This window comes from Pelodiscus sinensis, chromosome 7 (genome assembly GCF_049634645.1).
Source record: "Pelodiscus sinensis isolate JC-2024 chromosome 7, ASM4963464v1, whole genome shotgun sequence".
Taxonomy (NCBI): Eukaryota; Metazoa; Chordata; order Testudines; family Trionychidae; genus Pelodiscus; species Pelodiscus sinensis.
In genome coordinates this window covers 44,998,307-45,286,664 of record NC_134717.1, presented here as the reverse complement: position 1 = coordinate 45,286,664, position 288,358 = coordinate 44,998,307, and the positions used below count along the sequence as shown (strand labels likewise).

The following is a 288,358-nucleotide window of genomic DNA, read 5'->3' as shown; positions in this document are numbered from 1 at the left end:
TGTCTTCTAGAGTCAAAGATCCTTATTTCATTTCATTAAGAAGCATTGGGCACAGTAAATAAATGACTTTTTTACTTTTTTTGTGGTATTCCTTAGACTAAGAGGTTACATCTAGGGTGTGTCTAGACTACATGCCTCCTTCGACGGAGGCATGTAGATTAGCCAGATTGGAAGAGGGAAATGAAGCCGCGATTAAAATAATCGCGGCTTCATTTAAATTTAAATGGCTGCCCCGATCTGCCGATCAGCTGTTTGTCGGCAGATCGGGGCAGTCTGGACGCGATGCCCCGACAAAGAAGCCTTTCTTCATCGACACAGGTAAACCTGGTTTCACGAGGCTTACCTGTGTCGATGAAGAAAGGCTTCTTTGTCGGGGCATCGCGTCCAGACTGCCCCGATCTGCCGACAAACAGCTGATCGGCAGATCGGGGCAGCCATTTAAATTTAAATGAAGCCGCGATTATTTTAATCGCGGCTTCATTTCCCTCTTCCGATCTGGCTAATCTACATGCCTCCGTCGAAGGAGGCATGTAGTCTAGACACACCCCTAGACTGCAGGCTTCTTTCGGAGGAAGCTTTTCCAGAAGAGATCTTCTGAAAGAGCACATCCACAGTGCCAAAGCACATTGAAAAAGCGATCTGCTTTTTTGAAAGATAGCATCCAGACTGATTGGATGCTGTCTGGCATAAAAGGCCACCCGGAACCACTGCAGGCAGGGCTTTAGGTCACCAGTTTGCTTCTGAGTGCTGGTGCCAGAACCTAGTAGAGACACGTGCTTAAAGGGACCCCCCTCGACAGCCGTTCCTCTGGCTCTGCTGTGTGCTTGCCTACCTCTTCGAGGGACAGCAAAGCTGCTCTGCTTTTTTGGATGCCACAGCTTTTTCCTTTGTTCCATAGAGCCGGAGCTGCCCCTGGGCATGAGATGGCCCCACATGACCATGCTGCAGTTTCTGCAGCACTTTGTGAGGCTTCTTTTCTGGTCCTGACCGGGCTTATTCTGGGGACCCTTTCCCTGGGTGCACCCTTGCAACCCTCAGTGGAGAGGCATTTCTGGAGGCTGGACACTAGTTCCGACTGGTGGGACCAGCTGGTCATGGAGCAGTGGGACAACCAGCAGTTGCTCCAAAACTTCTGCATGCAGAAGGCCACCTTTTTGGAGCTGTGTGCCTGGCTCACCCCTGACCTCCGTCAACGTGACACTCACCTGCCCTCTGGAAGCTTGCCATCCCCAACAGCCACTGGTCAGTGGGCAACCAGTTTGGTGCAGGGAAGTCCACTGTCAGGGCCCTCCTCATGGAGGTAAGGCACTCTTGTGTTGCAGTCCCTGCATGGGGGGGGGGGCAGAGTCCTGGAAAAGGGGGACTCTCAGGAAAGGGGGATTGAAGGGTGTGCAGGGTAGAGTGGAGGGTGTGGGGAAAGCCCTGTCCCCGGGGAGTTGTGCTGTCCTGCCCTCACACAGCCCTGTTGCTGGGAGGGGGGGTAGTCTCATAGGGATTGGCTCCTGGGGTGTTTGGGGGGGACAGGATGGGAGGGGGCAGGCACCTCCCAAGGGCTCAGGGCTCTCATTCTCTGTTTTGTGTGTTTGTTTGTCTCCTTCTGCAGGTGGTGAGGGCCATCAACTCCATCCTGCTGCCGAGGGTCATCCGCCTGGGAGACCTGGACCCCATCGTGGCCAGATTTGCTGCCCTGGGGTTCCCAAACTGGGAGGAAGTGATTGATGGGACCGAAATCCCAATCCATGCACCTCAACATAGAGAGGCCCAGTACATCAATCACAAGGGCCACTTTTCTATTGTGCTCCAGGCCCTGGTTGACCACGGTGGACAGTTCATGGACATTTTTGTCGGGTGGTCAGGCAGGGCACACGATGCCCAGATTTTTCAGAACTCCAGCCTCTACGGGGAGCTGGAGGCATGCCCATTCTTTCCCCACTGGGATGTCAATGTTGGGGACGTGCAGATGCCATTGTGCATCGTGAGGGATGTGGCTTATGAGGCCACCTGGACCCCAGCAGGGACCAACTTATTGCCCACCTGAAACAGGACAGAATTCAGGTGGGGTGAGCCTTCGGCCGCCCCAAGATGTGGTTCAGATACCTTCTGACCCACCTAGACCCAAAGTGGTGTCAGCATGTAGTGTCCTCCAAAACATTGTGGAGAGGAAGGGGGAGGCCTTCCTCCCGCAGTGGGGGACATATGCCAGCTGTGGGGGGAGACTTTTTGAGCAACCACAGACAGCTGCCATCCTACAGGGTCATGAGGCCAGAGTGTGCATCTGGGAGGCCCTGAGGGAGAGTTTCTCTCAAGCACCCCAGTAACTCTTCCCAGGGCCTCCCATCTAGAGACCTCTAGCTTGCTGCACTGTCCCTTTCCACCACAACCCCTCCCTTTGCCCCTTCCTTGACCTCTCAATAAAGGCACTTGTTTGGTTTTTAACAAAACAAACTTTGTATTTGTGTTTTTAAAAAAGAGGGGAAGGGGAGCTCAGAGTGACGTGGAAGGGCAGATGCATATGCCACATCAGGTGTGGGGACCTCATTGAAGTTGGGTGGGTCCTGGGATCACAGGGAGGGTGGGCTGGAGTGGGGTCAGGGATGGCAGGGGATCAGGGGGAGGGGGCACGGGCATTGCTTGGGGAGGGGGCATGGGCATAGCAGGTAGGGCAGGAGGGTGGCAGGCAGGAGCAGCAACAGCAGCTGGGTGTGCCATCATTTCCCTCATGATGGCACAAATGCTATCGCACCATTGCATGAGCTAGTCCCACGCATGGTTCCGCCATTCTGCATCCTCCTGGATCTTCTCTGCCAGGATCTTCTGCATGTCATGCAGTACGCTGATATGCTGCTGCATCTGGTCTTCCTGATCCCTGGCATGCTTTCAGGGGCCCTAGGCTCTGGTGGTGGTCTCAGTTGGTGTGGTTCGCCCCTCAGTCTCAACTGGTCCACCTGTGGAGAACACACAGAGGAAGAAATGGTCAGTCATCTATGTAGACACTGTCCCTGAGGCCATGCCCTCTTCTGTGAGCAGTGACCAACAGTCCTCAGGCAAGAGGAAGGGGTTGTGCTGGGAGCAAGGTCATTTGTGGCCTGCACAGCAGGCCCTGTCTCCTCCTACCCCCAGCGCATAGACAAGCAGGCAAGGGAAGTGTCTGGCCACAGTGAGATCCCCTGTGGGTGGCAGAGGAGCCTGGGCCTCCCTGGTTCCTGCATACACACCTGTGCCTCACAGCGCTGCCCACGGGAGTGGATGCTGACTCATATGTGCAGGCATGCCCATGTACTGTGTGCGGCACTCCTCAGTGTGTCTGGGGTCATGGCTGCACCCTTATGGCTAGCCTGCTTCCAGCCGTGGCAGATGCTGGAAGGGCATCTCTCCTTCCCACCCCCCTCGCCCCGGCCAGACATGTGTGTCCTCCCCTGAGCCTGGGAGCAGGATCCCGGGAGTGCTCAGGGGCTGCCTACTGAGTCCGAGTGGTGCATAGTAATGATTAGATGCAGTTCAGGCAGGTGTGGGGTCCTGCCTCAGAGCGCGAACTATGCTCTCTGGCTCTCATGTATCTCTGGTGGAGCTCTTTGACCTTACTCTGGACCTGTTCCAAGGTCTGGGGTGGGTGTCCATGCTCCACCAGGGACTCGGCCATCTGGCCATAAATGTCGGTGTTCTGCCGCTTGGAGCGGAGATCCTGGAGTGTCTCCTCTTCACCCCACAGCTCGAGGAGGGACAGGGTCTCTGCTCTGGAACAGAAGGGTGCCTGCCTCTTGGTCCCCCTGGGTGCATCCTGGGAGCCCTGGGGCTGCTCCCTGTGAGGGCCAGCAGAATCTCAGGGGGCTTGAGGCTGGGATATGTTGACAATGCATGTGGCAGGGAGAGCTCCATGCTCAGGGTGCTGCTCCCAGGCCAGCTTCCTGCCACAAGATTTGTCCAGGGTTCCTGCAGCTTTAAGAGGAGACAGGAACTATAGAGTTGTAATTACTTTGGATGGAGTAGCTACCAGACCACCTGTGTTATTTCCTGAAGGCTTCTTCTTTCAAAAGAAAACCCTCTTCCCCAGCCACACACGCCTTTTTCTGAAAGAGCTCGTTCAGAAAAAAGGCTTCTTCCTCATAAAAGAGGTTTACCAATGTCGGAAAAACTCCTCTGGTCTTTCAATTTTCTTTCAAAAGAAAGTGATTGCAGCGTGGATGTAATTGAAGTTTTTTTGGAAAAATGGCCATTTTTGTAGTATAGACGTCGCAGGTCACCCCCTTTTGGGGGGATGAAAAGGGGGGGTCCCCCTCTTCTCGATGTACCCCTGTTACGGCTCACACCGGCCGCACTATTGCTCGCCCTGGTGGCGGGGTGGGGGGTCCGGGCCCACCCTCTCTCTGGACCCCAACCCAGGGCCCTAACACCAGGAACTCAATGCTCCTGGTGGTAGCAGGTGGGGTCTTGCCCCTAAACTCGCCTGCTCTCGGGTTTCATGGCCTGTCCTGGGTCGCTGTCAACCCCGCCAGCGGGTCTAGCCCACGTCCCACCTTCACCTCCTTACCGGGATCCCTCGCGCTTCCACGGTGTCTCCCTCCCCCCCCGTGCTGTTCCCCTTCCCTGTGGTGCTTCCCCTCCCTTTGTACCTCCCGCGGCTTCTGCCGGCCCCAGAGCACTTCTGGGTGCCCCGCCCCCCCCCGGCGTCGCGCTGCCGACGTCAGCGGGCATGCCGGTCACACCCGGATGACGGCTGGACCCTCGGCAGGCCTTCAGCTCCAGCTCTCCCTGGCTAGCGTCCTCCGCCCCGTTATCAGCTCCCGCGTCTCCTGGCAGGACGGAGTGGCGGGGTTGCCTCACCCCGTCACAGTAGACATACCCAGAGTGAGAAATACAACAGCTAATGTAACTACTTCAGGTGGAAAAGTAATCAGTAATGACCAAAGTAAATGTGAAGTAGTAAAAATAATTCTCAGAGTATTTTTGCAATCAGGTGCTTCAGTTCTCCAGATCCTGAATTTGTATTCACAGGTCAGCATGTTAGCACTTATCCTGCATTTGGAGCTCAGGTGCAGTGTTATGGATATCCTACAAAGAAGTCCTGCCTATAAAAGAGCAGTTAACAACTATGAATTATTAACAGTTAACAACTATCTTAGCTATCCACTGGAAGGTTGTAGGAAAGAAGATGTGGAGCAGGGAGAGAAGAGAAGGAGAAATTTCTGAAGTTCATGTCTCAAACCCCTAACTTGGAGAGACCCTTGGAAAGAATGATAGGACAGTTGAACCTCTAGATCAGTAAGGGTATGTCTACACTGCCACCCTAGTTCGAACTAGGGTGGCTAATGTAGGCATTCGAACTTGCAAATGAAGCCCGGGATTTAAATATTCCTCCTGCAAGGAGGTTTAACGGTAGTTCAAATTAGGAGCTTTAATTCGAACTACTTAATCCATGCCGCATGTAGCCGTGGGCAGGTAGTTCGAACTACGGGCATTTAAAAATGGCGCCCGCCCAGGAACATGCAAATGAAGCCCGGGATATTTAAATCCCGGGCTTCATTTGCAAGTTCGAATGCCTACATTAGCCACCCTAGTTAGAACTAGGGTGGCAGTGTAGACATACCCTATGTCCTTATCCCACTTAAACTTCCAAGAAAGATGCCAATTACAGGGATGCCTTCTGTCATTGTAATACTCCCATGAAAATTTGTCCAGGAACAATTATTCCAAGAAGCTGGGATCAGGGGCTAAGAGCACAATGAGCTAAATTTGTGTTTCACATATGGATTATTACTCACAAGTATTCTGTTCTGCAAACCCTGTCAATCCCTGAACTAAATAGGAGATAGGGAAAGAAAGGAGTGTGGGTTGACTACATAAAGTTTACTTGTGTTGCTTCAATTCTCCCCCAGAAATGAGAGAGAAGCCCATAAGCCCAATCAAGAAATTGGAATGGGGTTACCCATCTTCCATTTTAGTTCATTTGCAGGGCTTTTCTCTCTCTTTCTCCCTTCCATCTTGTTCTTTCATTTTCTTTAGGCCGTTCTGAACTTTGTAGCATTTTTTACAAACATTTCCCCATAATTTAAAAAACTGCAAGATTAAAGGCTGAAGAATAAATGGAACTTGCTTTGCTCATATTTTCAGAGAGCGCAAATAGAATTTAACACAGATGCTACAGTTGAGTAATGGCAGATCTTTCCCAGTGGATTTAATGTCCAGGTACAGACAAGTTAGTTAAACATTTAATCTATGCCTGTTGATATAGGACCAGACTCTTGGCAATGCCATAGCTACTTTGCACTGCACCTCAAAAGAGGTAATAAAGTGGCTTAACCAACTTTATTCCTCCAACATAGCAGCTCTACACCTGCCTGTGCCAAGCCGTGCATGGTTTGTAGATTTCATGGCCAGAAATGTCTAGTCTGATCTCCTGTATAAGACAGGCCACAGAACTTCCCTAAATAATTCTTCAAGCAGTTCTTTTAGAAAATCATCCACACTTGATTTAGAAATGGTCGGTGATGGAGAATCTACCACAATCCTTGGTAAATTGTTCTAGCTGTTAATTACTTTCCTTGTAAAAAATGTGGACCTTTTTTCTAGTCTGAATTTGTCTAGCTTCAATGTTTAGCCAATGGATTGCTGCTGATAGTTTCAAGAGCCCGTTACTAAATATTTGTTCCCCATGAAGTTAAATATAAACTGAAGCTGAAGCTTAACAACCGATCGAGGTAAAGGCTCCAGATAGCTGGCTGCAATGTAGAGCAGCCTTGCAGTAATGGGGACTTGCTAGGTGGCCAAACAGCCTCAGGAATAGGATTCACAATGGTAACATAAAGCCACCTCTGGACTTCCTTCCCTCCAGGCCCTGTGCTGAATACAGTTTGGCCCAGTAGGAGGATCCTGATTTTAATTTTGTTCAGCCAGAAAAAAAAGGTGGAAGAAGAAGAAAAAAGAATGAAAGTGCTTCCACTTTTAGGCTCTATATTTTCCCATAGATATTTATTTATATGCAGATAATTTTGTATACAGAACATTTGTGTGGCTAAATTAGTATGAATGATGCAAATGATGTATTAATTATTGGAATATCCTTAATGCACCAGCTAGTTTGGGATCGTGTAACTATGCGGTAACGTTTTAAGGGCAATTCTGAGAAGCGTTGATTGTGCTCTGTTTTAAATTCCTATTCAAGGAAATTGAGGAATGTACATTACGTCACAGGATCAGGTCCTTAGTGCTCTTTTTCCAGCTTGACTAGTCACTTCAATGACTTTCAGTAAGGTGATGTAGAAGAGGAGGATCCCATTAGCAATCTTCCTCCATCTTTCCATCACAAACCCCTGCCTGAGAAACAAAGCCTCCCAAATTCATCTAGATAGGATCAAACACCTTCTGCAGTTGTTCCCATGAATTTTTAATTGTTGTTAATTTCCTGCACACCATTAATTATTTGCTACTGAAGATGTGAGAAAGGGAAATGCCTTTCATCCATGGGTAGTCACAAGAATGGCCCATTAATAATTACAAAAATGTTGTACTTTTAAGTTGAAAGTAAGTTTGAGCTTTTGGCGTGAAAGTCGTTTTGTTTACAGGGAATGTCTGATGTTACATCAAGGTATTGCTTCATGGAGGGCTAGGCCTCTGACATAGCTTATGCTATAGAAGGAATTATGCTGACAGGACAGTGATGCATTAGGAGATTTGGCAATTCAGAAAAACCTGTGGATGGAAATTTCCCTTTGTGCCCACTCCAACTTTCAGAATCACCCTTACCCCTCCAACTCTCAATTAATCTGCTCGCAGTCAAGGTACTTTTGTTTTCAGTACTTCTAAAAGATACTTCAGCTAGGGTAAAAATATGCTACCTCTGGGAATTATAAACTTTACTGTATAAAATGTAAAACACGTTGGGCTACTTATTTATTTTACAGTGGCAAGAACTGAACCCTCATTTTCTCCCAGTGCCATCTTTTGTCACCAATCTTGAATTCAGAGGGCTGAGTAAGGCCTTCAGAGTCTCCCATGCAAAGGTTATGGTCTGCAGGGAACAGGAATATTTTGCTGATACTACTCTGTAGCTGCCACTGTAGGCTCCCTGCTATGGCAGTTGCTGTGGTTCTCCAGTCTATGGAAGCATGGTGAATTTTAATAATGTTGGTGGCTCTCACAGATTTTGGCCCAAACTAAAGGAGGGGCTTCTCTTCTTTCAACTCCATAATAAAGCAGATAACATAGCCCTATGTCTTATTCTTTACAAAATTATGCAGCAGAATTCTAGAAAACAATCATCAGTTCATAGATTTTTATGGCTAGACAGGACCATTAGCTCAACTAGCTAAAGAGGTCTCCTGTATAAGACAGGCCACAGAATTTCACACTTTTGTCCCTGGTTTGATCCAAATAACTTTTGTGTTTGAGGGCACTATGGGACAATGTCAACCTAAGGTATGCAGCTCCAGCTACCTAAATACCATAGGTGGAATCATGTCTGAGGTCAAGTTGCCACGGGGTCTCCACTTTGAGAAACTCTCCTGTCAATTTTTCCTTACGTTTCTTATTCTGATGGAGTACTAGAGTAAGTGAGAGAGCAATCAGTGGTTGATTTAATGGGCCTTTATTAGACTCTCTAAATCAACCGCTGCATTGATTGCTGCTCTCCTGATAAGCATAGACATGCCCTGACTAAAGCATTTCTTCCAGAAAGGCATCCAGTCCTGAACTGAAGAGAACACTTCCCTTGGTAGTTTGTTCTGAAGGTTAATCACCCCTCACTGCCAAACATGTGTCTCCTTTCTAATTTGAATCTTTACTTCACAAGCACTTAATCATTATCCTAAGCATGAATATATATTCAAAGCAAAGATTGACTTATTACAGGATACTGCTCTCCCCTAAGCCTTTATCTATCTTGGATTTTACTTTGGCAAAGAAAAAGCCCTCCCTGTAAGTATTTTCATGAGATGCTAGCCCCATATTTGTTGTAGAGAAGGTGAAGTGTAATGTGTCTGCCTTAAGATTTCACAAGATAAGAAATGCATGGTTAAGGCTAAAGCTTCATTCTTAATTCACCCTTTTATTAAGGGAGTTGATTAGTTTGAGAGTTTGGCAGTGTTAGAAAGCATAACCACTAGAGATAAGGGTCTGTAAACTCTTCCCTGAAAACTGAAGGCTAGCAGAGCTGAACAATCTGTTACAGAGACACAGCTCCTTTAGGCATGATCCAAGATGAATTTATTTTTAGTCACCACCCATAACCTGTTCCTAAAATCTGAATTCCACTCCATAAATAAATGTGGTTCTAAAAGATTGCTATGACCCATGTCTATACAAAAAACTGTAAAGAAATAACAAGTAAAGAATGAATGCTATGAAGCTTTTGGGACCTCTGTTATCCCAATATATATAAGATTGATATACATATACATAACCAATCCATATAACTGTATCTGGAAATAGAAGTCACAGAAGTCATATAGTGATGTTTGAGTGTTTTCATTTAATAAACCAACAATCCAACATTATCATCACACCAATGGCTGAGAAGATGGTATACAGAGGGGCATTCTGGTAATATTGTTCATAGTTGAGGTGTTCCTAAGTTTGTTCAGTGGAGTATAACAAAAATGAGTATCTCCATGATAGGTATAGCTGACCTTTGACCTTAGTGAATGAATGGTTCCAGGTTTTTCCCAAAGGTTGATGATCCTCCAACTCTATACATTCTATTTTCTGGTGTTAAAAAAATACTACTAGTCCATTCAGCTGTAGCAGACAAAGACTCTGGAGGTTAATGGTGCATAGTACAGCTTCTCCTCAGAAGAAACCAATAAAAAGTAAGGGCACTATGCACTTAAAATAGATATATGTATGGGCATTTCCCCTTGTATAAAATGTTGAAGAAACAACAAAGAGGACTTTCTCTGAAAATTTAGCTGTAATGGTTTAAATTGGGTAAGCAGATGGTGTACAGTGACAGCAACTTTTTATGATGACCAATATTGTCTCAGTGCTACCACATGCCTGATTGTGTCTCCAACTGTTTTCTTATATTTAGGCCTAGTCTACACTAGAAACTTCTCCATGGATCATCACCCTGTAGTGGTGGAGAAGACACTAGAAAATTAGGTCAATTTAACTATCTTGGTCAGGGGTATGAAAAATTCACCCCCCCATAGGCTGTATCTGATATTCCTGGGTTAGCCCCGGCGAGCTGCAGCCACCACTGTATTTACCTGCGCCTCTGCAGGTACAGGTGCTTGCAGCTTCTGTTGGCTTCAGATCGCCGTTCCCAGCCAATGAGAGCTGTGGAAGTGGTGTGGACTGTGACACCGCTTCCCACAGCTTCCATTGGCTGGGAATGGCGATCCATGGTTAACGGAAGCTGCGATCACCCGTACCTCTGGAGGCCCATACAGTGATGGCAGCCTGCAGGGCCTACCCCTGGTGAACTGCTGCCATCTTATTGCCCACCCTCCTCTAGCTAGTGCCTCTTGGAGAGGTGAATTATTTACGCCAACAAGAGAATCCTTCTTGTTAGTATAGGAAGTATCTACACCGAATTGCTACAGCAGCATCACTGTAACATTGTATGTGTGACAAGGCCTTAAACTGTAAGATCATTAGGCAGGAATTGTCTTTTGTTCTGTGTACCATGCCTAGCACAATGGGCCTCAGTCCATGAGGGAGGCCCCTAAGCATTATTGCTGTATAAATAATTATAATAATTCAGTTACTTGGGCTATTGAATATATGCTGAGGACTGAACTAGTCCCTGGCTTCCTGTAGGCTTACAGGACAAAAAGATGGATTAACACCAATGTGGCTTCCCCCATCTTGTATATGCAGAGCTTTTGGTGTTCATGAAAATTTAGCTTTTACTCTGAAATATACATGCATTACGACTTCTGGTGCTTGTGATGGAGAGCTGGCATTCCTGTTTATCAGCTAATGACAAAGTTTGTGCCTTTCTTGAGTTTTATGAGTCAGATTTTTCAAAAATTGGCAGCTAAATTTTGCACGTACTGTACTCAATTGTAGGTGTGCCCATTTGTGAGTGTAATGACTAAATTTGCACTTGTAAGCAGGCATTTTTGTGTCCCAGTTATCCTGTACCTAATGAGTATCTTAGTGTGTGCAAGTACAGTAACTATGTTCACAGATGAATATACATGCAAATTGTGCACGTGCAGAGTTAGAGGGTTAAACCTGCCTGAAAATTTTGCTCTTCATGTTCAATGAACATTTTTATTTGTTTCAGTGTGAATAGCTTATGTCCCATAGGAGACAGCAAAATGCATTGTTTAATGATCAGCATAACATTATCAAATTCATTAGTTGTTGGCAAAACTTATTTCTTCCAAAATAGAAGCTGGAATCTTGCAACCAGACTATTTATCTCTCTTTAGGGACTGGGGGTTAATATCTGATAGCTCATAACATCTTTATTATAATGCATTTATAATGATTTACTGGAATGATTCTATAACTAAGTATCTCATGTGAAAGCCTAGATCTGGCATGGAATAAAATGTCATATCCTTGGGTAGCTCTAGGGAAAATAAGGCCTCAACCAGTTTCCCTGTATGTCTGCAGACTGTAATAAGGATAAGGGTAATTGCATTAATGTCAATTAAGCTATTAATAATGCTCATCTTTGTCATTCCTAAATATAGTAGTCAGTCATATATATGTTACTCTTGCCTCTAAAGACTATACATAAATGAGATCATGGTTTAACTATGCTTTGAAATGTGGCCAACAGCCAGTCTTATATCTCTTGTATAATATTTTTTTGGAGGAAAAAATTAACTCCGCTACTTAAACAATATAATGTACTACTTGTATGTTGCTAATTGCCCCCATCTTAACTGCCAACTCCTGGCTCATTTTCACACTCCCAGTGTGCCAGAAGGCATGCTTTTTATTATTTTCAGCCTTATCTCTGAGGATGCTCGGTGATGGCTATCAATGAGGATCTTCAAAAGCAACACGGCCAGTATCCTTCTGCCCCAAATCAAATGTCGTCTCTATTTATTAGTTCAAGTTTCCTGTGTGATAGTAGCACTGCTAGATGTGGACTGTCACTGCTCGCTTGCTGCTACTAAACACATTACATTGGCTGCCTTTGTCACGTGAAATTGTATTTTAATGATATTTATTTAATAAGATTGTTAATTCGTCTTTAGTAAACTTATAGCTAGACAGTTTGAAGACAGACGCCTGCTTTAATGCACATGGACACACAATCCCCATAAGCCACACACAGATCTAAATTTAAAACAATTGCTGGAAACTGACACAGTCATTTAATAAGACAGAGGGCTAGTTGGTGGATTGTGTAGTGCTCTGGAGACTATGCCTGAATGCCCAACATCATCTGTTATAGCACACAGCAAAGGGGTAATTAGCAAATTTTCAGGACTCGATGAGTTACCGAAGAGGGTCACTCTAAAAGTTGGGCTGTCCCCCAGGGAAAAGAGTGGGGAAAAAGGAATGACAGAAATGCAGGAAGAACCTTTCCGTGTTAGATCATGATAAATGACAGGCCCTGGCCAGTTCCCACAGGAGGACAGAGAGAAGTTCCATTGTAATCCGACTTCCAGTGGCAGGTGAAGGAGGGAAGAGAGGATGTGTGTATGTGGGGGGAGGGGACAAGAAAGGGAGAAGGGGAATTGACTATGAGACCTGAATTGCTTGTGAATACCAGTTATATTCTAATGCTGTTCAGTAGTGCATCATCCTCCAGAGAGCCCTGAATAAGGTTATTATAGGTGAAGTCATTTTTGTAATAAAGTTGGCTGTAGCTCTAGGTCATAAATCATGAGCTGTTCTAGTAAAAATGATCAAACATTCCTCTCTTACCTCACACTCGCCTTCCATTAAATACTTTGATTTGGCTGCAAATTACCATTGAATCTAAAAGGAAAAAATTAAAGGGAATAGGCAATTCCTTTAGCCCTATAAAGTACAATGAATTTGCCATCTTGGATTATTTTCTGATAGTGGCCAAATGGATTCTCCCTCCATAAGGAAAACACAGTTCCAATGTGCCAATTAACTTTTGCCCCTCGTTTTAATTGATTCTTTACCACAAGGGTTTAATACTTCTCCAACTGATATATAAATCAGCCTTTAGATGGGCCATTTAATGCAACTTTAAATATGGTGCATTAAATACAATAGAGCCAAGTCTTTGCTTAACTTTTACCCCTTTCTATGCTCAGACAAACTCCTGATGAAGTGAGGATTTGTCCCCAAATAAGCGAAGTGTTAAAACATCAAAACTGGCAGGGGAAAAAAAACCTGGCATCTCTTTCAAGTCTATTAGTTATTTTAGGAAAAGGACAGAATAATAATAATATCTCCTAGTCCTTTGCTAAGTCGATCACCTGTAAGTTGGGATATTAGGGACTGTTATGAACAAAAAACCCTACATGGGTGGTTTAATTTCTTTCATAACTTCTCTGTTTAAATAAGGGGCCAATGCAGAATGAGAAAATGAATGTTATCCTATGCAGCGCATTTTGAATGCAATCGGGCAGAAAGGAGTTCCTGGGCCCTTTGGCAGTTATAAGAGGGGAGATAGTGTGATCAGTATAGCTCAGTGGCTGCAGAGCAGAAAATGAAGATTGTAAAAACGTCACATAAAGAAAAAATGCACAGTGGATTCATTTTGCGATGCTCATAATTCAGTAATGCCTTTAAGTAGCTAGAAGAAATATAATAAATGTTTTTCCACAACATTGATCATACTGTATCAGAGGAAATATTAGTGTGCAGGGAGCCATGATTATGCTGGCAGTAATTCTCAGTACAGAAAACTACTAGAAGATGGGGCCCTTTATGGGCTGAACTTTTATTGGCTGCAGTTATTTACCTTTAAGAATACACCTAATACATTGGTCCTGTAGCTAAATATTGTTCTGAAAACTCAAACAAGCAACTGTCGGTAAATCAGAAACCCTGCCACCATTTAATAGAATTTATATTTTTTCTACGGATGCTCTGATATGTTCAGGGATACAAAAAACAGCCAATTGACCATGTAAAAATGATAGAAAACTTGTAAACCAAGTTCTTCTTCTGTGTTTAAGGTCTGGATTTGGTTCGACAGGTTTATTGTGTATGATTCCATCATACTGTCTGGAAATATTAAATATCCCTAAAAAATTAATGGATTATTAGCTAACCAAGTATTTTGTTATATTGAGTAATCTGAAGAGTGTAAGAAAACATAAACAGACTGCTATGGGCTTCTTATTTGTGAGGACGGTTCTGGATTTTGGAATGTTATGAGGAAAATGTGAGTACTAATTCCCTAACCAGAGACTGTTGCTCCCTCTGGAGGGTAGGGGCTTGATGCTCTGATGAAGGCAGTATGACCCACCCCTCCGAGAAGGAGTGTGTTGCATGGCTCAGCAACAATCTTTGTAGCTGAGTAAGGAGCTGCATGGCAAAGCTCCAAATGGAACCCCATCCAGCCTGCCTCAGTGTCAAATTGTGGCAGCCACAACATGGGACTTCAAGCAAGGGGAGGGGAGATTGAAGTGAGGAAAAACAGAACGCTTTCAGAGCTCCTTTGGAATACAGAAGACTCCCTCCCCTATTCCTGGAGGGAAAAAGAGAGAACTGTAGTAATGGTAACTTACTGGGACTAAGGTTAAAGTGTTGAACTCTGTTCCCCTCTCCCTACGCATGTGCAGCTCCTCTTGGTGGGAATGAGATTAATTTATTAGCGTGTAGAAATAATGATCTCTCCAGCTGTCAGTTCTTGCTCATGCCAAGCCCAAATAGAGCGAATGGAGACTTTGTGTGCCAAGGAGTGCAGAATTGAATTCTAGTTTCTATTTTTGGGATCCCTAACATAGATTGTTTTGTGTATCATAGGCACAAAAATGAGAACATATTATTGTATTGTGTTCCCGATTTAGCAAAGCATTTAAGTGTGGATATAACTTTAAACACATGACTAGTCCCATTCACTTCAACGGGGTTAGTCTCATGCTTATTATGATTATGCATATGCTTAAGTGCTTGGCTGAATGGAGGCCTAAATCACAAGACTTCCTGCCATGTTAACATTATTTAGGCATTACAGGGCATGTGAAGTGCAGCTTCAGCCTTTGAACACTTGGGATTGGATTGGTTTTCTCAGCAGAAGTGTATGAGAGATCCTGATATGGTTGTTTCTCTGCGATAGTTTGCCTTCGGGGCTGATTTCAACAGCAATGGTACTTAAAGTGGTATAATTCCATATTGTGCAGCTGCAGTACGTAGCCATATAAATATAAACATCTTATATTGAAAGCTCAGTGGAGCTCTGGAGAAACCTTGTTTGCAGTTGCCCAAACTCTCTAAGGCTAGGAGGAAACATTTCCTTTGGGAAAGTAAGCGGATGGGGAAAATGCCCTTTGCAGGAGGGATTTTGCACCTGCCTCTAGAGTATGCGACCTTTAAAATCTAATTGAGTCACTTTGGAAAGGCAAGGGAAGATCATACGATGCAAATGCCTTCAGACGAGAAACACCTTTTAAAAAGACGAGCTGAAATATTTCTTTCATTTCATACATTAAAATGTCCTTTCCATGTCCTGAAAGAGATGGTAGTAATCTTTTTTGTCAGTCCCTCCCACAATTCTAGTATGGGGTAGTTGTTTGTGCAGAGGGCTATAGGTCTGGACCAAAATACCTTCTAATCTTTTTTCCAGCCATCTATGGAATAATTTTTTATGTTCACTGAGGCATGTGCAAATATGTCCCACCAGAAGGAAAAATATACAGTAGGTGTGGGCGCTTTGCTAATCATCTGGGCATAAATCGAATCCCTTCTACGTGACAACAAAAGCACACAGCTTACAGTGAACACTGGTCAGGACTACTTTACCTGTTTTGTGGCAGCATTGCTAACTTGCTGCATGGCTTTGGGCAAATTGCTTACCCTTTTCTGTGATTCAGTTTATCCTTCTTTAAAGTGGGTATAATGATATGTCACATCGGGCTGCTTTGTGAGACTTAACTGATTAAAAATGTTTGTTTTTTTGTGTTGATACCACCAAAAATTCCCTTCATGCCCTGGAAGTAATCTGGGTAGAATTTTATAGCATATATTTTTTTCTTACACATTTTGTAAAACTGTAGTGAGCAACAAGGATCTGTATAAACAAGGTATGGTAATAATAACTTATTTCTATATAGTGCCCCAGAAAGGCTATCTCTTTGCATTAATCTGTGTGTGTATATTATGCAATAATAAGAGCTTTTGAAATTAAACAATCAAAAGCACTGTATTAGTGCAAAGTGGTGGTGGTGTTATCATTTGAAAAGACCTCCTTTACCACAGAAGAAAAGGAAGGGGTGGTATTTTTGTTTCCTAAAGCAGAAGACCTAAATGTCAATTAGTCTCCAGATTAGTCACAGAGACTCAAGTTGAGAGATCGAATTTCAGATGGTAAGAGCCCTGGATTATTTCTGTGAATGTATGCAATTCTGCATTTTGTAAAAGTACTAGGGGACTGTGCCCACTGCTCTCTATACTCGCCAACCCCTCCTCTCTGGCAGCTTTTGCAGCCAGAGAGCATGAGAGCATGATGACATCATTCTGTCGTGTATCAGGGAAAACTTTTTTATATAGAGAGTTTATATACCAAGAGTGTAATTCTTCTGTCCATGTGGCAGATCGCCTCCCCCACCCCACGCAGTACTGAGAGGAACATAAAGCCTGATTTGTAAGATTAAAATGTGGTAAAAAAGTGGACACAGAATTTTGTAGCAACTCAATGACATATTCTTGTACTGATGCACTCTAGTTAACATTTGCTCTGAATCCAGGTTACAGCCTTGAAAAAGAGCATTTATTTTATTCTAAATTATAATGTCTGAAATATTTCTAAGGAATGTACAAGTGAGTAGTCTAAGCAGCCGCTAGATGGCACTGTTGCATATATCTGGCAGTAAAAAACTTACCTCTTAAAGACCACAGTTGGAAAATAACAGTTTGGGGTCTTAAGCATAGTTGCTTTGTGAGTAATTACTAAAACAAACTGTGCCACCATGATGCAGTCTTACAGCAAGACAAAAACTTGTGTCTATTGCACACATTAGTAAAACTGGAAATATGTCTTTAATATTTTACACCTTTGTAGTGTCCTGTCACACATTTCTAAAAGCAAAAAGAGGGAGACCTCTTATTCAGACAGTGATTTTTAATATTTTCCCTCACTTAAACTGGAAAGCTTGCAAAGATCTGAAATAATTATTTTCATCCATACGAAAACTAATAGAGGAAAGAGACTTAAGAGCAATGAAGCTTAGTTAGGCCAATACATTTCATTTTACTAGATATACAGGTGTCAGTTAATTTGCAAAACTATAAATGCATTCAAATCTCCTTTTCTTAACTTTTTAAAAACTATAGAAACAATTTCCATTTAATATAATTGGGTTTTCCAAGATAGTGAAACAAAAGTATGGCCTGTCTACTGTATGGGTTTTGCTATTACAGTGAGGAACAGGAAGTGGCTTATACCCAGAAATTTGTTCAAAATAGAAAAACTGTTTGCTCTTCTCTTTATTTAGAAACTAGCAGATGTACTCAACATTGCTTGGGCCTTTAAGTGAAATATGTTTGAAGTTTGGTTAGAACATAAAAGGAAAATGTACATGCTTTATTTAAATTATTGTATTCTTCAAAAATGAAGGAAACAAGAAGTTTGTACTACTAAAAGAAGGAAAGTGATTTATACATTAGACAGAGCTTGTTGGTAGACAGTATTTGTAATGTTCTGTCTTTTGCTAGAATAAAAAGAGGGTGGGGGTACAGTATTGAGGATAGAGGGCTATGAGGGTTTGCGGGGGCTCAGGGCTGGGGGTGGAAGTGCTGGGTGGGGTCGGAGTGAGGGTGGGGTCAGAGTCAGGACAAGGAGGTAAGGGGCTCAGTCTAGGGGGAGGAAGTGCTGGAGCGAGAGCAGGGGTTGGAGGGCTCAGAGTTCAATGTGTGGAGGGGCTCAGGGAAGGATTGGAGGTACAGGACTCAGGGCAAAGAGCTCAGGGTAGGGGGCTGGGAGTGGGGAGCTCCTTGGCTGATGAATCCTTCCGGGGGGCAGGCAGAGCTGTGGGGGCCCGCCCCAGCCTCCAGCTTATCTATGGGAGGCAGGAGGCTGAGGCTCTGTGGGCCAGCCCTGGCTTCCAGCTGCCACATGGCCTCCTGATTGTTTTGGAGGGACAGGGTTCTGGGGGCTGGCTTGCAGCAACTTACAACTGCCCCCCTCCCCCACTCTGCAGCTGGTCTAGGGAATGGGGATTTTGGAGGCTGCCCCCCCCCCCCCCCCACTGCCACTGTGTCTCTGAGTGACCCTGGCCTATTGTTGGCCCCTCATGGCCTTCCTCCTTCTCCCCCTCCCCCGGCCTGAAGTTGATTGGGGATCAGGCCGGGCGGGGCAGCAATTCCTGGCTGTGGCGACTTCTGGGGAGGGAGCCTCTTCTCAGGGGAGACCTTGCCGTGGCTCCTGGCCTCTCTTCCAGGGGTTGTCTCCTGTAGGAGGCTGGATTGCAGTTCCTGGTCCCAGCCTCTCTTTTGGGGGGATGGCTCCTGGTTGGAGGTGGGGCTGCATTGCCTGGCCCCAGGAGTGGTCCCAGGGAGGGACCTGCAGCAGCAGGGCCAGTGGATGGGGGTGGGGCTCCCCCGTGTTTGGCTACTTTCCCAGTCAGTGGCCAGCAAAGTAAAGCCCCATCTGCAGCTGGTCAGTCTCCTGCTGGTGCAGCTGCCCCCAGTGGTCATTGTGCAATTTAACTGTCTCTTGCACTTGCTGCCCCCAGTATCGCTGTCCCTCGGATCAGCCCCCTCTCTTTCCATGTTATGGAAAACAATCCCTCCCAGGTATCCCATTTTCCTGGCACAGCCAAACCCTGACCTTGCTTTAAGTTAGGCTAAGAGGATGCTGCATACCAAATTGGTTGTCCTAACTCTTACCATTTAGGAGGAGTTCTTGAACAAATGGACTTGCAGGCAGGCAGACGGATGGATTCACAGAGAGACACAGAAACGCTGTAATATAGATTACCAGAAATTTCATATCTGTAGTTTTTCAAGCTAGGCTTTCTCTTTTTCCTGAACCCCCCCAACCACCAGCCCCCCTTTTAACTTCCTTGCATGTTTATCAGTACAGAGCTGTTAGCAATGTTTATATAGGATTATTGGACTAGATTTTACCTATGGGATTAGATTCTGTTTTTATAAATTATCACAGAACTGTGTTGCCTGCCATGGATGGGATGCTTTGATCCAAAAGTTTTAGTCATTGTTTCCACATTTAGGGGCTGGAATGTACATCAAAGAAATGGGTGTACTGAATTTACTGAATGCCAGAGCAGTACAATAACATACAAAGGATATAAGCAAATCCCCAAGGCAAAATGTGCTGCCAAATCTTGCACATAATAGAAGTACTAAAGTGACAGTCTATCTTTGACAAATGCATAATGATATCAATGCCAAGGGAAGGAACTAGCATACTGAAAGGTGAATAAAAGAGTTGGGAACAATTCACTGCATTTACACATTTCCTCAGTGTGTTTTCACACAAGGAAGGCAGATGACACAAATGCATTAGGTAATCATCAGAGAGGACCAAAACTTGCCAAGATTTTTATACCAACCTGGCTCTTCCTTTGACGGAAACCTCACAGTTAAAAACAAAACATTGTTAGAAATAATTCCTCTTTAGGAAGAATAAAACAAGTTAGCCACTAGGTTAATTGGTTATTTCTTTGGCAAGTTCAAATTTAATGCCCATATGGTATTTGCAATAAGCAGTTCTCCTTCCTTGGCTGATGCATTCCAAAATGTTTTGAATAGTTTGTAACTGAAAGCTTTGGGTTCCACATATATACACTAGCCTTTCTGCAGCTATGGAGTAGCAGGGTAACTTAACTGTTATCACGATTAGAACCACAACAGTTTCTAATTACAATCAGGTTCTCCTACGAACATCTGAAATCTACTTGTTAAAGCCAGATCACAACACTGCAGCCATGCTTTCATCATTTTGGGGGCCCTCTCAAGTAGGGGGCCCGAGGTCATCTGAGTGGCTCTAGAGAGGCGGCAATGCGGGAACATTGGTTATTCAAGGCAGGTAGAGTATGGGAAAGTCCTGTGTGCTCTTTGCAGAGAAGAAACTATATTCTTACACACTTCACCCCTGACTTTCCTGTACTTAACATCTTATTTGCTCATATAGGCATTAAGCATTTTCTTGGGAGGTGGCATATTGAGCTGGGAAGTGACAAAACTTTAGTATTGTTTCATAGCAAAGATATTTCTATAATGTAAGATAGTCCGTTATTGTGAAAAAAATTCTCCTGTGTTTGATATAGTTCTGCTCATCAGAACTTTTCATAGTGATCTACGCTGGCATATATTTTACTGGTCTTTTTATTTCATGACTTCTTCTCTCTACTTAAATAATTGAATGATAAAATTACCTTTTATTTGAGACACTCAGAGTTGGGTCTTTTCAATGGAGAACAATAATTGATAGGTGTCTTCGAGAAAAACTGACCCTTTGAATAGGAGAAAACATGGAAAGAAGCAATTTTTGGTATTCAAAGCTTTCGGCATGATGGAAATTGCAATCACTGCTCCCTCACCAGAACCACAGATGGCTTAGTGCTGCCAGACAGTGTCGGGGAAAACAAAATGCTTTGAAAGTTTTGAGGTTTGGTTGCAGCTACTTTATTGGAAGTCTCAGCAGAAAGACCCAGGATTAAATAGGGGATCCTGGATGATCCACTCAGATGATCCGTGCAGATGACTACCGGCATCCTGCTTCAAAGACATTTTAACACAAGACTTCAAAGAGAAACCTCTGAACTTTCATTCATGCTTAAATTTGACACTTTACAGCTGGGCCTTAACAAAGATGCTAATTATCTTACCCATTACAAAGATAGCTTTCCCAATTATCACCTCTAATATCATTAGCTCATAGACATTAACCTCCTCCGCCCTTATCCCCCCTCTGTTCTGAAATTTGATTTGTCCTTTTTATATGTGTTCACTTTTTTTGATTGTATCCCTTTGGTATATATGGTTATGCCAATTTTCTTCCACAATTTGATCTGAGGAAGTGGGTCTGGCCCACGAAAGCTCATCACCTAATAAACCATCTTGTTAGTCTTTAAAGTGCTGCATAATTCTGTCTTTTGTTTCAGCTAGACTAGACTAACACAGCTACATCTCTATTACTATTCAGTCCTTTAAGTTTGAGTTGCACTGTATTGATAGGGCAGTGTAGGAAAAACCTGCATAACGGCTGTCTATGCTGTGTCTTTATTGTAGCCAATAAGAAGATGTCATTCTTGAGAGCCACGCTGGCATTTTTCAAAATAATTAACTTCTCACACACAATTCAAGGCATCTGCTCCTCCCCCATTCTTTCCCAAAATGAGATTAGTGCACAGGCATTTCTTTCTGTGGGTATGTCTAGACTACATGGCTCCATCGACGGATCCATGTAGATGAGTTTACTAGACATAGGAAAATGAAGCAGTGATTTAAATAATCGCTGCTTCATTTACATCAAAATGACTGCTGCGCTGTGCCCATCAGCTGTTTGGTGGCACAGCAGGGCAGTCTGGATGTGCTGCGGTCGACAACGGAATCCTTTGTCAACCGCTCCGTTATGCCTTGTGGAATGAGGTTTTCCAGAGCGGTCGACAAAGGCTTCCATTGTTATCCGTGGCGCGTCCACTCTGCCCTGCTGTGCCACCAAACAGCTGATTGGCACAGTGCGGTGGCCATTTTTATGTAAATGAAGTGGCGATTATTTAAATTGCTGCTTCATTTTCCTATATCTAGTAAACTCATCTACATGGCTCTGTCGACGGAGCAATGTAGTCTAGACATACCCTGTCACTATCAGAAATACATGCAAGTGGGGATGACAACAATAACTAGGTATAAAGTTTTTGCAGTGCTACTCTTGGACCTTTTAGTACACTGTGACTATGTCTACACTGCAGGTTTTTTGTGCAAGAAGCTTTTTATGGAAGAGATCTTCCGCAAAAAGTTCTTGCACAAAAGCGCGTTCACACTATTGGAGAGAGCAGAAAGGCAGAAGACTATTGTCTCTCAGACCCACCAGTAACTCTCCCCAGGGCCTCCCCAATAAGGGCTTCTGCCTTTCTGCTCTCCCTTCTCCCTCTTGCGCCCTCCCTTGCCCCTTCCCTGACCTGCCAATAAACACACCTGTTTGGTTTGAACTAAAAAGGAGTGCTTCTTTATTAAACATGAGGAGAAGGTGGGCAGGGGGAAGAGGGGATATCAGAAATGGGAGGAGGAAACAGGACTGGGAGGAGTAGTGGGGCATCTTGCGGTGCCACCTCGGGTGCGGGGACCTCTTTGGGGTCGGGTGTGTCTGGGAACCAGAAAGGGGCGGCAGGAGAGGCAGCTAGATTGGGTCAGTATTGGCAGGGGGGACAGGAGGAAGTACCATAGGCATCACTTGGGGAGGGGGCATGGGCATTGGGAAGGGAGGGAGCAGAGATGTGGCATGAGGAGGGATGAGAGGCATAGCAGGATGACCAAACGGATGGGCAATGGCCATAGGAGGGGGGGCAGGTAGGAGCAGTGGCATCAGGTAGGTGTTCCCCCTTGCAGGACATGATGCCGCACATGGTATCACCCCGCGCCAGCATGTCGGTCCATGCATGCTCCCACCATTCCAGGTCGGCACTGAGCCTGCGCTACAGGGTGTCATGTATGTCACGCAGGACGCCGACTTGTTGCTGCATGAGGTCCTCCGGCCCCCTGGCTCATCTGCAGGTTCCCCAGAATCTGGCAGGTGGCTACAGGGTGGTGTGGCTGGGCCCTCAATCCTGGGTGGTCCAGCTGAGGAGAAAACACAAGAAGGAGAGACCGTTAGTCCTCACTGCACACACACTCCCTGAGGCCGTGCCATCCTCTGTGAGCAGTGACCACACCAGTCCATGGCCCACAAGAGGGGGATGTCCCGGGTCCATGCGTGGCCTGCACAGCACACCCGTCTCAGAGGGATCCCGATGTGGCCAGAGGACCGTGGTGTCCCCTTCTCTCCCCCCACACACACCAAGGCCAGGAAAGCAAGGGAAGTGTGCAGTGACAGTAGGATCCCTTCATGTGTGGCAGAGGAGCCGTGAGTGGCTTGGCCCTCCCTGGGGTGTGCGCACACAGCTACAGCTCACTGGGCTCTCTGTGGGAGCAGCTGCTTCCTTGCATGTGCAGGCATGCCCGTTTACTGTGTGCAGCACTCTGGGGTGTGTGTGGGGTCATGCCTGCACCCTTACAGCTAGCCTGGTTACAGCTGGGTGTACCCCCTACCCTACACGTGAGGCTGGCAGCAGGATCCCAGCCATGTTCAGGGGCTGCCTGCTGTGCTCGCATGCCACACCCTCCTGCTGCACGTAGTTGCACGTGCACAGACTCCAGCACCATGTGCCGAGCAGCCCAAGCTACACTGTGCAGCCTGCTCCCTGTGCACCCATCTCCCCTGCTGTGTGTGTGTGTGTGTGCGTGTGTGTGTGTGTGCATGCCAACTCACTTGAAGATCCCTCCCAAGCACTCGAGGTAGCCTGGGAGAAGTCCTGGCTTGCAGTGACCGACTCGAGGGACAGGGTGAAGGTCCCTGGCTCCTGCTCCTGCTCCTCCAGCTGGGGCTGGACCTGGCCCTACTGCTTAGCCTCAGGGGTGATCTCTGGGAAGGCGATCATTGGGGTGTCCAGGCTGGCGTCCACCATGATGGGGGGGAGGTTTCCCCAACCTGCAAGATGTGGTGGAGATCACTGTAGTAGGGGCCCTGTGCTCAGTGGCCCTGACATACCCCTGGTGAAGCTCCTTCATCTTGGCCCGGACTTGCTCCATGGTCCAGGCAGGGCGACCTCGCTCCACCAGGGATACGGCCATGCGGGAGAAGATCTCTACATTCCTCCTCCTGGCGCAGGCATCCTGGAGTGACTCCTCGCCCCACGACTCGAGGAGGGTCGTGATTTCAGGGCCACTCCAGGTGGGGGCATGCCTTTTTGTCCCCCTGGAGGGACCAAGGGGATCTCGGGGAGCTTGGTGGTCTGCCATTGTGGCTGAAGCAGAGCCCCGCAGTGAAGGCACCTGGCTCTCTGTGAACTTCCTGCCATAAGGCTTGTCCAGGGTGCCTGCAGCTTTAAGGGGAGCCAGCAGAAAGGAACTATAGAGTTCTGATGAACTTGGCCGGAGTGGCCAAAAGGCCACCTGTTTTTTTTTCCTGGAGGCCAATTCTTGGGCAAAACCCCCTGCTGAGTGTCCACACACACCTTTTTGCACAAGAACTCTTGCACAAAAAGGAGCTATTCTTCGCAAAAAGCACTCTGTTCTGCCAATGTACTGTAAATTTTCTTGCTCGAAAACACGCTTGAGGTGTGGACAAAATCCTGTAGTGTAGACGTAGCCTGTTACTATCACGAGGTCTGCTCTTCCTGCAGGGTGGAAATGCAAGTGTAGACAAGAAGTCAGTGACTTTTTAAACAGCACTTTATGTTGAACTGCTCTGAGCATAGTCAGGTGATATGGTCCTTAAAATGTCATTGCTCACCCAAAGCCCTATTGAGAGTAGTGCTCTTACTGGAATGGGGTAAAAAAAAATTTGGTAGCTTGGATTCATTGCTGAAGAATGAAGTTTCAGGATGACCAAAACTCTTTACAAATTTGGGATGCATCTGTCAAATAATTTCAGCTGCATAAAAAATGGAAGAAAAAAATATTTAAATGGTTCATTTAGACTTTTTTTTAAACAATGATTTGACTTCTTATAAAATGATTTGGTTTTGAAATTGTGCTACATTTTTTAAAAGAAGTAAAAATACCTCAAAAATGTAATGTAACAAAAGGAAAAAAATTGTGCTGTAGGCATAGAGTGCGCTGTTCAGTATTGGGATCAGAGGTCAGATCAGACTGGCACCAGGTCGAAACCGCAAAGTCAAATTCTGCTATCAAACTGAGACTGGGAGGAGAGAATCAGGGAAAGGCCTGGCTAAGGTCTTTCACTGGGGTCAGCAAAGATTTTATACTGAACACAGTAAACTAAAATCAAGGCTGGAAGCCAAAAATGAGTTGAGAACTGGGAGTCTGGGATCAAAGAGAGTCTCAGTAAGGTGTGGTAAGTGGAGTGTAAATCAAAAGCACTCCAGAGGCTGTGGTCTTCAGAGAACTCCCAGAAATGGATTCCTGGTTTACATGGAGAGTGCCAGCAAATCGGAATCACCTAGGGTTGTTGCTCATGTCCCCTAGGGCATAAATTCCTGCAGGGCTTAGCCTCTCAGTTCCTCTTTGGGGCAATCCTGCCTGGGTCCCTGTTTGTAATGACTTTCTCTTTTGGGCCCTCAGAGAACAGTTTTCCTGGGCTAGTGGACCAGGAGACAGGGGTGACCCATTCATTGTTTTCTACCAGGTCCAGTGAAAGTTTGGACCAAAGGGGAATTTGTAGAATCTGATTTGCTTTTGCATCTATAAAATTGTCAGAGATGTAATTGATTGTGGCTGTCTTCAGGGGCCTCAACCTTGGTTGCCTTAAGGCGTGTAATTGCAGGGCTGTAAGAATGGGGTTTGGAGAAACTTTTCAAAGGCGGAGGAACAACCTTAGGGTTCGGTGCTCTGGGGATGCCCTGGCAGGATCCCCTTACTGGGTTTGAGTTTGTCCAATGTCTTCAGTAACATGCTCCAGTAGAAACAGCGGTTAGGTTGCCAACAGTATTTGTTTTCCTCCAAAGAGAAACATTTGTGATCTAGATCCACCTGCATTGGTTCAGAGTTTGGTTCCTCAGGCTTGGGTGCAGTGGGTGGGCATGGTGGCATCAGGCTTCTCTTTTTGCTTGCAGAGCCAGGTGTCACTATTAAGGACAAGATAAATGAAGGCTTTGAGTCAGTTAGTCTTCTCTGCACAATCTAGCTTGTCTCTTACCTCTGCATGGACACCCCACAGGTATCTTTCCATTCAACATCAGCCACTAGTTTTCAAAAGCTGGCAGCATATGGTCAGCCCTTTCCTCAGTTTCTGGACAGCAGCCTCTGCTAAGCAGTCATGGTAGGGTCATCAACGAGAACTGAAACTCCTCATGGGAAGGCATCCCCCAGTTGCTTATATACTGAGGAGTTGTGGTCTAATAAAGAAGAAGGGTGTCCAATTTTGCACTTTTTGCATGAGCAGGCTATTCACCAGCCCCATTTTTTCTTGGTCTGTGGGTTCAGGGATATAGTAACACAAGCACTGGTTTAAAGAACCTGATATTTCCAGTGGTCCCTGTTGAATTGCTCTGGTAGCAGCTCTCCCCTGCTCAGGACGGGGTGCTCTGCCTGAGTTCACAGGGCAGGTGCCTTTCCTGGAGGTTGTGAATCTGCAAGTTGCTCTGGGAAGGCCTGTACTTCTGAGAGGAGTTGCATGTCATGGGTCTGTGACTGAGCCAGCTGCTCATGCAGGACTAGCCCTTCAGCTGTGGCCTGCACTAACTGGGCCTGCAATGTGAGGGCCTCCATTTGCATGCATGCAGCTAATTCCTGGGGGTTTGGGACCCTGTGGAAAATGGGAGATGGACTTGCCCAATCCCCTTTCCCCTAGTCTCTCAACAGAAAATGGAATTCTGGAAGTGGCCTGAGTAATCTATCAGAGCCAGGTCGTGTGTGGCTTGGGGTATGGCATGAGTTACTCGGTATTGAGGCTGAATGTCAGAGATCTATTCAGGGGTAGGCCAGGTCAAAAGCACAGACTCAGATTCTGTTACCCAATTAAGAGCATGAGGTGGGGCTCCAGCCTGGCCAGGGTCTTTAACTGGGTCAGTAAATCAGGATCAGGTCTGAGAAGAAGGAGTCTGGGATCAAGGTGAATCATAGCAAGAAGTAGTGAGATAAGGTCTACAACAGAAGCACACCAGAGAGATGCTTTACTGGGATAACTGCCAGAAATGGCTTCCTGGATTATAGAGGGAGTGCCAGGGAGTCAGAGAGGGACTGTTACTTGTGGTCCTTAGGACAGAATTTCTTGCAGGGTTTAGCTTCTCATTTCCATTTAGTGCCAACTCTGCTTGAATCCAGAGCAGTTCTTGTCTTGCATCCTATTGCCCCTGAGTCGAGACCTGTGGCTCCTTTCACAACTGATGTTTTGCTTTCAGCCACCAAACTGAAAAATCAATTAGAGCTCTGCAAATAACTCCCACTGATCTTATGAGATATGGTGTGAGACAGATGTTAACGCTGATGGGAAATGTTATAGGGTATGTCTACACTACAGCGTTATTTCAAAATATCTTACTTTGAAATAGTTAATTTGAAATTAAGTTATTTCGAAATAACGCATCTACATACAAAATGCATTTCTAAATAATGTTTTGCTATTTCGAAATAGCACGTTCACACTGAGTAGATGCTGAATCGCATTTAAGGCCGGCCGGAACCAGGTCCAGCAGGGCATCAGGTCAGGAGTGTCTTTGTGTGGCTGCTGCCTGAGACTATCTGAGGCTTGTGCTTAAAGGGACACCACATCCTCCCTCCTCCAGGCAGCCGGTTCTAAGGTTTCCCTGCTTGCTTGCCTACCTTGATGAGGGACAGCAAAGCATTTTGTTTCTGCGTGCTCTGCTTGCCCTCACTTGGGACACCACAGAACTTTGCAACATGGAGCTGGAGCTGCCCCTGGGCACTCTGGTGCTTCTCTTGGATGCGTTGCTGAGAGCTTGGCTGCACTTTCTGCAGGCTGCCATCTGGAAGGTCCATTGGGGGACTGTCAGTATCCAGGAGGCCCTGCGGGAGAGCTTCCACCATGAGGAGCACTAACAGTCTCCCTGGTCTGTCCCACTGGTGGCTTGTGCCTCATTCCTCCCTCACGCCCTTCCACTTATCTCCAACCCTCTTTCCTGATGTAAAATAAAATACACATTTTTTCATAAACACCAACTGTCTTTATTTAACAAAACTGGGGGCAGGGAATGAAACTCTGGTGAGACTGGGGAAAGGAGGCAGGAGAAGGGAGGAGAGCGGGTGGGAGAGGGGAGCGGGAAACCTGGGAGGAGGGAGCTGGAAGGGGGAAGCATGGGGAAGAAGGGGGAGGGGAAGCTCAGCGCTCAGGGGTGTGGGTCTCGCCGTACCAACTTGATTTTCATGCAAACCTGCTCCTGGGTTTGCATGTGGCCTTTGGTGGCCAGGCTGGCAGTTATCCTGCCATAGACGGCTGCATTCCTTCATCTAGTGCGGAGATCATGTACATTGGGGGCATCCCCCCAAACCTGAATAAAGTCCATGATCTCCACCTTGGACTAGGAAGGCACCCGCCTTCTCCGGGCCCTGGCAGGCTCCTGGCAGCTGGCAGACTGCTCCTGGGGAGCGGTGGAGGGCTGGCTTCCAGTGGCTTGCTGGCTTATATTTTGGGGCCACTGGGTCTGGGGTAGTGACAGCTGGCTCTGGGCTGGCAGGCTTGGAGCTGGCACAGGCACTATGGCCAGAGGTAACCCCTTTAAGGGCTTGGGGGAGGGAGAAGGGAGAGGCGTGTTCTTGGTTGAGGCTGGAGTGGCCACCAGGGCACCCTGGGAAGGCTGGAGGCCTCCTATTTCGATATAAGTGTCTACACAGCACTTATTTCGAAATAGCTATTTCGAATTTGGTGTTATTCCTCACGGAATGAGGTTTACCAAATTCAAAATAAGTGCTCTGAAATTAATTTCGAAATAGCGGTTTGGCTGTGTAGACGCTAGTAAAGTTATTTTGAAATAACGGCTGTAATTTTGAAATACCTTTGCTGTGTAGACATACCCATAGAGAATAACGACTAGTGTGGTCACAGCCTATGTAGATGTGCTGTAGGCAGTTCAACAGAATAAACTGCTGGGATATTTTTTTAAACATCGCACAGCTTAATTAAAAACAGCTTTTCTGTTTCCGAAAGCATGAAGCTAGATATACCTGGACATTGCTGTTTCCTTGCATCCATGAAACTGGCTCTGTTATAAAATGATGTTCCATTTTCAATAGAAGGCAAGCATGTCCTCTAACATGTCTCCTTTTTAGTTCATTTGTACAACAATCTGCTAAAGCTCATTAGCGTGTAATACTGTGATTTAGCTCATGAAAAAAGATGTGCTTGAATAAATAATCTCTTTTAATTATAATTAGTCCTTACAGGGTCCCAGGTAAATTGGATGATTTGCCTTCTTCATTATTTTAGAACTTATTAGTGAAGTAACTAAAATGTCCAGGAACATAAAAAAAAAGTACAAATGAGTGTTCAGTTGACTGTGCATAGTAAGATTTTCTGGCAAGAAAAGCATAGTATTTATGAGTTAATTTAATCAGAGAAGAAAAATATTGAGTAGGTGACTGAGCAAAAATGATGACTGTGTATTATATTTTTGCCATGCAGCTGAAGAAACACATTCAATGACATACCTTGGCAAGAGCTGCAAAGATGTTCTTGACAATGGCATGAATAAATAGTAGGTGCTGCTGCATACAATTCATTGCATTCCAGGCCTTGAGCAAAACCAGGTGAGTGTTGGCTGGAAAATGTGGAAGAAACAATGTAAGCATGTTGGGATAAAGTAAACCTCTACAATCCTCTCCCCAGCTGCTTTGCCTTAACATTTTCATTTGCATCAGCAACAACTCTTGTCATTTTTTATCTGCTATACTTTCATTGCACTTCTAGGAATCAATTAAAATCACAGCTGCTTTGGAGTTCATGGCAGGTACTTCAGCAATATGGCCTACATAAAGGACTTTTATACCTGCTAAACAGAATTTACCAATCAGATTTCATCACTAGCACTCCAACCAGTTTACAAGCATAAAGTAAGTTGCTTGCTTCCATCGGAAACAGAGAGAATACTTCTTAATGATTTAAATTGAGTTTATCCCAGAAAGGCTCATTGAGTATCTCCAGTGGGAGGTAGGGAATATGCCAGGTAGAAGAGCTGTGATAAATAACTGGTTTTAGGGTAACACATTGACAGTGTCTCCATTAAAAGAACTTGTGCGGAAAACATAGAGGGAAATCTCTGTCATTGTTACTACAGGGCTGGGCTATGGTAATACTGTTTGACTATGGCCAACAGAGCTGCAGCTAGTTCAAGCACAACTGTCTATCTGCTAAATAGAAAGGAGAGACAAGAACACTTCATGCCAGTACTGTGTCCATTATGCTGGCTCCTCATTGAGTATGAGATGCAGTTCAAGGTCAGAGTTCTCTTCTTCAAGCCCCATGGGATTTTGGCACTGAAATACTTCTGAGGATCTTGGCCTAATTGTTGAAAGAACACTTTTTCTCCCTCTACTCCCCTAGGAACTAACAGGGATGACACAGCTGCTGGTGGTTTTAAGACAAATCTGGAGAAAAGGTGTTTTCTGTGAAAGGTCCTAGGCTCTTCTGCAACAGATAATGATGAAAGTACATCTTTCCTACTTTAGGGCACAATTCAGGACACATCTGTTTGCACAAGATTAATTGTGCTGGTGACAGATAAGGGCTGTAGCCAAGAAGAACCTGGCATAACTAGGGGAGAAAGGTCTCAGAGGGGTATCTGTGTTAGTTCATATCTGCAAAAACAATGAGGAGTCCTGTGGTACCTTAGAGACTAACAGATTTATTGGGGCATAAGCTTTCATGAGTAAAGCCCACTTCATCAGATGAATTGGAGTGGAAGTTACAGAATGAGGGGTATTTATATATAAGGAAGAAGTTGCTTGTTTTTAATGAAGCTAATCAAGTCCAGGTAGAAGTGGGTCATTCACAGCATTTGGTGTAGAGATGTGAATATTCACCAAAGGCTGCGAATGACCCACTTCCACCCTAACTTGCTTAGCTGGATTAAAAAACAAACAACTTCTTCCTTTATATATATCCTTGCTTTTGTAACTGAATACAGCAGATTGGAAGGCTAATTGGGAAGGGTCTCCTGTTGACAGGAACTTGCAGCTGATTAACCTAAGGCCTGAGACACAAACTTTAGCTCCAAGAAGAGGGAACTCCTGCTTGAAGAGTAAGACTGACTGACCTAAAGCAAGAGAGTGGAGAAAAACCTCTAGCACTACAATCCACCTTCTGTAGAGAAGAGCCAAGGGTGGCTTTTAGGAAATACCTGAAGCCAACCCAGGAGAAGCCACGAGGAACCACAAAGTCTGCAGATTTTGTGAAAATGTTCACGATCAGTCTGTAGGTTTCTGTGAATGAAGTAAAGGTAGAAGCAGCCCAGGGAAGATGGTGGAACACTGAAAGAGTGGTCATTAGCTGCTTAAACAAGTTTGCTGGACTGGAACCTAAAGCAGAGGGTAAGCTGGGTTCCCCTGCATCTCCCATACCAACAGGAGAAACACAGGGTTCAAGAACAAAAGAAGCAAGAAAGAGGCAGGGAGATGGGTTTGAAGGCCATTAGATTTTGTTTCATATTCTCTGGACTCTTCTGTCAACTTCTGGGAGGGGAATAGACAAATCAGTGACCTGGCCAGAGGCCAAGGCCATGTCCAACAACAGACCATTGTGTCACCAATACAACTGAAGGGAGTGCTAAGCTGAGAGAACCCCAGAACTTGCATCTGAGTTTTAGAAGTACTCAGGAGTAAGAGATAGGATGCAAACTAATTCTTACCATTCCTGTTCTCACTGGGCTGTACCCTTTTTTTTCAGCACCCCAATAAAGTATGTTAAGAACATTTGAGCTCCCATATAGGCCCCAAAATAAGTGGTTACATTTTCAGGAGTGCACAAATAATGGAGTTGATTTTGTCAGTTACAAAACAGATCTTACCAATGCACTCAACTTTTCCATTCTGTTCTATTTAACTTCTCTTCATCCTCATCCTCATCCTCATCCTCATATCAGAGCATCTTCCAATAGTGCATTAAAAGTCACCATCCAAACCTACCAAAGACTTATCAAAAAGAGGCTTTCAAAGAAAACTACTTAAACCTGCACAATTTGAAGAAAAACTTCTCTGAGGATACAGCTGGGAGTCAGAAATTCCCCAATTCTGATCCCAGCTCTGCAATAGATTCCCTCTGTAACCATGGGCAAGTCATTTAACTTACATACCACAGTCCCCCCACCTATTTTATTTTGTGTCCAATATACTTACAAAGTACAGTAAGTCTGTGCCTGTGTGCTTGGATGTGGAGAGCAAATGTACTTCAGTCTTAACTTGAATACATCTCTGTAAGCTTCAGAGTAAGTCAGAGTTTCCTGCTCCATCACAATAATGGATCTGGTTGTAGCAGGCCTAAGTATAGATAACATTCATTTGAACAGAAAGCAACATGCACTTTGCATAATAACGGGTTTCTTCTCTCTCTACCGTCCTTGCTTGCTAATGGTTTCTGCAGACATCTTGCCTCTTGTCCTTTGCAGGACCCCATGAATGCTGCCTTGTTGTTGGTAACACTGAGTCAGTCCAGACAAATGGGCAGTGTATCCCCCAGCAGGTAAAACTGTGACATGAGCCCTGCTATAAATAGTCTGATTCCAGCTGAACAGTTCACTTAATTATCTGTCTTGCACATGACCAGCTGGCTAAGTGACAGTAGAAATGGCATCCAAAGCATTCCATGCTTCTCTCCATGAATCTAGTCACCTTGCGTGTAATTTGAGCAATAAACCATTGGAACAAACTACCAAAGGAAGTGGTGGATTTTCCATCTCTTGATGTCTTCAGATCTAGACTGGATGCCTCTCTGAAAGATAATTTAGTCTAACACAATGTAGCCTGGGAAGAAGCTCTAGTAAAATTTGAGTGTGTAAGGCTTGCCAATCTGACCAGAAATTCTAAGTTTGTCCCCTCTGTTACAAAAGGGTGGAACCATAAGATTCCCCCTTGGGAGAGTCCACGTGCAATTGACAGCAACTACACTTTAACTCAGGAAATGAAATAGAAAACAATTTTATTGCCAAAGGTAACACAATAATAACAACCACAATGAATATGGCAGTCAGGACACAGATTAATTGGATACTTTCCCCAGATGGCATTAACAAAATCAAACTAAAACTTATCTAGGTATACAGAAATTAATCATTTAGCAGTATCTCATACCCACAGGATCTTACTGTCCCCAAGGCAGGGCGTGGAGAGCCAGCCTCCCTTCACCTGAAAGGCCTTGGAGCAGATGGAGTGTGAGATGTCTAAAGCAAATTTAAACAAAATTAAAGAAGCAAGAAAGAAATACAAAGATAGATTAAAGATAAGTATATGGTTTCTGACCTTAAGCACTCCAGAGTGGTCCCTGTCAGCAACAGCTGGAGAAGCAGTCCCGATCTCCCAAATTCCTAGGCCTAAATACCCTTTTTGGTGCCAAAATGTTCCAGATGTTCAACCCTTTGCCCATAGTTGGGCTTAGTCCCCTTAGATTTCTGCGGGTGCTCTCTCTAATTGGAAAAAATACTGGGGAACTCATTAATATACATCAGACATGACTGACACTTTATTGGGCTCCATCCCAAAATTACTTAAGAAAAGGCGGAAAATTGCGGTTTTGACCAGGAAATCTTGCGTCTGATTTTATACGGAACCAGGTAATGCTACTTGGCAGATTTTGCTGTTGGTTCCGATCAAAATTAAGAAATAAACCTGTCACACCAATCACAGAATCTCTTGCCTAACACATCTCTCGGGAAAAATAAATCTTAACTTCTCACCAGAAATATATTTTTAACTCAAGCTGAATCAAACAGAGAAAAATTAACTCTGAAGGCCCCCTGCATTGCTAACCTATTTAAATCTATATAAAAACAAAATAAAATAGGACAGGTGCTATTTAGCAAGCTACAACAAGTTGTTTGGCTCAGAATCAAAGAATGGGGTGAAATTCTCTGGCCTGTGAATGGGATACTGGAAGTCAGACTGAGTGATTGATTAGGCCCTTCTGACCTTAAAAACTATGAAGAAATGAATAAAAATTGGAGCAAATAATTAAGGAGTCCATTTGCAAATGTTTAGAAGATAATAAGGTGATAAGTAACAGTCAGCATGGATTTGTCAAGAACAAATTTTGTCAAATGAACCTGATAGCTTTCTTTGACAGCCTTGTAGACGGGAGGTGGGGAGGAGGATATAGATGGCATATCTAGACTTTAGTATGACTTTTGGTACAGTCTTGCATGATCTTGTTATTAACAACCTAAATGAGTGAGCAGTGGCGGATATAAATATACAGGGCAGGGTGAGCGGGGTGGCTGCCCCGGGCCTCACGCTTCAATAGGCCCTGCGCACGTGCTGCTACCTGTCGGCTGTGGCTGTGGCGCATGTGCAAGATTGTGCTGCCCCGGGCCCCGCGCTTCAATAGGCCCCACGCCCTGGGCCCTGCAAAACTCTCATCCGCCCCTGTGAGTGAGTATATAACTGGTTGGATAACATTTCCCAGAGAGTAGTAATCCATGGTTCATGGTTATCCTGGAAGGGCATAACAAGTGGGGTTCTGCAGGGATCAGTTCTGGGACCAGTTCAATAGCTTCATCAATTATTTAGATAATGGCATAGAAAGTATAATGTTTGCAGATGATGCCAAACTGGGATGGATTTCAAGTACTTTAGAGTATACGATTATAATTCGAAATGATCTGTACAAACTAGAGAAGTCCTCTGTGGTAAATAGGATGAAGTTCAATAAAGGCAAATGCAAAATATTCCACTTAGGGAGGAACACTCGGTTTCACACATACAAAATGGGAAATGACTGCCTAGGAAGGAGCACTACGGAAAGGGACCTAGGGTTATAGTGGACCACAAGCTAAATAAGAGTCATCAATGTAACACTGTTGCAAAATTAGCAAACATCATTGTGGGATGTATTAGCAGGAGTGTTGTGAGCAAGACACAATTCTTATGCTCTGCTCTATGCTGATTAGCCTGAACTGAAGTATTGAGTCCAGTTCTGGGCACCACATTTCAGGAAAGACATGGACAAAGACATAGCTTCATTGCAGAGAAGCTAAATGAAATCTTTGCTTCAGTCTTCATAGCTGAGGATATTGGGGATCCATCCCCAAACCTGAGCCATTCTTTTTAGGTGACAAATCTGAAGAATTGTCCCACATTGAAGAGTTATTAGAGGAGGTTTTGGAACAAATTGATAAACTTAACAGTAACAAGTCACTGGGTCCAGATGGCATTCACCCAAGAGTTCTGAAAAAACTTAAATGTGAAATTGAGGGACTATTAATTATGGTTTGTAACCTGTCCCTTAAATCAGCTTCCATACCTAATGATTGGAATATAGCTAACGTGACACTAATATTTAAAAAGGGCTCTAGAAGTGATCTTGGCCAGTAAGTCTTATGTCAGTACTGGGCAAATTAGTTGAAACTATAGGAAAGAATAAAATTGTCAGACACACAGATGAACATAATTTGTTGAGGGAAAGTCAACATGGTTTCTATAAAGGGAAATCATACCTTACTAATCTACTAGAGTTCTTTGAGGGGGTCAACAAACATGTGGGCAAGGGGGATCCAGTAGATATAGTGTACTTAGATTTCCAGAAAAGCCTTTGACAAGGTCCCTCGCCAAAGGCTCTTAAGTAAAGTAATTTGTCATGGGAGAAGAGGGAAGGTCCTCTCATGGATTGATAACTGGTTAAAAGACAGGAAATAAAGGGTGGGAATAAATGTTTTCAGAATGGAGAGAGGTAAGTAATGAAGTCCCCCAAGCGTCTGTGCTGGGACCAATCCTATTCAACCAATGTATAGATGATTTGGAGAAATGGTTAAACAGTGAGGTGACAAAATGTGCAGATAATACTAAACTGCTCAAGATAATTAATACCAAAGCAGGCTGTGAAGAGCTGCAAAGAGATCTCACCAAACTAAGTGATTGGGCAATAAAATGGCAAATAAAATTTAATATTGATAAATGTAAAGTAAGATACATTGGAAAAATAATCCCAACTATACATACAGTATGATGGGGACTAATTGAGTTACAGCTACTCAAAAGAGAGATCTTGGAGTCAAGGTGGATAGTTCTCTGAAAACATCCACACAATGCGCAGTGGCAGTCAAAAAAGCAATAGAATGTTAGGAATCATTTAAAAAGAGATAGAGAATAAGACAGAGAATATCTCATTGCCTCTATGTAAAACCATGGTATGCCCACATCTTGAATTCTGCACATAGATGTGGTCACCTCATCTCATAAAAGATAAATTGGCATTGGAAAGGTTCAGAAAAGTGCAACACAAATGATTAGGGGTTTGGAATGGGTCCCATATGAAGAGAGATTAAAAACACTGGGACTTTTCACCTTAGAAAAGAGGAGACTAAGGCAGGTTATAATAGAGGTCTATAAAATCATGACTGGTGTGGAAAAAGTGAATAAGGAAAAATTATGTACTTATTATCACAATAAAAGAACTAGGGGTCACTCAATGAAATTAATAGACAGCAGGTTTAAAACAAACAAAAGGAATGCACAGTCAACCTGTGGAACTCCTTGCCAGAGGATGTTGTGAAGACTAGGACTTTAACAGGGTTCAAAAAAGAGCTAGATAAATTCATGGAGGTTACGTCCATCAATGGCTATTAGCCAGGATGGGTAGGAATGGTGTCCCTAGCCTCCATTTGTCTGGAAATGGATGACAGGAGAGGGATCACGTGATGATTCCCTGTGGTGTTACCTCCCTCTGGGGCATGTGGAATTGACCATTGTTGGAAGACAGGATACTGAGCTAGATCGACCTTTGGTCTGACCCAGTATGGATGATTGAAAGAACTGGGGTTGTTTAGTCTGGAAAAGAGAAGACTGAGAGGGGACATGAGAGCAGCTTTCTAATACTTAAAAAGTTGTTACAAGTAGAAGGGAGAAAAATTATTCTTCTTAACCTCTGAGGATAGGACAAGAAGCAATGGACTTTAATTGCAGCAAGGCAGGTTTAGGTTGGACGTTAGGAAAAACTTCCTGCCAGGACCTGCCCTCTCCTCCCCTCCCCCCTCCTCCGCAGTGCTCCTAGGCAGAGGTAGCTCCTGAAGCCTGTGGACTAGGCCTCAGGGCCTTATTTACTCCAATAGAGGGGAGCACTACAAGGACTAGGCCTCAGGGCTGTATTTACCCCAATAGAGGGGAGTGTTGCAAGGACTAGGCTCCAGGACCGTATTTACTCCAAGGGGGGGATACTTCAAAGACTGGGCTGTAGGGCCATATTTACCCCAATAGAGGGGAGTACTTTACAGACCAGGCCACATGGCCGTATTGACCCTGATAGAGGGGCATTGCAAGGATTAGGCCTCCGGGCAATATTTCCCTTGATAAAGGGGAGTACTTCAAAGACTGGGCTGCAAGGCTGTATTGACTATGATAGGGAGGCACTACAATGACTACTCCTCTGGGCCGTATTTACCCTAACAGGGAAGAGTGCTGCAAGGACTAGGCACCAGGGCCATATTTACCCCAATATAGGGTGGTGTTACTAAGAGTGGGTCTCTGGACTGTAGTGACCCCGATAAGGGGGGAGTGCTATAGGCACTTGGGCTGCTGAGCCACACTGGCCCCATAAGAGGGGGATCTGGGACTCAAACTCCGGCCATTGGGCTGTACAGTCCCTAATAAGTTGACCTGTGGGGGGACTTTGACCATGGGAGTCCGCACAAGGGGAGCCCGCCCCTCAGCAGATATTCTGAAATACCCCTCAAGCTTGTCTTTTTTGATCAGTTGCTTGTCGTCAACACTGTTGAAATGGGCTGTTAGAAGGGAATTGAGTTAGGTAGGGTACTTGAGTCTTGAACCAGATCACAAAAAGTGATCCTGGCATAAAATAATTTTATCAATATTTGACACAGGTGGAATATCTGACAGGCAAGGGAAAGGGAGATAGATGTTGCCTTGGATGAATCTTTCTCCAAGATGGTGCATTGTTTTATCCACTCAATGCATTTACGCTTGTACAGTAGTGACTTTGTTAATCAGCTCTGTACGTGACTTGCTTTACTATTAAAATGGTGAATATAAATATTTATAAAATGTGACTCCATTATCCAACCTTTCTCCTTATGTGGGTGTGTCCCACAACTTTAGACTTCTCTGTGTATAGCTAGTCTCCACATGTGACCAAGATCAATATCACCTCTAAGTAGTCTGAGCTGATATCTGTGATGACACCTAATATAGAACCCAGCTGAAATGTGAGCAATCTGCAGAATGCTTGGATTATAGAAGCTATATATGCAAGCAGATGCTTCTCCTGAATTTGCGGAAGCATTTATGTTCCTTGGCTAAGCCCTCCCCCATCCATCCCCTGAAAGTGCATGATTCTTTGATGGTCATCCCGCAACTCAGCTAAATTGAATATTATTCTGGTGGGGAAAGGGCATTGGTTTGCATCTTTTCACTCCACGCCTTCTTTTATGTATTCAGTGCTCATTTGAAATGGCAAATCAAAAGAAATAGCTTAAATGCTTAGTGGGGCCAATAAACAGTATTACCAAGAAATAGGGTGGAAGGTGAGGATCTCTCCTGAAAACCAAAGATCCTCCCACACTATTGTAAACACATACTGACTCTTTCTGTCTCCCACCTGCCCCTCCTCTATCTCCCTTACAGAACATTATAAAGCCTTCTTTTTTGAAATGTTTTATTTTAAGTGAATACATGCATAATGTGCCCTATTTATTGTTAAAAAATCTAGCTCAGATTGTAAAGAGTATTGGGTTGGTATTTCAACTGCATTCATGCTTCTCATGACGTGTATTGAAAAAAGCTCATATACAGAATTTTAACATTCTTAAGAAAAGGAAAGAAATGAAGTGGTAGGGAAAGAATAAAAATCCTGCAGGTTCTCATGTTAGTAGGAATGAGCTCTTGTTCCTGGTCTAACAGTGAAACTATTTCTGAACTCTTTATTGATGGGAGCCAGAGATAATACATTTTTATGAAGTATTTCAATGCGTATTCCTTAGTGAGTGAGATTTGTGTGGTATCATTGTTACCCAAAGGGTTGTGTGAGATTTAGATATATGGAAAGTGAAGTATACCCTAAAACCTTGTTGGGAACTGGCTGCTAACTCCTCCTAGCTGATATTGAACTAGATCAGATATTTATATACCAACAGTTGACCAAGATGTTAATAGAGCTGAGCGATATGTTTCAGTCATCTCCAGCTATCACAGAACTTGGACCTTGTGGGTGACTTGCATCTATGCCATATCTTTCATTGCAGGATCTCAAGATGTTTTGGTCAGACATTTTTGATTATATGAACTAAGCTTTCAGATCCTAGCATGGCCCCGTTTTCAGGGGTGTATTCTGTTCTTGATGTGTGCTCAAAATGTCCATTAATAATGATGCAAGTTAGATGGACAAATGATGGGAGGTTATGTGAAATTAATATCCCTTCCTACTCCCATGTAGGATCTAGTATAGGGGAAGGTAGAGTGTTAATATAGTGCCCCCAAAAGTTGTGGGGTAGCTCCGTAGCCTTTCTGCAATACAGCTGCTAAACCTACACTCTCCCCACACAGAAATCCACTGACTCGGAGCCTTTATTTAGCCTATAGTGTCTACTTGGTTTTGTTTCTTGTATATCATCATGGACAGCAATTAAACAAAGTAAGTAGGAAAGATGCCCATCTCCTAGGAATGTTATTAGAGCTGCAAGAAAGAAACATATTTAATCTTCAAATGATGGTGAAAATCTTCACAAACAATTAGGAAACTTTATTAAATCAGTTTTAGCTATTACGTATGATCTACATGACATAAATTCTCAGTGTGGAATAATCATGTTTTCAAGAGTTAGAGATAGGTAGTGAAAATCAGTCATTGGCTTAGTTTCAATAGAGTTTAAAAGTACATCTAATATGTAATGTATCTTGCTTCCTTGTGTTATACTGCCTTCTAAAATGTAAGTCTAACTTTAAAAATAATCCTGCATTAGAGACAAATGTTTAAGCTCTGCAAACTTTTATTATTTTAGTGGAGTTAAAGAAACACATTCAAGAACTGAGGTAAAGTGATCCTTTCTACAATACAAGGATCATGGTTTGGCCCCTCCTATGCTTCTCCCTTTAACTTTCAGAGTTTGTAAACTTTTTTGAGCAAATTACTGCACTGAATCAAAACTGGTGTTAAACCAATGTTACCCTACAATTAATCTTGGCACATATTTGCAGACTCCAAACACATTTATTTTATATCCACTACTGAGGACTGTTACATAAAATTAAGCACCAAGTAATGACTTAATTTGTGGTTAGTATTACACAGATGATCACACTGCTAGAAAGTCTATCTCTTGGGACAGTAACAGAGATACAGGCAAATGAGAATTTGAAACTGACAGTCTGCGAGCTATACATGAAAAAGGGAAAAGTAAGATATATACAGTCAGTATTTCTGCTTTCTTTACCACAGAAGCCTCATGGAAGGATTTTATCAGGAGAAGCCATTATGTATGACCTTTTGTGTTTCTTAGATTACTTGCAAGTTATTTTTGACTTCTTGCCCAGAGTAAAGATTTTTACAAAAACTGAAAGAGGCCAGCTCCTAATAAGTTCCCTTTAATGGCCTAAACCAGTGTTTCCCAAATGGTGTTCCACGGAACCCCGAGGTTCTGGAAGTAAAAATAAGGGTTGAGAGAGAAAATTCCATTACAGTAACATTTTATGATTAAAAAAATAATTAATATTTATGAATTTTATTGAAACAATTTTCATTTGTGTTTGCCATGATAAGTGTCCCTGTGTAATGCCAGCAAAGCCAGAGAGTGGGGATGATGATGTCACTACTCAGTGCTGCACGCACAGTCAATCAGTGGTGCAATCACCTGTTATATACCACCATAAATCCCCATACTCACTCTCAGGGAGCATGGATCACGTAAGTGACTGAATACGAATATACTAGCGCTGTGTCGGACAAAGTCGAAGCTTCAGCTGTCAAACCAGTTGCTTGTATGGGAGCGTGCAGGCAGTGCTCTCGTAAATACTTTACTTCAGTATAGTCGCGTGATTTCTTGACTGTTGATCTCATGACCTTATTTAGCATTTGTTTATTATTATCCTTACTTATTTGTGGTCTACTTTTTCAGCTCCATATGTAAGACTGTTATTAGGGGATCTGCAAAATTCTTTCGAGTTTAAAAGGGTTCCATGGACAAATAAAATTGGGAAACACTAACCTAGACTCCTACACCTTAGTATGAGCTACAGCATTTCACTAAGCTACTGTAAAACTTCTTGGCAACTGGTGATAAGTGGGCATGCCTTATGAGGAAGCCTTTCTTCCTTTTTTCTTTTTTTCACCTTTCCTTTTTTTATAAAGTAAAATAAAATTCTTAACTTAAGTTAGAATGTCTGAAATTCATAAATATTTTATTTCTCACCATGAAGAAATAAAAAGGGTAAGTAATATGTTTTAAGATACGATGTATAAAGGCACAGTCTAGGTCTTAGACTTAGCCAAGATCAAGTAAAAGGTTGGCACGTGACAGCTCTACCTCAAAAGAGCAACAGAAAGGAAATCTGATTCACAAGCGTTGCCTTCTCCCTACTCCTTACTGCCCACTTGCTGACAGGGCAGAATATTTGGGAAGTTAGACTGCTTTCTACACTGAATCCAGGTTGTCTTATACCACTACATCTACTACATGTCAGTGTAGATACCAATTCTAAGGATGTGTTTATTTGGCACTGTGGGTGAGAGTCCCAGCTCAAGGAGATATATTTGCAAAAGACCTAATTGAGTTACCCACTAAAAACAGTAGTGTGCTTCTCTGTTCTCAGGATGGCCTAGCCATCCAGACTCTGTGGCTCCACACATAGTATTGACTCAGGCTATACACCCATGGCTACACTATTATTTTAATACACAACTCAATGACTTTAATACACCGACTAGTGTGGGAGCTAGTGTGGGTATGTCTATTTGAGCTGGGAATCACATCTCCTCTCCAAATGTAGACATACCTATGATAGACCCAGAATTGGGATCTGAGAAGGCCAAGCATGAAGGTGGGAGGGGAAGTGGAACTCTCTCTTATTCCTTTGTTTGACTGATAAGTCTTTGTCTACTCTAGAGTCCTTATTGTGGTGGAGCCGTACATCAGCGGTTCTGTAAGGTTTCCCCTATAGCCACTCTATGTTACTGAGAGAGAGCTCTCCCGTCAGCATAATTAAACCATCCTCAATAAGCAACAATAACTATGCCAGAAGAGGAGAATCTCCTGCCAACATAGCACTGTCCACCCTCGTGCTTTTGTCCTTATAAAATCTTTGGTCTATAAACACTCATAGACCTAGGTACTGCTGATGGGTGTGCTAAGTACTTTCCTTTCAGGTTAAATGGATGGAAGAGCTAATCCTATTTATATAGTAAGATAGCTGGAAACTAGAGAAGGCATGACCTGAACCCATGAGTTGCACAGTAAGCCATAATCAGAATCTAAGCCTGAGGGCTTCTTTTTTGCAATGCAGGAGAAAGTTGATTGTTTTATGGGTAAGCTCTCTGAGGCCACATCTTCACTTGCCGTGCCGGAGATCAATCATCTGGCATTCGATTTTGCAGGTCTAATTAAGACCCACTAAATCAAATGCTGAGGTTAGCCTTGGTCATCACTGATACTCCTGACAGTCATGAGGCATAAGGGAAGCCAACGGGAATGTTTGCCCCTGTCAGCTGCCCTCTGTGAAGTTGGCACCAAGCTCGGCTTAAGGTAAGCCAACTCCAGCTATGTATTTTACCTAGTTAGAATTGCGTACCTTAATCTGTCCTTCCTGGCCTGAATGTGGCAGAAAGGCGATAAACAATAAGTCATGATCATGACTCTGAGGGGGAGCAGAATACAGAACTAACTCAAGGGGAATACTTAAAAACTGCCTGCTGCTATTGGTTTCTACAATGTTCAGAGAAACAGGACTTTGTGTGAATTCATTCTAAATAAAGAAGATTGTACCAACCATCCCCCACATCAGTTTCAAATAATTCATTTCTCCTTCTAATGTAATAGTGCTGTAAGGCCCAAAATTTTGGCTAATCAGTTAAGCCAAAGACAAAATACAATTAAAAACGGAACAATAAAATATTTCTGGGTACTCAAGATTTTTTGAGTATCAAAGGGGTAGCTGTCTTAGTCTGGATCTGCATCCTGCAGCAAAAAAACTTCAAGACCAGACTCCAAAGAGAAACTGCTGAGCTACAGTTCATCTGCAAGTTTGACACCATCAGCTCAGGATTAAACAAAGACTGTGAATGGCTGGCTAACTACAAAAGCAGCTTCTCCTCTCTTGGTATTTACACCTCCAGATCAGCTGCTAGAAGTAGGCCTCATCCTCCCTGTTTGAATTAACCTAGTTATCTCTAGCTTGATTATGGCCTGCATATTTATACCTGCCTCTAGTGGATATTTCCACTACATGCATCTGACAAAGTGGGTTTTTGCCCACAAAAGCGTATGCTCCAATACATCTGTTAGTCTATAAGGTGCTACAGGACTCTTTGTCGCTTTTGCAAGATTTTTTGAGTGAGCTTTGACTATTTAGATGTCCGTTGGATCAATTTAGATCAATGTTGAGCACTGTCTGAAGCAAGGAGCTCAAAAGTTTGACTAAAATTCAAATGATATTTTCTTTGTGCTCTATGCAGGAGAGCTTGGACCTGGGAGCAGATAAGGCAGAGAACTTCTACTCTTCTAAAAACAGTCCCAGTATACACCTCATACACAGGCCACCCACTGGTGACAGTCTTCACTCTTGAGGGATTTTTCTCCTACCATCAAAAGGCTTCCCTTCTACGTGATCTTTTTTACAAAATGTAATTACCGTTGAAAAATATAGGTTTAAAATTCAAGAAAAGGTCCTGAATAAATAACTATACCTGTACCCACTGCTTATATTAACATCTTCCAAGTACTGACAGAGTATTAACATAAAGAGTGACTTTTAAATTGAAATGTGATTTTTTTTAATAACATGGAGTTTAGATATCTTGATTTTTTTTAAAAAAAGCCTTAAAAACAAAAAAGGCCCATGTACTTTTAATTTCCTCATGTCGTGATGTATTATAAGCTACAACAAGATTATCATATGTTGCAAATAATGAGTCAATGTTTCCAAAGCTAAAGTGTATTGTGCATTCAAATATACAAGGCTATTTCTAATTATCTACATACCTTTTTAAAGTCCAGGATTATTCAATGTCCACATCTCTACTTCACATCTACTTATTTCCATTACCTTGCATATTATGGATGTCAAATTGATGGGCCTGCAGTTCCCTAGAGTGGCCATTATAAATATCAGTACTATAGTGAAATGCTTCCAGTCTTCTGGAACATCATTTGAACTAAGTAAGTTCTCCATAATGATCATTAATGATGTATTGCTTGCACATAAATGTTGGATATTAATCTTTTGTATATTTACACTATTCTGTCAGGAGGTTTTGTTCATCCCTCTAATACACTGCTAATCAATGACTGAAACAGTACTGTGCTTATGAGAATTCTGCATGTATTCTTAGTGAAGTACTATTTTTATTTTTAGCTCTTTGGTGGTGAGTTAGCTCCACCATAAGAATTTGATTCTAACTCTCTGTTGAATGAATGGTAATGTCCTTTAAAATAAAACATTAAATATGTACTAAATAAATTAAGATGTACTCATTACAAAGAATTTTTGAGAGCTGGGTGAATACATTCACTCCATTTTGCACTTGTTTTACATGAACGTTCGAGTGATTGAATCACACAAGACCAAATGTTCATAGAACGTTAATTGCAAAGTTAGAGAATTTGATGTGGATTTATGCATCAAATTAAAATGCAAAAGTACTTCTCTATCATCCGTTGAAGGTGCAGGAAAAAAGAAGCTTCATGTGACTTTTCTGACCTATTATGATGAAGCAGTGCAGCTTACCTAAGAAGCACTGAATTCTGGCAGTGACTGTTCATGATCCACAGAATTAAAAAAAAAGTTTTTGTGGAGGGAAGAGAGTGAATAGCAAACACATTTGAGGAAATGATCTGCTTATTGACATTTCAAGAGTGTGTATGTGAGGAAAGAGGCTAACTTGGTTGAGAGAATCCTAAAATTAGGGGGGATTTTTTTTCTTGTGTGGGTTTTTAAGTGCGTATTTGCATTGGAATGAGGCACACACAGAAGAATAAAGCTTCTTCTGAGGTCATGATAAGGGGCTATTTCAGTCTTTTTTTTTTCATTGTTGCCAGCTGTTATGATTTGATCACCAGTCTCCTGATATTTTAGGGTTTTTCTTCATACCCTGGATCCTGAGGGCATGTGAATCAATGAGTATTTAAGCTTTTATTTTAAAGGAAAGTCAATTGCTAGCCCTCGTGGTCATGAGAACAATTTGAAAAAGCTGCCTAAATGTCCCGTAGGGGCTTAACTCAGAAGCTTTTTTAAAAAAGTATTGCATTTTAAGTCAACCTCATGTGTGTGAGTGGGGGGGTGATTTTGTGTATGTGAGGTCTAATTCAGGATGGTGGAATGCTGAGACTTAGCAGTAATGCTGCCTAGTTTTCATTTTCTCCATATTCCAAAACTAATGATGCGACTTTCCTTGGAGAGAAGAAACCTAGGCCCTCCTACCAGGAAATATGGCATATTAGAAATATGTTACTGATATCAAAGAAGCAAAAAGTAGTGTGTGTATTGCAAGTGAAAATTTTCAATGGCACCTAAGGCCCAGTTTCTCAGAATGTATTTAGGCTTTTAATGTCCATTAAAAGCAACCGAAAATAGGCCTTTAAATGTCTTTGAGAATCTGTGTATCAATGTTCTAGAAGCAGAGATACCATTGAAAGGGCCCTGTGGGTGTTGATGTAAATTGGTGTAGCTACATTGATTTTAGGGAAGCTACTCTTGTTTACACCAGGCAGATAAGGATCTGGCACTCCCTCAGAACACAGATGAGTGTCCTTCTGCAGCACAGTCAGCAGCCAAGCTGTTGGCTGCTGCTTGTTATAGAAGAGACATGCAATGTGCTCTCTAAGGCTACGTCTACACTATGAGGTTATTTTGAAATAACTCCCCAAATAACTATTTTGAAATAGTGCATCCACACTGCAAATCCCCATGGGTATGTCTATACTACCCCGCTAGTTCGAACTAGCAGGGGTAATGTAGTCATCCACAATTGCAAATGAAGCCCGGGATTTGAATTTCCCGGGCTTCATTTGCATAAAGCCGTCCGGCGCCATTTTTAAATGCCGGCTAGTTCGAACCCCGTGCTGCGCGGCTACACGCGGCACGGAGTAGCTAGTTCGGATTAGGCTTCTAATCCGAACTAGCTGTACTCCTCGTGGAATACAGGAGTACAGCTAGTTCGGATTAGGAAGCCTAATCCGAACTAGCTACTCCATGCCGCGTGTAGCCGCGCGGCACGGGGTTCGAACTAGCCGGCATTTAAAAATGGCGCCGGCCGGCTTTATGCAAATGAAGCCCGGGAAATTCAAATCCCGGGCTTCATTTGCAATTGCGGATGACTACATTACCCCTGCTAGTTCGAACTAGCGGGGTAGTGTAGACATACCCCATCAAAATAGTGCAGATTTGTATTGAAATAATGCGTCCACACTGATTGGAGCCCAAATTGCATTTTAAAGCCCCCAGATGTCTGGGGAGGGCATCAGGAAAGCAGTCACTTCCTGTAGCTGCTTGCTGAGACTTGTGCTTAAAGAGGATCTACAGCTGCATCTCACACTCCTCTTCTCCACTGCCTACCCCCTTGGGGGACAGCAAACTCATGCCGCTTGCTCTGGTTGCCCTTGTGGACACCACAGCACTTCCAACATGGAGCTGGAGCTGCTTCAAAGCAATGCCAGGCTCTTTGGCCTCTTGCTGCACTTCATGGTGCAGTTCATGCAGACTGCCCACATGGCACTGCAGGAGGAGGATGACCAGCCCGGAATGGGGAATCTCCTCACTGAGGCCTGGGCACACCTCGTGCACCACATTCCCTTCCATCCTCCCCTGCACACCGTGCAATGCTGTCAGGAGACCAGTTCCAACTGGTGGGACTGGGTCATCTTGGAGCAGTGGGGATGAATACCAGTGGCTCCAGAATTTCCACATGTGAAAGGACACTTTCCTGGAGCTCTCTGAGTGGCTCACCTCTGCCCTCTGGTGATGGGACACCTGCATGAGACCCTCCATCCCCTTCTAGAAGTGTCACCATTGCACTTTGGAAGCTCACCACGCCAGACAGCTGCTGCTCCATCGGAAACCAGTTTGGCATGGGGAGACCGACGATTGGGGCCATGCTCATGCAGGTTTCATGCTCCTACTATTTCACTAGGAGGGTGGTTAAGCGCTGGAACGAGTTATCTAGGGAGGTGGTGGAATCTCCATCCATAGAGGTTTTTCAGTCCCAGCTTGACAAAGACCTAGCTGGGATGGTTTAGTTGGGGTTGGTCCTTCTGTGGGCTGGGGCTTGGACTTGGTGACCACTTGAGGGCTCTTGCAACCCTGTGATTCTATGTTCCTATGATTCTATAGGTGGTGAAGGCCATCAATGCCATCCTGCTGCAGAGGGTCAACGTCGAACCCACTGTCACTGGCTTTGCCACGTGGACTTCCTCAAGTGCGGGGGTGTGGGCATTGACAGCAACCACATCTCCATCCTGGCCCCCAACCACTGGGCCTCTCGCTATATTAATAGGAAGAGGTATTTTTCAGTCATGTTGCAGGCCTTCATGGACCATAGGGGCTGGTTCACACACATTTATGTTGGGTGGCTGGGGATGGTGCATGACACCTGCATATTCAGGAACTCAAGCCTCTTCCAGAGGATGCACGCTGGTGCTTTTTTCCCCAACCACACCATCAGGATCGGGGAGGTGGACATACCCATGTGTATCCTGAGTGACTCAGCCTACCCCTTGTTTCCCTGGCTTATGAAGCACTACACAGGAAGCCTGGACCCCACTAAAGAGGCCTTCAACACCAGGCTCAGCAGGTGCCGTATAGTTGTGGAGGGTGTTTTCGGCAGCTTCAAGGGGAGGTTCCGGAGTCTCCTTACCTGCCTAGAGCTCAGTGATCAGAACATCCCCCAGCTGTTGATAGCCTGCTGTGTGCTCCACAACATATGTGAGAACAAGGGGGAGACTTCCCTGTCAAGGTGGGGGGCAGAGACTGAGCAGCTGGCTAGGGCTTTTGAGCAGCCAGACACCACTGTCATTCTGTGAGCCCAACCGGGGGCTCTGCTCATCAGGGAGGCCCTGAGAGAGAGTTTCAGCCAAGGCCACCTGTGAGACTCTCACCTGGACCTTCCCACAAGGGGCCTCTGCATTGCACCTGAGTGCCGTTCTTCCCCTACCTCTCCCTTTCCCTTCCCTCCTTTCCCACCTTTCCTCCCTCTCCTGCAGACCACATAAAGAAGTCTTTTTGTTTGAAAACATAACTGTAATTTTTATTTGGGGCAGCTCAACTTCCTTCCATATCCTGCACACAACGGGTCCAGCAGTGGCGGCATCCTGCAGAGAGAACTTCTATCCCCACCCACTGGAGAAGAGGAAGAGGTGTGTGTGAGTGGCAGATGCCACTTTCTAGGGAGACTGCTATTGGAGTCCCCTTCTCTGTCTCTCCTGGCAGGTTCCCATGCAGGGGATAAGTGTCCGCTACATCACCATGCTTGACCAGGAACAGATGCCTGAGAGTATGGGTATGAGCCCGTGTCATGTGCAGCACTGCTATGTGTTTCCATGACCCAGCCTCCTTAGCGGTGGCTTGTCATGGGAAGGTGTCCCACCACGCAGTCCGTGAAGGAACTTTGTGAGAAGGCTTGAGGGGTTCCTGTGTGAGAGCATTATGGAGCAGAGTGCTCCAGACTGGTGCTTCATGTGCACAGATATGCACAGGCTGTTGTGTGAACCCTGGGCTGAGAAGGCCGAGTGAGGAGTGCCTTCATCACCCACCACCTGCTCTCAGGTATGTATAGGGAAAGTAATGGAACTCACCTGAACTGCCTTCTCTGGGTTTGTCTGAGCCATGGGAGACATCCTAGGAGGGGTTAGGATTGCCTCTAGGTAGATGTTGACCTCCTGGCTGATGGGCATGGTGTCCAGGCAGGCCTGCTCCTTCTCCTCATCATTGTCCTTCTCCACAGCCCTAGCCTCACGGAGGCTGACAATGGGTGTGCCGTGGCTGGAGTCGATGATTGGCAGGGGGAGGTGACCAGCCCCCCCTGCCATGATGGCATCCAGCTGCTTGTAAAAGCGGCAGGACTGTGGTGCCACCCCAGCAGGAGAACTTTGTTTCCTGGCCTTTGTGTAGGTCTTCTGCAGTTATTTAATTTTCATCCAGACTTGGTCTAGGGTGCAGCAGTGCCCCTTCTGGGCCAGGATGGTGGCCATCCATCTGTACACATCGATATTTAGCATCTGGTGCAGAGATCCTGTAGATTTGTCTCCTTACCCCAGACCTCGATGAGATCCAGGATCTTTGCACCAGTGCAAACCAATGCCTCTTTTGCCCATGGCCAGGGGCTTCAGAGATGGCTGCAGGTGTACTTGCAGCTGTGGGGGGCTCAGAGGGAGTGCTGGGGTCACTCATGGCTCCACTAAAGGAGGCTACTACAAGCCCTTTCCCTTCTTCCTGCAGTGTTAATGGGTGCAGGAGAAGGGGAGCATTGGAGTTGTCTGGTGTGTGTTCAGAGCAGCCACAAGGGCAGCTATGAGAGACCTCAAAAGGCCAATTATTTTGAAATAGCTGCAGCTGAGCATCCACACTAGCGCTATTTCTTAACACTAGTTCTGTTAATTTAAAAGAAAGGTTGTACTGTCTCAGCAGGTATTACTCTTTGAATATGGAAAAATGAGGCACACATTTTCAGTTTGAGAGACTCCTAGTTGGTTCCATCAGGAATTTTTAATGATCTAAAAATAAAAAATGAAGACTAGAAGAAGTGGAAACATAGATGAATTTTGAAGGAGAAATATGAAAGAATAGCACAAGCATGTTGGGCAAAAATCAGAAAGGATAAGGCACAAAAACACCTAGGAAGAGACAAAGAAAGTAAGAGGCTCTTTAAGTACATTAAGAGGAAGAGAAAGGCAAAGAAAAGTGTAGGTTCTCTAATTAGCAGGGAAAGAGAGCTAATAACTGGTGAGATCAAGACAGCAGATGTTTAATGCTTATTTCACTTCAGTCTTCATTAAAAAGGTTAATGGTGACTAGATACTCATCACAATTAATATTAAAAAGGGGGAAGGAATGCAAGCCAAAATAGGGAAAGAACAGACAAAAGAATGTTTAGATAAATTAGATGTGTTTTGGCAGAGCCTGATTGTCATACCGCCCACAGTCCAGGTGGCTATACCCTCTTCACCCAATAAGCCCAAGTTTCCCAACAGACTGGTGCCAGGTGTAACGCTCACTCAACCCTTTAACCAACACATCATCATGTGCATCCTGCCCCTTCACCAGTCTCTAGTCTATGTGGATAAATCCAATCTGATGAACAACCGCTCCGTACCTCATGCTGCGGGGCCACCTCTTTCCAACCCTGCGGACTTCCCGGAGGTGGTAGGGGGACCCGGGTACTCCCTCACTGAGGGTATGTCTACACTACCCCGCTAGTTCGAACTAGCGGGGTAATGTAGGCATACCGCACTTGCAAATGAAGCCCGGGATTTGAATTTCCCGGGCTTCATTTGCATAATCGGGGAGCCGCCATTTTTAAAACCCCGCTGGTTCGAACCCGTGCAGTGCGGCTACACGGGGCACAAACTAGGTAGTTAGAACTAGGCTTCCTAGTTCAAACTACCTAGTTCGTGCCCCGTGTAGTCGCGCTGCACAGGGTTCAAACCAGCGGGGTTTTAAAAATGGCAGCTCCCCGCTTATGCAAATGAAGCCCGGGAAATTCAAATCCCGGGCTTCATTTGCAAGTGCGGTATGCCTACATTACCCTCCTAGTTCGAACTAGCGGGATAGTGTAGACATACCCTCAGGGTCCCAGCCCAGGGCCCTAAGAGCAGAGAAACTATTCCTCTGCTCGGTTGGTGGGGACTCCACCCGAAACTCACCAGCCTATGTGGTCTCTTGCTTTGGCGACGTGTCCAGACTACCCCTGCCCTGGGTTGCTTCCTACCCCCTTCTGTGTTCGCTCTACCCAGGTAGTTCCTCAGCAGTCCAGTGTCGGCTGCCCCCAGTCCTTGTCCCCTGTGACCCTGGCCCTCGCCAAGTGCTGGCCCTTGCCGGACCTCCGAGACCTCTCCCCACCTCGGGTCTCCTTCCCCAGACTGCCTGCAGCCTCGCCGCCTACCTCCACTCTCTCTATTGGCCAGCTCCCTATATGCGGAGCTCAGCCGCATGCATGCTGGTGCCGGCACAGCGCTCTCTTCCGGCGCGCCACCCCTGCATCTGACTCTATGTGCCGGGGCTTCTGCACCTGTGCTGACCACAGCCCAGGAGCACATTCCGCAGCATAGTGAGGGTGCTGCCTCTTCTCCACGTGGCCCACCGTTCACCTTCAGTGCGGGGTCTGGGTGCCACCACCTCTCAGGACTCCGGCACCCCATCACCCTGATGAAATTCCTCAAGTACGTTATGATGTAGTAGGTAAAGCAATCTCAGAACAGTTATCAATTATCTTTAAGAATTCATGGGAGGATGGGTAAAGTCCCAGAGAACAGATAATAGGGTATGTCTACACTGCCACCCTAGTTTGAACTAGGGTGGCTAATGTAGGCATTCGAAGTTGCAGGTGAAGCCCAGGATTTAAACATCCTGGGCTTCATTTGCATCTTGCCGGGCGCCGCCATTTTTAAATCCCCCTTAGTGCGGACTCCGTTCCCGCGGCTACACTCGGCACAGAGTAGGTAGTTCGAATTAGGCTCTCTAATTCCAACTACCGGTACACCTCATTCCATGAGGAGTAACGGTAGTTCGAATTAGAGAGCCTAATTTGAACTACCTACTCCGTGCCACGTGTAGCCGCGGGAACGGAGTCCGCACTAAGGGGGATTTAAAAATGGTGGCGCCCGGCAAGATGCAAATGAAGCCCGGGATATTCAAATCCTAGTTTGAACTAGGGTGGCAGTGTAGACATACCCATATAGTGTATTTAAAAGGAAGAACAAACAAGTATCAGGGAATTAGAGACCAGTCAGCCTAATTTCTGTATCTGGATAGATAGTGGATCAAATTATTAAACAATCACTTTGTATGCACTTTGAGGATAATACTGCAAGGAATAGCCAGAATGGATTTGCCAAGAACAAATCCTGCCAAACCAACCTAATTTTCTTCTTTGACTAGGGATTACTGGCATAATGTGTCTTCCTTTATTCTAATAAGGCTTTTGACACAGTTGCATATGATATTCTCATAAACCAACTATGGAAATATAATCTAGATGAAATTAGTATAAGAAGGGTGCACAACAATTTGAAAGATCATAGTCAAAGGTAGTTATTGAGGGTTCACTGTCAAACTGGGAGGGCTTGTCTAGTGGGGTCCCACAGAAGGCAGTGCTGGATCCAGTAGGAGTAAATATTTTCATTAATGACTTAGATAATGAAATGGAGAGTCTATAAAATCTGTGGATAACACCATGTTGGGAGAACAGGATTAGAATTCAAAAGGACCGTGGCAAAGTGGAGAATTGGTCTGAATTCCACAAGATGAAATCATACAAAGAAAAGTAGAAAGAACTTTACCTAGGAAGGAAAAATCAAATTGAACCACTACAAAATGGCTGGGTAGTAGTACTCCTGAAAAGGATCTGGTGATTGTAGTGGGTCATAACATGTGATACAGTTCAAAAAAGGCAAATATTATTCTGGGGTGTATTAACAGGAGTGTTTGTATGATAGACATGGGAAGTAATTATTCAGCTCTACTCTGCACTGGTGAGGCCTTAGATGGATTACTGTGTCCAGTTCTGGGAACCATACTTGAGGGAAGATGGCAATAAATTGGAGGGAGCCCAGAAGAGAGCAACAAAAATTATAAAAGGTTTAGAAAACCCCATCTCCAAGGAAAAAAATTAAAAAAAGTTGTGGATGGGAAAAGAAGAGTGAGAGGGCACCTGATACCAGTCTTCAAATATGTTACTGGCTGTTATAAAGAGGACTATAATCCATTGTTCATAGAATCATAGAATACTAGAACTGGAAGAGACCACGAGAGGTCGTCAAGTCTAGTCCCCTGCTCTCATGGCAGGACCAAGCATCATCTAGATCATCCTTTGTTTTCTATGACCACTAAAAGAAGGACAAGAAATAATTGGCTTACTATGATCTTACTTTGGAGTGTATATGGCACTAACAGCTAAGATTCCGCATCATTCTGATATGATGAATGAAATATATAAAAGCAGACATAGTAGGACATGCGGCACTTTCGTAAAACATGGTTGAAAGGTGCTGTCTGGCAGTACTAATGGACACTGAACATGACCTAGCTACACTGGCATATTTAATGACTTGTCACTTGTATTTTATAACCCTTTTGTGGCCTTGAAAATTTGCTTAGCTTTTACCTTGGAATAAAAGCTTGTGGCAAGATTTTTTTATTATAAGAGTACCCCACACCCCCACTTCTTCCACACCATAAAGTGGTAAATTAACATTCTGCAGCTCAAATGATTTTTGTGTCAAAAGGTATGATTTTGTTGTATGTTGCTGAAAACAGGCTGGAGCCCCAGGAGTACTCTGTGTCAGAACAAATTATCTTTGACAGAATCATTTCTTTTAAGGAAGCCATTTTGCCAATCACTAATTTATTTCAGTCAGTTTCACAATATTTTTTCACATTACTGTGTGTGTGATTATTTACAAAGTTATCATGATGCCTTCTAATGTGTGGCAGAAGAGTTGTCTTGAGACTGTTTAGGGAGTCTATGTAGACTTGCCCTGAACTTCTCTGCAAGAGATGCTATATTTGAGAGCTATTAGTTTTTTTTGCTTTTGTTATCAATATCCCCTTCCAAGGTGTATATGCTTGTAAACTAGAGTGGAAATTCAGTATCCTAGGTCTGAATCTATATTCTTATCTTCTACTATGGAAGTAACTCTCTGCAAGATTTCCAGCTGTAGGGACAGTGAATTTTCAAGCTTGTCTACATGGAGAAATGTATCCACATGACAATACTTGGGTCTCTCCAAAAACTGTAAAAGTTAAACTAAAAAATAATATTCAGTCCAGAATAAGAGTGACCATAGAGCAAGTTATACCAGTATGTGTCTACTGCTGTGTGCAGGGTAATACGCTTCCACATGTGGCAAAGCCCTGAGTCACCATTGTAACGTTCTTAAATTGCAGTTTCTGAGTATGAATAATAGTATATAGAACCACAGATATTACAGGTGGAAATGATCAGCTATGTTATCTTGTCAAACCATGGGGGGACCAGGGCACGATTGAATCCACCATATATTGTTAGTGCTTTGTCCAGTCTAATTATTGCAAGGAATGTGATTTCACCATTTCTACTGAGACGCAGTTCCACAGCCCGTTCTCTGTAGTGTGAAGAAGATTCCCTTTATGGTGTGCCTGAATTTTCCCTTAATTTGGTGGCATTTTCAACTCTCTGAGGAATTAACAAAACAGGGTGAATATTGTGACCAGGGAACTAATACTTTTTTTTCCATTTAAAAAAATATGTTCTCAATGACAGGGTTAATAAATATTATTCCTCATCTGTTTTTTGTTGTCAAAAAGGAACGAATAGTTTTCAGAAAACAAGCTGAACTTCCATTAAAATAAAAGGAAATATACCCCTGATTCTGTGTCATAGATTTCTACTAATTTCACAGATCTGATTTAAATAAAGATGTTTCTGGGCCATTCTACAAACAAAGACCTTAAAATGAAATGGAGAAGAGGGAGTTAATGTTAAAAACATACTGGCTTCCTCCCCAACGGGGAGTGCTGACACATATAATCATATTACTAAAGTCACATCAGCAATGAGATATATTAAATAAAAACATTGTCTGCAGCAAGACTAGTTTGTATTTTGTTCATGAAAACACTGTTACATCAATCTGCCCAGAAAAATGGGATACATCAGAAAACAATGTTAAGAAGGCTTTTAAAACACATCATTGAGATTACAACACCTTTAAAAATAAACAGCACTGAATACCAACACAGGTAAAATGTCATTGTGAAACCAAGATCTGAAATTCAACGGCATGCTTTATAGCTTTCCAGTGTGTGATAAAATCTGTTCACCAGATGTACTATCTGTCTCCTGTGTAGCATACTTGAACATCATGTAGGCCCGAGGCCCATTTATTTCATGTAATTGCCTTCCCTGTGTACACCTCAGGGCACCCTAATTCTCCATTTTATTTCAGGCACTGTTCAGGGTACCATCTGGTAGAGTTAAGCTCATCTCATTTTACTGCGTGACTGCAATGGCTATATTCAGCCCTATAGCATTTTTTCAATGGAGAGAGATCACTTACTGCCAGCTATTTATTGTTGCCTGAAACAAAGTAATCTTTAACTATACACATGCAGAGTTCCCATGTATGTCAGTATTACCTGAAAAACAGGTCACCCATTTCCACTTCACATACTAACATAGTGAATTGCTAATGTTCGGGTACAGCGCCATACCAGAATGGTGTTTTCTTCTGTTAACTCATAGAGCAGTAATTCTAAATTCTTCTCTTTCTACTTCAAGTACTGATAGCTTTTTAGTATCTCATTTTTATTATTTCTATTAAAATGAGCACAAAATATTGTATCCCCTTGGACAAAGGTACCTCACTGAAATGGCTTAATATTTAAAGGATGCAATATACCTCTCAACTGTACTTCATTACAAGGTTCATTGCTATTTTAGGCTTGATTCCATCCCTCACATACCTGGTATTATCTTATTGTTTATTACTGTAAATTATTGACATAAAGTGGTGAAACTTGAAAGAGAAATAATGGGAAATTTCATCCATTTCTAGTGTCTTCCTTCTTCTTTGCCCTCCCTCTCCCCTTTTGGATCTTGGTCATGTATTTTGGTGACCTGACGCCCCCCCGCCCCCCATATAACTTCCTTTTTTGTGCCTGCAACTTTGAGTCCACAGTTATTGCACTTAGATATCTGTCTACCCTATTGTGCCTACAGATTAGGTGGCTAGTTAATTGCTCTCAGTTTGCGTGCGCTAATTGAAAGCCCCACATCCTTAACTCTGACACGAGGAAGGTATGTGTCACCTTCAAACTTTATGGATTTGAATTCAAATGAAGAGCCAAATTCGGTTCTGATGTAAATCCCATTGACAACAGCATAGCTGCAAAGTGTATAAGGCAGTACAAAATTTGCCCCACAACAGCAGCTTTCTCTTGTAGGATTTGCTATGAAATGGTGCATGCATCATATAAAACACTCTCATTTCCTACTTTGGATGAATCCTATTGAAGCCTTTAGGTAAGATCACAGAATTTGGCTCAATGTTTCTTAGATGTGTAACCAGCTTCTCTAGAACAAAAATTAACCACTATCCTTCGGTGTTTATTTCTATATTCCTTATGAACCCTAAAACTTCCACTGAGGTGAGTGGGATTGTTGACTATGCAAATATGCAGGACCAGGTCTGTGGCCTTGAGAGAAATTGATCCTATTTTCCCTGTCACAGCAGCACACATGTTAAAAAATGAGCTGCTCTTCTCCTACTAACCTCTTTTTAACAAAACATGTGAATCACACTTCCATTGCATCTCCTTTGCCTTGTCTTGTCCTGACCTTGCCTAGAGTTTCTCTCCAGACAAAGTAAGGACAAGATTATGGCAATTTGATGTAGTAACCCTGCAACATGGCCCTCTGTGGCTCTCCCTCTACTTCAAGTGGCAGTGGCAGCAGCATCAGGACGCCTCCTACTTCTCACCCAGGTTAGGCCCACTGCACTCCTTGATATGCCTAGGTTGACTTTGGCAGGATATCCAGAACAGTGGGTCTTGGAGCTAACACCTCATTAAGATTATTTCATACTTCTTGTATTATTCCAGGATGATATTCCTGCTTTGATGACACTCAGTTCTTGTTTTTAAACTTTTCTATGCAACCATGAGGACTAGAAACTTACTTTACATTAGAATTTCTTCTTTTTTTAAAATCACATGACTCCGGGAACTGTGTCCCCCAGGCACTGTCCAGCAGTGTCCATGTTTTAACCCTGGATAAGGTGAAGAAGAGCTACTTTTCTGGTTTGTGAAAGTACTGCTGCTCAAACAGGGCAGGGGTTGTAAATGATAGCTCACCTGACACTTTGGTTAGTTCTCTGCATTATCTGCGGCATTTGACAAGGAGATTATTCCAGAATCATTTACAACATGATAAATTATGGCTGAGGTAACCAGCACATACAAATCCTCAAAGACCCAGTTGCTTCTAAAAATGCATCTTCTTCCTTCTCCTTTGTTACAATTAATGATTTGTAATAGTTGGATGCTAGCATTTCACAGCTGCATGTGAGAATTCTGCATGTAAAGGTAAACGATAACATAATTCCACTTTTAAAAAAGAATTTGTTGAATGAATTCTGTATGTTTTACATTCACAGGCAGTGACAAATGTAGGTAGATGAACCTGGATGTAGTAGTGTGCTTTGATATAAAACAGAGTTGTATGAAAATGATAATTCCTACTGTTATCCATTTATAAGGAGAGTTTATTTTACTGGTTTTAAGATCAGCAGAAATCCAAAATATTGGATTATGATCAGACAAACTGACAAATTAATAATCATAAAAATGCCTTTGGCTGATGTTGTGTAAATCACTGCAAAGTGTCCAATGACTAAAGAGATTCATATTTATTTTCCTAGCAATTTCCCCCTTTGAGATCCTTCGAGCAATTCTATAAAAATGTTAATGTTGATCTCAGTCTGAAGAATAATTCCCACCCCACCCGCTGCCCTGCCTCACATTCTGTCAAACATAGTTTCCTAATAATTACACTTGCATCTTCATGCTGCAAGCAAAGTGGGTTAACAAAACAACCAAAGGCCTTTTTGAGGACTGAGAGGTTGGACATTTTTAGCATATAATGCTATGCTGTAGCTTTCTGGACAAACCAAATATGCCAAGAAAATATTTCTTAGATAAAGGAAAAAGATCCCACAAGGTCTTACTCTGCAATTGATAGTGCATGGTGCCATGCTATCATTCCAGGATTGGAACCTTAACTATAATTAAGGCTGTCTATTTTCCTCCCCATAAGATAGACTAAGGCCAGAGCTACTTCATTGGTCAAATAGGCAAGTCATAATTTAGTTTAAAAAATATATATATAAAAAAGGAAAAGCCATGCAACACAATTCTTAAATGTATTTTTCATTAGTAAAGTGCTAATTATAATTAATTCATAGAAAAACACTCTCCAGATATCCAGTCATGTAAACAAATTCTCTGAAGTAGTCTTACATAGTCTTATGTGAACACACAACTCAACAAAAGGGGCAATAGAGAGCAAACCTCACTATTTTATCCCCAAAAATAATTTATCTGACAGCCTTACAGTCTTAGTTATGACCATGTGAGTTACAACTACCTAGTCAATAGTTGCGCTGAATGCAGTTGCAGTGATAAAAAAGTGACACTGAAACAGTCTTCGTTGTTTCTGCCATTATACAGTGAGGAAAATGGTTTCCATTGTAAAGCCTTTCAGAGGAATTTCCATTGTAGCATCTGAATCCTAACTCATGTTTTCTGAAAGCCTGAAGGGTGACTTCTTAGCATAAGTTCTTTCTTAATGCTGGGAGACAATGGGGCTGTCTGGGTGGGAAATAATATCTACGTCAATTGCGTAGCTGAAGTCTAAAAAGCTTAATTTGGCTTTTGGCACTGTCTGTACAGCAGGAAGTCAAAGGAAGAATGCTCTTCCTTTGGCTTCCCTTACTCCTCATGAAATGAGGGTTACCATGAGTTGGAGTAAGAAGTTCTCCAGCTAGACATTATTTTGAAATAAAGGCTCATAGTGTAGACGTGCATTATGTTATTCCGGAATAAAGCTGCTATGTAGACATAGCCTTACTGAAAGAAACAAGCTTTCGACCTCATACCACTCTTTTTCAAGACACTCTAAGTTCATTCTTGATTAGGTCCTATTGAATTTAATGAGATCTTTGCCTACATATGGCAGGCAGCGATCCCCCACCCTATCCCCTCACATGTCTTATATGCTGCCATTTCTGGTTTATTTCAGGCTCTGATCTGGATCTTGAAACATAAGGCCTCAGCTGGGAAATACTGTTCTTATTAAATGCAATATGTGTTCAAATTACTGACACAAACTCTTTGGCTATTACATTTTATAGAATATTCCTGTAATAAAACAATTGGTTCATTTTTACTGAAATGAAACTTGCAGAATTTCAGCCCATAAGATGGGGTAGGCCCTTTCCCCAGTTATATACAAAATCCATAATAATCAATCCCACATCTGAGGTAGTGAAGATTAAAATCAGCCATTGTGTAGTAGATGAGCAGTAACTATTTTTCATAAGGATTTTTACTGCCCATTTGAGATTATGATTTCATATTATGCACATACATTTTACAAATCCATAACACAGAAATGTGTACAATTGTTAATACATGCTTGCTGCCTATCATATAAAGGCTCTAAAGCAGCTATTTTGGTGTCTGCTGTCAATGTGTATTCTGAATAATAAACAAAACATGGCTAGACATATTCTGTATTATGGAGCAATAATAAAAAAAATCATAGTGTTGCTAATATGCAGTGACAGCATATATCCTAATGGCTCAGAAGGAGCTGTTCCAGTGCAAATGACTGTTAAGAATACAGAAAAGTTGTCTAAATCATAAAGGATAGCAGGCAGTGCTGCTGTTGAGTCAGCTGGATCAGTGTTTCATTAAGAATGAAGGGGGGAAACCCCAAGTGAAATAGATGCTCCCAATTCTCAGTTCTACATGCCATTCACCACTTAATTTTATAATGGGCTAGCCCTTCTCTGTGAAGAGTTTGTCAGGGTAATTTGTTCCAGTGCCAAGGCCAGTAAATTATAAAAGACCTTGACCTGTATTCATACTCTACTAAGGGGCTTCCAGGAAGCAGCAACAGATTGAACAACCTAGCACCCGCTACAGAATTCTGAGGGGTACTTTCATATGGGTCCTAAATGAAAAGGTTGCAGGAAGTGTTGCTGTAGCCATATTGGACCCAGGATCCTAAAGAAACAAGATAGGTGAGGTAATGTCTTTTATCAGACCAACTTTTGTTGGTGAGTAAGACATGCTTTGAGTCTTCTTCAGGTCTGTGCAGCTTGAAACCTGTTTCTCTCACCAACAGAAATTGGTCCAGTAAAAGATATTGCCTCGTCCCCCCTTGTCTTTCTAAATGAATAAACTCACATGTAACTAAAAAAGTTACTTACAATACTTCACCTAGAATCTAAACTCCAGCTGCCAGTGAATGATATTTAGTTTGAAAATGACATAACACCCATAGGATCTGATTTTTCCTTCTTTAATATTAAGTAAAAGCAAAATAAACCATTGTGTATCCTACCTTCAGCCTGAAATATGTCCACAAATTATGAATGCAGCAATTAAAAATGATGCACAATTAAAGAGCATGCTCCTACTTCCACTGATTTCATGTACTTCAGACCTATATGTTGAATCACCAATAACAGATTCTACAAGCCTCTCTGTTGTGATCCCACTAAAGAATACCAAAAAAAAAATCTGAAACAACTGCTCATGAAGCTCCCTGATGCTGCTCAGGACCAGATTTACACTAACACCCCCCTCCCCAATCCCTGACTAGGAGTTTTCTATCTGCTATCCAAGATACTCAAACCTGGAAATCCCAGATGACCCAACATCTCAAGCATTGTCACACTTACAACAGGATTATCTGACTATGTTGACTCTCTCTTCAGACCCTATGCCACCGGCACTCCTAGCTACCTTTGCAACACCACCGACATCAGTAATCTACCTGAAAACATCATCCAGGCCACCATGGACATAGAAGCCCTGTACACTGACATTCCACATGAAGACAGATTACAGGCTATCAGGAACACCATCCCTGATGACCGCACTGCACACCTAATTATAGAGCTCTGTGACTTTGTCCTCACCCACAACTACTTCCAATTCAGAGACAATTTGTATCTTCAAGTCAGCAGCACAGCCATGGACACCTGCATGGCACCAGAATATGCCAACATCTGTATGGCTGACTTTGAACAACATTTCCTCAGCTCTCGCCCCCTAACACCATTACTCTATTTACATTACATTGATGACATCTTCATCATATGGACCCATGGGAAAGAGACCCTTGAAGAATTTCACAAGGATTTCAACAACTTCTACCCCACCAGCCTTTATCAGTCCACATGAGAAATCCACTTTCTTGATCCTACAGTCCAATTAAATGATGGACAAATTTCCACCACCATGTTCTGGAAACCCACTAGCCACTACACTTCCCTTCATGCCTCTAGCTTCCATCCCAGACACATTTCTTCATCTATGGTATACAGCCAAGCCCTAAGATACAACCGGATTTTCTCCAATCCCACAGACAGAGACAAAAACATACAGGATCTATATAGAGCATTCTTAAAACTGAAATACCCACCTGCAGAAGTGAAAAAACAGATTGATAGAGCCAAAAAAGTACCTAGACCTGAACTCCTTCAAGACAGGCCCAAAAGAGAAAACAACAGAATTCTGCTTGTCATCACCTATTGTCCACAACTTAAACCCCTCCAATGCATTATCAAAAATCTACAACCTATTCTGGAAAATGACCCCTCACTGTCAGAGGCTTTGAGGGAAACACCAATTCTCACTTAGGGTACGTCTAAACTACATGGCTTTGAAAAAGGGAAATGAAGCGGTGATTTAAATAATCTGCCGACCCCAGAACTCTTCATCGGCAGACCCTGTAAACCTCGTTTCACACTTCATTTCCCTTTGTCATCCTGCCTCATCTACATGGCTCCGTCGATGGAGCCATGTAGTCTAGACACACCCTTACAGACAACCCCCTAACCTGAAACAAATTCTTTCCAGTAACCACGCAGCACAGCTACATCATAAGGATCCAGAAACCCACTCCTGCAATCAGCCCTGGTGCCAACTCTGCCCACACATCTGCACAAGCATTTTCAACACTGGACCCAACCACATCAGCCACCAAATCAGAGACTCATTTAACTGCACATCCACTAATGTGATATATGCCATCAAATGCCAGCAATGCCCCACTGAAATGTATATTGGCCAAACTGGACAGTCTCTATGGGAAAGAATTAATGGACACAAATCAGATATCTGAAAAGGTAAAACACAGAAACCTGTTGCAGAACACTTTAATCTTCCTGGACACTCATTAAAGGATCCCCAAGTCACTGTTTTGTTTCAGACCAATTCCACAAGCCAAATACACAGAGGATTGGAGCTTAACTTCATTCACAAGTTTAATTCTTATACTTGAATCGTGATATCGGATGGCTCGCACATAATCAATCAACCAAACAATGAAGGTGCTAATGGGTCTTGATGTCTGTGTAGAATGTGGCGTTGGTCATCTTCTTTTCCAAGTGCTAACTAATGGTTCTTATCAGCCTCTGTTAACTATTTAGTCTTTGAGATGCTACTAGACTAATTGTTGTTTTTAAAGTTTTTCCATTAGACTCACGCGGCTGGTCTATGAAGTTATCTACTCACTGTCTTCCTCTCCTTCAATTTTTTTCCTTTGCTCCTTCCCCCACTTCCCTTCCCCTTATTTATTCCTGGATCTGGACTTCCAACACTCTAGTTATCTGAAGAAGTGGATTGTACCCATGAAAGCTCATGATACCATCTACATGTTTTATTAAGTTTTTAAAGTGCTACTAAATTATTTGTTGTTTTTTAAGTTTTTCCTGTTACAGACAAACTCGACTACCCCTCTGATCCTTTTATATAGTCCATGAAGCCTGCTGGTTTTACTCTGCTGTGATGTGTGGAATTCATCTTTCACTGGAATCACTGCTCTCAGGGAAGCACGGCTGGAACCTGCTACATAACGATACTATATAATTAAAAAAAATGCTATTCATTCTAACTCTGGGTATGTCTACACTACAGAGTTAGTTCGAACTAACGGACATTAGTTCGAACTAACTTTCATAGGAGCTACACTAGCGCTCCGCTACTTCGAATTTAATTCGAACTAGTGGAGCGCTTAGTTCGAACTAGGTAAACCTCATTTTACGAGGATTAAGACTTGTTCGAACTAGCTAGTTCGAATTAAGGGCTGTATAGACCCTTAATTCGAACTAGTGGAAGGCTAAGGCTTCCCAGGTTTCCCTGGTGGCCACTCTGGCCAACACCAGGGAAACTCTATTGCCCCCCTCCCAGCCCCGGACCCCTTAAAGGACCCTGCACCTGGCACGGATCGAGCCACCCACCCGATGCCCCCCAGCCCTCCCCCTCTTCATGGGAGCAAGCTGGCGGCTCCCGGGAGCTTGCCCGGGACCGCAAGAGGCGGGCACCCGCCTGGGCTAGTGCGGACATCGTGGACCTCGTCCACAATCTCCGCACTAGGCACAGGAAGGTGGCCGTCTAGGGCAGGAGAGCTGCCAGCCTGGCCACCCAGGAGCAGGAGTGCATGAAAATCAAGGTGGTCCACTGAGACCCCCGACCCTGAGCCCTGAGCTTACAATGGCCGTCCTAGGTCAGACCAAAGGTCCATCTAGCCCAGTAGCCTGTCTGCTGACAGCGGCCAACCCTAGGGACCCTGGAGGGGATGGACCGGAGACAGTGACCAAGCCATTTGTCTCGTGCCATCCCTCTCTAGCCTTCCACAAACTTTGGGCAGGGACACCACTCCTACCCCCTGGCTAATAGCACTCCATGGACCCAACCTCCATGACTTGATCTCACTTCCCTTTAAACTCTGTTCTAGTTCTAGCCTTCACAGCCTCCTGCAGCAAGGAGTTCCACAGGTTGACTCTTTGCTTTGTGAAGAACAACTTTCTGTTACTAGTTTGAAGCCTGTTACCCATTCCTTTCCTTTGGTGTCCTCTAGTCCTTCTTTATGGGAACTAATGAAGAACTTTTCTGTATGCACCCTCTGCACCCAACTCCTGCTTTTAGAGACCTCTATCCTGTCCCCCCTCCGTCTCCTCTTTTCTAAGCTGAGAAGTCCCAGTCTCTTTAGCCTCTCTTCATATGGGACCTGTTCCCAACCCCTGATCATTTTAATTGCCCTCCCCTCTCCCAGACTCTCTCTTCCCCTCTCCTACCTCCTTTTCCCAGTCTCCCCCAGTTTTGTTCAATAAAGACAGATTCCATTTTTGAACACAATTGTCCTTTATTTTGTACATCAAGAAGAGGGGCTAGGGAAGGGTAAGTGGAAGGAGGTGAGGGAGGAATGGGGCACGAGCTCCCGATGGGGAGGACTGGGCTGGCTCTGTGGGCTTCTGGGGGTGGAAGCTCTCCTGCAGCCCCCCCAATTGCCCCCTCTCCCCAGATGGCAGCCTGCGGCAAGTGCAGCCGGGCTGATGGCCGAGTGGTGTGACGTGCCCAGTGTGGGCACTCCGGGCACTCCAAGCCAGGACTGCTTTGCAAGTGGGGCACCCCTGAGAACTGTCTGTCCGGGGTGGGGGTCGGGACCCTTTAAGCGCAGCCCTAGGCAAGCCCGAGACAGCATCTCCACGCTCTAAGTCCTCCTCTGATGCCCTGCCGGCACTGCTCCCGGCCATCCTTAAGCCCTGTTCAGGGTCCACTTAATGTGGACATGCTAGTTCGAATTAGCAAAACGCTAATTCGAACTAGTTTTTAGTTCTAGACGCGTTAGTTCGAATTAGCTTAGTTCGAATTAACTAATTCGAACTAAGTTAGTTCGAATTAGCGCTGTAGTGTAGACATACCCTCTGTGTGTTGGCTCCACACTCCAATAGTGTTTTAATAATATGTATGATATCACATAACAATTCCTTCTGGGGTTTCACCATGCAGTTGGACAGTGCATCTTTGGGGGAACAGAGGGAAATGGACACATAGGTCAGTCTTGTTTGTGTGACCAAGTATTTAGCTAGGTTAAAGGAAATGATTTCGTTTAATTTCAGGTCACATTTATAAATGAAACTCTTATCCTCAGCGAGGTTATATGGCGTCTGCTTGCTGCATTCAAAGGAATCATGGTCATATAAACTTTAGTATTAAAAGTCTTAATTTTGGTTTACTTGTACTCATGGGTTGAAGATGGGTGCTGAATATTACTATTTGATTATCATTCTGTAAGACTTAATTGGAGCTATATTGTGGTATCTCTAGCTTAACAGTCTCTCTGCTGGTAAAACTAGAAAAAATTAACAGAAGAGAATGGATCAATACAAAATGCCTGAAAGGCAAGATCTCTACAAAAATGAGTTTTCCTCAAACATACTTTTCTATTTTGAAAATTAGTGCAAGTGTTCATTAAAAAAAATCCATTTCTCTTGGAATGTTACAAGCATGGCATCCAAGACAAAAGAGATGTAAACCCTCAGAATTATGGGGTTTTTAATGAAAATTGCGTAACTATAAAGCCTTTTTTTCCTACTGCAGAAAACATTTGTATAGGTAATTTAGCAAACATTTGGAGAATTGGAAGTACTTTTCTATCCATATGGTTCTTTATGAAGAGGTAGTTTTTATCTGTGCTCCATTCAATTGAATATTTATAAGTCTGCTTGGTCTAAAAGGTATCTCCTAAAAATACAATAGCTCTAGAATGCCTATAGTAATATCTATCCAGTTACCCTTTAAGTACTTTGCAAGTTATTTCCATTTTCTTGTTATAATTCTGACCCTAGTAAAATCTTCTATTTTTCTAATATGCCTTATTTTAATTGGTCAGTTCACGCTAAGTTGTACAAATAATCAGTCTTATGTTTGAGACTGTAAATCAGCCATCCATTTAAAAACTCTATTTCCTCATACTGCAAGTTTGATTCATTTAGAAGAGAAAAAACGTTGGCATGGAACAGAATTATACAATGTCATGGACACATTAACATTTGGATCAAAATTTTACATTGTGTCAGCCAGTAAACAGTATAAATGGTTCAGATTTGCAATAAATAATTGTCTATTAATACTCTGGCATGGTGTAGCAAATTAAAGTCTCACTCCAGTAAGCACAGATGTAGGTAAGAACTAGGGCCTAAAGCAAAGCAACTGTCATACAGCATCGAATAGTAAGAGAGCATCATGAAGAATTTTCTCATTTCAAGAAAGAAAAAAAAGCGTCTACAAACTTAAACAGCATTATAGACATATAGGAGGAGTTACATGGTGGTGGGTGAAACTAAGTCCAAGCATTTCAAAATTAGTACCATTTTGATTTTTGTGCCTTGGTGGTAGGAAACAAAGTAAGAAGGGCATTCTTATTCATAAAATGGTATGCTCTTTCTAGATCTAAACCAATAATTTGTTCCATAAAATTAGCCTCCTTTCTATTCACAAATTGTTCACAACTTTTTCTGATTTGTTTTCAAATGCATTCAGTAATTGAACCTTTTTGCCAAATTATTTCTATGACTTTCTTCATCTGTAGATTGTTTGTTTGCAAGCAGATTATCTTGAGTAGTATTTGATAGCAGAAATTCATACTTCAAGGTGCATTGGTTATTGTTTTTCTTGGACACATAAGTTATATGGTATTTGTTATTTGATTCCATGATTTACACTCATTGACTCAGGAATTATGGTGAGTCTAGTTGTGTTTAAGAGTCCAGCATTCAATTTCTTAGCATATACCATTTCCTTGACCATACCTCCAGATAAATAGTTCAGGGTGGAATGTGAACACAAACTAGGTATAAATGGTTGACAAAGCAAATTCATCTAAAATTCAAATGAATAGAAATGTTTGTTATTCACCCAGTTCTAGTTGATACACTATATGACCATGACCTTAGAATCCAGAGTGGTTTTCCCAGTGTAATATTCATTTTTGTTAGGATCCACTCAAAACTGTTATTACTGTCTAATCTAATGGCATCAGTTCCTACCATAACACTATCTAGTCTTTCTCTACTTTAATGAGAAGGCTTTAGCCAAATAGGGTGCTGTCTGTTACATTAATTATAGAGTAGAATTTCCTTTTTCTTTTACATTTCTACTGTATGCTGAATGACGGTTCTAACACAGTTCTAACACAGTGTCTGCTTGGATAACCTAAGACCCTCTTTTCTATCTAGGCATTTCTACTAGGTTCATTTCCTTGGTATCTGGGTGTTTGGATCAGGGGACTTTTGTGAAAAATGTATTGGTCCCCCAACATATATAGGAAATGCACTTTGCAGGCAGAATAAGCATTTAGGGTCAAATTGGCCATGACACTTATGCAGGTGCACAATTGGGAAGAAAGAATTTCCTTCATCACATGTTACTTTAAAGCTGCAGCTCTCAGGGGGACTCAGAGACCAGTCCCTCCCTGCTCTCTCCACTGTCCCAGGGCCAGTAAGTGGGGTCATATGCTACATCGAGATTGAAAGAGAGAGAGAGAGAAAAAGAGAGAGAGAGAGGTGTGTACTTATTCCATGTAGAACTCGAAGGGAGAATTCTGCAGAGTGTGTCTGAGGATTTCACCTGCTTCAAACATTAATGGTTACTAATGAACTAAAAATCATCCATCTACTAAAACCCTCTGTCACTCCTTAGCACTCGTACCTCTTGTGCTGATCAGTGATTGCTCTATTTATGCAGCATGACTACTCACATAGTCACAGTGAAATAATGTATATTATTACAGGACTAACTACACAGTAACTTCTCTGGAAGCAATGGTACTTACAGAGTAAGGTGTGTTCAATGTCATTCAGTAACTGTGTAATTTGCTCAGGTCACTTGTCCAAATCAGAGTCCCTCTGTAATTCCTTTCCCCCCTTTTCCATGAATGAGAAGCCTCTTGGGAGTGCATCCACATATCCCATAAACCCTTTCAGGGCAATAGGCTGCTCTTGCTTTCTGTGACATCCATTAAATTGTCCATATGGTGCAGGTAAACGTTCATTTTTAGCTGGCTGATCCAAATAGTGCCCAGGACTGAGAAGCCTTACCGTCTGATTGCTGCTTAGTGGTCTACATTAAATGTGTTTGGTGCTTTAGCACCACTGGCTCTGTTACTCTTTTATATCATCTCAACAGGTAGGCCAGGGATTGGAGGTGGGTCACTAGCCATATTGATTGAATGTCATCTCTAGAGATGATCACTCCAAATCAGGATGGAGGCATGCTGTATTGGTATGAGGAAAGTCTGAACTCTTGCTGTCCATGCTACATTTGTCCTGTGGACAAATTTGTGTCCTTGGAGACTTAATTTTCATGAACATCACTTTTACCATTTATATGACTCGGCATTCAATGTATGAAAGAGTCCTTTAAAGACAGCTCTCAAATTCTTGCATCTTAGCATAAAATAATTAACTGGATGATACATGACAAAGCTACATCAACTCTCCAGAAGACTGCAGAGCATTATGCAGATAAACTCTTTTATAAGGCACAGTACAATTTTTCTGTCTCAAATACATCTCATTGCAGCATCAACATTACAAAAGCACACAGACATTGTGCAGAAAATATGATCAGCATGTAGGAATTTTCACAGTTAATTATAAAATTCAAATAAAAAGCAACAAAGGGAAGTTGTAGGTGAGTGTATTAGACTAATTAAAAATATAAATAAAAGGGGCCCTGACTGAGCTTTTGACAGACCACTAAAAACACAAAATTGAGTCAAGTAGAACAGTAGATTCAGTATAACAGAGTGGAATAAAATAGTGAGGTCTGAATTTACACTGTTTTCATATCTCTTGCTCATCTTAACTCAGTTTCCAGGGTGTGATATAATGCAATGCTCAAAATTTCAAGTCCCATGTAATTTACCATATTAAGTGAAAGATCATTTGCAACTTTGCATGTTTTTAAAATCATTATCTATTTGATTAGTAGCATCGCCACTTCATTGCATCTTCATTGTTCAAATTTTAACCATGAATGAGTAATTTTCAATTACTGTATCTGATTTTTTTCCAGCAATACATCTTTTGTTTTGAAAATATTTGGTGCAGGTGTATCATCTTTGTTTTTGAAGTAACCTGTAGCTGTAGACCATGGTCTAGTAAGCATTTTTTTCTAGTAATCATGGTGTATGGGTTGCTCCCATGGTTCATTTTGTGAATATCTTTATTGTTGGATTTGGTGATACCTGTGGGTATACTTCTCTTACTTCCACTTCAGTGGAGTTCCTCCTGATTATACCTGTGTAAGAGAGAATCAAGCCTGTTGTTTCTGAGGATATCTTTTAGGATAAAATTCAGCCCTCATTCAGGCACACACAATACCAATTCACATCTTCCAAAGATTGCATTAGAAGCCGACATGAACATACCTTCCCAGCTAAGACAGTTTTGCATCCATAGCTCTGTTTATGTGTGAAGAATAGTGTCCCTATTATGACTGGAGAATAGCCGGGTGTGTCATTGTGTTTTCAGCAATGTTCGCCTCCCCCAAATTATATGGCAATTAGGAGGCAAGCAGGAGACCTCTAATTAAACAAAAAAGGTGAATTTTGTGTGGATTATTGACTACACAAGGAGATTTCTAAGAGTTTTTTGCAGTGTATAGCCTGGAAAACCCACCTCACATCAGCTTCAGCACTCGATTTTCAATTAAGCCATATTGCTTTATATTCAGTTCCTATTTTGGTTAATTTAAGACCCACATACATCAGGCTTGATACCAAACTGAGGAACAGTCTTGAATAAAGTTTCAGCCCATTTGGGTTCTAACATATGTCTAACCTAAAGCATTATTTTGAATACAGCATCTACACACAAAATGCATTTTGAAATAGCATTTTGCTATTTTGAAATAGTGCATCCACACTGATTGGACGCTGAATTGAATTTAAGGGCAGCTGAAACCAGTTCCAGTAGGGCATCAGGTCAGGAGTTACTTTGTGTGGTTGCTGCCTGAGGCTATCTGAGGCCTGTGCTTAAAGGGACCCCTTTGGACAGCCAGATCTCAGGTTTCCCTGCTTGCTTGCCTACTTCGCTGAGGAACAGCAAAGCATTTTTTTCTCTGCGTGCTCTGGTTCCTCTCACTCAGGACACCACAGCACTCTGCACCATGGAGCCAGAGCTGCCCCTGGGCACTCTGGTGCTTCTTTTGGATGTGTTGCTGCAAGCCTGGCTGCACTTTCTGCAGGCTGCCTCGAAGCATCTGCTGCAGCCCAACCCCCAGGCCGTCATCCAGACCCTCTGGTTTAAGGAGGGGATAGGCTGCCCTAGGGAAAAGTGGGGGAGGTGGTGCAAGTCCCCCTCCCTGGGAGGGTTTATTCTGTCCCACCCACACTATGGACTGCCCGCGGTGGCCAGGATGGGGGGGGGGGGGTTTCTCCCAGTGAGTGGGGGCACAGAGCAGTGGCAGGGAAGGAGCACTGTCAGCCACCCTGGCACCCCAGTGACTCTCGGTTTTGTGTGTCCCTCTGCAGGTGGTCAAGGCCATCAATAGAGTGCTTCTCTGAAGACTCATCTGCCTCACTGAGGTGGACGCCGTGATCGAGAGGTTTGGTGTCCTGGGCTTCCCCAACTGCAGGGGGGCAATCGATGGGACACACATCCTAATCCATGCCCCAGAACACCAGGCCTCCCTGTACATAAACAGGAAAGGATACTTCTCCATCATCCTGCAGGCTGTGTCTTCGTGGACATTAACATGGGTTGGTCCAGCAAAGTACATGATGTGTGGGTTTACTGCAACTCCTCCGTGTGCCAAAGGCTGCACGCCGGGACTTTCTTCCCCGACTGCCACATCAGGGTTGGGGATGTGAACATGCCCATGTGCCTGATGGGGGATGTGACCTTTCCCCGACAACCCTGCCTGATGAAGCCCTACGCAGGACACCTCAACCCCTCCCAGCAGGGCCCACATTGTAGTTTGGCTGGTTGAAGGCCTGTTTTAGATGCCTCCTCACCCGACTGGACCTCTCCGAGCTGAATGGTCCATATGTGGTGGCGGTGTGTTGTGTGCTGCATAATTTGTGTGAGAGGAAGGGGAAGGCTTTTCTGCCAGGCTGGATGGCAGAGGCTGAGCACTTGGTTGGCCTGTACGTGCAGCCCCACATGGCTGCCAGACAGGAGACCTATCGGGGGGCTGTCCATATCCAGGAGGCCCTGCGGGAGAGCATCCACCCAGAGGAGGACTAAAGTCTCCCTGGTGTGCCCCACTGGGGGCTTGTGCCTCATTACACCCTCACATCCTTTCACTGACCCCTCCCTAACCCCCTTTCCTCATGTAAATAAAGACACATGTGTTGACAAAAACAAACTCTCTTTATGGAACAAAACTGGGGTGGGGGGGATGAGGGTGGGAGAGGGGAGGGGGAAACCTGGGATGAGGGAGCTGGAAGGGGGAGGCAAGGGGAGGAAGGGGGAGAAGAAGCTCAGGGTTGAGGGTCTTGCTGGCCCTCCTGTCTCCCAGCACTGCGGGTGCAGGGGCCTCAGTGTCCCCGGAGGGGAGCAGGTATGGAGGGTGGGGCAGGTGTGGGGGAGGAGGAAGACGTAGGAGGGGGAGCAGGAGTGGTAGGAGGAGCAGTAGCTGGGGCGGTAGCAGGGGCTAGAGCGGCAGGAGGCAGCAATCTCTGCACCAGGGTCTGCAGGTGGTCAGAGATGGCACAGCCCTGGTCAATCAACTCCCGCCAGCTCTCCCGCCGCAGCTGCAGGTCTTCATGCACCCAGTAGTCCAGGATGCAGTGCTGGCCTCCCCAGGTGCTGCAGCTGGTACTCCTCCTGGTTCCGGGTAAGCCTGCTGGCCTAGGTGCTGGAGGATGTCTCTGGTGCACCCTGCACAAGAGAAGTGGTCAGTTCTCCCTGGGGACACAGTGGGCTCTTCTACATTGGCCCCTTTTCCGGAAGGGGCATGTTAATTTCAGAGATCGCAATAGGGAAATCCGCGGGGGATTTAAATATCCCCCGCGGCATTTAAATAAAAATGTCTGCCGCTTTTTTCCGGCTTTTAGAAAAGCCGGAAAAGAGCGTCTACACTGGCCCCGATCCTCCGGAAAAAGCGCCCTTTTCCAGAGGATCTTATTCCTACTTCAAAGTATAAGAATCCAAAGGAATAAGATCCTCCGGAAAAGGGCGCTTTTTCCGGAGGATCGGGGCCAGTGTAGACGCTCTTTTCCGGCTTTTCTAAAAGCCGGAAAAAAGCGGCGGACATTTTTATTTAAATGCCGCGGGGGATATTTAAATCCCCCGCGGATTTCCCTATTGTGATCTCTGAAATTAACATGCCCCTTCCGGAAAAGGGGCCAGTGTAGACGTAGCCTGCGGGTGAAGCCCAGCCCCCCTCTGAAAGGTGAGGATGGCAGGTCTCCACACCACCAGAGCCAATCTGCTTGCACACAGGCCGGCTGTGTCTACACTGGCATGAATTTCCAGAAATGCTTAAAACGGAATACTATTCCGTTTTCAGTTTTTCCGGAAAAGGAGCATCTACACTGGCAGGCTGCTTTTCCAGAAAAGCCCTTTTCTGGAAAAGCGTCTGTGGCCAATGTAGACGCGCTTTTCTGGAAAAGACTACTGGGCTGTCTACAGTGGCCCTTTTCCGGAAAGTGTTCCGGAATAAGGACTTATGCCCGAGCGGGAGCAGAATAGTTTTTCAGGAATAGCGGCTTATTTTGTACAGTAGAGCGTCATTGCTTTTCCGGAAATTCAAGGGCCAGTGTAGACAGCTCGCAGCTTATTCCGGACACAGCCGCCATGTTTGGCATGTCCTGCTACCCCAGGAGTGGGAGCTGGCCCAGGACGTATATAGGGGGGGAGGGAAGGAGATGTCCCCTGCCTCTGTGTAGAGGGGGCTTGTGCAGGGAGGGCATCATGCAATGTCCCACCCCGGGGTCAGGAGCACATCATGTGCCTTCATACATACACATGTGTGGGTAACAGGCCCAGGCCCCTGTGTGGCAGCCAGCTGGGGCCACGTGCTCTGGGATGGCACAGCACATGCCCAAGTTGCTGCATGATCTGCGGTCTCCCTCTCCTCCCCTTTCCTTCCCCTCTGCCGCATAAGGGGACAGTGATGTCACTCACATGTCGTTGCCTCCCCAGCTTCGGATGACACCAGCGACAGGCTCTCTGGGACAGCTCGGGCATCCTGGGTGCATGGCACACTCCCTCCAGGCTCCTGTGGCTCCTGGCCGTCCTTCTCTGCCTCATGGCCAGGGCCCTCTGCCCCAGAGTCGATGATCACCTGGGGGCATGGCCCATCTGGCTCCCCAGGGTACAGTTCAGGGCATCAAAATAGGGGCAGGGGTCTGGGTCTGCTCCTGGTTGGGAGCTGCCCCCTGTGGCCCTGGCATAGGCCTGTCGCAGCTCCTTTATTTTCATGCAAACCTGATCCTGGGTTCGCATGTGGCCTTTGGTGGCCAGGCTGGCAGCCATCCGCCTGTAGATGGCCATGTTCCCCCATCTAGTGCAGAGATCATGGATGTTGGAGGGTTCCCCCCAAACCTCAATCAGGTCCATGATCTCCGCACTGGACCTGGAAGGCGCCTGCCTTTTCTGGCCCCGGGCTCCTGGGAGTTTGCATACTGCTCCTGGGGAGCAGTGGAGGGCTGGCTGGCACTGACTCCCTCACTCATGTTGAGGCAACTGGGTCAAGGGCAGCGACTGCTGGCTCTGGGCTGACAGGCCTGGAGCTGGCACAGGCACTGTGGCCAAACAGACTCTACCTCTTTAAGGGCTCTGGGGAGGGCGGGAAGGAGAGGAGTGTTCCTGGTTGTGGCCAGAGTGGCCACCAGGGCACCCTGGGAAGGGCTGGAGACCCTCTATTTCGAAATAAGAGTCTATACAGCACTTATTTCGAATTAGCAATTTCAAAATTGGTGTTATTCTTTGTGGAATGAGTTTTACCAATTTCAAAAAAAGCCCTCTGCTATTTTGAATTAATTTCGAAATAGCGGTTGGCTTGTGTAGACGCTAGTGAAGTTATTTCGAAATAACAATTTTTATTTTGAAATAACATTGCTGTGTTATTATATACCCTAACAAAATTTGGCCAGCCAGGGACAGGGCCAAACCATGATTTTAAAAAACCCAACAAGTTCTAGTCTAGTTACAGAGCCAGACGCTGCACACTTATGCGCCAGTGCCTAAAAGAGGTACAGGAGACACAAACTTCAATACCAGCACAGGGGGCAGTCAGAATCTTATGCTGAGCATAAGGGATTGGGGAGAGGGAGGAAATGTAAGTGCCATCAGGAGTGTTAGACTTTCCAGGGGACAGAGCAAGGGAAAGGGCATGGCCTTTTCTGTACCCACTGGTTAGTGTCTAGAGTCGATCACTGCCAGGTGTTTTCACAATACCCTTTTAAATGGTGTAGCAGCTGCTGCCTCAATCTGTCATCCCCAGCACGCTGGAAGTATTCTACCGGACCCTCTACTGAGTAGGATTCATACCTCTGGCATTTGCCACTGGCACTGTGCACCTCGACACATTTCCCCACTGCTCAGCATAGCTGTGTTTTAACAGCCACATTCCAATGTTTGGATTAAGACAGTTTTACTCTGTTCCTATTCAGCAGATGAATCATGTTAGAAAATACTTTAATGGGAGAAGTGTTCCACCGAATGGAGAAACCATATTTAAATTCAGTTATGGATCTAGTGTGGATAATACTTGAGAAACAAGGTGAAAGGAGTAGCCCCCAGTTCACCCTAGATCCTCCTAGTACCCAGCTCTTCTCTGTTGCCAATAGATCACATGGGTCTCGTCCATAGCATCAAGGTTCAGTCACAGGATTACAAACACGCTAAAAAACAATAGAATATGACAGAAAATTGCTTTCTTACCTCACTGCTGCAACAAGCTGCTTCTTAAATTCTCGGGAATTACAATGAGACATTTTTTTGTGTACAAAAAATACCACTTCTCTGTATGAATAGCCAAGTTATGTATGGCTAAAACATTCCACTCAAAATGTTATCCTTTGCTAAAATGAAAACTTCCCTTTTTTTTAAAAAGATCACAGGGAAAATCTTAACCTTCTGAACACAATAATACCAATAAGTTAATATTTATATACTGCCTTAAAACTTTTCTCCCAATCATTCTTCTTCCAAATAATATTTGCTTCAAACGTGCCAAACCTCGAAAGACCTTATTTTTCTTAAATATTTTAAAATCTACTCACAAGAGGGAATGCTCATAAAATTCACTTTCAGCCACAATCTGGACTACGGCCTGCCAAGCTCCACAGAAATAAATCATCAAGTCATTTTGGCATCCTGTGGGCCAGAAGGGCTATCTTCCGAGGTAGATTTAAAGCGACATTTCTCTGCAAGCTATGCCCTCTGTGAGAGAGATCGAGAAATAGGTTGAAAGGCTGTATTTTTTACTCTCATTTACTTGAATTTCTGCAAATGATCATTCTAAATAAATCATGGCATGTGTGTGGTAGGGGAAGGATGGTTAATTACAAAAAAAAAAAATCACAGCTCCTGGGGCTGGTCATGAGAGTCCCAGTTCAGTAGGAACTTGAGGGACACTGCAGTGACCCCTCTAGTTAACTGAGGAATGGCAACAATGGATCCAAAGGAATCCTGTTCATCTGACTCATAGGAAAGGAAGATTTCTTGGGGAGTGGTCTAAAATATAAATCAGAGCAACTTGTCTTCTCCATTCAAAAAGGTAAGTGACAAGAGACCACAGTCTTTCACTGGTTTGTCAAAAGGGCCAGACCCTTTACTGAGTTCAGTGAATGGCACCGGAGTTGTGGCATAATGATAGACACAGGTAACTTGGCTTATTGTATTTGCGTTGTGCGAAACTACTGAACAGTAACAAATGCAATCCAGAGGAAAACTTGCTAATGTTGAATAGTGATAGAAATGTAGCCGTGTTAGTCTTCGGTAGTTGAAGCAAAAGGAAGGAAGGTAAGTGTCTGTGAATTGCTGACACTTGCCAACAAGGACTTAACAAGACTTTGAACTTTCTCACCCATTACCAAGACAGTTTCCCCAATTATCACCTGTAATACCATTAACTCACAAACATCCCACTCTCCCTACCTTTAATATCAGCAATTCACAGACACTTACCTTCCTTCCTCCCCCTTCCCCCCCCCCCCCCGCATCTCCCTTCTGTTCTGCAATGTGATTTGTCCTTTTCATATTTGTTCATTTTTTTAATTGTATCCTTTGGTATATATGGTTGTGACTACTTTCTTCCACTATTTGATCTGAGGAAGTGGGTCTGGCCCACGAAAGCTCATCATCTAATAAACCATCTTGTTAGTCTTTAAAGTGCTACATTGTCCTGCATTTTGCTTGCTAATGTTGGGTTTTGTTAGAACCTAAAATTTGGGGCTCGTTCACCAACAGATTCAGAACCGATAATCATGCATGGGCATGTTTACTTTGTTGGGACGAAAGCAAGCAAAAAGTGATGGCCTTGAATCCTGGCAAAAGACAGAAGTTTAGTCCGAGTTTTGCTTTGATTGTGGTTTTGCTGCAACTCCAAGCAAAATACTTTGGTGTGCAAACTTGCATGAACTAAAAAAGGAAAATATTTGAACTTCCTGGAAAATGAAGTAGTAGAACATTGCAATGCTCCAGCTGAACTGTCAGTGTAGGAATAAGTGTTTTAGGCCAGCTTTGGTCGGATGTAGCTGACACAGCCAGAACCTAGGAGCCATTTTTAATGGTCACCTGTGAGATGCGATCACATTAAAACAATAGTGGTCGTGCCTTCTAAAATCCTAATGGAAAATTTCCCCTTGAAGTTAAAAACAATATATGCTATGTGAAGACACTGTTTCCTATTTCTGATTAGCAGAGTTGAGCCTATGCTCCAAAACTTGGGCTTGGATCCAGATCCAAAATCAAATTTCAAATACCAGAGAGTTTTTGGTAGTTCAGAGGCAGGGTTTTGGCTGGGCCATTAAATATGCACACCAATATTTTAAAACATTGGGATCTTTTTTTCCCATCAACTCTTCTCAAAGCTGAAGTTTCAGATCATCCTAATTTATATCAAGCATCCTGTTAAATATTTTTGGAGATAACTGAATCCAAATAACATTTACCAGGTTGCGTAACTGCAGATTGTGTATCAGGTTACAGCAGTATGGCCTAATTCTACTGAGACATGACAGTAGGTACAGGTTCGACCTCTATGGTTTGGATGTCTCCAGGGTTGCAGAAAAGCTGCCCCCCCCCTCCACCTATCGACTGCTTCCCCACCCTCCCAGAGCTTCCGGTGTGCCAGAAGCTCATGGAGGGGGAGAGGCAGGATGGTGCTCTTGGGGGAAGAGGCAGGGTGGCTGTGGAGCCTGCCGCTGGGGTCAGGAAGCGCAACCCCATGGACAGTGGTGTGGGGCAGGAGAACAGCCTGGCTGCTGCGGGACTCAGTGCGCTCCCACGGGACTCTGCTCCTGGGGCTCTGAATCCACCCTAACTCTTCCCCTGAGTGCCCACGTCCTCATTCAGTCAATAGCAGCCCCTCTGCTACCACTGTAGCAGAACCCCACAGCAGGTGGCAGCAGAGGGGCTGGCTGGCTGAGGCACTCAGGAGAAAAGGCAGGATGGCTGTGGAGCCTCATGGCTGTGGGCCAGGAAGTGGAACTCCACAGCCATTGGCCAGTTCTAGGAACTCAGCCCAGCTGCCACGGGTCTTGGTGCGCTCCAGTGGGGCTGCACTCCTAACCCCTGTCCCTGGGGCTCCTCAGCCACCATGCCTCTTTCCCTAAGCACCCCCTCCCAGGCCTCGCTTGGTCAATGGTGGCTCCTCTGCTGCCACTGAAGCAGAGCCCAGCAGTCAGGGGTAGAAGAGGCGCTTGCATTGACCTCCACTACTATGGCAAATTCCCTGGTTCGGGGCCAAGGGTGCCAGACCAGGGAGGAACAAGCTGTATAGATATCACATAGGCCCTCCTTGATATCTCTTCAATTAAACCTCTATCTCTGTAGAAGTGGCAAGAGGATTTCTGTACTGCTTGGTTGTGAGAGCATTTATGCACTTATTTCCTTCATACATTTTTGAGCTGCAAAGAGGTACTGAGAAATACATACCAGGCACTTAGAGGTTAAGGATCATTTGCATAAATTAGCAAGTTTTGCAAATGAATTCATCTAGTGAAAAGTAAGACACGGGACACTGCATTTTAATAATTGACATTCCACATGAAATGCAATGTTCTTGAGGAGGAAATTGAGCTCCAGGTTGCTATTAGACCCAGCGGAGCAGCAAGAGCTGGAAAGAAATGCCATCTCGCATTACGAGAGTTACTGCTCCTGCATAACAACTATCTTCCATTCCAATGGACTTCTTTTAATAAAATTACCAGTAGGCATTTTACATAGAGAGGGAATCAGGAGAAATCCAGGCATCAACAATACTGGACAGGAAAGTAAAATGAAAGAGGTCTTTACGATGTGGTCTCAGCATCAAGCCATGAATTTATTACTCTGCCTCAAAGACAACCTTTCATTTTCCATTTTATTTGACAGCAAAAATTGCTTTACTTTATAATTTTACTAAATACTGATAAGATTACTTCCAAGTATGGAGGTCTGAGTGGAAATTATAAGTTATTTAATTTTTTTGTTCCCTGTCACAACATAGGTTAAATTACAAAATAAAGATAAGTGATCCACTTATCTGCCTCCTGCTGTCCTGATCAGTTTAAGAACACATTATGTTACAAATATTGGTCTGGCTACAAAAGTAATGACTTTCATAAGGTGCTAGTCAGTCAGTCAATGTCACAAAACCTACAATGTGTGCCATAAGTACAAATTATATTCAGGAAGAGTTGGAAACAAATCTGGCCTTAATGTTTCCTAGCATAATTTAAAATGAGCTTAAAGTGAATTAAATCATTTTACTCAATGATATACTTTCCTAGGTTCATGTAGAGTAACTATGTCATATTAATTAAATCTCAATGAACTGCAGCAGTTGATATAATTTTCCCCATTGACTTGCAATATTCCTAGATATTGATGGGAGAGTTCTTGTCATTAATCTGAGTATAAACCTGAAATCATGTAGGGAGAGTGCTCTGATAAACTTCCTGCATTGGAAACATAAGCTGATTAACTATACTAGATATACACTATCTTTACCATGTTGCTGTCCTTTCCTACTGTGAAAATTGTATAATGCCAGCCTTTTACTTTTATATATGTATTGTGTTATCTCCATATCTGCAGGTAATCTGCTAGTCAGTTAAGAATGGTAGGGTGAGAGAAAGATTCTGTCCATCCAGAGTTTTGGAAATATACTGCAGTGAATAATGCATTACTGTTAGCAGGATGGATAAGTTCACCTAAAAGGTCTTTTGCAACTCTAATTTCTAGGATACTTTGGTTTTAAAGAATTCTTGAAGGCTTTTATTCTTGAATATGTTATCTTTTCTTCAGCAATGACCCCTCAACCTTGTTAATGATATTTATTATGAAAAAATTAAGACTTTTAAACTTTGGAATACAGATACTGAGATTCCTAATTGAAATGAGTTTTGTGGTCTCAGTACTCTGCTGAGTTGTTATGAGTCTCTTTAGACTCAGAAATGCCACAGATATTATGTAGACAAATTACAGTGCATGCTGAAGAGTGAATCCATTCAAAGTGAAATCTTAGTCCCCATTGAATTCAGGGGGAAAATTGCCTCTGACTTCAGTGGGGTTAGGATTTCAACCATAGAGTGAATCCTGTAGCTCTCAACCTAATAAGTATTTTCTGTCTTTTGGGTATATGGCAATGTTTCTTAAGGACAGTTTACCAGCCTATGGATAAATAGAACTTCAATTCTTAAATCCCCCACAAATATTAATAGGCATGTTCATATAGTTGTTTTTCATTTTCTTGAAAAACAAAGGGAATCTCAGATTTTTCACCGTAGAATAGTTTCATATCTTTTCCTCATCAAAGTAACACTGTACCTTAGACCAATTTAGCACTACAATGTGTCGTGTGCAAAAGAAGCAGTCAGCTGGCTGGCCAGATGCCCTTAGCTCCATGGATACTTTAAGATCGTGGTAGCAGCATAACGAGTCTTTTCGCCAGTGTATTGCTGATGGATCTGAGTTGTTTTTCATGTACGCAAGCTACCGACTCCTTAAATTTCTACATTCTAATAACAGTGAACAGCATAAATTATCTCTGATTCTTGATTCTGCAAGGAAGCAGCCATCTGGTCTAATACCACTGTGACAGTGATATAGGACTGAACACTCTGTGCTTGGTCTGTTGCACAGAAAAGGACAATAGGACATATTTTAAAATGTCAGGATACATCAGAACCATATTCAGGAAAGTTTGCATTTATGAAAATTGATTGTATTGGAGATATATCATTATGCAGATCTAATCATGGATGCTAGTATGGCGAATTAAATTAAGAGCTGATTTGAATTTTTCTAATTAAAGATGTTCTTCCTTCTCCCATCATGCTTTTATTCCCCATAAAGGAAGCTTATCTAAACAATTTTCAGGAAAGCTTTGTGGGACAAAAAGCAACAACAGAGAGTACTGGATTCAATGGTCACATAGGTGTAATGAGTTTGGTTGCCTTAATGCTGTATTCAATGGGCACTTGTTCATATCCCAGAATGATCACTGGTATTTGCATAAAGCTTTTTAGTTGAACTGAACAGGATTGGTAACAAATATATCACAGGTACTGCAATGTAGTATGGAGGTACATAGGCAGAGTGGTTCGGAGAGCCTGCATAGAATACAGGAATAGCTTTCATCTTAGAAAAATCAGTTTAACCTTTGTCCCAGGAAAGATAATAGCACAAGTAAATAAGGAATTCATCTGCAAACACCTGGAAGATAATAAGGTGATAGATAACAGCAAGCATAGATTTAGAAAGAACAAATCATGTCAACCCAATCTGATAGCTTTCTTTGATAGGAAAATGAGTCTTGTGAATAAGGGAGAAGTGGTGGACGTGATATATCTAGACTTTAGCAAGGCATTTGATACGGTCTCGCATGATCTTCTTATCAATAAACTAGGCAAATACAACTTAGATGGGGCTACTATAAATTGGGTGCATAACTGGCTAGATAACCATTCTCAGAGTGTAGTTATTACTCATTCACAATCCTGCTGGAAGGGCGTAACAAGTGGGGTTCCACTGGGGTCCGTTTTGGGACCGGTTCTGTTCAATATCTTCATCAACAATTTAGATATTGGGATAGAGAGTACTCTTATTACATTTGCAGATGATATGAAACTGGGAGGGGTTGCAAGTCTTTTGGAGGATAGGGTCATAATTCAAAATGAGTTGAACGAATTGGATAAATGGTCTGAGGTAAATAGGATGAAGTTTAATCAGGATAAATGCAAAGTATTCCACTTAGGAAGGAACAATCTGTGTCACACGTACAGAACGGGAAGCGACTGTCTAGGAAGGAGTACTGCAGAAAGATATCTAGGGGTCATTGTGCAAAAAAAGCATTAACAAGAGTGTTGTGAGCAACACACAAGAAGTAATTTTTCCATTCTACTCTGCACTGATTAGGCTTCAATTGGAGTATTGTGTCCAGTTCTGGGCACCACATATCAAGAAAGATGTGGAGAAATTGGAGAAGGTCCAGAGAAGAGCACCAAGAATGATTAAAGGTCTAGAACATGACCTAGGAAGGAAGACTGAAAGAATTGGGCTTTTTAGTTTGGAAAGGAGAAGACTGAGGGGGAACACGATAGCTGTTTTCAGGTATCTAAAAAGGTGTCACAAGGAGGAGGGAGAAAAATTGTTCTCCTTGGCCTCTGAGGATAGAAGCAATGGACTTAAAATGCAGCAAGGGAGGTTTAGGTTGGACATTAGGAAAAACTTCCTAACTGTCAGGGTGGAATAAGTTGTCTAAGGAGGTTGTTGAATCTCTATCTCAGGATATATTTAAGAGCAGGTTAGATAGACATCTATCTTGGATAGTCTAGATGGTACTGGGTCCTGCCATGAGGGCAGGGGACTGGACTCGATGACCTCTCAAGATCCCTTCCAGTTCTAGAGTTTATGATTCTATGAAATCATGGAAGTTGGGAGAGATTTCAGAAGACTGGAAAAGGGCAAATATAGTGTCGATCTATAAAAAGGTGGTGAAACTATCTGCACCAATGAAATCACGGATCTTCCAAGTATTGAAAGAATATCATAAAAAAGCAGTTTGAACTTTCTTTGACTACCAAGAGAACTTCACCACTTATACAGCTTAATTATTAACTCCAATTCAGTGTGCTCTCAGATTTTTTTTAAAGCATACAGTTTTGAGAGGAGGAAATGGAAATAAAAGGATAGTTTCAGTATATTTTCTAATTAAAAGATTTCTGCCACTCTTGGAAGTAGTTAATACTACTTCCTTCATACAGAGGAGGAAGTATGTGAAACACAATGAAGTTTACTGGATGTAAGAGGAAAGGAAAACATTATGAAACATGTAATATGGGAAATGTAGAGAGCAGAACAATACAGAGGCTGGATGGTTTTATGCTATATTATATCTCCATATTTTAAAAGTCTGAAAAATATTTTTTCTGGATTAGTGACATAAATAATACATTTTTGTGTTCGCTCAGTAGACTGTTAGCAAACATTTTCCTTTCAATCAATCACTCAAGCAGTCAAAATCTTTAGCCACATAAAAGTCTATCGAGAACAAGTTTTATTTACAGTGGTGACCTGGCCAAGAAGGTGCAGAAACTGCAATATGTATCATTACTTATAGACATACAAGCACTGTTATATATTATTAGAAAGACCCAAAACATATCACCATACATAAATCAATTATATAAAATACCACAAACATCAAATAAAACAATAAAATAGAAAAGGTCATAACACCACCAGACATGTCATGAATAACTGCTACTAGCATCAGCCAGTGATTGATCCAGACTATGAATAAAAAGACCAAGAAATATACAAGTTGCTCCTGTTGGATCCTTTTGTGCTGTGTTCAAAAAAGTGCTGCAACCTTTCATGTTGTCTGTGGCCTTCTTTACTTTCGTCTATGTTTCATTATAAGACATTCATTTTAAACCTTTGGTATTTCTCAAAACTGGGTTTCACATGTTTTGTATAACGCTCATTTTTAACAGGTACATGTTGCTTTACAATTCATATGTTTTAGGCTATCTTTATGAAGATTAATAATACCCGGCAAGTAGTAATACTGTCTGAGTGCTTGTAGAACCATTTATCCAAGAGAATTGGTCAAGGAACATTGTTGGTAACACTTTTCTAGATAAACACATTTTTCCATAATTCAAAGTAACTGCTTTCAAGAACACTGACAGTCTGAAATAATATGGAGAGGTTGAAATGAATGGAAATGGTGGGTGCTCATGGCCTCGAGGGCTGTGTCTAGACTACATGGCTCCATCGATGGAGCCATGTAGATGAGGGTTGTAGGCAAAGGGAAATGAAGCGGCGATTTAAATAATCGCCGCTTCATTTAAATTTACATGGCTGCCGCGCTGAGCCAACAAACAGCTGATCAGCTGTTTGTCCGCTCAGTGCACTAGTCTGGACGCTCCCCTGCCGACATCAAAGCCCTTTGTCGGCAGCCCCGTTATTCCTCATGGGATGAGGTTTACCGGGGCTGCCAACAAAGGGCTTTGATGTCGGCAGGGGAGCGTCCAGACTAGCGCGCTGAGTGGACAAACAGCTGATCAGCTGTTTGTCGGCTCAGCGTGGCAGCCATGTAAATTTAAATGAAGCCGCGATTATTTTAATCAACGCTTCATTTCCCTTTTTCGAGTACACAAATCTACATGCCTCCGTCGACGGAGGCATGTAGTTTAGACGTACCCTAAGAATCTGGCTGTTTGTAATTATATGTATTTGTCTTAAGTACAGACAGACAAATAGGAGATATAACAAACATCAAGTCAGTGTTTAGAGAGCTGACATAATCGGCATGTTTGAGTTATTTGCAGAGATAAAAAAAATCATGGCTAATGCTATAAATGAAATTTTAAATACAGGACCAGCATTTTCTTAGCATGGATTGTATTAATTTGTATGTCCTATTCTCAGGTGCTGGTGCCAAATCTCCACAAGCACTAAAGGTGCTGTTGCCCACTGCCTTGCACCTTATGAACTCATTTACATCTGTGTAAACCAGTTGGTCTCAACCAAGGGTACACACACTCCTGGGAGGATGCAGAGGTCTTCCAGGAGGTGCATCAGCTCATCTAGATATTTGCCTAATTTTACATGAAGAACACTAGCAACTTCAATACAAACTAAAATTTTATGTAAACAATGACTTGTTTATATTTCTCTATAAACTACACACTCAAATTAAGTATAATATTTCTATTCTTTTTATAATTGGTAAAATATGGTAAAATGAGAAAGTAAATAATTTTTCAGTAATAGTGCACTGTGGCACTTTTATTTTTTTCTGTCTGATTTTGTAAACAGGTAGTTAAGTGAGTTGAAATTTAGGGTACACAGACAAATCAGATTAATGAAGGGGTGCAGAAATCTGGAAAGGTTGAAAACCACTGTAAAGCATAGGCATAGTTTGACTTCTCTGTTTGGCTGGGCCAGTGGGCTGCCACGTGGTGGGAAAATTCCATGCCTGCCCAAAGCTTACAGTTTTGGAGGGGTGCCCCATTTCACACCAGCTATGCCTGTGGTGTAAACTTTGCCATTCTCGTTAGTAGCATCTTACTCTTGCTTTGCTCAAGCATAAACAACCTCAGATCAAGACAATAGAGAATCAAGTGCTGATATTAAATTGTTTGGTATCTTGGAGTTTTTCAAAATTAGAAAGCTGCATATGAAATTCAGAATGCAGCATGTATAAAAAGATTTATTTAGCACTTTCATTGCACAGTATGAAAATCATGTAAACATGCACCAGATGCTAATCAAATGTGCCAGTAAATCACGTAGCATGTTGCATCACTAGGTTGTACGCTCTCAGCAATAAGACCTGACATAAGTCAAAGCTCAGACCTTTCCAGTGAAAAGTCCAGCTATTTATATTCTAATAATGTGCAATTCCTGTTCTCCTACCCTGGACAAAGTTCTTTGCTAAGCTAGAAACTGAAGTGCCCTGCTTGAAATAGTATTCATTGATTTTTAAATAAAATCAAACAAAAACCTACCATCTTTGTTACTGCACCAATGGTTTGTTGAATGGAAGGGTAAATGTGTCTGAAAACAATAGCTCAGATAAATTCCACCTCTTTCAGCTCTAAATATGACCATATATTTTATACTGAAATTCAGAGAAACAGGATCATCCAGATGCTGATTCCATATCTCCAGGCTTCAGCTGGTTCAGGGGAAAAAAAATTAGAATGCTAAGCGTTTTGGACAAAATAGTGTTGCTTCATCAACGGCATATGCATTTAGAAACAAATGCTGCCCATTTAAAAACAACAATGATCTCCTACAGTTTACCAATATGGAACCCCCCCTTACATACAGAGCTTGAGCAATCTGTTTTGCAACATGACATGCAATATGATTAAGAAATGTAATACATACAAAGAAAGTCTTAGATAATTTACACTATGTATTAAAGTGTTTTGCATGACAATATAGTATGATGCAGACAGCAAAAGAATTACGCCTTTCATTAAAAGGTTTGAAACTCAGTGTGCTATGATATAACTATAGCAGTTTTTCTGTCTCAGTGAAGGCTTTTTATTGAAAACCAAGGGATGCATATGCAATAGAACTACTTTAGTGATATGTTTAACTGAATATCACCTCTTTGTAATTACATGGTGTCAGTTTATCTCATGTCCTGGGGTTATGGGTGAACAACTATTTCTATGAAACTTTCAGATATAGGGAGGGGAAATAGAGCATGATTCACCTGAAAAGATAGCTCACATGTTGGGGGAGATCCTGGCTCTTATGCCTACTTACTCTGTACTGCTTGAGTGGTACAAAGCAGATGAAAATTTGATTTACCTGCATAGGATAACCCCCCTGGAGTATACCACATGCATAACTTGATCATACCCCTATCCCATCTTTGTTGCCCTGCACAAGGATGGGGGAAGTAAAGGAATATGGCCATGATGTTGCTGCACTTACTGGCAGAACTGCCACCCATGCACCTCAATGTCTTGAGGGAAGTTGATTGGGTTGGTAGTGAAGAGGAACAGTCCCAGCAGTGAGGGAGGAAGCCACTCAGTGAGGAACACTGGTTAGCTCCTCCCTCACGTCTTAGAGTTATTGGCCAATCAGGGGAGGTAGATGGTTTGTGGGACTCTGGTCAAGGGTATGACTGGTGGTCCTGCAGGTGCCCATTCAGGGAACCATTCTGAAGGGGCCAGGTGGCATGCTCTGTCTCCTCTCAGGATGATGGGGGGTGGGCTGGGCACACCTAAGTTTTGTGTGCTGAGTGGTAGAGGCTGGTGCCCTTCTGTCACTGCTCCCGACTCCCTCAAACAAACAAATGATCAAAACCGCTCCACTTTACCAGAATGATCAGGGAAATGAAGGAAGATTTAGCAATTTGAGGAAGATTTCTGAAGGAGTTTAACAGGTGTCGGGATGATGCTCAGACTGGTTGCTCAAAGCCAGGCTTCAGGTATATAAGCCAACACCCTGAGGAGTGGATTTTTTGGTAGGGAGGGTATTTTCAAGGTAAGGGATGTGCTCAGAAGTGGTCAAAAAGTTGGGTAGCGCAGGGCATTTTAGGGATGTCACCTTGCTAAAAGCTGGAGACAGTCACTATTTCTGGGGTAATAACTTATCTGTGTAACGCTCCATATTGTAAGCACACCATTGGCTAAGAATGCTTGGCTCATGGAGCAGGTGAGGGCTGTCATTTTACATTGCCTGGCATTAAATATCTTTTCTTTTAATACATGTACTGCTGGTCCCATGAGTGAGTAATGGTGCTTCTGGGCTCTATCTCTATTTCAGGATGGCAGATTCTCACCCCACCTGTAAGCAAGGATGTGTGGATAATGCCTTTAGATCCTGGGCAGCTGTGGCACTAGTGAGGGCTCAGTTGCTCTGTGGACTCAGTGGGCCTTATAAGAAAGAGTTCATGGAATTTAGGCTACAGTAAGGGTTTCATCACAAATGGCTTATACTTGTGCACCGGGTATATAATAAGTGCATATGTGGTGTTTTTGGCTCCCTCCACTATATCCCACCATCAACAATCGGTACCCCATGTGGGCACCTCACTGAGCAGACACTCTTAATAGGTTGTCTAGAGAGAACAACAGGTATGTGCAACAGTGGAGACCGTGTATTAAAAGCTCTTGTGTGTGCAACTGTGGTAGGGAGGCCATTTTATTTAGAGTGGCATTTGTTGCTGTCTCTTTTTGCACTTTCAGAATCAGTGAGCTGGAACTTTGGGATCCTTGTGGGTAAATGGAGAGTATGGGTGAAAGGATTGATAGTGCCCTCTCCTACGTCTAAGTTAATGCATTAAAAGTTCTGAATTGCTGCTTAAAATCCATCTATGTGTCTGGTCATTTCACTGTTGTGCTTGGAGCAATCTTAGAAGAGACAGCTATAAGTCTCTGGCCTTTTGTGTGTATTTTAATGCTATTCTGGAAATCAAATCCATTGGCATAAATTCCATTTGCAGTAGCATTTTTTAAAGTAGTACATTGCCATTCAGGTGATTTCCTCTCTTCCCCATTCCAGGCAACTCACTGCTGTAGCTTCTACGTTCTCTGTTGTTTTTGCCTTCTCTAGTCAGCCTCCTACTTTGAACATCTCTCCTCAAGTTACAACTTGTGTGTGTAATGCCTAGAAGTGTCTTGTGTTTTTATGATAAATACTTGGAATATAATTAAGAAAAACTTTCCCCTTACTTACTATCAGGAAATGCATATGGAAGTCATTCTTTGTCTTTCTCATGTGTCATCTCCACAGAGAAACTGGGCATGTTTCCATCGGCTGAGGGCTCCAGGGGCAAAAGCCAATCTTAAGGCTGGTTTTGGGCACTGGAATTAAGAGCAGGGATCCTGTCTCTCTTTTACTCAAATAGTATGTAAGAGGAATCCCTGTGATTTGAATGTGAAAGGATAAAATCTGGAGTAGAAGGAGGGAAAGTACTGGATTTGAGACAAGGAGTCTGATAAAACCAGGACTGGAAGAAGGTAAACATACTGGCTAGGCAGGGAGATTGGGAGTGGGGAAGGGAGACTGGGACTGGATGGGCAAGAAGACAGGCTATTAACTGGTAAGAAAAGGGGAGTGACTGGGGGCAGTTGGCTGATGGGGAGAAAATGGGATTGGGGAAAGAGCTGGGATGGGAAGACTGGGAAAAGGAAATCGAAGGGTGAGACTGAGGCTGGATGAGGAGTGTAGGGAGGGCCAGTGGGGTGAAGAATAGAACAGACAAATCTGACAAGGCACTGGGAGCAGTAACTGGGAATGGCTAAGCAAAAAGATTTTGACTGGATGTGGAAATGGGGAGAGACTGGTACTCAGCAAATCTGAAGGGAACTAGGACTGGCTGGAAAAGGAGACTGGGTAGTCAAGGAGAGTGGGACTGTGAAGAACAGAGGGTGCGGAAGAGACAGAGCTGTGAAAGGGACAAGTTGAAGGGATGGGCAGAAGGGGATCCACCTTAGGGTGAAATGGGCAGATGAAACTGTGCCCACTACTCCCCTTCAGAGCCTGAAAAGGAACCCAAGATTCCCGAATCTCACCATTCCTCTGCTTTCAGTAAATACCTGTGAAACCCTCTGGCAAAGTGAGTGCTTCATTCCTCTCTAGTGCTGGTCCACATAAAGAATGACAACATACTAGTGTTATTGGTTACTCTGTGCGCTCAAGAAGCAAAGATCTTCTAGTGTTGTTTGATCTAAACATTTTAACTCTGTTGTGACCATGTGGGTGTCAAAATGATGCCAAATAGTGGAATTTCTATTTGTTCATTTTTTTCCAGTTTGTACTCCTAAAAACCTAGGAAATTATACATACATAAACTACATTGGAAGGACATTATTAAGGTTGGAAAGTCAAGCACTCAAAAGTTAGGATATGCGAGAATTAAGATTGTCTGTATGACCTTAAATTAGTCTCCTTGTGCATATGCATTATCATGCTCTCTTTAATTACAAGATCATAAGCTATTTTCCCGATATGTCCCCTGCCTCATTCAGTGTGTAATTAACAAACATCTATTCAGTATATTATGATAATTGTACATGCAATTCTGGCATTTTCTAACTTTGTTGACTATGTGGCTTTGCAACCTTAGAGTATGACTACGCCGTATAGTTGTTTCAGAAAAACAGCTGTTTTTCCGAAAAAACTTCACTTATGTCCACACTGCAATTGTGTTCTTATGGAAAAAAATCAAAAGAACAGAGGGGGTTTCCCGACATTGGTAAACCTTTCTCTACTAGGAAGAAACTTTTTTCTGAAAGAGCTCTTTCGGAAAAAGGCATGTGTGGACAGGGAAGAGGGAGTTCTTTCGAAAGAAAAGGAAAGAGGAAAAAGCACAGGTACCCTGGTGGCCACTCCGTCCATAGTAATCACAGCTGAAATGCAAGATAGCATCCATTCAGTGTGAACTCTATCTTTCGAAAAAGCAGATCACTTTTTTGATGTGCTTTTGTGTGTGGATGCTCTCTTTCAGAAGTAGTTTTTTCAGAAGATCTCTTCTGAAAGAAGCCTGCAGTCTAGACATAGCCTTAATGTAGCTTTTTAGTGTGATTATTATTTCTCTACATATTTGTTGTGACCTTGAAAATCGAACTTGATTTCTTATAATTAAGGCTGTAATCAATTTCTTTTGACAGAAAGTAGTAGGGAACTACTAATATTTCACTTAGTCTATAAATGTAACCAGGAGCAGTCTATGCTTCTACTGATGATTATTTGTATCCATAACTAATTATGAACAATTATCAATAAAATTTAGGGAATGTTTCTTCTTCTATGGTGTGAAGTTTTATATAAATCATTCAGCTGAAAAAAGAAGATTCCCTAGAGATATACAATATGTTGAATTTTCAGAGGAAAATTATGTAAGTGTTTCCCATTTGATTCAGTGATCGCCATGGCAAATGAAACCATTTTAGAAAAATCTGTATTTTACATAGATTATTATTCTTATTTACTTTTTTCCACATCAAGGAGTCTTAACTTTGTGAGAAGGAAGTTTCTCTATACTTCGATTATCCTTATTTAAGTTTCAGGCCTTACATGTATAACAGTTTGCTTTCTGCTTTCTGGTAGGTTGAATTATGAAGATTCAAGATATTGAGGTGTACAATATTGAGTGGAGACAAACTTAGGGTTCTGAATAGTTGGCCCTCAGTGTTGTTGTCCTGAGATGGGAGATCCCTTTTTTCTTTTTCAGGACTTGGCTTTTTCCTCTTCTGAGGTCTATAAACTTCTCTCTACTGGAGAGGAGGTTTTTATGGAATGAAGGGATGTTCACTTCTGCACTCAGTTTCCTATGCCAGTTACTCATTACTGGAGATTTTTTCATCTAAACTGATTATGTTAATCCTTTTATCTGGTATAGTACTATATTTCTCAAACTCTTGTATAAATGGTGAATGATGGACTATCAATCCCACTATGGAACCAAATATACACCCTGTGGCATCTGCCTACTTTTTTTTTAAATGAAGTATCACTTAAATTTCAGAGACATTAAGGGCATTAAGGGCATTTGTGCATCTTGATTGGTATTATTCTGCACATATCCATTGCCACCCATCCTAAAGAAACCACTTCACATCATCTGACAAATCACATACAATGTTCCTTTTTTGTCTCAGTCAAAGGAAATGACATAAAATGTATGACTGATCCATTACATGGGGAGATGAATATATAATGCTGCCTCAAAATAAGATTGAATTTCAAAGTTTCACTAATAAAATCTGAAAATCAAAATTAAGGTTTAAGTTTGTTTAACTGATTCTGCTGTCATCCGTTTTTATCAAGGATGTTTATAAGTAAAAATCTATAATATAAGGCCTTTTATGGAAATGTGCTGAGCACCTGAAACTGAACAGGAATTGCAGGTATTTAGCATGCTATAAAATGTTATATGTTTCAGCACAAAGTTTGAAGCAGAACACTCTGTAGTACTTGACTTCCTGCTGACTGACTCAGAGACAGGAACCAGTTGCTCAAACTGGGACAAGAAACAGAGTCAGGCTAGATCATAGCAACACCAGTAATGTGTTTACTTCAGCAGTTATTTATTGCTATTAGCTAATTCATAAATTATTTTAAAAGCTGGCCTCACTCATTACTGAAATATTATGCCCCAAATTAAGCCAATTAGAGCAAAATAGCCCACTATTCTAAGATTTCTGAAATACATAAGGGTATGTCTACACTAGCCCCTTAGTTCGAACTAGGGAGGCTAATGTAGGCATTCGAAGTTGCAAATTAAGACCGGGATTTAAATATCCCAGGCTTTATTTGTATGTTCCCATCCGGTCGCCATTTTAAAATTCCACTAGTCCGAAGTAACTGCCCGGAGCTACACGCGGCAGTGAAACGTTAATTCGAACTAAGTCCTTAGTTTGAATTAACTCTTACGCCTCATGGAATGAGGAGTACCCTAAGGGTGTGTCTAGACTACATGCCTCCTTCAACGGAGGCATGTAGATTAGCCAGATCGGAAGAGGGAAATGAAGCCGCGATTAAAATAATCGCGGCTTCATTTAAATTTAAATGGCTGCCCCGATCTGCCGATCAGCTGTTTGTCGGCAGATCGGGGCAGTCTGGACGCAACGCGCCGACAAAGAAGCCTTTCTTCATCGGCACAGGTAAGCCTCGTGAAACCAGGTTTACCTGTGCCGATGAAGAAAGGCTTCTTTGTCGGCGCATCGCGTCCAGACTGCCCCGATCTGCCGACAAACAGCTGATCGGCAGATCGGGGCAGCCATTTAAATTTAAATGAAGCCGCGATTATTTTAATCGCGGCTTCATTTCCCTCTTCCGATCTGGCTAATCTACATGCCTCCGTCGAAGGAGGCATGTAGTCTAGACACACCCTAAGAGACTATGGTACAGTGGCCTTAAGTCTATATTTCTTTGTGTGTAATCACTTTGTTAGATCTTTAATTTTTATTCTTTGTTCTTGCTCTTATATATTCTTGTTCAGCTTGCACTGAGATGCCAATGTCACCTTGATGGCAAAAATTTGCCTTGCTATTAGGTTGGCTTTGTACCACCTCTTAATTATTATCAGACTTCTATACACTAAGAACTATGGAACAGGTTTTGAGTTTGCCTTATGCCTATAATTTATGTATTTATTTGAGCAGACCTACAAATTGGACATTACAGTATCATAACAGACATTAGATATACTGAGTTCCCCAAATTTCACTTATCATATAAATAGAAAAACTGGGTTTTGTTTTTTAGAAACTGGTATCATTCTTCTGCCAGGTATTGTTAGCAGCAGCAGCCAGGGCCAGGTTCAATATCTTGGGATTCCTCTCCATCCATCCAATATAGAACTGGCTCGAGCCTCCACTCAGTAACTTGGGAAATTCACACACCACCCCTGGGCACCTCTGAGAGGCAATGATTCCTCACCCACAACCACTGAATCTGAGTGAGGAAAAGACACTTTTAATAAAAAGTGAGGGAAATAACGTTGCATTAATTTGGAGAAGCACCACAGAGTTAATAAACAAAACCATGTGTAAAAGTCCCATCCCAGGTAGATTGGGCAATGTCCTTTTCCTCTCAGGTTTTTAAGTCCAGCAATGCAAATGTCCCCTTCACATGCCCACCCTTCTGTGCACCCACTCCCAGTTGCTGCCCTTGGTCAGGGCTGTCCCAGACTTCAGAGATGCATCTGCAGAGTTCACCTCCCACCCCAAGTGCGGGTCACTCTGCTGGTCACTCACCATCTGCCTGCTCGCTGCTGATACCCTTCTGGCCATTTGTCTCACTTCTTTGCTGCCGGCCTGCTGGCCACTCATTACACATCTCCATTGCTGCTCTGCTGGTTGCTCATTGTGCTGCCTCTGCTATGCTGCCCGCTCGTTATGTCACCACCCCTTTGCTGGCTGCTCCTCACATCACTCTGCCACCAACCTGTTAGCTCTCAGTCACCTTCCACTGCCATCCACTTCTGGGCTGTGACTTCTGCCCATCAGTCTCAAATGCCAGACCAGAATAATTTTCCCTCACCCCTTACTTGTACAGAGCTTTGAAAAGTCGAGCTTCTGCATTTGCATTCTTTCTTCTAACTGAGCCCTTTCATTTGGAACAATGTAGCACAGTCCTACTTTTCTGTATTCTCACAAAATTACAAACACTGGTAACCATATTTTAACTATCCCTGCGTTTAATGCAAACATAACTGGATTTGGGTCACAAATTAATTACAGTAAACAAAATACCATTTCATCTGCTGACTATCTAACACATCTAAACAAAGCAGGGGCAAACTGTATTTACAAAGACACATCCGGCATATCTCTCCCATTCCACCTAGCTGTAATGGAGGCATTCCTTTGCAGCCTGCTCAAACTGGTAAATATGATATACGGTCAAATATATTGTCTTAGGCAATTAGAGAGATCCCTAAAAGACATGCTAAAGCAAGCCTTGGTCTTTTCACCATTTAGAATCTATTTCAGTAGCACAAAAGGAAAAATAAAGGCCTCTATTTCTGATAGTTGGCAATATCCCTCAGATCCTGAAGTCTGCCCTAGGGCCTTGCGGAATCTGGTGCAATGTAATCTGCTAGTTTGAAAAATGAAACAGAGGAGACTGATGTAATAGTTCTATCACACATCTCAGTGTACTGTACATTAATATTTATGTGCAGGGAGTCTATACTGCACTGAATTGCAGCTCCATTGACTTCCTGTCACAAGGTGGCTGGCCTCAGTAAATGAAGTAGGTACAGCTCCCCTATAACCGTGCATGTCTATCCATGTGGCCAGTTAGGAGATGATGAAGCACCTTGGGCTTATAAAAGGTCAGGGAGAGACCAGTGAGTCCCAGTTAGAATAGCGTTTGTCAAATCTCTGGGGAAAACTGCAGAGTACGCCACAGGCACTCCTGGGGAAGATGCAGGAATGGGATAGTACACTGGGACCTTATGAGAAGACAGCAGATATACAGGAGGAGTTTCCTGGCTAGCATCCCAGAGCCTGGGCCAGAGGGCCAAAGATAGGAGGAACAACAGCAGGAGGAATTGCTCAGTGGCTCTAAGCTGGAGAGCTGGGGCCAAGGGATGAGGGAGGGTTGAAGATGGGGGACTAGCAGAAAAACTGCTGACATAACCATGGCTAGAGAGCTGGACCTGGAGGAACTTTGAGAGGGAGCCGGGTGAGTAAGAGACACTCCATCGGTAGCCATGATCCCAGCAGACAGGCTGTGGGGGTTCCTGCTGGGAAGAGTGGGGTTGCCCCACAGTTGGAAGGCTTGCGATGGTTGTCCTGGAACAAGGACAGGAGAGATCTGTGCTGGAGAGCCAGGGTAGGGTAAAAGATGCCAGCGCTGTATAGTGCATGTATTAAGACTATGCTGAAGGGACTCTGGAATATGATTATGTAATTTCTGTTATGATTTATATGCATGGAACTGTTGTAGTAAATAAACTCTGTGAGGGCTGACCTTATACTTCGGAAGATTCTGTGGACTAATTCTGGCAGCTCCGAAAACTGCAGTGGACATGTCTTTCATGCTGTAAACAGCTGTAGGAGGGTGCTCTGGATGAGGTGACCCTGTGACACTTCCCAATTTTCTGTAATAATTTGGCCTGGTATTTACCAGTGGGTTATTTACACCATTGGCTCTCAATACTTCCAGACTACTCTACTGCTTTCAGGAGTGTGATTTGCCTTGCATACCTCAAATTTCATTTCACTTAAAAAGTACCTGCTTACGGGATCAGATATAAAAATACAAAAGTGTCACAGCACACTTTTACTGAAAATTTGCTCACTTTCTCATTTTACCATATAATTTATAAAATAAATCAATTGGATTATAAATATTGTATTTACATTTCAGTTTTTATTATTTAGTGCAGGATAAACAAGTCAGTGTCTGTGTGAAATTTTAGTTTGTACTGATTTCACTAGTGCTTTTTATGCAGCCTATTGTAAAACTAGACAAATATTTAGATGAGTTGATGTACTGTGAAGACCTCTGTGTATCCCTAAGGGGACGTGTACCCATGTTTGAGAACCACTGATTTTACACTATCTATGGGTACGTCTACACGGCAGCATTATTTCGGAATAACTGAGGTTATTTCAAAATAACAAAATGCGCATCTACACAGCAAGCCATTATTTTGCAATAATGCCAAGTAGGAGGACCTCTTACTCCTGTAACCCTCATTTCATGAGAAGTGAGTAAAGTTGAAGGAAGAGTGTTCTTCCTTCAACTTCCTGCTGTGTACATAGCACCAAAAGCTGAAGTAAGCTATGTTGGCTTCTACTACACAATTGACGTAGCTGATGTTGCGTATCTTAATTTGACTTTTTCCCTGCTGTGTTGAAGTGCCCTATTTGATTATCTATAACTATAAACAATATTGTTCCCTTCAGTCCAAAATATGCTGAGGCCACAGTCTTGCAAACACTTGCACATATGCTTGAGTTCAGTGGGCTTAAAGGTAAGTATATCCATACATATAGCAGAAGGGCCTTACTATGTCAATAGGGGATGGACTATTTCTGTTTGTTTGGGAAGAAGCCTGCTCAGAATCCAAATGGAACTTTTAAAACTGGAATGTCTTTATCCACAATGAAAATCTTCGCTTTGAAGCAAACCATGCTTTTGAAGTTCTGCCTTCGGTTCCATATGTGGAACTCCCAGTGGTGTCCAGGCATGGTGAATTAACTGAGGACGGTCAGCCTCATCCAAGCCCATGTAAGCCAATGGAATAATTCCCACTGACTACCGTGGACACTGGATTGGGTCCTACAAGGCTCAAAGAGATCATTATAAAGAATTGCTCTATAACAGTGGACCAAAAGCGTTAAAAGGCAAAATTCTTCTCTGACATGTGCATTGATATCTGCTTATCCAGGCTACTGATCATATAGTTCTGTGTATTCTACACAGAATTATCAGTGTCATCAATATGTGAAATGAGTGCATGAATTGTGAATAGAAATTCCACTAAGGACATGTTATCTTTCTTTCTTTCTTTCTTTCTTTCTTTCTTTCTTTCTTTCTTTCTTTCTTTCTTTCTTTCTTTCTTTCTTTCTTTCTTTCTTTCTTTCTTTCTTTCTTTCTTTCTTTCTTTCTTTCTTTCTTTCAAAAAATACTCAAAAACCTATACTTTGGAGTCAGACAGCACTCAGAATAAAGCCTTGTTTAATGTAATGCTTGCAGGGTTATTTGTTTTATGTTGAAGGTGTACATCAATATGTTGTAGTTGATTGAGGAAATGTGTCATAGGCCGTGTCCAGACTCAGGGGTTCTTTCGAAAAAAGTAGCCTTTTTTTGAAAGAACTTCCCCTGCGTCCAGACTCAAGCTGCGTTCTTTCGAAATTATTTCGAAAGAACGTGGCTTTTCTTTCGATGGCGGTAAACCTCAATTTACGAGGAAGAACGCCTTCCTTCGAAAGTTCCTCTTTCGAAAGAAGGCGTTCTTCAATGTAAAGAGGCCGTCTTCGAAAGAGAGCATCCAGACTCGCTGGGTGCTCTCTTTCGAAAAAGCGGATTTCTCTTTCGAAAGATCCGCCTGCAGTCTAGACGCGATCTTTCGAAAGAGGCTCTTTCGAAAGATGCTTTCAAAAGAGCCTCTTTCGAAAGAAGCCTGCAGTCTAGACATAGCCATAGTGAATTCAGAGTTTTTCTTCCAGAACACCTTTTTGTGTTGGCAAACATAACATTTAAATGTGCCTTCTCTCATAAAGTTTTCTTTGTCTTGGATCATGCATATACAACATTACAAATAAATTCACTGAGAAAAAATAATTATTGATTGATTCAGTGCTAGGCTATGTCTAGACTGCAGGCTTCTTTCGAAAGAGGCTCTTTCGAAAGCATCTTTCGAAAGAGCATCTTTCGAAAGATCGCGTCTAGACTGCAGGCGGATCTTTCGAAAGAGAAATCCGCTTTTTCGAAAGAGAGCACCCAGCGAGTCTGGATGATCTCTTTCGAAGACAGCCTCTTTACATTGAAGAACGCCTTCCTTCGAAAGAGGAACTTTCGAAGGAAGGCGTTCTTCCTCGTGAAACGAGGTTTACCGCCATCGAAAGAAAAGCCGCGTTCTTTCGAAATAATTTCGAAAGAACGCGGCTTGAGTCTGGACGCAGGGGAAGTTTTTTCGGGAAAAGGCTACTTTTCCCGAAAAAACCCCTGAGTCTGGACACGGCCCTAGAATAAGAAAAATGTGGGGATTGGAAGGGACCACAAGGTCATTGAATTCATCCCACTCCCCCTGATGTGAAGCTGGTTCAAGTATACCTTAAATATTCATTGAAGCTAATGGACTCTTTCCATTGGTGTCAATGGTCCCCACTAGGCACTAAAATCATAAAAGGGTGTGTGTGTGTCTGATTCACTCTTTTTCATCTTCAGAAATACAGCACATTAATTGTCTAAAGGCTTGTTTTTAATCTTTATTTATCATGCTATTTGGGCCACCTTGCTGATATTTGTAGTACCATCCAGTCTTAAATTGTGTGTGACCCAAATTAATTATACAAATCCTGAACATGGGTATAGTTTGGAAGGGAATGGGGGAATGTTGCCCCCACCCTAGATGGCAAGCCTTAAGCAAGTGTGAATTTTGCCCCCACCTGCGGCCCCATTGGCCTGACTGGCACTGATCCTCTAAATCAGTGGTCTCCAACTTTTTTAAGCACAAGATCAGTTTTTTAATGTAAGAGGAATCCAAGATATACCTCAAACCCAAATACCCTTGCCCCGCCTCTTTTGTGCCTCTTCTCCGAGGCCTCGTCCCTGCTCATTCCATCCTCCCTCCCTCCCCCATCCTCTCTCAGTTTCACTAGGCTGGTGCAGAGGGTTGTGGTGCAGGCTCTGGTCTTGGATTAAGGGATTGAGAGTGTGAGGGGCTCTGAGCTGAGCTTGTGGCAGACAGTTGGGGTACTGGAGGGGGTTCCAGGTGCAGGGTCTGGGGGTATATCTAAACTGCAGAGTTTTTCAGAAAAATGTCTGTTTTTCTGAAAAACTTCACTTATGTCCACACTACAACCTCATTCTTTTGAGAAAAAAAAAATCAAAAGAACAGAGGGGTTATTCCAACATTGGTAAACCTCTTTCTATGAGGAAGAAGCCTTTTTCCAAAAGAGTTCTTTCAGAAAAAGGCATGTGAGAAGGGAAGTTCTTTCGAAAGAAGAGGAAAGAGCAAATAGCACAGCTGCCCTGGTGGTTACTTTGCCCATAGTAATCACAGCTTAAATGCGAGATCACGTCCATTCAGTGTGGACGCTATCTTTCGAAAAAGCAGATCGCTTTTTCAATGTGCTTTGTCTGTGTGTACATGCTCTTTCGGAAGACATTTTTCAGAATCTCTCTTCTGGAAAAACTTCTTCCGAAAGAATCCTGCAGTCTAGACGTAGCCTGGAAGCGCATGTGGAAGCAGGGGTGCTCAGGAATAGGGCAGGGGTTTGGGGTGCAGGAGGGGATCCATGACTGGGGTAGGGTTTCAGGATGTGGGCTCCAACTGAGCCCTACTTAGCTCAGGTGACTCCTGGGTGATGGCACAGTGGGCCTAAAGCAGGCTCACTCCTGCCCTGGCCCTGCATCACTCCCAAAAGCAGCTAACAACTCCCTCCATCTCAAGCCCTGTTGTGCCCCCTGCTCTGTTCTGTGCAGATAAGATACAAAGGGGGAGGGGGCACCCTGATGTCAGCACTCCCCTTCCCTCCCCTGCCCTGCCCAGCAAGCTGGGGAATCCCGAGAGGAACAACTCCAAGGCAAAGGGCAGGAGGTGCGAAGCGGTCAGGAAAGGGGCAGCTGAAATGCCAGCACTTAATAGCCTCTTGGCGAAACCAGTCAGGATCACCTGTCAGAGGCTCCAAGATCTACCAGTAGATCCTAATCTACTGGTTGGTGACCACTGCTCTAAATATAGAAGTCGAACTATGCTTATGCTTACTAATGCAAAACTCCCAAAGAGTGTAATGGGAGTTTTGTCTTAGGATGGCAAGACCAGACTCATAGTAGTTTCTGAAAGATGGGGCAACCCACAATTACTGGAACTGCAAAGTAGCTCCATGTTAAGTATACCAAACTTGCTTCAGCATTGCTTCATTGTCTGTTGATAATGATGCACTTAACTCAGATCACTGGTTATATAACATGCTACAAATAAAGAGCTTTGGAAAAACATACATTCCAAGTGTGAAATTTTGGCCCCATTGATTTTGATGATGAAGCTCTCAGGAAAACAAAGCTCTCTGTGTTGTAAAATCTTTTGAGTCCTTTTGCAGTCAAAACTTCCCTTGTATTTAATCAAATTTAAACGCATGAAATGGTCTGCAAGATCAGGCCCTTAAAATTTTGCTGTTCCTGAAAAGATTAGTATCTATAGACCCAGTATTCCAAAATCCAGCATATCTATATTCTAGCTTGTCAGCATGTAAGACCTTTTATCCAAAACATGTTGAATGATCTTTCCAAATCTGAAGTGAAATGTTACTTTTATCTAAATTGCTTTTCCCACTCTACCTTGAACTTCATGTATTTGAGTACACAGATATAAATTCCCAGATAAATTAATGCATTGGAGAGAGTTCTAATTTTTTTGTTAAGTCTTAAGGCTGTGCATGGTTTGCCTGTGTTTTTATTGTAATTTAATTATTTAATTTAAAATGCAATTACTGTTGAAATTCCACTTTCTTCACATATATAAAGGGAAAAACGCCAGTTTTATGGAATTGTTTTTCCAGTGGTGATAGAGAACTGAGTACAACTATGACCACATATATACATGATCTTACGCAAGTAGTGTGTTAGCCTTTAGAATCAATCCTTACTAGTGAAATTATAGAAGCTTGGATGGTCAACAGACTCCAAAGAAGATAATTACAACTTTATCAGGCTGTGCTCAAGTAAATACAATCGCTGCCTGAACCCGGTAATAAATTGCATTGATCACATAGGTTACCGAATCTCTTATTGGTATCAAACAAAAGACATTATATTTTGACAGTGGTCCCTCCTTTGTCAGCTTCTGGAATTGTTGTACTGTGCTACTTTGAATGACTCATTTAATAAATGTGTGTACATTTTAAAGATGAATATTATTACAATCCATGTAAAATATTTGGACCATTTTAGAACATTTAATTTTAAAGAGCAACTTCAATTAGGTAATATTTCTTAACTACAATCATGATAATATTATCAATATTTGTTTGTTGCAAGGCTTTTGCTAAGTACACCAATCATACAAGAGTGTCATATGCAATATTATGTGATCAGTTACTGCGAGTTTGGCAGGAGCAGTGAAGAGAACAGTCTAGGGGTGAAATCCAGGCATTGGAGTCAATGGGAGTTTTCCATGTTTATTTTATTAAGGTGCCATTCCTTTGTAGACTTGGGTTCATTAACATTGTTGTGCTTGTGCAAGGAGATATAGATTAAGTGAACAATCTTAGTTTTTAATCTGATAGCATATTATTGATCTTGTCACACAGGACTAGTACTCAGAACACAGTTATGTGTGGCTAAAATATTATGTGATTATATGTATTATATAACAGTAGGCCTGGCTTAACATAGTTTCTTGCTTCATTTCTTAGTGAGCATAATTGGGCAAATGAATGGACAGTTAAGTTGTAAATATTAATTGGTAAACAGGCTGCGTTAGCTAAAATAAGGTGCAGCACCTGGATGCTAGGGAATATGGATCAGATAAATATAGAATGTAAAGATCAGATTCCAGGTGAACAGGAATTGATTACTGCAAAGTAATCAAGCCAGTTCAAAAATGTGTAGTCTAATGCACAGCAAATGCAGTCTGACATGTAAATAAAGGAAGAAGTTCTCTGTGTAATTTTGGATGTGTGCGGTATGCCATATCCTATACTCAAGTCTGATCAACTCACAATGGCTACGTCTACATTAGCAAGATTTTGTGCAAATACTTTTAACGCAAGAGTTTTTGCATTAAAGGATTTGCGCAAGAGAACGTCTACACTGTCATGTGCTTTTGCGCAAAAGCATCCATGCCAGTGTAGACGCTACCTTGCACAAGAACGCTCCAATGGCCATTTTAGCCATCGGGCTTTCTTGCGCAAGAAATTCATGTTGCCTGTCTACACTGGCCTCTTGCACAAGAACAGTTGCGCAAGAGGGCTTATTCCTGAGCGGGAGCATCATAGTTCTTGCACAAGAAGCACTGATTTCACACATTAGAACGTCAGTGTTCTTGCGCAAGAACTCCCCACCAGTGTAGACAGGCAGCATATTTTTGCGCAAAAGCAACTGCTTTTGCACAAAATCATGACAATGTAGACACAGCCCATAGGTTTGCTGTATTGCAATGAAGGAAACCTGAATGATAAAATCTAGAATTAAACAGTGTATTGGATCTCAGAAGTGAACAAAATGTTCTGGATAAATCAAATGGTAACATTTGGGAGGAAATCTCAACAGCAACATTATTCATTTCAAACAACAAATTGGAATTAAAAGGGAAGTTATAGCAACCCCCCCACTATTTAGCATGTGTAACTGTTCAGTACATATTTTCCATATCTGGCACCACACATACTATGAGAGGGCCCCTTAAGCCTTATATAGAAGGAAAGCTGTCCAACTATCTCAGTCTTTAATAAAGGGACATATTTCTTCAACTGCATTCCCTTGCTATGCCTTTCTCGTGTGAGGGTTACAGGTACAGATGAGGGGAGTCTCAATCCTCATTCAATGAGACTGACAGTTGACTTGCATAATATACCACACCCAAAGCTTCCTGAGTTTATTTAGGCTATCAGTTTTTTAACCAGGAATTGGAAAAGCCACAATGCACAGAGGGTACCTGCAAAAGTTGAGACATAAACATGCATAACACAAGAAACTATAATGTTCTGGCTGCTGAGGCGATGCTGCAAACCCATGCTCTGCAATTTTGGTATCATGGGGAGAATTGCTTCCTAACCCCAAAATGCCATTGAACTCACTAGAAAAAAAATATCCAGCACTAAATACATTAAGTAAATCACAGGGTGGAAGGAACAGTGGTTGTCAGATATGGTAGTCAGTGTAACAGATTCTCAAATTTCATTGTGATGATAAAATTTACTACAAAAGCCTGAGCCCTGTTATCTACGGGTACAGCTAGACTACAAGTTTTTGTCGGAAAAAGGTATGCAAAATGGATTCCACATTCTGCGTACCTTTTTCCTATTCTTTTGTTGGAACAGGCTTTTCCAATATTTGGCCCATCTAGACTGGAACCAAATGTCAGAAAAAACCCTCTTTTGGATACCTCCTTCTTCCTCTGAGAATGAGGAATACAGGGGCTTCTGAAAGAGAGCGTTTTCTTTTCCACAAAAAAAAGCGGAAGAGCAAACACATTCCCTGGACGCAGTGGAATTTTATCAGGATATTGGAGGTATCCTGAAACCCCCCACAGTCTACCCATACCCTAGGGCTGAAGCCCTTCAGTTTCAACTTTGTTCCAGGACTCTAGGTCTCAGGCTTCAGCTTCAGCCCTGTACAATGGGGCTCGAGCTTGCGCTTCCTCAGTATGTCTCACACCAGTCCTGATGACCTTATTACAACTGACTTTGGGGGTCCCAAATTAGTTTGAGAACTGCCGATTTAGGAGAACAAAGAAATCCCTGAAGTAATGAGAAGTCCACTTCTTTGGTTGTTGGACACTCCTGCCCCACAACAGCCAATCAGAGGCTGCTGGGCATTCACACATCTTCCACCATGACAAGGTGAACAAGAATGTAGAGCAAGGGAGGAGAACCTCCAGATTCTCAACATCCTTGACCAAAGCCCCACTTATGTCTGGCTGACCAGCTTGCACTCCTATCCCTAAGAGCAAGGCGGGTGTTTTTTGTTGCCCTTTACCATTCAGAATAACATTTTTTGCCAAGATCTCCATTTTGTAGCCTCATGTTAAACTGTAAAATGTATATTTCCATGGTTTTCATTACCACATCATTTATTGGAAGACTAAAATTTATCTCTTTACATGACCCGTCACCATGGTATCAGTATGTTATTAATCACTAGGATGTCTCATATTAATTCTCCTATTTTGACTTGTGCTCTTCCTGTTCACAGGCTGTGGGCCTGCTAGTCTTGAAGTGAACTTTGGTGAGAGCAGGATCATACTCTTTATTGCTTCCCTTATTTTTTATGACTTTTCTCAGTTCACTAAGTCTCCATGATAGTTTCCACATTCATATCTGGTTTCCCCCCCACAGTTTGTATGTGGTAGTATGTATACTTACCAACATGTTGGCAGAGAACCAACAGATGGAAAATGTTTAAAGTGAGCATGTGGCTAGTTTTGAGCATTGTCATTAAAACAACTGGCTTTCCCATCCAGAGCTCAGTATTGATAAACACAGCACAGACTGATATGCATCTAATATTTCCGTTCCTTCTTAAAACAGAAAATCAGATCTTCATTTCCTGGTATTTATGCCTAGTCAACAATGGATATTTTGAAGCAATGGATTGTGAGTGTTGAATGTTTCAATGTATCTTTTTCTGAGTTTCTTAGCTATTTCTTAACTAATTTGGCTCCCACTTTTAAAGGAGCAACGTACCACATCAACTATCTTAGCTGGCTTCAATAAAGAGTGTTTGGAATTCAAAATAAACTGTCCCACGGGGTATGCTTGCTAACAAATTTCCACTAATTGACATTAAACTGGTTAATTTCCATATAATAAGTGTTGACTGATTCAAGGGCTTGACTCAACTGACTAAGAGTTTCCTTACAATGCTCACATACAGGCAACCTGTTTGGAACGCAAGAGTGCAATATTTAAGATCTTGCCAAATTTCAAAGATTCTGGGACTTAGAACAGTGTTTTTAATCTTTAGCTCTTTTGGCTACTAATTATGTGGCAGAGGTATAAACTGGGTTTTGCAAATCATTATTTCCATTAGAAAGGTGTTGGAAGCAATTCCACTGAGGATTTCCCTCCTATTTTTGCAGCTGTTACTCCCGAGGGAGGAGGCCATTGCGGTCCTGGCTGAAGCATGGGCTTCTGTTCTGTTTCCACAGCACTTGGAAGAAAAACAAAATAGGACTAATGAAAAACACACACGGGAAATGCTTTATTATTTCATCATCCTCACCTACTGAGATCTGGCACCACTCTGTGTTTAGGAAGAACTCCTCCCGCCCTCTCACTCTCTCAGAGCATGGTTATATAAGGCCGACACTCTGTCATTTCCTGTCAGATCATTTAAGAGGAATTTGCTCTTATTTCCTCCCAGCCTCATCCTGGCCTCAGCATTGGCTACATGCCCCAACACCCATGCTGTGTTTACTTAACCACATGGAGTGCTGGGCAGGCTATGCTAGAAGTTCTGGGGCACCATACAGCCATGTTAGTGAGACATTGCAAAACTTACCCTTCTGTTCTAGAATTTATATCTCTGTAAGGAAAACACTCAGGGTCCAAAACAAACTTATCCACAGTTTACTCAGATTCGTTGTTGGTGGGTTTAATCTTATACACAAAATTCTGACAAAAAGGTCATTCAGCCAAAAACAGACTTCACTGGATTTTAGGCATATCAACAAAGCTCCTCAAGATATGCATCTTTTTCTTGACAATTATAGCTGATCAAACATGGATAATATGTGTTAAACATATCTATACATTTTTGGATTCAAACAGCGTTACTGACCAATTAATCTGACCATTTAAAAAACCAAATAAAATTAGATATTTAAATAGCCTGAAATTAAATTGTAGAAATACTTAAAAACCCGATGAATTTATAAAAATAAACCAACTGGCAATGGGACATTTATACTTAACAAATGAGGTTATTCAGTGCTTAGAGTGGTCACAGTTGGGTGCCTTAAAAAAAGATTTAAGTTACTAATAATCTTCATACTAAGATTTATGGTAAGGGAAGGAAAAAGGTAAATTATCTGACTGAGGAGTCATTTCTTCCTTGTCTGGAAGTACAGGATTTGTTTAAAAGCTGTTAGGAAAAGTCCAATTAAAATAATTTCTGTCAGAAAGCTAGGATATATGTAGCTCCGGCCCCAGTTCAGTGGTCTTCATCTGGAATGACAAATCTTTACTTAATTGGTACTTAATATGGTTGTGTGGGATTGGTGGTTCTCCAGGATAAAAGAAGATGGGAAATAGAAATCTCTTGCTGAGACTTAAAACAGTGGAAATTAGATTAATAAGTACTTCCCTCTGAAGTATATAAATCAGCAGTCATGATTTTCAACATGGCTTATGAAATACTAGGTAATTAATGCATTTTATGAGATCTTTTAAATGGCAGTTAAACACAAACACCTATCTTCAATGGAGAAAGAGAAACTAATTCCTACCATTCCATTTGTTCATTCAGTGTGTAGAGAGGGTCTCGAGCAGTAAGATCATGTAATCATTGCACATCTATGAGAGTCTGTACTTCTATTGCCTGGAGACTTCCTAGTGGATCTGTGACACCAGTTGAGATCTGAAAAAATTATAGTTGCCCTATTGATATCGTTTTTACATTAATTTATTTTACTTTATCGCTTTTAATAAAATGCATTTAAACATAATAGATTCAAACAAGAAAATAGCATACATCATTTCCATTGGCAAAGTATAGGTTTTTTAAATATAATAAGATAGCAACAGAATTTTTAGAAATCATCAGTGGTCATTATAAATACTTAAAACTGATATTAGAAAAAGTTTTGATAGCCAAAATAAGAACACACCATAAATTCTAACATAGGTGGAACCTCTCTAGTCTGGCACTTTTTGGTCTGGCAACATCCGTGGTCCAGCATGATTTTAGTTAGCTGGATGTCCACTTATTGTGGGTGTGGGTCAGTTTCCTGCAGTCCCATATTGTGTGTTTACAGCCACCAGTCTTGGCTCTTAGTGTTCTGTGCTGTTATTTTGCTGTAATTTACCTCTAAATGTCTGCTAAGAGCCCAGTAAGCAGTAGAATTGTTGGTAATGCTCCTAGACAATAATGACTTCCTGTGGTTTGGCAAATTCTCTGGTTCGGCACCTGTCAGGTCTTGAAGGTGCCAGACTAGAGAGTTTCAACTGTAGTATCAGAGGCATGTCTCTCTGTGTTTAAATATTTGCTGCCAATGTAATATTACAGCATCATTATACATGTACAGGACTGGATTCTGCTATCTTTAATCACACTGAGTAGTACTTACCAATAAAACTTCCTATTTAAATGAATGGACCAGCAACTCGACCTGAATAAGAGTTGCAGAGTCTGACCCATAGCAACTACTGATGAATCAGGTCATATAGTCTTCCTCCTACTGTACTAGTACTTTATCCAGTTTCAGATGTCCTAAGAGATGGGACCCTGCATCACTTACCATGGAGAGTTTATTACACAGTTTAATTGATCTCATTGTCGGAGTGTTTTTCTTGATATTCATCCTAAGCTTTTTATCTTATTTCTTATTATATTTACTCTGATGCTCTATTATTTAATTTCATACCACTGTTAGTCCCACTCATTTAGGCAAGCTATATATATGGAGCACTCTTGGTCTTTCTTCATATTTCAGTCCTTCTGGGTTCTCCTAGTAATTAAGGTCAATCAAAAATATTTTGTGTTTTCAGTGAATTTGTTTGTTTTTGAATTGAAAAATTCAATTCCACAGAAAACTGAATGCAAGTATAACATGTTATTGCTGGATAACATTGAGCAAATAACTTATAACCCATTTTTTATTGGATGTAGTAAGCCTCTTTTTCTGATCATGGCAAATCCCTTAGTTGACAGTGATTGTCTTGAATGTATTCAACAACTCTTTTTACCTCAATGACCTGATCGAGAACAACTTTGCTGAGAGTACTCACTACTTGATAGTCAAAATCTTAGCTAAGTGGCTTACTTGTGATTTGGCAGATAAGCCCTATCAGTCTTGCCCTCTTTGTATTTATGCCAAAATCATCATGGTCCTAGAGGAGAATCTTAAAATAAAGCAAAATAGGTGATTTATTGCCAGACAGTTATCTCAGTCATCTGCGCCTGTAATAGAGTGTCTAATCTCTGAATGGATGAATGTGCAAGGCGAAGGGGAGAAGAATTTATTACTGGAGTATAGAGGTACCTGAAGGGATTTGCACCTCCTCACAACTTCATCTTGTACTGAGATTGGTACAAGCCATGAGAGAAGTTTCCTGGAAACAAAGTGCAGTCTACACAGGGGTTTAGATTGGTATAAATACGTCATCTAGGAGTGTGGATTTTGCATACCCCCTGAGTGACCTAATTATACCAATATAGGTCCATAGCATAGACTAGACCTCAGATAAGTATTTGAAACACTACATGACCAAAGCTAAAGATCAGATTTTTTTTTTAAATATTTGCTCAGTGTTGATAGTATGCTAAGTACCAGGAAACAGAGTTCCTATTCTGAAAAGCTTCCAAATAACTATGATCTAACTTCTTTCTGGCATTTCGTCCATTATGCCTCTTAGCAGCCAAATTCTGATGCATATTATTTTCTTTGGGTATGTCTACACTGCAAAGTTATTTCAAAATAACAGCCATTACTGCAAAATAACTTTACTAGTGTCTACACAGCCAAACCGCTATTTTGAAATTAATTTGAAATAGCGGAGTGCTTATTTCGAATTTGGTAAACCTCATTCCACGAGGAATAATGCCAAATTTGAAATAGCTATTTCGAAATAAGTGCTGTGCTCCAGCCTTCCCAGGGTGCTCTCCAGACTCAACCAAGAACACTCCTCTCCCTCCCCCCTCCCCAGAGCCCTTAAAGGGATTGACTCTGGCCAGAGCGCCTGTGCCAGCTCCAGGCCTGCCAGCCCAGAGCCAGCAGTCACTGCCCCTGACCAGTGGCCCCAAAACATGAGCCAGCAAGCCACTGGCAGCCAGACCCTCCACCGCTCCCCAGGAGCAGGCTGCCAGCTCCCAGGAGTCTGCCAGGGCCCAGAGAAGACGGGGTCCAGGGTGGAGATCATGGATCTTATTCAGGTTTGGGAGGGATGCCCCCAATGTCCATGATTTCCTCACTAGATGGAGGAACATGGCTGTCTATGATAGGATAGCTGCCAGCCTGGCCACCAAAGGCCACATGTGAACCCAGGAGCAGGTTTGCATGAAAATCAAGTTGGTCCAGCGAGACCCCCAATTCTGAGCCCTGAGCTTCTCCTCCCCCTTCTTCCCCTTGCTTCCCCCTTCCAGCTCCCTCCTCCCAGGTTTTCCCCTCTCCAATCCCACCCTCTCTTCTCCCCTTTCCCACCTCCTTTCCCCAGTCTCACCAGAGTTTTATTCCCCCCTCCCCCCAGTTTTGTTAAATAAAGAGAGTTTGTGTTCATGAAAATTCGTGTATTTTATTTTACATCAGGAAGGAGGGTTACAGAGGGGTAAGTGGAAGGACGTGAGGGAGCAATGAGGCACAAGCCTCCAGTGGGGCAGACCAGGGAGGCTGTTAGTGCTCCTCAGGGTGGAAGCTCTCCTGCAGGGCCTCCTGGATACTGACAGCTCCCCACCATGGACATCCCAGATGGCAGCCTGCAGAAAGTGCAGCCAGGTTCGCAGCAACACATCCAAGAGAAGCACCAGAGTGCCTGGGGCAGCTCTGGCTCCATGTTGCAGAGTGCTGTGGTGTCCCGAGTGAGGGCAACCAGAACACGCAGAGACAAAATGTTTTGCTGTCCCTCAGCGAGGTAGACAAGCAAGCAGGGAAAGCTGAGAACTGGCTGTCCGGGGGCGGGGAGGGGTCCCTTTAAGCACAGGCCTCAGATAGCCTCAGACAGGAGCCACACAAAGAACTCCTGATCTGATGCCCTGCCGGACCTGGTTCCAGCTGGCCTTAAATTTGATTCGGTGTCCACTCAGTTTGGACGCGCTATTTCGAAATAGCAAAATGCTATTTCGAAATGCATTTTGTGTGTAGACGCATTATTTCGAAATAACTTATTTCTGATTAACTATTTCAAAATAACGCTGTTGTGTAGACATACCCTTTGAGAAAAGTGATTCGTGGCAATGTTTGTTAAGCATTCCAAATTCACTATACCAGAATATGTGCACATACATTGTGATGACTCATGTTATTTAGGAATCAGTTTTGCACTCTGTCTAGTTGAGGCTTGGTGGTGCTATGCTTTAAACAGAGTAGTATTCAATCTTGTTACACCAGTATAAGATAGAATCAAGCCTTGTAGGAAGTCTGGTTATGCACATTTTATATGTTGGCTATAAAGACATTACAATACTTCAAATTTAATGCAAAATAAGATCCATTTGATTACTTTCAAATAGGAGAATGCTATATGTACAGTAAAAGTATATTGCTTCAACAAACTTGTATAGGGACTTGTTTTCATTAATTCTGCCTTGAATACAATTTAAAATAGTTTTCTTTTTTGTCTTCCTGCCCTTAACTATTCCTCTTCAGTGTGAAAATTCCACTGCCTACATTTGATGTCTTCATCACACTGGAATGCTTTTAAACTTAATGAAGAGTTGCTATAAATCAGTACATTTCATTCTGCTTTCTGTCATCTACACATATATATTTTCTTTGGCATTAATCCCCTCAGAGATTCTTATAAAACAGTAGCACAAGTTAGAAGTAATTGTTATTAACTTATAAAAGTACAATGCTGGCTTCAGACTTGATAGTTATCATGCTTTCTCTGAAATACCAGTTTGATATTGCCAAATTATTAATTCTTAGATATTACAAGTAAAACAGCATAGGATAGATTATGTCATTTAGTCCAGCCCTGCTTTGAGATGATGAAGCCCATCGGACTTCTCATTGTACATAAAATTAAACATGATCATGAGTGTTTGCAGAATTGAGACCTTAGATTTTAAGCTATTTAGGACAGGGACTACAGGCAGTCCCCGACTTACGTGGATCCGACTTATGTCGGATCCGCACTTACGAACGGGGCTTTCTCGCCCCGGAAGTCGGGGCGAGAAAGCCCCGTTCGTAAGCTGCTCCGGTGCCCCTGGTCTGCTGGAGACCGTCTCCAGCAGACCAGGGGCACCGGGCGGGTTCCCGCGCTTCTGAGGCTTTGCCAGAGCAAAGCCTCAGAGGCGCGGGGAACCGCCGCTGCTGCCGCTTCAATCTGGGTGCCTGTGGTCTGCTGGGGACGGTCCCCAGCAGACCACAGGCACCCAGATTGAAGCGGCAGCAGCGGCGGTTCCCCGCACCTCTGAGGCTTTGCTCTGGCAAAGCCTCAGAGGTGCGGGCCCCCCCCCCCCCCCCCGCGGCTGCGGCTTCAGTCCGGGAGCCTGTGGTCTGCTGGGGATGGTCCCCAGCAGACCACAGGCACCCAGATTGAAGCGGCAGCGGCGGCGGGGTCCCTCGCCTCTGAGGCTTTGCCAGAGCAAAGCCTCAGAGGCTCTGCTCCCCGTGTCCCTGGTCTGCTGGGGAGGGGGGGGCAGCTAGTGTGCTCCCCCCTCCCCCCAGCAGACCAGGCTTTTGTTTTGGACTCTGGGGCAGAGCAGCTGGGGCGCTGCCGATTGGTCCTGCAGCGCCCGCTCTGGGCACTACTGGACCAACCCGGCAGCACCCCAGCTGCTCTGCCCCAGGTCCTGATTCAGCCGCTGCTGGTCAGTTTCAGCAGCGGCTGAATCAGGACGCCTGGGGCAGAGCAGATGGGGTGCTGCTAGGTTGGTCCAGTAGCACCCAGGAGCGGCGCTACTGGAGCAACCCAGCAGCACCCCAGCTGCTCTGCCCCAGGCGTCCCCAAGTCAGCTTCTGCTGAAACTGACCAGCGCTGACTACAGGAAGCCCCAGGCAGAGTTGCTCTGCCCCGGGCTTCCTGGAATCAGCTGCTGATCAGTTTCAGCAGCAGCTGACTTGGGGACGCCTGGGGTTCTTAAGTTGATTCTGTATGTAAGTCAGAACTGGCGGTCAGTTTCAGCAGTGTCTGAATCTGGACGCCAGTTCCGACTTACATACAGATTCAACTTAAGAACAAACCTACAGTCCCTATCTTGTACGTAACCCGGGGATTGCCTGTATGTCTAACTTTGTGCTTTTGTTCAACAGCTAACATAATGCATCCTGATTGAGGGCTCTGGGTACTACTTTAATATGGGTATGTCTACACTACAAAGTTAGTTCGAACTAACGGACGTTAGTTCGAACTAACTTTCATAGGCGCTACACTAGCGCTCCGTTAGTTCGAATTTAATTCGAACTAACGGAGCACTGAGTTCGAACTAGGTAATCCTCATTCCACGAGGATTAAGCCTAGTTTGAATTTACTAATCTGAATTAAGGGCTGTGTAGCCCCTTAATTCGAACTAGTGGGAGGCTAGCCCTCCCCAGCTTTCCCTGGTGGCCACTCTGGCCAACACCAGGGAAACTCGTCTGCCCATCTCCCGGCCCCAGACCCCTTAAAGGGGCACGGGCTGGCTACGGTGCCCGTGCCAGGTGCAAGCCTGCCAGCACCCAGCCAGCAGACCCTGCACCTGGCACGGATCGAGCCACCCACCCGATGCCCCCCAGCCCTCCCCCTCTTCCCGGGACCAGGCTGGCGGCTCCCAGGAGCTTGCCCGGGACCGCAAGACGCGGGCACCCGCCTGGGCTAGTGCGGACATTGTGGACCTCATCCACGATCTCCGCACTAGGCACAGGAAAGTGGCCAGCGAGCTGCCAGCCTGGCCACCCAGGAGCAGGAGTGCATGAAAATCAAGGTGGTCCACTGAGACCCCCGACCCTGAGCCCTGAGCTTACAATGGCCGTCCTGGGTCAGACCAAAGGTCTATCTAGCCCAGTAGCCTATCTGCCGACAGCAGCCAACCCTAGGGACCCTGGAGGGGATGGACCGAAGACAGTGACCAAGCCATTTGTCTCGTGCCATCCCTCTCCAGCCTTCCACAAACCTTGGGCAGGGACACCTACCCCCTGGCTAATAGCACTCCATGGACCCAACCTCCATGACTTGATCTCACTTCCCTTTAAACTCTGTTCTAGTTGTAGCCTTCACAGCCTCCTGCAGCAAGGAGTTCCACAGGTTGACTCTTTGCTTTGTGAAGAACAACTTTCTGTTACTAGTTTGAAACCTGCTACCCATTCCTTTCCTTTGGTGTCCTCTAGTCCTTCTTTATGGGAACTTTTCTGTATGCACCCTCTCCACCCAACTCCTGCTTTTAGAGACCTCTATCCTGTCCCCCCTTCGTCTCCTCTTTTCTAAGCTGAAAAGTCCCAGTCTCTTTAGCCTCTCTTCATATGGGACCTGTTCCCAACCCCTGATCATTTTAGTTGCCCTACCCTCTCCCAGCCTCTCTCTTCCCCTCTCCCACCTCCTTTTCACTGTCTGTCCGGGGTGGGGGTCGGGACCCTTTAAGCACAGCCCTCGGCTAGCCTGAGACAGCATCTCCACGCTCTAAGTCCTCCTCTGATGCCCTGCTGGCACTGCTTCCGGCCATCCTTAAGCCTGGTTCAGGGTCCACTTAATGTGGACATGCTAGTTCGAATTTGTTAGTCTAGATCCGTTAGTTCAAATTAGCTTAGTTCGAATTAACTAATTCGAACTAAGTTAGTTCGAATTAATGTTGTAGTGTAGACATACCCATACTAATTGTAATCATACATCTCAAACAGACTTTGTCAAAATTTCTGCTATATCTTAGTTCCACGCAAGCAGCAATATTTTCTCTAGATATTTTAGTACTTACCCATCTGTGAACACACAGAATAGGAGGTACAGATGGGAGTGAACCAAACCAGGAAGTGATGAAATACACTAAGAATTTAAAAATAAAACACACACTCATCTCATTGGCATAATTTGAACCTCCTGATCAGTTTAATTTGGGATAAAAATTAGGGCCGTCAATGAACATCACAATTAAAAAAATTAATCACAATTAATTACACAATTACACAATAGAATATCAATTGGAATGTATTAAATATTTTTTATATTTTTCTACATTTTCAAATATATTGACTTCTATTACAAGACAGAATACAAAACATATAGTGCTCACTTTATATTTTGATTACAAATACTTGCATTGTAAAAATGATCAATAAATAGTATTTTTCAAATCATCTCATACAAGTACTATAGTACAGTCTCTTTATCGTGAAAATGTAACTTACAAATGTAGATTGTTTTTATTACAAAACTGCACTCTGAAAAAAAACAGTGTAAAACTTTATACCCTACAAGTCCACTAAGTTCTGCTTTTTGTTCAGCCAATTGTTAAGACAAACAAGTTTGTTCACATTTACAAGAGATAAAGCTTCCTGCTTCTTATTGACAATGTCACCTGAAAGTAGGAACAGATGTTCACTTGGCACTCTTGTAGCTAGTATTGCAAGGCATTTACATGCCAGATATGCTAAACATATGCATGCCCCTTCATGCTTTGGCCACCATTCCAGAGGACATGCTTCCATGTTGATGAGTCTTGTAAAAAAAATGTGTGAATTAAATTTGTGACAGAACTCTTTGAGAGAGAATTGTATGTCTCCTGTCCAGTTTCATCCACATTCTGCCATATATTTAATGTTATAACAGTCTTGGATGATGACCTAGCATGTGTTTGTTTTAAGAACACTTTCATAGCAGATTTGACCAAAAAAAGGTACCAATGAGAGATTTATAAAAATTGCTACAGCTCTCAACCCAAGATTTAAGAATCAGAAGTGTTGTCCAAAATCTGAGAGGGATGAAGCATAGTACATGTATTAACAGGCTTTACAAAAAAAAATCAACTTTCTGCTGTTGGCAACAGACTCAGATAATGAAAATGAACGTCAGCCCACTCTGGTTTGGATCATTATTGAGCAGAACCTGTAATCAGCAGGAAGGGAGGCATGTGCTTTGGAATGGTAGTTTAAGCATGAAGGGACACATGTATCTATAGCACATTCGGCACATAAATATCTTGCAACACTGGCTACAACAGTGCCGTGTAAATGTCTGTTTTTATTTTCAGGTGACATTGTAAACAAGAAGTGGGCAGCACCATGTCCTGCAAATTATAACCAAACTCTTTTGTCTGATCGACTGAACAAGAAGTAGGACTGTCTGGACTTGTTGGCTCTAAAGTTTTACATTGTTTTATTTTTGAATCCAGTTATTTTTGTATATAATTCTACATTTGTAAGTTAATATGTCATGATAAAGAGATGGCATTATAATATCTGCATTAGGTGAACTGAAAAATATTATTTTGTTTTTATAGTGCAAGTATATGTAATAAAAATAAAGTGAGTAATCTACACTTTATATTCAGTGTTGTATTTGAAATCAATATATTTGAAAATGTAGAACACATCCCAAAATATTTAAATAAATGGTATTATGTTATTGTTTAACAGTGATTAATCGTGATTATTTTTTTAATTGCTTAACAGCCCTAATAAAAATTCAGGTGAACTCTTGTACTATCAGCGCTACTTTGCCCACCTCTCCTCCTGGTGACAAAATTATATCTTAGTCTAAAATGATTAAATAATGCTCTTCTGTGACACTGATAGTCACTGGCTATGAGGGTTTACTCCCATGTCTAAATAACAATAGTAACCTATTAAGTAAAAGTGAAAACAGTGAAGAATGATCCCATACACTTCTTCATTTCTCTTTTCAACCTGTTTTATTATATCCTTTGGTGAAAGGAGACTGAATATGCGCTTTTTACAAATAAGAGTCTATTTTGTAAACATTTGTAATGTGCAGAGCCTGTGCAAAGTATAAGCAGACTAAACAATTGCTTAGGGCCCTGAGAAGCTCTAGGGGGGCCCCCTATTAATTATTATAATGTGGTGTTTGTGTGGGCAAAATATTCTTGCATGGGGCCCCTGATGGGCTAACACCAGCAGTGATTATGTGATGTGATGTCTGACGTCTTGATGATCTGAAATTGTAAGTCTACTAGGGGGCAGTGCCCCTTGCTTGCTACACTCACCAACCCCCATCTGTGGGGGTAAGCAGTCCTAGCCTCTTGTCCCCCCTGCCAGCAGCCAGGGAGAGCCGGGGCCACACCAGCCCCAGCCTCTCAGGTCCCCCTGCCAGCCACTGAGGGCTGGCAGTCGCACCAGCCCAAGCCTCTCAGTCCCTCACCTCTCCAGCTGCTGAGGCTATGACAGTCCCTGGGTAGGTAAACCCGGCTCTCACCCCAGCCAGCCAGCCACAGGGGAGGGCCAGGGATGTGCCAGACCTGGCCTACCACTTCTCCCCACCCCCGGCTGCTGGGGAGGGGAGAGGAGGGCTGGGGCCTGTGCCAGACCGAACCACCAGGGAGGGTCAGGTCCATGCCAGACCCGGCCTATTAGCCCCTCCTGGATGCCAGGAAGGGGAGGGCCAGGGGCCATGCCAGCCCTGTCCCCTCAGCCTTACCCCCCTCCTCCCCAATCGCATCCAGCTCTGGCTGCCAGAGGGCCAAGGCTGGGCCAGCGGGCAGCAGGGGCAAGGCCAGCAGCTCCTTGCTATGCTTAGGGTTGCCAGATGGTTTCAACAAAAATACTGGACACACTTGATATTGCATCACAATCTACATTACATCTTATTTAGAAAATATCGGACATTTTAATTTTCTCAATTTGTTTCCCCAAACAGAAAGCTCAAATACTAGACTGTCCTGTTCAAAACCAGACATCTGGCAACTCTAGCTACGCTCAGGGCCTCAATGCTCCAGGACCCAGTGGGGAACCGCTGCCTCTGAATGCCTCGGGCCACAGCCAGGAGTGTTCCAGCCTCAACTCTCCTACCCCCTCCAAGAGCAGCACACCAGCTGCTTCCTGTGGGGCAGAGAGGAGAGGAGAAAGCCATGAGACTCCATACTGGAGAAGCAAAAAGGAGGTGGAATCTTCCCAGGTCAGGCTGCCAGGCAGATTTGCCAGTCCCTGAACAGGGAGGCCATGCAAGGGCAGAGGCTGTGGGACACGGTGACATGATGATGTCACTCTGTTATCCCACAGGAAAAACTTTTTTATATAGATAGACAGATAGATTTATTAACCTATGTTCCACAAGAGTCTAAGGGTACGTCTAAACTACATGGCTCCGTCGACGGAGCCATGTAGATTTGTTGTTTTGGCAAAGTCAAATGAAGCCGCGATTTAAATGATCGCGGCTTCATTTAAATTTACATGGCTGCCGCGCTGAGCCAACAAACAGCTGATCAGCTGTTTGTCCACTCAGCGCGCTAGTCTGGACGCTCCCCTGCCGACATCAAAGCCCTTTGTCGGCAGCCCCGGTAAACCTCATCCCACGAGGAATAACAGGGCTGCCGACAAAGGGCTTTGATGTCAGCAGGGGAGCGTCCAGACTAGCGTGCTGAGCGGACAAACAGCTGATCAGCTGTTTGTCTGCTCAGCACGGCAGCCATGTAAATTTAAATGAAGCTGCGATCATTTAAATCGCGGCTTCATTTGACTTTGCCTATGTGTCTAATCTACATGCCTCTGACGACAGAAGCATGTAGTCTAGACACAGCCTAAGATATTAAACTCTAAAGTCATCACATTTTTTGTCTATTATAGCTAATTTAGGTCATATTTAGAGATGTTTTGTTTTTACTTGTCTCTTCTCTGAGTCCTGGACTCGAGCTAACTCAGGCACCTAACTTTTAGGTAGATAATACAATAAATAGTTCCAATAAGCATTTTAAAACTAATAATAAAACATTTCTAAAATAGCTATTCTGCAGTGTAATATTTACATACAAAATGTTTGATGGCATAAACAGAATTAAAGTATTATTGGCACTTTGGGATGATCTGCACGAGAGCTTGAACTGGGGGATAAGGAGTGAGGTAAAGCTGCGATTTATTAGTACTCTGACAGACTCTACCCACATGAGTTAACAAAGGGTATGTCTATACTACAGGGTTTTTTTTTAAAAAGTGACCTTTTTTTGAAAAAACTTCACCTGCGTCTAGACTGCTGCCGCGTTCTTTTGAAAGTCAATTGAAAGAACGTGGCAGTTTTTTCAACTGCGGAAAACCTCATTTTACGAGGAATAATGCCGTTTTTCGAAAGTGCCCTTTCAAAAAAAGGCACTATGTAATGCAAACTGTGCTTTTTGAAAGAGAGCATCCAGACTGCCTAGGTGTTCTCTTTCGAAAAAGCGGCTTGCTTTTCCGAAAGTACTGGTTGTAGTCTAGATGCTCTTTTTCAAAAGAGGCTTGCAGTCTAGATGTAGCCAAAATGAGCATGTAGCATAGGTGGTAGAACTAGGAGTGCAAGAAGGGGTGGGGTGGGTTGGGGAGGTGGTGCTGTTGCATCCTTTGGGTTGAAGTGGTTTCCATTATATATATAGGCTATACAGTTTTGGTTCAGTGTCTCTCAGCATCACCTTTATACAATTTTTTTCAGTACTCCTGCCAATGCAGGTGTTAATCAGACAGTGTCCACTTGGCTTCCTCTCATTTGGATCAGATGCACCTTTGGACAGGCCAGATTAAGATACAGGTCTAGATCCTGGTCTTTCAGATTTGTGTGATGATCTCAGAATCTAAGTTCATTTTAAAATATTTTAGCCCTCGTGGTATTGAAGAGTCTCAAAATGAGACCTAGGTGTAATGAATATATCAACGTCTGCCTGACTCTGCTAACAGCCTCCAGCAGAAGGCAAGGAGTAAGAACATGTCTTCATATCCACAACAAGAGCATTCTTCAGTGGAGGAGAGTGCTAGCTTGTTGGATTGATTCAATGTCGCATATAGCGCTGTGGCAGTGGCTATCCCTCAGAGTGATTTGGATGATGCTCTCTTAATTTCTATAGAATTAGCTCTTTGGTGAGGCTTACATACGATCCAGGGCTCTGCTCCACCTTTTCACTCCACTCCCCCGTCCGCCAAATTATAACCACTTGTGCTACCAAAATAAGACAAGACTCCCAAGGCTTGTCTACACTTTGGAAAAGATGGATTCTGCCGCAGTCAATGTTCTGGGGTTCATATTAGCAGGTCTAGTGAAGACCTTCTAATTCAAACTAAGAGGGCACTCCCGTTGGCACTGGTAGTCCTGCTCCTCATGCGAGGTAAGGGAAGTAGACAGGAGCATGTGCTCCCATTGACCACCAGCTGTGTGGACAGTGCCAAAATGCAATTTAAGATACTTTGACTCCAGTTACATAATTAACATAGCTAGAATTGCGTATCTTAAGTCGACTTTCCCTTTTAGTGTAGACCAGGCCCTAAAATGATGATCATAGATCTGCACGTTCATATGTGCTTAGCTAGCAGTGAAATTGTTCAGCGTATAGTTTAAATTATCTCTGAGCATCTAAGTTAAAACTCCATTTTGATTAAATGAGTATTCACCGACCTCAGAGCTAATATTTCAGATTTGCTGAGGATGAAGGTATGAAGCACTGCATTGGTTTACACTTCTTTCATATTTTAAAGGTTTTATCAAGTCATTTTTTTAAATGAAAACTGAGATTAGGAGAACAATACAGTAGCCTCAGAAAACCTGGAATGACTTATTTAGGCCAATTTGAGCCTTCATCTCCATCTTTCTCTTGTGGCTTCTGCAGTGATCAGGAATGTGGCCATCCCAAACTCATGCCAATAAAACCTATAAAACTCAAAACCGAAACGTTCTTAAAACTATTATTTATTTATTTATTTATTAGTTGTTGGATCCCAAACAAAACTTTTAAGATTTGTGATAGTGTTATGTTATGTTACTTAAGATACGTTACCTTAAAGATGATTGTGATGAATGGCATCTACATTGTACAATAGACTATAATTTAAAGAGCAGAGTACTTGAATATTAAGAAGTACTAATAAGAAACTTTAGAGCTTTGGAACACCCACTGACTAATCAACTCTTTGCACATGTGCAAAGAAATACCTAGGTTAAAAGGTTTCCAATTGTCTCTGCTACTAACGTATGACAGCTATACTTTATGGCTGTGTCTACACTGGGCCACTTATTCCGGAAAAGCAGCTGCTTTTCCGGAATAAGCTGCGAGCTGTCTACACTGGCCCCTTGAATTTCTGGAAAAGCAGTGACGATTTACTGAGAGAAATCAGCTGCTTTTCCGGAAAAACTATGCTGCTCCCGCTCGGGCAAAAGTCCTTTTTCCAGAAAACTGTTCCGGAAGACAGCACAGTAGTCTTTTCCGGAAAAAAGCCCCGATCGCGAAAATGACGATCGGGGCTTTTTTCCAGAAAAGTGCGTCTACATTGGCCACAGAAGCTTTTACGGAAAAAGAGCTTTTCCGGAAAAGCAGCCTGCCAGTGTAGACGATCTTTTTCCGGAAATACTTATAACAGAAAACTATTCCGTTTTAAGCATTTCCGGAAATTCATGCCAGTGTAGACGTAGCCTATGTTTTGCCTTAGGCTAAATCCATTTTCTTTGGCTACATTGACAGTTCTTAAGTTCACTTTGGGATTATGAAGTTTACATTTTATAGATGCCAATGTATAGATACAATAGTTAGCTAGATGTTTTATAAAAGGAGTCTGACTCTCCTTTTGTAGGCACTGAACCAGATCGGCTCTATTAGTTTATTGCCCAATACTCTGCACACTGAAGTATTTAGTTTGCTTGTTTGTAAAAGAAAAGAAAAAGGAAAACAGACTGCTAGTTTTGTGTAAAATCACAATTTATGTTGAAATATAGGTTTTTGCCATTGGTTTGCTCTTTATTTTTGTGTGAAGATAACTGTGTAACAAATGGCTGGATTTACTGAACAATTGTAGTATTGTTGCACTTAAATTGCTCCTAGAGGCCCATTTTAGTCTGATTAAAAATTTTAAATGAATAAATTAAACTCTTTCAATGTACAGGCATTTTACTGCAGCTAATAACTTCAGAATTTATCTCCTTTGTCTTTTTTTTTAAGTGTGTATATACAGCACATGAAGAACATGCCAAGGTTTAATTACTTTTTATATCCTGTGTTTACTGAAATTGTAGATCTGAGATACACTGTATCAAATTCTGCTCTATATTCCCTGTGTGTACAAAAGACCAGGAATCCCTGTGAGGGACCCCAGAGAACAGAATTTGCGCCACTCTGGGTTTTTAAAAAAATGTATTTTAAAATAGAGCCCTATTGAAAAGTTAAAATTTGTTAAGTAATCCTGCAGGTTATGCAGTCCAATTTTAAAGGACTTTTTTTGAAAGCTTCAGATTAGTAACAACATCTTGCAAATGTATTACATAGAGATGCTCTTTTAACCAGGCACAGAACAAGACAGAGCTAGGAAAGAAACTATCAATTTGTCAAAAACAGCCTAGTTTGAAATATATGCAATACAAACTTCAAGAATTCTTTGTGCTATAGAGGAGAATATGTGATGAACTGGAAAGGTTAGATCTTATTGAAGACATCATTTAAACCTATCTTCTTTTATAGAACCAAAGGTGTACCTACCACTTTTACAGGCATATAAAAAGACAAGGTAATTATCCTGGTGCTTAAGCACTTTGATGGATCGGGGCCTTAATCAGCCCAAACTCTCAGTAAAAATGAAACAGAAAATTGTGGGTTGAGGAAAGAGCAGTAAATAGGAAGTGAACACTACTCTTGGAAAAGCACCCCCTAATCATATTAGATGGCACGGTACAAACCCCAGAGAAGACAGGGTCTTTACGTCAGGAGCTTACATGCATAATTTGACTGACAATGCATGTGAAACATATTAGATACCAGATAACCAGAATTTTGATCAAATCAGTCCAGACATTTCTTTTCCAACAAGCAGATTAATAGTGCCATGCTTCATGGAAGAAATGTGATTTTTAGGTTCTTGGGATGAATTTGAATGAAGGGATAGGATGTTTTTTTCAAGGAACATGGATTTAGATCCCGTTCCAAGCATAAAGGGAACTATGAAAGGAGGCATGAAAATGAGAAGGATAAGGGTACTTTAGGGTCCTGCCAGAATGAAGAAAAGGGTACTGTGACTGGATGTGCATACCCCGCACTGCATCAGGTGGGGTTAAACCCTATGGGTGGAGGAACACCCGCCCCTCAACCCAGATTGGGCATGCTCCAAATACTGGCCACCAAAGGAGAAGGGCGTCCACCAGGAGTACCAGAGCTGCGCCAGCCAGAGACTCAGACAGTGGGACCCAGAGACCTAGGAGACCACTACGAGCTACCAGTGCCAGAGGCGGCCCAGGGAGAGGCCCCCAGGCCCAGGGAGAGGCCCCCAGGCCACTGGCCCTCCAGGCTGCCTGCTGGCTCAGCTCCCTGCTGCTGGCAACCTCTGTGGCTGGAGCTCTCTGGCTGAGCAACATCCATGGTCCTGCTGGACCACAGGAGTTCAACCTGAACTTTAAAAAAAGGGGGGCAGTTTAAATTTTTGTTTACAAGATAAGAGACTATTTATGTGCTTGTTTAATTTAAGTTAAGGATAATTTTTTTCTGTATTGTGAAGGAGCAAAGCTGGATTATATCAGTGTTCAGTTGTAAACTTTTGAAAGGACAATTGTAACATTGTGTTCAGAGTTATGAACATTTCAATTATGAGCAATCTCCACTCCGGAGGAGATTGTAACTCAGGTTCTATGGCATGTCCTTTTAAATCCAGTCATTTATAGCAGGCTTATCAGTTTTCTGATCAAGTCGTTATTGTAATAGGCATAAATTTAACATTAATGTTTTGAGAAATAATATTATAAATCTCATTTAATGATAATCAGGAAATCAAAGCTAAACTAATTTTCACCTACATTGCAGTTAAACCAGAAAATCCCTCAATTCTTCTATTTCTGAGTAAAATGAATTCCTTGTTGTACTAGGTATGTGTTCCACAGCTAGCACATTGGGCCGTGGTGCAAGCCTCTAGGTGCTATCAAAATGCAAGTAAATAATGATGGTGAGTAAAAGTAACTGTCAGTCTCTACATATAACCGGCAACCCACTGCATTTAATTTTCGCGGTTATGGATTTGTGTCCAAAGCTTACCTGTGACTGCTGCCTCTTAATCACTCACTCCCTTGAGAGTGGAGGAATCAGGTCTACCTGAACAGCCTTTGTGAATATATTACAGAAAAGTGCAAACAACAAACCTGGTGCACAAAATGGTATAAATAACTATGCGAACTGTGTATCATCAGAGTAGGCAATGAACACAAAGCCACCAGTTTGCGAGTTCAGCTCCAGTGAAGCCTCAGCTACTAAGGCAGCAATTCAAAGCAAATGAGGTCCCCATTAGCTGCTTCTTAACAAAACCAAAGAAGTAACTTCTAGGTATTTAAACTTAACTCACTGATGAAAACTGTGCCACACTGACCATGCAAAGTTGTAAAATGATCAAATATCCAATTTATCTGCTGGTCCCCAGATATGTCTGCTTTCAGAGGTACCTGAAGTTCTTTAAACTAGGTCATTTGAGTCTATATTAACTGTAAAAGAACAAGCTATCAAAGAAGTTAATATGAGTGCTACCCAAAGACTGAACATTGGGCTTCAGTAAATGCCTGGGAGATTAAAAAGGAATGGCCACAACCATTACATTGTTTGTATCCCCAAACCTGGCAACCCCCTAATTCCAACCAATTGTGTGGTGACAAGAATGTGCAGAGAAAGAATATGTCAGCTATGCAATTAGCAGCAAAATGTGCCACATATACTCCCACAATGGTCAATAGGGGTACATCTACATAGTTGCATTATTTCGGAATAACTGACGTTATTCCAAATTACATAGTGCGCATCTACACTACCAGCCTTCATTTCGAAATAATGTTGAGCTGGAGGACCTCTTACTCCAGCTCATGGTAACCCTCATTTCATGACGAGTAAGGGAAATTGAAGGAAGAGTGTTCTTTCTTCAACTTCCCGCTGCATAGACATCTCCAAAAGCTAAATTTACCTATTTTGACTTCAGCTACGTAATTAATGTAGCTCAAGTTGCGTAGCTTAATTAGACTTTAGCTCTGCTGTGCAGACGTATCCTGGGAGAGGTACATGGTGGCACCCTGAATAACGTAAAACCAAGGATCTCTTTTTAATAAGCTATCTGCATTCTAGCAACATTCTGTGCTCAATCATCAAGGCTTCTCAAAATCTGGGTTTTTTCTAAAGGCCATTAGTTTGTAAGACTCAAAAACTTGTCCATGAAAAGATGAATTGGCTCAGCAGACTCAGCCAACAATTTAAGTTACATGCATCACACTGAGCTATGTGCATACAGAGGTTAATAGACTAGAGTACAAACAATGCACAACAAGCTCTCATAGTATAAACAGCAGTGAGATGATGCGACTAACAGTAGACTGGAATCCCTATGTGGGAATCTCTCCTTGCCAAGCTATATACCTACAGGGCTCTCTATATTCCCAGTCAGTGCTTCCCACATCTACACTACTGTTTTTAGCAGTGAGAGTCCTTCTGCCTCTCCCACCCCCCCATGGCCAGTCCTTTCAGTGAAGCCTGCCTTTCAATGCATTGTGTTGCTACCTTGCAGCTACATAATTTACACGCTGCCTTAAATACAGGCAGTCCCCGGGTTACGTACAAGATAGGGACTATAGGTTTGTTCTTAAGTTGAATTTGTATGTAAGTCGGAACTGGCTCCAGATTCAGCCGCTGCTGCTGAAACTGACCAGGGGCTGACTACAGGAAGCTGGTGGCAGAGTTGCCCCCCCCCTCCAGCAGACCAGGGACACAGGGACACGGGGAGCAAAGCGGCAGCGGCGGCGGGGTGCCGCGCCTCTGAGGCTTTGCTCTGGCAAAGCCTCAGAGGCGCGGGACCCCTCCGCCGCTGCGGCTTTGCTCCCAGTGCCTCTGGTCTGCTGGGGACCGTCTCCAGCAGACCAGGGACACCGGGAGAAAAGCTGCAGTGGCGGCGGAGTCCCGCACCTCTGAGGCTTTGCCACAGCAAAGCCTCAGAGGCGCGGGACCCCTCCGACTCCCCGGCTTTGCTCCAGGTGTCCCTGGTCTGCTGGAGACGGTCCCCAGCAGACCAGGGGCACCCAGAGCAGCTTTTCTCGCCCTGGAGGTCGAGGTGGCGGGACCGCTACGCTCTGGGCGGTCCCGCTGCCTGCGAGCTCCGGGGCGAGAAAGCCCCGTTCGTAATTGCGGATCCGACATAAGTCAGATCCGCGTAACTCGGGGACTGCCTGTATAGACAAAGCCTAAAAGTAGTGCATAAAATCTTGGGTGGGGGTCATTATAAGGGTACTATATGGAGCACAGAAGCCACTAATTGAGTGCTGGTGATTGCCTGGTGGTTGCTGCAGTTGGCCCTAAATGAGAGATGTTTGAGACTACTGTAATTTTCATTGGTGGGGGATGCATGGATGAGTTGCTCCCCGAGGCCCCAGAGTGAGGTAAAGGTGGCATAAATCACCTTTGGCCCCCTACACACTGGGCTCTTCTGATGCACATAGCTTGGGGTGGGCCTAAACATGGAGGAGGGGAGAGAGCGAGAGATAGAGAGACAGAAAATGGGAATGAAAATGGCAAACAGGCTAGCTGGAAAAATGAACAGAACTTACATAGCCAGAGCCATCACTAGATATAAGCAGAGTAAGGAATTGTGTGGGGCCCCTATTAATTATTAGTATATATTGTGTGGGCAGGAGGGGGCCAAAAATATTCTTCTTGGGGCACTCAGTGGGCTAACGCTGGCAATGTACATAATAAGAGGAGAAAAGATAGTCACAGGAAAAGCAAATACGCAGAAGCATGTGAAATAAACTAGACTCATCCCCTCTTTATATGTCCGTATGAAAACCAAGTTAGCAACTGCTAACTCAGCCCTGGCACCTCTCACTGACTTATACTGTAGGCTTCCACTTATCTGCAAATCTATGCTGTCATAAAAGGAGAGGTGTCCATCATGCAGAGAACATTTGAGGAGACTTGAGAAGTTTCTAGGGAGAGGCAGGCCCCTAGCTGCACCTATAGCCCCACTTCCTCTGCTGTGGCCCCACCACAGGAAGAGGAGGAGGAGGAGCAGTGCATCTTCCCACACCATAGAGAGGGGAAGAGCATATGTGCGTGCCCCTCAGCATCCCTGGAGTAGTGGGGAGGGAAGAGGCCACATGCCCTGAGCCGTGGGAGAGGGAAGGAAAGGGAAAGAGGGAAGGGAAAAAGCATGCGTGTGTGTGCCCCAGCATCCCCAGAGCAGCAGGGAGTGAAGAAGACGCACACAGTTGTTTAATCTAAGGGTTCCCCTGAGCAAAGCAGGACATGGCCAGGGAAAAGAAGCATGTACAGAATGGCCATGTAGCAGCTTATGCCATGGTTTACTGTAGTGCTTAATTTGTAATGAAAAAGGTGTTGGGGCTCAAGCAATTACTTTACTTTCATAACTGACACAGCAAGCCCAGAGGTGACAGGGTTCTGAAATGCCAAGCTTAGATGTGCCAGGACTCAGCCTTGACAAGCCCTAGCACAAATTAAGTACTGGTTAGCTCTTTTGTAGGGTTAGATGGCAGCCATTTATATTCATAGGCTGCTAGGCCTCTTCTGTCCATATCTAAACTTCTTTACCCTAACATTATTGGGGCGCTCTCCTATCATAAATTACTTTATTTACCCCAAACTAATAAGCATATGTTAAGGTAACAAATTGATTTATTCTTGTGTTTGAACATCTGCTGATGTTCCAATCTTAAAATGTTGAGTATCTTGTGATTGCCTAGCAGAAATTCAGTCATACTTCTTTATTATGGCATTTTCTGTCTTACGACACATTGTGATAATAAGGTTATCCCTCGTTAGCTACCTAAGGCATCTCCAGCCTTATAGTTAAATTTCCTTAAGCTATTGGCTTCCATGCTGGGAGACCTCTTTACATTACTGTCTTGAGTTATGACTAGTGAATACCTGTATCTCTGGATTTCAGTGTCTTCCTGAAACAGGAGGAAACAATTAGCGAACAGGACATCTTTGCAGAACTGCTACTTCTGTAGTGCTTCCAGAGATGACGTCTGTATGCATTACAGTGTCTGTCTCATGAACGCTGGCTGTGTAAGTTAAAGTCAGCTGGGGAAATGTTAAATTGTGATCTTAAAGTTTTCAAAAACATTCCAATGCTTTTAATCATAAATTGGCATCTTTTGATCATTTATTGACCTAACTTCTCATTCTGTGAGCCTCTCAGATTTCAAAAGCTAAGCAGGAGTTGGGCCTGGTCATGAGTTAGTTGGAAGACATCTATATGTAGTACATAAGTGTTGCAGAAAATGGTGTCCAGTAGGCAGCACTCTTCCATATGAGCAGGCACAAAACCAGTGCCCCAGTATTACGTTAAGAAATGTTCTTCTGTGCTGCAGGAAGTACCATCGTCTACACTGGATTTAAGGCCAACATCCTCACCACTGGTGGTCATTCATGATCACAGGTAAAATTTTCAGAAGTGCCTAATTAATTTAGAAGCCTATGTCTTATTTTCAAAAGTGACATTCTCCCATAATGAGACAGGTCCCTAAAGGAACATATTTAAAGGTATTTAGGCAACAGAGAGGGACCTAGTGATATATTTCAAATGGGAACTAGGTACTTAAGTCCCTTTTGAAAATGCCACTAGTTGTCTATTTGCAGCCTTAGGCACCTACATACCTTTAAAAATCACACCCCAAATTCTTACATCAGTTTTGAAATTGAGATTCAAACTCCTACATCACTGAAATACTTTTTGAAAATTTTACTCCACATGTCAGTTTTCATAAAAGTTATATTTTTTAAAATCAGAACTGGGTGAATATTACAAAACAATTTCATAAATTATCAGTAGAATTCTTAAATAAATTTGCTTGATTGTGCTCACGTGCTTTCTGTGTGTGTTTTTCACAAACATTCTAATTGGCAGGAATGTTCCTTAAAGTAGAAATTTTTAAGCTGTTATTGTAAAAAACACTTTTCCAATTAGAGACAGATATAAATCAATTTTGTGAGCAGTATTACAACTAAGCAGCATGGATATTGATTTGTGAATTTCCCATACTCAGCAGTATTCACAGCAATTCGTGTTCTGCAATGTGTTCCATATAATATTTGATGAAAAATGTCAAAATCAGCACATTTGTGGAAATTGTGGAAATCAGCATATTCATAGGAAATTCATGAATGAAAAAAATTCAGGTTTACTCAGAGTTATTGGTTAACCATGATACCATTTGCCTATTGTAACTAAATTCCCTCTGCTGTTCAAACTGTGAATGGTATACTTATTTCCTCCTTCTCCAAAATCTGTAGTTTGCACACCATTTAGACTCGTGGGTAAAGTAATTTTCTGTCTATAGTTAGGTTTTTTATATAAAGTTGGGCTTTGGAATTCTTAAGGATGAAAGTTGTAATATAAATACAAAATACTATTAGGTATGTTTCCATTGTATTCTAATTCTCTTTCTCTACTTTTAGGTAGCAAAACTCACTTTTCATTATCACTTGTATATTGTGTTATTTACCAATTACAATATAAATTAAACTGAAGAGGCCCATAGCACTATGCTTTTTATGTAATATACATGAAAATTTATCTTAAAGTGATAAGGAAGATTCATAAATTGGGTTGTATTCCTCAGTGTGTATACCTAAACTCTGTTTCACAGTGAATAGGGCTCTCACTGACATTTAGTTAAATAAGACTGATTTCACTAGATTGTATAGATTCAATTAAATCATCTGTTATTCTGAAAGTCAGAATATGACACCAAACTCCCACTGTTCATTAAGAAAGTGTGCAACTAATCTTTGATGTATCTGCCATCCATTATGGTGTGCACTATCATATTTTATCAGGGCATATTGAGTTGTGCCACATTGTATTAGTTTGGATTCCATCAAATTCTGGCTCACCTTATTAATATAAGAAGATGTAGCAGTTCAGCTGAATTTTCTGTTCTTCATTCAGGATTCTAAACAGTCACTAAGCATTGTTTCGGATTCAGAATGATGAGAGGGCTGCCTGAAGTTCCTAGATACTATTTTCCTTTCTGTCTGCAAGCTCATGTTTAAGGAGAAGTCTTGTGTAAATTATTTCACACCATTATATGATATTTTATCATATTAAACAGATCACCTGCTATTATCCAGATGGTCTTTATGCAGAATTTATTGAGTACCCACAAAACATAAACTGGTTGTAAATGGTATTGTTATAGCTTGTGAATTCAGAAATAAGCTCTTGAGTCACTCTATCGTTCTATCCCCATACTGTAAGTGTGAGACTGGGTTTAGTGCCAGCATAGAAGAATGAAAAACATACACTTGCCATTCATTTTCCTATGAATTGCTACCAGATCATGGGTAGTGAGATTATAAAACAGCCTCTGAAGGGCCATTGAGGAGGGGAGCGGAGGATCCATAGTCTCACAACCTCCACCCCCAACAAACTAGCCAGCAGCAATCCACTTCCCTTCTGAAAATGGGAACTAATTTATGAGTTACAGTCTGGTTCTTGGCTTGCTCCTGGGATAGAAAAACTCTTTGCGTCCCTTACTCAAGGTTCTTGGCAAAGCTGAAAAAATGGTTTTCTGGTCCCTCAAAAATTATTCCTGACATTTCGGAGGTTACGTCTGAAAACAGACAAAAGTAAAATCTATCTCAAATAGAATGCTTCTTAAAAATTAATGATTTACAAAATAAATTCCTGATTGCTCACTGTTCAGACTCCTATACCTTATGGGGAGAACCATCTCTTCAGCTTATAGGGAGACTCCTCTGTATCATTTGGTAATAATAGAAGAATGTGTAGAATTTGACTAATGTGCATTCAGAAGCCTAACTTTAAAGAGATGTAGGTGAACTAATTGTTAGCATCTTGGTGAAGAAGATGGCGTTAGTTTGATTTGCTCAGTCTATTGCTGATATTTATTTTCCTAAGGTATTTGTCAACAAACCTTATCCCACTTTAATCATGAATGAATCCTCCACTTGTTATCTTGAATTAATTTTACATTTATTTTTCCTGGTGGTAGTGACAATGAGCTCAAGTTAGTTTACTAGATAATTTTGCAAACAGGGAGCTAATTATCTCTTTGCTTTGAGGGTAATAGTTAAGTCTGTATTATCATTTTAAACTGGATTTGTGGATTGCCACACAGAATTAGTTTTAAGATGCATGCTGAATCAGTCTCTGAGAAATATGTTAGCAAAAAGTTGTCTTAGTAGGCAAATTTTAATGCAGTCTATTAAAAATGTAATCAAAGGAGAAATCCTTTGTTTATTGTATTTGATCTTAAGACAACTGAAATGTACAAATTAAATTGTATTTCCAGAGCTCGGTTAACTCACAGTATCCCAAAATCAAAAGATTATTTTCTTTGTAGTATAAATAAAATGTAGATCTAATTTTTAAGATCTAGGATAGTTTCTAAGTAAGGTGAAATGTAACATATTCTCTAGTCTTTTGATGTATATCAACACTTGCAGCCTTTTCAATATAACATGAATTGCTGCAGTCATTCTGTGGTGTCAAAAACTGTTTGGACTGCAAGACAGATGGGACTTTCAAAATGAAATGTACCTATGACTGTTTGCTGCTATATATATATATATAATGTCTCATTTAGTCTCATCTGTGATTTTCCAAGAGGAAAATGTTACCAGAAGTAATTTATCTCAGTCCTACAGGTTTGGAACATTGCATGACCATCTCCAGACAGGGCTAGCAATTGCTTTTCTATTTTTTAAAATCAAACTTATGCCTTTTTGCCTGATTTAACATTAACACTTTAATGCTATTTATGAAATTAAAGTTACTAATACATTGACAGTCTCATTATAGGATATTGAAACAAGCCTGTGTAAAGAAAACCTGAGAGAAATGGCAGTTATTTAACTTCAAGCTTTCAGGACCCAGTTAACCAAATTACCGGTATCTATGTGTGTGCATAACATTAAGCATTTTGAGCAGGATTCAAGAAACCATTTCTGTTCAGCATAACCACAAGCATAGGCTTTAATGTTAAGTGCTCTTTTGGACTGGGCCTCACGCCCTTGATAGTTTTACTTGTTATACCCACCTTTGGTTATATAAATGACAATGTGCCAATTAATGTAATTTATCCCACTAACTTTACTTTTGTTAGAGGGCACAAGTGTAATTAAGGGTAAAATTTGTTCCATAATCTCTAAGGCTAAATCTAGACTGCGAGCCTCCTTCAAAAGAGGCTTTTTTGAAAGATACTTTCAAAAAAGCTTCTTTCAAAAAACAGCATCTAGACTACAACCAGTACTTTCAAAAAAGCAAGCCACGTTCTTTCGATTTACTTTCGAAAGACCACGGCAGCAGTCTAGACGCAGGTAAAGGTTTTTTTTAAAAAAGGCCTTTTTTTTAAAAAAAGCCTGCAGTTTAGACACACGCCCTAAAATACAGCAAAAGTTATGTGCACTCAGCATTGTTTTAACACTCTTACATGTGGATATATTCCATTATTATTTACTGCTGGCTTTGGCCTTGTCACCATAGGCACCAACTTGTGAAATTATTAAACACACACAAGTGACTTAGAAGCCTATAAATGGGATTCATGAAGACGTGCAAAGGACTAATTCCCATTGAAATCATGGTGGATAGGCACTTAAGTAGCTTTGTGAACCTAAACCTAAAGTCTTCTTTTCAAATCCCAAATGGGGAAAATCCCATTGCTTTTCATTTGCATTTAATCCACTTGGATTAAGCTAATTCAGAATAAGGCACTCTTACCCAAGAACAAGTATGTCCACATAGGGAGTTAAATAAGAATAATTAATGAGGAAGAGCTATTCAGCTTTAAATTCACTCCCTCTCTTTACCAGAATTAACTTCCCTGAATAGGCAAGTCCTGAGGGGTGTTTATACACAATGGGGTCTGTACCATTATAGTTATATCACTGTAACTATGTTGACATAACTCTGCAGCAGGGGTTTTCTGTTGATTTGGAACACCACTTCCCAAAGCTATGATTGAGGAAAGCACTTTCCCACTGATCTAGCTGCACCTACTTTTGGGGACAGATAAATTGACATAGCTATATCACATGAGGGTTGGATTTTTCACATCTCTGACAGAGGTCAACCTACATTTTAAGAGCAAACCAGGTGTTATTCTCTCTGTAGAGTCCCTTCTGTGAAATGGGTTTGATAGTGTGCCCCTAACTCAGAGAGGTTACGAGGATACATAAACACATTGAAGATTGTGAAGTGCTCAGATATTATGGTGATAGGAAAGTACCAATAGTATGTAGGTCAGTCACTTGAGGTCTTTTAAAATTTTACCCCAAGTTTACAAAGGTCTGGTTTACACACAGGGTAGTTCCTCTTCTTCTCCCAGTTTATTGTTGAAAAGGTTAATGGAAGAAGTGCATTTTGAGAATGAAGAAAAAGTTATTGTTGCTGCATACAAAAAAAGGATATGGTTTCAAGCATAGAGTATACCAACTCATTCCCAGAGATTATCAGGGAAACTCTTCAGGAGTCACATTACATCTGAATAAACAATTCTGTTGAAATCTAAAGAGTTCACAAACTGGAGTCAATTTTACCAGAAATTATGGAAGAAAACCTAAAAAAAAAGTTATAGCCATGCCAAAACACCCCACTTGGGCAGTTTTTGAAAGAAAGATTTTAATTTTTCATTCTGATATGATTATTTGCTTTGAAAAAACTTAATTTTTGTATCATATTATCTATTATAATAGAAAATATAAGTAATAATCAACATGAAATATTTTATTTTTGTTGAAATAAAACATTTTGATCAACCCCTGATTTTTTTTTCTTGAGAATTTGCCTTTGCAGAAAATTTTGAAACATTTAATTTTTGTTCCAGTTAGGAATTAAACCAAATTTAAAATCTCAAAAAGCCTAAATTTTCATCTTCTGCTCAGCTCTAATAATTACAAGAATTACCTTGCAGATAACTGAGTATCAAATGATTCCTTCTTTATGAGCTATCACAATGTATATGTAAGTAAACAGAATGGATGTCTAACTTCAACCTGCAACAAGGGCTGATCACAAGGGAGTAAAAGTGGAGACACGTGGTTCTGTCTCAGGTCAAATCTTTGTAGGTCAGAGTAAGGTCACTAAATTTGTATTTCAGAAAAATAATTCACTTGCCGTAAACTGCTTCTTGTCTTATCTATGGAGTGTTATTCTACCCTGTGAGGCAGCACACTTTGAATCCAGACCCTTGTTCAACAACTTCAGCAGTCACCCTAATAATTAATCCTTCTTTCAATGATAACGAATGAAAGGATTTTACAGGCTGCAGTAGAGGAAATGGAAATTTACCTGGATAAGAGGAAAACTGATTTTTTTCCCTCTTGTTATTTTTTGTATCAGAAAAAAAACCTGTTCAGTGAGAAATAAATTGTTATATGAATACTGAGACTTCTATTTTGTTTCCAGTTAAGTTGAAGTTGCTCCCTTACGCAGTTTAATTATTTGCTCAGGATACTAATGCTGTGTTAAGAGCCTTTTTTATATAGACTTCCACTGCAGAATGTGAGTACAGCCTTGTAAAGGACATGACTGCAGTGGGTCTTCCTTTAGCTTCCCAGGAAAAACCCTCTAATAATATACTGACTTAACACCACATCCCCTTTATTGTCAATTTTATGGGAATTTCTGCAGTAATTTTTTATGAATAAAGTAGATGTTGATGCCTGGGGTTTATGTATACATTTTGAATGAATGTAGTCCTTCTATAAAATAATACTTTTTTAGTTTTATTCAGCTATATTTTATTTCATGTTCTTTCTTTCTTTCTTTCTTTCTTTCTTTCTTTCTTTCTTTCTTTCTTTCTTTCTTTCTTTCTTTCTTTCTTTCTTTCTTTCTTTCTTTCTTTCTTTCTTTCTTTCTTTCTTTCACATGTACATGTACTTTCCCTTTTATTTTGCATTATATTATTGTGAATGCTGATGAGTGGAATTTGGTTTATAAGGATTTTTCCCTATTCTTTCTTGAGTAGAGCTCGTCCCTATATGAGAATACCTGTTTTTAATCTTTTAGCTATAGTAAAAAAATAAGCAATGAATAAAAATAATTTAACTTGCATTTCCGGGTCATGATAAAAGGAAAGGGGGTGTCTAGCAAAGCATCTTTTTCTATTGCAAAAGATCCTTGATACTGAAAAATATCAGGACAGAAAAAGAAAACTGCCACCAAAGAACTAATTAAGAAACATGTCTTACTCCCTATCTCCCACTGCCAGACGAGTCTCTTATGCGGAAGGAGACACTGAAATTTCAATTACAGAGGGAATACAAGGATGCTAACAGTACAGATAGAGCATGCAGAGAAGGGAGTCTAGGTCTGGGAGTTGGGAGTTGACTTCTACTCCGATCTGTCAGTAATTTACTCACACAAAACTCCCATTCAAAGCAATTGGAGTTTTCCCATGATTATATTCTAGGTGACTGAATCCTATACCTGGAATTAATCACAGGGCAAAAATAATTTAGCAATGTCATTTACAAAGGTGGGGAGAGAGGAAGGACAGGAAGTACCCAAATAGGAAGGCTGGGAACTTGAAGTTTCTTAGTGTTTTCCAGACCAATAGTAGTATGAACTACAATGTGTTGTTAATTTCTTCTTATTTATACAAAGATTTCTAACTTGCACCCATCACTTCAGCACACAGGCACCTTACAACAGTAAAACCACACTCAAAACTGGCAAAAATTAAATATTTTGATACTCAGCTGGATTGGTGAATTCATGGGCTATACATGGGAGGTTAAATGGACACTTTATGCTATATTCCTTTAGCTACATATCATTCTCTTTCTCCTTTGAGACCCAGGCCCTGCACACTGTGTATATATCTCATCAGTCCCAGTGTAGTTAGTTACAAGCCAGACTCTCACATATACAGAGGTCATGGAGTCAATAGAATTCACATTTCTTTCTGGCCACATGTCCTTTCTTTCTTGGCAGAAAAAAAAGTAATTAGCTCTCCCCTCAGCTCCCACACACAGAGGATGGAGTTCTTCATTTCCTTTAAGAGGAAAGGGTTATGCATCCTTTTTCTTCTGGGTGATCATCAGCAAATGAAAGTCATTAGTAGGTTCAGTGGATTTATTCCACAAAGATTTGGTGAGCTTTTGTTTTGTTGTTTTGTTTTGTTTTGTTTTGTTTTGTTTTGTTTTGTTTGTTTTTGAAGGGAGGGCAATTCTGTTCATGTGGCTTTGCATCTAAAATTTTGGGTGCAAAAGGAGCCTGAAAAGCTCAGAGAAAAACTGGAGATGAGAAGTTATACCTAATTTGAGGTAGAAACCATACTAAGATCCTGATTCTGTACAGGAAGGGAGAACTCTATAGTCACATGAATAATTCTATTGTACTCAATGGGAGCACTCACATAGTGTTAGCAGTTCTATGAGCAAAGCTGATCAATTTTGCATGGTTTCTAGACAAAGCCTTAAACAACCCCCTTTCTTCTCTTTCCCAAGATGCTTGCTCTGGTCCTAACAGAGCAGAACTCTTTTGCAGTTTTCTCAGCTCTTCCAGTCCCCTCTACCATATACAGTAAAAATTGGAAAAATACAGTAAAAATAGTTATCACCAATCTCATCTGGTGGCTCCCAGATCTATGCTCAGAATTTCAGTGTCCATATTCCTTTTGTGACAATACCAGACATCAAATACAGACTATTCATTAAAAAAGTTTATGTAAAAAATGGGGGCTAACTGAAACACCTGAAAAAAATTCAGTTCAATTAAAATGGAAATAAAAATATTTCAAAATGTTTCCTCACATTGAAAAAGTAAAAATGTATATATATTTTGAATCAACCAAAACATTTGAATTGATTTCAAACAAACAAAACAAAAATCAAGGTTATCATTTTGGTTAGGTCAATGTGGGTTTTTCATTCCACCCTTCTTAAAAACTGCCTGAAATTGAAATACCATCTAAAAAACTCAAAACATTTTGACTTTTCCTAAAAAATTTCTTTGAAATGAAAAAGTTTCAACATATTTTAAAATTTCCAGCCCCCCCACTTGCAATTGTAAAAAGAAATCACTCAGCTCTATTAATTAACCATCACAACAAACTTTGCTTTGCTACTTTTATTATGTGAAAATAATTGTGAGTACGTCTACTTTATTGTATATTATTTTCTTTTTTAAGAAAATATGAATCTAAGGGTACGTCTAGACTACCGCATTTTGTCGACGGAAGTTTTGTCGACAGATACTGTCGACAAAACTTCCGTCGACAATTTGCGTCCAGACACATGGAGTTCTGTCGACAAAGCAAGCCGCTTTGTCGACAGAACTCCGTAGTCTGGACGCAACGTTACAGGCAATAACACCTTCTGTCGACAGAACTCTGTCGACAGAAGGTGTTTTGCCTCGTAAAATGAGGTATACCAGCGTCGACAAAACCGCGGAGTTCTGTCGACGTTATGTCAACAGAACTCCGCGGTACGGTAGACGCTGGTATTGTTTTGTCGACAAAAGTCCACTTTTGTCAACAAAACTAGGTAGTCTAGACACACCCTAAGTTCCTGTCTTCTTTGAGTCTCTGACTAGCCATGTTCCTTCTCCTGACTCATTCCTTCACCAGAGTGATATTATATATGTTTTCAGCAACAAATCATTGAAGAGTCCCCTTTATTCAAACTTCTAACAAGGGGACTAGAATCCAAAGAATCAAATTATGATAGCAATGCATATGAATATCTCTAGCACCATTATCTAACTCCCTCTGCAAACTGGATAGTTAAATGGAATCACTTCTGGTGATCAAAGACCAAATGTGAAATCTCATGCTACTGACCTGACTAACTTTTCAGTTACGGGAGAGGGATTGGAATAGAGAATGGAGCAAGGTTATTGGAGGGTGAATGAGACTGTGGAGACTGTGGAGAATGTAGAAAATGCAGCCAATGTTGCAATCATTTCTTCCCTGTCTTCTCTTGAGGGATCCGCTTACTGGAGAATGTAGATTCTTAACAGGAACGTTGTGGCAGGTCTCATCTTCTACAGAGTAGTTTCACAATGGGCTTCTCTTACACCAGCCACATATGAGACCAATTCTGGGAACTGCCACTTATTCCTTGGATTGGCTGATATATAAGGATCTGGTAAGCCCTTATGCTATAGAGGAGGAGGGCTTTGTCATCTGCCTGCTGTGATCACCAAAAGAGGACCTGTTCCCATGAAAACAGTGAGATTTTTGTCATTGACCTCAGTTGGATCAACAGCAGGCCCTTATGAACGGTAATTTTAATGTTATAAAGTCCAGGGCCCAGTTTTGCAAAAGGTGGCGTCTCCATATCTCCCATTGATTTCAATGGAAGTAGCTGGCGCTCAACAACTTGAAGGATCAATGAACCCCAAGTTAATAAAAATGCACCTTCATTCAGTTTAATATTTTAGGGAAAAAGGAATGTCCTAAGACTAGATGATACTATTATAGTACAGTACAGGTGCCATTTTTAAAGTAATGGTGGATCACTGAGAATTGAATTTGTCATTCATTTTCTGTAGCAATTTAAACTATTTAACTAATCTAGCTTCCTTCTTTTTATTATGTTTTTTGCAGTACACTATCAGTTTAGTTCACTATTTTTTGTCTATATATGAATCTGATGAATGCCATTGCTAGCTGTCTAATGGATTGCATTGTATGAAAAACAGGCTGGGCTATCTGGATAAATGAAGTAAACATCTACAGTGAACTTCAGTATGAAGAAGAGCAGGAGCATGGGCTTTCAAGTTATAAATACAAAGGTTTAGTTTATTTGCTTTTTAAAACGTTTTTTTTCTGTTTCTTAATGTATACTCCAATATTTTGTCTGGCTGTAGACTGCATTGTTTGAAAAAGGTCTGCCTGGAACAGGAAAACACAGACAATATGAAGCAACATACTGAGAATCATTAAGCTGATATTTCAGATCAGAATGTAATCAGATTTCCTTGAGTTAGAAAGGTTTAATGTATTCCTATGTGTCAGACCATAAAGTAGAACCATATACCAAAATATCATCTCTTTGTAATGCTTGAAACTGAAGAATGTGATAACGTCAAATAAAATAGGCTTAATTCTTAGCTGTGGCAGGACAGATGGGGAGAAGTGTGTCTCTGAGCCAGTTTTCCATTTCCTTGATCTTGCATCAGCCTGTGGCCAAGATGACTCTTTGTGTAAATAGAGACAGCCTAAGGACTGCTCTAAATTACCTAGCCTGCAGCAGGCCTTGTAGCAGTGTTTACTCATGAATGCCTGCATTGTATCACCTCTGAGGCAATCTCTTGCTCTCAACCTCCCTCCTCTCCTTCACTGGAGGTGTAGAACTGTTGGAAAAGTAGGAATCCTCAAATACCCCTTTAGGGCAACTTTCTGAACTGTGCCCAATGATGAGAAGAAAAGAATTAGGGCTTGCTACTGCCATTTTTTCATTCGTATTAAGCAGCAGCTTACATCACAAGCAGTTCCATTGATTTTATTGTGAAGTAAAATACTAATCAATGTACATGAAGGTGGCAGAATCTTGCCCTTAGATACCTCAGCTTCTAATTGAGTCACTTAAGTTTGTGTTCTATGACTATTACTTACCATTACTTATTACATACTATACAACAAACAGAAGAAAATCCAGAAGGAGCTTTCAAAACTAGAGAGTCTCATAAGAAGCCAAGCTTTCAGACAAACTCTCACATGGCTGAACTTTACAAAAACTAGACAAGCCACTTACAACACTCACTTCACTTCCCTACAGAAGAAAAAAAGAGCAATAAACTATTTAAACTCCTACATGACACTGGGTACTATCACTTCAGTACCCTCAACTCATCTAACAATATTGTTAACTCTATCCAACCACACACTTTAGCCTGGCAGAAGAGTCTGTCCTATCTAACTAAGAGACTCTATTTCTGTCCCACCACCCTCACACACATTATGCAGTATACACAATCTGAACTTCTACATTGATTGTTTCCGCAAATGTGCATGGATGACATTGTGAACAAACAACTTGTGACATATAACCTCAGCCATGCGAAACACAATGCTAGCCACAGCCTCAAAAACAACTCTGACATTATAATCAAAGAGGCTGACAAAAGGGAGTGCTGTAATCATCATGAATAGGTCAGATTACAAACAGGAGGTTGCTAGACAACTCACTAACACCAAATTCTACAGGCCTCTGTCTTCTGATCCCACTGAGGAATACCAAAAGAAACTACACCATCTGCTATAGCTTGGACCAAATCCACAAAAACATACCCCCAGAGTCCTGACCAGAAATATTCTATCTGATACCAAGATTCATAAACTGGAAATCCCAGACGTTCCATCATCTTCAGCACTGGCACCCTTACAGCAGCATTATCTGACTAAGTTGACTCTCTCCTCTAACCTATCTTTGAGACATCACTGACTTCCTGAGTAAACTACAGTGCATCAGTAATCTTCCTGAAAACATCATCCTGGCCACCATGGATGCAGAAGCTCTTTACACCAACATTCCATGTGAAGATGGACTACAAGCTGTCAGGAACCCAGCTTGTGACTTTGTCCTCGTCCACAATTATTTCCAATCTGGGGAAAATTTCTACCTTCAAGTCAGCGGCATTGCTCAGGGTGCTTGCATGGCCCCATTGTATACCAACATTTTTATGGCTTACCTCAAACTACGTTTCCTCAGGTCTCATCCCCTAGCCCCCTTTCTCATCTTATGTGACACTGATGACACTTTCATCAAATGGACCCAGAGGAAGAAGACCCTTGAAGAATTCCAAAGGGATTACAACAATTTCCACCCACTATCAACCTCAGCCTGGACTAGTCCCCATAAGAGATCCACTTCTTTGACACTACAGTACAAATAAATAATAGTCACATAAACACCACCCTAAACTGGAAACCTTCTGACCACTATTCTTACCTACATGCCTCTAGCTTCCATCCAGGACACTGCTTCAATTCCACAGACAGAGACAAACATCTACAAAATCTTTATCAAGCATTCTTAAATTTTAAGAATGTGCATCACTAACAATCTACATACAACTTGTCCTGGAAAACAATTCCTCACTCTCACAGGCCTTGGGAAATAGGACAGTCCTCGCTAACAGAGAATCCCCCCGCCCTACCTGAAGCAAATCCTTTTCAGCAGCTACATATCACACCTCGGATATATTCACCTAGGAACCTACTCTTGCAACAAAATCTGTTGACAACTCCAGGGGTGGATGAGAGTTTTGCGGGGCCCAGGGCAGCACAATTTCGTGGGGCCCCCCTTTGGAGAAAAAATAGAAAAAAGGCGTCAAATGCGCAAATTGAAGACTATTTTCATATTAAATGTAAATTGGGTAAATTTGATAGAAACCTAATTTAGTTTGATAATTTTTATTTTAATTATATTGTAAGTCATTCTTAAACAAAATTCTGCATTAATAATTAAAAATTTTCATCTGTATTTAAGTCTCCTCCCCCTCCTGCCTCACTCTCTCTCTTTCTCTCCTCTTCCTCCTCCTGCCTCACTCTCTCTTTCTCTTCTTCTCCTGTCTCACTCTCTCTTTCTTCTCCTCCTGCCTCACTCTCTCTCCTTCTCTCCTCCTCCTCCTCCTCCTGCCTTACTCTCTCTTTCTCTTCTCCTCCTGCCTTACTCTCTCTTTCTCTTTCTCTTCTCCTCCTGCCTCACTCTCTCTTTCTCTTTTCCTTAGTCCTCCCCCTGCTGCCTCCCACTCGCGGAGCCCAAATGGCCATTTGGGCCCCGTGCGGCGTCCCCGCTGAGCGGTGCAGAACTAAGCCAAGTGCCACGGTGGGAGGCGAAGGGGTGCAGGGCAGTGATGTACTCGGGCAGAGGGCGGGACCTGGAGCCTCTGCCATGCCCTTCGCCTCCCATCCCCTGGCAGTGTACATCACCGCCCTGCCCCCCTTCGCCTCCTGCCATGGTGCTCGGCTGAGTTCTGCGCTGCTCAACCGGGATGCCGCGTGGGAGCAAGCAGCTCAAGCAGCCATTTGGACCCTGTGAGGCGGCTCGGAGCGGGGCCTATTACAGCGCGGGGCCTGGGGCAGCTGCTCCACTTGCCCTGCCCTATATCCGCCGCTGGCCAACTCTGTCCACATATGTTTATAAGTGATATTATCACAAGACCTAACTATGTAAGCCAGGGGCTTAGCATCAGGGCCTCATACAACTGCACATCCTCTATGTTATTGTAACCCCTCCTGTTGGCTAGCCCAGTGTGAGGTTATTCAGCATAGGGGAAGCTTGTGACTTCTTACACCACTGTGGGGGGAGGGCTAGGCCTGAGGCTGCTTGGTGTGCTTTGCGTTGTGTATGTGTGAGTGCACCTCAGACCAGACCCACTCCAACACATCACCAGGAACAGGCTTTATTCTGTAAAAAACATAGAACAGGAAAACAGTTCAGCAGCCCCTTCTCTCAGCATGCAGCCTGTGTGCTGCTTCTAGCACAGTCCTTGCTGAGACCCTGCTGGGGGTGGAGGGCACATCCTGGCAGGAACCAGGAAGTTCTCCCAACATGCCGCAGTTTGTAGTCCACAACTTGTAGTTCCCAGGGCTGCTGCTGAAACACACTGGACCTTGGGCTACATTATATATTCCTCGAAGTACCAGCAATGACCCTATGCCATGTATATTGGCTAAACTGAACAGTCTGTACAACAAAGAATAAATAAACGTAAATCAGACATCAGAAATTGTAAGACCCATAAACCTGTAGGGGAACATTTTAACCTGCCTGGTCACTCAATCATGGATTTAAAAGTAGCCATTCTTCTGCAACCACCCAATTGCAGAGAGAAACGGCAGAACTGCAATTCATCTACAAATTTGACACTGTTACCCTGGACTTGAATAAAGACATTAATTGGTTAATGCACTACACAGCCAATTTTCCCTGCCTTTAACATCCACATTTTCACATCAAAAACTACGAATGGGACACATCCAGCCCACTTAATTAACCTCATTAATATGAGTCCTACAATTGGACAGGTACTTTCTTTGCTTTTATACATATCTTGTTTTCTGTTATTTCCACTCCAGCTCATCTGAAGAAATGTATTTTACCCATGAAAGCTCGTGATACTATATATTTTGTTAGTCTCTAAGGTGCCACAGGACTACTTGTTGTACTTAATACCATGTTCTGCCATATACACACCTGAAAAAGTAAAGCGTGAGTTTTGCTGGAAAAAATGCTCCACAAATCTGCCGTGTTCAGAAGTATACACATCAAAAGATTACTTTTTTATCTCCAATTTATTCTGAAAAAAACCACTCTGGGGATTTTATTTCAAAAGATGAAAAATGGACCAAGAGTCAGTGGTGCACAGCTACTATTTATCTGTTTTACAGCTATCAATTTGAGTCCTAGAATAACACTGGAAAAAGGAGATGCTTTCCTGAACATGGTATAACAAACACTGTATTAATACTAAGTGAATGTAAATTAAAAGCAGAAAGCTAAGTCTTAGATGCTAGACATTTTTTTTCTGGACAGTAACTCTATTTTCTCCTGACAGTATATAAACATGCTTTATTTACTTTTGCTGAACTATTACGTAAACTGTCTTTTTAAAAATTTCATATTGGTCTAGGAACAGGGGCACAATTCAGAATTCTTCTTTGACAGCAAATCAAAGATGTTAACAGCCCATTTCCTTGATTGAAATAGTTAATTTTACCACTGCTGTCTGTTTGACATGGATTAAGATGACAGAAGCTGTTCATTTTGTTAAGCCAAGTGGGAAGTGCACACGGACACCTCTGCTTGTTACAGACACATCTGCAGAGCTTGGGAGAAGTCTTCAGATGTGACTGATGATCAGATTTCAAAACAGCAGAAACAGGCTAACAAAACACGGTTGATGGGTTATTGCATTTAAGTAAGAAAAAGAAGACAGTCATTAGAAGTTATGTGCATCCTGTCCTGTTATGGCTTTTTGAATAATCAGAGATCATTTGAAGTTCAACATGAGACACTAGTTACATTTTGACATTTTCTTTCCAATGCAAATTATGTACAAAATTCTCTTATCACAAGCTATAGCTAAAGATTTTAACTAAACAGTGGCAAGCAAAACAGGAATGTTGCTGTATTTGAAAAAAATCTCCTATGTGATAGAAACTCTAGACTGCACACATGGTGCCTTCAGGACACCAACTGAGAATAAAGCTGCTTTCAGAAGTAGTAAGTGATTTCGTTCTATTAATGTCCAGGTGATTTGTGATGCCCATTATAGCATCACTAATGTGATAGCAAACATTTCCTGGGCATACCACATTTTCAATGTTCTGCAGAACTTAGTCAGCTCATGTGCTTGTGCAATGCCTGATTGGAAAAGACAGCCCCTGGGATTTATTCTTTTAATCAGTCAAAACTAATTCTGAAGCAAAAAAGGAGATCTAAATAAAACCACACATTGTAGAGGTATAGAAAGGTTAAGAGAAACAATCAGAAAGCACATCTATTCCATTCTACATAGGTTCTTCTACTGGACTCATCGCCCTATTATCTGAACTCTTACCATTAGCGGAGTAAGCAACTGTGTCTAACATCTGCTGCATAAACTTAAAAAACAACAAATGGTCTGGTAGCACTTTATAGACTAACAAAACATGTAGATGGTATCATGAGCTTTTATGGGCACAGCCCACTTCTTCAGATGACCAGAGTTTTTACTGCTGCATGTTTGCTCTCCCTTCCTCTTCCTGGGGGAAGAGGTACTTGCAGTGGTGTATTTTGCTCTGGACTGTCTTAAAATATACGTATGCATGTAGAGAAGACATGGTCAAAGAAATGTGCTTTACACTTTGAACAGAAGGAGCTATGTTACTTGGAGATGGTACATTACTGGAGAACTTGTGGCATCTAAGGAACACAACTATAAGTACAGACAGACGTGTAATTGTATCTTTCACCCAAAGCACACTGAGTGTTCCAGAATTTCACTTGCCTCCCTATTATTTTCCACCAAGGGAAGTCATCTCAAACTTTATGTAAATAAAGTTGACTGAAACACAGGGATAAATGTCCCAGGCTCCCCTCTGTTCTGACAAAAAGAGGAAATATAGAAGAGAGAATGGCAGGGAAGCACTAGGAGTCATCATCATTATCTCTGTGTCTTGTGCCCCCCAATCCGGAGTCTGGAAAACCTTGTATGCTAATACCATGTTGCGGAGAGTCTGTTGCTGTGGAATGGCACCTCAGATGGTCAAAACTGAAGAGCAGCCATTCTTCACGCATGATATCCTCAAATACCAATAGAGTTAATACAACGAGAAGCAATATTGACTTCTCCCTAAGGAGATGTGTCAGGGACCAGGGCATGGTCCAAAGTTGAATCAGCCAGAGGGGTGAGAGGCAAAAATGTAACATGGCTCCCAAGGGAATTGTGCTGTTATTGAACAACAGGAGCAGCAGAAAGGACGGGTCTCCTACATAAATGTCCATGGATATGTGGTGTTGATAACTAAGTTCCCAGCAATTTTCTGAACAGCAGGAGAGAATGAAGCAGCACTTTCTGCCCTCTCTGCTAGGCCACAAACAGGGAAAATGTAGCAGAAGTTCTGTGGGGGTCATCTGGTCCAGTTTCTGTGAGGCCTCTTTCCAGTTCTCACTGTGATTACTGTAGGAGGATATGACATGAGCCCAAGTGATTTCAGGTATAGGAATGCATTGAATTAGAGATTCTGCTCCATAGTGAAAACCTATGAGAAATTATGAGAGCGTTGCAAAGGTACAAGCAAGCCGTTGGGCCATCCTGCCTGTTTTCTTTTTAATTTCTTCCTTCCATGACCATCAGCCTATTTGGTCATGGCACAAAATCGCCACTTCCTACTGAACAGAAAACAAGCTTTTGTTCTGGTTTGTCTTTTTGTAACGTCAGCACAATTATCTATTGGTGATCCAAAATTATTAACTAAATCAATGGGATTTTAGAATGAAGATAATATATCACTTTATACACTGTATTGAGATTTGGATCCTATGTAAAACAAGACAAATAAATCTAAAAAAAACCCCAGTAAAATCAATAGTGATTATTAGGAGTAAAAGTGCTGTAATTGAGGCTGTAAAATCTTTTAAGATCCAAGGAAAAAATTTCCAGTAAAACTACAATAAATTACTCCTGAGTAACTAGAATATTTGCAAGACATTTAATGTCATTATATCAGACTTTCTTTAATAAAATAGTGTATTACTATTTTTGCCATGAATGCTATTATGGGCATAAGTATTAGTTTAGTATTATTTTAGCAAGTTACCTTTTAAACTAATATTTCATTACATTCTACAGGAACCTGCTTTTCAAATCTTTCAGATGCTTTTAAGATTGCACTTCCCATTAGTTCTTGTTTTCTGTCCCTTTGACCTTTCCAAATATGACATCATAGTGTTCTTATTATATGACAACAAGAGTAAGCGCATTTAATTTATGGAGGGCCCCAATTTTTATAATCTGATATTGGTATGAACTATAAATCTTTTTAATGACTGATAGAATAAGTGGAAATCTAACATGACATTTTTATTATCACCTGTTCAATAGCCCCAATCTAGATTTTTAGTGTATTGTATTTTAGACATTAAGCAAAGAAATAAAGTCAAAATGGCTTGTGAAACTAGATCTTCTTTTGATTCAACATGTACAGGCAGTCTCTGGGTTATGTACAAGATAGGGACTGTAGGTTTCTTCTTAAGTTGAATTTGTATGTAAGTCAGAACTGGTACATATTGTAGGGGAAACTCTAGCCAAACACTTCTCCAGAGCTTAGTTTTATTCTCCCACACCTCACTTCCTCAGTCCTTTATTCTCAAGCTGAGGTGTCTGCTGAGAAAAGCCGCTCCGCGTCTCTCTGGTCTGCTGGGGGGAAGCAGCTAGTGCGGGGTTGCCTCACCCCGTTTGTAAGTAGGGATCCGATGTAAGTCGGATCCATGTAACCCGGGGACTGCCTGTATAGGCTGATTGACCACTGTGTTAACCCCATTTTATGTCAGCACATCTTGCACAGCATGGCAAGAAAACCCATCAGTGATGAGTGTTCATGTCTGTTTGTTGATCTGGTTCATGATTCTAGGGCTTCAGCTAGTCTCTGAACTGCAACTAGATGATCCAGTAGCAGCAATCAACGACTTGGTCAGTTTTTGTCATCACCCAAAGATAAGATGCTGTAATGCTCTCTGCATAGGGCCAGGCTATAAAACCATAAAAAACTGCTACAGAATGCAGTGGCCTGCTTGGCAGGTACATCATCTGCACTGGCTTCTTGAGGGTTTGTGTGTGATGTTTAAAGTTTTAGGATTGACTTAGAAAGCCCTAAATAGCTTAGAACTGACTTACCTGAGACACTGCTTCTCTTCTTGTGCCCTTGTGCTGCAGCTGAGATCAGCAGAGATACCTGAGCCGAAGCCCACAGGTACAGATGAGAAGGGGCTGTTGGCTAGATGATGTGGTTTCACACTTTGGAATTCACCCTGACTCTTGGTCTAAAAGAGATGGAATCTGATGACTTTGGTGATACAGTGCAAATATAATCTTTTTTGATTGCCCTTAGACAGTGGGGAAAATTGCCAGTGTTGGGATTGATCTTTAAAACTTCTTGGTGGTGGATTATTGTGATGTGTACTGATGCACTTAGGGTGTATCTGTGATATATTTTTAAGTTCTGTCAAGAGAGCATAAAGCATATGAATAGGTGTCTTTTCCTAGCATTTCTATTCATCTAAATACATAAATAGTAATATAAATAGTGAAGTGACTTCAATTTTATGATGGCTTGCCACAGTGTTGATCTTCATTCTATACTATGGTGCAGCTTTTCCACAATCCCAGTATATGTCTACACGGCACGCTTATTTCAAAATAAGCTATTCCAGAATAGTTACTACAAAATAGCTTATTTCAAAATAGCACATCTACACTGCAGGGAAATCTCATAATTAGTCCAAGGCAGGCTTCCCCAATGTAGATGCGCTATCTCAGTTTAGAGCCCCAGGAGGCACTGGGAGGGAGTAACTTAGAATGGCCCTGGTGAGGGGCTATTTCAAAATAGTAGCAGTGGAGCATCTACACACGCCTTATTTTGAAAGAGCTATTTCAGAATAGGCATAATTCCTTGCAGAATGAGGTTTACAGATTTTGGAATAAGCTGTCCATTATTTTGAAATTATTTTGAAATAACGGAATGGCTGTGTAGACGCTCACATTGTTATTTTGAAATAACGGTGCAGTGTAGATGCACCCCCAGAGTCCAGCTCAGTAGCATGCTGGGCGAGGGGCGTACATGCAGGAGTGTGCATGAGAGAAATCTTCCCCTCTAGGATCAGAAGTAGTTACAAAGCTTGTCCATGGAGGTTGCATCAGCTACTGGCTGAAGTAGCCCTCTGTATAGCTTCTGAAACTTGCTGTAAGCAGAGGGCAGAGGATTCATGCCACGAACGAGTCTTGTGGCCAGCCTGGCCTCATTTCAAAGGCACAAGAAGCACACACCATGGGTGGGTTCCCCATCTCCTGTACCTCTTTGTCTAGACGAGGGTTCCTATCCATTGCAGTTGACAGCTTGCTAGTGTTTGCCACTTTACAGAAATAGAATGCAGGAAAACCAAATATTTTAACTTCATGACATATCAGTGAGAAATTCTTCATGGCTGGAATTTCAACCCAGGAGCCTGTGAGTGCAGGGTATTGATGCAGGAGTTGACCTACAAGTGTAGCATGGATTTCCTAGGACTGGTTTTTTTTTTGTTTTGTTTTTGGTTTTTGGGGGGTTTTTTTGCATGTATGTGTGTGGTTTTGCACCACTTGGTTCATTTTAAATTGAGGTTCATTTGCGCCTAACACGGCGAAGGAAAAACTTAGGATGAAACTGGCGGATTTTATTAAATTAATTGGTGGTTGAGACAGCCTTCTGCTCTGCAGCTCCTGCCATCTGGAACAGCCTTTCTTTATCTCTCTACCTCATTGACTCTCAATCTGACTTCAAATCTCAGCTGAACACACCTCCTGTGCATATTCTCTGTACTTTCTTTCTTCTGCCTATTATTTCTTATTTAATTCTAAAATGCTTTAGATAAAGTCTCAGAGATACTACACAAAACACAGTAGTATTGTATTGTGATTTTAATCTAAGGTGCATCAAGCCAGACATTGGTAATTATATGTATATTATAGTTTGATTTTTAAAATAATATTAACACATTTAGGTTATCCAGATGTTTGTCAATCTTGTCATTTCATCTGGATATTTTGATTGTTGGTTTGATGGATTTACTTCTAGGAAGGTTTTTGTTATAAATATTTTAAATCTTAAATCTCAGGCACTCCGAATAGCAATGTCTTTGGGTTTATTTTTGAAGAAAAGTGAATCTTGTGGAAATGTCCTATTTGTTTACAATGACTGGCAAATTTGATGTAGAATTTTAAAACATAAAACAAAAACTGAATAAAAAAGAAGTTGAAAACTAATATTAAAGTTTAAGTGCATTGTAGTAAATCAACTGTGCCATTTAATATCTGTTGCACACATTTTAATGGAGAACGTAACTATAGCAAACTTTATAATTCAAAGTTTAAAAAAAAAACAAAATCCAGAATTGAGTAGCATCATCTTAGTTACAGGTCTCATAGAGGCCCAGATCCTGAACCCTAGCCAGCAGTTAGGCTGTGAGTAAGGTTTGTTGCCTGGGCAGATGAGGGAAATTTATGAAGCCATAATAGCCTTCAGAGCTTTTGTGTTGCTTCTTCCTAAGGAGACCAACAGTTGGTGGCCTTGTTCTGAGATGGATCTACCATCCCTTTTTGTGTCCTTAGCCAACATCTATCTCATCCCTATGGGTATGTCTAGACTACATGCCTCTGTCGCCAGAGGCATGTAGATTAGGCTACCAGACATAGTAAAATGAAGCGGCGATTTAAATAATCGCTGCTTCATTTACATTTACATGGCTGCCACGCTGAGCCGACAAACAGCTGATCAGCGCGATAGTCTGGACGCGCGGGTGTTGACATCAAAGGTATTTGTCAACCACCCAGGTAAACCTCATCCCAGGAGGTTATTTAAATCGCCGCTTCATTTTACTATGTCTGGTAGCCTAATCTACATGCCTTTGGCGACAGAGGCATGTAGTCTAGACGTACCCTAAGTGACTCCATAGTATGCAGGCAGTGCTCACCCTCTGTATACTTTCCACAAAAGTCCTGCCCACCCTTTGCAGTGGGACTGAATCATTTTGCCTCATCTGGGGCCCACCACCACAGTGGAAGGGAGGACAGGATTTTCTCCACTGCTGTCACTGAAGTCCAGGACTGAACTCTTAGTAGCTCCAGTAGGACTAGGATTTAGCCTATAGAACTATGTGCAGCATGCAAATAGTACCACCTTCCCAGATTCTTTGGACAACGTTAACCTGTAGGAAGACCTTCTTTGAAAATGATAGGCTAATCAGCTAATTAAAACTAGACTGTGGACAGATGCAGAGACATGTTTCTTGCAGCTGTATAAATGAGTGTGCATAACCTATGAATGTGTTCCCTTAAGATGGGACTGTCCCAGGCAAGCCAGGACATGTGGTAGAGTAATGTGCAGTGGGCTGAAACCAGTGATCATAAACCATCTTGAAAAGAAAACTACGTGCAGTTTACTGCCAGAGATTACTGAGACCAAAAAAACCTGTTTTAAATCAAGAACTGGAGCCATTTCAGTCCTTAAACTAGCTGCATGTTAGCCTTGAAGAGAGCACTGTTTTATGCCCAAACCAATAGATTTAATCCTCTATAAAGGAAAGTATTATAACAAATGAAACCCAATATCATTTCTTTACATTTTATACATTTCCACTGGCACTTGAGATCAATGCCTTTGGTAGTGGATCATTATTTGCTTAATCGAATATTATAACTTGCTGGTAATAATTTAAAACCCAACTGTGCCACACACTAAGGGTACGTCTAGACTACCCAGCATAGGAAAATGAAGCGGCGATTTAAATAATCGCCGCTTCATTTACATTTACATGGCTTCCACGCTAAGCCAATCAGCTGTTTGTCGGCTCAGCGCGGTAGTCTGGATGCGCGGGGGTCGACATCAAAGGCATTTGTCGACCACCCAGGTATGCCTCCTGGGATGATTCTAATAGGAATTGAAGACACTCAGAGCTAGCTTCACAAAGGGATTTAAGTGCCTGACACTTTAGGTGCCTATATACCAGAATCAGCACCACTGTTATTAACAAAACCTCTGTTCAGTCACCACCAAACTCCATAGGCACATATATTCAATGGCACCTACATTTTTGCAGTAAAAGCTCTGTAGGCCCAGATCTACACTAGGGAGCTATTTCCTCTTATTTCAAAATAGCCAGAAGACAGTTCACACTACCAAGCCTGTTATTTCAAAATAAGGAGTGGTTATTTCAAAATAATAAATCCTGCTTTCCATGAGGAATAACGCTTATTTCAAAATAGTTATTTCGAAATAGCAGAAGTGTGAATGCTCCACAGTTGATGTTTCAAAATAACTACTTCCCAGATTCATTCAAAGTAATTGCTCCCCAGTGCTTCCTGGGGCTCTAAGTCGAGGTAGCATTTCTACTTTGAGGGTGTGTCTAGAGGGGTTTTTCGAAAAAAGTGGCTTTTTTTGAAAAAACTTCCCCTGCGTCCAGACTGCTGCCATGTTTTTTCGATATTAAATTGAAAGAACACGCCTTTTTTTCGACCACGGTAAACCTCATTTTACGAGAAAGAAGCCTTTTTTCGAAAGTGCTCTTTTGAAAAAAGGCGTTCTTGAATGCAAACAGGGCTTTTTCGAAAGAGAGCATCCAGACTGCCAAGGTGCTCTCTTTCAAAAAAGCAGCTCACTTTTTCGAAAGAAGTGGTTGCAGTCTAGATGCTATCTTTCGAAAGAGGCTTTTTTGAAAGATTCTTTTGAAAAAACCTCTTTTGAAAGAGGCTTGTAGTCGAGACATAGCCTAAGGGAGCCTGCCTTGGACTAATTTTGAAGCTTCCCTGTAGTGTGGGTACACTATTTCAAAATAAGCGGTGAGGAGTCCTGTGGCACCTTATAGACTAACTGAAGTGTAGGAGCATAAGCTTTCGTGGGCAAAGACCCACTTTGTCAGATGCATGTAGTGGAAATTTCCAGAGGCAGGTATAAATATGCAGGCCAGGATCAGGCTGGAGATGACGAGGTGGATCCAATCAAGGAGGATGAGGCCCACTTCTAGCAGCTGATCTGGAGGTGTGAATTCCAAGAGAGCAGAAGCTGCTTTTGTAGTTAGCAAGCCATTCACAGTCTTTGTTTAATCCAGAGTTGATTGTGTCAAACTTGAAGATGAACTGTAGCTCAGCAGTTTCTCTTTGAAGTCTGGTCCTGAAGTTTTTTTGCTGCAGGATGGCTACCTTTAGATCTGCAATTGTGTGTCCAGGAAGATTGAAGTGTTCCCCTACATGTTTTTGTATGTTGCCATTCCTAATATCAGATTTGTGTCCATTGATTCTTTTACGTAGGGACTGTCCAGTTTGGCTGATGTATATAGCAGTGGGACATTGTTGGCACATGATGGCATATATTACGTTGGTAGATGTGCAGGAGAACGTACCAATGACAGTATGGCTGTTTGTACTTGTGCAAGTTTCTTCATGAGGTTGATAGATTTTCACTCCATACGGCTAAATGCAGTGCTTTGCATGGTGTCAAGTATCAGAGGGGTAACCGTGTTAGTCTGAATCTGCAAAAACAGATTTTGCAGATTCAGACTAACACGGTTACCCCTCTGATACTATTTCAAAATAGTTATTTTGGGAGTTATTATTTCAAAATAAGTCATTTCAAAATTATTTCCTAATGTAAGACATGCCCTAGGTGCCTAGGATCTGCCTCTGAGGGGTGGCACTTCTCGGGGATGCTGGAACAATTTTTATTGTGTGGGTGCTGTGCTCCACAGAATCGAACTGGAAACCTTAGATATGGATGGGAACCACTTCAAGCAGGAGGTGCTGCTGTACCTCTCACACCTCTAGTTCCAGTACCTATGGTACTACTGCTGCCCCATTCTAAGCATCCAGATGCCCAAGCTTGGAGTGGGGAGGAGAGGCTCATGACTGGGGCTGGGAGTGGCACCGGCCATGAGGGTGGGGGAAGAGGCGGGTAGGGGGAGAAGCAGGAGGGGCAGGAGCTGGGGCAGGAGCAGGCACCAAGGTAGTGTAGAGCAGTGCAGATGAGCTGGCCCTGCTTCCTCACCTCCTGCCAGGCCTCGTGGCACAGCTGCAGGTCCTCCTCCATTCTGCAGTCCTGTTGCTCCATGGAGCACTGCAGGGCTTGCAGGGCAGCAATATGCTCCCTCTGGAGGTCCTAGTGTGGTCTCCAGTGCTAGTGGGTCATGCAGGGTGGGAAGGCAGCCAGGGGAGAAGTCGACTGAGCCCTTCTCGCAGCTGGTCCGGCTGTGTAGGACAAAGAGAAGGTCAGTCATCCCTGGAGCTTGCCCTATTCTCTGAGCTGAACCAACAGTTCTTGAGTCAGACGAAAGTGATGTGCTTGGAGCAAAGCCATCTGTGGCCTTGACAGTGGGCCCTTTCCTACAGGGACACAGATGTCCCGGGGTGGAGCCTCACTACCCCCACGTCCTAGGGACAAGATGGCATGGGAAGGTGCCAGCCAGACTGAGAGCCCGTGGGCAGGAGGGGAGCCATGGAGCAGCTGGGCTTCCCACTGTGCTGTGCACACGCCGGGTCTGGCAGTGGCAACATCCCACAGGGAGAGGACTAGTATCCTTGCCTACTAGATGAGATGGGGGCAGGCTGTAGTGGGGGGAGGTGTGTGTGAGATGCAGACGCTCCTGCACTTCAGCGTGCAGTCCCTGGGAGCGGGTGCTGCCCTGAGCATGTGGGCATGCCCGTGTGCTATGTGTGGCACTGTTGAGTGTGTGTGTGTGTGTGTGTGTGTGTGTGTGTGTGTGTGTGTGTGTGTCCAGGTTCCCAGCTTCCTTCTAGTTGTGGCTTGTGGTGGGAGGGTGTCCCACCCCAGTATTAGGAGTATGGCAGGCCCCTCAGAGCAATAGCACAAGGGTCCTCTGTTGCAGCCTCCTGGAACGGTGTGCCTCAGACTGGCACTCCTTCTTCCTCTACGTGCACAGGCTGCTGTACAATCCCCAGGCCGAGAAGGCCAAGTGAGGAGCGTGCCCCAGCCTCTCGCTGCCTGCCACCTCCATCCATGTGTATGTGTAGGGGATGAAATGACACTAACCTGATGGGCCTTCCCCAGCTTCTGACAATGCCTGGGAGACATCCAGAGTGTGGGGTACCAGCTCCAGGGCGAGCATGAGATCCTGGCTTGTGGGCATGGAGATAGTGCTGGCCTTGTCCTCTTCCTCCTCCACCTCATTCGTCTCATTAGCTGTGCCCCCCTGAAAGGGTGATGACGGGCATCACCAGCCCTGAGTCCACTACAAGGGGTGGGGAAAGGGACTGACCTACACCCCAGAATGCAGTGGAGCGGGGCATAATGTGGGCAGGCCTGCAGCACCAACCTGGAGCAGAAGCTGCACTCCCTGGCCCTGGCATAGGCCTGCCTCAGCTCCTTCATTTTCATCCTGACATGCTCCTGGTGTCCCTTGGTGTCCCAGCTCCTTCATTTTCATCCTGACATGCTCCTATGTCCCTTGGTGTCCCAGCTATCGGCCATCCAGCCATAGACATTGGCATTCCAGTGTCTGGTGCAGTGACACTGGAAGTTTGATTTCTCGCCACAGACCTCAATGAGGTCCAGGATCTCCACACCAGACCAGAAAGGTGCAAGTCTCTTTCAGTCCCTGTCAAGGTCCTGGGATCTGCCTGAGGCAGAGCTGGCAGCTGTGAGGGGCTCAGCTGGAGAGGTGGGCTCGGCCATGGCAGCAGGGAAAACTGTGCAAGATCCTGCTGTGTGGCATGATGTGAGCAGGGCCTGCTTCATACCACAAGCCCTTGCCCTTCTGCCTGCAGCTTTAAGGGCATCAAGGGAAGGGAAACTATACAGTTGTGATCAGTGTGGACAGAGCAGCCAGCAAGGCACCTGCGGGATTCCCTGGAGGCCCCTTAAATTCTACCCACCCTGTCTACACACACACTATTCTGAAATAGGTATTTCAGAATAATGTTATTCCTCATAAAATGAGGGTTAAAGAATCTGGATTATGCCACTCGTTATTTCAAAATAATGGACTTGGGGTATGTCTACACTACCCCCCTAGTTCGAACTAGGGGGGTAGTGTAGACATACCCATGCTGTGTAGAAGCTTGCAAGGTTATTTCAGAATAACGTCAGTTATTTCTAAATAACGCTGCTGTGTAAATATGCCTCAAGTGCGCCTGTATTCCTGAGCACTACTTTGTCAGCAGAACCAACTGGAAATAAGACAAGTTCATGGAAACCTATTTTTCTTGAAATGGCAGAAAGATCAGGTATGGGAATAGTTTGCCTTGGTAAGTGGGTCTTGTGTTGGATGTGGTTAGTTCCCACTGAGTACTAACAAGAAGGAGAAGGGGCATCACTGAGATACAAATTCACAATAATGTTTCTCTGTAAACTGCATTTACTGTCTAGCTCACCTACTCAACATTCAGCTGCTAGCCTTCTCGGAAGAAGAGCAATAGCTATATTGTGAGACTCTGGGTAGAGGATCTGATCTGATCAGTTCAGCTCTGGCTCCTCTTAAAACACAAACAAAAGCTTGATGCTTGGGGAAAGATCCAATGAGATGTAGCTGAGAACTGAAAAATCTCCATTCTGCATGTTTGTAACAAGTCCCTCTACTAGGTGGTCAAAGCTCGAAAGGAAAAAAACCTGTTAACTACAAAGAAGGCCAGTCCATATAGATTTGTATTAGGGTTCCCATGTGGCAATAGCAATCTGTGTCTGATTCAATGCCCCATTTTTCAGTAATCTCACCTAGTGGTTTTGGAGCACAGGAAAAGCTGATGGGTTACCAGCTTTTACACAAAGGATGCTAAGAATCACAGGTTCATAATTCAACAAAATTAAAATGACACGTTAAGTGGTAGGGAATTTGTAGGCCCTATTTTATTTTTGTTAAATAGACTCCTGATACAAAATGGGTGTTTACAGGTGATCATGATAAATGGTATTAAATGCTAAAAAACCAGCATTAGGGATCTCTAACAATCTGTGTACAATGCAAATGTCATCACTCATGCCAGTCTCTTACATGTTCTAGGATCCTGACCATTTGCCACTAATAATTGTCTGTATGGTAGACAATTTTACACATAATTTTTTTGGTTTACTTACTGTCTTAGCCCAGTGATAACACACCACTGCAAAGCATGAACTTCTGATAGATAAAATGGAGGCTTTGAGGCATTCAGAAACCCTCCCTCAAGAACTAAACTTAAGGAAAAGGTTCAATTATGAGGCCACAGTATTGTGTAGAAAATTCCCAGATCCTTTCTATTATCCTGGGTAGAAGCCTGTAGTTACTGTTACATCTGATGTAGATAAAACGAACAATAGCAAATGTAGCATTATATTTATGGAAGGTTTTGTTATATTGCTAAAGGGAAGATTTTGACATAAACATTTATTCTTTAATAATCCTAAGAAAGCCTAGCTTTGGTTTCATATAGCTGTTGTTCACTGCAAGGTTTATGGAATGCAAAATGTAATTTATCTCTAGACAATAACTAATTATTACTGATTACAAACAAATAAGTCAACAAAGATATTTTCTTGTTTACATTCTTATCAGACTGTATCAGGACCATCTGTATTTTCAAGTCCTTTATCCCAAGGGATAAATCATTTGCATTGTTCACTGAATATATGCATGCAAACATGGCATTTGGATTTGATGCACAGTTACAAAGCCATAGCCAAAACACTTTGGTGGGAAAACACTCATTAATATACAGTCAGGAAAACACACACAAAGGAGTGGAACCTAAACACCACAGCAAATTGATTGCTGAGCAAATATATAAGGATCTGATTGTACTGGAGTAATGTTTGTGTTTGAAAGCTATTCTGTGTACAATTATCTCCACGTTCTGCAGATATTTGTGCAGATTATATAATCATATTCATATATCTATATCTATATATACATAGATATTAGATGTGGCAGTTGCTTTTAATTCAATACTGGCATGTCATCCAAACTGCTGATCTGGAGTAGGAGGCATGAAATGGTACAACTTGAACTTTAAAAACTTCAAGGATGAGTCTGTCCTGTGGGCTCTAGGCCGTGAGACAGGAATATATTGATATCCTATGTCTCTTGTTCTGTCAGCAAGAATTCCCAATTCACTGCTGCTTCTTTTTCCAGACTAGTCTGCTCCCTCAGACAAAGCCCTCTCTTGCTCTCTGCTGAACTGAAAGGCCTCTTCCCCCTTCCAGCAGGCCAAGATTTTCAAACTTCCTGCCACACTCTCTGCTGCCAGCTTCACTTACCCCACTCTCCCAGCACTCACAGGGTGCTGACATAGCAGTGGTGGTGGTGTTAATTATTTCTTTTATAGAACTGTCCTGACTTTTTTCCATACCTCTTTCCTGGCCCAAAGGAAGGGTCAGAAACTTGGAGGTTTAGTAAAAAGGCAGGGTATGTCAGAAAGGCTGAGTAAGGTAGAGGAGTTTCCCAGTGGTAGGCAGGACAGCTCAGATTTGAACTAGCCGTGAGTTCTAGCTTTCCCCAGCAGCCAGAAACCCAGCTAATGGCAGAGTATTTGGTTTCACTTAAAACATGGCAAGTCTCCATCCTGTGAATCAGGGGGTCTCCTAAGCATTAATTTTGTGTTTTATAAGAGATGCTGAAAAATACTCTCCAGGTGTATATTATTATTATTATTATTTTCATCTTGGTAAATCCCCAAAGTGCACAAGGCCCTGAAAGGTATAAAGCTTTCAAACCAGATAAAGCTTTACTTTTATTTCTTTGTGCTTCTCTGTTTACTGTATCCTAGGTCCTGTCCTGACACAAGTAACAATAACTAACAAGCTGTTCTGACGTGAAATGGAAATGGTAGCTATGTATACACTTTGGCTGTGTCTAAACTGGCCAGTTTTTCCAGAAAATCAGCCACTTTTCCAGAAAAACTTGCCAGCTGTCTACACTGGCCGCTTGAATTTCCCCAAAAGCACTGACTTCCTACTGTAAGAAATCAGTGCTTCTTGCGGAAATACTATTCTGCTCCCGTTCAGGCAAAAGTCCCTTTTGCACAAAGCTTTTGCGCAAAAGGACCAATGTAGACAGCTCAGATTTGTTTTCCGCAAAAAAGCCCCGATCGCGAAAATGGCGATCAGGGCTTTTTTTGCGGAAAAGCATGTCTAGATTGGCACGGGCGCTTTTCCGCAAAAAGTGCTTTTGTGGAAAAGCGTCCGTGCCAGTCTAGACACTCTGTTCCGAAAATGCTTTTAACGGAAAACTTTTCCGCTAAAAGCATTTCCAGAAACTCATGCCAGTCTAGACGCAGCCTTTATGTAATACCTGCCAGTTCCCATGCCCCCGCATAATTATACAGTCATGATCATGCCACCCTAGGAGCAATATGTGGAGACAATTTGCTTGACTATCTTGGCACCTGCTACAAAGTTCAAGAACGGCAGTGCAATAAAATCATGATGCTCTTGGAGCCTAGATATGGTGTAAAAATGTACATATTTCACTTACCTGCTATTACCCATGAGTTAGCCTCTTAAGTCTTATCACTTGAGCCAATCAGATGGTATTAAAATATGCCTAATTGAAACCTAGGGAAAATACCCTTTCTAGGGATCATTCTCACCAATACTCTTAATGGGCTAGAGGGGGATTCTGTGTCCTGAGGAAGTAACAGGCTACCTCATGGCTGTGAGAGGCTGGCCTGTGCGCTACACAAGGCTGATTAATGGAGTGATTAAAGCACCAGAGGGTTACGGCTCTGGCAGCTGGGGCATCGGAAATGGGCATGGGAGAGGGGAAATATACAGTTTCCAGAAATCATGAGGCTGAGTTCCCCTAGCAAATTCTTTGATGTTAGAGGTGGGAAGGAAGAAACACATCAGGAAAAAAAAGGCAGAAAAGCACTTAGATGTCTTACGCTTACGAGGGAAAGCTCCCAACTTTACACTTGCTTAGCAGAAGGCAGTAAAATTGCCAGTTGTGAGGCTTGTTTTGACGTATTGCTAACCAATCTCAGGCCTGAGGTTGTGGGTTCAGGCATCAGAAATCTGGTCCCTTGGAACAACAATACAATAAATACCGACTGACAGATTCTCAAACCCAGCAAGGCCAAATAAAACACATTGCATAGGTACAGGCAATGTGTGCTTCAGCCACATCTTGTACTTTACCTATTCCCTGGTCCAGTTCCTCTGTGCATTACCTTATTCATATATCACTAAACTTTTAACTAGAGATGATCCAAGATCACAACATTTGAATATAGATATGAGTTCCCTTAAAATTGGAGGTTTGGATCCAGTGTTTTGGTTTAAGTCCTTTGTATGGCAGTAGATATACAGATGGGTTTTTTATTTGGTGCATTATACACATAAGGACCACCACAGAGCTGGAATCTGCATCCGGATTTAAAATTCTCAAGGTTCAGAGAGGTTTACATCAGGTATCTGGGAATGGAGCTCTGCATTATAGCCCTAGACATCTGATCTAAAATAACTAAACTTGTATCTATTTTAATGTTAGCTTCAACAATTAAAACAAAACAAATCAAAACATGGGAATCTTCATTCTTGGGTGCCTAACATAATTTCTCCATGCTTTCCAACGTCACACTTGATAAGAAATACTTTCAATATTAACATTCAGCTCCTGTATCATGCATGAAGGTTAATAGCCAAGAATACCCTTAGAGAGAAGGTGCACTGCATTTAATAAATGAAGACCAGAATGGGACATGAAAGGAAAGTAAAATTCACCGTCAAACCACTAGAGGGTGGCTCCCTTCAGATAAAAACTGAAACACTTCATACCAGTCTGAGCAACTGTCTGCTTTGTTTGCCTGCACTTTACTTGGCTTGCCAAAAAAAATATTAACATTCATTTCTCTGTGTGTGTGTCACTCACACACACACTCTCTCACACACACATATATTCTTGCGTGTGCACACACCCACAAGCTAAGCTTCAGTTTCTAATTTAATAAGCCACAACAAAACATCACAATTCCGTAATGACTCTGCTACAGCGGCATAGGAAATTAGCATACGAGGACAGTATGTATCTCAAATTACATTAGCCATCATAACCTTTTTTTAAAAATAGACAACCGGTCACTAAAGCAATGGATTTACTATGTTATATGGATTAACAGGTCCTCATGTTTAAATGCCCTTTATGTTTAGTGGTATTTGTAGACTACAGACATTTTTTATGAAATGGATCATTCATAAGCATGAGAAGGAAAGCACATATATTATATATAATGCAGCTAGAAATCTACGCCGCCTTCAACATGCCAGCTGTTTCTCTTTATGACACAGAGTTCTTCATGAAATCCAGAGAGACATTTTGTAGTAAAACATGCTAGCTACTTACTTTTTAAGCCGCTGGTGTTGCCTGACCATCTAGCTAAATAATTAAGGAAGCAATGTAAAATTAAACATTATGTGCCATCTCACTTTCTTCCCCTCATCAAAACCTCATGGTAAAAGGAGGCAGGAACTGGAGAAAAATATGGCTTGAAGGGGTTGCTAAGATGTTGCTCTCATATGTACAGAAGGTAAAGAGAATGATAATATGTGTTTCTGGCTAAAATTGTGTTCACTGTTCAGTGTAACAAACCTTTCTGCTCGCTGCAGTACAGTAAATGGGGTGTTTAATTTGGGATTCAGTGTAGTCTGGAGTCAAGGTGCAGCAGTTTTATTACAGACATACAATTTTATTGGAGGTTGAAGGTTTAAATTCCATCTTACATATATTTATATAAACAGAACTTCAGTTCTGCAGATGTGCAGAATATATGTGTGTTTGCGTATGTATAGTGTGCTCTCTAATTTCTGAATTTGAGGAGGTGGAAGAATGATGGTGTAAATACATTTATTTCCAAATATTTATAATACAAATGCACTTACAAGCATTCTAAAATTCAAAAATAAAAAAAAAATGCTCACCAGGCACTGTTTCTCAATTTCTCCTTACATTTTAGAGAACACACTTGATATCTCTGTTTCTAGTTTATGACCTACAAAAGAATTATGTTTTGACAAATATTTTCTTTGTTTAGCTTTTCCCAATAAACAGCACCAAAATCCTAAGAAAACGTATTTGGATCATGTAATTGCTTCTTTTATATTTATCTCAGGACAGTGTTTTTTCTGTGCAATGATTTTCTAGCAAGATTACAATTTAATGTATATGTTTGGAAATCAAATTATTTAGAATTATGACCATGTCATCAAAACAAGCCATTTTGAAAGGCACTGCCAGCTCACAAAACAGATTGTGTGGGGAAGAAATGGATAACACTTATCTGGAATGCATAAAAATCTAAACACTGAGGACTATTTCATTTTATTTTCCTCAAAATATAAATCTCAGATCATGATATTTAAAACTGTTCCTGGGGTGGAGCTCTTAGTGCATGAATTTTCATTGATTTTTATCAACACCACATTCTGCAATTTAACCACCAGGTGGTGCCCTTAGTTTATGGACATCTATCCTGTCCCTCATTCCCAAAGATACAGTGAGATTAATAATATCTGAGCAGGAATCCTGTTTCAGACAGGGGATTTAACACCCACAGATCAAAAAAAGGAAAGCTTCTGCCTATACTGGTACAATAAACCTGGCTTTAAGAACCTTGTTACTACTAGATTTAATAGCCTACACATTTTTTCCTCTGTTTACAATCCTTGCACACTGAAGACAGAAAACAACATGGTTGCATGGGCCATAAATATGTTGTTGTAGATCTATTTTCTACAGGGTGAACTGCATACTGACTCTCAACTGTCAGCATATTTCTGTTTCATTGGTAGCTGCTTGTGTGCTGTGAACCTCTGCTTACTCCAGTATAGTACAGTAACAGTGGAGCTGAGAAAAAAGAAATGATCTCTGGGCAGTGAAATGAAGATGCTAATTCTGCTGTGGGTAATCAGTGGCAATTTCCATTTCATTTACCATTTTTTCTAACTCTCCTTTTGCACTACTTCAAATCTAGCTAGTGATCGCCCACTCTTACAGTTTATTATGGCTTCTGTTTAGTCACACAATATTTACACTGAAAAATGTAATCAGCTTCTCATCTCTATTTTTTTAAAATAGTTGATTAACTTACTTGTGAAGGAAAGACACTGATAGTCTAAAAATTAACTCATGTATTCATACATGTACATAGCTGCAGAATGAGCTAACTCACAGTGTCTTGCCAATGACCTCAATCTCGATCTGTAGGGACCATTTATTAACAAGCAAAACATTTATCTTCAATGTAAACTGGTTCTGAGATTGCTGACTGTGTGACATCTGGGGCTCTATGAATAACAGAAATACACACATCCTCAAAGTTACTATGCTTATCCTTGTTACTTTGTGTGGGTATATGTAATGTACACAGTTACCTGATCATTCCTGGGGAACTATTAATTTATAGTCAGGCTTTGTACATTTCACAAAGAAAATGTGGATTTGGATTAAATGTGGGGAGATGCAGGGCTCAGGAAGTATCCTGATATAGACATGAAGCCCACCATGTCTATTAGAAACCTTCTTTATTTTTGCCAGTGCAATGAAATATTCCATGATCTTATAATGAACATGTTACATGTTCTTGTTAAGGAAACTCCTAGTAACCACCATTTTGCTGTCTACCCACAGCAGCAATAAAATGGTGGTACAGAAGAAAGCTAGGCACATCTAGCACGGTACAAGAGTTCCTCTGCTCACACTAACCTCAAATCCAACAGAAACCCAGCAAACATAATGTAGTGGTTGTTATTAAATAGCAGGAGTATTTAGATTAGAGAAAGACAAGGAAATTATAAAAAAAAAATCAGATATGCATCAGCAAAACACACTGAGTAAAAAATTAACCTTGACATTGAACCCCTCCCCCCGCAATGTATCTATTCATTTGAAAGCAGCCCTCCAGTGAAATAGTTTAATAACTACAACAAGGTAAATTCTATTTTGAAAGTATACAAACCTCCAGCACTATATGTGACCTTGTGAGGGTGCTGAGGTAAGGAAAGTATTTTAAAATATAAATTCAGAATGTAGAAATAATTATATCCAAGTCCAAGAAGAAATTAGACTCATCCTTGCAAATAACACACAATATTTTTGGCAATATTTGGAGTGTAGCTAGTCTCCTTTTTTCAGGGGTCTGTTTACTGGACATCCATTTGGGGAGATAATGGAGGGTTAGCCAATTATACACATGGAAAGAGAATTTTAGTGATTAAGAAAATTGCAGGCTGAGAGAGAGAGAGAGAAAGAGAGAGAGAGAATGTAATTTCTCCCATTGAAGAGAGAGCTGTTGACAATGTATGTGAATGAAACACATTGCTCGTGCCTATATGTAATATGTAACACAGTCCACCAGGGGCTGAACTGAAACCACTGCTACTGTTCCTTGGGGCCATTAGTTAGTCTTAAACCAGGTGTCAAAAAAGGAAATACCAGAAATACCTAATATCACTTAGGTTATTCCAGCCACTTCCTTACCTTTTTGACATTTTTTCCTTCAAAAGAAAACATAGCTCATAACACTGGGCTCAAACCATCTCAGAGGAACTAAGAGAAGCAGTGTTTTTTATCATTTTGGTCTCTGACCTAATAATACTTTCCAGTTAAATTTAGGTGTTGTCTGCCACTTCAATTCAAAGCTAAGGAAAAACCCTTAAGCTTAATTTTTATTAATTTTTCCCTGTAGAGCTGGGGGTTTTTTTCTTTGTACGGTTAATTTATTTGGTATTAAACAGTGAATTCAAACACACCTAAGATCAAATTGTATTTCTGTGATTTCTTGACCTAATGGGGCAATTATCAGGGGAAAATAAGTTCCCTTTACAATACTGAAGGCAGTCTTGTGCCTTGACATACACTAATTTTCATTGGATCATATAACTGAAACAAGAATAGTTTGCCAGCCTAATAAATCAAGGATTCTGGGCAAGAAATAAATGTGGTGTCAATAACCCTTTAGCCAGATAATAGAAAGGGGATTATGTGATTATTTTGTTAAAAAATTAGGTTTCTTGTTTTTAATTGGTGTCATATCCTGTCGAGAGCCTGTCGGGTTTAAATCACAGTCCAACATGTTAGACGGAGAAGGAAGCATTATAGTAAATCCTTTCATCCAGTGGTTTCTGGTTTTTATGTGTAGCCCTAATTTCTGTTAAAATACTTCCTGGGAAAGATAACAGGAAACAGTAAACATGGCAACACCACAAAATAATTTTCTGATGCACTATTTCTATCAGTGTTCAAAGAATAAGTTGTACAGGCTGGAAACAAAACTGATGTATCATTAAAACCCATACAGACTAAACCAGTCCCCCTTTCACCCTTTTGTAAAAGGACCTCCCTCCCCACCATATCTCATAAATCTTTCAAACGAGGCTAGAGCCATGTATTGATGCTGCCTCTTGCATTAATGGCTGGAAACTGTTGTGCATCACTGTGCTGCGTTCAAAGGGAATCAAGAGTATTTAAAAACAACTTCTGGTGTAGGATGCAATTATAACTGACAACCAGATGTCTGCCTTGTCTGGCACAACAAGCCCAGCAGAGATTGCAAATGGTCTTGAGACCCTTGGATCTAAACAGTGCGTCCAGAGTGACTGATATTCAGATAAACAACAATACCACAAATCACTGACACAAACGGAGGACCTGCTAGAACTGATAAAGATTTTAGAAGTCAGGAAGCAGCTGACCCCACTGCCCTTGCTCCACTTACTTTTTACTGTGCCAAACCACAGTGTATTAGTGAAAAAGGACCCAACACATAAAGCATGTTTATATATCCACTGCCAAAAGTTCATCACAGAGGGAAGTCCTAAGGGTAAGTGTTTAGATGGACTCTACGCTTTGGTTAACTTACTAAGTTCTGGAATATTTGCATCAATCTCTATATTGCATTTAGGTTCCTTTACCAATTAAGTATTATCTACTGGAAGTATTTAATAGTGCGTTTACATCCTAAAGATAAAAGCAAACCCTTCATCTAGCTGAAATCTAATTTGATCATTAGGAAATCTGACATGCCGTGGGTATAGATTTGATATGAAAGTGCACTTCCAATAGGAGTTCAGGCAGTTGGCTAGAGATTTGCTTTTCTTTACTCAGCACCTATGTTTTCTATATAAAATACACTCACAATACATTGCCTAGGGAATTTGTGGAATCCCCATTGTTGGAGATATATTAGAGCAGGTTAGATAACATCTATCATGGATGATCTAGATGGCGTTGGATCCTGCTGTGAGGGCAGGGTCTGGACTTGATGACCTCTCAAGGTCCCTTCCAGTTCTAGTATTCTATGAATCTATGAAAATCAGTTTGTGCCTAGACACACATTAATACCCAGAGAATCATGAAAAGTTGCAATCAGACCACAGTTTGTGAGAGGGCAGAGCAGCAGAACTCGTCTGTCTTCGTATTCTTTCTCAAAATATCTCGGTGGATTATTCTTTGTGGGCCCCAAATAGGTAGCAGGTTTAAAACAAACATACAGGAGTACTTCTTCACAAAATAGTTAAACTATTTGTTTTGAACTTATTGCCATAGGATGTTGTGATGTCCAAAGGTATAACTGGGTAAAAAAAAGGAGTTAGATAAATGCATGGAAGCAGGGCCGGACTAAGGGGCAGGCGAGCTGGGCAGCTGCTCAGGGAGCCAACCGATGGGGGGCGCCTGATGGCAGCTGTAAGGGGTGCGTGGTACCCCTTACAGCTGCCATCAGGCGCTGTGCGCCCAGTTCCCGGTGAGCTGCAGTGGCCACACGGGGCAGGAGCCGCATTAACCCCTGCAGTGCCCTTCCCCCCGCAATCGCGGGGCCCTGAATGGCCAGGTGCGGCCCGCCCAGGCACGTCAGCGGCGGTGGCTGGGCAGCGCATGCGCCATGCACCTGCCCGCGTGCCCTGGGAGCAGGCTCACACATGTGCCGTGTGCCCGGAGACGGGCCCGCGTGCCCCAAGGGGGCAGGCTTGTGCATGCGCCGTGCACCCAGGGCACGCCACCCACCCGGGGCCCAGGGCACCAAAATGGCTCGGGCCAGCCCGGCATGGAAGATAGCTTCTTCAGTGGCTAATAGTAAAGCCCTACTAAATTCAGAGTCCATTTTGGTAAATATCATGAAGAAAGCAATTTAAAAATATTAAATTTCACAGTTACAGATATTTAAATCTTAAATTTCACAGTGTTACAAATAGTAAATATGTATTTAAAATATACACTTGTAAAGCCTTTAAGTCATCATTTCTCAAATTGAGACTCATGAGCCAAAATGGGGGTCTCAGGACTATTAGGGGGCAGTTATGGTATAGTCACCCTTACTTCTGCTTTACCTTTAGAGATGGGTAGTTGGAGAGCAGTGGCTGCTGTCCACAAGTCCAGCTCTGAAGGTAGCTCTGCTGCCTGCAGCAACTCAGAAATGAAGGTGTCATTATAGTGTACTGCCACCCTTACTTTTCCACTTCTGTCAGTGGTGATGCAGAAGAGTGGCAATACCATAACATAACACCCGTGCTTCTGATGGATGCTGGCAGCAGCTCTGCCTCCTGAGCTCAGCTACCAACCAGCAGCCACTGTTCTCCAGCGACCCAGTTCTGATGGCAGTATAGAAGTAAAGGTGGCAATACCACGTTCCCCTATAATAGCAAGATTTCATGATGGAAACCAGATTTCACACACTGAGATGCGTTTTTCATGGCTGTAAATTAGGGAGGGCCCTAGCTATTAGCCAAAATGGTCAGGGATGCAACCATCCCATGTCCTCCAACTGTCAGAAGCTGACGTTGGACAATAGGAGATGAATCACTCAAAATTGCCATATTCTGTTCATTCCCCCTGAAGCAACTGGTTCTGGCCACTTTCAGAAGACAGGATACTGGTTGATGGACCACTGATCTGATCCAGCATGGCCATTCTTATGTTCTTAATTCAAAGCCCATTAAAGTCAATGAAAACACACCTGATTTTTTTCCCCATGAACATTGGATCAGTCCATAAATATCTTCTGTGACATTTTTACAAGAGTATGTTATCAAACTGACATTCTTTGAACATATCACTATTTTAGATGTAGACAATATCTGTACGAAAATTTGAACAATCCTAGTTTGAAATAGGGGATCGTGAAAGGAGTTATAAAAAAAACTAAAAATAAGCTAATTTGTCTTCACAAGATCTTTTAATTGGATTTTTATTTTCATCTATTTTAAAGACAATCTTGGTGAGATATTGCTATTGTCTTTTTTTAATTATCTCATTTATAAAACATTTCTCTACTTTGAACCCTCTTATTTTTTGTAGTATACATCTGAGTTACAGACATTAACTCCAAAGGATCTGGGATCCTTATATTTCAGTAAGGAAATACACTGCTTCACTTTACCTCAAATATTCACTGTGTTAAAAAAGCCAGTCTATGCAGCATATAATTAGAAGGAAGCTAAGGGACTCTGTAATACAAAGATGGCATCAGTGATAGGAAAACTGCAATTTTGAAAGGGTCCCTATTCCAACTATCAAACTTGAAAGATGTAGTGTCTTGAAACATCTCTCTGTTTGGAGCAATGTCACTGTGACAAAAAAAAGATGTCACCCACATCAGAACAACAGAACAACAGCTTGTCCTGTTGAAAAAATTGCCCAAGGTATTATTCAGAGAACTGATATGGCTAATCTAATAACCAGTCCAATTCTTTGCTCACTCTTTGAAGCAAACTTTTTTCAATGAGTTGAAAATGCATGGTTAAGGACTCTACCCATGAAAGAGAACCCAAAATAGCCTCTGCTCTCTGTCCTTATTCTTCTTGACCTCAAGTTTGGCCTCCACTTCTCACAGCCACCCTGCAACCCACTAACAAACCCTGCTCTTTGTCTTTTGGGATTCTAGCGCAGTCACTCTCAGAACCTCTGCTCTGGACCAACATGCACAACATGGACGCTTAGCTCCATCGCATGAAGAACTTATATTAAGGAGCAGTGGAGAAGAGTAGAAAAACTAACACAGCTTCAACCTAAGAAAGGGGACATGAGAGCATGGGCCTAAACTGCTGAGAGAGTGGGTGGTTGGTGGGGAGAGAACTGCAAGCTAAGCCTCTCCAAAAGAAGCTGAAAAGTACAGACCTCAAGTTTCCTTCAACAAGAAAAGGAGCTGCCAGGAGGCTTGATATGAAAGGAGAGGGGAGGAGAGAATAGCTGGAAAGCAAGGATTTGAGCCTTCTTCTCAAAGGTAGAGGCCTGAGGGGAATCCCACTGAGGGGGAGAAGTGGAGCCTAGTGAGGACTGCAATCAATGGCCAGCATCAAATTCTAGATAACAGTTTAGCAAAGCTTTAAGTAAGCATCCAGAAGATTCCATGAACCAAACTAAACTATGAAGTTATTCTTGGTTTTGTGCCTCACTACCTATTATTCCTTCATCAACTTGATATTTACACTGGGCCTTCTGTTTGTCACCATAATCCTAAAAACTTCCTTTTAATGTGTCACATTTATATTTACTTACTAGTTTTAAAAATGTATTACATTTATATATTTATGTATGTATTTATTTATTTATTAATATTGTACACGGGAGAATTTCTTTCTGACACCTTTTTTGTTGACATTACAGAATTTTAAATAATATCTCTTGCCAGTGTAACATCATACTGACACTATTATAGCAATCATTACTGGCCTTTTTAGATTGGGAATCATTAAGAAAGGGATAGATTATAATGCCCCTATTTAAATCCATGGTACACCCACATCTTGAATACTGTATGCAGATGTGCTTTTCCCATCCCTCCCAAAATATACTGGAATTAGAAAAGTTCAGAAAAGGGCAACAAAAATGGTTAGGGTATGGAACAGCTTCCAAATTAGGAGAAATTAATAAATGTGTGATTTTTCAGTTTGGAAAATTGAGTACAAATGAGAAGGATATAATGGAAGTCTATACATTTATGATAGGTGTAGAAAAAGTAAATAAGAAATGTTACTTACTCCTCATAACATAAGAACTAGGGGTCACCAAATAAAATTAATAGGCAGTAGGTTTAAAACAAACAAAAGGAAGTATTTGTTCATACAACATACAGCCAATCTATGAAACTCTTTGCCAGAGGATGTTGAGAAGGCCAAGACTATAACAGGATTCAAAAAAGAACTAGATAAATTCATGGAAGATGGGTCCATCAATGGCTGTTAGCCAGGATAGCCAAGAACAGTGTCCCTAATCTGTTTGCCAGAAGCTGGCAATGGGCATCTGGGGAATGGATCACTTGAAGGTTACCTGTTCTGTTCATTTCCTCTTGAGCGCCTGGCATTGGCCACTGTCAGAAGACAGAATTCTAGGCTAGATGGACCTTTGAGCTGACCCAGTTTGGACATTCGTATGTTCTTTGTACTGAAATCTCATATATATAGTGAGCCTGAAAGTCTACTCAAGTGAGTGGCATGCATCAGAAAAGCAGTGCACCTAGTAGATCAAGAGGTAAGAAAAGCTGCAAGAGACACCAAATGTGTCTTTTGCTTAAGCCCCACCCAATGGTATATAACTGAGACACAGTCTATGTTGACAGGTAGTGTGGTCTGCATGTTGTGGACAATTCCAGTGTGCAACATTGTGCTTCTCCCCTTCTCCTCCCTCCTTCCCACCACTTCCTCCCGCTTCAAGCAAGCTGTATAAGAAAAGTGCATTCACAGAACAAGAGGTAAAGTTGCCTCACATTCCTCATAAAAAGACCAAAGACTACCTTTGTCAATAAACAGCTACATGGGGAAGATGGGCTGTCCAGATATTGCACTAAAGAACTAAGTTTAGAAATCATGGTACTGTAGTCATAATACTAGATTTGTGGAGGAAACAACTTTGTATCCAATTTGCTATAGTGAATCACAAATTGAATCTGAGCCAACGTGATGCTGTTGCAAAAAAGGCTAATAACATTATGGGGTTTATTAACAGGAATTCTATATGTCAGACCCAGGAAGACATTGTTCTGCTCTGCTTGGCATTGGCAAGACCTCAGCCAGAGTAGGCTTACGGACTTTAAGGTCACAGGGGACCATTGTGATCAGTCAGTCTGGACTTCTGCATATTTCAGGCCATAGAACCACACTCAGTCACTCCTGAAAGAGACCCATGACCTCTGACTGAATTACTGAAGTCCTTAAATCATAATGTAAAGACATCAAGGTACAGAGATGTCACCATTTACACTAATTTAAATCTGCAAGTGACCCATGTCTCCTCTGCTACAAAGGAAGATGAAACTCTGCCCCCTCTCCCAAGTCTCTGCCATTCTGCCTGGGGGAAAATTCCTTCTTGACCCCAAATATATTGATCTATTACCCTGATCATGTGGGCAAGACACCCCAATCCCCGGCAGATACCTGGAAAGTATTCTCTGTAGCAACTCAGAGTTCAATGTCCAATCTCCAGTCATTGGGGATTTTGGATTCCATACACTGTAGGAAGGCCCATCATACCATCCCCTCCATAAAATTATCATGCTCAGACTTGAAGCTAGTTAGGTTTTTCCTCCTGCTGCTCCTCTCGAAAAGCTGTTCTAGAACTTTTCTCTGATGGTTAGAAACTCTTCATCTAATTTTGAGCCTAATTTTCTTGATGGTCACTTTATATCCATTTGTGCTTGGGTTTTGGATGCCACACTTTAGGAAAGATGTGGCCAACCTGGAGAGAGCCCAGAGAAAAATCAACTAAAATTATACAAGGTTTAGACCTAAGAGGAAAGGTTAAATATGGGTTTATTTAAATTGAAGATAAGAAGACTGATGAGAGACCTGATAACAATTTTTGAATATGTTAAAGGCTGGAATAAAGAGGAGGGTGATCAATTGTTCTCCCTATTTGGTGGAAATATGACAAGAAATATAATCTTATTATCTGCAGCAAGATTAGGGAAAATGGCATAACAATAAGGATAATTAAATAATGGATTAGGCTTCCAAGGGATGTTGTTTAAGCACAGGTTAGACAAAGAGCTGTCAGAGCTAGTGTAGGCATACTTTGTCCTGAATCAGCGTGTGAGATGGAGATGATGACCTCTTGGGGTTCTTTTAGGTCTACATTTCTATGATTCTGTATGGAAGCTTGGCAGCTACTCTGTGTTGATTTGTGTTTACCAGCTGCATATTTCACCATCAGTGGCTGTTACTTGCAGCCATTTCATCTGCCTGGGGATTATTTGTTTGAGAAAGAAGACGATTTGGTGAAGGGGATGGAACAGGGATCTGCTCACTTTTAAACACCTCCAATGACAGCTAGCCTGGTAGCAAACATCAAGAGGAATGAGATGCACAGGAAACTTTGCTTTTGCATGAATTTCATTCAGGGGATGCCTGAGACTGGGAATAATTTCTTTACATAAAGGAGAGGGGGAATTAATATTTATAAATATGAAGGAAGAGGCAAAAGAAAAAAAAGGCGAGAAAATAAATAGAAAAAAGAACCACAGCAAAAGCCAGGCCAATTTGGTGTCGTGAAAATAGTGACCTTCAATTCCTTACACCAATTTCCCCCTCTTTGCACTGGTCACTAATGGTTTTTACTAAGTAGAAGATCATAACTTTTTCCCCTATAGGAAATTGTATCATCCCCTCATACAGTTCTCCCTCCCCCTTAGAACTGGCTTTTCATCTTCTCCCTGCCACCAAAGAATCAAAGCTGAATCCCTGTTGCATGCTAAGCATTTACTCTGCCACCAGAAGCGCTAGTCAAACCCTTCCTCTCATTTACCACCTCTCAGCCAGAGAAACTCTGAAGGACATTGCCAAGTGAGATGTAGTGACATTTACTTGGTGTGCAACATAATATAGTAAGAAGAGCATAGAATGGATTTGATTAACACTATTAAGCTGCTTGTGAATGATTTTGTTACTATGCAAATTGGCAACATCTTTCTCAGAATATGACTGTAATTAGCAGTGAACGCTGCTAGAGCAGTGAAAGCTGTTACCATTTGTCATTGGTCATTTTGATATTTATTTCCTTACTATGGAAACCAAGAAGTTGCTAAATCTAGCGATAAAATTGCTGAAGTGGCAACCATGGAATAAAAGTTAATTATAGAAGATGGCACCCCATGCAGTGAAAAAAAGGTCTAGTGGTTAAGGGGCTAGCCTGGGACCTTAATTTTCCTAATATACCATTTACTTATAGAATCATGGGGTTGGAAGAGACCTCAGGAGGTCATTGAGTCCAACCCCCTGCTCAAAAAAGGACCAACCCCAACTGAAGCATCCCAGCTAGGGCTTTGTCAAGCTGGGACTTAAAAACTTCTAGGGATGGAGACTCCACTACTTCCCTAGGTAACCCATTCCAGTACTTCATCATCCCTCCTAGTAAAATAGTTTTTCCTAATATCCAACCTAGACCTTTACCACTACAACTTGAGACAATTGCTTCTCGTTCTATCATCTGTGACTCCTGAGAACAGCCTCTCTTCATCTTCTTTGGAACCCCCTTTCAGGTAGTTGAAGGCTGCTATCAAATCACCCCTCATTCTTCTCTTCTGTAGACTAAATAAGCCCAAATCCCTCAGCCTCTCTGCTCCAGCCCCAATCAATTTGGTTACCCTCTGCTGGACTTTCTGCAGTACGTCCACATTCTTTCTGTAATGGGGACCCCAGAAATGGACACAATACTCCAGATGTGGCCTCACCAGTGCCGAATAAAGGGGAATAATCACTTCTCTAGATCTGCTGGCAATGCTCCTCCTAATGCAACCTAATATGCTGTTAGCCTTCCTGACTACAAGGGCACACTGTTGACTCACATCCAGCTTCTCATCCACTGTAATCCCCAGGTCTTGTGGCAACAACTACACTGTGCAATTGGAAAAGTCACTCTCTCTGGGTTAGATTATTAAAGATATTTAGGTGTCAAAAGAAGCAGATAGACTCCTAGTGGGATTTTGAAAAGTCCTTTGGTGCCTAACTGCCATTGGTTTCAATGGAATCTGACACTCGGTGCTCCCTCTGAAAATGAGGATAATGGGACTTACCCGTCTCACAGGGCTTGTGTGTTAAAGATTGTGAGGTGCTCACATATTATGGTAATAGGGACCATGTTAATTACCTTAAATAGCATTGTCCCTTTGTGATCTTTTTCTTCAACTAATGCACATTTTGCCTTACTAATACAGCGAGATTCTGCACTGATACTTTTCCTTTGTTCTCCGAAAGGACTTCCCTGCAGTTCTGATATTGCCCTTCATCTGTACTTATTAGTCATGTGCACTGAGTTTTCACACAGGACCCTGTGATCATGGGGGCCAGTATGTATGTGGGGGGGTGGGGTGGAGGAGGAGTGGGAATAAAGTATTATGGTGTTCTGAAATTCCTACCTGATCAGTTGTCTGAACAATGTAATTTGGTAGAACATTTCAATTTAAGGTATAATAAAGTTCTCCAATTACCCTTATTTTGCTGTAATTATTTTCATTTCCTAGGGCAAAGGGTTGCCTCTCTGGACCCCTCTAATAGTACCAAATAGTATGCTTCGAAGGTGGTCTTATTAGACTCTGTTCCTCCCTTTATCTTCTACTACTGTTACCATAAATAACATAGCCTCCGCAAGGCAGCAAGAAACAGACTATCAATAAACATTACCTTTTTTGTTGAATACTAGTAATGGGCTGTGTATGGTACAAATATATGAAAGAAAAATGGGACCATGCTTGAAATAATAAATAAGGAAACTGATATGAGAATGACCACTGTCTTAAGTACATACAGAAATATCCAACTCAACCTATATTGAATTATAATTGATTATCATGTGCTTAATTAATATATAAATCTAAATAAATACATAAATAAATAAATTCCTAGCACCTCTCTTGAGAGTCACAATGCTCTTTCCTTTCTGCCTTCAGCAGGCAAACCCATAGCCTAAGTGCTATCAACTACCTCAGAGGGAGAGCTGAGTCTTCAAACTCATTAGATGAGCCAGGGGTTTGCCTCCACCCTCTGCTCTAAACTAGGGTCATAGAAGAAAACCCAAGGAACTAGGCGAGTATTAAGTTGAATAGATGCTTTGTTGTTTAGTCGATAGCTAGTTTTCCACGCAGTTTTGCTTATCTCACTTTCCTCTCGGGAAAGCCTTTTTTATACGATACATCCTGTTAAGGGCTCTTTTAGCAATTGGAATGCAGCTAGCACCATGTTCATTGGCATATGGGCATTAAATTGCACAGCTAGAACTTTCACTGTCTTGTTATAACATTTTTAGTGCACATCATCAGCATGAATTTTTGCCCTATTGTGTCTGTTTCCAGCATTTCTATGTACTTGGGGATGTGGGTTTATCATCATTTCCACACCTTGCATTTTCAAAGAGCCAATTGTGACTTAATCAAACAATTCACATTTTAACCAATAGGAGTTCCGTGGCAAAATCCCAAGCAATTCTTGTAAACCATGTTATCTTCTTTAATCAGAGGTTTATGGATTGATTTTCTTTGTTTATTGTTTTTGCAGTTGTTTTTAAAAAGAAGCTGTTCTGGAGAAGTGTGTGTAAAAAATGGGTGTACACACACTCAATTATTATTTAGTCCATTACATCAGTCATAGCATAGTCCTGAATAATGTCCATTGATATTATGACCCCATAATAATGTTAGAGTAATGCATATTAACAATTGTCACTCACAATGGCAAGTGAATGGTAAACCTTTCCACATCTTCATTGGGAATTGGCCCATTAAGGTTATTAATATGAATGTATCTATGTCTCAGACCTACACTGCAGATGTCACCTCACTCTCCATTCACTAAGTACTGCGCACTCCCTCTGACATCACTGGGTGTTCCAACCAAGTGCAGAATACGTTGTTGAAATGACCTTACACCAATGGTGGTGATGCAATGCCATTCATTAGAATGGTATTTGTGGCGGTTCAAGGGTCAGAAGTTTTTCTGCAGAAGCTACTCCTTTCCAGCTATTGTAATGAAACCAGCACTTCAAAATTCTGCTCTCCCATTTTACACCTCACCTGAGCCACCATTCCAGTCATTGTCTTGCTCATCCTCCATTTCTTCACTCTCCATGGTAGTGGGGCTCAGTCCTCAATCTCTTTCTCCATCTTCTTTGGGGCTTTTGAAGAAAATCCAAGATGCTGTGGAATGTTAAATCAGATGCTTCATTGACTAAATAATTTGTAGATAGTTTTCATATTTACACTCGAGTTTCTCTTGCGCTCTTTGTCTCTTTAAAGGAATAATTAAAAACTTCTCTTGCAGGGTTAATAATTTCAAGTCCATCATGCCTTTTTGTACATCATTTCCTCCTGCAGATTTCCAAATCAATGGTTACTAAAGGTTTAAAAAGTGTAATTTGACCTTGGAGTCCATAAACAAATGATTTACAGTTGTTGATATTGTTCTGGGATAACTGAACTTTTGTCTTCAAGCAAATCTAAATTAAAAGATTTGCTTTGCTTTACTTACACTGGGCTAGAGTCTGATGCATCACCTAACACTGAGTAATACCATAACATTCCCCCCACCCACCCCTAGCACCTTTGATTTCAAAAGCATTGCCCCAGGAGCTAGGTGCCACTCAGTATGGACAAGGGTATCAGAATGTGTTCCACTGTTACTGGAGAAGGAAAGTCCTTTGTTCTTAAGATTGTGATAATTTGAAAGATAAACCATTTGATTAATTTCCCACTCTTTATGTTCTTTTGCAGAGTAAGTTCATGTAAATTCTTACAATGTGCGTTAAAACCAAATTAAAAAGTACATTTTTCTTTCAGAACATCCCTTTTAGCAGAATCATGGGCACCCTTGCAACATCACACAAGTGTGTATGTTAGAGGCAAACCAAGCAGGTATATTTGAATATGAAAATATATTTTAGTTCTAGACTTGCAAGGGACTATTTTAAACCACAATTAATAAAATAATTCTTTTTAAAATGATCGACTGTACCTTGCTGATGTGTCTCTGAAGCTGAAACTTTAGAACTATGTTTGTTAGCAAGACAACACTAGCATTTAAAGAAGTGTGTCTTGTATCATCGGTCTCTTTTATCCTTTTTTTTTTTTGGCATGCTCTTTAGGAAACAGAAGAGAAAGAAAAATATGAAACTGAACACAGCAAATTTAATTATAAAACAAAGCCACCCACCTTGCTTTCAGGGTCAGGAAGTATAATCGCCTCCTTCTGACGCAAGAATGAGTTTAACGGCATATGTTAAATGAACAATTATTTAAAATAAAAGGAAATGACCTTAAAAACAGCTGCTGTATCTCAGACTTTAGAACAGAAAGCACTGCAGAAAAAATATCCCATTCTAGAACTCAGACATGCACACCACCAGAGTTCTCCAGTAACTGTACCCTTTCAAAAACAAAAAGCAATTGCTTCAAGAATATTGCAATACACCTTGTCTATATTTGCTCTCACCACTATCGTCTCTCTCCTCTTGCTGCAGGAGCAGATCAAAAGTCACTGTTAGCTGCCAAATGGTGCTATAAAAGTGTATTTTCCAATAAATGTTTTTACTGAAGCTTGCGAGCACTTCTGCATTAAAAGCCAACTAAGAAGAATAAAAAGAAAATAGCATATTGCAACAGAATAAATTTCATTTTTATTGAAAGTCAGGAGTCACATGACCAAGCATCTAGCCTTTAGGATAGCAACAGAACTAGCTTGAAATGGTAAAGGAATTAACCAGTCTGCCTCCTCCTTCCACAAAGCTTTTTCGCCTGTCGACGCGTTGCATGTCCATATCCTTTGCGGCGCATCTGTAGAGCTATTAAATTGGATAATCCCTCTGGCCTTTGATACATTTCTGGACATGATTATTTCATTACATGCAGTATATCAGTAGGATCATAATAAAAAGGACTTCTGACAACCTGCCAAGAGTTTTGTGGCCTTGTAAACACAAAAGTGCTCTAATAAAATTTTATTAAGTGTTAAAAAGTCATAAAAAGTGAAATAACATAAACTACAAAATTTACTGTCCTCAGCAAATGCTGAAAATATCGTCCATAGTAAAATTAAATTAGCATGTACTAGACAGAGAAGCAAAGAGAAGAGGGTTTAAAAGAGGATCCAGGAAAAAATTTCATTGGAACTGGGTCCTGGGAATTTAGTTTATGGAGATCCTTTCTTTTTATTGGAGGGAAGGTAGAGATGAATGAATATGCAGATTATGGACAGGGGCGTTCTAAGGTCATTTGTGTCCTGTAGGTTGTCGATACTTTGGAAGAAAAATACATTGCAAGCTTTAATAGGGGGAGGGAGGTGGGAAGTGAGTCAAGTGTGCGGTTGGGGTCCACTAGGGAGCGCTATGGGACTAGGAATCTTTATACCGCACCTAGGGAGGGAAAGGGACCTAAGAGAAATAACCCTAACGCTCAGTAGGAAGCCTCCCTCCCCCCCACATACACACCCCCGTAGAAATTTTATTTACATTTTTGGCGTTTTCTTACAAATCAAAAATGGAGTGAAAAACAATGCTGTAGGGTGGAGCTGACACAGACTTTCTCAGGGGGAAGGGAGAGAAGAGCTGGCTCCTTTGGCTGCAATGGCCATGCCTTTCTCCTGCAACTTTCAGTCCTGCCGCCCAGAGAAGAAAGAGATGCCCCGGGCCCCGTTTCAGCCTCAGGCGCTGTGCTGTCCCCTTGCTTTCCTAGCATTGCCCCGGGCCAGTCTGTGGAACCAAGTAAGTTGACTCTTTTGCTTGCATTTGGTGCCCTCGAAGCATCGCCTTGCCGGGCGGCAGGGGTAGGTGCAGGGCGGGAGCTCGGCTGGTGTTTGTAAGAGCTGGCGGGTTCGGACCGGAGGCTCTCGGAAATAGTCCCGCAGTTCAGGGAAATCCACCTACTACGGCCCCTCTCCCACCAGCTGCGGGCGGTGCAGTGGGAGCCACAAACTCCTCGCCTCGCCAAGGGAGCGGCCGCTCGGGGGCTGCAGTAGCGGGGTTATCCCGGCCCTTGCCTGGCTTAAGGCCCCGGGGCTGGGCGGAGCTGCGGGTTGCAAGGAATAGGGGGGTGCTGCGCTGCGGGTCTAAAGCGCTGTGAGCCCAGCCCGCTGCGGCTGGGGGCCTACGCTGCCCCAGGCCTTCCAGTAGCCAACAGCCTCAGTCTGGCCCCTTGTCGGCCGAAAAGGAGCCTTCCCCCTGTGCAGCGGCACCCACAGCCCTTGCCTGGGCCACGTGGAGAAGGTCTGCGGGGCTCCTGAGAACGGGGGAAAAGTCTGCGGGGCGCTGAATCCAGCCTGCAACTGCCCAGCGGCCCCGAAGAAGGGCGACAGCAATCTGCTGGACACTGTCTGGTGCATTGCTCTGCTCACCCGGCTTGAAGCAAACAGGAAGTAAATGAGCAGGCAATGCCAGCGTGTCCTGTCATCGCACTCTCAGGATTTCCTTACTTGTTTTGGCTCCAGTAGGAGTTACCTGAATTTTGCCAGGAGGAAGCCAACATATTCCATTCACACTCACTCCCTAGGGTGCTGGCAAAGCTTCCCAAAAGCGAGAGTGTGTGTGTGTGGGAGGGGGGGAGTTATAACGGATTCACGGACATTTTTAAAAGTTTCCTTTTTTTTCCAGCTGAAAAGGATAGTTGATTTTCAGGTGACAGGGCTGATGTTCAAGGCCAAGCAGAGCAAGATACTAAGTTACTCAATGTAAAAGCCTGTTTTGTCTCTGCCGAACACGTGCTGAATGCATGCTGTAAAAGTCTACTAGAAGTGCAGCGCTACCTGTTTGTGGAATAGGCAGTGGAAATATTTGTAAGGAAAAAAAAGTTATACACACATACAAGTAATCAAGGCCATTGCTTTTATCAAGAAAACTCCACATAAAGTTGTTTTAAGAGTGAGATGAGCATTTATGTAAGCAATTAGGGTTTTTTTAGCAACAGAGGCGTTTGAAGTAAAACATAGTTATATGCTATTATTGTGAGCCATAGAAAACAAGAACTAATGAATAAGTAAGCTGTAGGTACAGCTTTACAATAGTGCTTGCTTTACACCGAATGTTATACATTTGCTAGTTTCCAAAATAATGTAGACATTGATAGTGACTAGAATCATGTGTATACATAGAACCTTCAAGCATAAAATATACATTCCCCGCTATGTTTGAAGGATATAGTAATAGTTTAAAAATCCTAATTTTTGACCCTTTTGGCGTTAGAGATATGAGAATATTATTGTGTGTTTGAAAGTTATATTAGCAGACAAGGAAAATGTCTTTTTATGCAGACAATGTATTTGACTTGTAGCAATAGTCTTCACTCTTGATCTAACATTTGATTTTTGAAATAAGCAATATTAATGTAATATTGACAACTAATTAGCAGCACTCTGAATATTGTATAGAATATTTTGCATTTGTAAGGGAAGTTAAGAAAATTACTACATCATATAGTCTCTTAATTTAAGATGCCAAATATCTTCTGCATAAAAATGCATATTTTAAATACGAAATCCAAAGAATTATTTTATGTACTACGTAGGGACATTTTAAAATTTCTTTTATAAAATGTATCTTTAAGACCAAAAAATATGTGTTGTGCAGCAGGAAAATAGGATAGTCAAGACTTGGAAAATAATATCTGACTAAGAAGTCACTGAGACATATGTGAAGAATGTCTACATGTATATCACTTTGAAAGAATTTTTAAATGAAATGAAGAGGTGTTAAAATTTGCATTACTGGAAGAATCAACCCAGTCTTTAAAATGTTGGAACAATTGCCTTATTGCTCTGATTTCTGAAGCACCCTGAAAAAACTGCTTTGAACTTTGATATGAAGATGTAAACATAATTGTTCTTTTTTAATAAATATTTTCAAATGTCTCATTATATCAACTGATAAAGTATTTGCAATTATTTTGCTTTGCATTCTTTTTAAGGCCTTAATTTTGCCTAAAAATGCATGCAATTAAAACTCAATCATGCAACTAATCGTATTTACTTCAGTGGGACTGCTGACCTGAATAAATACATTACTGGATCAGGGCTTACATTATTTGAAAAACACTTTCTTTAACCTTAAAAAACAACAAATAATCTGGTAGGACTTTAAAGACTAACAAAACATTTAGATGGTATCATGAGCTTTCATGGGCACAGCCCACTTCGTCAGATGACCAGAGTGTTGGTTTCCAGAACTAAAATAAATAGGAGAAAAGGGAGGGAGATGGAGAAGGAAAAAATGATGGGGGGGGGAGGGGTGTACAGGAAGAGGCAGTAGGTAAAAAAATATCAAGGGGAAAGCCGAGCTGGAATGTAACAGGAAAAACAAATAGTCTATATGTATTTATGCTGGGTATTGTGAACATGTAATTTTGCAGGTGCAAAGGATTTTTCGAATTGGCTTCATGGAATGCAATATTGGAAAACTACCAAAGATATGCAAATTAAATCTTAAAACGGGAATTGTAAGTTTAAATGAATTACTAAAAACACAAATAACCATGTGGCGATCCTGAATGCTGCAACTCCTATTTAAGATTGTCATTTCAATCCTGGTTGTTTCAATGCATGAATCATTATATATTTGTTTTATAGAGTGTCAAAGTGTGCAAAGCACTTCACCTGAGACTTGGCTCCTGCCTGAGAGAGTTTACAATCTGAATTGCAGGCATGACACAAGAGGTGAGGAAGACAAGCATAATCAGGGGAGAGGACAATGCTCGCAAGAGGCACTAATGGATCAAATTCTATTATCAGAATCTAAGAGGTGTGTGTACCTTATTTTTCTAGGTTTCTTTAGATACTTAAAGATTTTTAAACAATCCACTACCCAACACTGTCCCATCTCTGATTACACATACCTACATCCAGTGCTTTTTTTTGTGATGGTACTGCCCGGTACGCAGTACTGGCACCGGCACCTCCAAACGCAGTAACAACACCTCCAGTCAGAGCTCAACAACTTTTCCCCTGGAGTACTGGCACCTTTTTATTTTAAACAAAAAAAGCACTGCCTACATCTTTCTGAATTAACCAGTGGCTTTAAATCCTTCAAAACACTGTATTACAGAAACATATAAGTGAAATCTTGGCTCTACTGAAATCAATGGCAAAATACAGTAGGGCCAGGATTTCACTCATTCCGTGTTAATACTTTACATCACATGTAAGGTAGAGATTTTAAATTATCTTTAAAATAACTGAAATTAACTGTTTTAAAAATTCTAAATGGTTGTTGACTCTTTTTTTTCTGATGGTAATAGGTAATTGAGATAAATGTAAAATATATGTGACCAGTTCTCATAACATTTTAATTTAGTTTGGCTACTGTTTAGCAGTTTAGCTCAAACTCAGTTTAGCAGTTTAGCTCAAAATCTACTGCAGTTGGTCTATTTAACATATGAAAAGCATGTAAATAAGAATGTAAAGTTGATCTAAATTAACTAATCAGAGTATGGGTATTCTAAGTCAAGGATGCTAATTTCATCCACAATTTATTCAGATGTGCAGTACATTAGTACAGGAGACAGGTTACGTAGGAAGAGGTAGAAGTTACTAATGCTTTTGTGTATTTGAGTCAAGCCTTTATTTAAATGTTTTTTCTAATTTTAATTTCCTTTGGGTTTTTTGCAGCAACATAATAATACATATGTAACACTTTTCACCTGATATAAAAAAAATCAAATTAGAAAAACACAGCATTGGAGGGTTTTTTAAGTCATTTTCCTTCTACAGCTACCAACATAGACACCTCTTCGCTGACATTTTTCAGGTCCATCGGTCGTTCAGACTGAGATGGAACCAATCTTTTGTATGTCATACATTTTCAACATTAGGATGGTATTTTTAGCCATATTCATCCTGCCCACAGAATGCATTCTCCTTACATGTTTTGTTCCTGTGTAACACCACAGAGTTCCTTGTGTAAACTTTAAATTGCAAAGCTACATTTTCTTCTTTGAAATTCTGCATTGTGTTCACCTTGGGCCAAATTCGTTCTTTCGATATTCATGTACTAATCCCAGTCAAGTTAGCAAGAGCTAAACATGTAGCTACACAGGGGGAACTGAGACGAATATAACTGAAATGCATTAGGGACAGTTTGAAAGGGTTATGAAAATTAGCTGCTGTATATGCTTAATAAAAAGTAGTTTTTTGAGCTGAGTGAACTTGTCTGTAACTCATCAAATTGATTTGAGCCCTTCTCTTTCTCCACATGAAGGGAAAATGGCCTGCAATTGTTCATTTATTTTTCTAAAGTATTTAAACTATCCCCAAATAAATTCCATTTTTATTCACTTTCTTCTCTAATAAGAAAACATCTAAACAGGTTTATATTACATTTGAGATGGTGGGAGAGAGGTTTTCATTCAGGTATAGCACTTGTATATCAAGCTTCAGCCTGACGTGAAATTAAATGGCTAATCTATATATTCCTCAAAAATGTGTGCTTATAAACAATCAATACACCTCTCCTTAACTACAATAGCACTTCTTAGTAGCAATTTAATATATACCAGGTACAGTCCATTAAGCTGGAACAAAAAATACAATCCTGAAAAGACTAGCTTTACATTTTTCTGTGTGTGGGTAATTTTCCATACTACTTAGCTACCATTTTGAAAGCATTTCTTTATGTCCTGAGATTAAAGTGCAACTTAACCATTTATTGCCGGATCACTTAGCTTTCAAAAGTTCCTTGAAGTTTGTTGCCCAGAAGTCTTGGAGCCTTCAATAGAGCCCTTCCTACCAGATAGTCACTGAGATAATTTCATAAAATGTTATCTGCAGCTGTGTGATTCTCAGGTGCAAGTTACAGCCTGCAGATGTCAAACTCATAGTGTTGTTAGTACTATATGCCTAGGTCAAAGAGTCACAAATGAAGGCCTGGAGCCAGACACTCATCTGGATGCAACTGCAATGAAGAAAGTAACTTTCATAATGAAAAACTATGTATCAAAATTCTTGGTTTTTCAAAGCAGAGGCAGTGTGCTTTAAGAGCCTGATTCTGTTCACACTGAAGTCAAATAAGATTCTACCAGTTATTTCAATATAAGTAAGACATAAGCCTTGGCATTTTATCTAGATTCCAAAGCATAATCAGAATCCAATGTATTCTAGATTCATAGATTTTCTGCAGTCTACCCATTGCTGAAAAACTGTGTGGTAGAATTAAAGCTTAGATTAAACTGTTAAGAGCATGTTGAAGTCAATAGAGCGTCACCAATTTACACTAGCGGATATTTTGACCTTATATTTCCAAACAGCCTTCCAAATATGAACCCAATGCAAATGAGTCTGCAGAATAGTCTGAGAAGTGTGAACTGTGCCTAGTAACTTCAATGCTGTGTTAATTTAGATGCCTAAATAATAATCTTCACCAAGATGGATTGAGGTATCAGGAAAAGATACGTAGATAGACTTTGTTCTTTATTCTTTCATTGGAGAACCTGTCTTACATCAACATCAGAACAGATCACTATAATTCTAGTATAGGACTAGGCCATGATATTATAGTTACTTTAAGATTCTGACAGTTCACAGGAAAATACTGCATGTCATGGATGGGTGCATCAACCTTTTCATGGGTGGTGGGTGAAGGTAGAGCTGGGGAAGGCAAGCCACCCAGTCCTGCTCTCAGCCCCATCCCTTCTGCTCAAGCCATGCCCGCACAGAAGCCAAGCCCCATCCCGTACATGGAGCATGATGGGGAGATGCATGGCATGCGGCTCCTGTCTCTCTGGCCATGGAGCATGGAGAAGGCGGGTGTTTGGAAGCAACACTTCACCCCCCAGTATACCTATAGCAAGCATTCTGGGGGAGGAGCCTGGGTGGGGCCAGGCTGGTGGTTTGTGAAGGCAATGCCTTCCCCCATCTATTATACCTGCCGTCCCTGAGCCTTTGAATCTTACCAGTTTTAGCTTCTTTGCCTCAAAACAAGTGCTGTGTCTGAGTCACACAGTTCCAATTCAGACATGAGTCCCCTAAACTAGAGGATCATGGATTTTGGTTCAAATCATCTCTAATGACATCTTTTATGTCAGTAGTTTTCTACCTTTGTAGACTACTAGAGCCTGGTTTGTTGTGTGCATCCCAAGTTTTACTGCACTTAAAAACAATTTGCAAAGTCTGACATAAAAACACAAAAGTGTCACAGCATGCTAGTACTGAAAAAATGCTTACCTGCTTATTTTTACCGTGGAATTATAATGTAAATTCATTGGAATATAAATATTGTATGTACATTTCAGTGTGATATTTGAGCCTGTTTTTCCTGTGAGTCTTGTCTGAAACCTGAGCACTACTGCTCAGGGCTGAAGTTGGTAACTTAACTTCATGAGGCCCCCTATGGCGTGTGGCCCTGGACATCTGCCCTCCTTGCTACCTCTTACTGCCAGCTGTACACTTGCAACCCCCCCCCCCCGAACCCATTTCATGACCCCCCTCAGGTTGAGAAACACTAATCTAGAGGATCTGAGCACCCCCGTAAGATCTTTGTGTACCCTCCAGGGGATAAGTACACCTGGATGTGAACCACTGTTTTACATTATGTCAATGTAGCTTCTTAGCTGAGAAGCAGATCATAAAACTGACTTTCATTTTGCTTATTTTTAATACTGGCATAACAAGTGGAAGCAGCATTAAACCCTAGGAAAAGAAAGAAGGGATTTTTTTCTCCCATTACAATAAAAAATACCCCACAAGCTAACTTTGTGAGGCTACACGCCATCCCAAGAAGAGAAGTAGAGCATCTCAGGTTCATAGCATTTTCCACCCTCACTTCATTCTAGGCATTACATTTTCCTTTTCTTGTATTGTCAGCCCTCCAGTCTAGGGAACACACTCTGTATGAAACTCCGAGCAGAATGTCAAAAAGAATTCTCATAATGTATGAGAGCATCATTTTCAGAAGGCTTCCAGCACCTCTTTAAGTCTGAGGTCATGCTCAACCTCAGGTTCCTTAACCGTACCAGCCAAGCCACTGACCAGGCTAGTCCTACTATTTGGTCTCTTTATACGTTCACATTATTGCTCAATAAATTGTCTCGATCACCTCCATGCTCACATACCTGCATTATAAGAAAACTTGACTGGATTTTTAAAGCAGCATGAAGGAATGCCCCTTGGAAGAGCTCCTTGCACACAATTTTATTGTGTGAATAAGGTACCATCCGGTCTTTGCTTACTCTTGTTTAGTGTGTGTGTGCTGTGAAAGCCAGAGCCACAGAAGTATGATGAAGAGCTGAAATATCGCTAATGCCTCCCACAGCTTTAAACCACTTTGAAATTGTAGAGCTGCTATTTCTTTCCTATGGTTCCCAAACAACAACAAAAGTAATGGCTGTGTTAAAAGCATCCATCGGGCTAGTTAATTGGATAATAGTTGTCTGTGTAATTTCTTTTTCTTCTGGTAATTTAAAATGAAGAGGAAGAAAGCTTGACATTTTCATGAAGACCATAAAATGTGTTTTAGTGTTTTAGTTTAGAGACCAAACTAACTCTACAATATTTACCAGGTGTACATGTAAATATTTTAAAAATACAATAGGCATTTTTAAAAGGAGCTATGTCACCCACTTCAATATGTACATTTGTGGTCATATTACATGTAATATGGTAGATTGCAGGTTCAGTGGTGACAATGGCATTTTTCATTTGCATCTCTGATTCTGTAAGTGTATTACACATATTAATTATATTCTCAGAACATCAGACTAGACAAGTATTTACTCCATTTAAGAGATGGATACAGTGAGGCACAGAGAAGTTCATGGTTAGATTGTACCTGTTTAGCCCAGAAGAGGCTCTCTTGTCATGCTGGAGGTGTGGCTACTGCTATACCCCTTGAAGGGGTTCAGGATACTTCCCCTCGTGTGGCTGGCTAACTGCCAGCTGGTGTGAAAGAGCCAGGTCTTACCTACTCCTCCTTCACTTTTGAGGTGCCCTATAAGGGCTGGGAGTAGACTCTCATGGGTTGTGCCCATGAAAGGTCATGATACCATCTATTCTAAATGTTTTATTAGTCCCTAAGGTGCTGCAAGACTGTTCATTGTTTTTCAGGTTTTTCTGGAATATAAATGGTTTGCCAAGAACTGGCAGAACTGATAAAATACCCAGAATTCCAATACTCAGGCCCCTGCTTTAAACCCCTTTCACAATAGCCCCCTCCCCACAAAGTAATAAACATGAATGGTGCTACTGAGATAACCATCACCATGAAAGCATGTCATGTCCACTTGAAACTGAGCTCTGCTCATGATAATGTGTATTGCCACAAGATTCTGGGATGATCACAAATTTAAACACAGATCTCTGTGATTTTAATGAGTACATTTACTGTACAGTTTGTTAGATGTGTGAATTATTTCAAGGGAGACAATATGACCTATTGGCTAATGGCCTGATTCTAATACCCTTATATTGAGTTAATATTTACTTGGCAAGTACTCCTAGGCTACGTCTACACTGCCCAGTTGTCTTGCGCAAGAACATATGCAAATGAGGTGCGGTGATGAATATCGCCATGCCTCATTTGCATATGTTCTTGAGCAAGACTGGGCAGTGTAGACGTAGCCCTACCGATTTAAAAAGGCATAAGCCCAGGTTAAGGTGAGCAAGATGTGAGTAAAGGTAGTGGAATCATACACCACAGTGCTGCGCTCTACTTGCATTAACTGGGTGCTGCATAACATAGGTTATGTGTGAGTGGATCTTATTGCAGGATTGGAGCCAATATTAATGCACAGTTACTTATTTTAGCTGAAATATTCAGCTACACATTAGCACTGAAAACATATTGAGGTTGTATAATTGCTGTCCCTGCACTCCCATTTTCTAATGTACAATACTATTTATAGTTGTTATCATTCAATGTCAATTAGTAAACTGGAAAACATGGGAATAGCTGTAAAAAAAGTTAATAGCATGGTATGCATGAAAACTGCATTTTGTATCCCAAAGCCTCATCCATTGTAATGTGTTCTTTTCCCCCACCCCCGAATAATAGAAAAAGAAAGCTACTTTAATGCACAGGTCTACATTAAAAAAAAAACCACATAATTTTAAAGTGCAAAATGGTTTGATAATTTTTAATAATGAAATAACTAGCCAGAAAACTTTTTTCTATTTCATTTTTGTGCTTTTATGTAACTTTAATATCCCACATCAATTTAATGTCAAATTCTATTAAAAACATATATTCTCATTTGAGGTTACAACCAGACACATCACAATCCAGAATTAATTTTTTGACCAAGATATAATCCCCTGAAACAGGGTCTAATAATGGAAATGCTGAGACACCTTTAAATGTAGCATCGTGATTGGCATCGCTATCATATTGAAACCAATACACAAATAAACTTAAGATAATTGCTACATAGTTTAAGCAGCAGTGGAGCTGCCATAACTTTTATGTATGACCACATTATAACCTTTAGATAAATTGCTTGATGGAAATCAGCAGTGTAGGGCCAATTTATTTTTGTCTTTCTTAAAAAGGGCTCAGAAAAACATCATTCCTCATCAAATGATCACTGAGAAGACAGCTTACAGTAATACATGGAGATAAAGAATGGGCTGAGGGAGGAATGTGCTGTCTTATCAGGATGGGCTCAGTTGTCCCTAGCAGCCAATGTAAAACTGAATAAATATTATAGTAAGTGATTTAATTGTTAATTAACCTGATTGTTACTTTGTCGGGCAAAAATGCTGAAAATTTGCAAACACTTATTTTATGAGGCATTTAACTCGGCAGTGGTGCTGTTCTCTCACATATGTCAATATGCTGAGGAAGCCTACAGTATCTATGGTGCATGTTTCTGTACTGTATATGGTTTTCTGTGGTAGGTCTATCCCTGCTGATCATATGTCATGACAAATTCTCCCTTTTACAGTACAGGGGTTTTTCACTTTAGAGCCACATGAACTGGTTGTATTTCATGATGCGTTGTCTCTAGGGCTTTGTCTGCACTGCATTCCTAGCTTGACTTAAGCTATGCAATTTGAGCTACACAAATTGCATAGCTCATTTTGAGTCAATCTTGAAATAGCTTTATTTCAAAATTTGGCTCTGTCTTATTGGAAATAAATTGCTATTCTGAAACATCCATTACTCCTCGTGGAATGAGGTTTACAGGCACGTAGGAATAGCGAGCCCTTTATATTTTGAAATAACAGGGTATCCTGAAATAGTTCTGCAGTGTAGACGTAATCTGGCAGAGGTGAAAGTAAGCTAGTGTGGCACTCCGGCAAGAAGCCGGCCAGCTGGGGCACTTGGCTGCAGGGGGAGGGACAGTGCTCCTAGCCCAGTTCCTGGCTTCCTGAAGGCTGCCATGCTAGAAGCAGACAGACAGGCAGATTAAAGGGGCTGGCTGGGGGTACCCTTACCCCCGCTAGACTGTCCCAATCCTGATCTCCCCTGCTACCATTTTGAGGTTTGGGGGTGGAGGGGATGCAGCTGCCCTTACCAGTCGCTGTGTGGTTTTTTTTCCCTATGTTTGCTGATGAAAGCTGGGAGCGAGAGGAACAGCAGGCTCTGCAGTGCTTTGCCCTCTCTCCCTAATCACAGCAAACACAGGGGAAAAAACCCCACAATGATCAGTAAGCACAGTCCCCCACCCCCATAGCACCTGGCCCTCACTAATCCCTACACTCCCAGCCCCTGCCTTGACTTCCTCCACCCACAGCCCCCTGCCTTGAGCCTCCTGCCCTGAATCCTGCATTCCTACACCTCCCCTCCTCTGAGACCCCCCACTCCCTGTCCTGAGCCCCTCCTCATACTAGGGATGTTAAATGTAGATTAATCGGCTAATTGAATCGTTGATGCAATTCGATTACCCAATAGGGGCCAGGGCTGTTGCTACATTACAAAGGTGAAAGCACTGCGGGGAGCATGGGGCCAGTAGGGGATTCAAGCTGGCCCCTGCTAGCCCCGTGCTCCACGCAGTGTTTCAAAGCAGCAGCTCTGCATGAAGCCTGGGGTCATCGGGGGAGTCCCCAGATGGCCCTGGGCTGCACTCAGTGTTTCAAAATGGCCTAGGCTCCATGTAGCGCTGCTGCTTTGAAGCACCCTCTGCTCATCTCACCCTTGTTGCCTTTTTCTGATATAGGCAGCGGGGGGAGAAGGGGAGAGGGAGAAATGGAAGAAGGCAAAGAAAGCTGCACTGGTGAAAGTGTCCTTATACACAGGACTTGATTGTATTATTCCAGTTTTATAAAGAGCTAGTTCCATTAAGAATAACAGAGCTATACCCATGTCAAGATGGATTCATGCAGTGGTAGATCTGGGCCATCAGTGCTACAAACAAAACAGCTATTTTTTTCCAAACAGAAAATCTTAGACATTCAGGTAGGGGGATGTAGTTCAACCATAGAAGGGCATTTCTCCTTGTCCACTCTCAGAAATTGCTCAGATCATTGAGGAGAGACTCCCGTGTTCTATACACACAACTGGCCCCGGCTTTTAATGCGTATCGTCATTCCTCACTATGGCTGTGGCCAGACTCAGGGGTTTTTCCAAAAAAAGTAGCCTTTTTTCGAAAAAACTTCACCTGCGTCTAGACTGCAGCTGCGTTCGTTCGAAATTAAATCGAAAGAACGCGGCTTTTCTTTCGACAGCGGTAAACCTCATTTCACGAGGAAGAACGCCGTTTTTCAAAAGTGCTCTTTCAAAAAAAGGCGTTCTTGAATGCCAACAGGGCTTTTTAGAAAGAGAGCATCCAGACTCACTCACTGCTTTCTTTCGAAAAAGCGGCTTGCTTTTTCGAAAGTACTGCTTTCAGTCTAGACGTTCTTTTTTGAAAGAGGCTTTTTCGAAAGATACTTTCGAAAAAGCCTCTTTTGAAAGAGGCTTGCAGTCTAGACATAGCCTATCTGTCATGCTACTACTGCTGCTCGTAGCCCATCAGCACGCCACAGAACATCGTTCCTTCTCTCAACGTCTTATGTCTCATCTGGTCATAGGCATCTTTCACATGGCCTAACGGCAAAATGCCATCATTCATCCATTCTTACGTAATCACTAGTTAAAAGACAGGTTCTCATTTAGAATATCAGATCCCTTGGGTCACTGAGGGGTGAGAGTGTGAATTGTAAGACTGGGAAACGATCTGCTCCAGTGACAGGATCTTCCCCAAAACAAAAGGATTCCTTATTAGTAAATAACACATATAACTCACATAATACTTTTCATTCAAGGATCTCAGAAGTGTTTTATCACAATTCATTCCCCCAACAGACCTGTTAAGATGAGTATGCAAAAAGTAAGTGACTTCTCTGGGGGTTTGATTCACGGCAAGATGTCATGTAAGTCTTTTCTGATCTACCCCACTTTGAAATGGGAGGAATTCAAGGTGTGCTGTGAACATTTTGGTACACATTAGCAGGGTCCTAATGGTGCACAGTAGGCTAGACTTACATCCCTGCTTGCCACTAAGTGTGTATGTAGACAAAGACTGAAGGTCATGTGCAATTCAGAAGCATAACTTTGGAGTCCTACCTTGCTATCAGACCATAATACCTTCCAAAAATGCTGAAATGTTTTGGAATGTTTACCATAATTTTCACCCCCTTTATTGAGCTTCAGATATAAAAATATTAAGTCTTATTTTGATAATCAGTAATAAATATTCTATGTGGAAGTTAATTATTGCGGAAACTAATGAAAAGACAAAATATTGGTTATTTATCAATATTGAAAGAAGCAGCTTGGGCAACATTACATTTCTGGGGAATCTGGTCTGGTTTGCACTCTGAGGACAAATGGATTCTTGTAATGTGTCCACTCTGTACAAATACCATTATGTTCCTTTCATTCTTATAGTGCCATTGGCTCATCATTCTGCTTTTACAGAACACCATTTTTTCTGCTAATCGAGTTAGATCGCAGATGTGACCACTTCATGCTGAAGCACTGAAAGCCTACTGGGTGAATCTGCTGCAAGTGTCTTATAGTTGTCCGGGCCTGGGTCACACAGATTCAAGTTGTGCTGCTATTTCCTGGGGGGAAACCCACAAAAAGAATGCTTGTCCAGTTACACCTCACTGTAGTCAGCACAGTTGGAGGGAGGGTATGTGTAGCTTATTCAACTGATATGTTCTGCTCAGCAGAGTGGATCTGAACTCTGATTTTCAATGTTTTGTCAGTACACACTTGCCATTTGATACACAGAATGGATCTCAAAAGGAGCAGGTGAAGTTTGTCTTTGGCTTGACAACAGTAGTATATCTGGATTCACAATTTGAGAAAACAGCTAAGATCACTCATCTTGGTAGACTTTGAATTGGAACAAATAACCTGATAGTATGGAGATCCCACATGGAGGTCTATAGTATGGAGGTCTATAATGCACCATTATTTTGACATAACTAACGTTATGTCAAAATAATAATGTGAGCGTCTACACAGCCATTCTGTTATTTCAAAATAATTTTGAAATAACGGACTACTTATTCCAAAATCTATAATCCTCATTCCACAAGGAATAATGCCTATTCCAAAATAGCTATTTTGAAATGAGGCCTGTGTAACTGCTGCTATTTCAAAATAGCCCCTCACCAGGAACATTCTAAGTTATTCCTCCCCAGTGCCTCCTGGGTCTCTAAATTGAGATAGCACATGGACATTAGGGAAGCCTGCCTCAGACTAATTATGAGGTTTCCCTGCTGTATAGACGTGTTATTTCAAAATAAGCTGAAATAGCTTATTTTGAAATAAACGTGCAGTGTAGACGTACTCATACTGTTTAAGTCTTCTAAAAAAGAAACCAACGTGTCTGATGAAAATGTACAACTTCTCAGTGCAGCTGAGCAGGAGTTCTCAATGGTTGAAGGGTGAAATCTTTGGAATCCTCTGTAAAACTGATGCAGATTGGAGTTTGGGGACATTGTGCAATTCTCCAAAGCATCTTCAAATGACACCAGGTAGATTGTTAGCATGAAAACATCTATTGAAAACAGAAGTGAAAGTACCAATGTATACCAGATAAACAATCTAATCAAATAAGGACTTGTGAATGAAAGGAAAGATGATCCAGCCTGGAAAGTGGGATACCTGGATTCAATTCCTAGTTTGACCATAGATTTCCTTTGCAACCTTGGACAAGTCTTAGCTTCTCTGTGCCTCAGTTCCACATCTGTAAAATGGAGATGATAGGACTTCCCTACCTGACTAGGAAGGAGAGATACATTAAAGATGGTGAAGTGGTTAGATTCTATGGCGATGGGACTATATAAATACTTGAGGTAAAGAGTTCTTCATTGATATACTTTTGATGTGCAATTTGATTAGACTCAAGAGATTGGCTGGTGTGCAAACCTGATGCATATCTACAGTATATCAACCTCTTTTACTGCATCTTGATTTTGGTCTGTTCTCCCTATCACCTGAGGGTGTACTCATGAGGAACTGCAAGGGGTTTAAGGAACTGTTTGCACTGTAAACATGGCAGAATGGGGGATCAGAGGGAGGAGTCTGTAATAGACTCATGGACTTTAAGGTCAGAAGGGACCATTATGATCATCTAGTCTGACCCCCTGCACAGTGCAGGCCACAGAATCTCACCCACCCCTCCCAGAATAATCCTCTCACTTATAGCTCAGATATTGAAGCCTTCACATACTTTGAAGACCCCAAGATGCAGAGAATCCTCTAGCTGTGATCTGTACCCCATGCTACAGAGGAAGGCGAAAAACCTCCTGGGCCTCTGCCAATCTACCCTGGAGGAAAATTCCTTCCCGACCCCAAATATGGCGATCAGCTAAACCCTGAGCATGTGGGCAAGTCTCATCAGCCAGACACCCAGAAAGTTCTCTATAGTAACTCCTATCATCCCTCCATTGACCTATTTCCACTGATAATGAATGGACAATTAGTTACCAAGATCATGTTATCTCATCAAACCATCCCCTTCATAAACCCATCTAGTTTAATCTTGAAACCAGATAGATCTTTTGCCCCCATTACTTCCCTTGGAAGGCCGTTCCAGAACCTCACTCCTCTAATGGTTAGAAACCTTTGTCTAATCTCAAGTCTAAACTTCCTACTAGCCAGCTTATATCCATTTGTTCTTGTGTCCACATTGGTATTAAGCTTAAATAATTCCTCTCCCTCCCTGGTATTTATCCCTCTAATATATTTAAAAAGTGCAATCACATCCCCCCTCAGCCTTCTTTTGGTTAAAGTAAACAAGCCAAGCTCCTTGAGTCTCCTTTCATAAGACAGGTTTTCCATTCCTCGGATCATCCTAGTGGCCCTTCTTTGTACCTGTTCCAGTTTGAATTCATCCTTCTTAAACATGGGAGACCAGAACTGCACACAGTATTCCAAATGGGGTCTCACCAATGCCTTGTATAATGGCACTAACACCTCCGTATCCCTACTGGAAATACCTCGCCTAATACATCCCAAGATCGTATTACCTTTTTCAAGGCCATATCAGAATGGCGGCTCATGGTCATTTTATAATCAACCAGGTCCTTCTCCTCCTCCGTTACTTCCAACTGATGTGTCCCCAGCTTATAACTAAAATTCTTGTTATTAATCCCTAAATGCATAACCTTACACTTCTCACTATTAAATTTCATCCTATTGCTATCATTCCACTTTACAAGATCATCCAGATCTTCCTGTATGATATCCCGATCCTTTTCTGAATTGGCAATAGCTCCCAACTTTGTGTCATCTGCAAATTTTATTAGGACACTTCCACTTTTGGTGCCAAGATCAGCAATAAAAAGATTAAATAAAATTGGCCCCAAAACTGATCCCTGAGGAACTCCGCTAGTAACCTTCCTCCAACCTGACAGTTCACCTTTCAATATGACCCGCTGTAGCCTTTAACCAGTTGCTTATCCACCTCTCAACTTTCATATTAATCCCTATCTTTTCCAATTTAACCAATAATTCCCCATGTGGTACTGTATCAAATGCCTTACTAAAGTCGAGGTAGATTAGATCCACTGCATTTCCTTTATCTAAAAAATCTGTTACTTTCTCAAAAAAGGAGATAAGGTAGGTTTGGCACGATCTACCTTTTGTAAAACCATGTTGTAATTTGTCCCAATTGCCATTAGCCTCAATGTTTCTAACTACTTTCTTCTTCAAAAAATTTTCCAGGATTTTACATACTACAGATGTCAAACTAACAGGCCTATAGTTACCCGGGTCGCTTTTTTTCCCTTTCTTAAAAATCGGAACTATATTAGCAATTCTCCAGTCAAATGGTACAACCCCTGAGTTTAGAGATTTATTAAAAATTTTTGCTAATGGACTTGCAAGTTCATGTGCCAGTTCCTTTAATATTCTTGGATGAAGATTATCTGGGCCCCCCGATTTACTCCCATTAAGCTGTTCAAGTTTGGCTTTTACCTCGGATATGGTAATATCTACCTCCATATCTTTAGTCCCATTTGTTAAGTTACCATTATCCCTAAGCTCTTCATTAGCCTCATTAAAGACTGAAGCAAAGTATTTGTTCAAATATTGGGCCATTCCTAGATTATCCTTAACCTCCACTCCATCCTTAGTAATTAGCAGTCCTACTTCTTTTTTTTTTTTTTTTTTTCCTATTTATATGGCTATAAAACCTTTTACTATTGGTTTTAATTCCCTTTGCAAGGTCCAACTCTACCTGACTTTTAGCCTTTCTCACTTTGTCCCTGCATGCTCTAACCTCAATAAGGTAGCTTTCTTTACTGATTCCTCCCATTTTCCACTCCTTATATGCTTTCTGCTTTTTCTTAATCACCTCTCTGAGATGCTTGCTCATCCAACTTGGTCTAACACACCTGCCTATAAATTTTTTCCCTTTTCTAGGGATACAGGCTTCTGACAGCTTCTGCAACTTTAACTTAAAATAATTCCAGGCCTCCTCCACTTTAAGATCCATAATTTCTTTAGTCCAATCAACTTCCCTAACTAATTTCCTTAATTTACTAAAGTTAGCCCTTTTGAAATCAAAAACCCTAGTCTCAGATTTATTTTTGTTTATCCTTCCATTTAATTTGAACTGAATTAGCTCATGATCACTTGACCCAAGGTTGTCTCCTACAACCATTTCATCTATGAGGTCCTCGCTACTCACCAAAACCAAATCTAATATAGCATCCCCCCTTGTTGGTTCAGCAACTACTTGATGAAGGAATTCATCAGCTAACACATCTAGGAAAATCTGAGCCCTATTATTATTACTAGCAGTTGTTCTCCAGTCTATATCTGGAAAGTTGAAATCTCCCATGATTACGCAGTTTCCATGAGTATTTACTTCATTAAAAACATTAAAGAGGTCTCTATCCATATCCAGATTGGATCCTGGTGGTCTATAACACACCCCAAGCACTATCCCAGGGGAGGATCTGATAGTTTTCTTCCCCAATGTGATTTTTGCCCAAACAGACTCTGTCTTCTCCATTCCATCACTTTTTATTTCTTTACAATCTACCTCATCTTTAATATACAATGCGACTCCACCACCTTTACCCTTATTTCTGTCTTTCCTAAACAGCACATACCCTTTAATACATGTACTCCAGTAATGCCTAGTATTCTACCATGTTTCTGTTATTCCTATAACATCTGGTTTCACTTCCTGGACCAATAGCTCTAGTTCCTCCTTTTTGTTACCTAGGCTCCTCGCATTGGTGTACAAACATCTTAATTTTTGCTGTTTGGCGTCATTCACATTCTTGACCCAATTAGGCACGGACGTTATACCTCCAATATGACCTATTAGACTAGTATCCACCCCACCCTTCCTCATGTTCATTCTCCTACCCCCAGCTATATCCTTTCTTACTTCGTTTTCCTCCCTCTCAGTGTTAAAATCTGGCGTAGAGATTACCTGGGCATCTCCCAACCGTCTCCTCCAAATTCCTAGTTTAAAGCTCTCTTAATCAGTTGAGCCGGCCTCCATCCTAGAAGTCTATTTCCCTCCCTACTTAGGTGAAGTCCATCTCCAGAGAACAGTCCTCTGTCCATAAATGCCTCCCAGTGACCATACATCCCAAAGCCCTCCTTATAGCACCACTGCCTAAGCCATCTATTGATCATCATAATCCTGTCACATCTTTGGGTATGTCTACACTACATGCCTCTGTCGGCAGAGGCATGTAGATTTGCTTATTCAGCAAAGGTAAATGAAGCCGCGATTTAAATGATCGCAGCTTCATTTACATTTACATGGCTGCCGCGCTGAGCCGACAAACAGCTGATCAGCTGTTTGTCGGCTCGCCGCTAGTCTGGACGTTCCCCCTGTCAACATCAAAGCCCTTTGTCGGCAGCCCCGGTAAACCTCATTCCACGAGGAATAATGGGGCTGCCAACAAAGGGCTTTGATGTCGACAGGGGGAACCTCCAGACTATCGGCGAGCCGACAAACAGCTGATCAGCTGTTTGTCGGCTCAGCGCGGCAGCCATGTAAATGTAAATGAAGCCGCAATCATTTAAATCACGGCTTCATTTACCTTTGCCTACAACCCTAATCTACATGCCTCTGCCGACAGAGGCATGTAGTCTAGACACAGTCTTTGTTGCCCTTCTCTAGGAACAGGCAGAATCCCACTAAAGATCACCTGAGCCTCAATTTCCTTGAGCATCCTCCCCAGCCTAGCATAGTCTCCCTTAATTCGTTCCAGCGAGAATCTAGCCGTATCATTTGTTCCTACATGAAAGATGATCAATGGATTCCTTCCTGCTCCCTTAATAATCCTCTTCAACCTCAGTTCCACATCTCGTATCTTAGCACCTGGCAGACAATACACCCTTCTATTCTCTGGATCAGCTCTGGTAACAGGCCTATCTATTCTTCTCAATAAGGAGTCCCCAATCACATAGACCTGTATTTTCCTAGGGACAGTGAAATTCTCTGGTCTATCTCTAGCGTCCTCTGGCTGCAAGTCCTTGCCATTCCTATTTTCCCTTGTAATCCTCTTTAACCCATCCTGTATCCTCCTAATGCTCATTATTGGTGTTGTCTCCATTAAGTCTTCCCCTTTATCTATGGGACTAGCCACTCTTCTCTTCTTCCTCACCCTTCCATCTTCATGATCTACCTGCTGTTCCCCTTCTTCATTCTCCAGCTCCACATACCTGTTCTTGAGCTCTATTTTTCCTTCACTGACCCATCTTTTCCTCTGCCTGGTTCTCTGAGTCACATGCTTCCACTGTCCATTTTCTTCGCCCAGCAGTCCCCCCTCTGAGGCCCTTGATCCTGCTTCCATCTGCATATCTAAACTTTCCCCTTCAGCCACGTCATGCCTTTGCCCCATCATCTGCTCAAACCCCCTTCTAAACTCAACCAGAGTTTCTACCTGCATCTCCAGTCCTCGGATCTTTTCTTCCATCAGCTCGATCAGGCGGCACTTCATGCAAACAAAACTCCTTTCAGGTACCCCCTCCAGAATCATGTACATACCGCAGCTACCACATCCAATCATCCTCCTTGTGTTCTCTACTACTTGGGCCATGGCCATTAATGCCTCTATGTTTTATCTACTTTCTCACCAAAATCCTATTAGTCCGGTGAACACAAAAACAAACCAAAACACCCCCTCCACAGCAAAAACAAACTCCAAACAAGTCCCACAATCCAAACTCCCTTTACAAACTCCCAGTCAAACTCCCCTGTTTACAGCTCTGTTTGCTTGGCTCCTGTGCTGCTGCAGCTATCTGATGTGTGTATCTAGTCTAAGGTGGGCTGACATGTGGAGTTCCACTGGAAAGAGTGTAAGTCAAGGTCTGTCACTTGGAAGGAGCATTCCTGGGAGAGACCAAAGGTGCAGCTCACTCCTTAGCCATCCCACTACATATTAAGGAAAATATATAAGAAAGAACAAATATATATCACCACCATAAAAGGGAAATTACAGAATTACAATGGCCTCTCTTTTCAGTGAAACAGCTATGCACATCACTGCCTATAAACCATTCCAGAGAAAAGGCCAGTATATATCTTTTGTTGCTGGCAGGGATGAGTTAATTAACAGAAGATTGAACATCAAACACTAAACTTAGTACGTTGGTAAAAAATCTTGGCACTTACAAATTAGCTCTTAATTTCCCCAACCAATCATGTTGCTTTGCTCCCTTCTGTCCCCATCCTCCCTTTCTTTGTCCATTGTCTGTTTAGATACCAGTTCTTCACAGCAGGGATCTTGTCAGATGTGTCCATAAAGCACCTGGTACACTGTCAGCACTATACAAGCAGTGGTGCTGGAAATAGAGGTGCTGGGAGTACTGCCACAGCCCCTGGTTTGAAGTAGTAATACTGTAATGAACACTAAATATGTGGCTTCCATCATCAGCACCTTTACTATAAAATTATTCCAGCATCCATGTATACAAGTAGTAGTTAATAAATAAGTTATTATTATTAATAATAATAATAATAATAATAATAAAATAAATATTAAAGTAAATAATCATCATCGCCATTATCTGTATGATGCTTACTCAGCCCCCACCTCACTGTAAACCACTCTAAGCAGTACTATTACTTTCTCATTTTCATAAATACCAAATCCACGCACAAACTTTAGGGTAAAGATCTATGTTTCTTTATTTATTACACTGTATTTGACAGGCAACAATAATTATAACACACCATCTCCTCCATGCTGTTGCTGCATCATGACACAGTCATTGAGGCACAAGTGCTTTGAAATGTGGATGCTTCCAAGATATTTCATGCTTGTCAGGTTGGCAACATATTTGTGCTGCTGATGAGATTAGTCTGAGCCACAAAGCGTTAGAAGCCTTTTTCTGTTTACCTTGCCAGTACATTTCTGACCAGCTGTTCTACACTAGGAGATGTTGATAAAGCAAATACACAAATTGAAATTGGCCATAATAGTCAAGGTCATTCAGGGCCTAAATCTGTTCTCTTCTACCCAGAGTTTATAGTAGCAGTGGTGTGACCTACTCATATTTCCTCAGAATAGTTGAAATATCTCTCTGGATGTTCCAAGCATATCTACTCTGTGATGGGGTGTCTACCCCACGCAAGACATGAAGGGGTTAAAGTGGTAAGTGGGGCAATTAACTCCCAGGCTGCACCTGGAAGATGAGCCAGGGAGCAGGGATTAATTAGACACCAGACTTAGCTGAACAAGTACAGGAGGGGCTTGCATAAACCCCAGGAGCTGTGAACAAAATGGGGGCTGTAGAGGAAGCACTTGTTTGCTGGGAGCTAGTCCCTCCCTCCCTGGGAGAAGTTTGGGCTGGCAAACCAGGAGGGTAGGAAAGGCTTAAAGGGTCAAAGAAGCAAGGTAGGCAAGTGCAAGTCTTGGTTGCTGATCAAAGGGCCCCCAAGCTGCAACCCAGGTTCCTCTACCAGCCACAGAAAATGTGACATAGAACAGGCAGAAGACCTGGCTGAAGGGCTGAGTTATGCAGAGCAGGCTGTGGTTCCTGGAGTGAGAGGGGCTGCAGCATGAGAGAAGACAATGGGTGGAGAGACAGCCAGAAGGAGGCTATAGACCTAGAAAGAGTGGCCAGGACAAGGCACCCTAGGGTGTGTCTAGACTACACCTCTCTGTTGACAGAGAGATGTAGATTAGACACATCAAAATTGCTAATGAATCAGGGATTTAAATATCCCATGCTTCATTAGCATAAACATGGCTGCCGCTTTTTTTCTAAACAGAGTTTTTTTGAAAAAAAACAGCAGTCTAGATGCGGATCTGTCGAAAATAAACCCTTTTTCGACAGATCCTGTATTCCTCAAAAAATGAGGTTTACAGGATCTGTAGAAAAAGGGTTTATTTTCGACAGATCCGCATCTAGACTGCCGTTTATTTCAAAAAAACTCCATTTCGAAAAAAAGCGGCAGCCATGTTTATGCTAATGAAGCACAGGATATTTAAGTCCCTGCTTCATTAGCAGCTTTGATGTGCTTGATTTGCATCCCTCTGTCGACAGAGGGATGCAGTCTAGACGTAGCCGAAGGCTGTGTCTACATTGGCACCCCTTTCCGGAAAAGGGATGCTAATGAGACCAGTCGGAATTGCAAATTCCGCGGGGGATTTAAATATCCCCCACGGCATTTGCATTTACATGGCTGCCGCTTTTTTCTGGCTCGGGGTTTTGCCGGAGAAAAGCGCCAGTCTAGACGCGATTTTCCGGAAAATAAGCCCTTTTCCAGAAGATCCCTTATTCCTAGAATAAGGAAAGTAGGAATAAGGGATCCTACTTGAAAGTAGGAATAAGGGATCTTCCGGAAAAGGGCTTATTTTCCGGAAAATCGCGTCTAGACTGGCGCTTTTCTCCGGCAAAACCCCGAGCCGGAAAAAAGCGTCAGCCATGTAAATGCAAATGCCGCGGGGGATGTTTAAATCCCCCGCGGAATTTGCAATTCTGACTGGTCTCATTAGCATCCCTTTTCCGGAAAGGGGTGCCAATGTAGACACAGCCCTAGTGGTGAGTGAATGCCATCACTGCCTCCAATAATAATAGAGATGTAACCGTGTTAGTCTGGTCTTGCTGAAACAAAACTACAATCAACTGATTGTATCGGTTTGGTATATATGGTCATGCCAATTTTCTTCCATAATTTGATCTGAGGAAGTGAGTCTGGCCCACAAAAGCTCATCATCTAATAAACCATCTTGCTAGTCTTTAAAGTTCTGCATAGTCCTGTCTTTTGTTACTGCCTCCAATGATACTTACATGGCTTCAGACTAGATGTTGGCTGGCAACTCATGTGGCACTTCAAGCAATACTTTGTTTTCCTTTCCAGGGGGTAGCCGAGTTAGTCTGTACAGGAAAAACTTAAAACACAACAAATAGTTTGGTAGCACTTTAAAGACTAACAAAACATGTAGATGGTATCGTGAGATTTCATGGGCACAGCCCACTTCTTCAGATGATCACAGTGTTGGATGGCCAGAAGTAAAATAAATAGGGAACAAGGAGGGGGGGAGGAAAGAAATGGAAGGGGGGGAACAAAAAGAGATAGTGGGTATTTTCCTTGTTATCATTTCCTCTATGTTCGTTCTTTGATATCTCTGTCTCTGTTTAGTTAGGTTTTGTTACTTCTATGCTCAATTTCTTATGTTATTCAAGCATGGAAGAGGGCAGTCAATCCATAGTAGCACCCGCTTATCCTGTTCTCTCAGCTGCCTTTGGAATTCCACGACTTGCATGGTTTCTAGAACAGTGTTCTGTGTAGTGTTATCTTCATGATCATCACCATCAATGTTTGGGTACATATCACAAGATTTAGATTATACAGCACACAAAAAAGGAAGCATATGCCTCTAGCAAATGAACCTCAGAGGGAAACCTAGTCAGTAGTCAGAGTAGGACTAATACAACACCTGGATAAATAGGTGTGGCTTGCATCCAAGCAAATGTGTCCAGTTTTTTAATCAAACATGTTTAGAATGTGTGAATTCCAGAAGCAAAAGCCCATTGCTGTGCTGTCCTGAGGATTTATGGGCAGAACAATTAAACTGGTGTCCCTATTTCTGATGGCAGCTGCGTGGCCCAGGATGATTTTTTAAATATGTGATTTTTATAGTCCTCAGCAACACACTAATGAAATATTTTTTTTTTATTTTAACTAAGGTCCTGTTGACTAACATACTAAATTCAGAAATGGACAGTATATACCTGGGGCTGGTAAATGCCTGTTAAATGGTTTCCTTAACATTTGAGTGTTTCTTTCACAGGTTCGATGTTCTGCTAATAGGTCTGGCAGACTTTTTTACTTTTAAGTTTACTAGATCCTCTCCTGAGGAGACAAAGCCACAGAACAGGGATAGGAAGAGGCAGGTAGGAAGACATTAAGACCCAGTTGTGCTTCAGATTTCAGATGCTCTATGCAACTGCATATTCTGCATATGAGTAAAGGCAGCTTTGGCTCATTGAATAGAGCATCTACTAGCACTGCTTCTAGTAAGCTTCATGTTTGGGTCTGATAGCTGAAGTATTTCTGCTGGATTTAAATGGCATAATGGGGCACAGAGAGAGAGAGAGAGAAAGAGTCTCTGAGGTAAGAGGGTAGGACTTCATGGGTACAGAAGAGTAACTTGAATTTCCCTGGAGATTAATTGTGAATTAGTACAATACCAAAGCAAAGATGTAAGTTGCTTCCAACAAGCTGTCTGACTTGGGACACAGGCAGACATTTCCAACTGAAACCTTCAGGTGACTTTGAAGTTGAGTTTTGGATAGATTGTATCAGTCAAATCTTGAGATATGAAGAAGCATAGATGACTGAACTGAAGTCCATAGACAGAAAGGGCAAAATATTTTGGACAGACGATAGAAGGCTTTTCTGGATATTGCTTCTCTCTGGAAATCCAGGATCAGGGAGGAGTCTAGTCAGACCCCAAAATGAAAAAAGCAGAGCAGTTCTGTAGTTACATAAGAAACATTCCTTCTCATGTTTTATTCTTGATAGACAAGGAAGTATGCTCTGTGTGGCCTGGTGTGCTAAAAAAGCAACTCACTGCAAAATGTGACTCGAATTTCTAGGCACAAGCCAAACCCTCAGCTCTCTTTGGTCTGCTGAAAAAAAATCTGCAAATGCCAAAAATTATGGGCATGGCTTAAGAAAGTATGAGAGGAGTTGCTGAATACTGTACTAAGCATGTTAATGTGGGAAAGTAACTTACATTAGTAAAAATAAAAAAGGATAGTCAAGGAATGCTGTGCTGAGTCCTATTAACTTTCTGTCAGCCAAAAAAAAAATGTTTATGTATAGTTCTCAGCAGAGCAGAGCCATCTTCTGACAGTGGGTGGCCTGAATCTCAAACTGTAAAAGGCTCAGAATGGGTTGCTGTGCATTCCTGTATATCCGGCCTCTCTACTACAGATGTTGCCATATGTAAACTGCTCTACATTTTCATAACACCCATTAAAGAGCTTGAAACCTGTAAGCGCTGTGTTTTTAATCATGATGACTATCCCTTTTAACCACTATTTTTCTCTCTTTTTGGATGACATTAACACACTAGTTTTCATACAGATCGAACCTCTCTAGTCCAGCACCCTCAGAACCTGACTGGTGCTGAACCAGAGAATTTGCCAGACTATGGAAGGTCAATATTCTCTAGCAGTATTACCAATACTTCAGCTGCTTACTGTGGACTCTTAAAAGACATATAGGAGCAAATGATAGAGCTAAATAAGAGCACAGAACACTGAGAGCCAGAATTGGTGGCTGTAAACAAACTTTATGGAATCGCAGGAAACTTGGCCACATCCATGACAAGTGAGCATCGAGCTAACTAAATTCATGCCTGACCATGGATGTTGCCAGACCAGAGAGTGCTGGATGAGAGAGGTTCAACCTGTAGTAATTGCAGAGGACACTTGTCCTTTCTGCCCTATAAAGGAGGAAATATGGGGAAAATATGGCCCCAAACACTTCATGAGAAATGGTAAGTGATAGTTTCATATTTGGTAGGAGACTTTAATCTTGTGACAGCTCTGTTGCTAATAATATGAGCAGCTTTCAACAGACTAAAAGTGTTTGTCTACGTCTACACTGGCATGATTTTCCGAAGCATTTTCGGAAAAGCGCGTCTAGATTGGCAGGATGCTTTTCTGCAAAAGCACTTTTTGCGGAAAAGCGTCCGTGGCCAATCTAAATGCGCTTTTACGCAAAAAAGCCTCGATCGCCATTTTCGCGATTGGGGCTTTTTTGCGGAAAACAGTACTGTGCTGTCTACACTGGCCCTTTTGCGCAAAAGTCTTTCAGAAAAAGACTTTCGCCCGAACGGGAGCAGCATAGTATTTCCGGAAAAGCACTGACAATCTTACATGAGATCGTCAGTGCTTTTCCGGAAATTCAAGCGGCCAGTGTAGACAGCTGGCAAGTTTTTCCGGAAAAGCTGCTGATTTTCCGGAAAAATATGCTAGTCTAGACACAGCCTCTGAGTAAAGGGGTTTCCATTGGATTGCAGAGGAGCTGCTGCTTCCTTCTTTCCATGTTTCTTGAGTCATCTGCACAGAGTTTATATCACCCTGCCCCCCTACCTGTATGGATTATGTGATAAAGTCTTGTAAATAAACAAATCCAAAAACAATGCTCTTAGGCTGTGTCTAGAGGACATCCCTCTTTCGAGGGATGTAAATTAGACCCTTTGAAAGTGAAAATGAAGCGTGGAGAACAGGATCTTTCGCAAAAGCCTGCAGTTTTACTTTTCGAAATGGCGCTTGTTCGAAAGAGTGCCATGATGCAATTATGCAAATGAAGCATGGGATATTTAAATCCCCGCTTCATTTGCACTTTCTAAGTGCCTCATTTACATCCCTCTGCCGACAGAGGGATGTAGTCTAGACGTACCCTTAGAGAAGGGCTTTGCCTGACCCGCCTCCTCCACGAAGGCCTTACTACACCCAAATTGTGACTCATCCAGATCTGAATGTTGTGGATTAGCTTCAGCCTCATGCCTACCCAGTATTGGTCTGAACCCAATAAACTATCATTCCAGTAAATGTTTTTTGTTTTGTTTTTTGGTGACATTTCAGCTTTTAGCTACACTAAAGTGAATGAACTCAACATTTAGCATCTGACTTAAAAAAAAAGACTTTGAAGGTAAATATTAAATTATTTGAAAGCTGCCATCTGAGGGAAATTACATTTTCAAAGGATCTCAGAATCAATGAGAACATAGTCTGAGCCGTACTGAATACTTTGAAAAAGCTATTGGCTTTGAACATTGTTATGTAGAAAACAAAGGGTTTTCAGCTACATCCTGGGACTGATGCTGAAGACAACTTGCTGTGCCTCTGTTAGGAGGGGACAGACTTCTCTGCTCCACACCTCTGCCTAAATGATGCATTTCCTAAGCAAGTCAGCAGCTCTGAGGATCCTTATTGGCTGATTCTCAGCACTTGATAGACAGATGTCCAAGTAAGTGCTCTGGTCAGAGGACAGATCACCTCAGGAGATTCTTTAGGGAATATATGAGAGGAATAAAATCCAGAATAAAAAGCCTATAAAGCCAACATTTCAGCTTTGTAAACACTGGCCACCCTATGTCCCACAAAAATTGAATTGTAGACATAATGAGCTGTGTTCGTTCCAAAGCTTAGCCAGCACTGCTAAATAGGGTTGAGGCTGATTATCATGTCTAGCTTGTAGATTTTTGATCTATGATGTAGCATAAATACTGTTATAGCTACTTTACTTACCTGTATTTATCACTCTGAAAAGATCATCTCTATTAATCACAGATAACAGCATTGCCTATTGTGCCCCTTTCAGTTACAGCACTCTGCCAGCAGAACTGAAGCAAATGCCAAGATGAAGGAAATGTAAGACTTCTGTACAGTCTCATTTCAGAAAACTCTGTGCTCCAGTGTGATTTGGATTCTTTTTGCATTTATTGCCTTTAAAAATGAATTCAAACATATCTGAATTGTGGCTCAAGATACAAACACTGGGGACTGGGCCTGTCTGTAGCAGCCATCACAAAGTATTTCAGGCATCTCATTTGTGCCTCTATGTCTTTGGGACTCCAAGCAGAGATGAGCTACTGTATGTCACTGGGGCTCTACTGCAGAGAACTTTTTAAAAATGTGTAGAAGGGGCAATATTTTCAGATTTAAGCATCTAAGATTAAGCAGCTGAGCGAGTAATCCCATTTTCAAAGGTGATGAATGCCCACAACTCCTGATTACTTTTTCTCAAATTCTAAGCACACCAATATCTTGGAGAGTTTGAAATCTGAATCCAGATTTTGCAACTTGAGCTCATCTTTTCTTAAGCGTCTATACAAAGAAGTTTGTAAAATGTTTAGATCTCATTTATCATTTAGATCTTTATTTGTCACTGTAAAAACCACTGATTATTTTACTATTAAATGTAAGGGTTACTCATATACAAGAGTCTGGACTTCATGCTCTAATGGTCCTTTGTCTTAAACTATGTATCTATAAAAAGTTGACAACATCAAACCATACAAGATAACAATGAACAGTAGCAGTGTCCATACTTAATACATCACAAGCTGGTGTGCTATACACTTACAGCCTGGCTTGCCAGTCACACACTAAATCTCCATGTAGACAAGCCATACCTTTTTTATTTATTAAAAAAAAAATCACCTGTAAAACTAACAAGATGGCTGCCTTACCATTGCATTGTGTTTATCATTTCTCTTCTCGTCTTTATTTGAATGCTGTGTGCTCTTCAGGGCTGCAGCCTGATCTTCATACACATCGGTAACGGTCTAACACACAACAAAGAATGTATGACGTTTGATGCAGGGAACATCTTTTTGTTCTGTTTGCATAGCACCTAGCCCAGTGGGGTCCTTGTCTATGGTGGGGACTCATGGATGCTGCTGCAATAAAATAATATTAACATGAAATAATATTGATGTTATACAAATGTATTAATTATAATTAGTAGCTGCCTTCAGTGTGTTGGTAGCTATAAGACAACTGAAATGTTTCCTGCAGAATTTGCCTGTTAAATGGGTAACTTATATAGGGAATTCTATTCACCAGAAAGGGATAAAACTATGTGAACAAGACAAAACATTTCAAATATTTTTTCTAAGAAGAAACTGATTAATTTAGATCAGCCTGGAACTGAATACTAAAAGTGTTTGTTGTAAAAACACTTGAGACAGACAGCACATTTTTAGAGTGTGGGTGTTTAATTTTCCTGTGTCTGAAGAGAAAAAAAGTTTACATTAGGTAGCTGTCTTTTTCCTATATTTATTTTTAAATCAGCTGGGTTTTGACAGAAAACAATAGTCTCATTTTTCTGTCCCTGTATGTACTTACACTCTTACTTCACAAAGGTTCCTATGTGAAGAGGTTTATAGTTGTAGTGCTAACAGCAAAATCAGAGTTTGTAGAATGAGGCAGCTCTGTATAGTGCAGCAATTGTGTGGGAACCAACAATAACATTAGTCATTTTTATTTCAATGAGGTTTACCTAGTGATACTGACAAATTCACTACGTTTTTCAGGAAAGCCTTATCCTTATATGCACTAGTCTACTCATTTTAAGAGTTAAAACCCAGCACTAGGCTTCTGATCACAGTGAAGCCAAGAAGCCAAACATATTTCTAGTCTATGAAATCTACTATGAAATTACAGTAGCAATACTGTATGAACACTGCATGATTAGGGAGCTGTGGGTTATGGGGGAGTAATGAGTTAAAGGAAGGGGGTAACAAGGCAACCACTTCTCACATTTGTAATGCTGTCCAGAGTTGGTGCTGCTCAGAGTGAGAGGCAGTGCATCAGAGAGAGGAAACGGCAGCTTGGATCTTCAGTGAATCAGTCATGCTACTAGGGAAGGAAAGCATATGGGAAAATGAAGGCGAGCTGAATACCTCGCCATCCAAGATGAACCGCCTAGATCTGTGGGGCATTTTCCCCACTGGTTTTTGGGCACTCACATCACTTGCTCCTCTCAGGATCTCCGCATGCCTACTTTAGCAAAGGGATGATGTGTTGCGAGCCCTGCAGTGTTTACAACTATTTGTAGTTTTCTGGCATGCTCTTTCCACCACAAAATATTTTCCTCACAGGAGGAGAAAATTATTGTTTGGAAAAGAGGCCACTCCCTTTCCCAAATGAAAAGGAAATCTGAGGACAAAGACTTCAGAGCTACTGGAAGGAATTCTCAAATCCATCTGTCCAAAGAAGTGCATGCTTTCTGATATTCACTTTATGCTTTGTCAACTGGATTTTCTCAGCTGATAAAATTTCATGTTCTTTCTGGTATGTCTGAAAATACATCTGCAACCTACACCTGATGATCACTCTTGTTTAGCCTTCATGAAAATGACAATTTAAGGCAAATCATAGGAAGGTAAGAATGATCATACTAAGGCAGGTGCAGTGATACATCTAGCCCAGTATCCTGTCTCCTGGCAGAGGCCAGTACTGGATACTATAGAGGGAATGAACAGAACAGAGCAATTTTAGTGAGTGATCCTTCCCCTGTCATCCAGTGCCAGCTTCTGGCAGTCAGAGAGTTAGGGACAACCTGAGTACAGGATTCCTAACCATCTTGGCCCACTGATGAGCATATCCTCCATGAAATCTAATTCTTTTTTTAACCCAGTTATACTTTGGCTTTTACAACATTCCCAGGTTAACTGCATTGTAAGAAGAAGTATTTCCTATGTATGTTTTCCATCTACTGCCTATTAATTTTATTGGGTGGCCTCTAGTTTGTATGTTTTATGAATGAGTAAATAACACTTCTGTATACATTTTCTCTACATCATTCATGATTTTATAGACCTCTATCATAATACCCACCCTGAGTTGTCCCCCAAGCTGAACAGTTCCAGTCTGTTTCATCTCTCCTGATATACTAAAGCTGTTCCATTCCCCTAATCATTTTTGTTGCCCTTCTCTGTACTTTCCAGTTCTAATATTGTTTTAGAGATCTGGCAACCAAAACTGCAGGCACAATTCAAGGTGCTGGTATTCCCTAGATTTCTATGGTGTCATATTTTCTGTCTTAGTATCTATTCCCTTTCCTATCTATCCCCAGTCCTAACATTTTGCTTTTGAGTACTGCTGCACACTAAGCAGGCATTTTCAGAGAAACATAGGACCAAGCATTAATGTATTACTACCCGATATTTTTTTTTAACAAGGTAACCAATTGTGGTCTGGCTAGGCCTGAACGGACCAGGTCTCACTCACATGTGAAGTCAATAAAAATTTTGCCATTTGACTGCACTGGAGCAGGCACTATAAGGAGAAAACCCACAATAGCATAATCATTGCATTATTCTGCTAATGGAATCACTAATTGTACATGTTACCATGCGTAAATTTTATCTTTTTAGATATAATATAGTTGGTTAAATAATATATCACCCCATTGGCAATAAATCTTGGCTGAAGACTGAAGGCTAGTAGTGCTGCTTAAGCTTAAGTGGTTCTTAATAATTAGAGAAGATTCATAAGTTTATATATGATGTTACAACTAATTTTCATTCTGGGTGACATAATAGGTAGCATTTCAAATTATCAAGTCTTTTTCTCTCCCTGTAAAACTTCTCTTTACAACATATTTGGAACACAATAGTAAGATGGATATTAATTGAGACATTAAGCAGCACTTACATTGAGTCCTTTAAAAGTGCTCAATAAATCAGTTTGATTTAGAAACTTTTACTTTGGAATAAATGACACCTATGATCAATTGGTTTCCAAACAATCCAGAGCTTTGGAAAGGAAGAACATGTTAGATCCAAGAAAAGCATTCTGGATTGTCAAGACTAGTAAACAGATAGTTGAAAAAACAACTACATGACAATTTGAGGGACATTGCAGAATGTAGGTTGAAGTCTGCCGATAGCTTGTGAGACTTGATGCTCAGGGGACCGGTAATAGGATGAAGTGTATTTCAACTACAGGTAAGTGGGTTGAGTCTATGTCAGCTCAATAGAGACTGAAACTCATTACAGTGATGTCTGATCATTGGCCTATGGGAAATGAATCATCAACATCAGTGCCTTTTCTAGATGATGGCAGTTTACAAGACAATTGGGCCCACTAGTTAGTAGTCTCAGAAGAGGGCCCAGGACTGAATACAGTTGTGGCAAAGCTGAACCATGTTCCTTAGGCAGAGTGGGGAAACTTAATCTGCCAGTGGTTGAACCATAAAGCAAAGATTTAGGATGCCTTTGTTGTAACAAAAAATCAGTTTAAACAAATATGTCCGGAGTCATTGCCTAGATGATGGTGGTTGTGGTCCTGGAGGTGGCTGGCATGTCCCTGAAGCCCCTGGGAGGGTCAGCATGGAGGGTCTCCATGTGCTGTCCTTGCCTGCAGATGCTGCTCCTGCGGCTTCCATTGATCAGTGTTGGAGAACTGTGGCCAGTGGAGGCTGTGGGGTCGGGGTGCCTATTTATCATTGTGGGTACGTCTACATTACAACGTTAATTCGAACTAAGCTAATTCGAACTAACGGATCTAGACTAAAAAACTAGTTCGAATTAGCGTTTTGCTAATTCGAACTAGCATGTCCACATTAAGTGGACCCTGAACCAGGCTTAAGGATGGCCGGAAGCAGTGCCAGCAGGGCATCAGATGAGGACTTAGAGCGTGGAGATGCTGTCTCAGGCTAGCCGAGGGATGCCCTTAAAGGGTCCCGACCCCGACCCTGGACAGACAGTTCTCAGGGGTGCCCCACTTGCAAAGCAGTCCTGGCTTGGAGTGCCCGGAGTACCCACACTGGGCACATCACAGCACTCGGCCATCAGACCGGCTGCACTTGCCGCAGGCTGCCATCTGGGGAGAGGGGGCAATCGGGGGGCTGCAGGAGAGGTTCCACCCCAAAAGCCCGCAGAGCCAGCCCAGTCCTCCCCATCGGGGGTTCGTGCCCCATTCCTCCCTCACCTCCTTCCACTTACCCTTCCCTAGCCCCTTTTCTTGATGTACAAAATAAAGGACAATTGTGTTCAAAAATGGAATCTGTCTTTATTGAACAAAACTGGGGGAGACTGGGAAAAGGAGGTGGGAGAGGGGAAGAGAGAGGCTGGAGAGGGGAGGGCAACTAAAATGATCAGGAATTGGAAACAGGTCCCATTTGAAGAGAGGCTAAAGAGACTGGGACTTTTCAGCTTAGAAAAGAGGAGACGGAGGGGGGACAGGATAGAGGTCTCTAAAAGCAGGAGTTGGGTGGAGAGGGTGCATACAGAAAAGTTCTTCATTAGTTCCCATAAAGAAGGACTAGAGGACACCAAAGGAAAGGAAAGGAATGGGTAGCAGGCTTCAAACTAGTAACAGAAAGTTCTTCTTCACAAATCAAAGAGTCAACCTGTGGAACTCCTTGCTGCAGGAGGCTGTGAAGGCTACAACTAGAACAGAGTTTAAAGGGAAGTGAGATCAAGTCATGGAGGTTGGATCCATGGAGTGGTATTAGCCAGGGGGTAGGAGTGGTGTCCCTGCCCAAGGTTTGTGGAAGGCTGGAGAGGGATGGCACGAGACAAATGGCTTGGTCACTGTCTTCGGTCCATCCCCTCCAGGGTCCCTAGGGTTGGCCGCTGTCGGCAGACAGGCTACTGGGCTAGATGGACCTTTGGTCCGACCCAGTACGGCCATTGTAAGCTCAGGGCTCAGGGTCGGGGTCTCAGTGGACCCCCTTGATTTTCATGCACACCTGCTCCTGGGTGGCCAGGCTGGCAGCTCTCCTGCCCTAGCCGGCCACTTTCCTGTGCCTAGTGCAGAGATCGTGGACGAGGTCCACGATGTCCGCACTAGCCCAGGCGGGTGCCCGCCTCTTGCGGTCCCGGGCAAGCTCCCGGGAGCCGCCAGCCTGGTCCCGGGAAGAGAGAGAGCGCTGGGGGGCATCAGGTGGGTGGCTCGATCCGTGCCAGGTGCAGGGTCTGCTGGCTGGGTGCTGGAAGGCTTGCACCTGGCACGGGCACCGTAGCCAGCCCGTGCCCCTTTAAGGGGTCCAGGGCCGGGAGGGGGGCAGATGAGTTTCCCTGGTGTTGGCCAGAGTGGCCACCAGGGAAACCTTGGGAGGGCTAGCTTCCCACTAGTTCGAATTAAGGGTCTACACAGCCTTTAATTCGAACTAGTAAATTCAAACTAGGCTTAATCCTTGTGGAATGAGGATTACCTAGTTCGAACTAAGCGCTCCGTTAGTTCGAATTCAATTCGAACTAACGGAACGCTAGTGTAGCGCCTATGAAAGTTAGTTCGAACTAACGTCCGTTAGTTCGAACTAACTTTGTAGTGTAGACATACCCTGTGTTAGGTATATTGGAAATACCTTAGCAAAACAGATTAGATGTCGTGTGTTCTGCCACCATAAGACTGACAATGTTTAGTTAAGTATTGCTTAAGATAACTAGGTGGAAATCAGGGAGATCACGATTTTCAGGGCTTATTCTAGTGTCCCTGTCAGTCTTTACTATAAACCCCTTTCTTCTGCTCCCCAAGCCCTCTTATGCATACCTCCCACACAAGCCACCCACACCATTGCCTTTATATCAGCACACACTCCTACCACTATGGTTGTCCTCGTTATTAAGCCATCCTGCTAATGCAGCTGCAGTTTTCATAACTGTGACTGGATAGAAGAAGGAGGGATGGGGCAAAAGAGGGGACGATCCTCAATCCTGAAGTCTCCTGATTTCCATGGGAGTTTGTCTGAATGTGGACTACGGGCCCGGGCCCAGGGTAGACTGGTGACATTGCTTTTTTTTCCATAAAAATATTTTGTAAACATTATATCACTGGTCATGGTGAATAGAAGGACATATTGTAAATATGTAAAATAATGCATTAGTGCATTAACATAAATAACACTAAAATCGCAAAGCTTTGTAGCACAACATTGCTAATGGACTAATGTGCAGTTTGTTGATTCGTGGTGTAGGCACCAATCGTAAATATTGTGCATCAGTGCAACTGCTAAGAGCACGAGCTAACAATAAGCTTATTTAAACTTTCCTTTAAGGACAGGATTAATTGATCTTTGAGATGTGTTACTTGATTCCTGCAGTAACTGACATTACTTCCCATTTGTCCCTGGCATTTCAGGAACAGCACAGAAGCTTCTACATTTTATAATTTAAATCAGTCTCATGATGGCAAAGGGCTGCCAGATTATCCATAGTATTTACTCACAAAACAGGACCAGAGCACACATTAATCAACCCGCCTCAATCCAGTATAATAGGACCATCTCTAGAGATGAGCATAGAATAGTCTCTGTGCATGTTTTGTTCATGGGTTCTTTATGGAGGCTACCAATAAGGATGTCAATTAATGGCAATTTTGATTTAAATTGATATGGACACATGACTCTAATAACCTGGTCTTGAGGCTCCATTCATTTTACTTAAGCCACAGACCATGACATACAGAAAATGATGGTAGTTTTCACTTTCTTTCAATGTGGGCTAGACTTGAACATAGTACAGATGAAAACACAGTGCCTCCCACAGACAGTTACTTCTGGGGCGGTATATCTCCAAATGTGCACTTGTACCTAAAGGACTTGATGCAGCAAAAAACTTGATGGAAGAATACTTATATGTTCAGTTGTGCCTCTTGGCCCCAATTCAGTGAGGTAGTTCAGCATGCTCCTGTCTTGAAGTCAGTATTGCTCACATTTGTAAAGTTCATCACCTTATTGAATCAAGGCCAGAAAACACAATTGTTCACAAGTTCTCTTCCATTAAATAGAGATCTTATAGGCTATCAGGTTAATTGTGTACCACTACAGATCTGATGAAGGAATCTTTTCCTTACATTAAGCACATGTGGATACAGTGAAAATAAAATGTAAGAGCCAGAATGTACCCTGCAGCCTTGTGAATTTGATCCAGATTTTCTTATTAACAAATGAAAGTGCTCTAAAGCCAAGTTACATAGATGACTTGCAAAATGAAAGGCCTTGACTGCTGATATTGTTGTTGCCAGATAGAACAAATTGGCCCTGAAGGAAGGGAAATCTCTAATTCCTCCGCATGTTGAATTTGTTTACGGTTCACTTGACATGAAATATTTTTCCCCTCTGGAAATGAGTTCTTAAACCAGAAGCAAATTTTGATATTAAAAAAAATTGGCCTGTAAAAATAACACTACAAATTAACAGGAATGAACACTTTCGCACAGGAAAAAATGATTCATTAACTGCTCTTTCACTGTTGGAAAATAATGCATTTTTGGCTCGTCCTCAGAGTCCAAGGATACTTATAATACAAGCAGCATTGAGAAAAACTTCATTACATAGAGAAAATTCCAGGCTTCAATTTTTCTTCTTGAGAGAGTTCAGTAGTTGCTTTATTTTGTGTGTGTGTGTGTGTGTTTATACACAAAATTAGGTTCTAGCAAAGGGAAAGTGCATTTATGCAAAAGCAATTCATCAACCACTCCTGTGCTCAGAATTCACTGAGGTAATTTAGATACTTTAATGGCATGGTAGTTTAGGTAGATATGCAATAAATGTTTTCCCCCAACCCCGACAAACAGCTAGAGTAATGGAAAATGTGTGCTTTAAATGAATCTTTTGAGTAAAGTAATTCTTGTTTTAATTATTTAGCAGTTACCAATATGAAATAAAATTACATAGCAAACTTCCTTAGTATAGTGTCTTACATTGTGGGAATACTCTTATATTCAATAGAGTTTTCATATTGGCTGTAATTAAAAGGCTAACATCATACAGTAAGCCTCAATAATCTGTTTTTCATAATTTTAAATGTGGAGCAAGCTCCTACCCCTCTGAGAAGACCCTCTGGATCCATTATTTGTGATTTTTTTTAGGTGGCCTTGACCTAAATGATGTCAGGCATATATTATATCAGCACTATAATTTACTATTGACATCATGGATTAAATTTGTTGTTTCAGCTAATGCAACCGAGCAAGCAAAGGTAGATTGTGAAACAAAGCCAACTACTGAAATACGGCGGTTGTCAAGTATAAATTTACAAAAGATATTCAGACTGAGTGCAGAAGACAAAAATAAATGGACAGAGAAGCTGTTTTTGACAGACTGCAAGGGGATACAGACTTAAACTTGAACACTGTAAATCCAAATGTCACAAAATGCTGCTACAGAGTGTGAGACATGTCTATTTCTCAGGAATATAAATGGTGATATGAAACCAAACTTTCAAGATGCTGTGCATTTTTGAAAACTATATCTTTACTGCCTGATAACAAACGTGACAGTCTTTTTTTTCTGTTATCTTTAAAAGCATGAAAATGCATACTTTCAGTCCAACCGCCAACAAATTAACAATATTTTAGACAGCTGTATGAGAAAATTAGCAAATCAGTTCTATGGTGTTTTCTATTAAACAGAAAAATAAATGGATGATTACTCAAAATTTAGTGTGTTACATGTGTTTAATTAATTGTGGGTTTTTTCGTGCGCAGAACACAAAAGTTAGTATTTACTTATCTATTTTATGACCATTTTATGACGGGGCTATACAAATGTAAATTTTTCACTATTTCACATTTTATTTTATCTCGTAACTTATAATGTGTCCTTTTGAAATGGATTTACTGCAGTTCCATGCATGTTAGTATCTTGCTGTCTATTGACAGGACTCAATAAAATATGACATCCAAAAATTATGGGTGTGCAGAAATTCTTCTGCATGTCTGTTGCTATATCCTATGAAACATTCTGCAAATACTTTCTTTATTCCAGATACTACAATCATAAACAGAATAACCAAGGCAATAAACACAGGAAGAGAACATTCACCAAAGCTTGTAGCTCAGAGCTTTCCAGAAGGTGCTTTCTCTTCTCGTTACAGTTTTGGGAATAAATCTAACATGAGGAAATTAAAATACTGGTTCCATGACCTAAATAAATTGTCAGCATAGATTTAAGAGGCACATGTTGTAGAATAGTCACAAGATCATCAATGAAACAACTGTGAGCTCTACCAAAATATAGAGCATTGGTCTTTTGGGAACTGTGGACGGAATGGCACCTTTTTGTGAGAGATATAGAATAACTAAAGTGGCCTGCATATTTCACAATTTTCTGATCTTACTGATGTGATGACTCCTTTTGGCAATAAAAGGAAAGGATCTTAAATAATGTGTAGAAAAGATTCTTAATCTCTAAGGGCACATCTACACAGCAGGACAAAAGTTGAATTAAGATATGCAACTTCAGCTACGTCAGTTGCATAGCTAAAGTAAAAATAGCTTAATTTAGTGTTTGGCGCTGTCTACACAGCAGGAAGTTGAAGGAAGAACACACTTGCTTCAACTTCCATTACTTCTCATGAAATGAGGGTTACAGGAGTCAGAGTAAGAAGTCCTCCATCTCGACATTATTTCAAAATAATGGCTTGCTCGGTAGATGCGCATTTTGTTATTTTGAAATAACATCAGTTATTCTGAAATAACGCTTCTATATAGACGTACCCTTTAGAAGGGCCTTGCTTTTCACTTCTTCTGCACCCAAAACTCCCACTGACTATACATAAATATAGAGTAAGGCTTTGACACATGATGAAATGAAAAGTTAAAACGGACACCCTTTAGCTCTTCCCATTTTGTCAAAGACCTTGCAAGCAATGATCAATGTAGTCCTGCGCCAGATAAGTTTTGTGCACAATTGACTGTGAACACCTCTTGGGAGCAGCTTTTATATGGTGTGCTTTAATACCTAAGGACAGCAGCATGAGTTTAAGATTAATTCCAAATGGAGTGTCAGGAGTTTTGGGATCAAGCATTAAATGTTAATTGTAGCACTTTCTGGAGCTAAATGATTTATATCATCTGAGAACGTGCTAGTCTTTAAGACCTGTTATACAAGACAAAATTAGATAGGGATATTTAAATCGGCAATGTTGTATTCATATTTATGGCTTCATTCAGCGTATAGATTGATTTTCTTTAATCTCCCCCATACGGTAAATCTTTTACATTGACATACCTGAAGAGTGGATATGTTCAGTCAGTATACCCGCTAATTAATATAACATCATTATTTAGTAAGACTTGTATCAACGTAAATGATGACTACAGAAGGGTTATTATGATCCATCTTTAACTGTTATATCTTGCTTTGGTAAATGTTGTATGGGAGTGCAAAATACCAAAACTGTGGGGATGATGAGGAAAAAAAGAATGGTATATTACTTTTTCTAAGGTGAGCAAAGGTTATCCCCATTTATACATCTGGTATAAATATAAAATAAATGAGTTCCATCTTTAATTTACCTTTTCTACCTCCATGATATTCCTAGGTGTTAGAAAAGGATTGTGTCGAGATGCATTCACTAGACAAAAAGTGCTTCTTATTATTAATGGCTGGAGGAGCCCTCTGTGTAATCAAAAGGCACAGCTGCAGTGATATACGGCCAGTGACAAACCCAGAGATCTTTCCTTCTCAGTGCTACAAGCCTATCAGCTTACAGCAAGGAACTTCCACTGCTGTATATCTGCAAGATAAATAGCAAAAGATATGAATATATGTGGTGCTTACAGTCTTGAGAAGCATTGTTATATCCCTCACATAAAATCATTCTAAATATGACTCAGGTGCATTTTTCACAATTCCAGTGTTATCCTGGCTGTGTGTGAATAGAAATAGTTTCTCAGAAGAGATTTAAAGCCCTTTCTCTTATTCTGCTGCTTTCTGAAGTCTGATGTGGGAACCAGTGCCTCTGCAACCGATGGTGTCAGCAGAGTGGCTTTCATAAGATTCACAACCCTCTTTTACAGTGACAAGCAGCAGGGAACTTATCAATGATAGAAATCATCTATGCACACACCAGAAATCATTTGTATTTGTGTTGCTCAGCTGCATCTCTTTCAAGCTTAATAGCAAGAGATTGCCAATGAAAGCCCAGGCTAAAAATAACGTTTGATTAATACAAAATGATGGGTTCTTGTGCCTATCAAGTCCTTCATTGCTTCTGGGATGGCTGAAAAATTAAAATAAGTGAAAGTTCTAAATGGGAAAGAGTGGCCCTTTCATCAGATCAATGGCAGAAACCTGTCCACACACACATTGGAAGTCAATGCAGCTCTGTGACCTTTCCATGAACTTACGAGGAGATGGAAAGATCATTCAGGGAGGCAAAGGTCAGCATTCATGCTGGTCACAAACAAAAATCAGATTTAATCAGGCACGGAAAGATAGTTACTAGGTCCTCTGCTTACTTGAACAAAATACTATTTGTGTATTTTTGGGCACCGCTGCAAAACAAACTAGTTTAGTTTTTTCCGTGTTAGTGTAGCACATCGCTGCTATAGTGAAGTTGCTTATTGGAGAGTATTCTAATTGATCACATGTAATGTATCTTCCAAGGGGATAAAAGGTTTCAGTAATGTGATGAAAGTGGCACACGATGAAAAAAGTCTGGAATTCAAAGTAAACAGAGATACACTCCTTCAGTTGTCCTATGAAGGAAAAGATATTGCAAGAGATGGAGATCAATATATGGAGTTATGTGCTACAATACTCATGAACAAAAGCATGACTTATGCATAAAGTGACCATAAAAAAAACCATTACTCTATTATTTGGAATTAACTTTAATGGTTTATAAAGTCAATGGAGTCTTTGTTTAAATAACAAAGAAAATTGAGATGAAATAATCTTGTTTTTGGCAGGTCATAAGTGAAAACAAATAAGATGTTCTCAGTCTTTTGTGGTCAATAACGGACCACATTTGTCCACATAACTCCACCCTATATGATACATGGTGAACTCTTCTTGAGACTCATCCAGCATTGGACAAGTAGCTGAAATCAGGACCAAAGTGCACTCAATACAGATGTGTGGGATGCTTGTATAATACCACCGCATACCACAGCATGTCCATTCATTTTGTTAAAGGCCAAATCAAAAGCAATAACTCCTTATTTAGCACTAGAAGATTTACTTGGCATTGACTGCATCCTTAACTCACATATTTTTTAAAATATAATGAAAAGTACATGCTTTATTTAAATCATTGCTGTAGGTTGGGGTTGGGCATGAAGGGTTCAGTGTGCAGGCTGCCCTGGGAAAAGAGGACTGCCTCTGACCTTGCTCACTGCAGCAGCTTGGAGCCATCGAGAAGCACCTCTCCATGGCCACTACAGCTCCAGCAGTCACAGTCAGGGGAGGGTTGCATGTCCCCTGGTTGGGGCAAGTCCAGGTTCGTCTGCCCCCTGCACCTTCCAGTCAGAGTGAGGAATGCAGCGAACTGAACTTTCTCCTCATGCCCTAATGAAGGGGAACAGCCAGCAAGGTCCCTGTACGAATCAGGAGGGAGCTCCCTCTGCCCTCCCAACAGGTGCTTAGGGGATGGAAGTCTCTTCAGGGCTGGGGCAGTGCTGGAGGATGGCTCCCACAGCCAACCTGTTTCACCTTCCTAGTGATTCTATCTCTTTTCTGTATGCTTCTATGAGATGCCATCATGTCTCAGGCACATCCCATTTTCCTGGTACAACCAAACCCGTACCTTGCTTTCAGTTTTGTTAAAAGAAAGCTAATTCTCTGGCCAGTGATACATAAACGGTTAGACTTAATTATAATAATGGTCTCTTCTGGTCTTAAATCAATGAATCTAAAAAAGGAAAATCAGCCATAACGTGACCTTGTAGAGGCTCATTAAATAAAGGGGAGGTGGGAAGGAATGAAGCTGGTTACACATTATTCTGCCTTTGCAGCTAAAAAACTGCATGCATATTTAGAGAAAAATCACTTGTGAAACAGGTGAGGCAGGGGGAAGGAGGGTAGATTTAAAAAAACCCAAAATTTTCTTACCATTGTTCTTTCTCCTCATCCATTCCACACAATGAGCCTAGGGACAGATTTTTGACGTGTGCCATGAACTTCCAGCTTGGCATCATTGTGAGGTGGTATATGGCTATGGAATCACCAAAGAAAGTACACGCAGCCAACCAGAATGCAACTTCAGACAATCAGTATCCCCAGCCATATGCTGGTAACTTCTGAACACTCACAATAGGTACTTATAAAGTCTTAAATAAGCTTGACAAATACCATCTGCGTCCTCTATAATATTTTGACCCCTAATGCACAAACAGCTGCTGAATGAAAACATCCGTTGCAGAATTGCAGGGCTCTTTGGGCATGTCTACACAGCAGGGCTAAACTCGAAATAAGATACGCTAATTGTGTATCTTAAGTCAAAATTGGACATTAGGAAAAAGTTCCTAACTGTCAGGGTAGTCAAACACTGGAATAAATTGCCCAGGGCAGTTGTGGAATCCCCATCTCTGGAGATATTTAAGAGTAGGTTAGATAAATGTCTATCAGAGATGGTCTAGACAGTATCTGGTCCTGCCATGGGGGTAGGGAACTGGACTCAATGACCTCTCGAGGTCCCTTCCAGTCCTAATATTCTATGATTCTATGATTCTATGAAAATAGCTTATTTTAACTTTTGGTGCTGTCTACACAGCAGTTATTTCCTGCAACTTCCCTTATTCCTCATACCATGAGAATTACAGGAGTTGGAGTAATCAGTTCACCAGCTCAACATTATTTCGACATTATGTCAAAATAACTGCTTGAGTGTAGACACAAACTGACATTATTCCGGAAATAACGTTGCTGTATAGTCAGCCTTCATGACCAGTGGAAGGATCAGAGGAATTGAAGAGCACAGAGAGCTGGTTTCAGTGATTATGCTGATTTATTCTGATCCTGTTTCCTTCAGGGAGTCAGTTGCCTTGTCCATAATAACTGCATAGCCTTTACACATAATTAATACAGCCTGTGTGGGGATGGAATGGGAGTGTGTATACATGGCTGTGTGTATGCATGGCTGTGTGTACAGACTTGTATATCTGTGCATACACCATAACCCCCATGTGCAATCAAACAGACTTGCAGATAAGTATTGTGAGCTCTTTGATTCTAAGATTCTAGCACAATAAGGCCTCTAGGCACTAGTGTACTAACACTACTACTTAATAATTTGTTTTCTCTTTCCCCCCAAAAGTCTTTCTTAAAGGAGGTTCCAAATTACAGTCCTTGCAAGAGATTTTTAAAGGAAGCCATTTTCTCTGAGCTCCCCTTTGTTGTTAGGCTGGTCAGTGCTTATGATTCAGGTGGCCAGATCCTCATCAGTGATGACAGCCAGAAGAGGTCACCCGAGAATGATATCAGTGCTCACTCCACAGGAATCGAATATCTTCATTCACGAACCCACGTAGCTGACAAAGAGGAAACAGGCGCCTCAAATCCTCTGACTGCCTGTCACATTGGGTCATCCCCCAGATTTCAGCTTCCATATTGAAACTTCCAAGAGGCTTTGGCTCAGGTCTTAAATTATTACATTTTCTCTCTCAATAACTTTAAAAAACCCAAGGGAGCTTTAAAAACCTACAGAAAATTATTACCAAATGTATCTTCTGAGAACTTAAAGAAGTTTATAGTGGCACACCAAGAGAAACCAACATGAAAGATCAACTAGTTTAAAAAGTGGAAAACACTGTGGTTATGTATATTGTCAAATTTCATGTTTTTTGGCTTTTATGTTAGGTATCTATCTGAAGTGCTGCTCTTACAAAATGCTAATTCAAGACTTGGAATGAACCAGTGTTTGTTTATGAACTGTTCATACATTTATTTATATCAGACGCATCAGTACATAGAGTGCACTTCCTAATTTTTTTGCCGTTCCATTGCCTTAATGTAGTCATGACAGTTTATACAAGCTCAGGATCTGCCCTTTTGTTTTTAAATTGGAAAAGTCAAGAGCTTGCTACTGGCAAGTAAAACTTCCAAAAGGAATTCCTTATGATTAAATCTGTCCTTGAAATTCAAGCTCCTTCACATCTGCAGTCCCTATGTGACCTGATAGAGTCTTCACAAATAAATAATAATCACAGTTTCTATATGAGAGGGGTGGGATGGAAAAAAATATTAGCAACATGATACCTACCAGATTCTGGACCAAGTCATCACACATTTGAGTTCCTGTTAGACATAAATCCATTATCTTCAAAACTGCACTGCTCACATGCTATTCTTATTAAGCAGCTGCAGATGATAAGAGCTACTCTGCTTAATTTACTTTGATGTATCTGTGAGATAGGATTAACCAGATGATAGGTTGTTTTTTGTTGGGTTTTTTTTTACTGGGGTTTTGTTCCCCCATGAACAGACTGTTCGTATTGCACCTGAAATATACTTAGGCCTTTAATTCTCAGATTTAGAAATAACAAACATTCCTCACACAAATAGCAAAATCAGCGTCCACTAAAATCGGCAGGAGTAAAAAAGCACTGTAATTAGACAGTTTGAGTATCTGACAATGCATCTGATTTACAAACTACTATTCTTATCTCTTTTTTGAATCATCTTTCTTCTGAGTCAAAGTATGCATTGTTTTAAAACCTGTTGCTTTTGAAACATGTTTTCGATAAACAGAACCAGTTTTCTTGCAGTGTTCCAGGAAGAGAAGAAAACCTATTTATATTTGTTCACAACATTATCTCTATCTTCTAGAGCACTAGATTGTTTCAGCAGCTTCTTACAAGAGACAGTTCTGCTAAGGGAGGAACTACAAGATGACATCTTTGACCATTAGTTTTCTGCGTCACTTGTTATTCACAGTGCAAAGTTAATTACTATGAAAAAAAGCTACTATACAAGTCTAAATAGTTCTAACAAGTCAGTATTTAGTACATCGGAATGGTCCAGAAAATAAATGAATAACATTTTAAACTATTATGATAACACAGGCTCGGGCAAAGACGTTTGGTGTTTAGATTTATTACTGCTTCCTCAGCTCAAATTGTTGACTAATGAAAGATCATTTTATAGAACCATGTTTAAATATATTGCTTTTCTTATGTTTGAGATTTTTTCTTTCTTCAAATAAAACACTTCACTGGTGTAAGATTAAGACGGTAGATAAAATCAAGGTCAACATTTTATTAAGGTTTGTTTTAACCCGTTCCCTATTTAAGTGCATCTGGTCTGAGATCCCCTGTCTGCATTCCCTGGATGTTTAGTGGCAATATTTCAGAGCATTTAGCTTTTATGGATTCTACAGGAACAATATAACATGATACTGACAATAATAAACAGATACCAAGTTGTTTCTTTTTGGAAACAATTGCAGTCATATAACCCTTGGTGGCCTCTTTTATATGAACTTTTATTTTTCTTCGTACAATGGCTAACATGGGAACTATCAACCATCCAATAGCACAGCTTGTATTTGTTCAGGAAATGGTTAAGTTACAGCAGGTCACCCCTGTTACTTCATGGAAATGCTTTGATTTGTCTTCCATACAAAAACATTTAGAGTCATTTGTTTTACTAACAACTCCCATCAGAGCAGAACCTCAATACTATCTTTTTTTAAATTAACTTGACTTTGTCAAGAGGGCTATTTCCTTTTTGAGAAGAGCTCAAGTTTTATAAAATCTGGACATAAAGGACTTAAAAGAAGAAACTTTAGAAAATGTTATTTACTTGGAGTTGCGGAGGCGGGTTGTTTTCTTTTTGCCTTTTTTTTTTTTTTTGGACATTTAAAGTACAAGTTCGCCAACAGAGTTTCAAGAGATATACATATAATATCATGTATGATATATAATGTAAAATCTAATCAACTCATATATGTAACACAAGACCATTGGAGAAAATAGCAGCCTTGCTTCTCTATTGCAATCAGAAAGTTTATGGTTACTAATGTCATGTCATTCATATATTAACATTGTCACACTGAAAAATTTCTTCCATGTTCAAAGAGTCCACCAATTTGAAAAACATTCCTTATACTTTTTTAAAAAGGGAATAATCTCTGTCAAATTTGAGAAACTGTTTTTAAATGAAATCGCTTTAATATAAGATATTGAAAGTTAGATTTGAGATAAGAAACTTTATTCCCCCAGTAGCATAGTTGCCTTAATTTTAATCACTGTTTAAGAATGGGCCACATGAATGTAAAGCATTTTACTTATGGATGGTAAGATTTGGGTCAGCCATGGAAAGGAAAAATAGCTCCTCATATCTATATCTCTGTTGTTAGGGGTGCTATGGTCCAGCACATTTTCCAGTGTAGTTCAACGTTGAGAGAGCTACTTCAAACTCAGGGTGCAAGAAGGTTTAAAATGCTTCCTGGACTCAAAATAGAGAAAAGGAAAAGCCACCTCTTTGTTACAATTTCAAAGCACTCCACGCTCACCACAAATAGCTTGCAAATACTAAAGCTAAGAACACCAGCCTGTTTCAAGTCATTAACCTTTTAGGATCCAATCAAAGCAGTGTAGTGTGACACTTTGTTAATGAATTCTTTAATGTGGCATCTAAAAGTTAACAAACATGGAAAGTGGCCATGATTCATCACATTTAATATTGCATCAAACTTTTCAAGATGGATGCTTTTTAAAAATTTCCAAGTAAAACAGAAGTTCAGCAAGGTGCCTTTAAATGAAATTTAACTTACTGTTATTAAGACTTCTTGGAGTTTCAGAAAACCAAAGTCAGAAAAATAAATGAAAATGAAACAGTTGTGTGACCTTCTAAATAGCATAGGAACATATTTTATGTAATCTCTTTAGAAGAGTAAAGGAAGTTGTCCTTGCACATACATTTGCAGTTTAGGTCACACATTGTCTGCAGTCATTGCTAAGAGGCAAAAGACCCTATTGTAAAACAGCTGGGCTTCTTGGCTTGGGGCAAAGGCAAATTCCACAGTCAAAAACCTAATTAGACATTTCTAAAATTCACAACTCTCTTTCACTCTATCTCTCCCTCCCCCCCCCCCCCCGCCATACACACACTTTTGTATCATTCCTTCACACCCAAACAAATGAACATTTGTATTGTCAGTTCACTAGAGAAGTTGCCTTTATATATAAATACAGTCTATGGAGCAAATGCCATACTAATGGAAATAGGAACAACTTCACGGAAGTTAGTGGAGTTATGCTATGGTTAAATTTGGCTCTACGAGTTCTTTCAACCACTAACTAAAGCTAACTTTCTGCATTCTAGCAGTTATCCAGAAATATAGGCTATAGATGTCTCTGATCAAACTTCTTCTCTCTGCTGTCCCTTTCCCCAGAATCCAGTCCAATCAGAGAGGACACCAGTTGGATCTCCCTGTTTCCCATGCACACACAGAGAACTAGCTAAATTAGAGTCATGAAGCTTCTATAAACTATGTTTTCCCATTTTCTCCTTCCACACACTGACCACAGTCAGCCTGTAAAGATAGGCCTTTTGTAATCCAGGCTGAGAGAAAAATTGTGACAATTTTTCCAGTCTGGGTACTTTACTGGACTGAGATTTTCAGAAGCCCCATGTGAAATAAAATATTTGGAAATTTTGACTGATTTTGGTAAACTACAAATCATATTTAGGCTGTGAGGAGATTAGAAATGCCCATGAAAAGGATCTCAGAAGGCTTTTGTCATAGCTGAGAGTGGAGGGAGAGCGAGAGACATAACTGCAATACTTAACAGTAGTAGGAAAGAGAGAAGTTCAGTAACTTGGGGAAGAATGCACAATGTAGATGTAGCCATAGGGTATGTTTACACATCCAAGTCTCTGGTATCCTGAAATAGCTACCCCGCATCTTCACTAGCTATTTAGGCATCCTGGTAACCCTCTGTAGCCAGACACAAAACCCCATCTTGTTTTTCCACGAGCCCCATCTTGTTTCCCCCCCCCCCCTCCAGAGAGCAAGAGAAAGGCAGTCAGCCTTTGATGCCCTGGGAACACAGGTTTGCTGCCTGTCCCTGACTCTACCATAAACAGAAACCAGACAGTAAATGGGCTAGCTGACGACCCGGGGCCTCCCGTCGCCCTGATGGCTAGTACCAGTAATTGACACGCCTGCACTGTCCCAGGAGAGGAATCTTCGCCCATCACATACCAGAGGTGCCCATTGTCTGCATTTTCCCAGGTGTGAATTATGCTTTGCACCCTTCGTGGGAAACTTGGCATTCAAAGCCATTTTTCCTAATTGGCCACTTGAGCCCAGGAAGAAGCCTACATGACCCAAGGGGTATAAAAGAGGTTCAGCAGCCCACCCCATTTGAGCTCCAATCATCTATACCTGCTGGCAGGTATTGATTGTCTCCCGAGGTCTGTGGGACGCCCAACCTCGCCCTACTTCTTCCCGAGGGATTGAGAGAAAGACGCTGGCCACGCCAAGTCTGGAACGCAGGGGTGAGAATATATACCTGCTATGTGTCTATTTTGCATGCATTTAATAAGAGCTCAGAGAACCAAAGGGTTTCATGGTACCTGTAAGTGACTTATTAGTGTAATTTCTGTCCTGTCCTTTGTAGTGTCTGTGTTATCTGTAACACAGTAGTAGCATTTAACAACTAAGTTTACCCTGTAACAATAAATAGTAACTGTTTAAGCTTTAACCTGACTCCTTCAGTTGCTGTAACAGAACCAAGCACAATTTAAAAGAACTTCAGCCGGTCTTAAGGGACTCACTGCCCTGACCGTCGGCGGACAGAATTGGCGTAGTCGGCAGGATTGTGCTACTGGTTCACATACAGCAACATGAAGCCTGTCATGATAGACATGGATTTTAGTGGTATAGAGAAAGGGTTTGCCCAGGAAGGTTGGGGCAACCCAAAATTGGATAGAGAAATGTTAGAAGAGGATTGGGGAAATCCTGAGGAGTTGTGGGTGCAGTTCTGTAAGTATAGAACTGCCTGCAAGCTAAAGAATGGGACAAAGCCTGAGTCTGTGGAAAGGAGCCACTTTCCATTTAGCAAGAAAAACAGGATCAGGCCCAGGCAAGCAGGCAGAAAGGAAAACAGGATCAGGCCCAGACAAGCAGGCAGGTAACAGATAAGATTGAAAGCCTTGTGGTAGAACTGAGAAAAAGGCAGTAAGTACTGGAAATCTAAATCCTTAAACCTACTTACAAGAGTAATATCTGAAACAAGGCCAGTTTTATTTTAGAGATAAGAAAGTGTTTTAAGAAAAGAGAAACAGAGAATTTAAACTCTGCAGAGAATGGAGAGAATTGAGCAGTTGTGCAAATGCTAAAATGGTGTAGATAGATAACTGTGGTTTCTTTACAGTCATTCTGAAGGAAAAATGGGCCCTTTTTCCAAAGGAATGTCTGTAAATAACCCAGGCAAATTTGACTCAAATCTGAACATTTGATTAGAGAGACTGCTAAAAGAACTCTAAAGGGAGGGGGTTCTATTGGAACTGAACTACCCCAATGAATAAAAAGGGAATGTAATTGTTGTACAGCTATGTAGAAGTAGTGTAAGAAAGGTTCAGAGAGAATGTATGTGTAACTCTGTGTAGATATATATATATATATATAGTGTAAATAAATGAAGTTTTAAGGTCCAGTAATCTTGTTTGTTTGTAGGTTTAAAACAAATTGGTTTGGTTTATTTTCAGTAAGACCATTTTAGTCCAAGTTGTTTAATGAAGGTACAAAAAAAAAACTGTAAGCATAAAGAAAGAGTTACACTCTATGCAAAGTTTAATGTGGCTAAGTAGTGTTGTAAACAAAGATTGCACACTTTCCTGTAACATTTTCCTGTAAACTATAGAATGAGTTAAAAACTGCAAACAAACTAACATGCTGTGAAAGCTCCAAGAGCCACAACAGGTTGTGATTTCCTTTGTGATGTAAATGCCCTAGCTGGCAGCACAAAGAAGCTTTGCAGGTAATAGAGATCAGAAAGTTCAAATTGTAACCCTCCAGAAAGAAAGAAAAAGGAGGTATTGGTATTGCTATGTTAGTCCCAATAGGAGGTTGGGTATACTAGGAAAAGTTTAAATGTAAGCAGTCTTTTAAGAAGGCAGAGAGAAGACTGAGAAATTGGCATTTGTAAAGATGTTACCCCTTTTGAACAAAATCTTGCAAAGGTTCGGGCATAGCCCTTGGTCTGATCAAGTGTTAATTGCTATCCATACAATTTCAGACCTACAAGACAAATTGGCTAACTGCTTGTGTATATGTAAACCCTCAACTCCAATGAAGAGGGAAACAGCTGCAGCTTAACTTCTATGGAAAACCTGTAAAGAGGTGTTCTTCAAAAATGTAAAAGCCTCTGCTGCAGAAGTGGAGAGGTAGAAATGCATGTCCCTCAGTACCCAGACAGAGCTAGATTCCCTTAAGGATGGGTGCTGAGAGTTAAAGCAACTCTCAGATTTATTTATTTTTTTGTTTTTCTTCCCTCAGGAATATGTTTAAGAAAAGAACCAGGAGGTATGAGGCTTAGTAAACAAGCTCACCCTCCTTACCAAATTAATAGTAGACAAACATGTGTCATTGTAAAAAGTCATTTAGCAGGAATTAGGATGGACCATAAGAAGGGGAAGGCAAAAAGTTTGGAGCCCTATAGGCATAGTTGAAGGAATAAGGCAGACATTGGAAAGTTACTAGGAATGAGACATTTTCTTTGAAAGGACAAAGCAAGTGATTTGAGGGAATGTGAAGATAAAAGGTGGACTCCGTGGGAGTGTGGAAAAAATTAAGCAATGGTAATAATATGTGAAGGGAAAACTTGTTTTAAAAATGACACCTTGTTTCTTTGCAGCCTCTTTCTTAAGCACTGTGCAAACCATCTATGCAAAGAAACAATCAAATGTAAACATTTTGTCTATGGACCCCTTTGTTAAATCTACAAAGGAAAATTAGGGATTCTACTGAAACTTAATTGGTTAACTGCATAAAGAATGAGCTCTATATATTGTAACCCTATTTTGTGGGTTTCAAATGAACTAGTTTTATTTTGTTTTGGATAATGTCCTCTTGCTTAAAATTGCAAATAGACAAGGCACAAATTGGTTAGTGCTTCTGTTGGGCATTCAACTCTTAAGGACATTTAACTTTCTAGAAACCAAATTATTAGTTTAGAAATTCAAGCTTTGAAACTTAACTGTTTTTTTTTTCAAGGCTGACTTGATAACACTTTTGGCTTGCTTTTAAATTCAACATTATATGTGAATACAGGCTGCCTGGTTATTTCAAAGGAAAGTGGACAGGGAAGGCTGTTGCTGTTTCAGCAGACACATCCACTGCACCCCTGTCCACAAACATAGAAGGAACAGCTCAGCTTGCAGAGCTGGCAACAATCAATTAGCTTGTGAGGCAGGGGCCAGTACCATCTACACTAACTCCTATGCTGTATGGGCTGGAGCCACCCAGTGGATAATAACTGGGAAATAGGAAAGCCTGTTTGGAGATTGGAATATTGGAAATGGATATACCAGCATGCAACCCCAAAATGCCTTAAGCATAAGTCATGTGTCCAAAAGAATAATGCTCTAGCTGCATAGCTAAATAACCTAGCAAATGCAGCAGTACAAATTTTTGCTGCCCAGGTGGATTGGGAACGCCTGTACATTTGGCTACATAAAACCTTGGGACACACAGAGAGCTGGTGCGGCAGGCACATGCCAGGGGGTGGCCTATCACCCACAAACAAGCCAGAAATCTGGTACAAGCTTGTACCCTATGTGCTGAACTCAGGAAACATATAACAGAAAGGCAATGATTTGCCAGGCTAAGAGATGGAAAAATACTATGGGCAACCTGGCAAGTAGATTATATTGATCCACCGCCCACCAGTAAGCAAGGGTGGGAGTATGTTTTAACTGGAGTAGAAATTGTTTCAAGAATTGGTTTTGCTTACCCAACCCGATGGACAACAGGGTTGTTTACAGTCATGGGACTAAACCACTTAATAGCCCTGGTCCCAACACCCCAGTTTGGGAACACAAACCCATGTACTGCACTCCTATAAGGGAAAAGGAGTCTGGACCACTACAGATGCTGAGCTAACACCAATAACCATTACTGAGGCTTGGATTGTATCCAAGACCGGCAAACCTTATGTTTTATTACAGGAAACTGAGGCAATATCCCTGAACAGTGCTCCAGTGGGATGGATCCCTCCCAGTGCTGGTGTGAATCCGGGACACCACCATGAACCTTTTGTATATATATACCGCTTGCTGTTGTAGCGCTTGCAACCACTGTTGTTAGTTACAGACTATTGAAATAAGACATGGTACTCCAACTCGCCATGGTCTTCTTCCTCATCCCAACTGCTACTGCTGTACCAGAACACCTTACTTGACTCCTCCACTGGACTGGGAATCAAGTTTGTCCCTCTCAGCCCAAATGACTGGTGAAACAAAGTGACATCTTTCGATGGGGACCGGTATGGTTCAATGACAGTGACTACCGCAATCCTCTAAATAACTCTGGGGGGAGGTTAAGGGGGGAGGCAAGGGAAGTGGCAACAAACGGTATGGGATAAGACATGCTGTAACTAAAAATGTAAAGCCTCATGGCTAGATTGTCTAGCCCAACACCTAGGACTTTCGTTAACTCCCTTCCTTCACTCTATTGTAAATACTATATTAACCATTTTACTTGTTGTAATTGCTTGCTGCATGCTTCTATGTATTGTTAGGCATTTTGTGTACACTGCTACCTCCTCTGCACAAATCTGGTATATGGCATTGGGAAGCGATCCTAATCAATCCCTTGATCCAAATTATCTGATCAGACCCTGCTGATAGGGCGATTTTAGCTTCCTCCAAGGAGGGCAAAGGGTGCTGGCATCACCGCCATCTTGCGTTCTGGGACATAGTGAGGCGTGTCAAGGGGGTGGAATGTAGCCAGACACAAAACCCCATCTTGTTTTTCCACGAGCCCCATCTTGTTTCCCCCCCCCCCCCTCCAGAGAGCAAGAGAAAGGCAGTCAGCCTTTGATGCCCTGGGAACACAGGTTTGCTGCCTGTCCCTGACTCTACCATAAACAGAAACCAGACAGTAAATGGGCTAGCTGACGACCCGGGGCCTCCCGTCGCCCTGATGGCTAGTACCAGTAATTGACACGCCTGCACTGTCCCAGGAGAGGAATCTTCGCCCATCACATACCAGAGGTGCCCATTGTCTGCATTTTCCCAGGTGTGAATTATGCTTTGCACCCTTCGTGGGAAACTTGGCATTCAAAGCCATTTTTCCTAATTGGCCACTTGAGCCCAGGAAGAAGCCTACATGACCCAAGGGGTATAAAAGAGGTTCAGCAGCCCACCCCATTTGAGCTCCAATCATCTATACCTGCTGGCAGGTATTGATTGTCTCCCGAGGTCTGTGGGACGCCCAACCTCGCCCTACTTCTTCCCGAGGGATTGAGAGAAAGACGCTGGCCACGCCAAGTCTGGAACGCAGGGGTGAGAATATAAACCTGCTATGTGTCTATTTTGCATGCATTTAATAAGAGCTCAGAGAACCAAAGGGTTTCATGGTACCTGTAAGTGACTTATTAGTGTAATTTCTGTCCTGTCCTTTGTAGTGTCTGTGTTATCTGTAACACAGTAGTAGCATTTAACAACTAAGTTTACCCTGTAACAATAAATAGTAACTGTTTAAGCTTTAACCTGACTCCTTCAGTTGCTGTAACAGAACCAAGCACAATTTAAAAGAACTTCAGCCGGTCTTAAGGGACTCACTGCCCTGACCGTCGGCTGACACCCTCATTCCATGAGGGTTAAGGGATATCTCAAAATAGCACTTTATTTCAAAATAAACATGAAATAAACTTATTTCGAGTTCAGTGTGCAGTATAGACATAGCCATAGGGACTGGTTTTTAGAAATGCTGTTCACCCACAACTCCAATTAAAATCAGAGACTCTCAGGGGGCTCAGGTGTCTAAATTCAGTTTGCATTTCATTTTCTACGTGGTCTATACATCTAGGCTGTGTCTAGACTACATGCCTCTGTCGGCAGAGGCATGTAGATTAGACACATAGGCAAAGGGAAATGAATCCGCGATTTAAATGATCGCGGCTTCATTTACATTTACATGGCTGCCGCGCAGAGCCGACAAACAGCTGATCAGCTGTTTGTCGACTCGTGCACTAGTCTGGACGTTCCCCCTGTCGACATCAAAGCCCTTTGTTGGCAGCCCCATTATTCCTCGTGGAATGAGGTTTACCGGGGCTGCCGACAAAGGGCTTTGATGTCGACAGAGGGAACGTCCAGACTAGCGCGCGAGCTGACAAACAGCTGATCAGCCGTTTGTCGGCTCAGCGTGGCAGCCATGTAAATGTAAATGAAGCCGCGATCATTTAAATCGCGGCTTCATTTCCCTTTTCCAAAACAACAAATCTACATGGCTCCGTCGACGGAGCCATGTAGTCTAGATGTACCCCTACTGTACACCATTGCAGTTTGCCTTGGATGAAACATTCAAATAAAAAAGGTTGGAGTAAAATATTATTTTCAAGTGTTATCATAAATATAGTAGCCCAGTGTCTGTGAGTTTGTAACACTGAAATGCTGGCTCTTCCCTCTGGGCAGCGTTGTTGCCTGAGATGCTGGCTGTTCCCTCTGGGCGGCCCGTGCTGCATGGGGAATACGGGGACCAAATGGCAGCTTGCGCTGCTTGCTCCCCTGCGGCGGCCCGGCTGAGCGGCACAGAAGTCAGCCGAGCGCCACAGTGGGAAGGGAAGGGGGGGCGGGGCAGTGACGTGCAGCGTGACAGCGGCTCCAGGCCCCCCCCCTTAGCCATGAACATCACCACCCCGCCCCCGTTCGCCTCCTGCCATGGTGCTCGGCTGACTTCTGTGCTGCTCAACAAGGCTGCCACGTGGGAGCAAGTGGCGCAAGCGACTGTTTGGGTTCCACGCCCCCCATGCAGCATGGGGAGTGCAGAGCCCAAACTGCCATTTGGGCTCCGGGTCCCCTGAGTGAGAGGCAGGAGGGGGAGGAGAAGTGAAAGAGAGAATCAGAGAGAGAGGCAGGAGGTGGAGGAGAGCAGAGGGGGGGGCAGTAGGAGGAGGAGGAGAGAGAGAGACAGAGCGAGAGACTGGAGGCTCAGGAGAGAAGACCAACATGGAGGAGAGACCTGAAAATCCCGTCTTATGATGGGCTAATTGGCTAGTTTAACCATAAAGTCCAAAATAACAGGATTACTACCTGGTCAGCATCATCAAGGTCCCCTAGTAAAATGAATTAGCATATTACTATATATCTACATACCTCTGAAATAAATGTTATTTGTATCTCCTTCCCCAATGACAGAATAGATTGTTCAGTAAAACACTGTGCCTCTTCTTATGCAGGTTTTTTAGAAGAACAGCTTAATTCATATTTCCCCTGATTTGATAGTAAGTGAACAGCAGTAGCAATATTAATCTGCAGTAACCTGTCAGTGAACTCTACAGCTAATATGATGTCGTTATGATTTTACCATCAATCAGAACTTAACAGGCTCTGGACTACCCTTACAGCAACTGCCTCAAAAGAAAAAAAAAATCTAATTGTGCGAAAGCTTCATCGGTTTCCAACATTTCTTTTTTATCTGTCACAGACTTTTGGCCTACTAGCCAACATTTTAGTATTGCCCTTATTGCATTAGTTTGTCAGACAAAAAAAAAAGGCTAGATCTAAGCGTTCCCCCTGCATTCCATCATTTGTTTGCGTGTGGGATCCTATGTGACAGTTCCATATTGTTTTAGATGTAGATAAATATTATTAGGACATATGGTCTTGTGTGAACTTTTGAACCATCGATTGCCAACATATCAAAAAGCTAACAGTATTTACAATCCTGTATTTGCTAAGAATAGGAATACACAAGAAAATGGAAAAATCCAATCCTGATGAATGTGATAGGTTAGATTAAAAGTAAACCCACATGCTCTTGCTTGGTTAATTTCATTCATGAAACAGTAGAATGGTAAAAATGGAATATTAATAAAGACAGATGAAGTTCAGCAATAATTAGGGATTATTTGTAACCGATATGCTAACATCTGTTCTACCTAGACATTTTAGTATTCCCATATTTTTCAGTTTGTAATTTGTAACATTTTTTAATTTTACCAGTATACATATGCATCTGTCTGTCTGTCTCTTTCTCTCTATCTTCCACACATGCATGTACATGCACACACACAAACTCATTCTTAGTGTCTTTTCTTTCAAACATGGGGTAAAAGAGATAGGATTTAAAATTGCTAGCATACTGTATCCATATTACTACTCTATTGTTTCTACTGACAATTTTGTAGAACTTTAACATACAAAAACACCAAAGAAGATGAACTTAACTTTACATTTAAGATGCAAAAGATAAAAATGACTAAACAGATAATCAGGTTTTTCAGAACTGAAATTGCTAACCAGCATGTTGGATAAATGCTTCTATTTAAAATGTGCATATTTAGAGCTAACAACTGGCTGTAAAGTATATAGTTTTTCTTGTGATTTAATGTATCACAAACTTTATGTTTGATTTTATTTAGCTTTTCTGAGAAACTGAGAATATTTTTGCTAGCATGATTTATTTTTACAGCGGTGGAAAACCATAAAGCGATGAATCAGATATGCATAATAGTGCATTATGCGACTTCAGAATGAGAATCTGCTTTTAATAAAACAAAAAATTATAAACAGTTCAAATGATTTCATCCACATCTAACCTCAGCTTAACTCACGCAAAGACGCAAAGGCTGTGCATATGCACAGCCCACACTGTATGTTCACCAGTGTATTATAATACTCATTGTTCATTAATTCAGCAATCTGTACAAAATTTAGAGAGAACTTTCAAAAAAACCACAGCTCTCTAACATCAAAGAAATCTTTTTTGACTACATGTACATCAAATGGACCGCTAAGTTTTAACCCTCAATGAATCATAATGTAAAGTAGTTGTAACATAATAAAAATAGCCATACAAAATAAGGAAATGACTGTTGCATCCTGTTGAAAACAGGCAAAAATGTAGCTTTGGAACTACTGAGGTAGCCAATATAAAAGGACAAAACCAGGATGTTAAATTTTTAATGCCATTGGAAACAACTGACTTTTTTTTCAAAGCACATCATCACCATTTCTGCTATTTTGTTAAACTGCCTCAGGGGTGTTCTCTCGCCTCCTCCCCATATTTCCCTGTAAAATCACACTGCATCTGAGATGGACAGAATGACCAAGAGTGAAAAATATTTTAAAAATAATTGAAAATGTAAACATTCCTCAATGCTTTCGCAATTTGAGCTATCACTCCTACATTTCTTGCCAAAATGACCACAGTCAAACAGCATCAGGTAAAATGTATTATGGTAATTAGATGAGTTTCCAATGTATAATTAGATTGGCAACATTTTAAAAATCACTCTGGTCAAAACTACTGTATTAAGATATTGTAGTTAAATGAAATGAACAGTTTTGTTAACCATTTAAGCAATCTTAAAATATTTTCACTCTACAATCCGTGTGTATTTAATGATTATCAATATTATGATTTTATTTTTGTGGACCAATGTCTTTTATTTCTCTGCAAAGTATCTTGCTTTCTAGAGTGCATTGCAAATGAACGAAATCTTTAATACTTAACAGTGATTTGAGAGGCAAAATCAGAACCTGGTTTTCAAGAAATAGTATCGATTGAATTAAAACTAAAATGGAAGGGAAACAAAACAAACAAACAAAAAAAACCAAAGTAAAAGAGCTGCAGAATCTATTGAAACTACAACCACAGATAGAGAACCATAATTATAAGCTCAGTTAATCAGAAGGGCATAAAGGCACATACTTTAAAGAGAGTTCAGAGTTCTAAATAATTTGGGAAAAAACTTAAAAAGTTCTGTGGTGCGCGTGAATCATAACAGGATTTACGCCATTTGAGGATTTTTTAAAAGTTACTAACAAATCTATGGGACTAGATTCTTCAGTCATAACCATCTTTAGTTAGCAATTTCCCATCTCTTTACTACAGAGAAGGTCAGTGATTGGATATTTAAGAAGCATCTTAAATTAATATGTTTTGCTGTGGTGCCGTCAGCTAATGAATGCATTGCAACAGAGAATTCAATCATAACTGCCACAGGAAAACCCAGCTTTTAGATAGTCATATTGGTGCCTGTTTTAATGGAATTAAGACATGAAAACAATCCCGATAAAGAGATGCATTTTTATATAAGTCATGAGCATCAAGAAACATGATTTTATTTTGCAGAAGTGACTTTTCAGATAAACCAGGGTTCAGATGATCAGAGTTTTACTATATACTAGAAAACACCTTTTGCTGTTCAACTATTCATAGTCCTCAACTTGCCTGCACATCTTTATTCAGCAAAGCTCTCAGGCACATGTTTAACATTAGGCAACTTACATTAAGCACGTCCATATGGACTCTGCAGAATGGGGATGGACTGCTTGCCGAATGGAACCATCGTCTGCAATTACACAACCCTTTTTATGTGGTCTTTTTTTTGGAAAGGCAATGTTGTATCATGGAATGGAATGATTTATTTTATCAGAGTTGGGCAGGTCTGTCATGCTAATAGTTTACAAGTCAGCCAATGCCCTTTCAAGCTTTTTGGTATCTCCATTTTTTTTTAAACATAAAATTCTAGTACAAGTTCTGGTTCCAAAGTCATCTTTGGAGATGGATCAACAGAGTACTGTTTTATCAAGTTTATAGTCAAATCAACAGTATCATGAGAGGTGGCAGTTGCTTAGGTTTATCTCCATAGCACATTGACTCTTACCCCCTAATTATAACAATGTCTATGTAGGCTCATGATACCTCCATATTTCTCTGTATTATTAGAAACATCTAGTAAATGTACTTATCGGCTACGTCTAGACTGGCATGATTTTCCGCAAATAGTTTTAACGGAAAAGAGTGTCTAGATTGGCATGGATGCTTTTCCGCAAAAGCACTTTTTGTGGAAAAGCATCCGTGCCAATCCAGATGCGGTTTTGCGCAAGAAAGCCCCGATCGCCATTTTCGCGTTTGGGGCTTTTTTGCGCAAAACAATACCGCGTTGTCTACACTGGCCCTCTTGCGCAAAAGCATTTGCGCATGAAGGCTTTTGCCCAAACGGGAGCAGCATAGCATTTCCGCAAGAACACTGACAATCTTACATGAGATTGTCAGTGTTCTTGCGGAAACTCAAGCGGCCAGTGTAGACAGCTGGCAAGTTTTTCCGCAAAAGCAGCTGCTTTTGTGGAAAACCTTGCCAGTCTAGATGCAGCCATCCAGTCTGGTACTATCTTTCATTCATTTGAATGGCTGTTCCTTAAGAATAAGGCTAAAATGCTTAAATGTGGGTTATGGAGCTAAGCATGAGGTTTGAAACACCTAGACTTTCTGGAACCTTAGGTAGAGTAACTCGAATTAAAGTACCATGCAATTTACTTTAGGGATTCTTAAAGGTGCAGTAGTTAATTGGAGGTCTACAAACTGCACATAGGGAAGGGCAGTCCACAATGCAAACATTAACTGTGTTGTAATTAGTTCATGGGATTTGGCTATCCATGCAGTGTGGATGGATCCAGAGATGAACTCTTAAAAAACTAAGCTCCTGTCTTCTCTGCCTGCACTTTAAGGGCTAGAGTGTGTTTAACCCTCTGACAATGCACTACACGAGGAGAGAGAGTATAAGAAATTTCCCCCCAAATCTTGTGCTCCTGTTCAGGATCAAGCAAAATCTTGTATTCTCAGCATGCAAGGATGCCTGTAGAATTAATGATAGAAATGTAGCCGTGTTAGTCTGGTGTAGCCAAAGCAAAATACAGGACTACGTAGCACTTTAAAGACTAACAAGATGGTTTATTAGATGATGAGCTTTCGTGGGCCAGACCCCTTCCTCAGATCAAATCACCTGATCTGAGGAAGTGGGTCTGGCCCACGAAAGCTCATCATCTAATAAACCATCTTGTTAGTCTTTAAAGTGCTACATAATCCTGTATTTTGCTGTAGAATTAACCACTTCCAAGAGGAGGTGAGAAAGGGCTGACAACAGATGTGGGGGAGAGCATGCTTTCAGCCTGTAAGAGACTGTAATAGCAGTGACTTCTGACACAGAATGCCTCCAACTTCAGCTGGCAATATACGCTTATGACTAGTATACACAACAGGCCCCCCCGCCCCTCCCCGATCTAACTTACACAACTTCAGCCACACAAATACCATAGCAAAAGTTGACGTACTAACTGCGGTATCTTCCACATGATAAGGTCAGCAAGGACTACGCTCCCATTAACTTCAGCTACTTTTCCCGTCCTGGTGGAGTACCAGAGTCGATGGGAGAGCACTCAAAGGTTGATTTATTACATCTAAATCGACACAGTAAACTGACTGCTGGTGGACTTACCTCTGTAATGTCGATCCACAGCTAGTGAAGACAAGCATTTACTGATGGGAAACTGAGGACAGAGTGATCTGCCGAAGCCATAAAAGATGTCATCTGAGCCTGGAACCCTACTCCAAACTCTGTGCTTTAATAAGAATGACACTCTGCTGCTTGTGTTTTTCTGTTATTATAAATAAATAACAAGGAGAACAGAAATAGTAGAATCTATTCATGACATGCTTGGGCAATACGAAGGGCTGTAAAAGGCAGAGTTCTGTTTGATATTACCCAGTGCAAGGGATAACTTTATATATAAAGAAGTCAGAAGACAAATGCCTATAAATTACCAAGTATACTGTCTATATTGTTTTTATTATTACAGTGGAACTGCGTTGCTACTTTGTATGAAACATTAAGAAGCAAATGAGGAAATTGCAAATGAGACCTTCAAGCACTGTAGCAGAAAAGACACTTCACTCGCTGGTCTTGGTTATTAATAAGTACGTGTATGTGGTGTTGCTTTCAAAATATTTATATATTTTAAAAATAATTGTTTCCAGTTTTGGAGACACCAGTTGGACTGCATCACATTACAAAGACAATTTCCCCTTTCTGAATATTCACATCTCCAGACCAAATATTATGAATGTCCCACTTCCACTCTGAATTGATTAGCTTCATTAACCCAAAAAACTTTTTCCTTATATATACTCCTGCTTCTGTAACTTCCACTCCAATTCATCTGATGAAGTGGGTTTTACTCACAAAAGCTTATGCCCCAATAAATCTGTTAGTTTTCAAGGTGCCCCAGGAATCCTCATTGTTTTTCCATTCTATCAGCTATTGCATCTCCCTAATTCACCCTGCAAAAAAAAAACATACAGTCAACGAAACAGCCAGAGCAGAGGGAGCACTTTATGGTGCTTTGGAAGAGTTTATCTTTAAGGCTGCATCTAGACTACATTCCTCTTACGAAACAGGAATGTAAATGAAAGAAACTGAAAATGCAAATGAAGCACGGATTTACAAATCTCGTGCTTCATTTGCATAATCGCGTCCGATCGCTTTTTAAAAAATGTTTTTTTTTTTTTTAAACAAAAAAAGAATCTAGATGCGGTTCTTTTGGGAAAAAAAACCCTTTTTCGGAAGAACCCTGTAAACTTCATTTTTTCAGGAATAAGGGTTCTTTCGAAAAAGGGTTTTTTTTTTTTTCAAAAGAACCGCGTCTAGACCCTTGAGCAAGTAACTGGAGCTTGATGATAAACTGTTTACCTGGCCCAGGAAAATATTTGTGATTTTAAAAAGTTTTCACATCCTGAATCCGGATGAAACATCAAAATCAATCAAAACATTTTGGGACAATCAAAACATTTTGTCCAATAATTACCAATTTTAAAAAGCTCTGAGCTTACATTTTGAAACAAAAGTCATTTAGAATGAGAAAACTAACATTTTTCATTTAAAACATTTCTAAACTTACTCTCCAACATGCTTTTGAGACAAGAGATTTTGCAAAACTGACCCTTTACCACACAGAGTTTAGGGTTTTGCAAATAAACTTTTTTATTTTTGATGGGAAACCATCTCACTGAAAAACTCCCAAGCAGCTCTGTAAATAACCTGTGTGCTTTCCTACCCAACTTGTCAAACAGGATAGTGGTATCCACCATTCTGGGCTTGGGATTAGCCCAGGGTAGTATTTGTGGAGAGTGAATATACCCACGTTGACTATTTTTGAGCTTTGTGTACCTCAGCCCAAAGGAACTACTTCTTCATTGCATTATATGTACATAGTGCAAAGAGGAGACTAAAGTCAAATTTAAAAGGAAAAATCAGAATGCAAAAGCTGTTGAAGCTACTTCTAGAGAGACTATTTTTTATATATTGGCCTTCTGTCCAGATTGAGGGCAAAGTCACAAGCTGATTCATTTGCTGCCAACAGAGCTAAGGAAACTCTCAGGACCACAGATGGTAACATAGTCCCTATACTTTGTTCCTAAACCAGAAGACTGCTACTTTCAAAATAAATTGAGCAGAACATTTTAAAATAATCGATAGTATTTGATGCAATTAGTATTATTAGTATTATTTGATGTAACTTGTGTAATACACTTTTTATTGCTTACAGCCAGGGCTTAAATACTTTCTCAGAGAAGATTGCATTGTCACAGTTCAGAAAGTAGTCCCTAGCCAGATCAGTACAGGCAGTCCCCGGGTTACATGGATCCGACTTACATCGGATCCCTACTTACAAACGGGGTGAGGCAACCCTGCACTAGCTGCTTCCCCCCAGCAGACCAGGGAGACACGGAGCAGCTTTTCTCAGCAGACACCTCAGCTTGAGAATAAAGGACTGAGGGAAGTGAGGTGTGGGAGAATAAAACTGAGCTCTGGAGAAATGTTTGGCTAGAGTTTCCCCTACAATATGTACCAGTTCCGACTTACATACAAATTCAACTTAAGAACAAACCTACAGTCCCTATCTTGTATGTAACCCGGGGACTGCCTGTATATAAATAGCTTTGCTGAGAGAGCAACATGCTGAAAGCTCTGTAAAGCCAACAGTATCTCAAGTAATTTAAAAATACCCAAATATGAAAATAGCCCTTTGTAAATGCAAACTGTGGATTTAAACATGTTACATGGGTCAAAATTGCATATAACAATGAAGTAAATGGGATTAAAAGCACACATGTGAAGTCAGAATGAGGCAAGTTCAGTGAAACAGGGCCAGACTGCCCCTACAAAATCCACATGGGAGAGGGAAACCTACACCAGAACTTCCCATCATGGTGTAGGATTTGCTCGCTCCTCTGCATGATATTCAGGGTATGTCTCCACTACAGAGTTTTTACGGGAAAATGGCCATTTTTCTGAAAAAACTTCCATTATGTCCACACTGCAATTGCGTTCTTCCGAAAGAAAATCGAAAGAACGGAGGGGTTTTTCCAACATTGGTAATCCTCATTCTACAAGGAAGAAGCCTTTTTCCAAAAAGAGCTCTTTGGAAAAAGGCATGTGTGGATGGGGAAGAGGGAGTTCTTTTGAAAGAAGTGGAAAGAGGAAAAAGCACAGGTGCCCTGGTGGCCACTCCGTCCATAGTAATCACAGCTAAAATGCAAGAGATCGTCCATTCAGTGTGGATGCTATCTTTCGAAAAAGCAGATCACTTTTTTGATGCGCTTTTGCAATGTGGATGCTCTCTTTCAGAAGAAGTTTTTTCCGGAAGATCTCTTCTGGAATAGATTCTTCCGAAAGGAATCTGCAGTCTAGACATAGCTTCACAGGAGTTGTGTGATTCTGCCAACCCTGCAGGTCACCCAAGAGCCATATATTGCTTGAAGGTCTCATGATTTTGCAGTCTTCCCTACATCACCCTACCCTTGATCTACTTAGCTACTTGTGCAGCACAGCTCCTGTAGAAACTCAGATACCATGGGCATGGGCACGGTATAAAAACTTGGATTCAATAATCAGGAAGCCAGGAGCCAAGATCCCTTTCTTTTCTTTACTATCTTAGGGTATGTCTACACTACCCCGCTAGTTCGAACTAGCGGGGTAATGTATGCATACCGCACTTGCTAATGAAGCCCGGGATTTGAATTTCCCGGGCTTCATTAGCATAAGCGGGGAGCCGCCATTTTTAAATCCCCGCTGCTTCGAACCCCATGTAGCGCGGCTACATGGGGCTCGAACTAGGTAGTTCGGACTAGGGTCCTATTCCAAACTACCGTTACTCCTCGTGAAACGAGGTGTACTGGTAGTTCGGAATAGGCACCCTAGTCCGAACTACCTAGTTCGAGCCCCGTGTAGCCGCGCTACACGGGGTTCGAAGCAGCGGGGATTTAAAAATGGCGGCTCCCCGCTTATGCAATGAAGCCCGGGAAATTCAAATCCCGGGCTTCATTAGCAAGTGCGGTATGCATACATTACCCTCCTAGTTCGAACTAGGAGGGTAGTGTAGACATACCCTTAGGGCTTGACCCAGAGAATTACTGCCTGATTTTTAAAGTGGCTGAACAACCAAAACTAACTGTAACCTTTGTAGTAGCTAAGTGCCCTGAAAAATCTGACCATGACTCATTCGTTGGCTGCTAACCCCCTACTCTGCAAAGAATAAAAAATGCCAAGTGATTGTAGACACAGAGTCTACTCAGGATCCATCTATTTAGACAAAGATGTTCCATGATGATTGTGACCCAACCCTAGGCCATCTCACAGACCCACTGCTGTCCAGTTACCAGTGGCTATATAGCTCCTGCTACCCAATGAGGGAAATAAGGTAGATGTAGGGGTAGGGCTTAGGCTATAGAGGAAATTAAGAATGTATTTTTTTCATTTCTGCTCAGTAACTCCACAGTACAAAACTGGGAGATTTTTCTTTTGGGCTTTGCAAACCAGGCTGACACTCCTTTTGGATAAGCCATCCTGATGTGTAGCCAATGTATTTGGCCTTCTGGAGTCTACTGAGTTCCCAAAGGCCACACATAACTTCTTCTAAATAAGGCACTATCTGATGCAGCAGCACCATCAATCATGTCACCAATTGGCACCACTCTTAGGACATGATTTGTTAGTTAACGTGCCCTCTCTTTGCTAGCTCTTTAGTAGCACAAACCAATGTGTGAGCCTACGGCTTTTAAAAATTTGTCAGAGATAGACTGGAAAAAGTCAAAAAATTAGTGACCAATCCTGGTGTTATGCTGATTTCTATCCACTAAGAATCTGGCCTAAGGTATTTATAATCCAGATGACATACCCTATCAGTGAACCTACATTCTGAGACAGTAAAATGTCAGATCAAACTCCTACATACTACTACTTCATTCCTTCTGAATACAGACTTCTTCTCTTTTTGAAGGCATGGTAAGGGAACCTTATGTATCAGCATTTGTCCCTAGTGATCTGTCCTATTTCTGTATAAATGTAAAAATGAGCATATTTACAGCACAAGTATCCTAATCACTTTTAATGCACATGGATACAAATCAGTATGCTGTATTCAAGGAGCGAAGGTGAGAGCTGGTAAAATGAGGAGAGTAATTTAGTGTGCTCTGGCTTCAGCTGGCAGTGATTATAAAGGGAACTCAGCAGATTTTTTTAATGGTTGTTTCTTGCAGCAGCAAAATTCCTGGTGTTATTCTATAGAACTTTACCCATAGAGGTTCTGCCATTTCAGTCAGTCATGAAAGAACAGCTACGGTTAAAAAAAAATCTGTTCCACTGGATTATTTGATATTTCTCATATTGATTTAAATGAATTTCTTGTATTAATTTTATTCTGCAATGGTTTATATATCAAGGAAACCTAATGGGTTTCAATATGATATGGGATTCCTGGAATAATGAAAGTCTCTTATATGACAGTATGAAGCCTTATTGATTTGATCCTTTATCATAAACATGGGATTTGAGAGATATAGTTTAATATTAGATTGATATAATTGTATTTTTATCAGCAACCTGAAAACAAACAAAGAGCAGGCTCTGAATTCTGCTTTATTTAACTAGAGCACCCCAAAATTTAACCAATGTTATAGTCTCAGATTCAAATGCAATAGCTGGAAGAATCTGGAGGCAATATAGACAACTCATTTACATTAAATATATGACTGATTCTATTTGAGAAATGCAAAAGAAATTGCCTAGTATGTGTTTCATGCATGTTAAAAAAGCAGTGGTTTGACTTGTTTCATTGAAACAGAAAATCAAAAACTTCAAGCTGGGCATGCCACGGGCATTGGGAGCTATATAGGGAGGATTTGGGGTTAGGTACTGAAGACCTGAAGGGGTTATTAATATCAGCCCCACGCATTTTTAATTTCCAGAAAACTCCAAGTCTCCTTTTAGTGTTGATTCTTGCCCTCAGTTTTAGTTGGCCACTTTTGTTTCGATGTGATCACTCTTGGGTGCACTAAGCCAATTTAATCTTCTGATTGAAATCTGTAACTCCTCTACAGATTCTCACAGGCTTTGGGATGTATTAGAACAACACAGTTGTACGCAGCAGCAATATCTCTGTCTGTCTGTCTGTCTGTCTGTCTCTCTCTCTCTCTCTAGATAAAACATGGAAGAGGATAGAGCGGTGTGAGTCTTAAAGTGTTTAGTGGTTAGAGGCAGGATTGTCCTTGGGGCTTGATTGTCCCAACAGGACGACTTGTGTACTACAACAAAAAAATTGGCCCTTGATGGCAGGAAAAAGAAACTGTAAACCAGGAGCCCCACATATATTTATCTCAATATTTATCTCATAAGCCCCCTAAAATATATAAATATGAGCACAGGCCTGTCAGATTTAATGTACCATCTGGGGATTGGCCTAGAACTGATATTTTGCTGCTAGCCCATGTTTAGCTTTGTGTGCTCTGCTTCTCAACAAGGTAACTGGGCCATCTTCTTGTTATATGTAGGCCCCGTGCCTTACATAACAGAACACAGACATCCAGGTGCTTTTGTAAAACAAACAATAAAAAAAAATCATGTGTTTATTTTAATTGAGGGAATTCCTTAGAGATACCGGGTTGGAAATGTTCATCTTCTCCCACCTATTCTACTTCTGCATTTCCACTGGATATGGTGTTATTTCTTTTCTTACTATGCTACTATTAAATAATAACTGCCATTTACATATAATTTATTATAAACACATGCTGAATAATAGGCCATAAAGCTTTTCTGCAGCTTCTGTCCTTGGTTACATTGTACCACTGCTGAATAACAAATAATGTCTCTAAAATTTATTTTCAACAGTACGTTGATTAAAAGCTGCTTGAGTTTAAAATTTTCAACCGTCTAAAATGAAACGCTTTCACATACTTCATACACCAGGCTAGCCACAGAGTTTATTTTTCTACAGCGTATAAATAATGGATTTCCCCATTTAAGTGAATCCGTCATTAGACTAGGTTGAATTCTCAAATGATGACAGTTTGAATTGTCTTGCAGTGAAGCTAACTAGCTGGAACTAATTCGGAAATGGGTATAGAGCATAATTATGGTAACCTGGTGTAGAAGGAAGCATCTCACCTGAATCAGTCATATCTAACAGCAGGATAAATAAGAACAAAGACTGCATTGAAAACACATCTGCCTGGTAATAAACTAAATCAATTTTTGTTTAGTGATTTAAATCCCCTTATTTAGTAGGTAGCAAGTGTCAAATCTAAAAATATTTCATACTAGCTTTATTGCTGATGGCTTCAGGCATAACCACATAGCAACTGCTTACAATTAATCTTACCTCCAGAGATGGGAGAACGTGTTCAAAGAAAATTTAAACCTATTCAAACTTCATGGGCCTAAAATGTATCCTTGGCACTGTGTTGTTAGATGTTTTTTTAAATTTTCAATGATCTTAGGGTTCTCACAGAGCACCCCAGGCCATGTCTCAACCATGCTGAGTGGCACAGATGTGACCATCAAAATAAGGAAAACATGCAATAGAAAAACCAAGTTGGACCTGTGGATAGTAGCAGGACAGGTAACAATGGAAGGAATTGGAAACGGCCTGTTAAAGGGGCTATGTGTCAGAAGGGAACTGAGCAGACAGCCGGCAAAAGGTTGATTTTTCTGGGTTTGGTGACCATAACTTTTTTTGCATTGACACATATGACATGGTTTTATTTTTAATTTTGTTGCCTTTTCAGGTGTTTACCCTTTTGTTTTGTTTTTGTTTGTTTTTAAAACTAAACACCATTTTGAAATGAAATGTTGAAAATGAAACGCTTGGGCTTTTGGGGAGAGGGCAATTCTATTCACCGAATTTGACCCAAATTTGCAAATAGTTGTGGTCTACTGGAAACTGCATTCCTTATCAGACAAACTATTCCTTCCAAAAATTACCTAGCTCTAATTAGGAGGGGAGATGAGATAAAAGAGGACTTAAGGGAGCTGAATCCAGAGAAATCTATGCATAGACAAAGGAGCTTGAGAGCATTTTCTGTAGAGAGGGAGAAGTCTTAGGGGACAGATGGAGTCCTAAAACAGAAAGATATTTATGGAGATCTGAAAGCAAAAAGAAGCTCTTCAGAGAGACAGCTAAGGGTGAAGGACACGTCCAGTGAATCTAACTTTTGGAAATACAACTAGTTAAGGGAGCAGGGATACCTAAACTTTCATCATTGTTGCATGATTCAGTTGTGAAGTAATTTCTGCCTAAATGTCAATCTGTGGCTAGATGAAGCAGACTTTGATTGACATTCCAGCTCCATCTCTTAAAATCTCCTCATCAATTCCCCACTGTCATTAGATAATCATCAGCTTCCTGATATAACCTGGGAGGTGGGCTGCTACTGTGTAATTTTGTTCAACTCTTTTAAAAACGACAGGAGATGCATCCCACAGCCTTGGATCACATTTAATATTTACCTCAGATGTGGTCCTCTAAGCCATTCACCATTGTCATCAATTGATAATCCCATGAACGCCACAAGAGGGCTGCTGAAGACAATCTGTGGGTATCAGACTGGTGACTTGTTTTATCTACATAGCAGTGAGGTGGGTGCTAAACTTTTTACCACAACTGTCAAATAATAATATGCTCTTACAGCAGCAGTTACAGTTCATTTCAGTTTGATAAATGCTAGAGTTGCAAATTATAAGAATTGAAATCCAAATAAGAACTGTTTATTTGTACAAGGAAGTTCTTTGTGCCATGTCTGGTTCACATCATTGAAATTAAAGAGGGAAAGAAAGGTTACATCTTCTATCCCACCTCCTTGCTAAGGCAGGGTTGTTCCCTATCATACATTTTCTAGTATTTTGACCAGTCTAGTTTTAATGTTTCAGGCAATAAGTTACTCACCACTCTTCTAGGGAAACTATTCCACAGCCTACTGCAGTATGCTCTCAGGAAGCATTTCCCGATATTCAGTACACATTTTCCTTTCCTAGACACATCCCGTAACTGCTCCTAGTGTCCCCATGGAACACACTGAATAATTCCTTTCCCTTGTTGGTGTTGGTCTTCAACTATTGGTAGACAGTATCACCGTCCCCATTAATCATCTCTTAGCAAAGCAGCAAAAATCAGTTTTTCTAACCCTTGGATCATCTTTGTTAATCTTCTTTGAGTTCCCCAATTTCTCAGCATCTTTCCAGTAATATGATGGTTAACACTGAATACAATATTACATATGTATTTCCCATATAGAAAGTGACTATTTTTCCCTTTTCCCTTATGTGATGCTGTTTATGCAGTCCACAATTACCCCTGCTTTTTTCATATCACCTTGAAATTTCATGTGTAATTTGCTTTGTACTATGTCACTTCAATTTCTTTTATCATTGTTGCTTTCTAGGTTTCTTCTTCCTATTATTCCTTTCCAGATGCAGTAGTCTGTATTTTTTGAGGTTGAGTTTCGTTTAGTTATTTTCTGTCTGTATCTCCTAATTTCTCTAGCACCTTTCCCATTACTTTTTTTTTCCTGGTCGTTAATCTTTATAACTCTCCAGCTTATACTTGTGTCTGTGAATTTCATCAGTATTGTGCACTCACAAATAGTTAATGAAGTAGTTAAATAAGAATTGTCCTAACATTGCTCCATGTGGTAGCCAATCAGACACTTCTCCTCACTTGGATACATTGCACTTTAGCCTCACCTTCAGCTTACAGTCTTTTAGCCTGTTTTCAATCCACATGAAAATCCATTTGAATTATTTTTCTATTAATATTGTACAAAGAAAAATATCAAATCTTTCATTCAAATCCAAATATATCCATGTGCTATGTTGCCTTGTCTATTAAGGGCCTATTAAAGGTCTATTAAAGTCCACTGAAGTAAAAAGAATTTGTTGTGTTAACATCAGTGGGTTTTGGGTCAGGCTGTAATATTGTTGGGGGAAAATACAGCTAATGTGACAAAACTCCATTTCTAAAAAAGGCCATGCAGCTTCTCATTGTTCTTTTCTCCTGTTGATATTTGTGATTTCTTTTTCTTTTATCATTTATTTCTTTTTAACATTTATTTAACATTTAACATTAGAAACTTTACACTTAGACGGCAGTATCACTCTTGGGGTATGTGTTAGAAGTTTTTTTCCAGGATCTTTTTAGTTTGTCTCTCACTTTTACAAAATAAATGCCAATAAATCTAGCTAATTCCATTAATTAATCTAGCATGAAGCTTTGATTTGTATTTTAGTCTGGGGGGAATTCTGCAATTTTACTATAGCTCCAAATGCAATAATTGCAGAATTCCCTCAGGTATAGTATTGCTGACATTTGCCAACTATATTCCCTTGCCTGCTCTGTATCAATAGCTACAGTTACGTTTACTTCATCCCCTCCCTCAGTTCTGCAAACTTTCCTTCTTTATTTTTCTTTCTGGGAGCAGATATGTAAAGAAATTTGATATCAGAGTGATTTCTGAGTCATTCATTTCAGCCTCCTCATTTGTTAGTGACCCTAGTTTCTCACTAGTACTTCTTTCCCTCTTTGATATATTTGCAGAATAACCTCATTCTCCTTGACCTCCTTTGGCTAACTTAAGTATGTTTTTTTTTCTTTCTTTGGCTGCACTTATATTTTGCTTGCAATCCTGAACTGATGGAATATTCTGAAGAGAATAATTACTTTTAAATATGGTTCTAATGTGTATATAGGAAATGTGAGTTCTGCTATGTAAACTTCTCTAACAAGCTTTTTCCCCAGGCTGATTGGTTTGAAACAAATGACATTAGTGTAGAAATGTTTATATTGGTATGAAATAATCAATCCTGTAGATTGTAGTAGACCTTAACTCTAGATTATAGCATATCTAGCATTCTTTATCTCATCATATTAAAATATAACTACATGTAGGGTGCATCTACACAGCAGGGCTTAACTTGAAATAAGCTATGAAAATTGAGCTATATCAATTGCATAGCTTATTTCAAAATAGCTTATTGTGAAATTGGGAGCATCTACATAGCACTTATTTTGAAACAGAGCACTCTTCCTCTGACTTCCATTACTCCTCCTACAATGAGGGTTACAGGAATTGGAGTAAAAGTCCTCCAGCTGCACAGTATTTCGAAATAACTGCCTGCTTTACACTCTTAAAAGTACATGACTGAAATAATCATTAGGAAGTAAACTGACAGTTTGGTGGCAATATATTCTCCCAATTACTGATGAGAAAACCTGCAAAACATGATGGCTATCAGAAATGAGAACTTTTTTTTCTCTCACAACAAGTAAGAACTAAGAAAGTCAGGGCAATAATGTATAAATAGTATAAAAGACAAACTGCACACAGCCTCTTTTGTTTATTTGGAAGACTTCATTAAGCATTAAGTAATCATCATAACACTCAAGTGAAGAACATAAATAGTATCCTTATTTTTCAGATGGGGAGACTGAGGGAGAAAGATGAAGTGACTTGACCAATGCTAAACAGTGACCCAATCTCTGAGACAGGAATAGAAATCAAAATCCCTGCTTATTCCATTAGCCCATGTAGCATCTCCATTAAAACTAGACTGAATAACATTCTAAAATATACTGTAGGAAACAATACTGCATTGGCAGGGGGATAGAGTAGATTATCCAATTAGTTTTTTATATTGCTACTATCTGTAATTCCAGATTTTAGCCTCACATATATCAAATTTGAGAGGCTGGCAAATTTCAGAAATATCTGTATTCACTTTATCATGCCATTTTTACCTCGGATATTTTAATTCCTGGATTGTGTTCTCTCTCTTGATCCCAGAAATGTAATTCCTCTGGAATGTGTGAAAGCTGCTATCTGTAGTGCTGCTGACTACAGATCTGATACGGTAGTGATATTTTGTAGGCCAGTTAATTAACACAATGATCATTTCATCCTAAGACTATAAGAACATCCATACTGGGTCAGGCCAAAGGTCCATTTAGCCTGGTATCCTATCTTCTGACAGTGGCCAATGCCAGGTGTCCCAGAGGAAATGAACAGAACAGGTCATCATCAAGTGCTCTATCCTCCATCACCCATTCCCAGCTTCTGACAAACAGAGGATAGGAACACCATCACTGCCCATCCTGGTTAAGGGCCTTTGATGGACCTATCCTCCATGAATTTATATGGTTCTTTTTTGAACCCTATTATAGTCTTGCTCTTGACAACATCCTCTGGCTAGTAGTTCCACAAGTTGACTGTGCGTTGTGTGAAGACATTCTTCCTTTTGTTTTAAACTTACTACCTATTAATTTCATTTGGTGACCCCTAGTTCATGTGCTATCCTCTTATACTTTGTCATTTTTGCTCATTGCAAGACTAATCTAAAGCTCAGTAAAGTTAATAGAGAGGCTTCTTTGATGTCAGAGGGCTGTAGATCAGATGGTCCACGTGACAAACAAATCAAAGCATGTATATTTCAAATAGATCAAAAATCTTTGGAAAAAACTTGTATTTTCGACAACAAATATTTTACAAGCTATCTTGCATAACGTGTAAAAAGTGCAACAGCTTTCTTTTTATTCCATTTTTTAAAAACCTCTAGAGAAATGTCTGCCTTGATGTGGAGTCCAGATAATGTTCATGTTAAATTAAAAAGGATGTTAGAAAAAATGTAGTTTTATCTTAAACAAGCAAAGAGTTCTTATTTGAAGAGGAGGAGGAAGTAAAATAGGTTAGTAGTACTGGCTGTTGGATGGCCTCTGTAAAATGAATTGCTTCAGTGTTTAGCAGACAAATTACTTCAACATAGGAATATTGTTGCATTTGGCACCACCTTCCTTATAGACAGTGAAGCATGGTTCCTGAATTACCTTTTACCTTTAGTGGGAGGGGGCTCACTGGGTGGGTTCATGCACAACGGACTAACTTAATATTGTATCTACGCACACTGAAAATTGAATCCTGGAAGCCTAGGACTGGAAAGGACTTTGAGAGGTCATCTAGTCCAGTGCCTCGAGTAAGTGCCGGCATCTGAAAAAAAGTGTGTGTACCAACAACAAAAAGAATATGTGTGATTTTTGAGGTACAAGGCAGTTTGACTTTCAAGTATGGGCTTGCTTTTGCCTGCTGCCCTCACTCGAAGTGTGTGCAATGGGTGTCTTATACCCCCAACACAGATGTGAAGGATATATGGGTACGTCTATACTTGCTCTCTAGTTCAAACTAGGGATGTAAATGTAGGCGACCGAAATTGCTAATGAAACGCAGGATTTAAATATCCCGCGCTTCATTAGCATGATCTTGCCGGCACATTACTCAGCTCAACGGCTGTTTCGAAAGTGAAAGTGCGTGTCGGCGAGATCATGCTAATGAAGTGCGGGATATTTAAATAATTAAAAAATGAGGAGTAACATTAGTTCGAACCAAGGGGTTTGGTTCAAACTAACGTGCCCCGGCGCGCACTTTCACTTTTGAAACAGCTGTTGAGCGGATTAACGCTCCGGCGAGATCATGCTACTGAAGCGTGGGATATTTCAATCCCCGCTTCATTAGCAATTTTGGTCACCTACATTTGCATCCCTAGTTCGAACTAGGGAGCAAGTGTAGACGTACCCTCAGGCTATTTTCATAATGTCCCACATGTAGGCTGTCCCCCCACTTCATTGCCTCATATCAGCAGTAATACTGTAGCATTAATCTTGCTCTATGATTGGATGGTAGCTCAGTGGTTACCAAATTATTTTGATGCTTAGGTTTGCATAGCAACTGCAGAGAGAGAAAGACATTGATGTAGGCAAATAGCCTACAGCCACTTCTCTCTCTTGCAGATACACCCTTGAATTATCTTATGTCTTTGTTTTTCTTTGTGGTCTTCTTGTAAGTAACTCTCCTACCATTTTCTATGCAGGTGAGCCTCTATGTTCAGAAGCGCATTTATCCAAATCGGTTGCTTGAAACATTGTCATGTCTCCCAGTTACACTGGGAATGTCTTTTATTCTCTCTCCTATTCAGCACCTTCATTACATTCAGTAACTTTTCCTTCCGGTGGGATGGGAGGAGGTTGAAATACTATAATTTCCCTGTGTGCTGGGTCCCCTTTTTGGCGGTATGTTCTGTAACCCATGGCAACCACGGAAAGTCACTACAAATGTTCTCAGTCATGACTTTCTGGCCCAGCTGCTATGCAGAGGTCCATGCCTAGAAGCAGTTCTTCTGTAGACTGGGCTAGCTGGCAGCATTAATCACACTGTAGAATTGCCTGTGGTCCTTCTAAATGCCCTGCACACTTCTGTGCTAGGCAGTGTTGAGGGGTACTACAGGCCATCATGTCTCTCTCTGCCAGCTAGTTTAAGATACAAAAGCATAGACTGAACTCAAGCTCAGGTCTCCTTTAGCTGTTTGTATGAATTATTTAATAAAGTCCGTGTGAACTTTTCTAAGGTATACACAATTTTAAGAAGCTTTTCAGTAGCACTCAGTGTTGGCTTTACTCTGAGACCAGGGATGTAATTGACTTCAAGGAAGAGAGTTAGGTCAATACTGAGTACTTCTGAAAATCTGCCCTCGAAGGAATTTTTTTTTTCAATAAACCAGTAATAATTCATAGTCTGATGCTTTTTGCTGATTTTGACTTTTTTTTTTTTAACCTGGAAAGGTTAGTGCTGCTTAGCAGCAGCATGTGAATTTTCAGTGAGGATCTGGTTTTCACCAAATTGTACAGATGGATTGGCTGAGACACAAGCAGGTCTAGCATCTGCCCAAACTTTTAGTGAAACAATGATTGAATCTGGATTAGAATCCAGAATGTGCTTGGTCAGAAAATTTAGTTTAGATATACATATTGTGTTTCCTTTCTTTAATTTTCTGCTTCAAACATGCATCTGTAGAAACATCACTCAGAACTGCTGATAACCTGAAATACTTTGAATATCTGTGTGGGGATCCTATTATGAATGGGAGACTAATTCCTCATTGGAATGAGCCTTCACTCTCCAACCCATATTCACCTTCTTCACTGAATACAAAGACATTAATGAATGGCTGGTCCTTTACCTTCTCTCAGCCTTTCTTACAACTGGCTGGAAGTTGTGGGTACGGCAAGGGAAGACAAGAGACTTCTTCAGAGGCTCTAGAAGCAGTTCTTCAGTGGAATGAGCTAGCTGGCAGCATTAATCACACTGTAGAATTGCCATCATTTAGCACTGTCTGCTTCCTTCCTTCAGCCTGTTTGTGCCCAAGCAGCTTTCCCTTTAGTGCAGTTCTTTTTCTGCTCTCTTAGGCTTGAATGGGGAGACACAAAAGGGATAGGTTAGTGAAGCTGGAAGACTGGGAAGGAGAGCAGGTCTCTGCATTTCACCCATTTTGTGCTGCCTGCCTCAGCTAGAGGGAAAATGAAAGGGGTGGGAGCCTGCAACCAAAGACTGACCATTGTGAAAAAGAATGAAAGGCAGGGCCAGAACTATTCATGCCAGTCTTTTCCATTGGTATTCTGGGAGGTCGGGGGTCTCAGATTTGTCCCTAGAACAGCATGTTCTGGTGAGTTCTTGTTGCACTGCCAGTCCTGCGTACCTATTCTATTGAATATATGTCCTGATACCGCATCATCTTAGTACCCGAGCAAAGGCAAGCTGGAGTGCATGGTAAGTGCTTTGGGTCTCAGGGAGCACTCAGGCAAGATGCCAGGATTGTGAAGGTTACAGAAAGGAGGCTTTTTGGTTCTGTGTGTTGCTGCTACAGTTCAGAGTCAGTCAGATGGCAAACAGACCGTTGATGCAATCTCATACTTCTCGATAATCTGCCTCACAGATCTCATCAAAAATGTCATGCAGCTGATGTGTCACACATCTCCTCACATTTTCTGGCAAACCAAAAATAGTCTTTGACCCCTAACAGCTGAAATTCCCTAGATACTGCGGGCGGGACCATTGGCTTCCCTGCCCACCCTAAGCAGCAAAATGTCTTCCAGGATGAACACAGCCTGTGACAACGAGTGACCATTACTAACTTCTGTTCCTCTTTGCAATGCTCTCCCAAGTGACACCTACCCAGAGGACAGCGTGGCCATGCATGAATGAAAACCCCTTCTCCCCAGCATGAATGAGAATCCCTGCCCACCTGCACCAAGGGATTCCCCTGGGCTGCTGCACCAGGGTTTCTCCTGCCCTTTTTCCTGCCCTGTTGCACCCAGGGTTCCTCTTGCCCTGGTTGTGAACTCCCCATTGTGGAGCTATATACACTCGCTCTGGGACAGTCAGGCAGTGCTAGGTATGTGAACAGTGCAAGTGTTTCAAAGCGGTTGGGCAATGACTAGTGTCTAATGTTAACAATGGACCCTCTGTAATATGTTACAATTGTGCCTTGATAGAGCTGACCTCAGAAGGCCAGTCGGAAGCCTAACACTTGCCGAGCATCTGAGAAGGGCCAGGAAGACTAGAGAGGAGTTTTAGCCTAACGACCTGAGTCACACTGCCAAAGAACTGAAGGAACAGCGACAGAAAGAAGCATAAGGAGGGCATGGAGCAACTCCTAAACACTATGGAGCAGCAAGAAGACACACTGCAGGTGCTACTAGCACTATAGACAGAGCAGCTGCGTGATTACCTCACCTCTCCCCTATAGCCGGTGTCCCAAAACTGATCTCCATACACCCCCTCCCCACTGCCAAATCAATTTGGGCACCGCCCACTCCCTAGGTGTCACCCGCTGCACTCCACATCTGTCTACCCAACCTCCAACCATGCAGACTCCAGCAGGCTGCCAATGGACTCAATGCCCATCCACCTGCACTTCAGCTCTGATTAACTGCATCCCCCCTTGCACAGCATGTCAGACGGTGGGGTCACATATGAACCTTGGACATACACCAACCCGTGAAACTCTTGGGGCATGCCTCACCTCCTGTCTCTCCCCCCCTCGCTCCCTGTCTCCCTCCCAGTGCAGATGCTTCACATGTGGCCTTACTGTGTTGAATAAATGAAATTCGTGTGTTTCAAAGCAATGTTTGTTCCATTACATAAAAGCAAGCAAACATACCCCAGTATAGCTACAGTCACTGTAATGCTAAGTGCAGCGCATGTACGAATCAGAGTAACCCCCTTGCAATGCAGCTACTACAGTCCCATGCATAGCAACAAGTTTTACTGACTTTCAACATCCAAGGCATTCTTGATCCTTACAGTCCCATATTGTGCACCTCTAATAGCCCTGGTCTTGGGCTGTTCAAACCCAGCTTCCAGGTACTGAGCTTCAGCGGACCTGCCCCAAGTGAAGCTTTTACCCCACCTTTTGCAAATATTATGGAAAATATCATCCCAGACTTGCATGATGATGTGATCCCACCACTCAATGCTTTTTTCCCAAGTGCAAAAGCAGCATTCCACTTTGGCTAGCACAGCATCTTGGTACATGCCACAAGAAATCTCATGTCATACACACACTGCATGGACTCCTCCTCATCACTTTGCAGCTTCAGGAATAACTCAACTGCCTTTTGTGATGTGTTAGTGAGACCTGCCAGCAATTTCATCCACAGTAGAGATCCATTTCCACAGACTGAGGAGACCAAGTGTGTGGCACACAAGCTATTGAAAGACACCACCAAATGCAGATGGAAGGGTAGGGGTTGCTGGGATGTGAACCGATGCCCCATGTAGCATTGGGACAGGACCCAGGATGCCCCACGCTTCCTCTTTGCTTCCCACAAACTTCTATGGCAGGAGAAGAGGCACTGTGGGTTAGCTCCCAGGAATGCACCACTCTGAAAGGTGCTGTAAGTGCTGCAGGTGTGGTCACGCTGCTGTGCTGGCAGCTGACAGTGTGGACACTGTTGCGCTCTGTAACTGCGAGCACTTTACATTTGCCAGTGTAGACATGGCCTCAGACAATGACTTGATCATACAGCTCTATATACAATACCTGAAATGTAAATATATGTATATTCTGATCAATTTTATAATGTTATGATAAAAATGAGAAAATAAGCAATTTTTCAGTAATAGTTTGTTGTGACACCTGTATTTTTAGGTCTGAATTTGTAAGCAAGTTTTTAAGTGACGTGAAACATGGCATATGCAAGACAAATCAGACCCCTACAAAGTAGAAGGGGGAGGGATAGTTCAGTGGTTTGAGCATTGGCCTCCTAAACTGAGGGTTGTGAGTTTAATCCTTGAGGGGGACATTTAGGGATTGGGGGCAAATTTGTCAGGGATGGTACTTAGTCCTGTTGTGTGTGAGGGCAGGGGACTGGACTTGATGTCCTTTCCAGCTCTATGAGATAGTATATCTCCATATATTAAAGTAATCTGGGAATGTTGAGAACCACTTGTCAAATTCACCATTGACATAAGCAGCTGCAATTCACAGCTGGCTCTATAATACTCAGGTGTATGCATAAGCATTTCCAGCTACAGTTAATAATGTTGGAACAAACTATTTGAAAAATGCTAGATGATCAATATCTCAAAAAAATCCATTGTCTTCTAGATAATTGGCATATTCTCTTTTGTACTTATGTTTCAACTCTGCATTCCTTGCACATCTGAAAAAACCTATTTAAGCCCAGTTTGGAAGATTCAGTTTGACAAGAATGCAGGATCCAACCCCTCAAATTATATGAACTGAAGAATGGCAAAGGAAGTAAATTTCCAGCTGCATATCCCACTTACTTGAAATGAAATGTAAGGAAATTCTTTGTCTTCACTACCTTTTCCAACAGCAGAAAGCACTTCGCAAATGAAGCACTGTGTCAGAATTACCCTTCTAGGACATGACTTTAAATGCACAAGATTTTTAGAATCAAATCTATTAAGGCTCTGATCCTTTAAAGGTTTACACTCCTGCTGCCCTTTAGGTAAAAAGGATGACTCGCCTCGTTATAGCTCATAAGACTCAGGCCTTAATTTTTCAAAAACTGCATTCTATCCTTTACCATTGACAATTAAAACAAACTGTTTAGTTTATTAAACATCTTAAAATCTGTATATAAATAATCTTGTATCTTTACAGTTAATTCAGCATTATTAGAATGCAAGGTATGTTTTTTACCAAGTATTGTGAAAATCTTATATTTTTATAAGAGTAAAACCAGAAGAAAATAATTTTAATTATGAATGAAACATTACAATAAAAAGTATTTAATTGTATGGTTTATAGCCTGGTTAATTTTGTGTGGAAGCAGCTACACCCAGACCTTTTGTCATTTGTTAAAATGGACGTATGGCTGTTGATCTGACATTATTGCTATATGATATCTGCCCACTCGATGTCGCTGTTGCTAGTGCTGCAGCAGTGAATGGGGGAGGGGGACTTGAGGATAATAGTCATACTGTAATAATAAAAAAGGAAGCAAGTTATTGTTGTGAATCCAGCCATCTTGACTCAATGTATTCCATGACGTGAGACTGGAGGGTGGGGAGGAGGGGGAGAGAGCAGAAGCAATAATATAATAATTTCAGATTTAGCTCTCCAGAGAGCTTTAGTTTTGACCGATCTGCCGCATTCTCTGACACCAAGCTCTATTTTGTCTGTTATCAAATCACTGAAATGCTCCTGTGGAGAGAGGAAGAAAAGTCCAGCTTAATAACTCCTTTACCTATGGAATGGGCAAACAAGCAGCAAACATTTCCAATTGCTTCACATTCAGGAGGAAAACATACAACGACGACAGCTGTGATTTGGTGCTGAACAAATTTGATGAGCAATTTATACCACAAAGGAATGCAGGGTACTGTATGTGCTCAAAGGAAGGCTTTACAAGCAGCTGATATCATTTGCTAGAAAATTGAATTTAGGGGCAAAGAGAAAATCAAATCAGGGACAGAAAAGTGATAAGAATGCTGAACAAGGGCTTGTCCTAGAAATCATAGATTAAGACTGATTTCACTGCTGTAGAAATGGCAGACCTTTCTGAGCTCACAGAGAATCAAAATCAGTAAGGTACTAGGAGGTACTGTGTAAATGTTCAAGAGCCATTCTCTCCTATAAACCTAGGGTCAAATTTAAAGAGGAGTCTGAGCTGTAGTAATTTACCCCCCTCAGCTTGGAATTCATTGAAAGTTGGACTCCCTTTCAGAGCCACTTGTCAACATGTAACTTAAACCACCTTACACATCACTTTTGGGTTTGGTTCCTAGAGATAAATTTGTAATAGACTACTAATGAACAGAGACTTGATGGTCTCAGCCCGCTCATTAGTGGATGATCATTTAACATCATCAAGCCAATATCCAGTGTGACACTGTGACATTCACCTGTCAGTGAACCTCAAATTAAAGGGAAAAGCAACCAAATACAGTACGCAAACAAAGACAGAGGGTCATTACATTTAGCAACCTCTGTTCAGGGTTTTTTCTGGCTCCGACTGATGTTTCTTGGCAGAACAGCATTTAGGAAGTATGTTTAAGGCAGTGGTGTTTTGTGTCATTCTCTCACTCTCAGCAATAACAATCAGAAAATTTGATAAATGGAGGGGGAGGTGTTAAAATTAAAATCAGAGGCAAAAGGCCTGAGATAGGGCTGGTCAGTCATAGCAGTCATAGACAAAAGGGAAAACTATCCAAGCTGTATGCAAATAAATGGCCAACTTCTGCACTGACTCAAACCTTGATGTAAAGGGGTAGAATGGGGTGTAAAATCATTACATGATTTAGCTTACAACTAAGTTGTAGGCAAGAAAGGTGTGGTGCAACTTGAACCACTGTCTGCTGCTCAGTCAAAAGGCTAAGATATCATTTCTCCGCATAATGGCACATGCCATAGTTGTCAAATTCAGACCTTTTTTTCTTAGCAAGGTAACATGTAGTGATCAATTGGAGCTGCTTTTGCAGGTAAAATTTGTGCTTAGAAAATAATCAGCTTCAGAATACGTTGACCTCGTTATTTTAGTTGAGGTATCACAGAATTCCTTTTCCCACCAACTTATAATTGCAGCAAACAAATAAACTTGCCCTGGAATAAGCCTGAAACCAGCACAAGCAACAAATAATTGATCTCACAGCGCATTTGAGAAGCTTTCATCTTTATAATTTGCTAGTGGATCTGAAATGGATTGTCTCCGCATCAGAATGTTGTCCCCATTAGTATATGGCAAAAATCTGAGCTTCCCCATTTTCTGCCCTTTGTCACTCAACGGCTACGTCTACACTGGCCCCAAATTCCGGAAAAGGGATGCAAAGCAGGTAAGTCAGAATAGGGAAATCCGCGGGGGATTTAAATAAACATGTCCGCCGCTTTTTTTCCGGCTTGGGGAAAAGCCGGAAAAAAGCGTCTAGACTGGCGTGATCCTCCGGAATAAAGCCCTTTTCCAGAGGATCTCTTATTCCTTTCAGGTAGGAATAAGAGATCCTCCGGAAAAGGGCTTTATTCCGGAGGATCGCGCCAGTCTAGACGCTTTTTTCCGGCTTTTCCCCAAGCCGGAAAAAAAGCGGCGGACATGTGTATTTAAATCCCCCGTGGATTTCCCTATTCTGACTTACCTGCTTTGCATCCCTTTTCCGGAATTTGGGGCCAGTGTAGACGTAGCCAGCGCGTTTCCACCCCTTTACATTTCTCAAACTAGAGCAGTGAGCTGTGAGTAGCCAGGTCTACTTTTCCCTTAATAGTAGAATGAAGGGCTTTGCAAACTAAGTGACAGCTCTCAGCATTTGCTAGCTGCTGGCTTTGGTGAGGCTGACCTGTCTAGTCTGTATTGTCTTATAAAAGAGTATAAGGAAGGCCAAGTAACAGATTGCTACTGTAATTTTAAAAACGTACTCCTCTCCTGCCCAAACCCTGCCATTCTTGACACATGAATTTGCCATAGTTCTAGCTGAATGCTGCTGGAGGCCCACTCTCACTGGTCTGTAAGGGGAAGTGTCATGATATCCCAAATATTAAAATATCTCTATAGTAACCAGTGAACCCATTTTAGTGTAAGAGGACCTTTCGAAGAAAAAAGGTTTCTCCTCCTAGTGAGCTGATCATGAATTCAGTTCCAAATGTTTCTGTTCACACGGCTAGAGACATACATTAAGAACAGTATCTCTTTTGCAAGAAACTCTGGTCTGCTCTGAAGTGACACCCCACTGAAACAGCAGGGACAGATTGGAAGTCAACTGTGATTTTTTATTCTCTATATGCCTGTAAATTGCTCTGTTCTGTGAGAAAATAAATAAATGACATGTGTGTGAGTGAGCAAGAATGTCCAGGTAATCCTATGTGGAGTTAAATCAGCCCAGATTACATTTGCCTGTGATCTACTTGTGATCAGTGTTTGAGGTAAACAGTTGAAACCAATTGCCCAATACCATCAAGGACTTCCAGCTTGGTTTCAGTGTGTCTACACAGCAAAGTTATTTCAGAATAACAGCTGTAAACTGTAAACCTCATTCTACGAAGAATAACACCTATTCTGAAATAGTTATTTAATAGTTATTAATAAATAGTTATTTCAGAAGAGGGGCTGTATAGACACTCCACTTCTGCTATTTTGAAATAGCTCCTCACCAAGACCATTCTAAATTATTCCTCCTGAGGCTGTAAATCGAGATAGCATGTCTACATTAGGGAAGCCTGCTCAGACTACTTTTGAGGCTTCCCTGCAGTGTAGACGGGCTATTTTGAAAAAAAACTATTTCAGAATAACTATTCCAGAATAGCTTATTCCTAAATAAGGGTGTGTCTACACTACCCTCCTAGTTCGAACTAGGAGGGTAATGTAGGCATACCGCACTTGCAAATGAAGCCCGGGATTTGAATTTCACGGGCTTCATTTGCATAAGCGGGGAGCCGCCATTTTTAAAACCCCGCTGGTTCGAACCCCGTGCAGCGCGGCTACACGGGGCTCGAACTAGGTAGTTCGGTCTAGGCTTCCTAGATCGAACTACCGGTACACCTCATCTATGAGGTGTACCGGTAGTTCGGAATAGGAAGCCTAGTCCGAACTACCTAGTTCGAGCCCCGTGTAGCCGCGCTGCACGGGGTTCGAACCAGCGGGGTTTTAAAAATGGCGGCTCCCCGCTTATGCAAATGAAGCCCGGGAAATTCAAATCCCGGGCTTCATTTGCAAGTGCGGTATGCCTACATTACCCCGCTAGTTCGAACTAGTGGGGTAGTGTAGACATACCCTAACTGTGCAGTGTAGACGAAGCCATCTGTAGCCCAATTTCTAAAAAAGTCATAGACAAAAATGTTGTTACACTGGAGTTACTGGCCAGTTGTCCCGTGAGCTGCTTGAATCTCCTGGAGTTTGAAGAAGTTAAAATGTCTGTGAAAGTTAATGGCATCCATAGATCAGCATGGACTAACACACAGAGCTGCTGTTACAAATAACCCAGGTAGTCCCAACAGGTTTTGAAAATTGCAAAGGAGAATTGCCTGACCATCAAAAGCTCATCATAGGAAATACCATGCTTTCATTTTATGTTCTTGGCTAGTTATTTGAATCTCACAGCTTATTAATGCAAAGTATGGCCATTCCAACAGCACTGCTAAATTAAATCCTAAGCCTGATACATGATGGGATCGAGAATTGACAACTTGCTGTATGTAGTCTGTGTCATTGCTTTGCATCAGTAACAACACAAAAAAGCATTATGGAGCTACTGCTTCAGCCATGCAAAAGCCACTCCTCTCCCAAACTCTCCTCTCAAATAGCCATTTCTCTACTTCACATATTAGACTTAAGTTCCATAAAGAGCCCTCTTCCTTATTGTGGGATTTCATCCCTTCTTAATTTGTTAATTAACTCACAGAACAGGCAAAGCGTGAACAGCAGCAGTGTGAGATTTCTCCAATCAATGCCTCCACTTTGACCCACAAGGACCATGTGCAGGTGTGAAAGAGTTGAGTCCCAATTCCTGGGTCTACCCACTGACTCTGCCAGTAGTTTCAGTGTCAAATGTGTGAACATCTGATTGTTACCCACTGGCATGAGTTCAGCAAATCCTTTCATGTAAGCGTTCATCCCGTGATTTCAATCTTCCATCATTGTGGACCAGAGCTGGATTTGAACAGGCAGTCTAGATTCCATTCCCAGTTTTTTAGCAATGGTACATGAAGGAATACTGAAAGGCATAGAGATGTTTAGGTTTCCCTGTGCCTCATTGCTAATAGTGATACCCAATGACAGCAGAAATTCTGGTCCTTTCAAGTTAGTTATGATGGACATATAAAACCAGCTGTTCAACTTACCCAAAAAATAATCACAGAAGAAAAAAATGGTGTACAGCACATAGCATTTAAAGGATCCTTTCTCAAGATAAAATATCCTCACTCCCATTCCAGCCACTTTATCTGACCCTGAAAACTCTGATTCAGCGATGGGAGGATTCCTCCAGCCTGGGCAATGCAGAGACAGGCATATGGCTGCCTTTCAAGGGCCTCCTTTCAAGAGCTGATACATGGGCCATGCTTGGGGTATGGCTACAGCACCCTACCACGTGGATGTTCTAGCCTAAACAGCACTGATGCACATAGGACAGTCTGGAGAAGGCTCTTGTAACTTAGGCAGATGGTGGCTCCGGACAGCCTCAGATCCGGAGAGTGCAAAGGTGATATAAAGCTACTTTTGGCTCATCTCCCTCCAATCTGTAGAATCTGGGTTGCATCTCTGAGGTTATGCCTACACCGCAGTAAAACACTCAGGGCTGGCTCATGTCAGCTGACTCAGGCTCAAGGGATTTGGGCCACGGGCAGTGGAATTGACAGCCTCTGCAGGCTCCTGGGCAAGGTGGGGGGATCCAGATCCTGGAAGGGGTAGGGTCTCATGCAGAATGGGAGGGGAAGGCTAGCCAGCCTTCCGCACACTTAGAGCAACACAGAGCGGGGGGTATGGCACTCTGGAGGTGATTTAAAAGGGCCTGGGGCTCTGGTCTCCACTGCTGCTGCAGTAGCAGTGGTAGCACCCATGAGCTGTGGAGCCCTTTGAATTGCCAGGGCCTGAGGCAATTGTCCCCTACATTCCCCCATCGACGGGCCTGGTTGCAGGACTCTACAATTGCAGTGTAGAGGTCTGATCTTGAGCGGGAGCCTAGGCTCTGAGACCCTTCTCCCATGCAGGTCCCAGAGTCCAGGTTCTAGCTCAAGCCTGAATATTTACACTGCAATTGTACAGCCCCACAGCCTTTTGTATTGATCTTAAGAACATAAGAATGGCCATACTGGGCCAGGCCAATGGTCCATCTAGCCCAGAATCCTGTCTGCCAACAGTGGTCAATGCCAGATGCCCCAGAGAGAGGGAACACAACAGGTAATCCTCATATGATCCCTTTCCTGTCACTCATTTCTATGTCTAGACTGCAGGCTTCTTTTGGAAGAACCCTTTTTTTGGAAGAGATCTTCCAGAAAAACTTCTTCTGAAAGAGAACATCCACACACAAAAGCTCATCGAAAAAGTGATCTGCTTTTTTGAAAGAGTGTCCATACTGTATGGACGCTATCTTGCATATAAACTGTTATTACTATGGACAGAGTGGCCACCAGGGCACCTGTGCTTTTTCCTCTTTCCTCTTCTTTCAAAAGAACTCCCTCTTCCCAATCCACAGATGACTTTTTCCGAAAGAGCTCTTTTGGAAAAAGGCTTCTTCCTTGTAGAAAGAGAATTACCAATGCCAGAAAAATCCCTCTGTTCTTTCAATTTACTTTTGGAAGAACGCGATTGCAGTGTGGATGTAACTCAGGTTTTGTTGGAAAAACAGCTGTTTTTCCAACAAAACTCTGTAGTGTAGACATATCCACAGAAGCTAGGGACATCATTCTTACCCATCTTGGCTAATAGCCATTGATGGACCTAGCCTCCATGAATCTATCTAGCTCTTTTTTGAACCCTGTTGAAGTTCTAGCCTGCACCACATCCTTTGGCAAGGAGTTCCAAAGGTGACTATGCGCTGAGTAAAGAAAAACTTCTTTTTGTTTGTTTTAAACATGCTACCTACAAATTTCATTTGGTGACCCCTAGTTCTTATGTTATGGGAACAAGTAAATAACTTTTCCTTATTTACTCTTTCCATACCAGTCACGATTTTATAGACCTCTATCATATCCCCCCTTAGTCTCCTCTTTTCTAAGCTGAAAAGTCCCAGTCTTTTTAATCTCTCTTCATGTGGTACCTGTTCCAAACCCCTAATCATTTTGTTGCCCTTTTCTGAATCTTTTCCAATGCCAATGTATCTTTTATAAGATGAAGCAACCACATCTGTATGCAGTATTCAAGATGTGGGCGTAACATGGTTTTATATACAGGCAATAAGATATTCTCTGTCTTCTTCTCTATCCCTTTTTAAACTATTCCTAAAATTCTATTTGCTTTTTTGACTGCTTCAGCACACTGAGTGGATGTTTTCAGAGAACTTTCCACAAGGACTCCAAGATCTCTCTCAGGTGAGTAGTTGTAGCTAAATTAGTCCCCATTGTATTGAATGCATAATTGGAATTATATTTTCCAATGTGCATTAGTTTACATTTATCAACATTAAATTTCATTTGCCATTTTGTTGCCCAACCACTTAGTTTGATGATATCTTTTTGAAGCTCTTCACAGTCTGCTTTGGTCTTAACTAACTTGAGCAGTTTAGTATCATCTGCAAATTTTGCCACCTTACTGTTTATCCCTTTCTCTAGCTCATTTATAAATAAGTTGAATAGGACTGGTCCTAGGACAGACCCTTGGGGGACCCAGCTAGTTACCTCTCTCTACTCTGAGAGACTTCACTCTGAGAGTCTTCTAGTTAGAGTTCATATTACCTAGCTTTTCGCCATGATCGTTAAAATATTTTTTAAATGAAAACTGAGATTCTCACATATTTACCTAGGGCTGAGGCCATGAGAGTTGGCAACACTGGATCTCCCAGTCAAATATTTCTCACTGTATATGCAAGCCCAAGATAATCTAGTTTATTCCCTTCTCCTTCCAAGACTAGCAGGGGCATTTTTTCTCCCCATACTGTTGTTTCTGTTGTAATTATAGGAAAAGTAAGTTGAAAAGTGAATGCACAGTCTTTGGAGGCAGATTGAGGGCCTTTTGAGTTGAAGAGCTCTGTTGAGTGGCCTACAGTTCCTATACTTCCCAGTAAAGCAATTCAGACTGAAAAGACTTAAATAACAATAAAAAGGATCAATAAGAATATACCAATAAGAGATACTGTCCATTGAGAATAAGTGGCCCTTTGCTGATCCTGTGTAGTGTCTGCTCCTGAGAAATATGAAGAGCATCTTAAAAAAAGGAGAACACATGTAAACATCATACGGCCACACAGCCGTTGTCTGGAAAACTGATCAGTATTAGAAAAGTAACATCACAACTTTCCAGACAATCAGCTATGTTGTCAGCAAAAAGTCACATACAATGGACTTGCAGAGAAGAGAAGCATCCAGAGAATGACACCTGGTTCCTGAGGTTGCCAGTAGAATCCCATTGGCTGGGACCAGAGATGGAGTAGACGGAAGAAAGGATAGCGGAGCCCTTGGGAGTAAAGGCAGCAGGAGAAAGTAGCAGAAGCAAAGGAGTGTTCAAAAAAACCACTTGCACTTCAGTATCAATCCACTGTGTGGAAATACTCAATAAATTGCTTCTGCATGTGATGAAGAGAACTTCTTTGACAGGGCATTCTCAGAGAGGGGTAATCAAACAGGAGAGCAGCTGATCTGTGATCTCTTTCCCATGACTAAACCAATGCAAAGAGGCTGTATTGCACCAACAATTGTACAACAGATATTTTTTTCTATGATTCAGGATGTATAAAGATTCCTAAGAACCACTAGACATGCACTGTGCTCTGGAGTATCCTTTTCATGAACTGCTGGCCATTTTAGTTAAAGAAGCAGGATTCATAAGAACCTTTTAGTACATTAATCACCCTTGGTAAGTGCAGCCCTAGTCATGCAGTTCTACCTGATACAAACTCCTCACAAGGGAATTTCATTTCTGAATGCTGTGCACAACATTTTAATGTGTACATAAGGGAGCTCTCTGCACATATTCAGAGGCAGAACGTACAGGATACAAAATTCCATCCTATATGACCAATGTTATGGGATCCAAATATCCACTAACATATCCACATGGGCATACACAAATAGCAGGCGCAACACAAACTTTAAAACTGAGGTAATTGAACATAAAAACACCTTCAGGAAACATCCCGAGTCACTTGTCATTTCACATTTCATGCAACACAAACATGACATCTTATCCCTTAGATTGCTACACATTAATCAAACATACCTCCACACTTGAGAGGATAATGCTATTTAAGAAGAGAAGCCTTTTGTATATTTACTTTGTATTCTTTAAGCCCTGCAAACCTCAGTAATGAATGGAATCGTAGACCATTTTTCACATGGAGAGCCAGGATGTCATACAAAATTTCTTGTTTCATACCACACTGTCCTGACATGTTGCCCAGATAATTTCTCAAGACTGGAATGTCCTTTAGAAAGCAACAATTTTTGTTGTGATATATTATCAAAAATAATGGATTTGGTGATCCACCCTGCTGGGTGAATTTCTTATTGTAGAAAGCAGCATCATTAACTATGCACGCACTGTAAACCCCCTGGCACTGTGACAATTCCTGATGCACTATACACGTGCTGGTGCAAAAGTCCTTCATGGTGTTTGTGGGCATTCCCTTAGGGACTCAGTGGAAACCGAAAAATGTCATCTCCTATGAAATATGTCTCTTACTGTGATTGGTCTAATAGCAAACAATGGAGTTTGTGAATTGCAGGGATTTTTTAAGGACAGGTTAAGCATTTACTGGAGGACCATGTGAACTCTCAAGATTGGATATTTTTCTCAAAGCTAGACACTTTTTTGGAGAAATTCTATGGCCCATGTTGTGCAGAAGGGCTGATTAGATGATCACAATGGTCCCTACTGGACTTGGAATCTATGAGTCTATAAACGTTAAATTACAATAACCACCCAAAATGTAGATTCTTATCCTAATGTTTTGGATACTCTGCCATTGAGGGGGCCTTGGGCTCCGGTGCACTTTGGCCTCACCTATTTTCTGCCTGTGGCACATATCAGTCTAGTCTCTTGGGGGCTGTAACACTTTGATCTCATTTGGTTGTTGGGATGGTGCATGGAAGCTGGGAGTCTTGGTGGCCTGTGATAGGAGGTCAGATTAGATGATCTGGTGAGCCCTTCTGGCCTTAAACGCTATGACTCTGTGACTCTTTTCCTCCCCCTCCCCCACATCCTCCTTTGCCAATGCCTCCCTTTTCCTTGCTGCCTTCATTTCATTATCCGGCACCCTCATGAAAACATCCTGGCTACGTCTAGACTGGCCCCATTACGAAATAGCCATGCTAATTTCCAACTTTGGAATAGGGAAATCCGCGGGGGATTTAAATATCCCCCGCGGGATTTAAATAAACATGTCCGCCGCTTTTTTTCCGGCTTGGGGAAAAGCCGGAAAAAAGCGTCAAGACTGGCGCGATCCTCCGGAATAAAGCCCTTTTCCGGAGGATCTCTTATACCTACCTGAAAGTAGGAATAAGAGATCCTCCGGAAAAGGGCTTTATTCCGGAGGATCGCGCCAGTCTAGACGCTTTTTTCTGGCTTTACCCCAAGCCGGAAAAAAAGCGGTGGACATGTTTATTTTAATCCCGCGGGGGATATTTAAATCCCCCGTGGATTCCCCTATTCCAAAGTTGGAAATTAACATGGCTATTTCGTAATAGGGGCCAGTCTAGAGGTAGCCCCTGTGTAAGGCTCCAAGGAGCGTGACCGCCTCAGAGGGCCCTATGCTGCACATTTCCCACACTTTAGAGCTTCCTTGATCACAAGCACCCCAGAGCATACTGCATGCCAAACCATGCAAAATGTGTATGGCCTGGTGCCCAGAGCTGTCAACAGCACAAGGGTTTATGGAAGCATTTGGAACAGGGTGGATAGGAGGTTGGAGGTCATCGGTGCTTCAGAGAGAAAAAGAAGATACGAGAGAACTGGGAAGACAGGAAAATCCAAGCTTTTAAAAGACAGGCTTCACCTCATCATTTGGTTCTGATTGTTTTGTCCATCCCTACTTTCATTTTTAAGAAACAGAATACGTTTATAAAGAGTGTGCTGCTCTTAGTAATAAATAATCTTAACAATTAGCCCCTACATGGTGCTTTATACCCAGAGAGTTCTGTCAACAGAAGATCTTAGTGAAAGCCTAATTCATGATAGCTAAATAGTTGACTATTAAACATTTCATTGTGTGAGACTGTAGATTCTAGTTATTGAAGTAGGCTAATTCTTGGTTTGCTTTCTGGATTTGATTGCTTTATAGATTAAAATTAGCTCCTTGCTGACATTTACAAGAGTCATTATTTCTTCCAACTACAATATGAGAAGAAGCAATTTGAAAGTAAAAAAAAAAGGAAATATAACAGCAAGGGCACTAATTATAATAGTTGCTCCATTTGTTTTTATACAAATCAATTGAGGCCACCATTAATTGAAGAAAACTCCCATTGACTTTAATGAGGAGTTTAGACCTAATATAGATACTCTTTTGGCCATATCATTTGCCCATGAATAAGGAAAGTATTACCTTTAATACAGTGTCACAATGAAATAGTGCATTGGAATTTGAACCTCTCTAGTCCATAACTCTCTGGTCCAGAAACATCCATCACCTGGAATGATTTTAGTTAGTTGGATGTCTATGTTTTCTGGGTGTGACCAAGTTTCCCATGGTCCCATAAAGTTTGTTTACAGCCACCAGTCCTAGGTCTTAGTGTTCCATGCTGTTATTTAGCTCTAATTTACTCCTAAATGTCCTCAGCCCAGTAAGCAGTGGAAATGGTAATGCTGCTAGACAATATTAACCACCCATAGTCTAGAAAATTCTCTGGTTAGAGATTGGTCAGGTCTCAATGAGGTTTTTTTCCTGATTAAGGGCTTCAGAATTTGTCTTCTATTAGTGGAGCCCAATGGAGATTGGGGACTTCATTTGAAAACAATGACTAGTGATATGGAGTGCGTCAATTCTTATATGCCCAATCTGAGTGCTAAATACCTGCCATCTGAACTTTAAGTTCCTATTAGGTGTCTCAAAATGGGCACCCAAAACCTAGCACACTCAAAATCACTAGTGACTTTTGAAGATGCAGATATACATTGCATCTGTTTCTAATTTGTACTCTAGGAATGCTCCCGTGACAAACTATTGTGGGGCAGTGTACAGGGATGAGAATCAGGCCCCTTACAGATACAACTAGAGCTAAGTCTAGACTGCTGCTTTTTTTCGGCAAAAGGTCTGCAAATTGCGCTCCTCAATACTTTTGTCAGAAGAGTCTTTTCCGAAATTTGTCCTGTCTACACTGCACCAAATTTTGGCAAAACCTCCTCTTTTGGAAAGCCCTTTTCCCTCATGGAATGAGGAAGACAGAGCTTCCGAAAGAGCGCATCTGATCTTCCGCAAAAAATGCCAGAAGAGCAGACACATTCCCTGGACATGGCGGCGTTTTTCTCCTGGAAAAATTCCATAGTATAGACATAGCCTAGGTAAGAAAATCTCTTTGTAGTATATCTGAAATACATATCTTTTGTATAGAGAATTGTTGGGAAAGAGAGAGAGAAAATACATGGTGTGAAATCTTGTTGTCATCGAAGACAATGAGAGTTTTGCCATTTACTTCACTAGAGCCAAGATTTCATCCAGGGAGAGGAAAACAGGGTCCTGCGGTGTGAAGGAAATTATTTTTAAAATCTGCTGTGTGACAACAAGGTCTGATACTTTCTAAATGATTAATATTGCTTTATGGTTGTGCTTTGTAAAGTTGGGGGTGTTTTGTGAGTTTGAACCAAAACCATTGATCTAAATAGCCTCAGACTTTGAGAAGTTCTGATCCAGATTCACACTCTGCAGCTCAAACTGACCTCCAACTTTATAAAGACTTAACAATAAACCTGCCACACAGATTAATTTTTTAAGTCAGATTAGGCAATTTTTGAAGCAAATGTTCTAATGACATGTGAGTTTCTGGCCTAGAAAGGCCTGGGGACATACAGGCAGTGAGTTCTGGGCTGATAGGATGGGCAATAAATTTAACATTTTCTTTTTTTAAAGAGGAAGTAGATGGAAGGGATGAGAGTGGCGGGATCATCATAGGGAAAGGCTGAATGGTGGAAACTGATTGGCAGACCAAGAGGACAGGAATGATAGAAAATGGGCACCTCCCAGGCAATTCTTTCACTTCCTCTAAAAAATAGTATGTCTAAAAACAGCATGTTAGCCCAGCACTGGTTTTTGTTAACAACACCCACTTGAGCTCTGCTCTCAAGATTTATTATAGCACCATTAAACCCCTAGGGGTCATTACAATCTTGCCTTTCATCTAGTCTGTACATAAATAATTGATCATCATAAGGATCGAAAACTGTGGAAATGAAGACAACTTAACACAGATATTCTTTATGACATCAATTACAGGGGAAATCATTTGATGTGAATAGAGAATATTTCAAATGGTGCAATGATGATAGCTGCTAAAATTACTTGGTTGGCTAAATGGAATGTGTACGCTGATTGGCTCTGTTGCCTGTTTACAGAGAAAGTATATTACAGTGCAATGAAAAAGATGACTAATTATCTGCACATACATAGGGTGGGATTCACCAACACCTTACGGCAGTTTTTTACACATGTGCGACTCTATTCAAGTCACCAGCTAAAACTGACATGATGAAGTGGTGAATCAGGCCCATAGTTTGTAAGTAATTTACTGAGGGCAGTTGCAGAACTGAAGGAGGAAATGGTTTGGAGTGCACGTTGCTGAGATTTAAGTCCTGGGAGAGTGCATGCTATTGTCAGCAGTGGAATGTACTGTGCGAGCAGTGTCATGGGGTTATGGTTTGAGAGTAGTGGTTACAACAGTAGCTGAAAATGTTTATGACACTAATATCTGGGAACAGGTTGAAATACTGTAAACAGTATCACTGAACCTGTTGAAAGGATGTCAGAGTTCAAATATTTTTGTGTGAGGCACTTTATGTAGTGTTGACTGCTGAATTTATACATATGGGGATGAGCACCAGGAAGCTGGTTTGGTTGGAGAGGATGTTTTCTTCCATTGTTGTCAGTTGCAGTTTTCATACATGGCATCATTCTATGCTTCCCACTGCCACAGGGATGGGTAGTCAGAGAGTATTCAAACTGTCCTGGGGACGGCATTAAAAATCTGTGCTAATGGCAAGTATAGAGGTGCACTGTATTCCAATAAGGCAGGAACTGTGACTGGATGTTTGTCTGCAGTTATTTCTTTAATTGTAAGGGACTCACTGAATATATAGCATTATAACATTGTTTTATTTTATATGTCAGTGGGAAAGGTGTTATACCAAGTGAATATTGGATTTTTAATATGAGTAAAGGGAAGGAGAATGTATTTCAGTGAGCGGTGGTGAGTGAAAGTTATGGCACATATGTTATAGTCTGGCTTTAGAGAGAACAAGTTCTAGAAGCATCTGACTGCCACTGGAAATATTTTGCCAGATAGTCCTGAAGATTCTGCACCCAGGCAATTATGGCAACTGGGTTGTTGAAGAAAAGTGAAACAGCAGGTTTGAATTTTTTTCAGATTGAAATCAACAGGACTGCTCACTAAGGCTGTGTCCAGACTCAGGGTTTTTTTCGGGAAAAGTAGCCTTTTTCCGAAAAAACTTCCCTTGCATCCAGACTCAAGCCGCGTTCTTTCGAAATTAAATCGAAAGAACGTGGCTTTTCTTTCGATGGCGGTAAACCTCATTTCACAAGGAAGAACGCCTTCTTTCGAAAGTTCCTCTTTCGAAAGAAGGCGTTCTTCAATGTAAATAGGGCTTCTTCGAAAGAGAGCATCCAGACTCACTGGATGCTTTCTTTCGAAAAAGCAAGCCGCTTTTTCGAAAGTTCAACGTGCAGTCTAGACGCTCTCTTTCGAAAGAGGCTCTTTCGAAAGTATCTTTCGAAAGAGCCTCTTTCGAAAGAGGCTTGCAGTCTAGACATAGCCTAAGGAAGGCATCACACATGAGCAAGGCGGCAGGGTCTTGAATGTTGACTGAATTATCACATTAGGATGATATTAATCATTAATCTATTGATGGATCATATTATTATTTATTTGTATTGTGGTTGTGCCTAGCGGTCACTGATGTTTATGTCATTTTGTGTAACAACAATAATAATAATTGACAAGGAACTGGTTGTAAACAGCATCATGAGTAGAAATATTTTTCCATACAGTGACTGAAGGCAATAACGGAAAGAAATCCTTTTTGGGGGAGGCAGCCTATGGAGAGGAGAGGTCTACTAAGGATGTAGCTGTCTTTGAAGAGATAAGTTAGGGTTTGATATAATTTTATGGTCATATTTCTGGTTTTCTTTTTGTTTGATTAAGTAATATGTTCCCTCCTCTCTGTCCCCAGGAAGATGCCAACTTGGTGCAGAATTTCAGCAGACCTGCTCCTTCCCTGGGCAAGAGTGTGGAGCCCAGTTACATTCTCCCAGCTAAGAGTTATGTGACAGTAATATATAAGGGGGAATTTAAAGACACCAGTGAGAGGGGTGAGGTCATGGTCCATCACCAGATGATGAGTAGGTATAATGTTGAGGCTTCGTCTGTTAATCTTGCCCTATGTTTCGCACACAACAACTGCACAAAACTTTTTTTTACAGTCTGGCCCTAGCCGGCTGTCTTTTTCCTTTCAGATCAGAGGAATGGAGATTTTAATCCAGCAGCAGTCTGATGAACATATGTGTGTACTGTTACCCTTTCAGATGTATTTGCATGAAAGCTTGTATTCTAAAGAGGCTCTTGGATTGCTTTCCTTTTCATGACCTAGTGGGAAATGGTTTATGACAAGCATTTTATTTTTTGTATAAAGAAAAATAAAGATTTTTTTAAATGTTGTGGTAATTCTGTATTTTTGGTATTTTCCCCCTTAAATGCTTGTGTGGAAACAAGACATCTGGGCAGCAAGAAAATCATAAGAGGTAGCAGGGACAGTGCCTCCAGAAACAGAGAACGGTTCATGGAGAGGGGGATTGGGCAGCAGAAGGGATGTCCAACCCAATTTCGACTGAGGTACAGGAAGAAAAGTGGAAGGCAGAGAAGACAGAAGATAGGGGAAAGCAGGAGGAAAAGATATATTTAAAATTGCTGCTTTCCCTTAGAATGCTGTAGAGGGAATTCTGGAGGACATAGTGGACTACACGTTAAATATAAGTCAACAGTATGATGCTGTTGTAAAAAAGCAAACATCATTCTGGGATGTGTTAACAGGAGTCTTGCAAGCGAGGCATGAGAAATAATTCTTCTGCTCTACTCTGTACTGATTAGGCTCAACTGGAGTACTGGGCACCACATTTCAGGTAAAATGTGGATGAACTGAAGAGGGTTGAGAGAAGAGCAACAAGAATGATTAAAGGTCTAGAAAATAAGACCTGTGAGGAAAGGTTGAAAGAATTGAATTTGTTTAGTTTGGACGGGAAAGGATTGAGAGGGGTCAGGATAGCAGCTTTCAAGCACCTAAAGGGTTCTTGCAAGGAGGAGGGAGAAAAATTATTCTCCTTAACCTCGGATGACAGGACAAGAAGCAATAGACGTAACCTGAAGTAAGGGAGGTTTGGGTTGGACATTAGGAGAAACTTCTTATCAGGGTGGCTAGGGAATGAATTGCCTGGGAAAGTTTTGGAATCTCCATCACTGGAGATTTTTGGGAGTAGTCAGGGATGGTCTAGATGATGCTTGATTCTGCCATGAGTGTAGGAGACTAGATTTGAAGCCTTCTCAAGGCTCCTCCCTGTTCTATTATTCTATTTTATTTATACATTATTAGGGAACGGATATGTACAAATGGCTATCTGGCTAAATTACTGGATATCTGTACAAATCATTTCCAGAGGGGTAGCCATGTTAGTCTGTAACTTTAAAAACAATGAGCAGTCCTGTGGTACCTTAGAGACTAACAAATTTATTAGCTCGTGAACTTTCGTTGGTAAAACCTCTTCAATTCCAGTTTGAAAAAATCCCAAACGTAATGAAATATGGATGTGAGGTAAGAAGAGTGGGTGCTTAGGAAGAAGGATTCATTTCCAAGGGGTTAGAATTGTTCTAGCAGGTTTATGGGAATGTCAGGGTGTAGTACAATCTCGTTACTTTAGGCGATAATTTATTTTCTGTGCTTCATAATTTGAGGCATACTCAGCTATGAAGAACAGATGTGCAGAATGTACTTTGTAACTAGCATGCATGGGGGGAGAAGTAGAGTTTTAGGAATGATTTTAAAACCAGATTCCTTTTAAAGGTATGTTCATATAGTACCATAAGGGGTTATCTTTCTGAATACAGCCATAACTGTGAGACATCTCTGAATCTCCACTGGAAAAACAAGCCATTCCAACTGAAAAATATTGAGAGGAAGCAGAGTCTAGGAGGTTACTGTAAGTTCTATTCCCAGTGCAGACAGATGTAATTTGCATGCTTAGGTTTTGGAAACTTTTCATAAAGTTGTTTTTCCACTGCAAATAGCAGTGAAGTGCTCTGGGGAACAGGGAAACGAGTGTTACATTTTTAAAGCAGGCTACCCCCTACTATTAATGGCTCTTCCAACTCAAGGGATAAAGTTAAGGTTGAAGAAGCCAAATATGTTCAGTGTATGTGGGTAGCAGTAGACATTCATATTCTACCGACATACACACACACTAAGAAATATGAGAGAACAGGTCAGGGTTTTGCATCTGTGCATATTGAGACAATTTACATCTGGCATCGTAACACTAAACACAGATGGAATGATTCACATATAGAGCATATTTGCCAATGATTCAGATAAGGGACATATTTTAATTATAACAGTACTTTAGCACAGTTCTATCCATAGGCCTGTGAGCGCTTTACTAATGGCAAAATACAGGACTATGTAGCACTTTAAAGACTAACAAGACGGTTTATTAGATGATGAGCTTTCATGGGCCAGACCCAATTCCTCAGATCAAATGATTCCTCGATTTGATCTGAGGAAGTGGGTCTGGCCCACGAAAGCTCATTATCCAATAAACCATCTTGTTAGTCTTTAAAGAGCTACATAGTCCTGTATTTTGTTTCAGCTACAACAGACTAACAAGGCTACATTTCTATCACTTACTAATGGCAAGTAAGCATTATTAGCCTGATACCTGCTTTCAGGCTTTCTGTGTAGGAGAGGGAATCTAATTGCCCCTTATGGTACCAACTCAGCTGACTTGACCCTGGCTGTTTGGCCTGTTGCCTCTCCTTTCTTCTAGTGCTGACTTGCCTGTGTGCCCCACTCTATAATTATGTGGCTAGCTGACTCTGCTGCCCCACTTTCAGTTTTCTGGAGCTAGCAAGCCACTCTGAGGCTACGTCTACATTGCTTCCTTCTTGTGCAAAAGCCTATGCAAATGAAGCATGGATTAGCATATTTCTGCGCTTCATTTGCATAATTAATTAGGGGCCGTTTTTGCGCAAGAGGCTTTTGAACAAAAAGGAGCCATCTACACAGCGCCTTTTTGTGCAAAAAAATCCCTCTTGTGCAAGAGCTGTTCTTCCTTATTTTTTCAGGAAGAATGGCTCTTGTGCAAGAGGAGGTTTTTGCACAAAAAGGAGCTATGTAGACAGCTCCTTTTTGGGCAAAAGCCTCTTGTGCCAAAAGGGCCCCTGATTAATTATGCAAATGAACTGTGGTGATATGCTAATCCATGCTTCATTTGCATCAGCTTTTGTGCAAGAGGGAGGCAATGTAGACATAGTGATGGCGTCTTCTAGTGAGATGCCCACATCTTCTGTGGCTGGACAGTTTGAAGTCTCCAATCTTGGAAAAGATCAGGAAAGTGGGAAAGTTCTCAGTTCCACAGGAGAATTCAGTGGAGCCCCTTCCAGTTAGGCTGGGTAGACTTTGTGTCTCATGCTTTAAATCAACTGTAGTAGAACAATGGTTCCCAGCCACTGGTCTGCGGGCCGGTGCTGGGCCGCAAACTGCTGGCTGCTGGGCCACAGCACATTACTAGGCCGTGCCCATGCCTTGAGAATTGGATCAGCAGGAATCTAAGACTGATAGCTGCTAACTGAACCCTGCCCAGAGGTTTAGGGCTGCCATGCAGAGAGCTTCCTGACTGGGGAGGGGCACTCCCTCAGCAGCAGAAGCTCCCTGCTCCTACAATGAGCATGCTGGTAGGGAAGGGGACATAAGGAGGGAAGGAGTAAGCTCATGGCTGGGACTGGAGAGGAGAAGAGTTTGGAGCATGCAGTAAGTACAGGAGAAAATAAGTTTGATTACAGCAATTTGATTACATCAGCTTCCTGGTCTGGGAGAGAGGCAGCAGACTGCATAAAGTAGGTGGGAGAAATGGGGGGTGATTCTGGCGTCTGTGCAGTGAGATGGGAACAGAGGGGAGTTTGGGCTGTTTAACTTGTTTTCCTCTGGGCTGCAGCCAGCAAGAATCAAACCCTGTCTCAGTACAGCAGCCTCAGCTGGGATGCTGACATAGGACTCTCTCCTGGGCTGGGGCAGGTTGTATGGGGTGGTGCCAAAATTTCAGGTGGGTTAAAAGCTTTGAAGTTGCTTTTGAATATTGGAACAAAAGGCCTAGCTCAGGACATTTCAAGCATGACTACATTTCAAACAAAGTTTGCATAGGTGTTAATGGCTCAAGATTAAAAAGGAAAGGATACTTTTAACAGAATTTTTATTGTTGTAAATATCTGCAAACTCTGATCGTTACAATGACATGTGTTGTGTGCGTACAGATGGGATTTAAAATAACATGTGATCTCTTAAAATTAAATGCCATAATGAATATGCAAATATGCAAATAAAATGTTACCGGTCTTTTAAATAGGTGTGAATAGGGGAATAGGTTTGCCGGTCCGTGGCATAAAAAAGGTTGGGAACCACTGTAGTAGAACCTTTCCCAGCTTTGACCACATTTTTACTACTCAAATTCACCTTGCAACTTTGAAACATCACCAGATCAAGTGCATGAAATGAAAGCAGAAGATGCCATCTGGCAGATTTGGTGGAGGAAAAAATGGAAACAAGGGAGATCAGCCAACCCATCCCCCCACTCAATCCTACAGAGACTTGGGGGTGCATGAGGTAGAGAGAATAGGAAGGTGTAGGTCATTCAACCACTCTCAAAAGACCTTTGATTGGAGCAGCAGGCATCTCAGTTGGGCCTAAAGTAAGAAACCAGGGACAGATGGGTTTCCTCTAGAAGATAAGCAATCTGGAAACTAGGATATGGAGGGTGATTGCCAACTTCCCTCTCTCCTCTGAAAGTTATATCAGGTGGGGTTGAACATTTCAAAACCTCTAAAAATGCTTTATTTGTGTTTGAATACGGAACAAAGATTCAAGAGATTCTTGTTTTAGCCAAAGCAATTATTCAGTCTGTCTATATTACCCCTTCGTTCTGTTCCTTACAATCTAGCCATAATCACATTCTCCTTTGCCAAAATAAATCTATCTTAATGGGAGGAAAACCCAAACAAATGTGTCATTTGATTTACTACCCGTTAATTGCCAGGTGCTAGCAGTGGCTGTAGCTACATCAGAAGTTGCTCTTTCACAGTTCCTGTGCAGCATCCATTTCTGCTAAATGAGGGAGGGAGTAAAAGGCACATCTGTGGGACCACTGATTTCAAACAAGCAAAGGAGGACTATCTGTCATTTCTCTTGGAACTTCTTTTCCATGTGAACAGTTACTGCATTGACATGATTTATATAAAATACTAAGAGCTGAAATTATTAACCAGTTGTTAGAAAAACTCTTTGACCCAGATGTTAAATGACAAACCAGGTAACATGTGAAGTCATAAGAGTGAGAGCAGCCATTAGTTCACTCAAAAGCAACAACTGAGTTAAACTCATGCTGGCATTTTCATACAGTAAAGAATCATTCTGAAACATACAGCTGATACGTAAAGCACCCACCTGATGGACTTCAGCATCAGCCATGAATAGTTTTACTCAACCACAAAAGTCCATCTTTTCAGTGGCACAAGAACAGCTGTATGTCAGAAACTTTAGCCTCCTGATGCATGACACCCCTCTAGCTGAGACTGGCCCATAGGTCAGGAGTTTGAGACCCTTTTCTTAGTATTATAAAGGAAAGGATTGCAGTCTTCAAAACTGTCAGTTAAACCACAAAAACCTTTCAAAGGCCATAAATTTACTTACAAAGTGTTAAAAGCAGGAAGCAACATTGGGGCAGAAACACTCTCTGAGGGCTCTCTATTCCATAGCACCAACAAATCAGGGATGGTTCTGATAGGATCATCAGTGTCTTTGTAGTAAGAATTCCCATTCAGCCAATCAAGGAACTTGTGCTGACGATATCAAGCATCTGTTGCCACCTTCCTTCAAATACTGAGGAGAAAGGAAATACAGATGGCAATCTGTTACATATACACTAAAAGCACTGTGTGCATTTCCTGTGATTGTTAATGAAGGCTAGTGGGTGTGTTACTGATCTTACTGAAGTATTATTTCTGCTAATGACCCTAGCCAAGTGATTGCTGTTTATGTTACTGTAATTTACAATATATTTTAGATAGCCCAATAATTTTGTCAGTAATCCTTACTAAAAAGCCCCTGTTGTTACATGTTCTGTTGCACTGAAAATTGGGAATTACAGAATAAATGTCCTTATGTTTTTCTTCAAAAATCCCTTTTTTTATTATTGTTCGCTTATGGTAAAAGCTTATTACGTCCCTTGCTATATTCCAGCATACTCATCAACACTATTATATTCTTCTCAGTAGATTTCCCTGAAAAGCATCTGTCCCCTTAAGATAACCAATACATAAAGAGATGGGAATCTCAGCCATCAACAGCTCAATCTGTTGGTCCAAAAGGCCTATTTTTTCATCACTTCTGGTGTGGGATGTCTTGAGACTGTGTCCACTTCCTTATATCTCTATCCTGTTTTAAATAGTCACTTATGGCTCATTTACGTTTCTCTTTGTAAATCATCCCTTTCTACATGAACTTCAGAAGAGAGACCAGGTGTATTGGATGAATGATCACATCTATGGTAACAGAATAAAATCAGAGATACAATTATGGAATCAGGCCATTTGGCTAGAGAGTAAGGAAAGACAACATAGCATGCAGGTGGTAGAAGCTGTGCAACAATAAGGCAAGAGACTCATATTTTCACCTTATAATTATTGAAAGCAACATTGAGTCAAAATAGCTCTGTATCACTTTTATGACTGAAGAAGAGGCTGCATCCGTGATTATTAATTTCATGAGCCTGATGTGTGAGCTGATTGCTTCACTGGCTCGCCAGGATATCCGGGTAATAACAGTACTTCATCTACTCGGGGTTGATAAGAGATGCTGGTGACCTTGTTGCTACATGAGGGTTGGGAGTGAGACAAAGGCAGGTTCTGAATTTCACCTCAAACTCCTGGAGTGACAGCATTGCAGAGGAACCGCAGCACCCCAGTGAGAAAATATATGCTATGCCATTGACTAGTTACTTGGCCTGACTAACACAAGCAGTGGCATTACCAGGCTCAGGGTGAGTCAGTGCCACCCAGCAGGGAGTTGAGGGGGAAGTAGTTTGTTTTAGAGTCCCATGTGAGAGGGGCCCCAAAATGATAACTGATTGGCTGGGCCAAATTTGAGCAGCCTTGTGACTTGGAGCATGTTTGCAACACCATTCAAACTTAGCACCTAGAGAGACTTTCCTTCCCTAGGCAGTCCCAGATCCATCTGTCACTGCAATGGCTTCATTATGCAGGACTGAGAGGACCTGTCAGATTGACAGCCCAAATCTAGGGTCAGGTAGGAATACCACTCCCACCAGCCACAGGCTAGAGCTCAGGAAGAGGCAGAACCAGGAGTGCCCCCCCCCCGTTGCATTTTGATAGAATCCCCCCTCCTTGCAGGGATGGCAGTGACCCCTCCTCCTGAGGCCTGGGCCCTCTCTGACACCTATCCTGTCCCCTTTTCTTGAACTTGTTCATTTCCACAGCAATTTTTGGAAGGGTAAAGTTTCAGATTTTACCCCAAACCCGCCAAAACCTCTGAACAGTACAGGTGAGAGTTGCATTCAATTCTTCAGTCCACAGAGAGAGCTGCCACTGATGGGGGAAAGGAAGTTTTAAAAAGTAAGTGGGGAAGGATTGATGAAGGGAGAGACTTTTGTTTCCCAATATGGAAAGAAGGTTGTTGTGGGTTTGGGGAGTCTGTTTTGAGGCAGGAGAAATCTGAAAACAAAAGAAAATATGAGCGTGAAAGAGCAGGAGAGCTCATTGTTAATGACAGAAGACACTGTGGCTACATCTACACTGTATGATTATTTCAGAATAATCTATTCTGTAAGAAATACTCCGAAATAGCTTATTTCCAAATAACGGGCTAGCTGTGTAGATACTTGCATAGTTACTTCGGAATAACAGGTGTTATTCCAAAATAATGCTGCTGTTTAAACATACCTCTTCTGAGGGAAAAAGGGACAGTTTTAATTCAGAATAAAAATGTATCAGTGGTTTTTCCACTGCTGATGTTGGATTTTTTTTTATTTCACTGGCTGCATTAAAAGCAGGACAAAAAAACTTTGAAGCAGATTTAGAGCAAATAGAGTATTTTAGTTTGAGCATCACAACTGAATAGAGAAAAGTAGAAAGTTATCAAGGCTGTAACACAAAATCAAAACATGACTACCAGTATTTTGTTAGATGATGCTGGATCCAGTGATGGATCCATCCTAGGGGTGGAATGGAGTTGTCCTCATCCTGTAATGCTGCCAGAAGTGTAAAGCCTACAGGGTTGTCTGTGGTTTGCAATGAGGAGGCCACAGGAGATAATGGCTTCAAAGAGTGGCTGCTTTGATAGAGGATCCATCTTAGAAGTCTTGAGGAAACTGGATCCCAGGAGCTTGAGCCACACAGCCAGCAAGAGAAGGAGCTTTTCTAGGTGAGCACAAACAACCCACCCATCTCACAACCTTCCTACGGCTCTCTTAAAATGTGGTCACCCTTAGCCTTTGTTTGTAGTGCACTGTGGGAAAATTTGACTGTCCACCAAATGTGACAGTCCAGAGACAAAGAAAGTCAACTAGTGGGATTATGGAATGCCTGTGATGGACTTCCTGGTATGTTGTTTGACCTCCTCTGTATTGTCCTCTCTTGGTTACAAAGGAAGTGATCCACTAACCATTTGAAATGCAGAGTCAGGGTCTGAAAATAATTAATGAAATTGCTTGAATTTTATTGCAAACTTGAAAAATGACTTTTAAAATGGATAATATTGATAAACATGTTATTAGCATGTTAGCAAGGACCCTGTAGATCCTCTGACATGCAGGAATGCCAGAGAAACATCTGAAGTTCTTCTCATCTTGCACTCCATGTGCCAACATTAGTTTATTGCCAGCTGCACTGACATTTGGAACCCGTATAGGGCCAAATAATGGGGATGTGCTGTACTATGTAATATGTCAGAAGAAAGGCACTAAGAAATGTGTTTCATTAGCAGCTGAATGTCAATATATCACCAATGCCCGTATAATACATGTAAATGTAATTATAGAACTCTGCCACAGCATGCTTATACCATAAGGATCATTTTCATTTTGGGGGGCCCAAAGTTCTTGCATAACCTAAGAAAATTCATTAATGTTGTCAGAAGCAACTCTCATGTTACCAACACCTGGGCTTGTTAAAATCAATGGCAAAACTTTCATTGACTTCAGTGGTGAAAGGCCAGGTGTCATACACGTAGGAGTACTGATCCAATTGTTTGATTATTATAATCTACAATTTTAGGGGACAATATGAATGAAAATTATGTAGAGGGAGGTTTATCACAATGTTGGGGAAGATCTTTAGGAGCAGACAGAGAAACAAATCATATCCTTAAGGGAAAGCTATAATACAATATACATTCTAATGCTATTTCTAACACTCAAATGTACAAAGTAAGATCTGCTACCATAGATGGTACTTAAACCAAAGCTCCAGATTTGAGCATTCCTAAAGTTTAGATGAATCTAAATACAGATCTGAACTTTGAGCTGGACCCCTTGGGAATGGTTGACAAAATATATTTCAGACTTCTTTCACATTTTGAAAATGAAAGTTCAATTTTTGTGTTTAAATTGACTTTCCTTTAGACATGCAATTTATAGTAAAACAATTACTTTTAAAAGAGTGAAATCTAAACAAAATATTTCAAAATTATCAAAATAAAATATACAAGCCATTTGTCTGTTTTAGTTGGTTTGTGAAAAATTCTATTTTCATCACTGTTTGGCACAGGATCTTTTTTAATGTCAGAAATTTTCATGCAACTGGAAATTGTTTCCTGTCTAGCACTAGACCCTGCTTTATTATACCTTGAGGTTACCAAACAGTGCAACTGCCTGAGATGACAATGTGCAGACTTTAAATGTTTTAAACTGTTTTGAAATATTTTTTTTACCAGTTCCAAGTTAGACACTTCTAGAGAGACTCTAAATTTGAATATACAAACACTGAGTAATGTTGAAAAAAATCTTTTTTCTGATAGGCTATTTAAATAGTGTATCCTGGTCTGCTACCTCTCTGCAGTTTTTAAAAATCGGTTCTCTTTTCCTCCTAATGTTTACAAAAATGTGTTGGGGGGGGGGGATCTGATAGCAACACTACCATGTATGCTCAAACCTAAACCTTCTCTCGGTGCACATCTGCCTAATGCCGCTTAATTACTGCTACTCTTGCTGGTAAACAGTCTTTCAGGGCCTGGAGAAGAAAGCACATAAGAGCTAGAGTATGAGACAGAAAATGCAATGGCAGCAAATAGTCAATATGACTACATGTTCTGGGATGCACCAAGTAAACAAATTGAAACAAATAACTTTGTCTAATCTCCTTCAGCTACATTAATTAGCAACAGGTATAACATTTTCAGCCAACAATTTTGTTTTCATGTTACCGGTGTCTGCTGGTAAAACTGCTAATCTACAAGCTACTGAATCATATAACCTAAGGTTGTTGAGCCCTGACATAAGGTACATCTGAGATTTGATGGGAGCACATTTAGGGCTGGAGTTTTATTAAAGGCCATAGGAAAATGATCATATATTATAAACATCTGAATTTGTTGATAGCATTTGAAATTATTCTGTAATCAATTTGGATCTTTTAGCATGTCTGTGTATAGGGTCTCATGTAGTTTGCTCTAGGGGCAGCATAACAATATAAATAACAAACAATAATTCTAATATAGGTGCACATTTCTTGCTTCTTCTGCTTTATTATGTGCTGTCAAAAATACCATCAGAAACAATACTTTTGGGAAACGAGGAAGTAAATAGTGTCAACTTACAAGAATATAAATATGGTTCTTATACATCATCAGAGATGCTAGTAACATCCTAAATGAATTTTTTTTCAAAAATTTCATTTATTCAAGACCTCTGCTGCTACTGTAGCTGAAGCTTTGCTACTAACCAAGAAACATATCAGGCTTACAGTTAATACCAAGAAGTCTCAGCAGAGGGGGGCAGAAGCTACAGCTCTCTCTAGGCAAAAGGATATATTGGAAGAGATCATAAACATAGTAGACTGGGATTGTTAGTTGAAAGGAGAAACTATTTATCCCAGTGGCTTTAAACCTAAGTAATTTTTGATAAGTGATCTCTCCTTTCTGCCCTCCTTCCCAAACTTGAGGGACAGTTGTTTTCCGCCATAAACTTTAATGCTGAACAATACACCTTTAATTAGTTTATAGTGAGGTAGTTGTTCACAAATTCAGATTAGAAAGAAAGTATACTGAAGAGTCTTTAAAAATGGCTTCCATTTATTTTATTGGATGATACAGTGAGATAACTTAATGCCACTTCACTCTCTGGAAAAGTCTTGCAGCTTACTACTCTAGTTACATGTATTTATATATCTATAGTACATTGATTTAAGATTTTAATTTCCCTTCTTGTATGATGTGGTTGTGATGTTCTTTTATGGAATATATATTAGTATGACTTTTGGCATGTAGCTAATGCTACTTTGCTGAAGCATGTGAACTGCTTTGGTCAAGAGCCATGTTAGCTGGTCCATCAATTACACAATTAAATGCTTGTCACATTAAAAAGCAGCAGCCCTGGGACATTGAGGATTTTTCCCCCTTCTTTTTAGAATAAGATTTTTGTGTCCTCTCACTGCTTTTGATCTTCCCCTTCTACAAGTATGCTTGTTTCTTTTTATGTAGTGGAAAGCTCTTTGTCTAAAGAGAAGCTTTATTAATTCTAAAACTTGTGAAATCAAAATACTTGAGGTATGTCATTATTATTTGTATAACTGTAAAATGTTACACACAGTGATTATCATTATATTGTTAATGTTTACCAATTGTCATGTCAGAGTGAGACAGCAGGGCTACGTCAACACTGCAGCACTATTTGAGATACCGAAGGAATCCCAAAACAGCCATTCCGCATCTTTTGAGTGTGTCTGTTATTTAGAAATATAACGGGCTCACTATTCTGACTCCCCTGTAAATCTCATTCCACAAGGAGTAAAGGATGTTTTGGAATAACACTTGATTTTGAAATAAGTGCTGAGTAGACAGCGCCTCATTTTGAAATAAGCCTTTTTTGAAATTGACTTGAAAAAAGCCATGCAATTTGCATGGCTCAAATTGAGTAGCTTATTTCGAGCTATGGGTGCAGTGTAGATGTACCCTATCTGAAATACTACCATTACTCCCCTCAGGGAAATAATATGGTGTCTTACTATGCAACTCCATGGTATCTATTGGCAAGTGTTAACTTTTTAGTGGTGACCATTGCATACAGACACACAAAGCAGGCTATTTTCCCTAAATAAGTTTCTTATTGTGGAGAAGTTTTCTGCGTCTAACAGATAGGTAAGGAAGATTCTGAAACCAAATATCTAGTGGCCTTCAGAATCTATGGGTATTTAAAAGCACTACCTTTGTGTTCAGTAGGCCAAGAGTTATTCCAATGGATACACTGGATCACAACTGGCATTAAAGGATCTGTTATTAAATCTGCATCTTTCTCATAGGATAAGAGAGAGATGAACCAAAATCATGAGAAAGAAAACAGAAAGACAGTTGCGAAAGGGAAAAAATTTTAAAAGTCCTATGCTTTCTAATGTTTCCCACTACCTTATCTCAAATAACACAGCTAACAGACATATGAAAGTTTTTATAGTGTATATTTAGGTTTTTTCTATAACTTGCACAAAAAAAAATACATTTCACTTTCTAGCTGGCCATGTATTTTGCAAGAATGCCTTCTGTCACAGCGGCTGATTATGCTAGAGCAGCATTCCCTGAAGAAAGCAGTCCATCTTGGACTGGTATCACAGTACAGCCAAATCATCAAATTTTAGTGCTAAAACACTGTGCCCTTCCACACATCATACACCAGGGGATGACAGCCAGAAACCCACAGGAAAAGAAAATGTCTTACTCACTCGCCAGTTGTTAGGTACCACTAAGAGATATAAAGGGAACCTGAGCCTCTTTAGGGTCTTCTGGGGCAATCATAATTAATAGCAGACTTCTCTTCCTCTCATTTAAGTCAACTTTCAATGGAAGAGCTCAGCATCTCCTTTTCTACGTGTCACTAACAGGCCCACCGATGGGAGGGCAAAGGAGGCAATTGCTCCGGGACCCAGAGATTCAAAAGGTCCTGTGGCTCTCAACCACTGCCCCCACTACTATGGAAGTGGCTGGAGCCCCAGACCCTTTAAATCACAGTGAGGGATATTGCAAGTGGCGCTGAGGGCTGGCTGAGGTGGGAGCAGCATGGTGCTGAGCTGAGGTCTGGCTGCCCATCCCCATCCCCATCCCTTCTACCTAAGGTTCCACCCCTTCCAAGAATGCAGAGCCGGTTTTTGCCCCAGTTCTATCAGCCCTCCTGTTCTCTAATGTTCCGTGCTTAATTTGTAATGAAAGAGATTCTGGGGCTCAAGCAATTAGGGGTTGGGGCTCAAGCACTTTTTTTTTTACTTTCATAACTGACACTGGAAGCCAAATGTGCCGGGGCTACAAACAGCCAAGGCTGGAGGTGCTGAGGCCCAGGCCTGGAACAAATGAAGCACTACTAGTGTTGCAGGACATACCATGTAGCTGGTTGAGCCTCTGTGTAATGTTGTTTGGCTTACACATATTTTATTATATTTGGCTGTTGGTGATGGTCGGATTAAAATTATTTCCAAATTATAATAAAGGTAATTCTAAATTTAACGAGTGCTCTTAGATCATTGACCAGATTAAAGCAACATTTTAAAAAGGCTATATATCATACTGTGGGGAAGCCATTAAAAAAACTGCAGCATTATTGGCTTAAAGCAAGTACTGAACCTGGGGAAGAAATTTGTGCCACGTTTCTTATGACACTGTAAAATCACCAAAGATATAAAGCAGTCATTGGCACGCTCTCAAAAAACACATCATCGTAACCTGTTATAACAATACCACTGCTATGTGCACACATAATATTTATAAAAGTGAGGCTATGAAACCAACTGACAGCTGTGATGTATCATTTTATAAGAGAGAATATACATGACAAAATGGTTCAAAATGAACTCTAAAAAACCAGACTGCCAATGTTAAAACAATTCAGCTGTTCCTACATCTTAGCATCAGCTGGGGCTTCCTAGAATAAGCTTGTGGATGGCCTTTTAAAGCACATGCATCATACAGTCATGTATTTTCTATGTTTTCAGACAATCTATATTGGTGATGAATTCTGCATACTGTATACTGTTACTGTAACACTGAAATACCGTTTTCAGCTGTCCTGTGTTTTTTTATAGAAGCCAGAAGCATTAATTGCACATCAGCCTGACATTTCCCCACAAAATAATACAGACTGATAATTCACTCTTTGGCCTCAGCAGAATGGATGGTCTACCTGAACTGATAGGAGAAGACAAACCTGGGACCCTGAAAATCGCATTTGCCCCTGCTTTGCCAGCTATGTGGCTGTGCCCTTGTGACCTTCAGAGAGATGCTGTCTGACCTACACCATGCTTCCTGACTGTGTTGCATCTGATAGATTCATGCATGCTCAGCGGTGGGCTTATAAACATTGTCCTTTCATGGAGCTTCCAATGATACCATGGGGTTTGCTGCTGTCAGCTTTTCCTCTACTGGAGTCAACACATGACTGGATTTCTGGATCTGCTGGGAGAATTCAGCCTTCACTGGAGCAGAGAGAAGAGAATTTCCCCTCTATGTCGAATTGGCTATGGTGGCGAGTGTTTTTTCGCCTTACTCTCTGCGTCATGAGGGCCCTAGGACACCAGCAGGTTGTGTTAATATGCTTATATTGGTTGCAACCATGCATGGAACCAATATTGATAAACAGGTCTCTCAATCCTGGCTAAACCTGAGCATAGAACCAAAAATAGGACAGGGTATCCCCTGTGGATGGTGCAGTGGGAATGATCTTCAGCGATAGGTACATCAAGGAACTTCACCTCGTGTAACTTGTAGCCTCCCATGAGAGAAGAGGAACAAGGGATTCAACACTTGGGTTGGAACTTTTTTTTTTTACTTCAGGGGAAGGGAGCCATTCAATGTAGTGACCTCCTCACAGATAGACCTGAAAACTAACTGATTTTCACTGGACTAACTCCCGACTGATGGTTTTAATAGAGCAGAATCAGTAAAATTGTGGACTATTGAAATCATGTTAGTACATTGAAACAAAATACAGGACTATGTAGCACTTTAAAGACTAACAAGATGGTTTATTAGATGATGAGCTTTCGTGGGCCAGACCCACTTCCTCAGATCAAATAGTGGAAGAAAATTGTCACAACCATATATACCAAAGGATACAATTTAAAAAATGAACACATATGAAAAGGACAAATCACATTTCAGAACAAAAGGGGAATGGGGGGGGGAATGTAAATGTCTGTGAGCTAATGATATTAGAGGTGATAATTGGGAAAGCTATCTTTGTAATGGGTAAGATAACTAGATCCTTTATTCAGACTCAGGTGTAAAGTGTCGAATTTTAGCATGAATAACAGTTCAGAGGATTCTCTTTCAAGTGCAGTCTTAAAAGGCTTTTGAAGCATTTTTGGAACAGAGTGTCTAGATTGGCACGGACGCTTTTCCGCAAAAGCACTTTTTGCGGAAAAGCGTCTGTGCCAATGTAGACGCACTTTTCCGCAAAAAAGCCCTGGTCACCATTTTCGCGATCAGGGTTTTTTTGCGGAAAACAAATCTGAGCTGTCTACACTGGCCCTTTTGCGCAAAAGGGACTTTTGCCCGAATGGGAGCAGCATAGTATTTCCGCAAGAAGCACTGATTTCTTACAGTAGGAAGTCAGTACTTTTGCAGAAATTCAAGCGGCCAGTATAGACATCTGGCAAGTTTTTCCAGAAAAGGGGCTGACACAGCCCAATTATTTAGCTCTGCAAGGTAATTAACTGTTAACTGTTGATAGGTAAGTACAGCTCAGGAGAGAATCCGAGGTGTGGCTATGTAAATCCCTTTCAGCCAGGGCTGATGGAGGGTCAGTGTTGGAATGGAATGTAGAGAATTTTATATAATTTGGGACTGTTGTGGGGGTCACTAATAATGCTACCCCTAAATGTGGGAACTGTAAAACATGCCACCAATGTTTGCAGGAAAGACACCACCATCATGGTAAGAGGTCTTGGAGGAACAAGCCTCCCCCCTGCCAGAGTTGAGTGAACAGAGCTGGGGGGAGGGAAGGGTTAAAGGGCTTGAGTCAGTCTGCTTCACACCTGCCAGGTGTGAGCTATAATACTGGCCCAACCCGCCTCTTTCCCCCTTTGTTTTAAGGACAGACCTAAAGCAGACTCCCTGAGGAGTCTTTTCTTTTGCTAGTCCAGTGGAAGCTGGATTCCTTGGCCAGTCTTGCTGATGGCTAAAGAGCTGAAATCATGGAGAGCTGAAATCACTGGTTTGGCTGAAAGCCAGACCCATTGCAGCCAGTGGAGTGGTGGCGACCAGCAGAGTGGCTGGTGGGAATCACTGGTTGGTGGCGTAACGTGGCGCAAAGCGGCAGCAGGCGAGGAGCGGCGGCAGCAGGCAAGGAGCAGCGGCAGGCGACCAGCGGAGCATCCGGTGGCGTGGGACGAGACAGCTGGTGGAGCATGGCAGAGTGTCGTAAAGTGCCCCCTATCTATCCCGTCATCCCCATTTCTACCCAGGTTGGGAGGTGAAACCCTGCGGGTGAACTTTGGGACTCTGGGTGGCACGGACCAGGGACAGAGACTTTTGGGGTGTCGGACTCTTTGGACTTCAGGTGATTCTTGGCTGGGGGGAGGGGAGCCTTAGTTCATGTTTGGGTTATGAACTCTGTTTGTGGTGTTTCCCCCAAGTTAATGCCGTATGACTTCTCTCTCTGTTTCATTAAATGTTTCTTTCCTACACTCAGACTCAGTGCTTGTGAGTGGGAAAGCATTGCCTCTCAGAGGCACCCAGGGGTGTGTGAATTTGCCAGATTACTGGGTGAGGGCTCGAGTCAGTTCTGTGTGAGATGGACCCCAAGATAGTGAACCCAGCCCTGGTTACTGCCAGGCCTAGCAGTATATGCAATCTTATTTCTGAATCAGTCATTTCATTATTTGACCTGTTCTATCCAAAATAGCCATCTCTTCTTAGCAATAAAATGATTTTTGCAGAAGTCAGGATGGACCATTCTTTGCTTACAGTCCTTGAATAATGAGCATTTTCTGAAAAATTGCCTAAAGGGATGGTGCATTAAAAACTGGTGCTAGTGTGCCCCAGGCTTAACATATTGCAACACAAGGCAGTTACAATGGCATCAAATCTGCTAACATTTTAAGTGAATGCTATGACGCAGTAAGCCTCAAAGTAGCACCCTGAGACCTCCATACTCATTGTTTATATGTGGTTATGGCATTCAAAGCATGCCTTGATCTGCTGAAACTCATTGTTCTGTCAAAATGTTTATAGCATCATTGTATATGGAATTATAATATTCTGCAGTATCGTTATTATTGAAATCTGTTGTGTGTCCAAGGAGACACTCACAGCCAGTGGAAACAAAGAAGGTGAAACACAAATAGGTGTAAATGACCATCATAAGTCCTTGACCAGAAGGGAATTGTAAATATAACAATCTGCAATTTTGTAAGAGACAGTTGTTCAAGCACCACACAATGATGATGGTTCAACTCTGACTTGGCAAGGCCCACCAAGACATATGAGGGCCAATGACTTTCCTGGGACATGAATTGAGAATATAAAATATGGGAGGTGGCGTCGTGAGATGCCCTCTTTCCTCGCCACCTACTCTAAAGGCAACAAGAACCCTGGGAAGAGAAAGACTTTGGACTGGAGAGATTGGTTCCAGGCTGAGAAGAGATTTCAGCTTGAGTATTAGGAACTATAACCTGCCTGCAGCATTTAGTGGGGTGATAAAAGCTGTTTAAATTCGTTAACTTTATCAGGATATGCATGAATTGAATCAGACTGCAATTTTACTTTTATTACTTTTGTAACCATCTTTGTACCATAAGCCTACTACTTACAATTACCTAAAATCTATTTTTCAGTGATTAATAAACTTATTTTAACGGTTTATTCTTTCCAGTGAGTTCCTGTGCTTGGGGAATCTGCTCAAATTACAAAGTATGGTGCATGTCCATGATCCTTCATGGTCCATGAAGTGGCAAACTAATTAATTTGTACAAGAGAAGCTACTGAGCAGTGTAAGATGGTACATTTCTAGAGCGCAAAGCCAACTCATGAACAATGTATAGTTTATGATTGGCTAAAGGGCATTCATGCAACTTAGCTGGGTGTCTCTGAATGTTGTTGACTGAGTGATCACAGCTTCTGGAGCGGTATGCTGTTTGTTACTAACAATCAGGAAAGACAGCCTAGGCTGGTGAGGTAAGGTGGCACAGTGGTCCCACAGTTCCAGGTTGTACCCTAGGGATCCCATCACACACATATTTTAAATACATTACAATATCAGTGGTGAGTGTAAAATTTCATGTTAATTTATTTGTAGCCTGTGATTGCACCCATTTAGAAGGCTAATTTGCTGTTGGAAGTGCAA

At 41.6% G+C, this 288,358-nt stretch overlaps 2 long non-coding RNA genes across 2 annotated transcripts; one reads left to right on the top strand and one right to left on the bottom strand.

Moving 5' to 3' along the window:
- Positions 1-99,653: 99,653 nt before the first annotated feature.
- LOC106731725 (uncharacterized) lies at positions 99,654-174,570 on the bottom strand. The gene is made up of 4 exons (XR_003088616.2): positions 174,170-174,570; positions 173,035-173,157; positions 105,367-105,497; positions 99,654-104,069 (listed from the first exon to the last, which is right to left on the bottom strand). It is a non-coding gene; the product is annotated as an uncharacterized LOC106731725 (long non-coding RNA).
- Positions 174,571-174,646: 76 nt separating this feature from the next.
- Positions 174,647-213,014, top strand: LOC142830197 (uncharacterized). The gene is made up of 3 exons (XR_012905230.1): positions 174,647-175,715; positions 178,568-178,739; positions 212,280-213,014. It is a non-coding gene; the product is annotated as an uncharacterized LOC142830197 (long non-coding RNA).
- Positions 213,015-288,358: the final 75,344 nt, after the last annotated feature.